This window comes from Xenopus laevis, chromosome 3S (assembly GCF_017654675.1).
Source record: "Xenopus laevis strain J_2021 chromosome 3S, Xenopus_laevis_v10.1, whole genome shotgun sequence".
Lineage (NCBI taxonomy): Eukaryota > Metazoa > Chordata > Amphibia > Anura > Pipidae > Xenopus > Xenopus laevis.
In genome coordinates this window covers 73,462,550-73,750,907 of record NC_054376.1, presented here as the reverse complement: position 1 = coordinate 73,750,907, position 288,358 = coordinate 73,462,550, and the positions used below count along the sequence as shown (strand labels likewise).

Below are 288,358 nucleotides of genomic sequence, written 5' to 3'. Positions count from 1 at the left end.
TTATATATTACTATATTATATATACATACAATATAAAAGCTGCAGGATAATGAAAACAATATTTCAGAATAATATTTTAAAATGTGACTAGTTCATTCAAATATGTAAAAAAATATTTTAACATTTGAATATCTATTCAAATAGCCTTTTAATTTTCTTTCAATATTTTTAAAATGTCATATTTTGTTCAAAACTAAAAAAAACAAACCTTGCAGGGTGCTAACCAGCCCGACAGTGACACCTGCGACTAAGTCATTTATAAACCATTCTTTCCATCTGTACTTGGGAAGCCAGTCCACTATAGGAAGAATGGACTTGACAAAAAGAAGAGCCTTTCTAGATGTACAGCTGCATGATAAAAAGACAAATATCAGTTTAAACTACATATCTTAAGGACAGGTTATGCCTTGTGCTAAAGATTGTGCTATAAAACAGATAGAGTATAAGCTTTCAGTAATAAGTGAGAGCAATACAAATAACAGAAATAACTATACATTGGTACGATTAACTTCATATTAGGATATCTCTTACACCAAAAGGTGTTGCCACGAGAAATGTTCATGTTCTATTCAATAGAAAAACATCTTTTACATTTTACATATGGCAAAATAGTTTTTACTCATAGGTAGCTCATTCTCTAAAGGAATCATATTATATACCTTATCAAAGGTCTGTGGTTAGACCATAATTTTGATCTAAGAGAGTGCTGCATATTGCTCCATGGTTTCTACATGCATATGTGTGTGTGTTATTATTTATAATTATTATTTATTTATAGATGCATAAAATGAGATGTACAACCTGCAGTTGTTTTCCATCCTAGTTTTGAAAGATGTTTTAATAATCTCTCTCTTCTCATTTTCCTCCTGGAACTTTAGCTCCGAGTAGACTGATCTGTGAACCAGATACTGGTTGTGTCCAGGGCTGTGGGTGTCCACGATCCCAGAAGCCATCTCTAGTGCCTGCATAAAAAAAAAGAAACACTTTCCTGTAACAATCATTATCCACTGCAAAGAAAATATATAATTTACCTACATGCTTCACAAATGCTTTCTATTTAACTCCTTCAGGATAAAATCATACATAAAATGTTCTTACAAATATTCCTTTAAAATACATTTTTAACCTGCGGCTGCCCCAATACCCTATAGAAACTAGGAGCTGCAATGCATCAGCTATTAGATGTCCTGTAGACTTTACATGTCAAGAATGGCTAGTGTCTAATGTTTCATGCTATCTCAATTTACCTGTAAAAAAAATCTAACTTTAGGAGAGTAGCTGCACAAATGTTTATTATATAAATGCTCTGGAGCCAAGGAAGTGTTTTAGGTCACATGTCTGGGTGTGAGTAAACTTGCATGCCAACACGACGCACACATCATAATATTAGTGTTTTCAATTTTCTCAATTGGCAAAAACAATGAAACTTTCTCCCGAATAGTGATACACATGGTGATACACAGTGGCGTGAAATTAACAGCTTTGTGCTGTCAAACACTTGGTGTGATTTTAAATACGAATGTCATACTCTTTTATTCTTCTGTTTTCCCAATAGTTAGATTGGGAGAGCTATTGGTATTAGCATAGCTTAGTTTAATCATCTAAAATAGTATAATACATACAATATTTCCTTTCTTGTACAAAAGACCAGAAAATAAAATGATGCTTAGCATTTGGTATAAAAATTAAACACATAAGTAGGACTAACTGCATAGTGGTGTGAATAAACTCTTCACATTTTAATCTATGCAGGTGTATTGAGAATGGCTGTTCTCAGGTGCATTTGGTACCAGGACCCACTGCGTTTTTTCCCCAGTACCCGTGAGCCAGTCCAAAAGGTTGTACCTGCACAGTATCCTTCTGTTGAAGATTTATGAGTGTGTGAAAATGTCCAGATGTCATGAGCAGATTCACTACTGAATTTACGTGTAAAAAAGCTGTTGGGTTGAAATTTAGCAAGTACCAATTTATACTGTATACATAATCATTTTTATAAACCCAAGAAATGATATGATGTGAATATGGATCAGAATGAATGTAACATTCTGGTGTTATTTTGAAAAAAATTTTTTACATGACATTGAGCTGTCAGAAATTCTTCATCACCTGAATTTATCCTATTAACTTTATTTGGTTGTGTGAGGTCTGAGGTGGTATAAAATAATGGCTTGCTTTAGTCTTGCTTAGGGTGGAGTCATTAATACAAGCCTTTATAAATAGACTATTTTAATTTTTTGTAGTGGATTATTTTTCGCTCTTACAATGCATGGCATTAATGTACACAAAGGGGCTATAACAAAGCTTTATAAACACACCAAGTATTTACAGTAAAATATTTTACATGCCTTTATAAATATACTCCAAATTCTACAAATACCTTTATAAACAGTATCCAAATTACACTGAGTTCAAGAACATCCAAATGTTTGTAGTAACTTTATAAAGAATGAGGAGCATCTTTGCCTTTCTAAAGGGTAGAGGTTGCACTCCCAAAAGATAACTTTTTATCTAAATAAATATTCATTTGCACCCTACAAATGATGCACACCCTGGATAATTTGATTGACGTTTTTTGGAGGTGTTGTTTGAGGATCATTTTTGGATGATAAAACGGACTCAACCAGCCCTATGTCCTTAACTATCATCAACGTTTTTTTTCTGCTTAAATTTCAAAATTATTACATGGATGGACGAACTGACCACATCTGGACACTGACTAGATTGGTAAGACAACGTTTTGATTTGCAATCAAATATATGCTATGATAATATTCACACCACAGCCTACTTCCACACCTTTCTCTTCATCTTTCTTCTTTACTATCCTTTAATGTGTTTGATCACCAGGTGGTTGTTCCTGCTGTTGCTGCTAACCTTGAGAACTGATGATACATTATCTACACTCCTGTGATTTCTTTCTATAGTAAACTGATAAGTTACCCCCTTATGTTTTCTGGCAGTCCCCTAAAGTTTGTAGACGGTGGGTACTAAATCGCAGTTGAAAGGGGAAAACAGTTTCCTGATCCTAGTTAAAAAATGCTCCTGGCAATTCCATAACTGGCCAGGAGGGGTCATTGTTCTACTATATAAAATGGGGAAGCTGACTGCACTCACTTTCTTCTCTTCTTAGATTCCAATGGGGCAGGAAGGTGAAAGTTTAGAGCCTGGGCGAAGCAGAGAAAACTAGTTGTGAATATATCTCTTTTGTAGCTAGCTCTAGAAGTAACATTTAGGTTCATGGTATTTAGCAAGTAGTCAGATGATCCTACGAGAAAAGCAGAAACATGTATTACCCTTAGGATAGGGAAACAAGTGTAGATGTGTTCCTGCTTGGTTCCACTTGGAGGGCCTGAATCTTGGTATTAAATATTTTCAAGTTGACTATCCGCAGACTGGTTACTGGCCCCTTGGAAAAACACTTCTGAAAGCTCTATTTGTGAGTACTGTATATGCTGAACAACTATACTGTATCATCTGTGCCTATTCCACAAGAGTTGTTATTACATTTCTGCCAATAAAGTAGTTATCATTTGTTTGTTTGAGATTTATAATTCTGCAGCACCCTTTCTCCAAAAGTCACATGGTTTTGTTCTGTGGTAAAACAAGTTTCGGGAATAACTACACTTCCTAGTCACCTGTCACCTTACATTATTATAGTTGAAAAAGAATAAATAAAACCAGTGTCGGACTGGGTCGCCGGGACACCTCATGGGCCCCCGTCGGCCCAGACCCGCTCCCCCAGCTTCACTCCCCCAGACCCGCTCCCCCAGCTGCCCCAGAAAAGATAAAGCTGTTGCTGTGGCGCATCTTCTGCTCATGCGCGTCTGTTGCGCACGCGAACACGGCGTGTTCATGGATGTGGGCAGGGGACTGGAAGTTAGGGGCCCTTGGTCGTGTCTTTTGAGCGCACACGGTGCGTTCGTGGAAGCGGGCTGGAGGTCAGGAGGGGGCCCTGGAGACTGCCGGGAGTCCGACCCTGAATACAACCTTTTTAGAATATGACAATACCCAAACCATCAAAATATAAAAATATAAAGTGTTTTTTTTTATTATCAGAAGCCAATAACAGAATTTCAGACCAAGGCTGCCTCCACTATGGCTTAACTGTGCCAAAGTAGTTCCTTCCTTTATGTTCCTTTCATAAAATGGCTGTATCTAGGCTATGCAATGCTAGTCAGGTTATTAAATTCAGGAATGTCTGACCAAAAAGCATAATCACAGATCCCAGGGTGAGGTCCCAGAAAAGGATTGATTCAATTATTGTCAGATAGCATTATTGATTGACCAAAATGAAAAAAATCTAATTCTGATTAGCCTAAAGGCTCAGAATCGCTATAGTACTAATGATCCATTAGTTCAAAGTTGTCTCAGGAGTTGTTATCAGGCCCGGATAAGTGGAAAGGCCACCAAGGCCCAGGCCTGGGTGGCAGGATTTTAGGGGGCAGCATGCTGCCCAACCACACCCACATTGGTTCAGAAACACTGGGGATGTACAAAAGATATGATAGTTTTTAAAATTTCCCGTGTGCCAATCACAATTTCTCTGGTCCCAATGATGAAAATTTGCACGAATAAAAGGGAGGGGGCGATGCCGATGAACTGCAGCCGGCCTAGGGGTGCCCGCTATGTAAATTCCGTCTTGGTTGTTATTCGTCATGTGTTGTCAGAAATCATCAAGCAGAAACTTAGGTTTGCCTGTAATATAAACTAATGCTGTAAGGCGGATTATTATATTCTGTTGCTAATTGTGCTGGTTTATGAGCTGCCATACACCAATAATAATTTTCTCAACCTTATTTTGAGACATATATATTATATATATTCAGTGTCTTGTGCTTTGGTCCCTAAGCTCAGTAACTGACTGCCGAACTGATCATGTGGAGTGAATGAGCAAAAAGAAGAAGGGGAGCTACAGGTGCATCTTTGGAGGCACAGATCATTACTGCTAAATGCCTAAATGCACTGGGCTGGTATAGAAGCCCATTGTGTTGAAATTTAAATGTTTTAATGTACTAATGTACAGACCATTACACCCTTAATATGGACATGTTTTTTTGCATTCTTTATATCATAGGACAACCTGTAAAATATTGGGTTGCACTTCTACTGTATGTAGGGATCCCATCAAGCAGCCTCTGGTCAGTAAGTGGGAGTAGTGAAATTAGGCTCCATGCGTGTGGCAAAACTGAAAAATATCTCAAAATATGACAGGGCATTAGGTAGAATATAGGAAAGTTGAGAGGCCTCATTGTTAAAAAGAATTCTAGTCAATATGAAATATAACCCCATTAGGAGCTGAGCTGCTGTCTGCAGGAGACAGTCGGATCAGGGCACTGCTTACAATATATGACAGAGAAGAAACGAGACATACGTGAGGGTACCAGTGTGGGTGTAGAGTGACGGTAAGTGCAGAGTGATGCTGGAGTATTCATTGTATAGTGTACCCTATCCTGCACAGAGGGGATTGCAGCTTTGTGCCTGACGCTTCAAAAAGCAGGATAGAGTGTATGTGAAGCACTGTCACTATCTTTATTATATGGTAAGTGCAGAGTAAGAGATGAATACCAGTAGTTAGTATGTGAGCAGAGTCCTGGATGTGGGAGTGATGTGGCACTGCTACCTAATGTTACAACAAAAATTATATATTTACCGGTATATTCCAAAAAGATTGTAATAATGCACACTCTCTTTCATGCTTTTTTCCACCCAAGTGGACTCCACTGTCCCTTAAATAAATAAATATATGGATTGCACATATATGGATTTATTTATTTAAGTGATACTCGTCAGGAGGCATTGGTTGGGCAGCTCCCTTTGGATTGGCACCTCAGCATATTTTCAGGGTGTGCACCTTTCAAATTATAGACTCCACTGTCCCTGTCTTTAAAAAAATGTATCTGATCTCAAATACCTATAACAGTGTATCAGTTGTACAGTGTATTAGCTGTATTAAAAGGCGCATAGATTCGTGGGAGGAGGGGTTATTCTTCCATTGTATAGAACACTGGTAAGGCCCCATCCAGAATATGTTGTACAGTTTCGGTCTCCAGTGCTCAAACAGGACATTTAGAGAGGGTCCAGAGAAGGGCAACTACGCCGGTAAAAGAAATGAAAAATCTTAGCTATGAGGAAAGACAACGTTTTTGGGTAAACTTTTTCAAAATTAAACATTTCCACCAATGTCACAGGGATATCTAGGGATAGTGAATTTGTAAGAACATACTGAAAAATAATAATGCAATAACTGTATACAGTACTGTATATACATGCAAATCAACAATTGTATTGATTCATAACTTGATTTCACTTGGTGGCAAAATAACCTTTATTGATTTTCACACAAAAATTATGGCTTTTTTTATTTTTTTCATTAATATTTCAATCCATGACCATGTGTCTCAAAGAATATTGTTGCCGCAGCCTTAAAAGAAAAGATCAGTGTAAAAATAAAAACTGTAAATAGGCTGTGCAAAATAATAAATGTTTCTACTATAGTTAGTTAGCCAAAAATGTAATCTATGTATCTAAGACTGGAGACAATGGATGTCTCAATACAGATTAAGAAAAGCAGAGGTGCAGGTACTGCCATACACCAGCAATGTACATAATTATCAAATTGGAAGCCAATGCCTGAAAATGTGTGTCATACAGGGTGATCCCAACTTTATTGCATGGTGATCAACACACTCCACACAGTGACTTGTTACAAGTAAATGGTTGATTACTGACTGGTAACCAATCAGAAAGCTGCAAAGCAGGAATTGGGTTCTGGCTATTATGTTAGACATCCAGTCACTCCAGCCTTTATAGGTTACTTTTTTTTTGCACAGCCTATTTACCCAGTTTTTAATAAAAAAAATAATTGAAGTAAAAGCACTCTGCTCATACAGAAGTTAAAATTCATAGCCACTCCTCTACAGAGCTGTTTCCCCATCCTATCATCTTATAACAATCTATTGTTTGATTTACTGTGTTTTGGGGGGGTTTTAATCGCTTTTAAATGTAAAAGGTGTTTTCGGTATTAAAATTAATTTATACTTTAGGACCACTATGGGCAAAACACTCACTTACAGGTGTGATTGAAGGAGCTACATTGCAGATGCCAAAAGGCTAAACTCTAAGTGCTATTCACTTTTAGGGGCAGATTTATCAAGGGTCGAATTTCGAAGTAAAAAATACTTCGAAATTCGACCATTGAATTAAAATACTTCGACTTGGAATATCGAAGTCGAAGGAATTTTCACTGAATTTGGCCATCGAACGATCTAAGTGAAATCGTACGATCGAGGGATCAAACGATTTTACTTCGACTTCAAAAAACTTAGAAAAATGCTGTAGAAGGTCCCCATAGGCTAACATAGCACTTCGGCAGGTTTAATTTGGCGAAGTATTGAAAAAAGTTTTTTTAAAGAGACAGTACTTTGATTATCGAATGGTTGAATATTTCAAACTATTTTACTTCGAATCGAATTCGAAGTCGTAGTATTCTATTCGATGGTCAAAGTATCCAAAAAAAAATTTTACATAGAAAATTCCCTGGAATTCACTTCGACCCTTGATAAATCTGCCCCTTAATTTACTGGCTAAATAAATATGTAAACTATATACTATATACTTGTTTTGTAAATTAATCATTTTAAAAAATGAAAATGTTCATTACTGCTTGGTTATTCAGCCAGATGTTTTCTTTTGCTTTTTCCAAATATTCAGTCTGTGAATGTGACTGAACTGGTTTAACTTCTCGCTTTAGACCATAGTATTGTTTTGGCACCAGTAGGCAGATCCTACTGTTGTTTTGACTCAAACAGTTTTTGTATCAAGTGACATGATATAATTTCTTGTCACAGATGAAGATGTTATAAATTCAGAGAGGATATTTGGCTACTTTCTGTTCTGTTGGGTACTGGAAAAAAAAGAGGACGAGCTGCACCATTTTGGGGGGAATTCACAAAAGTGTCGGTAAAATAAGTAACCCAGAAGTGGCGGTCGACAAATTTGTAAAATGTCGCATGAACGGCAAATTCACAAAGGCAGATGTTACCATCTCTGAATGTCTCGTAAGTCTGTCAATTTTCTAAAATGTCGTATATCTTTTCATCGTACAAACGACATTTACCAAGACTTTTTAAAAGACAATTTGACTGACATTTTCATTTTGGAGAGGCTAAAGTGTCTGAAAAATTGTCGGTAAAAAAAATGAGTTTACGAGTAATTCATAAAAATGTAGGGAAAAGTGGCGCCGAAAAAACTACGCCCACTTTTAACGACACTAATTCAAAAGTGTCGTACATGTCGGAAAATTGGCAGAGAAATGCTCTGTGAATCTGTCGGCTGTTGCTACGACACTTTCTAAGACATTTTAAAGTCATTTTTTCGTTCCCGACACTTTTGTTAATTCCCCCCTTTGTGTTGCAAACTAGTATACTGGGTTTACACCTAATGACCAGGAAGTATAATTTTCAAATTTTGACAATTTGTGGATTTTGCAAGTCCACAAAAACGCTGATTCCCAGAGATATAAAATATATTTGTTATTTATCTCAAGTTCCAAAAAAGATCTTTGGCAATAGAGTGCAATTATCCAAGTTATTCAAACCACTTATTACAGTACAGTTAACCTCTTAATATCAATATGTGAAAGCTTACATGCCTCTGCCAGCCTCCATACAACCTGAATCTCTACAGTTATTTCAAGTTTATCATTTCAATGGCTATGTTAGCAAGTGGGTTGAATATAAGACAGGGTCTTAAAAATATAAATAATTAATAAAAAAACAAAATTCACCTCACAAATAATTTGCCTTTTAGTTCATGGGGTCATCCTAGCACAGAGAAATTTGTACCAATAAAGTAACATACAACAACCAGTTTAATGTATATTCATTATTCTACATGCTGTAATCAGACCTTATTTCTGAATAATGAGCTGCACAGATCCTAGCAACCAGGATTATATTCTGAGGCAGCATTGACATAAATAGTGAAATTGTCAGTCTTTAATATAGTCAACTTTTTGGCAAAAACAACTTTAAACTTCCTTGTATCCATTGCTTATTTACTTGTAAACCAGCTGTTATAAATCTATTAACAATTGTTTTATCCAACCCATATCCAATGACCACTGGAATTTATTTTATTGCAATGAACAATTCATAACAAATCAACATAATTTTATTGATAGTCCTGGACAGCAAATCCACCTGGGAAAAAATGCAACAGTTTATTATTGCCCATAGTGCTCTATGAGATTCTGTATGCCAGACCAATATATTTACTGGCAGGCCAGGGATAATGAATCCTGAAGTCTCAGTCAATGATAAATATCAGTTTTGTGCATACTGCCAGGGAGAGAATTAAACTGTTCAATAAAAGTATCTCATACAAAGCTAAATATATATTTAAAGCATACAATAACTTCATAATTCTATGTTGGTTTTTTAACACTGAATAATACCAAAGGGTACCACACTGCCAAATTATCAGATTTTGAAAAAAATGCAATATTGTATTGTTATTATGTGAGCAAAATAATGGCACTTGGGTATATTGCTTTAGCTAGTCAAGCATACTCAGGACATTTGTAACCCCACATTGTTCTCAAATGAAAGAAAATCCAACATATGAACAGGATGTGGCTTCCCTTTTTATGTTTTTTTCCCTCGCATCAGAAATGCACCTTTATTAGTGGCATTGTTTTTGGCGTTGGGAGGGGGTTATTAATACACTGCCCACCCAGCACCCTGGGGAAGGACCATGAAAACTACATAGAATGGTGTCCCAATTTTTAAAAAAAAAATATGTATGTTATTTTCTACCTCCTACATTCCCCCACTGGGACAGGGCCCCTAATAGGACTCCCATTTGTTCCTCCCTGATGGCGAGTACACAGGCAAATATTATAGGCACTCACCATACAAGTCAATGGGGGGTTAAGGTACCTCGTGCCTTTGGCTTAGTATAGGCACAGAACTGCACAATTGTAGCAACTACACCAAAAAAATATTTGTTTTCATTATTTAAACTGCACAAGAACATATTGCTTCTACGTGTGTGTTATAAATCAGACCTTCTGTTCCCATGTGGGTACATGCAGTCAAATTTATCAGAGATTCACTGGTCAAACAAATGCATGGTATCCTGGCATTATATTAAAACATGGGTGAAAATAGCACATGTATTTCGCACAAGGCATACTGCCCAAACAAAGATCAACATACAGGTACATTTACACAGGCAACAATTTAAAAACAGTGGTGTTTTATAATGTGGTGAAATACACGCTATTTTCAGCAAAGAGCATCAGCGTCCAACATTTCTAGTACTAAATAGCAAAAAAGAAGAGACAGATTCATTATTAGAATGAAGAAACTGAACTTTACCATATTTCATCAGAAAAAAACACACAAAATATCCCTTTGTTATTGCAGCCGGACAATCTATATGAGGTTTTATAAAAAAATATATACTTAGCATATATATATACTTAGCATTGCTAATAAGGGTAATGACACAGGTGGCAGTTTGGGGTATTATTATCAAAAATATTCCAAATTGCCCATATGTTATTGCCCTTAGGCTGCTGGTAGTATGAAGGCAAACATGTTTATCTCCCTTCATAAACACCAAGTAAAAAAAAGTCTTTACTGCCCCACTTGTAGGACTTTGACAACAGCATGGTACTGGTAACAACATTAAGTCCATCCTCAGAGCTATATTCATTACATTAATTACTCATCCTTCTTATTTTGCATTCCATCTGTTGTGTTCTGAAAGAAAACACAAACATCAATTAATTATACACAAAAATATGACAGATATCACATTTGTAAACATGAATTATAGGTTGACTAGTAATTCATCAGCATCAATATAATAATTGACTACAGTACAATTGTGTGTATTATAACTGTACAGGTGGGCAAAATATCCAGCATTTCTATGGTTTCAGATGGCAACTTCTTGGACCCAAGAGTGTGATAGTAGGTCATCATCAGGTGTCTCAAAATCTAGTCAGCATTTTTTTTAGCAAGAATCGCCTGACCCGCAAGTCATAGCGGTAGCTAATGAATACAGTAAAATTGATTCCGCCCATTGTACCCATCCATGAAGCTGTTTAATTCCAGGTTGGCAAAATGCATGTAATCATGCTATGTGCCCCTGATCGGTATCTGAGCTACAGATAATCAGTGGATTAAAGGACATGTAAATTTGTCAATTTTACTAGGATTGCCAAAATAATTAGGCGTCCCCCAGTAGAAATAAAAAAAGATTGCTAAGTTTTCACCTAACAAGAGCACCGGCCTGTGGAAAAACACTGTAAGCACAGCGATCTATTTCACATTGGGGAAGCCTAACATTTTGGCATCCTCCAGTGAAATAGACTTTACCCACAGTGAAATAGACCTTTAACATAACACTACAATGACAAGAATTCTAGGAAGGAAAAAGGTTTTACTGGCTTTAATGGGGTGATTCCTAGCATTTCACTCCCACAGTACTTTCAGGCAATTACCACAAGTAAAGGACAGAGTATTTTGTCCCCGTTCATGTAACTGCTAATTGTCTGGACAAACTGAGAGTAAGCCCATGTATCATTGCCCTAAAGTGTCTCTTCCCCTCCACAAAACTTAAATACAGATTGACTATCTGGAATTTATACTGAGTAATGATGACTGTTAACTGTTGAAAACAATTTGTAATTTGTAATCCTTCCTCTTTTGGGGAATTAAGTTTTAGTGAGGTGCCAGAGGTCAGCTGAAATCTGATGACACACATTGGTATTTTCTGACTTTAGTTACTCAGGAAGCATGCACAGTAGAGGCTAACGTTACTGCCGCTGAACAATATTTTAATTGGCATCTGTTATGCAGAAAGCTGTAATAAAACAGAACCTTGTACTTGATCCCAACTAAGATATAATTAATCCGTAGTGAAGGCAAAACAATCAATCAATTAATTAATCAATGTTTAAATAATTTTTAAATCGACTTAAGATATGAAGATCCAAATTAGGGAAAGATCCATTATCCGGAAAACCCCAGGTCCGGAGCATTCTGGATAACAGGTCCCATACCTGTATTACATTTGATCAGAGTTGGTGACCTCACTAACTGAGCTGTTCTGGAAAGCAAAGGGGAAATTAATTAATTTTAAAACTTTCTTGTATTATTTTATAGTTAACATTTCATTATAGGATATGGCTCAGCAGCAAGTAGCCAGTAGCCAGCATAGCAAACTTCCATATTTAGTCATAGCGCACATTTCTCCAGTAGGCACTTTCACTGGTACAAACATTCAATATGGAACAGCACTACTCATTATATTAAGGTTAAAAGTGCCTATATTGCATTATTTTATATTTTGGGTGCTTCCTTGGCCCTTTATCCTTTAAAGATAAAGGGCCAAGGAAGCACCTGAAATGTAGCTGTAATGCCTGGAAAATAATGCAATAAAGGCACTTTTATCTTTAATATATTGAATAGTGATGTTATCAATATAGTGATATATTGAATGCAGTATAGGATATGGTACCATAGCTATAATATATCAGTATAGGGAATACAACATTAATATGTATACAATTTCAGCAAAAAGAGAAGCTCCTATTATGGCATTCATATTATAACTATATTATAACTATATATGGAGACTGCAGTTATTACAAGAATGATATTTCAAAAAAGGGAATATCCCCATTATTGTTACTATAAAAGAGCAGCTGAAAATGTGTACACTATAGTATACTGTATATATTACATGGAAACATACATACCTGAAGCTTCTCATGTTCTCTTAGAAGATGATCATATTCTCTAGTAAGTCCATCACACTGTTTCTTTAGGGCACTTGCATCTTTTTGAGATTTGGAGAGGGCTGTAAGTGACAAGGGACATTATTTTAGCCTCAATTATATTACACTTGATAACGTAGGCAAGAAAACAACATATTATGCTGAAAAACTGCATCTGTATGTGCCAAACATTTTTTGAAAATTCATGCTGTGTGTGGGGCACTCGGATGGGCCTACCCGATTGATATCTGGCAGATATAAATTGGCCAGGTTTGATTTTCTCATCAGGTCAAAAACAACATCTGCACATTGATGTGGTCCTTGGTCTCACTCTTGGCATAGCGGTTATTATAACCGACCCAATGCCCTATTGGCTAAAAACATCATAAAACACTTTTTTATAATAATCATTATAGAAATCAAATAGTATCAAATTAATATCAAATAATGAATTCATAATAATCAAAAATGAACAATGAATTATAGTTCACCTTTAAGTTAACTTTTAGTATGTTATAGAATGGCTAATTCTAAGCAATTTTCAATTGGTCTTCACTATGTATTTTTTTATATTTTCTTAATTATTTGCCATCTCCTTCTGACTCTTTCCAGCTTTCAAATGGGGGTCGCTGACCCCACCAAAAACAAATGCTCTGTAAGGCTACAAATGTATTGTTATTGCTACTTTTTATTACTCATCTTTATATTCGGGCCCTCTCCTATTCATATTTCAGTCCTTATTTAAATCAGTAAATCCAAATTACCCTAGCAACCAGACTGCTAAAATTGCAAACTGGGGAGCCGCTGAATAAAAAGCTAAATAACTCAAAAACCACAAATATAGTGAAAACCAATTGCAAATCACTCTCAACATCATACTAAAGTACTAAAGTTAACTCAAAGGTGAACAACACCTCTAAAGATTAATAGTATTTATTACCGCAATGATTAATTGATCAAACACATTTTACTGACATATTGATTAAATCCCTTATTTATTTATTTATTTATTTATTTAAATAAATGTTAACATTGTCTATAACCTTCTATGAGAATTGGCAGTCCAAAGCAATTATTATTTAGGATGGTTTGAAATAAAGAGTATATTTTCATCAAATCGATCGGACTGTGCCTGACTAAATCCAATAAGTATCCTGAAAGAAACCTGCAGAATTTGTAGTTCAGTTTTTGACTGCAACTCCACATAGGAACCAGTTTTAGGGAAAAGCTAAAATTGAACTTGAGCTACAAAGTAAATTTCCATGAATCTGTTAATGTTTATATGGAAACTGTTTAGGCAACAGAGTGACAGTTGCTCAGATGTTACCTCAAATATTTACTTTCAAGCAATGCAGGGAAACCAAAATGCAACACTTTCTGACAAATACTTACATAACAGTAAAATGTATGACACTTGATGACCCTGGCTTGTTTTTACTAAACTAAAAAAATTCACTTTCTACAGTTTAACTGGTTTCTTGTTATACTTTATACTGTTTATGTATTGATCACATGCCTGCGGTTTACAGTTATACATTGACTAGGCTAAATGACAGTTGTTATTTGGTAAACTTACAAATTATACACAACACAAAAGTCTTTGAGAAGTGAAGGAAACTACGACACAATCTACTGTTACCAAGCACATCAGACAAGTGGTGCATGTATCATCCATCCATGACTGAAAACATTGAAAAGAGCAGTGGACATAGTACTGTCTGTGACCATTTCTAATACTACTGAATGAAAGCACACCAACTAACATCAAAGAAAAGTTGATATACACATTAATGACTTATATAAGTCATTGTATAAGTCATGTATATAAGTTGGATATATGATGCCATTCAATTTCAAATGGTGGGATATCTACTAAAAAGTATTATAGGGCATATGTCGTTTGTTTTGTAATTATAGCGATAGACAGATCATGTTTTCCAGTCTGTATTCATGGAACATACTTTATTAATAAGTAGGCTGGAGGTACATATTATGGGTCATTTATTCATGGAAGGTAGTGCACAAGCTGCAAAAAAAAAAGCAGTGGGCCATTTTTTTATGCTGCCTTTTATTGGCGTCAATTGCTACAGATCTCTGCTCTCCATTTCTAACCTGCAGATCCCCCAATAAGTACAGTGCTGCCTCCTGCCCCATTCCGCCATTTCTATACTGCACAAGGTTCAGAACGCTGTCAGACCAGGAGAAGAAGTGCTGCCTGAATGAACACATAGGGGCTGATTTATCAAAATTTGAGTTTGCGGGTTTTTTTTCACAATTTCATACTAAACGCAGTGAAAAAGGTGAACACCAATTTACTCAAAAAGATTCTTCAGAATCTCAAATTGTTGGTATTTATAAAAGTAAAAACCTGTGATAATTTGCCAGAAAAAACTTAGCAAAACAAAAGCTTGTGAAGTTCAATATACAGTAGGTCAATGGGTTTTATTTCTAACAACGTTATTTTCCCAGTTTATTAGAAACATTTCAGTTTCTTAGCCTCATTGAAAATAAATGGAATAATGTGATTCTTGCTGGCATGACACTTTTCTCTGTGAAAAAAAACACATGCATGAATATTCTGTCACTTTTTTTTCTTAAATAAGTTGCACAATTTTGTCACTTTATTTTGGTGTGTGTATGTTTTTTTTCCAACCTCGAACATTAGTAAATAGGCCTCCACATGTTCTTGCATTTATTTTGTTGGTCTCGGTAGATAATTCATTTTGAATTGCATTTTTTCAGGGGCAGCAAATTTCCACCTCATGTAACTTTAAGTTCCATTCTGCACTTTTGTACTCTTTTACAAAACCAATTTACCAAAACCAAGTCCTTACCATCTGTCATTCTTTTTAACTCTTCTTTAAGGTTTTCAACTTCCGTCTTCAATTTCTCATTATCTGCTTTCAGTGCCCACTTGCCTTCATCCATTTTAGCATTATTTATTGTCTGTATATGAAACAAAAAAAGGCAGATTTAAATTAGGCCACCAGAAGGGTTATTTGTTAATTATACTGGGAATAATGGTGCATTTGCATATGTATTTTTAATCATGAATAGTTATTGGGACTGTTATCCATTAACCTGTTTTCCAGAAAGTAAAATAAGGCAATGTCATGCCTCATTGCATCCAATGTAAACCAAAAATTAATTTTAGACTTTTTCTGTGTAATAATCAGACATTGCACAGATATGTATATCCAGTGCTCATTACCAAACCAGAATTCAGCAAATACATTCTCGCATAGTCTAATCACCTTCACTTAACATCAGCATGTTATTGTCTTCTATCTTGGCCACATTCATAAAAAATAACATGATGATGGTGGTGGAAACCTCCTTGATGCCAAAAAAATTTTGTTTGTCAACACTATCATCACAAAGGTGTGTCTTATTCATCAACATCATCATCATGAAGGAGTGTGTGTGTGTGGGTGGGTGTATATGCACACAATGTTTCTTTTTAAAGCCGATTCATGCCCCTACTTACATTTTTAAGACCAAGAAGTTTTCAGTGATACCTTTAGGAGAGGTAGTGGGTCCTTCATATGTTCATTAGTCAATTGTAACATATACAGTATAATGCACATCTTGTTAAGATTATATATAGTATACAGAAACATTAATTGGGGATATGAATTATTGGATTCGGCCGAACCCCCAAATCCTTTGCGAAAGAGTCGGCCGAATACCGAACCGAATTTGCGTATGCAAATTAGGGATGGGAAAACATTTTTACTCCCTTGTTTTGTGACATGCAATTTCCCTCCCGACCCTAATTTGCATATGCAAATTCGGATTCGGTTCGGCCGGACAGAAAGATTCAGGAAGACTTCAAATCCATATTGGACAGAGATTGATATACATGTAAGGATCCAACTCCAATGGCTTGTGTATATATTTTATGCAAAATGGTTTTATGTTAGAAAAAAAAATCTTAAAGGCCACAGTACCTGAGTTGCAATGCTGAGCAGCCAGAGGTTTAAATGACTAATGCAGACCGCATCTCTGAATGATACTCTACATAGTTCACTCTGCCTGGCTGGTCAAAATGGCACTTCTGATTTGCTGTGGCAAATGCATGATATTAGCAGTGTAAAACTGATAGTATCTTTATTAGAGAGATTAAAATATTAAAGATGTACCCAATTCCAAATTCAGATTGAGATCTGGCCAAATCCTGCAATTCTAAAACCATTTTACTTCATATACTGTAATTTTATTGGGGAGAGGGGTTCCCAGATTCAAATTGAGATTGGACCAAATCCAACTCCTACAAAAAGGTATTACAGTGCTTGGCCAAACTAAATCTGAACCTTTAATATTATTTGACTTTAGAACACTGGGCCCTTGAAGGTGAGAATTTATTTTTCATGTCCTACAGTTATTAGGGGGGTATTTTGGTCACTTGCATTTTTAAATTCTTTTGTGGTTGATTCATGCTACATTCAAACAATGAAGGCCTGAAGATTGTAACCTACTGCTCACTGTTAAGGCCCAGTCATAAATTGCAAGGAACAAGTTTTACTTGCATGTGCAGACAGTTCATGCTACTGTAGCTAGAACATTAGTTTGAAAACACGTCTACAAGCAGTGAAAACATTGCTGTATTTCATATTTTCTGTGGCAAATGTAATTGCTCAAACACTAAAACGCATTTCCTAGTGCTAATAATCTCTGCAATTTTACAAATATTTAGGCATATGATAAAACATGCTAAAAATATACAAAGCTATGATATTATGCCAAGTCAAGTAATCTGTAAATTGTTTATTTTGGAATACCATGCTCACAAATGTCTCTATGCTTATTGTTTATCTTTATGCCTCTGCAAGCAGACAGACTGGTCAAGTGGCAAATTTAATTGAAGTACTCCTATGTGCACACAGGACATCTGCTTTTTTGCCTACATTTTGTACATAGATAAAGTCGTCAGTATATTCTATATGCGTGTGTTTCATAACACAGTATAAATGTGGGGCAAGGTTTACTGCATAAAAAATGTATCACTTTCAATTTTCATCTCTTACCGTCCTCCTCTCTCTCTTACCATCCTCTTACCTTATGCAATTGCTCATTTTCTTCCATGTATTTTTTGGCAGCTTCGTTGGCATTTTCTACTTGGGTTTGCATAGCACCATTACCTTCAATCTCTGATGCAAGTTCCATTATTAGGGACACCACCCTACGTAACACACTGTAAAAGAAACACGGCAGAATGCATTTTTTAATTATTTATAAATAAATCATGAAATCAATATGTTGTCTGTGCAGTATGCAAACAGCGATATTTATTTTTGTAAATAGAACATGTTTTTTAGAGTCACTATTGACGTAACTGCTTTTCCAACATGTTCACTATAAAATATCTACCTCTATCTACATCGATATCTATTTATTGATTAGGAACAGAAATTTTCCATAAATTTTCTCTCCTCTCTAAAACACTTTTGCTATGCAGCTTTTTTTGCTCACCAATTAAATACCTAAATTCAGCTTGACAAATAGCAATGTATAGAAACCAGTGGCTACTAATACAGTCACTTGTGAACCAAATTCTGGGCACATATGCCAAGGGATTTCCTAAATAATTATATTACCAGTGAACAGATAAGCATAAGTCCATTATGAAACAGAATCTTCTGTGCACTGGTAATATATCTATCTTGTAAGAATCACACAGGGAGCAGTTTCCCTGTTTGCCCTATTTAGCTTAGAAAATAACAACAATCCTAGATTTTTCATGATTGAAATAATAGTCATAAGGTGCAAAATAAAATATGTTTCTAGTTAGTTAGCCAAAAATGTAACCTATAAAGGATGGAGTGACTGGATGTCTAACAGAACAGAATACTACTTCCTGCTTTTCAGCTCTCTAACTCTGACTTAGTCAGCTACTTTAAGTGGGGCCACATGGGACATTACATTACTCAGCATGCAGCTCAGATTCAAAAGCAATAGTTATGTCCCATGTGCCCCACCTCAAGTGACTGATTGGTTACTGCCTGGTAACCAATCAGTGGAAACCAAGAGAGCTGCAAAGCAGGTAGGAGTGTTCTGGCTATTATGTTACACATCCAGCCTTTATAGATTACATTTTTAGCTAACTGTATTGAAAAAAATTTTTAGTTTGCACACCTATTTACGGTAACTAGTTTTTATGTTTATGCTGAAAAATTCCTTTAAGGTTTGCCCAAACTATGAAGCAGTGCCAGACTGCTTAGTTGCTCTATTGGCCATAGGCAGTTAATATATTGTCAGTTTCATTAAAAAAAATACTTTGTACAACTGCTTGCCTTATAAATGGACAAGCTATATTAATGCATTTGCTTTTTTGCTGGTATGTACAGTATAAATTAAATAATTGTATAAGCTGCATGTATGGTGGCACACAAAATGGCGAATGTATTCTTGTTCTCAGACATTTCAGTAGGTTGCTTTGTACCAAGCCGATGCTGTCTTTTTACAATACACTACAGGTACTTTTGATTTCACAAGCCTGCTGTTGGTGATGTTGGGGTTAAATACACAAGAGAAGGACTGTGTGTACTGGTAAGGAATGGAGAACATGCAAAGGGCCTATTTGTAAGTTTGACATCAGGATAAGATACATGAATACATTACAATTCTTTGAGTTTGTGCCAGCACAGTTCTATACATAATAGATCTTGCCAGGCAAATTGAATTGCCCTCTATGAGGAGATATGTAGGAACCTAGACTCTGGATTGGCTATGGATGTAATCTACATGGTATTGTACAGCCTTTATGTCTTGTTGATGTGTAAAGGGATTTAACATCCAGGGTGGTGAATATCCACTTTGGCTTCCATTCAAAGTCCTTCAAAATTTCCCATGTTGCCTTTGTAAATCTTGTAAATTTGGCACAAAAACTAAGAATTTCAAAAGTCATACAACTGGAGAACAATTTGAGATTCAGGACCTTATTAGATGCGACACTACAAATGTCATTTACCTTCTGGAGTGCCCATGTGACCTTCAATATGTGGGCAAAACAAATAGAAAACTAAAGGAAAGGATAGGGGAACATGTAAATAATAAATGCAAAGGTTTTATGAAGCACGCAGTTTCGAAACATTTCTTAGAACAATATAACAAAAGCCCAATGGGTCTAAAATGGTTATTGATTGAAAGGGTTAAAAAAGACTGGAGGGGTTGTGATATGGTGAACAACACACTACGCAAAGAAAGTTGGTGGATCCATAAACTTAAAACATTATCCCCCCATGGCCTTAATATTGATTTTAACCTTAGGGCTTTTTTAGCAGGATGATTTTTTTGTTATGAAATATCAGAAATAGGATGTATTTTGTGCAACAATGTTTATGGAATGTATCTGTTTATGGGGATCTTTGCAAAGGATAGATGCTTTTCTGTGGACAATAAAGTTTTCTGGACTTTGAATATGGTGAGTAAAAGAAGCGATTGTTTGGAAGTGAGACTATAGCTCATTTGGATGAAGCCATTCGGCGAAACGTGTCAGCGATAGGACGGGAGTGTGGAAGCGGCAGCCTGGTGACCCGAGGAAACTACACTGGACTAAGGTGAATGCATCGGACAGTTACGCAAAGGACTAGGAACAATAGACCGGAATGCCACATTGGTTTTAAAGCGATTTTATTGGAGGAATGCTTTTTATTCACATGCGGTTATATTGGAACATAGCAAGTTCACTAAAAATATAATTTATTTTGAAATACTGCAATATATATATTTTATCTGTTTTATTCCCCCTCAAAACCTTGTGGTTTTTAAGGAATACAGCAAACTCTTGTGGAAATTGTCTTTTTTTGAGGGTAGAGGAGAGCCCTGCTGATTGCCTAATTGGGGAAACACCTTTCGTTTTAAAGGATCAACCACTTAACTAATTGTCTTTTCCTTTTTACAGGGTGATAGGCTGAAAAAGATCAAAAAATGTTTTGGGGGTACCTTCCTTCCCCCCTACATTTGATAACATATGGCACCTAAACTAAACTGTGGGCACATGTGTAGGGCAATATAACACCTCTATATAATTTTATTAAAGGGATCCAGTCATCGGAAAACATGTTTTTTTCAAAACGCATCAGTTAATAGTGCTACTCCAGCAGAATTCTGCACTGAAATCCATTTCTCAAAAGAGCAAACTGATTTTTTTTATATTCAATTTTGAAATCTGACATGGGGCTAGACAGTTTGTCAATTTCCCAGCTGCCCCTGGTCATGTGACTTGTGCCTGCAGAGATATGCTTTCTGGCAGGCTGCTGTTTTTCTATCTCAATGTAACTGAATGTGTCTCAGTGGGACATGGGTTTTTACTATTGAGTGCTGTTCTTAGATCTACCAGGCAGCTGTTATCTTGTGTAAGGGAGCTGCTATCTGGTTACCTTCCCATTGTTCTTTTGTTTGGCTGCTGGGGGGGAAAAGGGAGGGGGTGATAATACTCTAACTTGCAGTACAGCAGTAAAGAGTGATTGAAGTTTATCAGAGCACAAGTCACATGACTTGGGGCAGCTGGGAAATTGACAATATGTCTAGCCCCATGTCAGATTTCAAAATTGAATATAAAAAAATCTGTTTGCTCTTTTGAGAAATGTATTTCAGTGCAGAATTCTGCTGGAGCAGCACTATTAACTGATTCATTTTGAAAAAAAATTTTTTCCCATGACAGTATCCCTTTAAGGTTCCCTGGCCTTGTGTAGTGTAATGTATTTGCTGCAGCATATACGGCCATTATAACTGCACACCGTGTGCAAATTAGCCAACGCTAGCGTAACTTCAAACTGCTGGCGTATTTTTGCTAGTGCAACTTTGCCAGCATTCGTTACCCTGTGCGCAACTTCGGATCTTCGTGAATTAGCGTTGTCCAGGCGAATTTACGACTGGCGAAGTGTTGCAATGTGAGCAAAGCCAGTGCTGGCAAATTTTCGCAGATTAGTGAATTTGCCCCAGAAAGTAACTGGTTAAATTAAGAAATATTGTCCTAGAACATAATAATTGTGCTTGGATACAGAACTGGCTAAAGGGTTGGGAGTCAAAGGGTCAAAGAGTTGTGGAAAGAGTGGAGCAAATAGTATTTTTTTTTTGACGAGTGCTGTTAGTGGAGTATCGCATAAGGCTTGTTCTTAGCCCTCTGCTTTTTAACTTGTTTATTAATGATCTTGAGATGGGCAGTATTTGCTGATGATACCAAATTGTGTAAAACTATGAGTTACAAGCAGGAGACTGTTACTTTGTACAGCAATTTAAATAAATTGGAAAAATTAGCAGTAAACTGGCAAATGAAGTTCAAAGTTGATAAGTGCAAGATTATGCACTTTGGTAGAAATAACACACATGTGAGTTATACGTTAAATAGAAGCTTATGGATCAAGAAAGATCTGGGGATTTTTGTGGATAACAAACTGTGTAATTCTTAGCAGAGTTGCCTAGTTGAAAATGTAACTAGTGCCTAATTCCACTACTGCAAAGCTTATGTGATCACAATGCAGAGCCTATACATAAAACATGATGGGCAAATGTAAGGTTTACTTACAGCCAGAAAAATAAAGAGAATCCTGAGATGTAAAGATTCCTTTGAGATCTGAAAAGTTTCATGTGGATGAGATCATAGGAACTAGGATACAACTTTGCATTTTTATCTGTCAGATTGCTTGCAGAATATTTTCTCACTTCTCTTGCAGCATCTGTAAAATAGTAATCTGTAAGGCTTAATGAAGATTACATGAACATACAGGAATTTACAAAGTATGTGAGCAATATCATCAAGTGCATGGTCGTGGGAGAACCAGCCACACCTTGGTTATGATATCATTGGAAGCATCACCACTATATTGCCTAAATAGACTTCAGGGCTGGGTGACCTTCCTGATGACTGATATAAAAAAGCATGCCATCAGGGATTAGCATCTCAATCCATAACTGCAGCTACAAAAGCCTGATTCCATAATATAACCCATTTTAGAATAAACTTATAGGTACTTTATGCCCTTACACCAATAGAACCAATTTTAGTTCTAACAAAAATTCTGCACCCTGCCCAGTAGGAATTAATTAACAAAGAACGTTACAGCATGGGGACCATAGTCATTGGGACAGATTCACTAAAGAACAAAGTGGCTGATGCTAGCATCAATTTGCCAGACATCCGATCCTCAGGGACATCACCAATTCACTAACAGGTGTAGAGAACAATTTGCTAGTGAACGAGGCCGTCGCTAGTGTTCATTTGCACTCTTTTCCAGGCGACTTTTCGCTCTGATGAACGGTCGTTACTCCGCAAATTCACTTAGATGCGAATTTTACTGAACATAATGTTTACTTTCACTAGAGTTTACTTCGCCACCTCAGACCAGGTGAACTGATAAAATGAAGCTACATCCTCCTCAATCTTATGTCAATGACATCATATCCTGTATCCCGGAAATGCATTAAAGTTGTAAAAAAACGCTGTTGACTTTTCTTTTTTTAAAGTGGGATTGCCTTGAAAAGTCCAAACTATTAAAGATTTATGTGTGAGGAATTTTTTAAAACTAATTTGAGGAACATGCCACTTTTATTTAAGGGTGGGCTCATGTTAAGGGCATTAGAGGATGTCCTCTGTCTTTATTATGTCTCATTGGACATCTTTGAAATAGTGGGAACTTCAAGCATTTGCACCAACATTACTATTAAAGGCATCCATACAACTTTTTGGTACCCGCCCTATTCAAATTAACCGAAGCGCAAGAGTGCTAGTGAAGTTGTGCTAGGCAGAAATGAACACAGCAAAAATTTGCTATTAAAGTCTCTAAACCATTTCACCAGTATCCTATCTGACATTATAATATAAAAACCCAGCACAAAAAGGAGAATAAGCATAAGAAATTACCAATTTCTTTCTACAATGGATTATATTTATACATGATTCAGTTTGCAGATTTAAGTCTTACCTACAGTAGGTTGTAACTATCTAGACTGCCATCTTAAGAGCACTCCCTAAGTATTATATTCATAGTACAGAAGCCTAGGAATGCATGCAAAATATAACTTACCAAGAAACAAAACAATTAGAACAACTATAATTGAAAGAAAAGCTTTGTTCCAATATGGTGATACTTTACTCCACAGCTGAAATCTGAATATCTTTCTCCATCTGTGTATAAGAACAAAGGCATTACATTATTCTTTAAAGAGATACTGATATCAGAAATTAACCAGACTGGTTGGCAAAACAGTCAGGTTTAAGAACAATTAATTATAAACGAAAAATGTTGCTGTAGTTTCGATCCTTGATAAAAGTCATAATGTGGACTGATACAAGTGGTATGTGTAATAAAGAGTTTTTTGAATACAAAAGAGTATATATATATATAAATAAATATATACAATTTATGTAAGATCATGTGAACTTAAATAAGCATGAGATCAAATGATTTGTGAAAAAAGGGAATAATATAAAGTGTTACATTTTGTATAATATATAAAAAAAAGATATCCCCATATTTAATAAAAGGCACAGCAACCAATGAGATGTTTGCTTCTAAATCGCCCACCAGTATATGCTCCCTACTTACCACAATACAGAGCGTGGTAAGAATAAATGTATTGTTCTTGTCATTATGTGAGGGTAGTACTCAACAATATATGCACACATCTACAATGTGTGTTGTACTGTACAATGTACAACATAAAAGAACACAAGAAGCAGCTACAAATACCGCTAGCCTCATTATAGTTGATGAAACATGTGTAAGTCACATCATACCTCAGAGGAGAAATAAATGGGATGCAGAGAATTAGAAGTACAGCTACTTCCCCATACAGAAAACTTGCAACGGCTGTCCACTGAAATGTCATCATAAATCCTTTTTATCCTATTGAAAAAAGAAGTTAATGTAGAATGCATTCATGTAAAAAGCAAGATTTTTGTAATAATAATACCTCTAAATGGATGAACACATTTAATTCCTGATCCACAAAAATATATACACTACCTTTTCCAAAAATTATTTCTTTGCATCACCAGGCCTGACATTTTTTCCTGCAACCATATTGTTTTTTGTGTATGTAGTGTCACAAGGCTTTCCCACAGGCACTGCATTTCTAATCACAATGCAGGTTTGGGATCCATTATCTGGAAACCCATTATCCAGAGAGCCCCAACTAGGAAATTGCCCTTTCCCCATTAAGATCTATTTAAGTGGGACGTACAGTGTTATCTTCATCTCCTAGTTTTATATGTATAGCTCCAGAGGGATTAAAGTAGTGCAAATTGCATTTTTACCTCTTAAAAATGTAATTGTATCAGAGCTGCAGAGACATACTTGCTGCTCCGTGCCTAAGCAGAAATGAGAGCTGGGTGTGTACTTTCATTTTCCCACAGGAAGTGGTCATAACTGTGAGTGACATTCAGTACCAAGTCCCACCCTATGTCTCTCGGCTTCTAACCTTCATATTGTTCCTGCTTGTGTCCTAACATCCTTGGTTATATTTTATTCCTACCACTTTATTTGCACTTCTTCTACTGTGTATGCAAACATATCTCCGTCCGTATGCAAGCAGTGAAAGTGTCATGTAGAATGAGATGAACACTGAACATCCTGCTGTCATCTAGATGTTGTTGAACTATAACTTCTAGAACCTCGCAACAACCTTTAGCTGGAGCCAGGCAATTCAATTCAATTCAATTTAACTGCACCTCAGAAGGAGGTGGGACCTGTAGTTCGACAACATCAGAGAAAGCACAGATTTTATTCTCTGTGTGTTAGGATTCACAATGGAATACAGCAACTAACAAATAACTACTTATATTAGACAGGCAAATCCAATGGGTTTTTTTACATCTGTCTCAAAATTTCTTACAGCAAAACCTTTCTCTCCTGAGCCAACAAACATGCTTGTGCAATGCACACTTGGTTTTTTTTTTATAAAAAGGAAGGGCAGGACACAGTTCAGGCAACAATTGTTTCTCAGTTTCTGCTGTCTGTGTTTAGGTCACTGCCATGTCAGCCTCGGTTTTCAACACAGTCCTCTCCATTGCAGGGAGACAGAATGCTGGGAGGGAAGGGGGAGTAGTTAACAAACTATCTGTGCTTCAGCAGGGCTTTCAGAACACAGTGCTGGAGTGCATGATTGTCAACCCAGTTTTAGAAGTCCTATGTTTCTGAATCCCCCTTATACTATATGTACCCCTATAATTAAACTTGGTGTATAATTTGTAACTTTAATTAAATGACTTGTAAGTGTCCCCAGAATGTTTGGCAACAATACTGCTATACTATACTACTATGTCCTAAAGATGAGCTACAAGCAAATATTGTATATATTCAGACATTTTTTCTTTCCCAAGGGCTGGCATTTTTTTTATTTACTTTCTCTCTGTGCTGTCCCCCATGGTTCCCTCCTTCATGGACCATTCTCCAATATTGTATTTTAGGAACAGTGGAGGGTTGGCATGGGAGTTGGTGCAAGTAGGAGGGTTTTAAAGGATTATGGACAGTGCAGGAATAATATTAAACAGCAGAAAGGATATACAGTATAGAGATCAGATCCGGACTGGCAATCTGAGGAATGCTGCTGGTGGGAAGCAGTTCGGACATCTGTGTGTTTGAAATGCCAGGACCTATTTTGAATCCCAATCCAAGTTTAATTATAGTTGGTGGGAACAGTTCATGGAGGAAGTTTGGTATGGAGCATGGCACATGGAGGAGGCAGAGCAGGAACAAGTCCTGACTTGGAGAATGGTGCTGGGAAGAGGATTGGCATAGGGGATGGTGCATGCGATCATATGTCACATGCATGTACATAACAAGGGAGTGCCCCAGCATGGATAATGAAGTGGCACATACTTCATGAAAAAACATTATTTATATGAAACAGTGTTTTGCATATGAGCAGTTCAAATTGATATTCTTTTATAGAGGTCAGCAAATCAAAATCAAGGACAGAAAATGAAAATCTGAATCTGTATAGTTGTTGCCGTGGTACTAATTACTAGGCAATGATTTAATGACAAATGCCTTTGTATACTGCAAGAAACGGCCTCTCTGCTCAAAAGTGCAGTCTTCTGTGTCTGGGTACTTAAACACTGGGCAGATGTTGGCAGCTAAATCAGCTCAGTTTGTCTGTACCTGGGTCAATGCTGTGGCCCCAGGTGTAGACACATAACTGAGTCAATGTCTGCAGATGCCTGCAGATATGATGATTCTTGACCTGCATTTATACACAGGCTGAGAATCAGCTCTGTGTGGAATCATGCTATGGCTAGTGCCATACATAGCAGATTCACTTGACTTTTTGATACACCAGTACAGAAATGCTCGAATATCTAATTTACAAGCACTAGGTTTGTAAAATAATTAACCAACTGCACATATCTGCTATTCATGAGGGTGAAACTACAGGATGAGCTTACCTCTGTTCCACGTGTCGCGAGGAAGCACAGGCATCATGTCACATACGCCAATTCTAACGTAAGTAATAGGAATGTCACACATAGAAGCTGATTTCATCCAACACGACATGACTGTCAGATGAAGATGCAACATGCAGCGTTCGCACCCGACAGTCGTGTCAGATGAAATCAGCTTCTACGTACAACATTCCTATTACTTACATTAGATTCCGCGCATGCGACATGACGCCTGTGCTTCCTTGTGTCGCATCGAAACGGAGGTAAGAGCATCGTGTAGTTCTACCCTAAAGCTTGCTACAGCTAAAATGTAATGGAGGCACCTGTGGCTGGTGATCCTCCATCACAAAAAAGATATTGCACCAGGCCTTTTCTGTATGTACACATAAATATGGTGAACCAATATAGATTTTTTATCACAAGGTGAGTAAGTACAGGATCTAAGCACTAGTGGCCCTTATTAATAAGATCCCAAGATTATCTTTGTTCATTACACACTAATATATGTATTCTCTCATATAAAACTTAAAGAGGAAGTCCACCTTCCAATTCCTTTTTCAGTTCAGTTGTTTTTAGATCGTTCATCAGCAATAAAAACATTTTTGCTAATTGTTCTCTTTTTTCATCTTCTCGTGTCTCTCTGGAGGCGCTGGGGGTCACTGACTCTGTAAACTGTTCTAATCTGATACATTATTTGATACATTTCTGATCTTTGGCTCTGCTGAGTATAATCTTTTTTTATTAAAGGCAGCTGCAATAACTGATAACATTTGCTACATTACTTGATGAATTTTGCAGTAGAATCTGTGGAATGTTAGCAACTATTGTAACAGTTCAGAGGCTGCGACTGGATTGTTGAATGGAGATTTAGAACACCGCCATGTCTGGCCTTGCCCTAAGGGCATATGGAGAATTGACTCTGCTGCTCTCCATCTGAGTTTTTTCTGCCGCTCAATTCTGCAACTCCAGGTATCTGCACTGAAAAATACAGTTCCTGCCTGAGTGTAGGTACACAGAGTAGAGCAGATATCAGACTGAAAATGCCTGCATTTGCATTTTTTGGCCCAATCTTCAGTGGAGCAATGGAGCCAATGCACTGTGTGTCCTTGCCCTAAAGTTTAACTTACATTTAAGAAAACAGTAAAGAATCAAAATAAAAAGCAACTAAAAACAGTTGTTATTTCTGGTGTGCTAGATGAAAAACCCTAAAGTGAAAAAAGGTATTTGGAACTGCCCAACTGCCACCTGGATAATGAACAGAGTTCCATGAGCCATTTAAGGGGTGTAATTCCCACTTCTTCTCTGTGTCCAATACTGCAGTGCACAAGCTCTTTGAACTCCCATCACTGGCAGTTCCTATAGGGTCCTATTAACCTAAGCCTAAACACTAATATCCGTAACTACCATAGTCACCTCCATAATCCAACCCCATACGTTAAACTCCTTGTTGGGGCCACAAGCTGCCCTTGCTGGCTAGTGTAGTTGCCTCTCACCTCTAAAGTGGTTAGAAGATATCCTACCCCCTAGCTACATAGTTGGATTTTAATGAAGGATTGGGGAAGCAAGAATTCCCAAAACAGGTGGGTGAATGTCCTTTAAACTTGGGGTTTAAAGCCAATGTTAAATATAAGGTAGTGCATATTCCTTCTATAATAATTTATATTTCCGTGGTACAAACACATCCCTATCATTGTCACATTGGACCGATGAGGGTTTACAGATAGTAAAAGATCTGTACGATAAAGGCAAAATTTCCATGTACGAAACTTTGAGTATAACATTTATTCTATCACCAACATTTTATTTTACAAATATTTGCAGGTGAAACACTGTGCAAACAAATGGAAAATATCAGAAGCTTCAAAATTAACTGCATGTAAAATTAAATGTTTTAAAAACTGTATAAGGTCAAAATGCATTTCTCTAAGACTCAAAGTTGCAGATCAAACATATAAGCTGTATGTTCTGAGAAGGGAGAAGTAGCAGGTAAAGGAATACTCTGAGGAACAATGTCCAAAGCTTACACATCTACAGGGAGATCTCAGTGTTCATACATGTAGATAACATTTATAAAATTCTGTATGATTACTTATATGTCCCAAACAGATTAAACAAAATGTTTGTAAATGAGAAAGTTGTGGAAGTAGAGCAGATGCTTATATGGTGTACTTTTCAAGGTTTAAATCCATGCTTATATGGTGTACTTTTCAAGGTTTAAATCCATTCTAGAATAAAGTACTACAACTCATCTCTCAAGTTACTAGACTAGCCTTACTCAACCTTGTCATAGAAGAAAGCCAATGAGACACAGAATCATAATTTCACATATATTAATCTCAATTAGATGCTTAATATTGTTTATTGGAAAAGCTCCTATTCTGCAAGTCGTTCAAAAAGTAAAGAGAATTCAGAAAATGAAAAAATGTATTGTGTTAGCTTAAACTATGTCCAAATTTTACAAACTCTTGCAGCGACTATCACTTTATCACAAATCCAGTACAATAATGTAACTGAGGATAGATTATAAATATCTAAACTGTTTTTGATGTTTTTTTTTTTAAATTCAGGTAGCATTTATTGAGCAAATTCTGAATTATACAATGACACGTTTGACATTATGTACAGCACATTTGTCTTGTATGCAGAAGAAAAAATATTTGTAAACTTACAAGAGGATGACCAAAATGACCAAAATGACAAATTTAGCATAAACATATCAGGAGCATACATGTGATACTTGACTTTCACATAACATATCATTCTTTTTGATGGCAGGTTAACCAATTCCTTACATAATTGACAGCCGTGTGCATGTGAATGTAATAGGGACTGTTAACTCCACTGGGACATGGAATGATGTATATGTATGTCTGTGCTATATAAATAATAATAATACAATCACTCCCCTTTGTTAACTCCACTTGTTGCTTAATCTTTTTTTTTTTTTAATCATCTGTGGAGTGTCCCAACATTTTTCTTACCATGGCAATCAGTCGTTTAGTCGATATGAAAGGTTAAAAGATTTATATCAGCTACCAATAATATCTTTGCATGTATAGCCCATCTGATAATATCAGTGGGTTACTGTCACTACTATTTGTCGGGCATTACTTTTATACGATTGCTGTCTGTCAATTAATGGCCAGAACATCATCATTTGTTGTTTTTCCTACCATGGTAAATCATCAGACTGAAACGAACGAGTGTTTGTTGCACAAAGAATAAAAACGTCTCGTCTATGACCAGCTTAAGACTTCATATACCTCTAAACACTTAGCTGAAACATACACACGCTCCAAACACTGCTATGGTTGGCTCACTATTGAATAACAACACTTGTGTCAGGTGACATCTGCAGCAAAAGTATGCAATTTGTACTATAAAATGTTGTGTATACTGTTATTAGTAAACATGAAGATGGCATACACAAAATATGTAGCCCAAGGGTAGAAGGCCATAAAAAGAGGGCGATAGATGATAGATAGATAGATAGATAGATACGTTTTTATAAAACATACTGAACCAAACATCTTAAGTTTTAGAATCTTTTTAAATGTATTAGCATTTATACATTACATATATGACAGTATTTATAAACGCTTGTACACTTGTAAATACCTAAAATATTCTATTCCATTACACAACCATGCTTGTTTCAAGCCAAGCCTCTTCAAATCAAGGTATTTTTAATATATAAAATGTAGCATCGATACGTATATATATATATATATATATATATATATATATATATATATATATATATATATATATATATATATATACAGAAAAAGTAATCATTGTAACGTATATTTATCTTCTCACATATATTTTTTAATTTATATATTGTATCTTTGAGGTATGTATACTATATGTCCTATATACATAAATGTACAGTAAAAGGTGTTTTTTTGCAAAGCAGAGGGATTAATATCAATTTGGAATCCATTCAAAAGTATATTTGTTCAGCGTAAAGGTGATCTTGCTGAAGATCCAGATGCCCTTATACTGGAAAAACTGGAACATACTCTGTTCTCCTGAAACAGAAAAGCAAACAATAAATAAGAATTACTCCACATATCCATAAGAATAAGGAACTATTTCTGGCCTAATTCAATCAGATTTGAATTTAGTTCCACATATTACCTTAGGGACCGATTTACTAAAATTAGGATTTCCAAATTGTAATTTGTAGCTTTTGTATTTATTTATTGTCCCAAAAACTCCAAAAGCTGAGATTTATTAAACTGTGACTTTTTCGAGTCAGGCTTTTTGACAGCAAAAACATGTGATTTATTACGCAACAAAACTGCGACAATGCCGAATATGAAAGTACTCCAGCTAAAACCTGTCGAAATCATGTAGAAGTCAAATGCAGATGTCCTTTTTAAAAAGGGAACATCTTTCTTTGATTTGTGGTTTTAGAGGCTTCTAGGTGTTTTTGACCCTGGCTTTTGCGCAACAATACAAAAAAGTCGTAGTTATTGTGCAACAAGTCGAAAAAGTCATGTTTTTTTCACAACTTTTCTGCAACTTTTCCTGTTCATGCTTTTTCAGTTCAGATCTTTTAATACATTTCATGACATTCGTGGTTTTAGAGAAAGCGAGTTTAGTCATGGTTTCAAAAACCTCTAAATCCATTAAAATGTTGATAAATAGGCCTCTGTGTAAAAACCAGAAACAACTCTAATACAAAAATTCACTAATTAAAAGTAGATGAGGTACCATAGAAGTCAATAGGAGCTGCACTTATCATACTATGTTTAGTATAATGTTGGTATAGAGTTTAATAGTGGTTTCAATAACTAAAACCACTAAAATTTGACCTTAAATAAATTTTGAGTTATCATGATCAGGGGCTGATTCCAAATGTAATTTATTTGACCAAAAGAATAAAAAACATTATTATTCTTAAGAAGTCCAGTGGAGAGTAGGGATGTAGCGAACTGTTCTGCGGCGAACTTGTTCGCGCGAACTTCGACTGTTCGCGTCCGCCGAATGTTCGCGAACGTCGCGCGACGTTCGCCAATTGGTGTTCGCGTTCGATTCGAAGTAAAATTTCGTTCAACCATTCGACCATTCGACCATTCGATCGCTAAAATCGAACGATTTCCATTCGTTCGAACGATTATAAGCATTCGATTGAATGAAATCATTCGATCGAATAGCTTCGATCGTTCGATTCGAACGAAAATCCTTCGATCGAACGAATAAAACCCTTCGATCGTTCGATCGAACGATTTTATCGAGCGTTCGAAGTTCGCGAACAGTTCGCGAACTGTTCGCTTTTTTTGCCGGTGTTCGCAAACACATTGGCGGCGGTTCGCTACATCCCTAGTGGAGAGAGGTAACTAATATACAAAAGGGACAGCTTGAGGTGTGCGTGTGTGCTGTTGCTTATTTGCTTACTTGACAGATTATATGGATTACAAATTTGCAATAATGTGCTTAGTAATGTTATTTATTACTAATTGTAATACATTTTATATTATATTTATAGTTATATTATAGTTATGTCATAATAAATAATGTAATTTGTGTCACATGACTAAAAATGTGTCTGTATTATAATTTGTTAAAAAATATGAGGATATTATAAATCGCTTCAGAATTCCATGGCATTCTGCTTCATGCTTTTACATATATGGTGATTAAACTTTTTGGTGACTTAAAATAAGTAAGAACCTTTAATTTATTTTATGAACATTAAGGGGCACATTTACTAAGGGTTGAATTTCATAGTTAAAAAACTTCGACCATCGAATTTGATACTTCTATAGTCAAAGTATTTTTTGAAAACGGACTTTTTTGAGCAAAGTAAAAATGGTTCAATCAAACGATTTAATCCTACGAATCGAACGATTTGAAGGATCGTCCAAAAAAACCTTTGACTTCTAAAAACTTAGCCAAAGACTCAGAGAGGTTCTAGGAGGTCCCCCCATAGGCTAAACAGCAATTCGTCAGGTTTAAGGTGGGGAATGTCAAGTCTAGGCAGCCAATAATTCCCTTCACTGCTACAGTATTTTCCTATTACACTAATTTTACTACAGGTTACAAAATGAGTGACCAAGCTTCTAAATATGTTGTCAACAGACCAGAAACTAGCAATAATGTTATTTTATAATATTTGCTCCCATGTCCCTAAGTAGCTGATTTATAAAATATCAAACTGGCAAACCCTGAAAAATTGCAAGCAGTCTGATGTTTTTCCATTTTAATAAAACTTTTCTAAATTGATAGGGACATTTTTAATAAATTGGCACATCCAGAATGTGTTGACTGCATATAGATGCCAAACACCATTCAGTAGTCTGTCCTAATTCCTGTTTCCCAATGAGTTTAATTTTCCCCTTGGTAATGTTACCACTAAAAATGAAAGAGGATTGATTAACCAACCCCTACATTTCTTTTACATATATCATTATACAACAAAGTGCTATAACATTCATTTTTGGTATTGTATTTATAGTACTGAAAGGTCATACCTCATCCTGAAAATCCAGTTCTAATGAACTAACATGTTCTTTTTTCACAACTGCTGCCTATGAGAAAGAAAAATCGTGAACATGTATTTGCACTGTATTATCACATACACACACCCATTAACATAACTATTACAAACAAAAATATGACCTAGATATAAGGGCTCATTTATATCCACAGACACAGTGTCAAGTTGCTCTCTTTCCCACAGTGAGTAAGTAAAAGCACTTTCAGCAAAGGTACTTTTCACACTACCATGTAGTTGTACTTGACACCGATCAGTTCTTACTGCCTTCTGCTCTGAATTGAGCATTGCAGCATCCAGGGACAGATTTCCTTGCCGGTCGCCCCTAGGCCACGCCCCTAATCGGTGTGGTCCTAGCGCCCACACTGACCTCACTTCCCACTAACACAAGCGTGGAAGCACCGGAGCATTGGAGAGCTCTGCGTCCCCAGTGCTCCTCAAAAAACGGCTGGGTGGCATGCCGCCCCTCATATTTTGACACCCTAGGCCCGGGCCTTTATGGCCTTGCCACAAATCCTGGCAGCATCTGAACCCTGGAGCTACATCAACTCCTGAGGAGGTTATGGTCGCTCCAGGGGTTCCTCACCACCCTGTGTCAATAGATACAGCACACTTGTGCCTAAAGTATTGGGTACACACGTCATTTGCCACTGAAAAGGGGAAATGATGCCAGGTAGACTGAGAAAATATTTGGTGAAATTGCACCTGAATTGCAGCAAACAACACATAGGGGCAGATTTATCAAAATGTGAGATTAGAACTCGACACAGAAAAACTCACTCACTTTCTATTCATGCATTTTTAAAAGTATATTTATGAAATGGTGAACTCCATTGATAAATATGATTCTGTGGTGAGTTTTATTCTCACGTTTTGATAAATCTGCCTCATACAGTTGCAGCCATTTTGATGAATCAGACAAACTTGCGCTGGATGCAATGTGCATGATTCAACACCCACATTGTCCCTGCAATGACAGTGGAATTCTTGGCAAAAAAATTGCATCTTGGGTTAAAAACATGGCAATGGTGTCTGAAATTGAACTTTGCTTACTGTGTCAAGGTAAGGGAATGAACCCTCAATTATTTTCTTTAAATAAGCACAAGCCCATTTTTCCTGAACAACCACTGCCACATACAGTACCTTATGTCCCACTGCCATTAAATTAGTTTATTAAGGATAAGAAGAATTTATTAAGGATAGTTTTAGACTATGGAAACGAGTAAACCAGAAATTAGGGTATAGAGTTTATAGTAGTTCCAACCAGTGTTGAGAATTTTAACAGTGCTAGAGCAGTAAATTGCACCACTTATAGCTCTACTACATATGCAGGATTCAAATTAATGTGTTTGAGACAAAGGTTTAAGTACACCATAGTGCATGACCTAACTGATTCCATATTACTCTGCCTATTTGTACTTCTAAGCATTTAGATCTGTATTTTGCCTCTACCATTGCATTTTTTTTCAAAGACATCATGCACACCTAATTGCACATGGGCTTCGGCTAATAAACCATGGATTATTGTGTATAACTGTAACAGTTATTTTAAATCGAAATAATAGAAGTTATTTCACACTATTATAAAAGGCAATGTATTTTTCTATTGCATATGATTTGCATAGAGGAACATTTAGTTATGATTTTGCTGAATTTGATTGCAAATAAGAATCACCTTGCTGGGCAGATTTTGATCACTACTGCATTCTATTTGGTTTAATATGGAAATTACAGCCTCGTGGACAGATAGAAAACAGATGTCTGGCTTGTTGGTATCCTCAAAGAAGCCACATACTTCCAATTTCTCAAAAATTTCATCTGAAAAACAAGATTTATGATATTTATTTGAATTAGAATATCTGGAGTGATAAGTGAGAGGACGTGTGACAGATCCAGTGCAGTTTTACGTATACTCCGAAATGTCTTCTCCAAATTCTCCTTCTTCCAGCATGCTGTATTTAAAAATAAAAAGCATATTTGTACACCCACCCAAAGCAGTAGTAAAAATCCCAAGAAGTTGGCTGCACAGCACTCGCTATGATAGCACCATGGAGCAGTGTGTTTACACTGAAGTGTATCAGCAGGGGTTCTATGAAACTGGCACCCCCAGAGAATATGCTTTTCCTCCCCCTTTAAAAGGAATAGAGAACAACAAAATATTTACTTACCATCACATCCTGCAATGTAAACATCTACATCAATTCTTTTGAAATCTTTTATAATCTGCAATCAAAGTTTACCAAAGTGCATACTTTCAGGAAACATATTTCAATATACAGAATGTTAACATTAAGGTAAATGAACAAGAAAACAAGTATCTTCACAAGCATTCATATAATCTTAAGCCTAACATCTGTCATAGGCAACACATTTTTCACTGATCTGATTAAGAAGCATCTTTTGCTGGGGAAAAGCACTGCAGACATCAATAAAATTGTGCACACCCAACTGTGCCCTAGGCTAGAGTCCTGCACGGAACCAATTTCTAAGACCCGAACCCACAGCCCGCGACCCGAACCGCAACCAGCATATTTACCCACTCTGCTCCGCTACCCGAACCCGCAACTGCCTTATCCGCAACCTGACCCACAACCCGCCGACCACCATCAAGGAAGTAATGGTGCGGCAAACCGGAAGTGTCGTCATCAAGAGTGAGCGGGGACAGAAACAAGTTTTGTAAAACTTTAAAAGGAGTAAAATATAGACAATATTACATAAGATAAGAAATTTAGATGAGACCCGCAACCCGACCCGCAGACCCGCGACTCCGCAGGTATACCCGCACCTGAAAATCCTACCCTCATCTGCAGGGTGCCCACTTTTTTCGTGGGTAACCTGCGGGTACCCGACCTGCTGCAGGACTCTACCCTAGGCACATGCTTCTTCAGCCTTTCTATAGTTCTGACCACAGTCCCAAGTTGCATCAGTAGCAATCACCCTCTATACAAGTCCGGGGGTCACTGACACCCTGGCTGTAAAGGATCCTGTCTACAGAGGAATGACACCAGAAGCTCAACCCTGGAGCACAAGTATCAATTGCTGCTGCATTTGCCTCCTTCTGTGCATTTCCTTGATCAGATCTAAAAAAATAGCACTCATTATTCTCTCAGCATCACTAGTTTTTTGTTTTTATTAGACTGTATATTTCTTTCTAAACATATGGTTTATAGTCTTTTAGAGATACATCCCTGATGTTGGGGTTTTTGCTTTATTTGTAGGATCCAGATCCTGTAATTGTATGATCAGACTAAGAGATCATGATTGACCCATGCTACTTAGCTGGAAGGACCCAGAATGCTTGTATAAGTATGTCATGCCCTTTAAATGGCCAAACCAGGGTCAGGTCAGGGTGTACAGTACTGTCCTGGAAGGAGCCCAGGAGCCTGTTGTGTGTGTGTGTATATATATATATATATATATATATATATATATATATATATATATATATATATATATATATATATATATACTGTTTTATGTATGCATGTCAAAGGCATCCCAAAGGCATGCCAACTGTGCCCTAGACTCCTTCCAGGACAGTACTATATGCATCTATCTCGAGAAAATCTCGGTGTTACTGGTCTTATTTAGTATCACTGTCCTGGAAGGAGCACACCACTAAAAATGACATGCCTGGGTGCTAATGAATAATCAGTGTAGAAGAAAAGAGAGTATAGCACTCATCAGGTCTTTAAAAAGTCAAAGGGAAAAAAGTTTTATTTCAAGGCTTGAAATAAAATAATTTTTTCACTTTTTAAAGACCTGATGAGTGCTCTGCTCTGCTCCGATGAGTGCTATCCTCTGTTTTCTTATATTTATATAATTACAGTGAAACTTCAATTTTACATCCCCTGATTTTAAGTTTTCCCTCATTTTACATTGTTGTTTTGTGGTCCCATCTATCTATTATGCATAATACTTTTCCTGATTCTACATTTTTCTCAACTTTACACCATTTTTTTCAGAAAAACGTAAAGTGGGGGTTTTACACATAGTATACTCTATGCAAATACATACCAGTTTAAGGGATGTCACTGCCACAATATCAAGAAAGTTTACGTGTCCAAAATCAAAAATGATGCTGTGAATAAAGATTTTAGGAACAGAATTCAACACAGGTAGATCTGAATTCCAATCTACTTGGAATTCCTTTTCTTTCTTTTCCTTTTCAGGATTTTCATTTTGTTGTGAATCTTCATCAGATTCTGAACCTTCTGTGAATGTATTTGTTATAATTCCATTCTAAATGAATAAAGCAAAGCATTGTATTAAAAATACTATTATTAATATAGTTTTTAATTGTACGCAGTATTGTACACTAATTAGAAAAGCAAAGTGTGTTCTGTCCCGATAGAGCTACACAATCTTTTGGGGCCTCATTGATTTGGTGAAGACCTGAGGGGCTTAATTCACATTGTCACCAGGAATTAAAAGCTATACCTCCCTGGGTTTCATGATTTATTCCTTTCCCCTTAATATTAAAACATTCTAAAAATACAAATGTTATAATGAATCTGAATAAAGCAAGAAGTTAGAGTGCTGTATTTTAAAGCTTACACTACAGAGAACTACAGCATAAAGCTCTGTAGCAGAATAATGATCAGCACTGTAATATATAATATATCTGTCTGCCAGTGCTGGTATTGGTAAAAATAAATCCCACCTTAGTTACTTTCAATTGTGCTTTCTTGATAAGGTCACTTATCTTCAGCTGTGCTTTGGTTCTCTTGTTGAAAACTTGAACTGCATCAAATTCAACCTAAGAAAAAACCCGAACAAGTTTGACTAATTTAAATATATTTTCATAGAACTTTAAACATAAATAAGTAGACTATGGGGGTGCCTAACATTTGGCACCCCCAAGTGCTGCAAGCCTTCCCTTCTCCTCTAAATGAGATAAATAGATGACTTTAGATAACACAGTTTCTTCAGTTTATCCCGAGTCATGACACATTTAATACACAAATCTAAGTGGCTTCATCTGTATAACTGTACCAGGAAGAAGTGTGGGAATAAGAGACAAAGCTCTGCCAATTGATTGGCTGATGTAATTTAGAATCCATACATTACCTTTTGTGTGTGAACACAAGTGGCACTTAGTGCTTAAATTGACAGTTTTTCAATAACGGACTATACAAAGGCACATTATATTAAAGCAGTATTTTTCATGAAAAGGCTCTATTTATATGAAACAGTGTTTTACATATGGGTTTTTCTATGTGAATTATTTCATAGGAGCCCATTTACTAACAATCAAATTTGTGGTTTTCTTATAAGCTCTAAAAATTCAACATTTATTAAGTGCAAAAACTCAAAAAACTTTAATACCAAGTAAAAGTTGTTGAGGTGCTATAAGTCAATGAGAGCTGTGCTGATCTTATTGGACTGTTTTAAATCAATTCAGACTTTTAGAGGTTTTCAGTTTTAGGGGTTTTTTTCCACTAGGAATTGTCCAGAAAACTTGGATCTTTAGAGGTTTTCAAGGTATATGTATTTTTTTTCCACATTATTCAGCGCTTTTTTCTCTTGTACTTTTTATATTCAGATCTTATATAATATAATAAATTCGATGACAAACATGGTTTTAGAGTTTGAGAGTTTAGTCATGTTTGCAAAAGTCTCTAAAACAACGAAAATCAGACCTCAAATTAATAAGCCTCATAGGGGGAATTCACAAAAGTGGAGGAAGTATATTTTTGTTGTAAAAGTTTGCTATTTTTTGCTAAACAACTGAGGTGATGTTAGCATTTTGATTATGATATATATCTTATATATATCTTATCTTAAAGACTTATATCTTATATATATATATATCTTATAAGCACTGCGTATCTTGACAGCGCTATATAAATAAATGATCATGATCATGATGATCTTATAGATCTTTATTTAAAGGTGAAGTAAAGCTGCCCTGAGAAATTTAATTTTTGTACCAGTACACAGCCCACCACCATCATGCCCAGAAATACAGAGTGTTGGCTCCAATTTAAGTTGTGTCACTTCTGTTCCCATCATCCATCTTGCTAATCAGTAAGCAGCCCATGCACACCAGAAAGCTAAACTGAGTCTTGAGATATTGCAGATGTTCCTAGGTGAGATAAATAATGGGAATGGGTATGTGATAAAGCTTTTGTTTTGCCATATTGGGCTTTCAGGGAAGTGGCAGGGAATCTCTTCTTTTAAAGGGCTCAATCATAAGTATGAGACAAATGTACAGCTGACAATCACCTAATGACAAAACATGATTTTGTTAATGTTTTACAAGCATTTTCATAAACATTTAATTACAGGTATAGGACATGTGATCCAGAATGCTCAAGACCTGGGGTTTTCTGGATAATGGATCTTTCTGTAATTTGGCTCTTCATAACTTAAGTCTAGAAAATCATATAAACATTTGTAGGGATGTGAAAATGTTAGACACCCTTACACTTTACAGACAGGCACATCACTAGTAATATGGACACCTCAGTTGGTTCTTATGGGGACCTTGTGCTTATGTAACCCCTGCAATTCACACAGTGTACACCAGATGGCACTGTGCCAGAGTATAAAAGGTTTAGGAACCATGTGCTCTGGGTCCATTGCTTTTAGCCCAACCAAGCAGGCTGAAAGGGAATGGGTAGTGCTGACCCAAGGCGCCTTGGCCCTAGTAATTAGACAGCTATACTCGTTTTATAGATCACTCTAGGAGTGATAGAGAGGTTATTTAGTTGAGCAGCTCAAGGCTCCGCCGAGGAGATTAGAGGGATTAAGATCCCAGGGTATTACTGACCCAGAGTAAGGAACCAAGTGTTGAGATAGGGATGTCAGGAGTTCCCCTAGTCTGCCACTGGAAGATATGCTGAAAACTGGGCAATACCCATCACATGCTGTCAATTTACTCTCTGCTGTATATTCCCTAGTCTGTGGGGATTCAGCCTATACGTGCTGTGAGTATATGTTTCCTTTATGCTGCTGTGTATGTTCTATACTCCATTGTGGATCAATGTGCTAAATGATCTATGTGCTATTGTTCAATAAATACTTTTCTTTGTTCAACTGTTAAAGAACTACTGGCGCCCATCATTGTGCTTTCGCACAAGGTTACAGTTACACTACACCCTTGCCTCCACACCGTTGTGAGGGTTTACCCCTGAGAAAGAGAGCTCATCGGTGGTCTCAGCCCACCAAGGAAAGTAGCTTAAACTGCCCTAGCACAAGTCAGTTTACTATAGCGCTACACATTCAATAAATCCAATAGTCTGGTTATGCTTTTAATAAGGACTAATTATATCGTAGCTTGGATCAAGTACAAGGTACTGTTTTAAATCTGGATTATTTGGATAAAACTGAGTCTATGGAAGACATTTCAGTAATTTGGAGATTTCTGGATATTGGGTGGATAACGGGTCCCATATCTGTTGCAAAATATAAACTTAATAAATGAATAAGCTGCTAAAAGTATACTTACAATGGATTTTATGCTATTTTTGAAGCTATCAACGTTTCCATAGAAAATACCACTGGAAAATCGAATAATTTTCATTCCTTCCTGTTCAACAACCTGTGTAAGGCAGTACAAACACGAACAATGACTCGGTAAAACTATTAGCAAAACCAAGAAGAAATAAATGAAATGCACGTTATTTATTTTGATTGTAGTTAATCATTGACAGTAGTTGTAACATTTTCCTTGTAGCCAAAATCCTGATTGATTTTTTAGAAGCAATCATTAACACACACTCAATGCCAGTAATCAAATGGGTCTTGAATAAGTAATAATGGGGGTGGGACCTGGAAACATTTACACTGGAACCAGGATCAGATTTTAAATAGAGGTCCTTCTAGGCAAGGGGTCCCCAACCTTATTTACCTGTCAGCCACATTCAAATGTAAAAAGAGTTGGGGAGCAGCACAAGCATGAAAAAGTCCCTTGGGTGCCAAATAAGTGCTGTGATTGGCTTTTTGGTAGCCCCTGTGTGGACTGGCAGTCTACAAGAGGCTCTACCTGGCACTATACTTAGTTTTCTATGCAATTAAAATTTGCTTTCATACTTGGAATTCAAAAATAAGCACCTGCTTTGAGGACCCTGAGAGCAACATACAAGGGGTTGGCGAGCAACAAGTTGCTCATGAGCTACTGGTTGGGGATCACTGCTCTAGGCTATGTGCACCTTCCATCCCTTCAATCTTACCCCAAATCCATGTGAATGCACTCCCTCATTCCTTCTGGCACCTAGAGCACTGGTGACTAGGGGTGTGGAGATAATATTAACTGTGAAAATATCTTGAACACCGAGACCCTGTGCTCCAGTGTCGGTAGGAGAGAGCAACAAAGAACAAAATGTAGCTCAACAGCATGCCACCTCTTAAGTGCCACAAGGAAGATCACCCTGCTTATCATACTGAGACTAAAATCAATTTTCTTATACACTAAACATAAACTTTATAAACTCTTTATAGACATACAGATTGGAAATACTTTTTTCTTATATTCTTTCTAGAACTAAGGTAGAATTCACAAAAATGCAGCTAAGTGTAAATCATTTTAAACAAAGGAAGGTAAAAAAGGAGAAAGAATATTAATGCATACATTTTTGTACTTCTTGAGATCTCTGTAGATTTCTGTTCCAGGAACATTTCCAAGGGAGTGGCAAGAGGGGCTACAAAAAAAATAATTAGCTGCAAATTACTTTGACCATAACATGTAAAAAGAAACAATACAATGCAAAATAGTAACAATGTGTATTAATGGAGAATTTCACTCTAGCACATGAAAAAAGGCACATACAGTATTCATTCATGATATTCAGCATTTCATCCATACATGTTCCTACTTATTCAGAGGAAGGCAACACTAAACAGTTACAACTTCTTTAATTTGCTGTATATGTCTGGAAACCCGTTATCTAGAAAGCTCTGAATTACGGAAAGTTTTTTAAGAAACGCTGGCGTTTTTTCATATTTTAAAGTAGGAATTGCCTTAAAAAATCCTAGCTATTAAAGATTTTTGTATTAACATTTTTTCCCCAACCATTTAAGGGGCATGCCACATTTGTTTCAGGGTGGGCTCATGTCTAGGACATTAGAGATCTCTTTAGTCTTTAAAGACTTTTGCTTCCTTGAACACTTTTAATAATAAGAGGCCACTTCAACATCTATACGACATATACTATATGTAGCCGCCCTATTCAAATGAACCTAAGCATAAGAGTACTAACGCAGTTTCGCTAGGCCAGCATTTGGCTACAGAGACCCAACTTCGCATTTTAGTGAATTAGTGTAGTGGTAGTGAATTTGTGTCTGTCGAAGTGGATCAAAGTGTGGCAGAGCCTTTGCTGGCAAAAATTTGCCCTTTAGTGAATTTGCCCCTATGGGGCTGATTTACTAATAATCTATTGAAAACAATTAATTCTAGTAAAATAATCAATTGCATTTATAGAAGATCAAGAATGAACAGTTTGGATAAATTGGTTAGGGGCTGACTGAATTTTAGTGAAATCCCTGAAAATAACCATAGCCTCCTATGACATACAGTAAGCTTCTCAGTTCAGTTGTTTCTTTAGGTGAAGACTAGGGATGTAGCGAACGTCGGAAAAAAAGTTCGCGAACATATTCGCGAACTTGCGCAAAAATGCGAGCGGTTCGCAAACGGTTCGCGAACCCCATAGACTTCAATGGGAAGGCGAACTTTAACATCTAGAAAAGACATTTCTGGCCAGAAAAATGATTTTAAAGTTGTTTAAAGGGTGCAACGACCTGGACAGTGGCATGCCAGAGGGGGATCAAGGGCAAAAATGTATCTGAAAAATCTGCCTGTGTGTGCTTGGAAGAGATAGTGTAGGGGGAGAGCTGTTAGTGATTTCAGGGACAGATGATAGTAAGTTTGCTGGCTAGTAATCTGCTTGATACTGCTCTGTATTGGAGGGACAGAAGTCTGCAGGGATTTGAGGGACATTTTAGCTTAGGTAGCTTTGCTGGCTAGTAATCTACTGTTCTCTTTAAACAACTGCCATACGTTGACCTTGTAGGCATTGTTTGCCCAGTTTTTTTGGACGCAGCCACTGAAGCACAGTTGCCATAAAAAATATGCCATATAAATGCTGAAAATAGTAATTTTTCGCCATACGTTGACCTTGTAGACATTGTTTGCCCAGTTTTTTTGGTTGCAGCCACTGAAGCACAGTTGCCAGAAAAAATATGCCATATAAATGCTGAAAATAGTCATTTTTTGCCATACGTTGACCTTGTAGGCATTGTTTGCCCAGTTTTTTTGGTCGCAGCCACTGAAGCACAGTTGCCAGAAAAAATATGCCATATAAATGCTGAAAATAGTAATTTTTTGCCATATACGTTGAGTCAACGTATGGCAAAAAATGACTATTTTCAGCATTTATATGGCATATTTTTTCTGGCCTCTGTGCTTCAGTGGCTGCGGCCAAAAAAACTGGGCAAACAATGCCTACAAGGTCAACGTATACACTACTACAGCGGTGGATACGGATTACGTAAAATATATTATGGCTGCTTGAAAAAAGTCACTCCGGTGTTTTTTCTGGAGACGGTAATATTATGGATATTTAGACAGAATGTGAACAAGGTCACACAGCTAGATGGCGGGTTGAAGAAAACAGTGTGCAAATAATGCCTACAGGGCAAATAATGCCTAAAAGGTCAACTTATACACTACTACAGCGGTAGTAAAATAAAAAAAGTAAAATAAAAAAAAATGAATATTAAAAAAAAAAATTAAAGTTGGTGCTGCTGAACTACTAGGAGCAGCAGATTAGCACACCAGTCCCACTCCCCAACACTGCTAGACTAATAGCACTGGGCTCTTATAGTAGTAGTAGTAGTAGTAGTAAAACAACAAAAAAATAAATAAAAGCAGTCCTTACAAGGACTACTGTTATTGCAGCAGTCAGCAGATGAGATCAGAAGCAGGACAGCTGCCCACTGCAGCTACATACAGAGCACTGCAGTAGAAGGTAGATTACTAGCCAGCAAAGCTACCTAAGCTTAAATGTCCCTCAAACCCCTGCAGACTTCTGTCCCTCCAATAACAGAGCAGTATCAAAACGATTACTAGCCAGCAAACTTTCAACTGTCCCTGAAATCACTAACAGGCAGCAGCTCTCTCCCTACACTATCTCTTCAGCACACACAGGCAGAGTGAAAAAACGCTGCAGGGCTTCGGTTTTTATAGGGAAGGGGAGTGGTCCAGGGGAGAGCTTCCTGATTGGCTGCCATGTACCTGCTGGTCTGGGGTGAGAGGGCAAAAAAAGCGCCAACAATGGCGAACCCAAAATGGCGAACGTCGCGCGACGTTCGCGAACTTCCGGCGAGCGCGAACACCCGATGTTCGCGCGAACAAGTTCGCCGGCGAACAGTTCGCGACATCTCTAGTGAAGACACACAGAGCTGCTGGAAGCAGCTGCCCGTCACAGCTACAAAATAGACAATAGTGGTAATTTGCTTTGCTAAGACACTATAACCCATAAGTAATAAAGACACTAAGTTTGTCCAGGAGCAGTAACCCATAAGTAGTAGCAGTAACCAATAAGATGTTTCATTTCAAATAGGTGACCAATAAATGCTACCCGCTGATTGATTGCAATGAGTTACTGCTCGTGGGCAAACATAGTGCCTTTCAATACATAGCCCCTTACATGTGTATTAGCGGAGGCAATCAGTGGTGTAACTACCGGGGGAGTAGGGGGTGCAATTGCACCACGGCCCGCTCCCCGTTGGTGGAGATCGCGCGCAGTGCGGTGGGCCAGTTGAAAATCACGGCGGTAAGTAATCCGCGCATCTAGAGGGGTGGGGGCTGGGTGCACATCCTGTGCCCGGGCCAGGAAGACTCTAGTTATGTTACTGGAGGCAATTGTCAGTATTGTCTATGGCAGGGTATTTTTGTAGCATTTTTTAGGTGCTACTAGTTTCTCTGTGTCTCTTCACCCTTTGGCTGACTTGGGATAATGAATCATGACGTCTTGAACAAAGCTAAAGATCAACTGATTAACTCGTTGGATCAATTCTATCAAAGTTCAAATGGAATACATGGCAGTTACAGGGTGTTTGCAATTGTTTTCCCCACAGCAGCACTTGATACATAACTCTGCATATTACATTGTTATCATACCATTCCACTGTTGACATATAAACAACTATAAAAGAAACTGTTTATTTATTTATATGAGTCAAATGACTGAATAACAAAGATTATCTCCAAAAGCTACTTACAACTGGATACGTAGAATTACTGTAAATAATCCAAACAGTAATCCACACAACAGTCCTAAATCAAGGTCCAGAATTATGGTTGAAAAACATGCAAAGATCCAGATAGCCTGTAACAAGAATAGAATAACCAAATTACTAAGGATAACTTGGACCCTCACTAATTAGGAAGTTGTTAATTCCAAATTGAACAAGTGTGAAACAAAAGCTAAGTAGAAAAAAAAAACTTCAAAAAGGAAGACCAATCACAAATTGGTACAAGGACCTATTAGTAACCAGCACTGTTGTAGGCACTGGTCAGCTGCATGCCTTCTTCCTTCCTAATTTGAAACAAGTGGTACTGCTCCCTCCCTCTGCTCTGCCAGCAGATTTAGAGGCAAGTGGGAGATTTAATTTTGTGTAAATACTTTTATTTTCTATATAGGCACCTGAAGGCTCCCTCCTTAAAGCTTAACTAAAGAAGTAGCTAGAAATGTTGTACATTATATTTTGGGTTTCTGTACCAGCCCAAGGCAACCGCAGCCCTTTAGCAGTAAAGATCTGTATCTCCAAAGATGCCCCAGTAGCTCCCCATCTTCTTTTCTGCTGATTCGCTGCACATGCTCTGTGCTGCTGTCACTTACTGAGCTTTGGGACCCACACACAATATACAGTACACATAGAATAGAAATGTCACAATATAAGGCTGATTAGTAATTAATACAGATAATTACTACATGGCAGCACAGAAACCAGTGCAACTAGCATTAGAATTAATAATCAGCCCTGTAGCATCAACTTATATTCAGGCCAACCTCATTTTCTGCTTGATAATTAGCGATGACCCCTAAGCTTAGCTTCTCAACAGCTGCTCAGAGCCCACAGACACTTTCCAACATGGTGACACCCTGTGACAAGTTTTCCTGGATCATTGCTGCTATTGAGAAGCTGAAACTTTACATGCAATAAGTGCAGTATCTAAAATATGGCATTCTCCGCCATATTCATTTTTAGAGTTTAGTTCTCCTTTAAGGGTTCTTCCTCACAAGTGGTTCTTCTTGCATCTCCCTGCATAATACGTTCCATCTGCATTTGGTGATTACACATGCGTGTGTCAGTATGAGGCTATTTAAATCAATAGGTTGGGTTTCTTGCTATGGTGCCCTACAGCTGAAAGCATTTAAACTGACTGTAGGGGAATGCAAGGAAACCACTCATGAGGAAGAACCTGTAAGCTGTTGTCCTAGGCATGCCCCCCCCAGGTGCCTATATGGTAGATATGTCTCTGCATATGTATTAACCATGTAAAATACAATTGGCAGAGATATTACATAATAATAAGGTTACAATGATTGAAAATTAACTTTCAATCGAGTTTAACCTTTAGTGTAGTGTAGTGCTGAGAACATTACAACTGAGAATCAGCAACCTGTCCCAGACCTAAAATGCAATATTTGGGGGGTTATTTATTAAAGTCCATTTTTTCTCATTGGTCTTTTCAAAGGGAAAGCACCATTTGTACCATGCACCATGCTTGACTTGTGATTAAATACTCCAACTTAGACCTGCCGAGTTTATGTAGAAGTTAATGGCAGATTTCCCAAACATATACTGATTACTGGGTTTCTGAAAAAATTTCGGTATTTGGGCCATTAATTCCGACAAAGATTCGGTATTCGGGCATTTTTCCCTAACAATACACTTTAAGGAAAATGTATTGATAAATAAGGGAGGGGGGAATCGGTGCGAATTTGGTTGGGAGTCGTTTTCAGAAAATTCAGAGAAATTTTTTGATCTTGATAAATAACCCCCTTTGTGTTAAATCCTATATCAGATGTAATAGTCACACATTAGTGTGTTTCGTACATCAAGACTTGGGCGTCATAAGAACACTTCTTCATGAGTTATCATGCAGTGGATTGAGATCACTTTTCTGCACTGTGTCTATTCATGTGGGTACCAACCCACAGGATAATATTAAACCATTTAACACAAACATTGGTGTGGGGTAGCATGCATAAAAGAACACTGCACAATCAAGGCAGCTTTATATTCATATTATGCCCTCAGCTGCACATAAAATAGAAGCAAACATATTGAACCTTTATAAATTACCCTCAAGGTAAATGGTAATTATTGTTGTATGATAGCTTAGTAGATAAAATAAATTCTGCAGATAAAATGAACGTATACACTTACTGCATCCCACTTGTTCTGTTTCCACAAACGAGGTATATCCTGGGCTTGCCAGAACATTCCCTTTAAATTGGATATGACAATGGCTGCTAGTACAGACTGAAAAAGGAGTCAGATAATATGGTCATGATGGATATAATTAAAATAAATGTGCTTAAAATATATATATATATATATATATATATATATATATATATATATATATATATATTAAACACCATAGGTCATGTATGTAGAATGATAAAAATGTACAACCACACAGCATCTTTGCATCAAAGGATCACATCCTAGAAGATGGATATACTGTAACTGTACTTGTCAAAAATAATGTAAATTATACTGAAATCTGGCTTTGTTTACTACTTATAAAGTATTTGCTCAAAGCTTTTACACTACCCATCCGACTCCCTGTACTTGTCTATGAGGGGGCTGCCATATTTGTGCAGCAGAAGTCTGTTAGCATTAGAAACTTTAACAGGCTGAGATGGGACAGTCAGGTTGGCAAAACAATCAGGTTTAGGAACATAAAAAATTATTTACAAAAATAGACCTCTCAGCAAAAAACAGGATGTTTTATTTAATAGAAGAAAAGTTTGATGACTCTCTAGTGACCCAAGGCAACCAGATAGCATTTACAATTCTGTTGTTATTAACCAGCATTATATGTGTAATTACTTTTTATTATGTTATTATTAATAATAAAAATTTGCCCTGTAGCAAATGTTGTACCTGGTTTGTATTTATCTATTATTCCACAAATATAAAGCAAATTATTAGGTAGTGCTTTATCTGGGTACAATACTTCACACCCCCCCCCCTTAAAGCTTTCTCCGGGCAATACAGTTTGATACTGAAAGTAAGTGGAAGTTTGATTGTAAAAATAAAAATAGGGAAAAGGCATACGGTATGTGCTTCTATCCCACTTACCTTCTGTAGAGGTTGAAGAAATTGACCAAGGACAAACATAGTAACAATGACAGTTGCAGCAGATATTAAACCAGCAATCTAAACAGGAAAAACACAGCTGAAAATTACTCATGATTACAATTTTATTTCCAGACAATTTGTATCAGAGTACTGTATGAAGTGTTAGTCATCTCACACTGACTGCATCAACTGGGTGCATATGGGTGTCAATTAGCACTCTTCCCTGCGTCCTGACACACTTTGACGTGCTTTCTCGTGTGATATTGATTCCTGATATTGACTATTAGCCTGGCTACAACTTTTCATTAGATTTTCCCTCTGACTACGACTGATTCTGGTCCTGACTGTTGCCTAACTATTTCATCTGAATCTGAACCTATCCCCAGTGAGTGGGATAGGTAATGCTATTATATGTTCAAAAAATATAATTATATAGTCTTATGGTCAAGTGTGATAGCGTCTATAAATGAATTGCTTTAGTGCAACACAGGATGCAGAGAACATACCTGAGTTTTACCTCCAGTACTTTCTTGAATAGCTGTTCGAGACAAAGCAGTGGTGGCACAAAAGCAAGAGAAAAATCCACTGAAGATATTGCTGACCCCAAATGCAACAAATTCCTAAAAAAACATTGAAAATGAATTCATTATCTGTACCTGTTTTTGCCTTCTTGTGCTTAATTACATACAAGAATACATAAACCTATTATTTTAAATTTACCAGAGAAATTAAAAATTGCATACCTCCATTATAAGAAAAAGATCAATTAGGTTAGGTCTTTTAATAAGTAGTTTATGTGCGGTGATTCAGATGTAGGTGTCAGAGAGAGTCATGTGACTGAACAAATTATGAATGATGTAAATGTGGAAGATATGTTTATTTTAGTGAATACGAGGTGGTGGTGTATAGGTCATGCCTTGTAAAAGCTACTTTTAAAAATGCAACATTCTGACTAGCTTAACATTTCAATTATTATAATTAATAAGACATAATTGTTTTTCCTGTTTCAAAAGTTTGACTTAAAAATGGCTGTCAGTACCTTCAACAAATAATGAGAGCCTATTTTAGGACAATGATAAACTTAATGAAAATAAGTTGGAAACATCTTACTGATGAAAATAAGTAGAATTTTAACGTTTTGTCCATACATTTTATGATAAACATGTTTAATTTTTTATATCTTTTACTTAGCTACACATAAGCTACCATAGTGAATAAAATGTAGTATTCGATATATGAATTGATTGTGGTGATCAACTTGAGAGCAACTCATACTGACTGTATAGTAAAACAAATTTAAAAAATTACATACATAGCAAAATAGGCTAGAAAGTCATTTAATAGTTTAGTCTTCTATCCAACACTGTCGATTTAATACTGACCAATAAAATATTTGTTGTCTGACCATTGTCACAATAGAGAATGTGTTTCCAGAAGTTTTGTAACATTATTGACTAAGTCTATGCCACTTTTAGATTATAGATGAGCCCATGAGCTCTAGATTTTGGGGTAGATTTATTAAGGGTCGAACTGAAAATTTGAGTTCGAAATTTCTAATTTTTTTTTTATGGTCAAAACTGTCAAATTCAACTAGGGAATTATCCAAACCTGATTAGAGTTCTTTTAAAAAAAAATAATTAAATTTTCAAACTTTATCATACTCTGGCCCTTTAAGAATTCAAATTTGACTATTCAACACCTTAAACCTGTTTAAGTCAATGGGAGAGGTCCAGGGATCAATTTGGAGATGTTTGCAGCCTTCCTGACATCTGATTTTTTTTCAGAGAAAAAACTCAAATCAAGTTTGATCAAATTCGAATCGAGTTTCGGGTTGTTTAAATTAGTCCTAGTTTAAATAATGTAATTATTTGAATTCATTGTGGCAAGTCGAATTTCAATTCATTTGAATTTAAGGAAGTTTAAAAAAACATGAATTTAAAATTCAACCTTTGATAAATGTGCCTTTAAATATATATAAATTAAATATTTTTTTAAATCAGTATAACAGTAGTACACTAACTTTTACAATAATTATGTTGGAGTAATGTTAACAACACATGATTGAACGAGACAAAAAACCTGGTAAGCACTACACAACTATCATAACGTGTGTAGGATGGGACTTCACATCTCTTGTGATCTGACATGTTGTTTCAGGTGTGGTATGTGTATTGCAGAAAGTTGCATGGAATCATCTGAATGTGGATATCATATTCATTTTCTTGTCATATTCTTGTCCTACCTAAATTATTTAAACTAAATAAAACACACCTGATTTCCATCAATTACATAATTATACTTGGTGGCAAAAACCTTTCCCAGTGACACAGCAACAGCATAAGCCACTATTCCAATGGAAATTGCAGAGCCAATAATTTGGGGAAATATGCTCCAGTCTGGTGTCATGGGTGGTATGAACCTGTAATTACAAACATAAAACTGTGAAAATCAGAGATCAGAAAAGATTTTTTTCTGCTGATCTTTAATATACAACAATGAATACAATTGTAAACCCCTGTAGATAATGTGGTTATAATTGCTGCACACTGAGCATAATGTGCATCCTATAGTTTACAGTATATCTGTATATGGTCTTGCAAAAGAAAAGCTCTTGTATATGTAGGGATGTGTAAAATAGCCACCCCTAGTATTTTGTGCAGGCAGTCCCTCCATGTTATGGACACCTAACTGGGTCCTAAAATACAGTTGTGAGGGGTACTGTTTGCTCTTTCTGCTCTAAGCTAGGCCCCTGCTGCTTCTCACAGTGACCAGCAGATGGCACTGTGCTAGGATATAAAAGGCTCTGAAGCCATGCTTTCAGTCGTCCATTTTGTGTTAGCTCTGACCTGAACAGGCAGGCAGAGCTCTGTGGAACCTAGACAGGTCAGGTCTAGTAAGAATAGGTTACTCACCATTATAGGTCACTCTAGGAGTGACAGACAGACAGGTTATTTAGCTGAGCAGCTAAAGGCTCCGACGAGGAGAGTCAGAGGGATTAAGATCCCGGGTACTAATAGCCCAGAAGTAGGGACTAAGTGTATAGGAACAGGGTAGATAGATTCCCCTCAGGTTCCACTTAGGGAAAAGGCTGAAAGCTGGGTGTACCTTTATTGCTGCTGAGCTTGTCCTCTTGCCTGTGGGGACTAATACTGACCATATGGTGCTGTGAGTATTGCCTATTCAATGTGATGCTAAATCCTGTCATGCTCTATTGTATACTCCACTGAGGATTGTGTATGTTCAATAAACCAGTTCATGTTTAAGTTATAAGAACCACTGGCGCCCAATTATTATACCCTGAATCCAGTTACAGTTGCACTACACCCTGCCTCCACACCGTTGCGAGGGCTCACTCCCTAAGATTACAGGTCTCATCCGGTGCACATTTATTGGGAGTGGAGCTCAATAGTGGTGTAAATAACACACAATTTACTATAGCGCTACATATATATATTTTTTTCTGTTTAAAGAACAAATAGCAATATTATACATACCCACTTGGAATATTCTTTACTGTGCCTGCATTATATTTATTTTCCAGATCTGCTCCATATGAAATCCATGCAGCTATTAAAGACTTAGGTTAAAAAAAATATGTGCATACATTAATATATGAACAGTTGAAAGAAAAATATACATTATCTAGTCAATCAGAATTGTATGCTTACTGTTCAGCATGGTTAATATCTGTTACATTGGCTAAAATAGTAGGCCATTGTCATACCATATTTAAACAAATCCTAGTTATAATGATAGTGATGTCACACACACATTTCATCCCTAAAGCAGCTCCTTTATAGAGCTTTTTTTTTTTGATTCGGGTAGAGTTTATTGAACAGAAGTTGAATCATAATTGACACGTATTATACATAGCATTGGTGGTAAGAATGGAAGAAAAACAAAATTTAGAATAGGAAAAAAATAGTACATTAACATTCATATAGGGGACGTGGATACATTTCATGGCAATAGCATACTGTTTATGTTTAACAGCAGTAATACGTTGTATATACGTTGCGACCCTTCATAAAATGTGTGGCCTAGAGCAATGTGGTGGGGGATGATATGTTCTATTGTTGAGATTTGGAAGGGTTATTTATCGAGCCATTTGCCCCAAATGTTATGAAACTTCTTTATAGAACATTTTATTTGTTACATTAAATACCCAACTACTGAAGATGTTTTTTCACGAAATTCACAGTTCTAAAATATGTTTATGATGCATAAACATTTAACTTACCACAATTATCTCTATAGGAATGGGTATGCGCAGAACATGTTTATACCGCTCATTCATTTCCTTGACCGCCACACATACCAAAATTGTTAGAAGTCCAGCAAGGAGGTCTGCCACGTTTGTTTTAGAAATATTGGAGAAGATATCATTCATTGTCTATGCAGATAACATTAAGAAGAGTGATAAAATTGTAGAATGAAGCACTTGGTAAGGTAAAAGCACAACAGGTAGTGTTCAGTTTTGCCTGGTAACTGGAATAGCTAGAATTAAAGTGAAGTCCTGGACATTTCAGGTTATTTTACCAGGCATGGCTAGTTGCAACATTTTATGGAGTTCTTTATTTAATAGGTTGCTAATTGGAGGGTTGCACTGAGATGCACTTTTACTTGCTAATCTGGCATTATGGATCATTCTTCAGAAACTAAGGCCCAGAAAGACAGACGATTGCCTCGTGGCTAAAGCTATAGTAAGTGCAAATTGTGTTTGCTTCTTTATTCAGGGAACAAACCCAGCTATGCCCTGAAAGCACTATGCAGTGACAACATAGGTCCCAAATTTTCAAAAAACAGGAGCTTAGTGCTACTTTTTGGCAATCCCAAGCACTGATATTGCTACACGTTACTATATGCAATCCATTAATTTTTAATCACATAATGTACTTACATAAAATGTTGATAACATTCCACTGTAGGTATTTGTGGGAACATTGAGTATCAGTTTCACTTGGGAGATAAATGCTTGGAAAGCAGCCCCTGTAGTGAAGCCACGAACTAATGGTTCTGCCAAATATCTTATGATAAAGCCAAACTGAAGAGCTCCTAACGCAAGCTGGAGTCAGAGAAAAAAAACAACCTTATAAGCATGCATTTCACCACATTTCTAAAACAGAACAATAGAGTATTTTAAAATGATTGCATATTCTTATTAAATCAAAGTATATTGACAGACCAGTAGCAATAACCTGTTATGGCAGAACGATCAGTATTGGTTTCCTGTAGTTTTCAATCTACAGTATTGGTCAGTATCGGTCTTGGTCTTGGTCACTAACTAGGTTACACAAGGGTTGAATCTAGCAAATGTTTCTCTGCAGAATCAGATAAAATATCAATTTTCACTATTCATTATTTCTTTATTTTTGGAAAAAATATTTTTATTTAAATTATTAATTGTTTTAATAAAAAAATCAATAAATATAATTTTATTAATCGGAATTTAATAAATAAATAGATACAATCTGTTAAGAATTAATCAAGGGCAGTACAGATACATATGACGGCTGTCCACATAAGCTCGCACAGGAACATATACAACATATAGAGATAAGTAATAAAAAATAATGTGGGTTTATATACTATAGCAGTGCAATGGGTCCAGTATGTTAATTGGGGAGAACCTATCAATGCGGGACAGGTAAGATGTAATTTTACTGGCCCCCGCTTCTTAGAGGGTGGCGCTTCTTAGAGGGTTGGCTTTAAAATAACCCACTGCTCAAGCTCATTTCTTCTACATCTCTAATATCTCTGCTTACTCAATTCCATGGGGCTGTTGATTTGTGTTTTTTTTTGGATAAAATAGCCTCTTGTACAAGCATAGATTTAGGTAAAATACGAGACCACAGTCCTGGTTACCCTGCCTTCCTTTACTTTGTGGTGTCCCAGGGACAGAAAACATTGGGCAGTAATGGGACAACTCCGCTGCTCTTCACTTCATTTTCTCACTACTTTAATATGAATTTGAGCGAATTGGTCCTATAATATATCCAAATTCACTGTTGGTCACATAACTCCTCTGCTTTTACCTACTGTAAATTAATTGGGGATTGGAACTATATTAATATTTATTGCACTGCACTATAGATTTATGGATTATAGTTAACTGATGAATTGGGGATGAATTAATCCTATACTGTGTGCCACACAATTTCCCTCATCTAATTACAACAATTAATTGGGAATTGGCTTATTTATAATTTATGCACTGCACTTTAGTTTAATGAATTTTGAGCTAATTGATGGATATGAAATGTATTAATTGATGCACTTTTTATTGAAATTAATGCTTTTTTATCTAAGTACTGTGAGAAATTGATTCATATTTTAATTAGAGTAATCCAGTATCTACCTCACTAATTAATTGAACTCATTGCACTATATGTTAGAGAAATAAATCAGCCTAAAGTAGCAGACCAATGAGGTCTAATACCCAGATACTGTACAATTTAATAGTTACCAATCTTTCAACTTGTATGTTTGGTCTGAGAAGTGGGGAGGAATTAAAGGTTTCTGAGAGACCGATTTTCTTATAACAAGTTCTATGGGGGGTACTTTTTTCCTTTCCTGTCTGTAGAACATTTCTCTTTAGAAAAATAAAATACCCATGCCATTGATAAACTCATTTTATGATTGTGCTAGACTAGGTTGAATTTCCCATGATGTGGAGCACAATGACTTAATGCAATAGTTTGGAGTTTCACATGAAATTTGTACTACACATTTAAATTACAGTAACTCCCACTTTTTTTTTTTTACAATATATGTTTAACTAACCTTATTTCTGCTTAAAGGGGGTGTGTATTGTGCTCTGGGAGTGGACTAATATTGGAGAGCTGGGAGCATGGGATATACAATGAATGAGCCTAAAAAGCTATTATGAGCAAGCTTTTGTTACAGAAATTAGCAAGTGTTGTAAAATGATGTTGGTACTTTGTTTGCAAGGTGTGTAGATAAATCATAATTTTTTAAATATACTGTATGCCTCATTTGGGGGCATACTACCCAATAGGATTGTTTTGTCATCAGCAAGTATTGCTGTTAACTTAGTTAAAATCAGTTAAGTCTTACCACAGAAAAAAATCTGGGTAAATAAATAGGCTGTACAAAATAAAAAATGTTTTCAATATAGTTAGTTAGCCAAAAATGTAATGTATAAAGGCTGGAGTAACTGGATGTCTAACAAAACAGATCAAAACACTACTTCCTGCTTTTCAGCTCTCTACCTCTGAGTTAGTCAGTGACTATAAGGGGGGGGGGGCACATGGGACATAACTGTTCAGTTAGTTTGCAATTAATCCTCAGCATTCAGCTCTGATTCGAAAACAACATTTATGAAGTAGTGTTCTGGCCATTATGTTACACATCCAATCACTCCAGCCTTTATACATTACACTTTGGCTAACTAACTATATTAAAACATTTTTAATTTTGCACTGCCTATCTATTTACCCAGTTTTTATTTTTACACTGAACAATTTCTTAAAACAGGACCCTATGACATTGCCACATGTCACATCTTTCTCAATGATGTTTTTCCTCTTTATATATGGCTTTCCTCTTTATATAAAATTATGTATTAATTGTAATACCATCATAATCATATAAATACTTGCGCACAGTGACGGGGAAAACTGTACTGGGTAGGTTTGTCTCTCCCAGCATGCTCTATGGGACACAGAAAATGAGAACAAAGGACAGAGGCTGTGCACATTCAGGTTTGGTGGGAGCCATTGAAAGTTAAAGGAACTGTTCAGTGTAAAAATAAAAACTGGGTAAATAGGCTGTGCAAAAATTGTTTTCAATATAGCTAATTAGCTAAAAATGTAAACTATAAAGACTGGAGTGACTGAATGTCTAAACAATAGCTAGAACCTAATTTCATGCTTTGCAGCTCTCTTATTTGTTACCAGTCAACAGTCAATCAGTGACTTAAGGGGGCAGGGCAAATAAGTTATAACCGCTTGCTTTTGACTCTGACTCGCATGCTAAGGATTAATTGCAAACAGTTTTATCCCACGAAGCTCCCTACACAGGTAGATTTAAGCTACCGATTTGGCTATGGTTGATTTTCCCCACAATCAAGGAACTGCATCAGCTAATTGATGCAGTTCTCATCCTGGCAGGCACCCATTCCCATCATTGTAATCCAATTGTTTGGCCCTAGGACCAACAATCGAATTAACTCAATATTGCTTGCCTTTGGTGGGCATATCAGGAGAAAGATCAGCTTGTTTGGCGACCTAGCCAACCGATTGGATCTTAGGCTAGAACTACACGACGCATCTACAGCCAACACGTCGCTATGCTATTGTTGCGATTTCTCCTTTACTTCCTGTTTCTTTAGAACATCCGACAGACCAGTCAGACCAGTCTGTTCCAAGTGAACTTTTTTTGGATATATTTGGGGAAATGTAATATATTTCATTAGCGCAAAAAAATGTTGCAAAGACCATTGCCAATGTTAGCGACCATGTTTATGTCCTTGTTGACCAATTACAGACCTTGACTGCGACTTGCAAAATTTGAGACCAAATGGCTTTTGTGAACAGTGTATGTGATAAAATTTCACAATTGCAAAGCGTATTTTGTAACAAAATATTTAGCGAAATTCCAGAGCAGATGCTAACGCTACATCTTAGTGATGTAATATTCGCCAGAGAATGATTTCACATTGCAAGCAGTGATAAACATTCACAAAAATGCCATTTTAAATAACACTTGTGATTTTTAATTGCATACTCAATATTTTGTGCTTTTCGAAACTATTTAATGGATCTGCACACATCTGACCCAGCATCAACCTAGAAGGGTGGCAGTAGCCTAGAGGCCCCACATTTCATTAATCCACCACTGGTCACTATATCCTTATTTGAAAAGAGATTGAATCTTTTGACTTTTCATTTGAGTGAATTCCCACACTAGTATAACGACAATATGTTATGGTTCAAAGTTAAATTGGCTTACATACATGTCAGTGTCATAAAAGATAATTCAAAGCTTAGTAAGTATACCTGTATAATTCCAATTAAGAAGCTCAGTGTTCCTGATACAAGAACTCTAGCAGCATCCCTGGCTTCTGTGTCAATTATCATTTCTGTTTCATTAAGATTTGTGGTGTTGTATACAATGAAGTTTTCATCTGGAGCCATGTTCAGAACAACAGACCCTACCATTAAACTGATCACTGGGAATGGCCCTGTATAATTAAAAGAAACAAAATTTAGAATATGTATATAACTGAATCATAAAGTAATAGTCTTATAGAATTAGTGGTGCTCTATAGCATAAATGCTTAACAATTGGCAATTATTATGACATGGGAAACATTTCTTACATACGATATACAGTGCTGTCAAAATCCACGACAAACAAAATAAATGTAGAAAACATGCTATAAATGTTATTAAAAGATTACTAAAGCTTAACAAAAGAAGTAGGGTAGAAATGTTAGACAGTAAGGGGCCAATTCAACAAGCTCGAGTGAAGGATTCGAAGTAAAAAAACTTCGAAGTGTTTTTTGGGCTACTTCGACCATCGAATGGGCTACTTCGACCTTCGACTACGACTTCGAATCGAAGGATTCGAACTAAAAATCGTTCGACTATTCGACCATTCGATAGTCGAAGTACTGTCTCTTTAAGAAAACCCCCAGTTCGCCACCTAAAAGCTACCGAACGCAATGTTAGCCTATGGGGAAGGTCCCCATAGGCTTGCCTAACTTTTTTTGGTCGAAGGATAATCCTTCGATCGTTGGATTAAAATCCTTCGAATCGTTCGATTTGAAGGATTTAATCGTTCGATCGAACGATTATTCATTCGATCGTTCAATCAAACTATTTGTGCTAAAATCCTTCGACTTCGATATTCGAAGTCGAAGGATTTTAATTCCCAGTCGAATAACGAGGGTTAATTAACCCTCGATATTCGACCCTTGGTGAATTTGCCCCTATATTTTGGGCTTCTGTACCAGTCCAAACAACCACAGCACTTTAGCAGTAAAGATTTGTTTTCCAAAAATGCCCCTGTAGTTCCCCATCTTCTTTTTTGCTGATTCACTGCACATGCTCTGTGCTGCTGTTAGTTACTGAGCTTATGGACCAAAGCACAATATACTGAATATTTATAATATAAATGTCACAATATAAGGCTTATTATTAATTAATACAGATAATTATCACATGGCATCACAGTTTATTTTAGTTCTCCTTTAAGTAAAAACAACCATTCAGAAAAAAAACAATACATATATGTAGTGATGTAATGGGCGGGCACACCGCTTCCAAACCTCACCCAGTTGCACGGTTAAAACTTACATGCATTTTCCAAAAAAGAACCAGCAACACCGGGGTATTTTTCAAATCAAAAAAACGTGTATTAAGTAAAGCATGTCATAGCCAACGTAACGTTTCGGTCCCCACTGGGACCTTTCTATTTGGAAAATATATATATATATATAATTTCACTTTTAAGACTTTTTTTCAGTTCAGTTGTTTTCAGATAGCTCACCAGAAATACTGGTGAATATTTTCAACAATCACTTTTATCTATTATTTATATTACTTTACACCTTCTATTTTTGTCTGTTTTATCTTTTACCTCCTTATGTCTTTCTAAAGCAGTGAGGTCGTGGGGAATGCTAACTCTGTAACTGTTCTAAATTGATACAATTAGTTGATATATTTTTTTTATCTTTGCCCCTGCTGAGCTGAATCCCTGAGTTTCATTTAAGGGGACATATAGCATAATTTTTCACAATGCATCAAACCATGTAAAATAATGTAACATAGAAGAAATAGTTTTTATTTTAATACCTTTTGGGTCAAAAACATCTGTATTAGCTTGAAAACTGTGCACAGCCCTCTCCTCTCCCCTCCCCTCTCTGCAGCTTTGATATGTATAAAATGCTTTCAAAACTTTCTACATCATTACATGTTTTGAGGAAGGATGAGTAATATATCTGAATATGATGGTTATATAAAATGTTTCCTTTAAAGGAAGCTGTTAGAATTGATAAAATAGTTTCTAATGTTCCACAGATACTGCTGAGAAATGTATCAACTAATGTAGCCAGGCCCGGAATTGTGGCGAGGCCACAATGGCCTGGGCCTAGGGAGGCGCAAATTCTGGGGCGGCATGCCACCCAGCCGCACCACCTGCCACTGCATGCATGGCAAATTTCTACCAGGCACACCCAGTCCTCCGTGCAGATAGGGTATGGGGAACTGTGCGTGCATGCATGTGCACGCATGTGCACGCGCTTGCTCATCGAAGGGGAAGGGTTGGAGCTGGCCATGGGGTGCCGGAAAGAGAAATCCTGTCCAGAATGTAGCAAAATAGTAACAGTTCAGATTCTGCACCTGGATTACTGAGCTGCCAGACTGAAACACTAGAGACAGGAACATTAAACTTTATACTTCAATTTTGGAAAAATGGTGGAAAACAAATGAGAATAGTCTGTGTTTCTGGTAAACGATCGGAAGACAACTCACCAAAATAAAACGCACCAACGCTGCCTACAATAAGACATGCATATGTGGTGGGAGTGCCCAAACCAGAGAATATTGTACCTCAAAATTTTATAATCAAACAATCAAAGCTTCTGTTTAAGGTCTCCACCTCAGCCACCACAAGAAATTTGGACTACCACCTACAATAAGACATGCATATGTGGTGGAAGTGCCCAAACGGTGCACACTACTCAGTCTCTCAATGAACAAATGGAAAAACTGGCTGCTATTCTGGAAAACAATAGGGACGCCCACAATGAGATGTGGCAGCCATAGCACTACTATATAGCTAAAGTGAGTAATGCTCAGGCTGGACCTACAACTGCATAACTATTAAAATAACTGTATTCTACTTTTAAGACCTTGCTGTTACATGAGTCTTTGCTGAATACTTTAAGACATGTGCCAAAGTAGTATGCACTAGTTTTTGCATGGGCTGACCCGATACCAGAACAACTCCAAAAAGTGGACTGCACTTTTTAGAAATAAGCTGGAGACGACTTCCTACTTTATTGCTGAGCTGCAGGACTTACCAACTGAAATGTGTTTAGAAGTTCCCAGGAAAAAATATGTTAGAATTGGAAAAAAAGAAGAATAAATTCCAAATCCTACTGGAACTTCAGCAAGTAATGCAAATGCCAGACCTGAAATGATATATGAAAATAATATATGATCTAGAAACATTATACTTTATTATACTTGAAATTTTAGATAGAGAGAGAAAAAGTACCACGCTTAATCACTCAAATAACAGCAGTCACAGATTAGGCCAATTTGTAGCCTTATTCAATTACCTTATAACTAGGGTTTAAATATAAAGTGCAGTGCTATAATTATATTATGTTCATTAAAAAACAAATACTTAAGTTAATCATTAATGAATTAATTAAGTGCAGTGCAATATAATCCCTTCAGTGATTCGATTTTTTTTTTTAATTTTTTTAAATAACAGAAGTTGATACTTGTGCCCTGGCTTAAACAAATTATAAGACACCAATAACCCTTATCTGGGATAAACCCACTAAATTATTGTCAATAGCGACGTTGCTTAAGAATTGGATGATTCTATTCCCCCAGTCAAATTGTACTTGAGGAATTAGTTCATAAGGTATAAAGTGCTTAATTGTGCAGAATAATTAAATATAGTAAAAGGTAATTAAAAATTAATTAATTAGAGTGACCACAATTAATAGGATAAGAATTATAATAAATGCTCAGTTCATGAAAAAAAGAAAGAAACTGGAAGAAAAGGAAGGTGGAGATTCTTCCATTTTCTTTCCTTCCTTTGGGGTAATAATTGTAAGAAAACGTGAGTGATTTCTTTATCTCAGTGAGGGCAAAGGACATAGACTGTGTGCAATCAGATTGGGGGAGCCAGTGCAGTTGCTGTAATTAATGGGTTACCACCTAGGAAAAGAGGATTGGCTAGGTGGGAAGCTCTCAGCAGGAAATAGGAATGACAAGTGAGCCTGTGCAGTAAAAATTCACTTGGTTTTGAGATAAATAACAATGATAGTGGCAAAGGCATACAGTCTACTCAAAGACCAGTTTGTCTAAATAACTTTTAATTTGTTGTTGCATATGTTATGCGGTTGTGGTTGCTAATGTCGTAAAGAAAAAACCTGCCATATTTTATAAAATGTATTGCTCTGCAATTTGAGCAACATCCTACACAACTATAATGACAATATGCTATGTTATATTGAAATAATTAATATGTTTAGTAAATGTGAGCATACTTGTGATGTTTAGATCAATGGAATTTTTATAATTAAAATAGAGTATCCTGGAAATAATGTATATTTGAACTGGAAGTTAAGGTAAATTAGATGTTTGAATCAATGGAGAACTCTATTTCACTAAACATTAAGGGGCAGATTTATCAAGCGTTGAATAGTGAATTCGCATTTGAATTTTCCAGTGTCAAAATTCACACATTCAAATGTCAATCCCCCTATTCAAATGTAAATTTGAATGTGAGCTTTATCACACCTCAACTATGAAAACAGTTCTAATTTGATTATTCGCCACCTAAAACCTGATGTGTTCATTTACAAGCCATTGGCAGAGGTCAGTTTAACCATTTGGAGGTGTTAATAGCCTTCCTGACATTTGAGGTTTTTTTGGGAGAAAAACTGCATTCATACGAATCAAATACGAATTGCAAACGATTTCGGCCCGGAATCATTCGGTCGAATACTAGATATTCAAAAACATTTTTAAATACCCTCCCAGTCGAATTGTGAGTACATTTTAATTAAAAAAAATTCACATGAATTCGAAATTCGACCTTTGATATTTACTAAGCTCCGAATACCCGAAATTCCCCGAAATCCGAAAAATTTGTGATTTTTTGTGTTATAATAGGCTTTTAAGAAAATCACAAATTTTTCAGCTTAGATTGGAGTTTGTAGCAGCTGATATTGAGATAAATTCGGACCTTGATAAATAAAAAGTGTAATTATGTCTTTTGGTAAATGTTTCTTCCTACAGTAGAATGTTTACTGAAATGTACTGGACAGTCAGATAAATGAAATGTTTTGTGCAATAAAATGATCAAATTATTATATAGTTAATGTTATTATAGCAAAATTTTTGCAAAAAAAGGAACGTTCAAGTAAATGGTTATGGTAAAATGCAATGTTTAGGTAAAAACTTTTAAATACAGAGTGCTTAGTTAAATGGAAAGTTCAGATGAATTTAATGTTCACTTAAAGATAAGGTTTGGGCTAAACTGAATGTTAGAACACCCCTGTGGCTGTTAAACCTTTTTATCTTAGTGAAACTTTCCTAACTAACTTCCTTCTGTTTATAGGAAGGAGGGAAAACTCCTTTCTGGCTCCCAAATATTGTAAATATAGAAGTCTTTACCACCTATAGAATGGATACCAAAGAATGAACCTATTCATATAGCAGGGTGAGTAAATGACAAGTTCATCCAAAAGATATTGACAACTCATGATAATTTGCAGCCTCACCTTGCAAGGTACCAACCAGCCCTGTGCTGACTCCTGAAACCAAATCGTGCACAAACAATGACTTCCAGCTGTATTTTGGCAACCAGTCCAGCACAGGGATATATGTCTTGACCATATTAACAGCCTTTGTAGATGTGCAGCTGTCAGATAAAAAATAACATTCATATATAATTTAGGTGAATTAAACTTGCAGACTTGACAATTATTTCCTAATGGTAGTTTCTGTGAAATAGTATTTAATAAACTAGTAAGAATTGAAATGTTTTGACTTGTCCACATTGCATCTTCCATCCTTCAGACATCTTAGATATAACCAGTATAACCAGAATATAGCTTAGATATAACCAGTGTTTGAACTCATGTCCTGTACTCATTCTAGCATGTAAGGGTAACAGTTACATCTGTTGCTATACTGTTGTTTTGATTGGTGGCACAGAGTTTTTGTGGATTAGAGTGTTTTCTGCCTTCTGGAAGCATTGGTTAGAGGCTGGAATAGACAGCTAGGTAAAGAACAAGCCAAACCAAACCAAACCAAACCAAGATGGCTACACTGGAAGGTAATTACATGAAATTTAAAAAAAGGTATAGACAGAACAGTAGGTAACATCCCTGCAAGACACGGCAGATTAAACTTTTTTAAATAGGCAGCCGTTGTTCCTTATAGGGTAATACAGTTAGTGCATAGGGCATATTTAGACAAAAAAGCATGAATACTTTATTTTCAGGAACTGGATAGGTAGAAAAACTCATCATATACTGTATATTCGCCTTTTGACACTTTTAAACCACAATGTACCTTCAAGGAGCTATAGTGAGAAGCAGAAAGATGTAATACAGTAATTAAGGTGCTAACACTTCTTTCAGTCTATGTGCACACATTAGTATTGAAGTATGTTTTGTGGCTGTACATCCTACTGCTTAACTTAATGTGTTTTAAATTAAGCTATTGAAGATAAGCTTACCTGAAAGTTTTCCGTATCCTCTTTTTGAAAGCTTTGCGGGTATTCTTTTTTGGTGTTTTCTCCATATTTTGCTTTTCAAAAGTTGGTTGAGTGTAAATCGGTCTGGCCAGGAGATACTGGCTGTTCCCGTAGGCAGACATATCCATCTGTGTTGACCTATGGAAGAAAATGATCATTCATTAAGGAGGTCAGATATTTTACTTTAATTAGAGTACCCAATATGTACAATGTGTAACTGTTTTGTTTGGCATACTGTATGACAAGCTCTTTTGTGCAACTATTCAGTAAGGATTTTTCATGTATGGCAACCACATTTTTTTACTTTTATAGGGGAACCCTGGTTACCAATGTTCTTCTTTGGCCACATTTACATTTATAGGGGGACCTGACCAGCAATGTTTTTTTTTGTTTTATTTGGCGACCCTGACTACTAATGTTTTGTTTTAAAATTGTGGGGGGTCTGGCTGCCAAGGTTGCACGTTGTGTGCTGCTGTTTTTTTTTTTTTGCCAGGGCTGCTTTTTACTTCCAGTCCAGCCCTGCTTCCTGTTACTGACTCACAGTGGTTGCTGTATCAAGTACCCTTCAGATCGGCCAAGGCCTCAAGGTCACCAGTTGAAAAACAGGTAGAAGTCTATAATTTTATTTTGAGGTACCCAAAAGGATAAACAAACCATAGTTAAACTTTAGGGACAGCTAATATAGAACACACCTAGGGACTTACAAAGTAAGAACTACAACTGGTCAAAGAAAACACGATGTGGAAGTCTTTTTATTTTGAATAAAGCCTGTTGCTATTTGTTTTGTTCAAATACCCTCTGGCGTCCAATTCTGTTATTTAGTCACATAGTGCAAGTGATGTGTAGTTGCACAACACCATTCCTTCATCATTTCATGCAGCAAAGGCCCATCCTGTGGTGAGAGGGTCAAATGTAACCGGTGGTCTGCCTGTTTTTTTAGCAGGACAAGGTATAGCCTAGTCTATATGGGGTTACATACCATACCATAGGTCAGCTGAGCAATCTGTAAAACTATAGAGTGAGTTCTGTGACTCCTGTGTAGCACCTTTGCTATTTCAGAGTCCCCTGTAGACACATTTACTTTTTTTAATAGGGTGACACTTTGTATACAATCAGTTCCTCTTTTGCTATACCGTATATACTCGAGTATAAGCTGAGTTTTTCAGCATCCAAAATGTGCTGAAAAAGTCTGCCTCGGCTTATGCAATTCAGAGCATTCTGGATAACAGGTTTCTGTATAATGGATCCCATACGTGTATAGGTATGGGACCTATTATCCAGAATGCTTGGGACCAGGGGTTTTCCCGGATAATGATCTTTTCCTAATTTGAAAGTCTACTAGAAAATCATATAAATATTAAATAAACCCAATAGGCTGGTTCTGCTTCTAATAAGGAATACTGTATATACTGGAGTATAAGCCGAGTTTTTTGGCATCCAAAATGTGCTGAAAAAGTTTACCTCGGCTTATACTCAAGTCAGCTGGCAATAACTGAGATTGCAGTCACTTTTAATCATTCCTATACCAACAGTTCGCTTGGGGAGAGACTGCAATATCACACAGCGCCCTCTGTTGGTTATATGAAAGAATAACAGTGCGCCCTCTGTTGGTTATATGAAAGAATAACAGTGACTGCAATATCACACAGCGCCATCTGTTGGTTATATGAAAGAATAACAGTGACTGCAATATCACACAGCGCCATCTGTTGGTTATATGAAAGAATAACAGTGCGCCCTCTGTTGGTTATATGAAAGAATAACAGTGACTGCAATATCACACAGTGCCCTCTGTTGGTTATATGAAAGAATAACAGACTCCAATATCACACAGCGCCATCTGTTGGTTATATGAAAGAATAACAGTGCGCCCTCTGTTGGTTATATGAAAGAATAACACTGACTGCAATATCACACAGCGCCATCTGTTGGTTATATGAAAGAATAACAGTGCGCCCTCTGTTGGTTATATGAAAGAATAACAGTGACTGCAATATCACACAGTGCCCTCTGTTGGTTATATGAAAGAATAACAGTGACTGCAATATCACACAGCGCCCTCTGTTGGTTATATGAAAGATTAACAGTAACTGCAATATCACACAGCGCCCTCTGTTGGTTATATGAAAGAATAACAGTGACTGCAATATCACACAGTGCCCTCTGTTGGTTATACAAAAGATTAACAGTGATGGCAATATCACACAGCACCCTCTGCACATGGTACTTTGCAAAGAAGTCCGGTTGATCACTGGGGGGGGTCAGGGCTGTAGTTGTTTCTAGGCTTATACTAGAGTCAATAAGTTTTCCCAGTTTTCTTAGGTAAAATTAGGTACCTCGGCTTATACTCGGGTCGGATTATACTCGAGTATATACAGTATTTTGCTTTGCTGTAGTATTTATAGGTCCTAAAGATGCATCTGTCCTGGTTCCTTCTGACTCTGATTTATCAAGGGTCGAAGTGAATTCAAGCGAATTTTCGAAGTAAAAAAATTCGAAATTCAAAGTAATTTTTTGGATACTTCGACCATCGAATAGGATACTACGACTTCGATTCGAAGTAAAATACTTTGAATATTCGAACATTCAATAATCGAAGTACTGTCTGTTTAAAAAAAACTTTGACTTCAATACTATTGGGGGCTTCTACAGCATTTTTCTAAGTTTTTTTAAGTCAAAGTAAAATCGTTCAATCGTACGTTAAAATCGTTCGAATCGTTCGTACGATTTTATTTCAACCGCAGAATACACTAATTCGATGAAAAATTCGAAGTATTTTAATTCGATGGTCGAATTTCGAAGTATTTTTTACTTCGAAATTCGACCCATGATAAATCTGCCCCTAGGAGTAATTCTTTTTCTTTCTTAATCCTCAGGGAATAAAAAGAGAATAATAATGTTTAAATATTATTGTAAAGAACAATCCTATTTTTCATTTGTCCTTAGTTTAGAACCTAATTTGTCAATCTTTATGATGAAGTAATGATCTGAGATTGAGAAAGCTTGCTTTCCTGAAATGCAGGGGCCTGTTTATCCTCCATCAGCATGTTAGAAAATACAGTGTTTTTATCAAGTTGTATATAGTTTCAGATTAAACATTTTCTGCATAAAATTCAGGAGTAAAAAGCAACAACTGCTTAGAAAATTTTGTTTAAAATCCTCCTACAGCTTTCTGTACTGCAGGAATTGTCTGCCACCTAAATGGGTTATGCCATACACATCAAAGTATAAAATAAACCTGTAAAATACAGATCCATCAACATAAATAAATATGCACAGCTTTACAAATCTGCCTTTTATTTTACACTGTTTTTTTTACAATCGATTTTACATAGTGTGATAAGTAGGTCCCTTAATGTCTGTTGACCCAGTGTTTGATTTTGCAACAAATACTAAATGAGATAAAATTATATCACTATAACCCAGGTTTTTTTGCTATTTGCTATTAGAACGCCCTAAACAAAAAGACCATAACCCGTGCATCTACTGCACCAGTTGTTTCATTCCTGTATGACATGGATAGAGATTTATTAAACTTCTGTTGGTGCCAAGTATCTGAGATACTATCATACAAAGACAATTATTACTGTGACATCTGTTAGAAATTGAATCTTCATTTGCACACTGCAACAAACACTGCAGCAAACATTTATAATACACCTTATTGCATAGCATTGTAATGTAAGGTGTAATATACATTTTCCACAGCAGCATTAGAGGCTAAGAATACAATTCTGCCAGCTGCTAGTGGGCATCTACCCCATAAAATAAGAATTCTATTTTAATACATCATTTGTAAAAAGAAAAGCATGTCACACCGTACCTGTTATTATTTCAGCCCAGCTCGATGAAAATGTTAATGTCTCAGTCTGAAACGGTATATATAGTTACTGCTTTGCTAAAACAATTCTGCATTAAGGAAAACCAGTTTGAGTTAGTATAAACTCGGCAGTTTTCACACAAGCAAATATGCTGTGTATACTTACTTGCCCTTTTATATACCCTTCTCTGAAATCCTGTAATTACATTGAAAGTAAGCCATATGATATAAGGCATTACTATTTTTTTTTTTTTAATTGCTCTGACAGCAAGATAATTATATGATTTAATGATTTCCTGTGCATCGTCACTTCTGTCCCTTCACCATCCAATGCTTGTGTCTGCTGAAGATGGGGAGGATTGTGGGTAAGGTGACCAGTAGCAAATAAAGTGAAATAAAGAGATAACATTTTCTGGTTACTAACATTACTTACTAATAATATAAGAGATCATTTTTTAATTGAAGTGTATACAAATGTTCTAAAAGGCACCGATTTTAGCAGCTGACTGTGAGAAAGTCTTGATGCATAAATACATTTATCCATTTACTTAGAATTTTGTATGTATTATTAATTACTACAATATGCAGCAAATTGTTTAGAAGTCAGTAAAACCACAATAATTTACACAAAACATTAAGGGGCACATTCACCAAGTTCGGGTGAATGAATAGAGGGGAAAAAACTCGAATTTCGAGTAGTTTTTTGTGCTCCTCGACTATCGGATTGGCATAAATTCGCCTGAGTAGAATGATTCGAATAGATCGAGCGCAAAAACGCTGCGACTAGTCGCCCATTCGATAGTCGAAGTACTGTCTCTTTTAAAAATACTTCGACTGCCTACTTCACCACCTAAAACCTACCGAATTGCTTTAAAAGCCTATGGGAAAGTCCCATAGGCTTGTTTTCTAAGTTTTTGATCGAATAAAAAGGCATTCGATCGAATGAAAATCCTTCGATCGAATATTCAATCGTGCGTCTATTTGCCCGAATTGCCTATTCGATTCTATTCCCCAGTCGAATTTCGAGGGATTTAACCCCTCGAAATTCGACCCTTGATACATCTGCCCCAAAGTAAATTATTAGAACTGGGCCTATTAGCTGGCTCCTCAGTTGTGTAAACAAAGACAAAATAGCATGCAAAATTCCTGCTTTTTTCCCTGCTCTCATCAACCAATTTCCCTTCCTCTGATAATGAGTTGCAGATTTATCGAAGTGAAAAAGCGTTGAAATTCAACCATCAAATATGTGTAGTGCGATAGTCGAAGTTGAAGTCTAAGGTTTTTTCCTTAAAATTAAAATCGTTCGATCGCACGATGAATTCCTTCGAAACGTACGATCATTAGATTTAATCGTACGATCTTACGATTTTACAAAAAAACCTTTGATTTCTCAAAACATAGCCAACGGCTCATATAGGTTATAGGAGGTTCCCCCATAGGCTAAACAGCAATTCAGCAGGTTTAAGATGGCGAAGTGTCGAAGTCAACGTTTTTTAAAGAGACAGTACTTCGATTTTCAAATGGTCGAATTTGTGAAGTATTTTCAATTCGAATTGAATTTTGGCCAATTCGATCATCGAAGTACCCAAAAATTACTTCGAACTTCGAAGTTTTTGAATCCGAAAATTCACTTTGACCCTTAAATGGGCCCCTAAGTGTCCTACCCATTCTTACTTTACCATTTACATATTTAAAACATTATTTTATTTTATTCATTGTTGCAATGCCCTTTTCATTCTCTAGTTTAGCTTAGCTGATTGCTTTTTGAATGTTTTAGCTAAGCCAAGTTTAAAATGGCCCATCTAACTTGAATCAGTAAACTTTTGAGTAATTGTTTTCTTACCAACCTCAGTGCTAATCTTTCTATGAAACCATAAGGGTTTTTACCCTAGACATTCATCATATCTGACAAAAGGGCCCATTTACTAACTAACTGAATTTCAATTTTTCCCACAAATCTCTAAAAATTTATGTTTTTTTCTATATTTCTTTAAAAAAAAAAATTTGCCAAGTAAGGGTTGTCAGGGTCCTATAGAAGTCAATGGAATTTGCTCCAATCTTATTGGACTGGTTTTAATCAATTCAAAATTTAGAGGTTTTTGTATTTTTAAGCACATTGTTCAACACATTTTTGTTTGTACTTTTTATATTTAAATCTTTTCATAAATTCCATGACAATCATGGCTTTAGAGAATGTGAAAACCACTAAAATGAGAATGTTTATAAATGAGCCTAGTAAACAGACTTATGCTTGATTACTGCCTGTCTTGACCTTTGTCCACTTAAGGACTATTTTGCCTTCTTTCCTAAATGCTGTTTGGTATTTACTTGGGTTTTATTTTCAACTTCTGCTTTTGACATTTTCATTATTAATCCCATTTGTTCAGATGGCCTCTGCTTTTCATCAAACCAACTATAAGTATCACGTTGGTTACATAGCACATGGGCTCCCACCTGCCAACCTTACACCTGAGGTATCACAGGTGCCAGGGTCAACTTAAACCAAATATAGAAAAAACATTTAGGAAACATTGCAGAATTACAACTGTCATATTGATAGCGTTCCAAAGCCAAACCAGATATTCACTCTAAGCCATTCAGTGCAGTACACATAACTTGAAAATTATGCACACATCAAATTGTAATTTACACTTGAATCCTCCATTTAAACATACTTTCAGTGAAATTGTGGGAAAGCTCTAAAGTTGATCATACATGGTCAACCACACAACCAATTTTTAGTTGGCACAAATGTTGGCGGCAAAAATCGGGATTTTACAATCATTGGGCCCCTAGTTAAGATCCTAATGTGGGTCTACATAGACTGATTGGAAGAGGAAAGCTCCAATACTGTCTTTGCCACAAGGACTTTTTTTCCAACCAGCTATCAATCATGCAGGACTAGAGTGGCCAAGTTGTCAGCTTTTATTGGCCCAGATCCGATTTAGTCAAACTCAACTGAGATTGTTTGTGATGCACCAATACAGATTCAAATTAGTGTTGATTTTAGTAAATCACTTCCAAGTTACGGCAAACACTATTTACCAGCATTTGTGTTGGAATGGCATCACTTTAACCGTTCAGTGTTCATAATGGCATTATCATGTTCAATGTGCATAAGTCCATTGCACTGTTCTTAAATAAAGTGTCACATCCTCTCACACATATCATAGAGAACTAGGGTATGTATTTTTTACTTTTAATCATGAGTTGTATTCAAAAAATTAGAAGCAAAAATGTATACAGGAAGAGTTAAAGCACGTCAAATTGTGTTTGTTATCGTAAAGTATACTTTATTTTGTTTGGGGTAAATAAGATTTGTTGAATATACAAAATCTAGCCAACATAAGTTCCTTGGTATGCACTAAAAATCTGAAAAATTTATATAATATTTTTGTTTTCCATCACTATGAACAAGATGTTGAAAATACTTGAGAGCAAATGTATGGGTAGATACAGGGGCAGAGTTGTTTCAATGCCTTCTTGCTGAGTCAGAGCGTGAACTTAAGAAATATTCACTGTGGTCTATGAGGAATTTAAAAATAAATAAGGAAATATGCTTTTCACTTTAACTGCATCAGATCCAGTTTTTCAGTTCAATTAAATTGTGATCATTGTTTTAATTAATGATCATTTGCACCAACTACCATGCCACTGTAAATTATTTTTTCTACTTGCTGAGATATTTATTTTTTACAGAATCATGATTTGCAGTGCAGTGCACAGTTGAGTTACTTCTTTTTTGTCCACCATGGTCTGTCCTTTGTGAAGGCTAGATTGAGAAAAAAAATTTAATTGAAATGTTTTTGTATATAAATATGTAGAAACTTGGTGGGACATTCACTAAGATTCGTAGATGCTCCATGCGTAACTTCGCCGCACTTCGCCGCACTTCGCCAGGCGTAGTTTCGCCAGCGCTTCACAAATTCACTAAAATTCTAAGTTGCGCTCAGGGGTAGCGTAAGGTTGCGAAGTTTCGGTAGCGTTGATTCGCTAAGCGAGGCGAAGTTACGCTAGCGATGGTTAATTTGCATACGGCACCAAATTCAAATTTCAATGGAGGAATATGTAGCAGCACTACAAATGCCTGGGAAACCTTCAAAACATCAAATAAAATTTTTATATTGCCCTACACATGTGCCCACTGTATAGTTTAGTTGCCATGAGTTAGGAAATGTAGGGGGGAAGGAGGGGAGCCCCAAAAATTTTTTCGATCTTTTTCAGCCTATCACCCATAATAAAGAAAAAACGCCAGCATTTTTTGGGACTTAGAAAAAATTTTAACTTTTTTTGAAGCAATCCCTATCTACTCTATTGCGCTTTGCCTGGTCTGAGGTGGCGAAGGAAGTCTAGCATAAAAGGTAGCGTTCAGAACAATGATCGCGTTAGTGAATTTGCGTAGTTACGTCTGTTGCACAAATTCGCCAGGCGTAAGGGTGCGAAGTTACACTAGCGAAGTTACACCAGCGTCCGTTAGTGAATTTGCGAAGTAACGAAAATGGCCAACGCTAGCGAATTGACGCTAGTGTTAGGCGCTTCGGCGCATAGTGAATTTGCCCCTAGGACCATGGGGTTGCAGTTGATGTGATTTATTTAGATTTTGCAAAAAGTTTTTGATCCATTGACGGATAACAACTGCTTCAAGTGCGGGGAGTGTCTTCGTTAGAAATATATTTTTGTGAAGATTCTCACTCATCCAGGTCATGGTATATATGTAGAAATAAGTCAAATCAACTGGATTTGCTATTTTTTTTTTTCCTTGAAGTCAGCCAACTGGCTTTCTTAATTCAGAATAACTTGGATAAATAAATTGGATGACTGGTGAAAGGTCTTCAAGGAAAAAAAAAAAAAAACAAGTCCAGTTGATTTAGATATATTGCACTTGTATTTATACAATATAATGGCAATTTTTTTTAAAAAATTGTTACTTCATAGGAACCTACCACCTTCTACTTTATAGTTAGAAAAAAGTATTTAAAAGAAGCACTTGTATTCTTCCAAGTTACAAAAAAGGAATTACAAATTAGCAAGACACCCTAACACAAGAAGAGGCATAGAAAGTAAATATGCAGCTCTATCCATTTACTAGCTGATGTTCCTACAGGTTTGCTTGCACTTGGTTTGTGTAAGATCACAATGCCTCATACTAGGCAGAGGTAAAAATATTTATACATACTGTATGAATATTTTTACATGAAATATTTTTATAGAAAAGTGCAATGCTTAGGAATATAGTTTTTTTATCCCTTTCAGTGCCAGAAGAATTTCACAAATCAGAGCATGTTATGCGCTTTTACTTTAGGGACACATCTTGGGGGGAACTTTTTGTTTATCTTACCTAGAACTATTTATAATTTTTTTTAGGACAACTTAAGCTTTCAAACGTTTTGTGTAATTGCAATTCTGCAACAAGATAACCTTTCTAAATGCCGAAAAAATGTTTACATCCATATTTTTCATAATACAGAGCAGTACGGTCTAACTTCTGTTGTATGGATGACACAGCAACATATTAAAGGATATTCCCTTACCATATCTATTTATTCTGTTTTGTTCTTTTTTATATGAACATATTTCTTAAAATTACCATTAAGAACCTGCAATAATTTTATAAAAGGCTTACATCTTGTGAGGTCAGAACCCCTTCAAATAATGGACCATCCCAATGCCTATTCTACTGCTCAAAGCAGCAGTCTGGTTTAGCTCCGCCCCTTCCCTGTGTGAGAAACTTCCTGCTACTCAACTGTGTGAGAAATGAGAGAATCTCCTCCTTATGAAGCAGCTTCTTTCTCAGGGGACATTAACCCCTACAGTTCCTTGCCCTGCTGCTCCATTGTATCCCCCACCTATCCATGGCCTCACTCTATTCACTGTCTTCTTTTACCCTTTCCCTTCTCATTCTGCAGAGTTACTCCTCACACTCACCTCTCAGTCTCTAATAACCCTCTGCCTCACTCTATATATCTGTTTAGATCGAAATATCTACAATATTATAATATATTTTTTTGCACCTCACCCCCCTCTCCTGCCCCTGTCCTTTATCCACTTCATTGGATGTTTTTGGATGACTCTTATCTTTAAACCCTTCTGACTCTACTTATTGTACAGTAGAACCCCCATTTTACATTTTTCAGGGGACCAGAAAAAAAGTATGTAAAATCATGAAAAATCCTCAAAAATGGTATTAAATATGGAATATATATATATATATATATATATAAAATGGATGCTTCACTGTATTTATCCAGCTGTAACTAGGTCCCTAGGAGGAATAACATTCTGCAAACTGCTGGCTAGTAATTGTGCTAAGAAAGTAGAAAAGACTAAGTGCTGTCCTGGCCAACAAGGAGTTTGTGTCACTAATAGAATGGCAATGCTATACATGTGTAACAGTCACTATTTTATATATTTGTAGAAATTCTGTTTGGTTTGTGTGGAAACCAAAATATGGGTATAAGTAATTTGTGTAAAATATTTTTTTCCTTTACCCCCTCCTGGAAAAATGTAAAGAGATCTTCTGAAAAGTTTAAGGTCCAATATGCATAGATTTACCAAGGAATGTAGCATGTAATGACCTTATAATGAAAATATTATTACATTAATTCAATATGTAAATGCTTCTGTGTGTTTCGTTTAATGAGTCTCCATAATTAATTTAGACTTGGTCTTAAGTGCACATGAAGGGCAATGATAATTTCTAAAAGAAGATAAAATGTTGATTTTTTTTTTATACATTTACAACTATTTAATCCCATTTCTATACAATTACTACAGCTTGACTTTACTTTAAAATGAAATTCACTCACAAGTCCTTTTGGTTATCACAATGACAGCTGGAGCACAGGCAAACAGTTGGTAGCACTAGAAGTTTTTCCAGCTAATGAATGAAGTACATCCTCAATGTCAGCGCAGAAGCTCTTCCGGCCAAATGTTTAATTATCTATTGTACTTTGCTCTATACAGGTATTATTGTGCTATAACTGTCTTGACAGTTTCTCTTTTATATTGTGCGGTACTTTTTTTCTTGTGGATCAACTACCCTTGGCTGCTTTCTTCAGTTTATAGCATAATTCTATATGAATGGATAGTTGACTTAGTAGAGATAAGTCTAAAACAACTGGATTTGCTGAGTAATCTTGAAAATGTTTCAAGACACAACCAAGTAGCTTCTTCAGCAAGCTAATGCAGTAACCAACATCCAATCACAGTGGTTCTATTGAGTTGTGAAAGTGTGATCAAGTCAAGAACAGAATTAGGGGTAGGCAGAAGAGGCACATGTCTAGGGCGTAATGGTTGGGTTGAGAGGAACTAGGCACGCACTAACATCTGCCCCCTACTAATCAATGCACATGTGTAGGGCGGGGGGGAGGTGGTTGGCCAGGTTGCCAGTTGCAATATTACATTGAATTTTGTTTTTTCAAGTTATGGGATTGGACAATTGTCAATGGAGGATTGTTGTCAAATCGGAAAAGATATTGTAGTCAAACATTTTCAAGATTATCCAGCACGTCCAGTTGCCTTAGACCTATCACTACTAGATACTGTATATTATGATCTTGATAAATAAAATCATTTATAGACACTGCACAGACTCGGCTAAGCTTATGGGTCATTGCAAAGCATCAAGCAGAAAATGAGCTGATGCTATATGGCTCTGGTTTCTAAACTGCCATGTAATGTGAATCTGAATTAATACTAATCAGCCTCAAATTGTGACTTCTATCAGTCAGTTCCTAATCTCTGGTAACAGCACCACAGAGGATGCGCTGTGAATGGCAGGGACCTACTGGGACATCTTTGGAAGCAAAGAATTTCCCTGCTAAAGGGCTGTGACATAATGCGCAGCATTTCTACTCTACTTCTTTATTAAGCTGTAGTTCTTCTTTGAAAATTGGCTAGAACAGCAGGCAATATGCCCTTCTTGAGTCTATGCCATCATGACGCATTTATTGAATCATTTCCAGAAGTCACGTTAGAGGCTGGAATTAATACGTCCGGCACATTATGAAATATCTATGGGATTGCTGTCAACTTAAAACTTTGATTAAAAAATACTCCCTTGACTACATTCCTTTACAGGTTGCTGAGTTCATAAAAGTGTTGACACTGCTGCAAAGCATACTGAGGAAAGATCACAAAGGCTTGTTGTTTTAAAATCTGTGATATTGTTTACTGCCATCACATTTAATCACAGCTGAAAATAAATGATTAACCATTTTCAGAGAAAGGGCCATGGGCTTCTAACATGCATACATTAACATGTGTTTTTTCTGAATTAGCAAGTCACAGCATTCTGCAAATATATAAGCAATATTGATTTGAGTATTAATTATGGATTCTCCAATTCCAGAATTCTGTGTTGGATTGGCCTAAATCCCAGGGTGTTTTGCAGGATTTGGTTTGTGCAAATATTTGGTTTTAGGCCAAACTGAATAGTGACCCTTAGGGCTGTGAAATTACCGCTTACCACATAAAGATTCACCCACCCTTTCTATTAATTCATATGTTATTTTAGAATCAGGTTTGTCAAATGGTGTACTCTAACTTTCACCCAATGATAAATGCCTTCTAAAACTTCCTAGTAATTTAATATAAAGTGGGTGAGTTTTTTTTCTCTTGTGAGCGCCTTCATACCTTGATAAATCTGCCCCAAAACTCATGTCACGTGCTGTAATATATTTTTCACAGATGATGGCAATGTTTTAATTTTGCTCATATTTGAAATGTAAATTATAGTTTGAGTTCAGTTTGATATTCTAGGGCAGTGCTGTCCAACTGGCAGCTTGTGGGCTGCATGCCCCCCCCCCTTATGTGGCTCCCTACATGAAAGTCTGCCTGCTGTTATTCCTTAACTTGTGTAAGCTTTAAATGTATCAGTACTGAGAGTAACTCCTGCATTGTTCACACCTGCAATCCCTCTGCATTGGTCACACCTATAACATCTAGTGTTCATACCCCTAAAGCCCTGGACTGTTCACAATTCATACCCAGATGGAAAGTGCCTACATTGTTCAGTCATTCAGACAAACTGCTGGAGGGACACCAGCATTGTGTCACTGTATTTAGCATTGTATGAACTGTCCGTCTTATAGTTTTCTTATAGGTTTAGCTGCTCTATTCTGTCTTTCCTAAGCTCCCTGTGTGTGCCATACTCTGCCTGTCCTATGCTCCCTGTGTGTGCAATATGCTGCCTTCCATATGCTTCTGTTTGTGCCCTACTCTGAAGCAAAGGACAGGCAGAGTATGGCACACAGAGTATCATAGGGAAGGCAAATTAGGGCACACAGAGGAAGCATAGGGCAGCCAGAGTATGGCACACACATTGATGGAGCATAGGGCAGGCAGAATATGGCACACACAGGGAGCATAGGGCAGGCAGAGTTTGGCACACACAGGAGCATAGGGAAGGCAGAGTAGGGCACGCAGAGGAAGCATAGGGCAGCCAGAGTATGGCACACAGAGGAAGCATAGGGCAAGCAGAGTATGGCACACACTAAGTAGTGTCCTCCCCCCCAGCCACAAGTGTCCAGCTCAGAGGGCCCTGTATTAGAGGGTAAGGCCAACCAACCCCTTTTCCATGCTACTACCTTAGCAACCCTCCCAACTACATAGACCTCCCTCCAGCCGCAAGTGCTCAGTTTAGAGGGCCCAGCTTAGAGGGTAAGGTCTCCCAACCATTTTGCCTAAAGTCTTGATACCATGGTCACTGTAGTGACGATTAATCATTAAGAATACTGATAACCCTGTCATGACTGGGATGGGGGCCAATAATTTCTCGCTTGCGTGTACTCTCATTCGCCCCCCCATATAACCCGAGTTTTCCCAGTACCCTATGAACTAAAACCTAGGGGTTCCTATCAGAGTGGTAACCCTAAGTGTAATCCTAAAAGTATTTCTGGTCTTTAGATGCTCATTGTAACAAATTTCCAGCTATGCATTAATTCTACTGTAGATGTGGCCTCTAGATATGTTAGCTGCTGTACTACGTTACCTTATTCCACCAAGGGTAGCATAACATATGCAGGACCCATAGTAGTAGGCCACCAGCCGCATGTGCCTTCCAGCATGGTGGGTAAGCCCAATTGTATGCTTCGACCCAGGTATCTCAATGTCCCACCATGGGCCACTGTAGCCTACTGTATGCAGAAACCAGGTAACACTTGCAGTAGCCATCATACCGACAACCAGCCTCTTGTGTCCTCCAGGATGGTGGGTACAGCTGATTGTATGCTTCGAGCCAGGTATCTCTATGTAACATAACACCTCCCAGAGACCAACGCTCTTAGAGAGGAAACATCCAACCATGGGCCACTGTAACACATTCATGATCCATGCACACTTGCAAGATCCACCGTACCAGCCACCAGACCCCATTTTTCTCCAGCATGGTAGGTACGCCAAATAGCATGGTGGGTACGCCAGATTGCATGCTTTGACCCAGGTATCTTGATGTAATGTAACGCCTCCCAGGAAGGAAACATCCAACCATGGGCCACACATGCATGATCCATGCAACACTTGCAGGATCCCCTTACCAGCCACAAGCCGCTTGTGTTCTCCAACACAGCTCAACCACGCTGTGGAGACCAGCGCTCCGACAGCCCAACCACGCTGTGGAGATCAGCACTCCGACAGCCCAACCACATTGTGGAGACCAGCGCTCCGAAAGCCCAACCACGCTGTGGAGACCAGCGCTCCGACAGCCCAACCACGCTGTGGAGACCAGCGCTCCGACAGCCCTTCCATGCTGTGGAGCCCCTCACTCCGGCAGCCCTTCGACACTGTGGAACCCCATGCTCTGGCAGCCCTTCCACACTTTGGAGCCCCATGCCCCAGCAGCCCTTCCACGCTGTGGAGCCCGCGCTCCAGCAGCCCTTCCACGCTGTGGTGCCCTCCGCTTCATCAGCCCTTCCACACTGTGGAGCCCCATGCTCCAGCAGCCCTTGCACACTGTGGAGCCCCATGCTCCAGCAGCCCTTCCACACTGTGGAGCCCCGTGCTCCAGCAGCCCTTCTGAACTATGGAGCCCTGCGCTCCAGCAGCAGTTCCACGCTGTGGAACCCCATGCTCTGGCAGCCCTTCCACATTCTGGAGCCCCATGCTCCAGCAGCCCTTTCACGCTGTGGAGCCCGCGCTCCAGCAGCCCTTCCATGCTGTGGAGCGCGCGCTCCGGCAGCTCTTCCATGCTGTGGAGCCCGCGCTCCGGCAGCCCTTCCACACTGTGGAGCCCCATGCTCCAGCAGCCCTTGCCCACTGTAGAGCCCACGCTCCAGCAGCCTTTCCATACTGTGGAGCCCCTGCTCTCCAACAGCCCTTCCATGCTGTGGTGTCCTGCGCTTCGGCACCCTTCTACGTTGTGGAGCCCGCGCTCCACCAGCCCTTCCACACTGTGGAGCCCCATGCTCCAGCAGCCCTTGCCCACTGTAGAGCCCACGCTCCAGCAGCCTTTCCATACTGTGGAGCCCCTGCTCTCCAACAGCCCTTCCATGCTGTGGTGTCCTGCGCTTCGGCACCCTTCTACGTTGTGGAGCCCGCGCTCCACCAGCCCTTCTACACTGTGGAGCCCCATGCTCCAGCTCCAGCAGCCCTTGCCCACTGTAGAGCCCGCGCTCCAGCAGCCTTTACATACTGTGGAGCCCCTGCTCTCCAACAGCCCTTCCATGCTGTGGTGTCCTGCGCTTCGGCACCCTTCTATGTTGTGGAGCCCGTGCTCCACCAGCCCTTCTACACTGTGGAGCATGTGCTCCAGCAGCCCTTTCATGTTGTGGAGCCCGCACTCCAGCAGCCCTTCCGCGCTGTGGAGCCCCGTGCTCCGGCAGCCCTTCCACACTGTGGAGCCCCGAGCTCCAGCAGCCCTTCTGAACTATGGAGCCCTGCGCTCCAGCAGCTGTTCCACACCATGGAACCCATGCTTCCACATTGTGATGACCCATGCTCCAACTGCTTTCTGCCCAGATAATCAAAACTAGGCTCTTTGAAAGTAAAGGCTAGCTGGGGAGTTAAGTGACCAGCTTAAGTACAGTATACCCACCTCTCTCTGCAGCAAACAAAAGGAAGCTGCAATAGCAGGCTTGTATGATATAATATTGGGGGCTGTTAATTCTATATACTTGCCCCAATACAGTGAAATTGCCTCTAACCCCCAACTGTTATGTAGTAGTATTATTATTGTTTTTTGCAGGCGCTATGGATTTCATGCAAACTTAACGCATGAAGTGAAATTACCACTTTTCCCAGAGAGAATGCTTGCAAACACCATCTGCCGTCCTGGATTACTTGACATGCTGGCCACCCAAACGCTAGGGGTCAGTTGGGCAGTTGGGCAAGTGTAACCTGCCAGCCACTTGTCCCTACTACTGCAGGACTCCTGTCTTGCTACAATTTGGCTACTCAGCCCAATCAACTCTGGCCTTAGCCCCCAAGGCAAGCATCCCGACATTGTTCTAGTTGCAAGCCACAGGCACTGCAAGACCTATTGTATGTTGGAGTGTAAAATGCGCAAGTTAGTGAATTAGTGTAGTTACGTCCCTTCTCCATAGCGCAACTTCGCCTGGCGTAAGGGTGCGAAGTAGCGATAGAGTAGGTCTACTTCGCTAGCAAATTTATGCCAGCACCTGTTAGTAAATCGGCGAAGTAACGAAATGATGTCACGCTGGCGAATTTTCGTGCTTTAGTAAATATGCCCCATAAGGTGAAGCCTTATGGATCTATAGAGAATATCTTTTCAACCCTTGAGTCAATACCATTTTTTATGCAAGAGAGTACTTTTAAAAACTGATATAGCCTAGACATGAGAAAAGTACCATATAATTGCTTCACTGCAGTTCATTTATAAAAAATGTATTAAAACACTGGAAAAACATGCATGTAAAGATCCAACCCCTTCAAAAAAATAATCTATAAAGGCTGGAGCAAACGGATGTCTAACATAATAGCCAGAACAATACTTCCTGGCTTTGCAGTTCACTAACTTCTTAGTTAATCAGCAACTTGAATGGCTACATGGGACATAACAGTTAAGTTAGTTTGCTTTTGATGCTTAGCACGTTTATGTACCATATGCCCCCCCCCTTCAAGTTACTATCCGGGAACAGGTTAAAGAGGCACAAAGGGGATGTGGTTCTCTGGCTATTATGCTTGACATCTGCTCGCTCCTGCCTTTATAGGTCACAATTTCGGCTAAATATATTGGAAACATTTTTTTAAATGTCTCTATTTAGCCACTTTTAATTTTACACCAAACATTTCCTTTAAGGCTACCATTACACCAAAAGTATTTGAAGTAACAAAAATATAATGGACTGTTTTGCTGCACTGGTATAACTGGTGTATTTGCATATAAAATATACTCTACTATAGTTTATATAAACAAGCTGCTGTGAGCCATTGTGGCAGCCATTCAAAGATGAAAAAGGCACAGGATACACAGCAGATAACAGATAAACTCTGTAATATACAATGGGATTATTCACAATGTATCTGTTATCTACTGTGTATCCTGTGCTTGAATGGCTGCCCCCATGGTTACATAGCAGCTTGTTTATATAACTATTGTTGTGTTTCTAAAGTAAACACACCAGTTTTACCAGTGCAGGACAATTTTACATTATAATATCCCATTATAACACAAATTTTTTGATGTTACTGTTCCTTTAATATGTGCAGGACTAGGGCTACACTTAGAGGCCCATTTACAAACAATTGAACTGCAATATTTTCCACAAATCTTAAAAAATATGCCGTTTTCCTATATTTCTAAAAATTTTAATTCATTAAAAAAAACAAAAACCTTTAATACCAAATTTTGCCATGTAAAATTTGTCAGGGTGCTATATAATGTGATAGATACACTGCACACCCGGAATTTACTCACTCAATCTGCTGTAGTGGTGCTGGTCATCCGTTGGCCCGGCTAGGCCCCCACAGTAACAATAGCTTTTTGTTCATGGATCCGCACACACAAATTTTTCAGCAGTGGGGCATGCACCCCTTATTTTTATTTATTTACACCAGCAACAATATCATATCAACGTTTCGGGCGATACAACCTCCCTTCATCAAGATATCCTGATGAAGGAAGGTTGTACCCCCGAAACGTTGATATTATATTGTTGCTGGTGTAAATAAATAAAAAGAAAGGGGTGCTATATAAGTCAGTAGTGGGTTTTGTATTTTTTCCCGTTACAAATTTATGCGAAAAACTAGAATTTTTAGGTTTTAGAAGTATTCATATTTTTTGGTTTTATTCATATCTTAATAAATTCAATGACAGTCATGTTTTTAGTGTTTGTGAGGGTTGTCGTGCTTTCAAAAACCACTAAAATCTGACCTTTAATAGATAATCCTCCACCAGTTTGTATTGTATTGCTGTTAGGGTGAATTTTAGTTTAGGAATAAGTAACCTTGAAATGTGTAAAAATGTTTTTTTGATAGATGTAGATAACTTATATAAATATTTATAAAAGTGGAACTAATCCTAGATCCTATTCTCTAAAAGATACAGAGAATTAGCACTACTTCCGTCTATGTAACCCTCAGTGAGGCAATTTCAGGCGACTATAGAAAACGCATCGCCGCGTGTGCATTAGCGCAGGTGACTTTTTATTGTAGCCTATGGGGAAAAACGCTGAGGCAGTTCAGGGAGATAGTTGCTCAAAAGACGAGGCGATTAGTAGCCAGGCGACAAAATCTCCCTGAATCTCCTCGTGTGGACTAGCCCTTACAACTTACTTTGCTGCTTTCTTACATGACAGTCAGGAATTAACATACATCACATCAGAATCCTTTTCTTCTGGATAAAAGCAAAGCACTTATATTTTTACAAGTGTCATTAGTACTGCTTGTAAAAAATCTAAACTAATCTAGTAATAAATTAGCATCAATATTTTGTATATGTGTCATTAGTACTGCTTGTAAAAAATCTTATATAATAATAAATTAGCATCGATATTTTGATATGCTCGAATTTTTATTGTATTCCATAATGATCTCTTAAATAATCTAAAACAGCAGATGTGCTGGATAAGACATTAAAAATTCTCTTTTCTTGTTTTGATGTTATCTTTTCCGTCATATACATCAAATGATGATGTAAACATGTAAAAGGGATTCCATGTTCCAGTGCGATGTCAACCCAGTCTTGCATACATGCCAGTGGTGTTTCCTCATACCCTGCGAACATGCAGGATTAGTGAGAAGCCCACGAGCAGCCATCACACCTAAGAGAGGAAGGAAACCAAAAGAAAAATACAATTTTAAACTGTGATATCAAAAAGGAATGTACAATGCTTTTAATCAGATGTGTCTGCATCTACAACATTCTGTCTACTAAAGTATCTTATCTGCATATGGATTAGGCATGTAATACATTGCCTTAATTTAATTTAACAACAGCCCTGGGACCAGTGTGCAACAAACCTGCAATATTATACACAAGGAACCATTATATACTTATAAATAGTACTTTGTGCTCTTTGTTTTTAATTGGTGGTCAGTGAAAAACTAGGAGTGGTACCTATATAAGTAACTCCTTTAATTTCTTTACACCCCACACAATCTAGGAGCATATTAAAGCTAGAATACTAAGAAATAATAGTTAATGCTATCAGTTTATGCAATCATTTCCCCTTATTCATCTAATATTATATTGCATTCACTACTAAACAATGTACTATTGCTTGAATTGCTCAATTGTTTAATCTTCTTTTCTTGTGAAAACAAATCACCAGGCTATGGAGTTGTTACATGGGCCAAGAAGAACAAAGACAGTTATACTTTTCCTATTCTAAATTGTATCGAAGCAGCGCAGTTTAGCAGGACCCAAATCTTGAAATTGCGATCTTTAGAACTTAATGTAGCACTAACACGATTTACCATCTACCCCTGTTATATGTTGAACATTCTCTGCTTCTTTTAAACTTTCAATATCCCCATTGGCAACAACAGGTATAGACAAACTTTCTTTAATTTTTTTTATTGCATCATAGTGCACTGGCTAATGCCTTTCATTATGAGTTCTTTCATGTACTGTAATCCATGACACACCTGCTGCTTCAGCCTTTCGATAGAGGTCAACTGTTCTGGAGATGACTGTATGGATCCTGACAAATAAATAACCTTAGGTTAATTGAAATGATATTACATGTGACTTGATTTCTTATTTCCATAAACCATGTCACAAACCAGTACATTGGGAAAATCCTACAGAGGTTCTAGTGACAAAACATTTAACCTCTAATATAGATGCCAATGCTAGCTACCATGGTTTCAAAAGCAAACTAACCCCTTTTTATACAGTTTTGTTCAGTGTGTTTAAAAATAAAAAAAAAAAGCGAAGAAAACCTCAAAATGTGTATAATAGCTTTTATTTCCATACACTCAAATGCACTGGGAACCCTGAACATTCTATTCCTAATCAAAACATGAACAAAAATTCATCAAATTTGTGTTATTCCTTTACAGAAAGTGAAAGAAGAAAAGGGGAATATTAGGCTGGTCCAAAAATAGTAGTGTCTGCATTCTTCTTTATAAATTCAAAGATTTACTGTATAAACTAAAAAATGTTTCAAAATTTTGCTTTACTGCTATCACTGAACTAATATTCAGTTGTATAACCACTGAGAACTGCTGCACGTCTGTGCTACATGGAGTCAACCAAATTCTGGCACCTGTTGCATTCCACATGTTTTTGCCTGATCCTACTCCCCCCCCCCATTTCAAATCTCTGTTGATGGCATGCTCAGAGACCTCCCCTCTTCAATTATATGTGGGTAATGCCGGCACATAAAACACTCCCTCACATTTTAGCAATTGTTATTAACAAACAGTAATGACATAAAACACAACACAGTGAAAGCAAGCAAAAATAAGGGAATAATGTATTAAATTACCTGATCTTGATTGATACAGGAAACCCTGGATTGTCAACTTGGTTGTGTACTTGTCTCACCATATCACTAACCAACTCTGGGTTTTTAATTAAGCAAGCTCCATATCCTTCAGCCATTGCCCACCTGTTAAATACAAATACATTTCTAATTGTGTACTACTTCAAAATATATTTCCCATTAGTTAGGAGTAATCCTACCCTTCTGTGTAGTCCAATCTGATGTTTATAACAGGTATGGATATTTTAAAGAAAAAAAAATGGGTTTCATGTTTAATTTGCAAAGGACTTTCATTATACAGCTTTTTATGTCTGGGTGACAGGTCCGCTTTAAACTGGCCAATTGCACTGGACCTCCCTAGCTTTATCAGATTTTAGAAAAAATAAGATTTGTTTTGGATCTATTGATGGTTGCTTTATAATATGGCATGAGAACTACATGTATAAACAGGATTTATAAAGTTGAAAGGATTATATGATCAAAATAGATATTTTTAAAAGGATTCAGCCATGTAAATAATTTCTAGTGAACAGAGGAATTCTTTAAAGGAGGTCATTCTCAAGTAATTTGCATTATGTAACCTTCCAACATAAATAGTATAGGCTTACAGAGCTAGAGAAGTTCATGCCAAAGAAGCTTTACGCACAAAACAAAGTTAAACATTAATGAATCATGTGTTTTTCCACATAATAAAATCATGACCTAACTAGAATTTTCTACTACATAGAAGCTTATATATTTATATATATATTTATATAGCTTATATATTTATATATGAAATGTATGACTAAGAAAGGTCACATAAAACTAGATTATGGTTATGAACCTAGTGAGAGAGAGCATTACAGATTTTATTTAGCAGAGAAACAATGTTGTGATTTATCTTTAATTTCTCCCTCATAAACTTGTACTAGATGAAACTACCATAGTACACAATCATATTATAAAAAACTAATCTGATTAACAAATATTTATTAAGAAATATGAAAGTAACATTAAACAGTAAGTAAATGAATACTAAATAAGCTTGAAATTATGTGCCTTTTTATAAGGATGAATCTTGAAAGCTTAGATGTACAGCATCACTGTCATAGATCAACGTTAAGATTAAAATTAACTTTTCCCTATTGCTCTACAGTCATTTTTTGGAACCAATCCCTGGCTGTGGTCGCTTTATACATGTCTAAGGTAAGCTATGGTTCTGCAAATGCTTCCTTATTATATTTATTTGTACACATGGCTGGAGGAAGCCACCAAGTTCTTTAATGACATACAACTTTGAGAGGGCATAATTCTGGAGGTCAGCAAAAAGATTACTAGTATAATAAGTAAACTAGTATTAATATTAATAAGGTGCTTCCCTATAGAATAATAACTGTGTTATAATAACTGTGTTAAATAATCTGTGTTAATAACTGTCTCACATTAGAAATAGTACAGGCACTTTTTTGTTGCCACCCTACCCCGAACTGGAAAAAACAAAGGCAGAAAAACACATGAATTCACCTTGTGTGCCATATAACTTAATTATTACTTGTATTCACACAAAGGTGAGGAAAGGCATACCTACATTATGGGATTTTATGTAATAAAAATAGGGACAAGCAAGAAGAACAAATAATTGCTATGGATAACAAATAAACTGAAGTGGAAAAAAACATTAAGACTGACTTACAAGTAATATACCTGTTAAACAAATGCTGCTCAGCACTGATTTTTATGGATTGCAGGCCTGGTCCCAATGACAGCTGAGGGTTAAGTTTACCTCTGAGGACAGCCACAGTTGAGGTCTATTCCACTGGCAAATGGAGAGACAAGGCTTGCAGCATCTGCTAAAACGTGGGCTTCTTTAGCAGCAAACTGAACTATAAATGGACAATCACCTACAAAAATGAATAAATGATTTTTGGCAAACTGATTACCATTAGATATTCAATTTTGGTTTGTTTTCTGCAATAAATAAATTACCTAAACCAAAAATGTATAGATTAAAAACATTTCAAAACAGCATGCCTTATAGTAATTTACAGTAATACAACAACATGGATAATAAAATGACCCTGTGAATGGGTAAACCATTAAATGTTCCCTAATAATCACTGACTGCCTTTGGAAAGGGAACCCGTCACCCAAAAAAATTATTCAAAATCCTATTTTATTACATTAGTCAAGCAAAATGAACTTTAATTCCACTATATAAATTATTTTGTTATTAAGGCAAGCTTTGCACCATCTCAGAATCTTGTTTGTGCATCAGAATGGGGGACCTGATGTCCATTCCCATGCCCTGGCAACAAAGTTAAATGGTTAAGAGAACGGGGGAATGTGTGGAGAGGAGCGAGGAGGGGCAGACAATATTTGATTGACAGCTGAGATTTTTAAATTAGCTTACATCAGCTATGAATGCTTTAATAAAAAATAGAAATTGGATTTATTTTTTTTGTATTCAAGAATGCTTTTATTGGGGAAAATAAAAATTACCAGTTGAACAGAACACGTATGTTCTCATGTCTTTGTTTCTCATACATTACTGTAACCTTTCATGTTCTCCAGTTTACACATCACATAGAAATAAAAAATATATAAAAATAAAGAAAGAAAAATACAGAAAAGAGGGGGGTTGTGAACTGAGCTTGGAGGTCAATTATTGGAGGTCTTATTATTATAATATCTTATGTGCATATAAATAGGAGACCCAGGGCTGCCATGTCAATATGAATTTATCTTGCTTTTCAGCTAGGTATGATGTCAATTCTTCCATCAGGAATATATCATTTACATTAGTGATCCACTCCTCGGAGGGGTGATTTCTTTCCAATGTCTAGGTATCAATATTTTTGCCACGAGCAGCAAGTGAATTAATAGACCATGCTTAAGTAAGTATTCTGGAGTATCTGTATGGAAGAGTAATATTAATTGGGGTGTAAGAGTGACCTGGTAACCCAGAATCTCCCGACATGCATTTTGTACATTATTCCAAAAATCTTGTAACTTTTCACAGAAATATCATATGTGAGATTTATTTCCTAGGTACTTAAAGCATCTCCAACATTTGTTGGCCTGGGTCAGGTGCATTTGAAATAGCTTAGTACCAATATGCAAGTGTTATATATGAATTTTCCTGGAATCTGTTGCTAACAGAGCATTTCGCTACAAGTCTGCCATTTTTTCCCATTTGTTTTCTTGTAAATTTACTTTTAGCTTGGTTTCCTATGTAATAAGGCATGTTAGGATACTTCTTTTATATGATCAATTTGTAAAGTGTTGATATTAAATGGCGTGGGACAGTTTTCATGTCACATAAGGTTTAAAACTCAGTTAGTGTCTGCTTGGCATGTTGAAGTATTGGGTTCAAGTGGAGATAATGCTGAAGTTGATGGAATCTCCAGTGATCTCTCCTATCCCACTTGGTTCTTGATTCTTCAATTAAGGCTAGCGAGGTTTCTGTCTTCAGGACATGTTTCAGTTGTAAATTTTGTAATCCGAAGGCTGATGCCATCCCTTTGTCTAAAATTCCAGGTCTAAAGTCCAAGTTTTGGCTCAGGGCCATTAGAGGTTATGGTATGAGTTGGTATTTTTGATTAAATGTGAAGCAAAATTTTTCCAGAGCCAAAGTCTGAGGGAATGCCTCCCTTTATTCCACAATATATTACTTATGGGGTACTTCGCTCCTTGCTCTTTCAAGCACTTCCATTGTTTTGTGAATGTATGATAGCATGTTCAATTAATTTGGCTAATAAGCAAGCTTGAAAATAGGAATAACAGTCTGGTAGACTTAACCCACCTCTCGTTTTAGGTTGGCATAATATAGGCCTTTGTAATTAGGGGTGTTATTTGCCCATACAAATTTGCTAATTATTGTATTTAGGGTTTGAAAAAATCCTTTAGCTATCAGAAGTCCATGTGAAATGGGTCTTATCCCATTGTTTCAGCAAGGTAGTGATTGTGGTTACCATCGGTTTGTAATTATATAAGAACACCTTGTTTGGGTCTTTAGGTATATAAACACAGAGATATTTAATTTTCTCCATTTGCCATTGAAGTTTAAAATTAGTTCTTAATTGGTGTACCAAAGATTGTTGCATATATATGGGGAGGGCTTCTGATTTGGTCATATTTATTTTATAATTTGAAATTTCACCATAAATCTTAAGTTCTTTAATAGCATTGGGCATTGAAATATTTGGGTTAGTTATGACTAACAGAAGATCATCTGCAAATACATCGAGTTTATATTACTGTGAATCTATGGTCACTCCCGAAATATCTGGATTACTTCTGAGTGTTCCATACATAAAACATACAACAACGGGGGATTAGAAATTGTATTTCATGTTTAATTTGAAAAGGACTTTTATAACACAGATTTTTGTGTCTTGGTGACAGGTCCACTTTAAAGGAGATTTAAACCTTATAAACCCTTACCATGTCTTTAGGTTGGGCACATCTTCCCCACACAAAATTAATCATTGTCTCTGTATTTTGCCCCTCCGTTAGCCTGCACCTGTATTGTTTTCCTGAATGCAAGATCTGCTTCAACCAGGCGGTAGATTCTTTTATACAAAAAAGGGGGTTGTAGGAGCACTCAAAGGGCTAAGGTAAAGTATATTTAAGTATAATGGAAGAGCTACTTTTCAGTGCACATTCCCTGGTCCCCTATCTCATAAGTAATTCAGTATAAATGCAAGCGCATCTATTTACAAAACAGGGTTTTTTAGTTACAATGTTATGATCATAAAGTTGATAAGCAACCATACCACGTCAAGGTAAACCCCATACGGTGGTCCCTAACTTGTTTACCTTTGGTCATAGTATAAAAAGTATTTTACCTCTCTGTATAGTAGCATTCCTTGTAGTCAGTGTATCCAGAACCTTGGTTTCAGTCTGAGGGCTAAATCCTCCCCCGCCAGTATGCGGCTTTGAAGATAGAGAGAGATTGCCCAAACCAATGCCCATTTTTAAAAGCATAAGACCACCATTAGTTTAAAGGGGGGTACGGGGTGCTACAAACCACTACTCATCCTACTCATGGTTTTAACAACCAGAGTGGTGGATATCTAAAGATTTCTAAAGATTTCACAAATTTTTGTGGAGTGGGTTTACATGTCTTTTAAGATTAGACTATCATAAATTCTGTTTTTCTTTTCGTTTTTTTGAGGTTTATTCTAAGAAAAAATCCATACATGTTACAAAGGTGAAAGAGCATTAACATGTTTATAGATTCAAAAATTAGCTTCAATTTTAAGATCAGTTGTGCACGGGCCTCCTTCCATTTGTCTTAAAATGTAACTGTTAAATTTAGCACTTAAAGGGATACTGTCATGGGAAAAAAAATTTTTTCAAAATGAATCGGTTAATAGTGCTGCTCCAGCAGAATTCTGCACTGAGATCCATTTCTCAAAAGAGCAAATAGATTTTTTTATATTCAATTTTGAAATCTGACATGGGGCTAGACATTTTGTCAATTTCCCAACTGCCCCATGTCATGTGACTTGTGCCTGCACTTCAGGAGAGAAATGCTTTCTGGCAGGCTGCTGTTTTTCCTTCTCAATGTAACTGAATGTGTCCCAGTGGGACATGGGTTTTTACTATTGAGTGTTGTTCTTAGATCTACCAGGCAGCTGTTATCTTGTGTTAGGGAGCTGCTATCTGGTTACCTTCCCATTGTTCTTTTGTTAGGCTGCTGGAGGGAAAAAGGGAGGGGGTGATATCACTCCAACTTGCAGTACAGCAGTAAAGAGTGATTGAAGTTTATCAGAGCACAAGTCACATGACATGGGGCAGCTGGGAAATTGACAAAATGTCTAGCCCCATGTCAGATTTCAAAATTGAATATAAAAAAATCTATTTGCTCTTTTGAGAAATGGATTTCAGTGCAGAATTCTGCTGGAGCAGCACTATTAACTGATTTATTTGGAAAAAAAATTTTTTTCCCATGACAGTATCCCTTTAACATTAAATGGATTTGTATTTTTGCATTTTTTATGTTATTTTAGTGATCCTTGTCGAATGTACAGCTTTTTTTTTTTTTTTACATTGATCGCCCTGAGAGTCTTTAACTGGGTTTTAGCTCACATTTACAATTTTTCAATGCTAAATTTTATCTTAAGCATACATTTTCAATTACTAAGTAACAAATAAATATATCATTAAACATTGCAACCAGTATGTAAACTGTTAACTATTCCCTAAAAAATTTATTTATTTTGCCTCATTTTACATAGACAACAATAATCTATTCAACAATAATTGCTATATACATTTAAAAGCAACATCACTTCAAGTGACAGAAAATCATACCTAGCCAGCATTTATCTAATTTTGTGGTTTCTTATTTAACGTTTTTTTTTGTTTGGAATATGGTTACCTGGATTATACAGTAATATGATCAATTGCCTGCAATGATTAGGACTTGGGGTTTTCCGGTTAAGGACACTTCCTATAATTTGATCACCATACCTGAAGTCTGCTAAAAATAATTTTTTTTAATCACTTTTTATTGGGTTTTGTACAGTACATGATAACAATATTCCTTACAATGTGACCCTAAAGGCCACTGTGAAAAAAATGTGGTCTCCTAAAAATCATTTAAAGGGCAAGTCAACCCCGAAATAACAATTTGTCTAATAAAATTAAACATAATTCTGAGCAACTTTCCAATATAGATTAAAAAATTCCAGTGCTTTTAAGGTTATTTGTAAAAACAATTGCTATTGAAAGCAGCATTTGCTCTACTCCTGGTTGTTACTTTTTAAACAATGTTGCAAAAGTCTTAGTTCCCCAGCAAATACAGGTCTGTTAATCGGCTGCTTGTCTTACATTATAGCAACAGTCTGAGCCATCAGGGCAGAGAACAGAAAGTGACAAACACTGCTTTCAATAGCAATACATATACAAATAACTGAAAACTCAAAGACATTTAGTAATGAATGCATAATAGCAAAGTTGCTTAGTTTTCTTTTAGTAAGCATATAATATTTTTTGGGTTGAGATTCCCTTTTAAGTATTAAATAGTTCAGTTTGCTACCAATATGGATTCATGCAGCTAAGTTGGGATCAAGTACAAGGTACTGTTTTAAAATTACAGTGAAAAAAAAAGAAATATCTTTTAAAAATTAGATTAATTTGATTAAAATTGATTTTAAGGGAGTGAGCCTTCTGGCAGTTGGGAGCTTTCTGGATAACGTGTTTTAGCATAAGAGATATAAATTTTCTCAAACAAATGTATTTATTATTATGGCGTCCTTGGGCTACCCCACAAAAGCCCTTGGCATAGGCCCATGGGTCCCGATCAATAAATACGCCCTTGCCAAAACTACTAGGTACTATGTGCAATAGGGAAAACAAATAGACATAATATCAAACACTACTGTGATACTAAATTCTATAGTTAGTATAGATATGGGTATATATAATTTTTCTGAGAGTATGGAGGGGTGTGTGTATGGATGCTGGGCTTTCAATTTAAGGGGTTGAACTTGATGGACTAGGTCTTTTTTTAACCCAATGTTAATAACCATCAAAGAAAAATGTTTCTTTATAGTACCCACTGATTCGATATAAATAACGTCAGATGCAATTTAACAAGTCTTGCAATGGTTTAAACAACTTTTTTCTTTTTGTGCAATAAAGTAGCACGGACAATTTTATTTCAGTTGAACTTTTAAAAATGTTTTGTATTACCTTGATTTGTCGTAAATTCACTGTCCCTCACTTTCACATATTTGACAAAATCAGTTGCAATGATCATTGGAGAATACTTTCTCACCAGTGTCCTGAAGACCAGCCTTTAAAAGTTTGAGATTGAGAATAAAATAAAGTATTAGGGAACAAACCAACAGGTTGAAGGGATGGTTCAAATTTAAGTCAACTTTTAGTATGGTTTTGAATGGCTAATTCTAAACAACTTTTCAATTGGGCTTCATTATTTTCTTTTTAACAGTTTTTGAATCAGTTGCCTTCTTCTTCTGAATATGTCCAGCATTCAAACGACCCATCTAAAAAATGCTCCAAAGGTATCCCATTTATAGTTATTGCAACTTTTTTTATTACTCATCTTTCTATTCAGGCTCTCTCCTATTCATATTCCAGTGACTTATTCAAATCAATGCCTGGTTGTTAGGGTAATTTGGACCCTAGCAACCAGATTGCTGTAATTGCAAAATGGGAACAGTGTCAGACTGGGATGCCACGGGCCCACCAGAAAGCATTAGACTGTGGGCCCACTTTCCCACAAACTATTATTCCTCCTCTCCACACTCACCCTCTTTATTCTCCTAGTCTTTTATATTTACTTAGTCTATTTTTCCATTATTAAGCATTTTTTCCCATAAAGAAATAAGGAATGACCATGAAATTGGCCACATAGTTAGAAGCAAAAGGGCCCGCTGACACCTGGGCCCACCGGAAGTTTTCCTGGTATCCCGTGGGCCAGTCCGACACTGATTGGGAATTATTTAGATACCTAAACTCACCACCAGAAAGTGTTGAAAGAGGGGCTCCCAACAAGTGACACATTTTAAAAAATGTCCAGCACCACCACAATCCTCTAATGAAATAGTAGAGCTTTATTTACTAATCTTAAAAGATCTGAACAAGGCCTAAATATAAAAACATTTTGAACTGGAGCTGCCATATGTATGTCGTGCCTTACAACAGGGACCAAATACAGAAACAAACCTGCATCTTTTTCTGGATTCAAAAAGGAGGTGATAGCAGCCTCAAAATAGAACTTCGGTTCTAACATAATGCTCAAAGCAGACAATAATTGTTTCGTTTGTGCAGAGAACAATCCATGTTTCGTGCATACAATCACTTGTCCAGTCTCCACAAACAACTGTAACACCAACCTGCAAGAAACCTGGTAAACACAGAAAACTGAACAATTTCTGGACAACTTTGCTGCCTGGCTTCCTTACTTACTTTCATCTAACATCCCATCCATCATATTAGGTGACTTTAATATACCCCTTAACAACATTAACAACTCTTCTGTTTCTAAACTTCTTTCACTAACCTCCTCCCTAGGCTTATCTTTGTGCTCAGACTCCCCCTCTCACTCCAATGGTAATGCTCTGGATCTCATATTTACCAGAGTCTGTTCAACCACCAATTTTACTAACTCACCATTTCCCCTCTCTGATCACAATATGCTCACATTTCAACTCTCACTAACTCACTCCTCACCCCCTGCTATTCCCCAAACACGTACTTACCGTGACTTGCAAGCTGTAGACGTGTCACATCTCTCTTCTTCCTTTGACTCTCTTCACTCTAATATCTCAGCCATCTCATGTCCTAATGTGGCTACCTCTGTCTACTATAGTACTCTCACCACTGCCCTAAATGAGCTTGCTCCTATAAAAACTAAACGTTCTAGACCCAAACCACTTCAACCTTGGCATACTGCTCATACAAAAGCGCTCCAAAGACACTCATGTGCACTTGAGCGTCGCTGGCGCAAATCTCGTTCAGAATCAGACTTTTGGAGCTACAAATCTGCCCTGCGTTCCTTTAACACCAGCCTCTTCCAAGCCAAACAAACATACTTTACTTCACTCATTAACTCCCTTTCTAAAAAACCAGCACAACTTTTCTCCACCTTTAACACTCTCCTTTCCCCTTCTCCACCCCCTCCATGCACATCTGTCTCTGCTCAAGATATTGCTGAGCACTTCAAAAACAAAATTGACACTATCAGAAGGGACATTACACTACTCAACCCCCCTAGACTTCCACCACCCTCCCTCCACACTCCCCAGTCTCTCCTGTGCTCCTTCACCCCTGTCACTGATGAGGAAGTCTCAAAGCTTCTGGCCTCTTCTCACCTTATCTCCTGCCAGCTTGATCCAATTCCCTCAAAACTTCTCCGCAATACCAATCCTTGTCTAATCAAAGCTTTAACTCACCTATTTAATCTTTCGATCTCAACTGGACTGTTTCCTTCTCAACTAAAACATGCTCTGAAAAAACCCTCTCTTGATCCCTCCAATCTTGACAACCTCCGACCTATCTCTCTGCTACCTTTCATCTCTAAACTACTTGAGCGCCTAGTCTACAACCGACTAACCTCATTCCACTCTGACAATAACCTGCTGGACCCCCTACAATCTGGTTTTAAGCCACAACACTCCACAGAAACTGCCCTGACTCGACTAACTAATGACCTTTTAACCGCTAAAGCCAACAATCATTTCTCACTACTAATACTGCTTGATCTCTCAGCCGCATTTGACACTGTAGATCACCCTCTCCTCCTCCAGTCCCTCCAGTCGCTTGGCCTTCGTGACACAGCCCTGTCCTGGTTCTCTTCTTACATCACCAATCATTCCTTCAGTGTCTCCTACAATGGAGTATCATCTTCTCCCCTACCTCTTTCTGTTGGAGTTCCTCAAGGCTCTGTCCTGGGACCATTACTATTCTCCCTCTATACTTCCTCCCTTGGCAAATTAATAAATTCGTATGGTTTCCACTACCACCTCTATGCTGACGATACTCAGATCTATCTCTCATCTCCTGATCTCAACCCAGAACTCCTAATTCGCGTCTCCTCCTGCCTGTCCGCTATCTCTACCTGGATGTCGCAACGCTACCTTAAATTAAACCTCTCTAAAACTGAAATGGTTCTCTTTCCTCCAACTAACACCAGTAGCATCCCCGAAGTATCCATCATAGTTAACAATTCCACTATCACCCCCTCTCCCCAGGCCCGGTGCCTTGGGGTTATCCTAGATTCTGCCCTGTCATTCACTCCTCATATCCAAAAAACACAAAGTAGTGCTACACACACACTCTCTCACCGCTCTTTGCAGCGTCGGGTGCCGTCTGTGACCCTGTCTGCCCAGGTCTGGTTCACGTACAAGAAAATACTTCAGCAGCACTCCGATTATGGTGAGAAAATTGGAACTTTATTCGTGCCTCAAGCTAAGCGACGTTTCGAGCCCTTCCAGCCCTTTATCAAGCTCACTCCTCATATCCAGTCACTTATTAAATCATGTCACTTCCACCTAAGGAACATATCTAAAATACGATCATTTATCACCCAAGACGCTGCCAAAATTCTTATTCACTCTCTCATCATATCGCGTCTAGACTACTGTAACTCTCTTTTAATTGGCCTCCCCCTCCAGAGACTGTCACCTCTCCAGTCCATAATGAACACTGCTGCGAGGCTCATACACCTCAGCAACCGCTCCTCCTCTGCCTCGCCATTCTGTCAATCCCTGCACTGGCTTCCGTTACCTTTCAGAATCAAATTCAAAATAATGACACTGACTTTCAAAGCACTTCATAACTCTGCCCCACCCTACATCTCTGAACTCATCTCTATATACTCACCCACTCGCTTACTACGGTCCTCTACTGACCTGCTACTCAACTCTTCTCTCCTTAAATCTCACATGCTCACATTCAAGACTTTGCAAGGGCTGCACCCCTCCTCTGGAACTCTCTCCCACGGTCTGTCCGACTTTCTCCCAACCTTTCTGCTTTCAAAAAATCTCTGAAAACTCACTTCTTTCGAGAAGCCTACCCTCACTCTGCTTAACTACCAAACGCAACAGCACATACAGTACCACATTTCTCACCCACTTAATTCGATCTTGCCCACTCCCACACCTTGTGTATTACTCCCTTCCCTTTAGACTGTATGCCTATGCATAGGGCCTTCCTCACCTTTTTGTACCTTTATTGATTGTGATGTTTGTTACTCCATATATTCTATATATGTAATTCATGTGATGTAGTTGTATAATCACATTTACTTTACAGTGCTACGCAATATGTCGGCGCTATATAAATACATATTAATAATAATAAAATCCACGCTGCGCATAGTCGTGACGTAACTCTATGAGCGACAGAAACGGCACACAAATACTACGTCACACTGGGATGCTGGTTGGCAGTGACAGCTTAGCAGAGCCAACATGGAAGTAAGGCAGAATGTGGAGTTAGGGTTAGGGGGTCCTGTATCTCTCAGTGAAATGCTGCGTGACGGTGAGTTCTTATAAAGCAGTACAAATTCAACTGCTGCTTGCTCTCCTGGTCTTTGTATAGAAAACCCTGAAACTTTGGACCTAGTTAGTTGTCTTCTATATCCTGCTACACAGTTGTTGCTGAGTTACAAACCCCAGCATTCTACATTTGAGGACTTGTGAGCTGTAGTACAACTGTATGCGAACCGAGTGTATTCACTGGCTGCTTTCTTTTAAGGACAGATTATCAGCAGAAAGGAGCACCGAACCTGAAACTTCGTGGATTGTTTGAAGATAATAATTAATATAATGTTCAGAGATACAGTGGGGCTCATTTATCAACACTGGGCACATTTGCTCATGGGCAGTAACCCATGGCAACCAATGAGATTGCTGCATTCATTGTTCTACTTGCAGCTGGTTTCAAAAAGCTATAGGTTGCTGTAGGTAACTGCCCATGGGCAAATTTGCCCAGTGTTGATAAATGAGCCCCGGTATGTTTGTAGAAGGTTATAGAGTTCAGTGGAGTTGCATATTATATTTGACAATAAGCCTTTGAGAAAGGGTGAGGGTATTAGTCTGCGCATACCAGACTCCTGACCCAAAATATAGCAGGGATCAGCAATTCTATGCCTAAACTGGTTTGTTATACTAAAATACAATAACTTGTCAGACAACCTGTCTTTTGTCAACTTTTGCATGATAAATTGTGTCACGTTACAACCTACATATTTTGTTTTATGTTCGGTGGATGACTTTTTATGTTTCAGGCAAAACAAAATCAGTTGTCAGGTTCTTACTTTTGTTATTTTAAAAGGTGTGTCTAACCTGTAAGTTGCTGGCTCGTATTATTGTGGCCCAGGAGAGTTTTCTGTGTAACTTTCTATGAATTTCTATGAACTTTCTATGGAATTCATGCAACTTCAGTTTTAATATCTAACCATGCAGACTGTGTTATTAGATACTTTTATGCTGTAAGTCATGTGAGTTCAAAGTCTGAAATTGAAAGTAAAGTCACATTTGTACAAATTACTAGTACACTGAAAAAACCTCTGTATAAAGAGCCTGACAGACTGCATTTGGGGAAAGTCTGGGATTTGTTTATATGGACGACTTTTGAATGGACCCCTCCATAAGAAGCAGGAGGTGGGCAGCTGGCCAGTGGGGCACTAAATGTGCTCCATGGGCATCACCTATAGATTTTTTTTGATAGAGGGGGGTGGTCATCGGTAATTATGCCACTGACCTGCAGATTTTTATTTTTATTGTGCTTTTGCATACCTGAAGTAGAATATGTCTTATTTTCAGTTGCTAATTTTGTCCTGTTTAACATAACAGATAATAAAAACCTTACTTATTTTTTATTTAAACAACAGGTAAAAAAGAACAAGACCTATTCACATAAGCTGATAAAATAAACTGCCCACACTGGCAGTAATGGGAAACACAGGCAGTGTCTGACTGGCCCACCGGGATACCAGGGAAAGTCCCGGTGGGCCAAGGTGTCAGTGGGCCCTCATGCTGATAAACATTTGGCATATTTCATGGCTATTCCCAAATTCTATGAGAGCAAAGAGGCTAAATAGATGGAATAATAGATTATAGTATGTAAAAGAAAGAGACTAGGAGAATAGAGGTTGAGTGAGGAGAGGAAGAATAATAGTACTGAGAGTGGGCCCCTGGTCTAAGATTCATTGGTGGGCCCCTAGTCAAAGGTTTTTGGGGGGGCCCCTGCTGTCCCAGTCCAACACTGAACATAGGAGTGATTTTTGGCTTATATCATTACACATTTTCAGGTAGAAACGGCTATTGCAGGCAACATATTCCCTATGTGCCATTTCTGTAAGAAATATCAATATGAGCATTGTCTGAACTACTGTATGTAATAATGCTAAATACTTTTTCCTTTGAAATGTGTTACAAGTAATATATAACCTTATTTTCTATTGCAGAATGTAATACTGATTTTGTTAAAGATGACTTTGATGTTAAAATCTACACCTCTCAGTCCATTCATCAAGCTGTCATAGCAGAACAATTGGCAAAATTGGCTCAAGGTATCAGTCTGCTTGATAAAGAACTACATTTGCAGGTAATTTGCAATTTTATACTAAAAGCGTATTTAGGGCTTTATTTGTTTGAAACCACACAGTGGCTAGTGCCCTGTATGGTTACTTAAAAGAGAGCTAAAACTAATAAGTAGGTTACAAATGCTGCTCATTTCATTTTGGTGTTCTGTACCAGCTCAAGATCCAATGCCCTTTAGTAGAGAAGATTCCCACAGTAGCTTTCTTTCTTTTGTTCCGATGATTCACAGCACATACTCTTTGCTGTTATCAGATGCCTTATCTTGTGTGTGTGTGTGTGTGTGTGTGTTTATACACACACACACATACAAGCACACCAACACACAAGGCTGATAAGCAGATCATTCAGATTCACATTACAAGACAGTGCATATAATAGTGTTGTTTTCATCAGAATTTAACACAGCCTTGTAGCATTAGTTTCTATGACAAATGAACTTCATTTTCTGCTTGCTAATTTGTGAAGACCTCCTAAGCTTAGCTTCTCAACAGCTCAACATTGCTTGAGGCTTTTAAAGGAGAGAGACTGCCCAGACCAACATAAGGCATAAGTCCACCATTTAAAAGACGGGTGTGAGGGTCCTACAACCACATTGAAGCTTGGCCTGCAGAATAACTCTGCTAAATGGTGCTTAATAGTGGTCTTTTTTGTTTAAAATAGTCATGGTAGTTATAACTAACCTAAGGAAAACAGCATAAACCTTTGCACCCATCATAATATATGCATATGTATGCATTATATAGAATATGATTAAGTGCCCATAAGGCACGAAACGTGTAAGGCCACCCTCTGAGATGTTCCTTTTTGCATAATAAAACTTTTTATTTGCATCTATTTTGGAGTGAATTCCAGTTTTGTGCCAGCTTATGAAATATAGGTATGGGACCTGTTATCCAGAATGTTCGGGACATGGGGTTACACGGATAACGGATCTTTCTGTAATTTGAATCTTCGTACCTTAACTCTACTAGAAAATCATTTAAACATTAAATAAACCCAATAAGCTGGTTTTGATTCCAATAAAGATTAATTATATCTTTGTTTTGATATTGTACAAGGTACTGTTTTATTACTACAGAGAAAAAGGAAAACATTTTTAATAATTTGGATTCGTTTTTTGCAATGGAGTCTAAGGAAGACAGCCTTTCCGTAATTCAGAGCATTCTGGATAACAGGTTTCTGGATAATAGATCCCATACGTGTACAGGTAATGCGGGCAGTAGCTAAGATTGCAGTCACTTTTAATCATTCCTATACCAACAGTTCGCTTGGGGAGAGACTGCAATATCACACAGCGCCCTCTGTTGGTTATATGAAAGAATAACAGTGACTGCAATCTCACACAGTGCCATCTGTTGGTTATATGAAAGAATAACAGTGCTCCCTCTGTTGGTTATATGAAAGAATAACAGTGACTGCAATATCACACAGCGCCATCTGTTGGTTATATGAAAGAATAACAGTGACTGCAATATCACACAGCGCCATCTGTTGGTTATATGAAAGAATAACAGTGACTGCAATATCACACAGCACCCTCTGTTGGTTATATGATAGAATAACAGTGACTGCAATATCACACAGCGCCCTCTGTTGGTTATATGAAAGAATAACAGTGCGCTCTCTGTTGGTTATATGAAAGAATAACAGTGACTGCAATATCACACAGCGCCCTCTGTTGGTTATATGAAAGAATAACAGTGACTGCAATATCACACAGCAACCTCTGTTGGTTATACGAAAGATTAACAGTGATGGCAATATCACACAGCACCCTCTGCACATGGTAGTGGGACAGTGGGACAATGCACACAGTAATCCGTTTGGCAATTCTCTGTCACCAAACGGAATGTGAGGATCTCCAAAAAATGCAAAAACAAATGTAAAAAGTAGAAAATTTATTAGGACATGATCTTTTTACATTTGTTTTTGCATTTTTTGGAGATCCTCACATTCCGTTTGGACACAGTAATTTTGATTTTGCACCTTGGGACTGAGGTGAACTGCGGGTGTTTTCTCCTTCATTCTTTACTCTATTTGGTATTTTTTTATTTAAATATTTATTTATTTACTTCATTAAGTGGTACCACATTTATTCATTATGATGTGGCAGTAGCACAAACCTTGTTTCTAAATTCTCTGTCACCATCAACTTTGCAAAGAAGTCCGGTTGATCGTTGGGGGGGTCGCTTTGGCGGAATGTGCGCTGCTGGAAGACAGGGCTGTAGTTGTGTCTAGGCTTATACTCGAGTCAATAAGTTTTCCCAGTTTTCGGAGGTAAACTTAGGTACCTCGGCTTATACTCGGGTCGGCTTATACTTGAGTATATATGGTTATTATATCTAAGTTGGGATCAAGTACAAAGTACTGTTTTATTATTACAGAGAAAAAGCTGATCATTTTTAAAAAGTAGGATTATTTGATTTTAATGAAATTTGTGGGAGGCTGTCTTTCCATAATTCAGATCTTTCTGGATAATGGGTTTCCAGATAACGGATTCCATACCTGTAGTCATTTTTTGTATGCATGCCCTCCTTTCTTTAAATTTAAGCAGTTTACACTGATGGTGTGTGTGTCTTCAGCTGAATACTGTACAGAAAGTAATATCCGTGAGTGTGATAAGTTTATATTTCTCTTGGAATGTAGGACCAAATAAAATCTGTTACTTTCCTTAGACTACAGATAGTATGTGACTTCAGATGAACACTGGTTCACTTCATTATACTTATAGTCAATTCTGATTTTTTTCTGTTAATTTTTTTTCTCTTCGCATTTGATTGCTTTGCCCAGGGCAAAAACAGTGGCGGGAAGGAGGAGGGAAGGAAGGTGATCTTATTATTTATTATACATTGTTATGATAGGCAGCAGGAACTTGTGGCTTTAATTCCCCGTTCATAGAGAAGAAAAGTTTGCCATCCCTTAGTGACTGTTTTCGTTTACCTGATACCCCTGGGAGGTGCGCCTATCAGCAGAAAGCTCTCCGGCCCAGAGTTCTACTCAGTAAGAACCTCAGAGCTATTGTATTTCTTCTTCATCTTTCTTCGCATGGATGTGCATGCATTTAATCCAGAATGACTCGCCCATATATATATATATATATATATATATATATATATATATATATATATATATATATATATATATACGAGCCATTCTGGATGTAATGTCAGTTTGTGTGATTGTAAGTTTATATTTTCCTAGGAATATGGGACATGCTCAAAATCAGGGCCGGCTTTAGGCCTATTGGACCAATTGGGCCCAATAGGGCCCCGCACCTCTGGGGGCCCCGCACCACAGGGCAGCACAGATAATATTTCCCTCAGCACATGATGCTGCCTGGCCTGCCCCCAACTTTGAGAGTCCAGCCCATCCCCAAATCCATAGGTCCAGCCCACCCCCAACTCTGATAATCCAGCCTATCCCCCAACTCCATAGGTCTAGCCTGCCCCCAACTCTCATAGGCCCAGCTTTCCGCCAACCTTGATAGGCCCTGCCTGCCCCCAATCCAACCAAGCCTGCTCCCAAGCTGAATCGGCCCAGCCTTCCCCAAACTAAATGGCCGAGTCCACTCTCCTATTTCCTCCCTCTCTCTCTTACCCTGTGTGCCCCTATTATGTGCCCCTATTTCATCCCTCTCACTCTCTTACCTTGTCTGCCCCTTTCCTTTCTATTTTGTGCCTGTATGCCCTTATTTTCCTAAATACTTGGTGTGTCAGTAGCCAGCAACACTTTGTCTAGGGGCCCCGCCAACATGGTCCCAATTGGGCCCCACATTTGATAGGATCAGCCCTGCTCAAAATCTTACTATACCCGTTGTGTTTCTTAAGAAAATCACCACCCCCTCCAAAACAACAAAAAAAAATTACACATAATTTATCCACATATATAACCTTTTCTATATACTATACCAGTGACTTTCTTTCCAAAATTCTTATGTATGTTATCAAATCTTTTGTGATCCATGCATTTTATTGTGACATTATTTTAGCCATGCTTTTTTAAATATATGGAATTGTTACTTTATACTTATTGGAACTATATAATTTTTTTGTATTTATTTGTAGGTAGTAGAAAGGCATGAAGACCTTTTAGCACAAGCAACAGGGATCGAGTCTTTGGAAGGTAAGTTGAGAAAAATTGGATCACTGCAGTATTTATTCAGAATCCCACATGTGCAGTAGAGGAAAATATTTTGTTATTTTAAACTGCATGTATGCAAGTCTTAAATTTGGCCTAGATGCGCCTGGGAAAGGTAAGAGCTCCCAGCGGTTTGGACTACACCTTCTCCTTGCTTTCACTTGCCCCTTTCCCATAATAGCAATGGTTGTTTGACTTTTTTTGTCTTATTTTATCCCTCTAGTGCTAACCTTTGGCCAGTGTACCCGATAAGCTCAAAGCAAGGTTATAGATATGGAAAATAATTGGTGTTTCAGTCTTTAAGCCATAATTCCAACCAAAAATAAGTATAAGTTCATCGCTAATCTTACCCTAATTGACCTTATAACTTGGCTTTCAGGAGTTTTTTTAGAAGACCAAATAGGATTTCTTGCACATGTTCTATCTGAACAGGTGGTACTTGCAAATTTTCAGTAAAGATTGAAATACTCATAATACAGCAGTATCATGTATGTGCCTGTTGATACTGGAAAAAAAACTCAACAAAGATGTGGGTTACCAAATCAATGCAAATTGTATGGGACTAATGTGAGATCTATTGTCTAGAATGCTTAAAGTGATACTGGCACAAAAAAGTACATTTTAAAATATGAATGTACATTAAAAGTTACCTATAGGTCACGTTGATCATTTTTGCTGAGGTTTGTTTTTGTTAGTTATTGTTAGTTGAAGTTTCTAAACCTGACTGTTTTGCCAACCTCACTGTCCCATCTTAGACTGTCGACTCCTGCTGCACAAATATGGCTGCCCCCTCATACAGGAACATGGGGCATCAGACAGGCATAATGTAAAAGTATTGTGAAATACTTTATGGCAAAATCATAAATAGCTTTCAAAGGCAATATTATGATAGATGTAAAATAATTTTCCTGGTGTCAGAATCTCTTTAAGAAATACTGTTTTTTCAGGAATAAATTATGTAAAATCCAGGAAAATGTAAATTGGTGCAGGACTGTGTGAAGTGCAAACTAATTGGAATTGACTATTTGCAGACAGAACCATGGCAAAAACATACATCTGGTTAGTATGTTAAACCTCTATATTTGACCACTAATAACAATCACAGAGGACAAATAGCAATTTTAAGGAACATCAGTACAAAATGTGTATTTAAAATCCTGGAAAACATAATGTAAAATCTCGGAAATGCACCGATTAAAATGCATTATAAATTGGTGGGACCACAAATAAAAAATGTAAAATGTGGGAAAAATTAAAATCAGAGTACTTAAAATCAGGTGTTTCACTGTAGCATTTTCTAGAATCGACCCTGATTGAGATCTACTACCATTGCACTGTTTCTTCTAATATTTTTCCATTTTTTTTTATACAGTAGGAGTTCTACAAATGATGCAGACTAGAATTGGAGCTTTGCAAAGTGCAATTGATAGGTATGTAATGTGATATTATTTACCTGTAAATTAAATATGTGCGTATATCCCATCAGTTTTGTGACTGGACTGATTTTAGATCTCTACAAGAATTGCCCTTTCTGTGCTCTGCTGTCTTATTCTGAACCCCTGAAAGACTTTACATAAATCCACTGAGCAAGTTGTTTGCTGTAAATATTTTTAATTTATAAAGTATGGTTAAAGTGCAGGTACATTGGGGTCTGATCACTTAATTTAAGCAAGAAGAAATTAATCTCTGCGCTTCATTTAGTAACTAAATGACTGTTTAAGCCTGCCATCTCCAGTAACATATACTGGATTATTCAATTTATTGTGTTGGCCAAGCCTCCTGTTTAGTGTCCATCTAACTTTAGAGAGACCAGCCTCTCTGGGATCTGCACTTTTTATATCAGCTCTGCAATCTGCATCTGGTTACTAGGGTCTTTGTTACCTTAGCAACTAGCCAATGTTTTGAATGAGAGAGTGGAATATGAATAGGAGGGGGTTTGAATAGAAAGATAAGGAATACAAAGTTACAATAATAATGCAAATGTAAAGTCACAGAGCAATAGTTTTATAGCTGCCAGGGTCAGCAACTCACATTTGAAAGCTGGAAAGATGTAGAAAAGAAAGGCAAATAATCTAAAAAAAAACTATAAAAAAAATAAGTAAGGACTAAGACTAAGTAAAGACTAGGGCCTTCTATAACATATAAAATGTTAATTGAAAGTTGAACCACCCCTTTAAACTTCCGGTGGGCCTGCCTGCTCTTAACATTTGGCCTATAGTATGTAATGAAAACAGATTAGGAGAATAAAGAGGTTGAATGAAGAGAGGATAAAATAGTTTATATATGGCTAAGCTTTTTTTGATGTATCCATGGCACCCCAAGCAAATAGTTTTTGCAGTGTATTTTTTAATCATTTCCTCCACCCCGCCCCCCCCCTTCCAAAAGAAAAGAAAGGACAAGAGAGAGAATAAATGGTGGTATCAGTATGTAGTTTATTTGTTGTTACTATGTAGCTGAGTACCCACAATACATGTTAAGCATGCCATGGGAATTTAATTAAAATATAATAATAATATTTGTCATTTTAAATCAACATAGAAAATAACATATTTGCTTTTCCCAGAATCAGAACAAAAATTGTGGATCCATATAACAAAATTGTGTCTCGTACTGCACAGCTGGCACGTTTGCAGGTAGGTTTAATCTTTTCTTTTTGATTAAAAGAACATGTTGTAGCATGGTTGGGAAAATCATAGATGGAAAGTATATCCCTCCCAGAATCCTCAATGAAGCAGTGCAGAGGGATGTGAAAATGAGGCTCTGAGTAGCAGTGAGGTGATTAGCCTCACCTGGAGTAAAAAGGTGGGGGCTCAATTAATGCTGCTCTCTGCCCTGTCTGAGAGAGAAAGGAGAGCTATTGGGGCTGTTACAAGTTTTCAGTGTAACTGCATGTGACCTGTGTTGTTGAGCATAAGGACTGTATTGCTGGACACAAGTTTTGACAAGGAGACAAATTCTCCGGTAACTTACCTAAAGTGTTTGGGGAGTGAGCGGCTTCCAGGAGGAAAGCACAGGGAATCTCCAAAGGACTGTGAGTTAACAGTTTATTTTGTTTGCTGGGCTTATATTGCCCAAGTGGGGCTGTGGATCCTTTGGGGAAAGGCCATTTTTCCTTAACAGCACAGCTGGAACTATTTTGTTTTCTGCCTCCTAAAAGATTATGAACTTTTATGTTTGTGTGTAAACTGGTGTGTGGAATAAAAATCACACACAAAGATCAGCTGGAAACCTGTTTACTGTCTGTGTGAAAGGAGTTGCTGCTGCTACTACCTAGAGTGATTCCCCACAATGTGTTGCAATAATATTTTCTTTATGTTCCATCTATTTAAGTATAAGAATGCAGGCCTGAAGAAGAATGTTACGTTTAATCAAAGCGAATCTGGTGATCATTTTTTCAAGCAGTTCAATTTAATAAAAAGGATTTCCTTTAATAAAACAGTATCTTGTGCTTTAGCCCAACTTATATCCCAATGATCAATCCGTATAGAATTCAAAACAATTCCATTGGGTTAAATTAATGGTTAAATTATTTTTAAGCAAACTTAAGTTATGTAGTTTCAAATTCCTTAACGTATCCAGAAAACTGCAGGTTCCAAGCATTCTGAATAAAAGGTCCATACCTGTACTAAATAAGGCTTCCTATGACAGTTTACATTACTGAAGATCTATAGAACCATTATGTGAATGTATTCCAAGTTATAGCTCTTTTAAAATAGAAGGGGTCACGTGAAATTTTTCTTTATTATATAGTTTTCTCTGGTGGTGTTTTCTCTTAACTGTGATAAGTGTAGCTACTTGCTACTATTTAGTTAAAATAATTATATATAACTAAGTTTAAAAGGAAGAATGTCCATAAATTAGTTCATCTTGCGAGGTTATATGCAGTGTATAAAAGTAATCATTTGTTGGCAGTAGTTTAAATGGGTTGTTCACCTCCCAAACACTTTTTTCCATTTCAGTTGTTTTCAGATTGTTCCCCAGAAATAAGGACTTTTTTAAATTACTTTCCATTATTAATTTTTTACTGTTTTTCCAAAATTTAAGTTTAAAGTTGAATGTTCCTGTGTGTGGTGTCTGAGTTTGGCAGCTCAGTAGACTTTAAACTGTTACAATTTTGCAACATTTAGTTGATACATTTCTCAACAGCATCTCGAGTATAAGCAACTATTGTATCAATTCTAACAGCTGCCTGTAATGAAACCCAGAGGTTATGCTCAGCAGGGACAAAGATAAGAAATGTATCAACTAAATGTATCTATTTAGAACAGTTAACAGGGTCGGCGACCTCCCATCCCAGAGCTGCTTTAGAAGTTGAAAAAAGACACTTTACACTTCAATATTAGAAAAACGGTGACATATAGAAAGTTATTGGAAAAAGTCATTATTTCTGGTGATATATCGGAAAACAACCAGTTGTTTGAAGGTGAACCACTGTAAGGAAACCTTACCTGGCGTCCCAAGATGGCGTCTCCAAAGATGGCGTCGGCTTCCATGTGGTTCCTCCTGGCGTCGGATTGGTCGCCGGCGCTGAAGGGTCGGCGTCAGAATGGACACCAGCGTCAAATGCATGCATGAGTACGCCAGCGTCATGACGCCACTGCATCTAATTTTGCCGCCAAAGGAGGCCTATAAAAGACGCTGAGACACTGCTCACATTGCCCTACAATAGGTTCTTCATTCTGAGTTCCTGGGTGCGCTTCTACTGTTATTGTCTTGACCTTCGTGTATTGATCCTTGCCTGTTCCTGATTACCGAACCCTTGCTGCTTGAACCGACCATATTGCCTGGACTTGACCACTCTCTTTCTTAATCCTTGCCTGTACCGCGATCTGATGGACTGGTGCTTCCACCTTGGTCCGCTATTCCTGTCTGAGCCTTCGGGCCCCTTACAACCACCCCTTTAAGTAGAAATATGTCCCTATATGCAATAAAAGGCACAAACTTTGGCCAGGTTCAGTAATCCATACAAACCAATAATAGTAGCAATGCTACATATTGAGTAGTTGCTCTGGGTGTGTAGACCTGTAGCAGATTCAGTTGCATTTTTTATTACTTAAACACTAAAACGAAAAAGCTTCTAATGTACCAAGGCACGCTTGTTTTGAAAATAGGAGCTAGTGCAGTGTGATCTAATTAGGATTCAAAATTGTGACAAAAGAACAAGATGATCTCTTTTAGGATTTCACTGAAATAAATATACAGATTTAAATATATAGACTACTAGATAGTCCCCCCCCCTTCCTGCTTCCTCCCCCTGCGTAGTTCATTACCCCTGAAAGTGCCCCTAACACGTCGCTCATGTATTGGTGTAGAGTAAACGCAGAGGAGCTCATGGGCGCCATCTTCCAGATCTCCGGTCTTCTTCCTTCCCTTTGGCGATTTTTCTGCACATTTGGCGCATGCACAGTTGGTACGAACCGGAGGACTGCTCCAACTCCACGTCTGCCAATACGGCGCCCACTTACAGAAGACGATTTGGAAGGTGGTGCCCATGAGCTCTGCTGCACTTACTCTGCACAGATATGTGAGCAAAGTGTTAGGGGCACTTTCAGGGCTGACAAACTATGTGGGGGGGGGAGCAGGGAGGGGTACTGTTTAGGGTAGAATGTTGAGGCTTTTCTTATTGGAGGGGGTTTAGTTCTCCTGTAAGGTTGCAGAAAAGTTTCAGGGAGTGGGGTTTAACTATGGTCATGCAGCCATGGTCACTAATGTATCCAATACATAAGGGCAAGCATTTACATTTTTAACTCTCCATCACCTGTGGCATGCAGATTAGATTGGAAATGTATGTTTATTTCATGAGCATTAATAGATTGTACTGGATATGGAAAGAGCCATCGAGAAAATGATTGTAATACAAGGAAAGCACTGTGATATGTTAAATCCTATTTTACATAATATGCGTTTGTTTTTGTTTTTATAGTCCGCTTTGATTTGCTGCGAAGAATTATACGCATTTTGTATCTCAGCAAGAGACTTCAAGGTCAACTGCAGGGTGTAAGCCGGGAGATCACAAAAGCTGCTCAAAGTCTCAATGAACTGGATAAGATGACCTTTTATAATTGTGGCATAATGTCTCTCTCTCTCTCTCTCTACCAATACATATTTATATTGTAAGACTATCTTGAACTGATGTTGATTTAATTTTCATACCATAAGTATTAAAATAGCATCTCACCTTAATGGAACAGTAACACCAAAAAATAAGTGTTTAAGTAATTCAAATATAATGTACAGTTGTTATGCATTGGTAAAAGTTAACAGTTTGCTATGGAAACACTTCTTTAGTTTATCTAAACAATCTGCTGTGTAGTCAGGAGGGCAGCTATTCAAGCAGAAAAAGTAGAAAAGGCACGGGCTACTTAGCAGATAACAGATACGATCAATGGGATTCTATAGAGCGCATCTATTATCTGCTACGTAACCTGTGGTTTGCCCCATGGCTATACAGCAGCTTGTTTACATAAATTATAGTAGTAAAACACACCAGTTGTACCAGAGCAGAGATACAGTACATTAAATCAAATTTTTTTGATCCAATGTTATTGTTCCTTTAACACAAGACTGTGCAGCCCCCACATGAAAGTCTGCCTGCTGTTATTCATTACCTTGTGTAAGATTTAAGGTATCTGTACTGACCCCTGCATTCTGTAAACATCAAATGCACACAGTAAGCTCCTGCATTATTCACACCTATAACCGCCCTCATTTTTCACACCTGTAACACCACTATTGTTTACACCCCTAAAGCCCTGTACTGTTCATACCTCAGAGAAAGTGTATGTTGCACAGTATGAGCTGTCCATCTTAGATGGGTGGTCTCCTGCTCTATTCTGCCTTCCCTATGCTGAGTGTGTGCCATTCTCTACCTTCCTTATGCTCCCCATGGGTGCCATTCTCTGCCATCCCTATTCTCCCCGTGTGTGCCATACTCTGCCTTCCCTATGCTCTCTGTGGGTGCCATACTCTGCCTTTCATATGCTCCCTGTGGGTGCCATACTCTGCCTTCCCTATGCTCTCTGTGGATGCCATACTCTGCCTTTCCTATGCTCCCTGTGGGTGCCATACTCTGCCTTCCCTATGCTCTCTGTGGGTGCCATACTCTGCCTTTCCTATGCTTCCTGTGTGTGCCATACTCTGCCTTCCCTATGCTCCCAGTATGTGCCACACTCCGCCTGCCCTATGCCCACTGTGTGTTCCATATTCTGCTTACCCTACTCTGTACACTGGGACGTGAGCCTAGGGTTTGTTCTGGGGGTTTGTTAGCATTTGGAAATTTTTGTTGGGGCCCCTAAGATGTTTAATCATGTGCTGGGGATAAAGTGCTGTGTTTTCCACAGGGGCAGAGGTGGCATATGGATTTAAGGGAATGTTTATGGTATATTTAAGATGATGACTTACATTTTTCACATATGAGTGAAGAGTGATAACCCTGCAGTGAGCACCAACCATTTGTTTTTGTGTGGTGTGTTACCACCATTAATGTAGACAAGGTCTTCGAAGTTCTTGAGATAACATGGGTGTGGTTTAAGAGGGGAGTGATCAACACTAGCTTCCATTATCGGCCCTCCACCACTTAGGATAGAAAATTCCGGCCCTCGGTACCACAGAAGTTGGACACACTGCTTTAAAGGGTTTTTAAGTTTAAAGAAAATTAAAGGAAGCTTTATCCCCAAAATGAATACGTAAGCAACAGAATTTTTTTTTTTGCTGCAGGGCTCATGTAGACGTTGTAGAAGAAGAAGGCATATAATACAGCAACTATAAAATAATAAATAATGAAGGCCAATATCAAAGATGACTTCTATAATATAAATGCAACTTTGGAATTTAATATTTTTATTGAAATGTCTTCCACTTTTGACATCTAACTTGTGCCACCTTTTAGCCATTTGTGCAACAGGGTGTCCTATAACTGTTGTAAAACTCTTTAAATTTCTGCCTTCTTCCAAATATTATGACAGAATGCATTTCCACTTGCTGCTTCTGGATTCCCACTCCATCTCGATCCCATCTCACAGGGACACTTATACATCCGTATTGATACAGTTTTGTTACTATTCAGTTACAAGTCCATCTATATGTCTTTGTACAGTATTATTATTATAAGTGATTAATAAATCTTTTTTTAATATGCTCTACAGATTTGTGAGACATTTTGAAATTTGACTTTTTAACAAGTTATTTTGAATCTGAAAAACAATAGTGGGACTGTCATACAAACGGGGGTTGGGCATTTATAACCAATGAGCAAATTTGCTCCTAGGCATTTACCCATGGCAACCTTGTAGCTGGCTGTTAAAGGAGAACGAAAGGCAAACCTTACTTCTTGTCCTGTTTTGTAGAACTCATATGCCCCTCCAGAATCGCTATGTTTATTTAACCAAAACACATTTTCTTTCTTAATAAAAGATAGCTCTGAAGTTGCAGACTGTTTAAGAAAACCGCGCCGCCATCTAACTAAAGGCTTCCCTTCTGCCTTCGGGTACTGTATAATACTGCGCTGCACATGCGCCAAAATACCACCCCCTGAACCCAGTTCCTGTTTAAGGAGAGGAATCCAGTGTCGCCATGGAGACTAGGCACATTGATTCCTATTGGCTGGTGGGCGGGCTACACAGCGTCACAAAGTGACCCAGCATGTTTGTTAACCTTTCGTTGTCCTTTAATGTGCATGCTCAAGATTAACTACTAGAAAATGCGCATGTGCATATCGCCAAGCGTCAAGGCTCTTTCCGAAGGAAGGGGGGAGAGAGGCTGATTGTGCAGAGAAGAAGCAGGAAGCTGCAATCAACCAAACAGCTCAGCACTTTGCTTTTCAAGGACGGGAGTAATAGGTATGTGAAGACTGTAGTGAGGCATGTTAATGATTAAATTCTTGTTGTGGGGTTAAAATGTCCTTTAAAATATAACTGATTTGTTGCTATGGGTTACTGGCCAGGTAAGTAATTCCTGATTGATTACTTTGGGTTACTAGCCGGGGGCAAATTTGCTCAGTGTTTATAAATGAGCCAATGTTCAGTGTGTTCCTTCAGCTGTGATTACTTTATTGATTGACATTTTAATAGAGCTTTTATATATGCATTCATGTTGGACTATTTTTCTTTGCATTGGTACAGGAAGGATTGAATGAACCATTGCATACTCCTAAAATGAGGCAGTTGTACAGCTTGACTCATTAGTATGCTCCTTCATATAAGGTTCAGATATTATAATTATTTAATTGTAAACGATATGACAAAAACCAATGCTGAAAGAAACTGACTCTCTATTAAACAATGGTGTATTTTGTAGGGCCAAGTCATTTATCTAGTGTATTTAAAGGGGTTGTTCACCTTCCAAACACACTTTTTCAGTTGTTTTCAGACTGTTCACCATAAACAAAAACTTTTTTCAAAATGCTTTCCATCTTTTATTTTTTACCATTTTCCCAAAATTTAAGTTTAAAGTTGTGTTCCTGTCTCTAGTGCTTGTCAGGCAGCTCAATGATCCAGGTGCAGATTCTGAACTGTTACAATTTGCTACATTTAATTTCTACATTTTGTAGATACAAGAGCTGACTTTAATGACACTCAGGGATTCTGCTCAGCAGGGGCAAAGATAGCAAATGTATCTACTAAATCAGGCATGTCCAAGGTGTTGGCAATAGACACATACTGGCACGTATACTTCTTTAGGGCTCTTACACATGAGCGTTTTGACCTGCGCTCCCCTGCGTTCCGTTTTTTGGCGTTCAGCCGCAGGGGAGCACACTCAGGCGCGTGTAGGCGCCGAACGCAGGTTCAGACGCAACATGCTGCATTTTTCCTGCGTTCGGCGCCTACACGCGCCTGAGTGAGTACAGCCCCATTTCAAATAATGACTTGCGTCTATTCCTGCGCTCCCCTGCGGCTGAGCGCCAAAAAACGGAACGCAGGGGAGCGCAGGTCAAAACGCTCATGTGTAAGAGCCCTTAGGGCTTAAGGTGTCAATAGACGTACTGATGTACCAGTTTTTTCCTAAGCACTTTTGCAGTTTACAGTCTTTTTCTGTTTTATCTCAGAAACCACTAAAAAAAAAAATGTAAATTGCAAAACTGCTTAGAGGACCAATCTGAGTAAGCTTACATCAATTAATTATTTTGAATTTGATCCCATATACAGAGTTCCATAAATAATACTATTCAACTTTTTTTTTATACTTTACGTGATGTAATACTGATTACTTTTATTAACTGTAGAAATGTGGAAAAGGAATTAGTGTTGTTATAGAATCTGCATTTACTAAATGTTATTCTTTCTCAGTGTATAGGTAAGTGTCCAAGGACACTAATGAGATTTGGCATCTATAAAAAATGTAATTAGATTATTGAACAAATGTGGAAACTGATTTTAGAAGAGCAACTTGCAGCACATTATCAGAATGTCTTGCCACCTGTTTAATTAAAGCTGCCAATAGTGTCATCATTCCGAGACTGTCAGAAAGTATATAAACTCGTTCTCTAAGGAACTGGAGGCCATATTGGCCATAAGCTTTCAGAACATTTTAGTTCCTTTTTCAAGCGGATTACACTGAAGCTGTGGTGTTCTCTGGTAAATATACAACATTCAGCTCTTAGGTCAACTGTAGAATCATGACTGCATGACCACAGAAAGTCTCTCTCTGGTTCACTTTGGGATGGTTTCATTGTGTCTGGGCTGGGGTTGCTTAGGAAGCATTATGTACAAAATGAACAGCGCTGTGCTGCATTATTAGTAAAACAGACACTTAACTTGCTAGTTACAGGAATATGTCCATTAATTGAGACATACAAGCGGGTTAAATACCTCCTGATGACATGGGGCCAGTAGTCAAAGTTGCATTGAATGCCCCTGCAAACTAAAATACGTGGGTATGATATCCCAGATGTTGTAACCTCTTTACAGCCTATATTTAAGGTCAGAGAAAATGATAAAAATGGTTCCCTCAAGATCCATCTATCAACCTCACTCTCCCTGGATCATATACACAGATGCCAATTAGAGAATCCTAAAGAAAGGAAAGCTCATCAATTGTAAGATTATGGTTGTACATTGAGCATAGACAGGAGACCGCAATGAGGGAGATTTGCATGTACAGCCTCCCACGCCAACGTAATCACGCTCATTGGCAACGGGAGAGCAAGGGCAGAAGTACCACTTGATGATCAATGTGAATGCCGGAAATGACAACAAAGAAAAGAGACGCTGCCTGGAGAGGGAACACGCGGCTATAAAAAAAAATGCCGGAAGGAGCCAATAGACACTTGCCTTTTGAGAAAGCTGTGGCGAAATGCGCGTCAGGGCGAGATTTGACTCTAATTGATTTAGCTTTTACTCACCTCTGTGAATTAAGAACTGGAGGGTTTGTGGTTTTTTAGGGTTAAATAGCATCTTACAACAAGACAGATAAGATAAAAAAAAACGACTGCAGCCCTTCAGTCTCTGTCTTCTCCCACTTTGTGGTGCTTCAAGAGACATAGAAAATTAATGGAAATCTTGGGAGCAATTCCATCAACTCTCTATTTTCTGTTTTCCCTACTTATCCTCAAGGAGCAACTGGGCGAAACCCGAATTGGGAGGCATCAATTTAATTTTTTACAATTGATGAACTATTAGCACTGGTCACTTTATAATTAGCACAATTGATTAATTAACAACTTGGATTAAAAGGTTGATTTGTATTATTTATGAAGCACAGGCACCTTACAAATTAGTTGTAGTAATTGATTATAATCAATTAATTAAGGAACACAGGCACTTGAGTGAGTCAATGTGATTAATTTGTATTTAAATATGGTTGTTTTAAACATAAAGTGCTGGTATTGAATTTAAAGGAATTTATTGGTTTTTATACAAGAATGGGCACTTTATATTTAATTGCACTAGTGTATGGCTAAGCTATAAATCACAAATAGTTGTTTTATTCAATAACACGTTCAGGAATATTCATTATCAATTAATTGAAGGTGTAAAATTAAAATCGTGATCCAGTTGTAGAGGTTACAATGCATTGATAGAGGCATAAGTGGTGAATTAATTGAACAGAAGGAGAAAATTATCTAATAAATATAAAAATCCGCTCTCATGTGGATTTTTACTTTGATAGAAGGCATCACTCAGTCACAACAAGGTTTCTTTTTCTTTCTCTCTTTATTAAATTTTAAACAGTGTATAATGCTTGTGTGTCTGTAGAATTAGAAAATCAGTCAATAAAGAAAGCTAGTTTATTCCTATTACCAGCATTTTGTTTTGAACATTTTACTAGAATTTATAAGTAAAATTCTTATTTTGTTTTTTTTAACTAGTTTTGAACAGTCTTAGCAATATTAGCTCTGATCTATCCTGGTAAAACTATATTATTGTGCCTTGTTGCATGTGGATTCTAGATGCATACTATGTCCTGTTGGAATCCGAAATCATCATCAGAAGATTAATCCTATTGTCTATGCATTTGTTTCAACATAGCATTATGTGTACTACAGGTAGTCTCTCAGAAACGCTAAACTTTACCTCGGTATTTTTAGCAAAATGTTTTATTAAAAGAAATTGTATGAAAGTTTATGTGAATTTATTAAATATGTGAGAGATTCTCAACTGGCCAAGTGTCATTTAAGATTAGCTTTTAACACCTTCACCATCCTCTAACATCTCTAAGTGACTAAAATGTTCTGCGATAACCCGCCCACCACTTAAGAACCCACCGATCTCTACACAGTGTTATACTTTCCCTCCTTCACACCTAACATGAACATTGCTTTGCTTCAACTTTTCTGCATCAGCACACAAATGAAATGTTTTGTTTTTTTTATAGAATGGATTAATATTTTTTTTTTTTTTCTTTTTTTAGGAATGTTGCTTCTTTGATTTATTAAATAGAAATTCAGTGCTTTTTATTTTGTGTTGAAAAACAAGTATACCTTGGTTTGATTGAAATGTATATTACAGTGATATAAGATTAACAAGATTAAGATTAAAATGTTGTACTCCAGAAGACATGAGGTATCATTTATTGTGGGAGATGGCTCTTTAGGTAGTAGTAGCAGCAGCAACTCCTTTCACACAGACAGTGTAGACAGTACACAGGTTTCCAGCTGATCTTTGTATGTGATTTTATTCCACACACCAGTTTACACACAAACATAAAAGTTCATAATCTTTTAGGAGGCAGAAAACATTCCCTGTGCTTTTCTCCTGGAAGCCGCTCACTCCCCAAGCACTTTAGGGTAGTAGCTGGTAGCCAGTCCTTGCTACCCAGGGTCGGACTGGGGGGCTTCGGGCCCACCGGGGCTATTGCCCCAGGGCCCCGCTGCCTCTCCGGCGTGCTTCATCGGAGCAGTGCGCATGCGCGCGGAGCCGCGTTTGTGCGCACGCGCAGATCCTCTATTCTACCGCGACCCCCGACAAAGTGGGGTCGCGCAGCCAAACTAAGTAGCGGATCTGGGCCGGCGGGGCCCACAAGAGCCCGGGGCCCACCGGGTTTTTTCCCGGTGTCCCGCCGGCCCAGTCCGACACTGTTGCTACCAGAGAACTTGTCTCCTTGTGGAAAAACTTGTGCGTAGCAAAAAAGTCCTTCTGCTCACACACAGGTAACATGCAGTTACAATGAACACTCTTCAATACAGCCCCAATAGCTCTCCTTTCTCTCTCTCTCAGACAGGACAGAGAGCTGCTTTAATTGAGCCCCCACCTTTTTACTCCAGGTGAGGCTAATCACTACTCACTGCTGCTCAGAGCCTCATTTTCACAGTCCTCTGTACTGCTTCATAGAGGATTCTGGGAGGGATATACTTTCCATCTATGATTTTCTCAACCATGCTACTATATCTATCTATCTATCTATCTATCTATCTATCTATCTATCTATCACAAAATTGCTGCCTTCCTTGTACTTACTTATCCCCCAGATGGAGCTTTAGTCATTAAACATGTGCACTCTAGTTTTGCTTGTTCTTGGCTTTGCATTTGCTTGGCTTCACGGTATGCTGGTAATTTCTGGCTTGTTCATTTCTAATTAACATTGAGATGAATAATTTACACATGCCTACAATCAAAGTCACTAGCTAATAAATACATTTACACATTTTATTTGTGTTAGGTGAAAGCTCCAAAGCATGTAAATAGGTCTGAAATTAAATGTAATTTCAGGCTAAGCAAAACTTGGTTCACTGCATGCACTAAATGTTTTGGAGTGATGTAATCATAGATTTGGTGTCTTACATCTTATGCAGTAATATATACAAATATGCTGGTAAGTAGACTAGCAACAGTTGTCTCTCACTGTAGATTGGGGAGCACGCTATGCTTTTATATGTTATGTAAAAAAGTTTGGGAACCCCTCTTAATTCTAAAGTTTTGTTTATGATTGGCTGAGCTTTCAAAGTAGCAACTTCCATTTAATATATAACATGCCTTATGGAAACCGTAGTATTTCAGCAGTGACATAACATTTATTGGATTAACATCAAATCTGCAATATGCATCATAACAAAATAGACAGGTTCATACATTTGGGCACCCTGATTTTGTTGAGCCTCCTTTTGCAAATGTAACAGCCTCTAGACGCCTCCTATAGCCTTTGAGTGTCTGGATTCTGGACGGCGGTATTTTTGACCATTTGTGCATACAAAATCTCTCCAGTTCAGTTAAATTTGATGGCTGCCGAGCATGGACAGCCTGCTTCAAATCATCCCATAGATTTTCGATGAAATTCAAGTCGGGGACTGTGACAGCCATTCCAGAATATTGTACTTCTCCCTCTGCATAAATGCCTTTGTAGATTTCGAAGTGTGTTTAGGGTCATTCAGGGGAATGTAATAAAAGTCGCAAAGAGCAAAACAATTCGCACCAATAAGACTAAAAATCCACATCTCGCAATGTAATATTGTTCCTTAAACTGTTATTGCATTGCGAATTTTAATTGCGCATTGCGAATTTTAATTGTGCATTGCGAATTTTAATTGCGCACTCATAAGAAGTGCTTGAAGGTGTCGTAATCTTTTGGAGGAAACATAACGACTTTTTCAGTAAGAAGTTTTATTACATTGACTGCGCATTGGCGCAAACTATAAAATTCGCAAACGGTCTTTCACTGTCGCAAGTGGTCGCTAAACAGTTTCCGGGCTCGCAAAAGCTATATTAAATTCGCACAAAGCAAAATTTGTTCGCGCAAAGGCATAACTTTTCGCATTGCGAATAGTTTTTCCGTTAGCGATTTTTATTACATTCCCCCGTAAGTCTTTTTGGAATATCTAACCCCTGCGTAATTCAATTTTGTGACGGATGCTTGAACATTATCCTGAAGAATTTGTTTATATTGGGTAGAATTCATCCGACCCTCGACTTTAACAAGAGCCCCAGTCCCTGAACTAGTCACACAGCCCCACAGCACGATGGAATCTCCAACAAATTTGACAGTAGGTAGCAGATGTTTTTCTTGGAATGCGGTGTTCTTCTTCCGCCATGCAAAGTGCTTTTTTGTTTTCACCGAATAACTAAATTTTTATCACATCAGTCCAAAGCACTTTGTTCCAAAATGACTGTGGCTTGTCTAAATGAGCTTTTGCATACAAGTTACTCTGTTTGTGGTGTGAGTGCAGAAAGGGCTTCTTTCTCATCACCCTGCCACACAGATGTTCTTTGTGCAAATTGCGCTGAATTGTAGAACAATGTACAGATACATCATCTACAGCAAGATGTTCTAACAGGTCTTTGGAGGTGATTAACCAACAGATTATGGATTATACTGGTTGTATCATATTAAGTGGCATATTAAAGAATCTTGCCAAACTGGAATATAGATATCTGGAAGTATTGCCCTTTTACATTTTTTCCCTTGTGCCCAAATTTTATAACATTCTCTGTGAACTCTCAGAGATAACCTGACCAAAAATAATTCAGCTCTAACTGTAACAGGAAGAAGTGCGGGAATAAAAAAAAGTGCTTTGTCCATTAATTGGCTCATGTGTTCTCGCATATACTGTATATATATGCCCTGGGTATGTTTGTGTGCATCATGAATCCTGTAATCTCAGGGGCATCCCTCATTTCTTAAAATGGCTAGTTTCTATTTACAATTACTTAAAGGCACATACTACTAAAAAAAGTATGTACAGTATTTGTAAAAATCGCTAGCTTCAATTGAAGCAGGGTTTTACAGTTTAGCTGTTTTATGCAATATATTTTTCTAGAGACGTACATTGTTTGGGGATAAAGTTTTCCCTTAAATTCGTGCTGTCCTCCAATGAACTGTGCCCTTAAATACATATGCAACTGCACCAGATTTCATAGATACACAGATTTCAGCCTTGTAGTATATATACAGATGCTAGTGCAAGTTGCACCTGCCATGTGTGCAGGGGCACCATCAGATATTATTAGGGCCCTTTACAGGTTATTTATATGAGGCCCCCATGAACAAAAGTATGCAGTACCAACATTTTTGGCCATGCCCCTTGTGTGTAATACACAAATTGATCTTTATCCTTAAGCACCATGCTTCTTCTGAAGGAATATATTTATGCTTGCTATTATTTAAAAAACTTTAATTAAATTCCACATATGGTAATCTCATGGCCACAGCAGTGTGAATGACATTTTAAATGTTTAATTAAAGCTGGATAAATGATTCTAACAGTGTTATATTGCTTACCATGCATCCCACCACTCCACCCATACACTCATATGCAGCAAAACGGATGTGTAACCATGGTGATGGTTCAGCTTGACACTTCTTTCCCCAGTGCTAATAGAAGATGCATTCACATTGCAAAAGGGATGTTGCTGTGATAAAGCAATAATATTAAATACCACTGTCACCACCATATATGGTTACATTAAATAAAATAATAAAAATAAAGTTCAAAACTCGTGTGCTTAACATATGCAAAAACATGCAAATTGAAAAGCTGCTGAATAGAAAGCTATATTTAAACTGTGGGCTAGTAGACTATTAAGTTTAAAAATCCAAAAGGTCTTCCTTATCTCGATCATTCTATCAAATTCTGGCAATGCTTTAGCTGGTAAGCTAAATGGGCAGTATGAAAACCTGCTTATTGTAAGAATTGCAGAATTACACTTTTTACCAGCATCCCCAACTATTGTGTAAATCCTTGTTTATTTTCTCAGCAGTGTGCGGTTCCTTTATTGAACATTTGGAGGCCTATTTATCACGCTGCCAATTTTTCTAGTTGAGTTTTCTAATAATGTTCAGTTGTGGGTTATAGGTAACTACAATAGGTACCCACAACTGAACATTATTAGAAAAATAGCCAGAGACCTGCAACCCATGCTCCATACAGATACCCAACTAAAACAAATATTCCCGGCACTACCTCTCTTGTTTTATAGACAACCACCTAATCTAAAGAAAATGATTGTCAGAAGTGCTCTTCCTAAAACAACTAAAGCAGGTGCATTTCCCTGCAACAGCAACAGGTGTGAAACCTGTAAATACATCCTGTGCAAAGATCAAGTTGCAATTCCGAATACACAAAAAGTCGACACCATTCTGGACCAATATTCGTGTGCTGCATCCAATGTGGTATACATGATTACATGTACTAGGTGCTATACAGGAGGCATATACATTGGTGAAACAGGACAAAAATTGCGCACAAGGATGAACCATTACAGACATAAAATCAACACCAAATCATGTGATACACCAGTGGGGCAACATTTCTGCAGTCAAAATCACAGTCTTAAGGAAATGCAGGTCTTAATTCTAAAAGGAAACTTTAAAACTGAATTGGAAAGGAAGATTTATGAATTCAAATGTATGGAGTTATTTAACACATTAAGACAGGGCCTTAATTTAGGGGTACGTTTCATGTCACACTATGTGACCTGACTGAATCCAGACTCTTGGACTATTTATAACCCACCCTAATTCATTGTATTATCTCTACAATTGACCTCTATCTATCTGTAACTTCCCAATTTATTGCCCATGAATACCTTTCACTGATCTAACAGTATATATGCTGTGCCTTTCTAGCTTTCATTTGTATTTTGCCTGACGAAGGGGCCTTGGTGCTCTGAAAGCTTGCAATGTCTTTTTATTGTTAGCCAATATAGGTATCATGTCTACAATACTTTTTGTATTTGTTTTTTTTTTTGTTATTTTTGCTACTGGCTAACACGGTACCACCATTTTTGTAAAGGACAAAAAAATTTTTGAGGGAAAAATAAACCCTAAATTCTTTTTAAAATGTATTATGCTCCTAAGCTAAAACCTGTTGAAATCATGTTGAAGTCAATGGTAGATGGTCATTTTACCAATTGGACCATGTTTTTTATTCCGTAAAGATCCTCAGTAGTTTTGGGCTGTTTATGCTGGTTTTTCTTCTATGATCCGATAAATTCGGGCTTTCAGAGTAACCATTCTAAAAAGTAGAACGATGCAAATTGACGCTCGATTTTAGTTGCAACTTTTTTTTCACACTGATCATTTAAGAATAATTATTGTTAAGGGAAATCGAGTTTGGGTAATTGTTTGTTTTTTTTTGTTTTGTTTTTTTTAATTAAAGTGAGAAAAAGTCAAGTTTTAGTAAATAGCCCCCTTGGTTTCACATGATCCATTGGTGCTTAGCGCTATGGTACTTTGAATGTTTTGCTACAGGTAGAATAGATTAAAATTGTAATTTAACATCATTGATTAGTGTTGTGGGTTGCTCTGCATGGAAGGTTATTTCCTGCAATTACTCTGGTGCTAACCATTGTGTGTAATAAATGTTTGTATTGGCCTTTATCTGCCTGTCCTGTTAAACACAGAAACATGTATAGCTGTGCCTCTCCTCAACAATCTGATAAAATATCACATTCACAGAGGTCATTTCTCAAGCTTACACAACAGATCATTAGTATATTTTAAACAAGTTTGAAATGCTTTCTGTAAAAATTCAATACCTTGTTTTATTGTGTGTCTGTACTTTTTCTAGCATGAAATATGTGCTGTAAGCTTTCCTATTAAACATCTGAATTACCTGTTATGACAAGGTTGCTTTCCATTATTGAACGTAGCATTGTGCATTGCAAAAACATATAAATAAAAGTATAGATCGATTGTGTTCCATTACAGAAGTGCAGCAGTTGATTAAACATTTCATCGTGCATGATTAGAGATACGGTTGCTGTAGTCTGCATACACTACAATGCTCTTAAGCCAATATATTCCATTTATAAATAGTGAATTATTGCAACAATTGATTTTACTCGCTTGTTATATTTAAAATACTTATGAAAAAAGCATTTTATCATTTAAAAGATTGTTATGCAAAAAAGATGAGACTACATATCTACATTTGAGCCTTAAAATTTTATATTCTGTGTATAAGGGGCAGAAACAGAAGCCAAGAGACTTGCTTGTAGACAGATATATTTCCCCTTCCATGATACATTATAATGTTATTTCTTTTCTTTTATTCTTAAAATATTTGAAAATATCACATGTGGAGCAAACTTTCATCTGGTGTTTCTATATACATTACAGAATCTGGCACTGAGAGTTGTTTTTACAGCATCACCAAATCACATTTATCTTGGTTACATGATAGCTAAAACTAAAACAGAAGTGTGTTTTGTTTTTTCTGGGTTTTTTTCTTGTCGTTTAGAAGATAAATAATCACACTTTGTAATACCAGGATCAGAACTGAGGGTATGTGCTGGGCCCTCCGCAGAACATTTTGCAGGGGACCCAGACCATTCATACTGCACCATCTGTTGAGAGTGCAGTACTTTTGTGTTATTTTGTACACATTTTACCTACACACAGGCATGCTCTGTTGTTGTTTGGTGAGTGCTCCTCCATTTTCCATATATATCTAATATATGTAAAGTTCAAGAGGACCCACACTCCTTGGTTAGTGAACCAAAAATCTTTATTTTTCAAACTTGTGCATCCAACGTTTTGACCCACATTAGGGCCTTTATCAAGGTCCTTGATAAAGGCCCTAATGTGGGTCGAAACGTTGGATGCACAAGTTTGAAAAATAAAGAAATTTTTGGTTCACTAACCAAGGAGTGTGGGTCCTCTTGAACTTTACATAAATACTTTGACCCTGCACCCACGTTTATGGTAGACTGGTTCAGAGTGCAAGCGTCTGATTCAGGTTATAATATATGTATATAATATATGTATATATACAGAGACTTAGATGCACAAGAGTCAGCATTTTGGCCACCCACTTGATGCCCCAAATCAGATTAATGTAAACATTTTGCTCTTGCGCCAGTGACTATATCATCTTGTGACCAAAATCAGTGTTGGCAGGCTTGTATTAAATACACACCTGGTGCAGTCCTCAACCCCTTTTCCCTTCTGGACAAACTGCTTCCTAAATTGTTTTTGTTAAGAATGGGATAATGTGTGTCCCTGAAATGGACTGTGAAGCTTCCAGTTCAGTCAAGATGGTCAAATCATAAGTCAATAGTGATTAAAGTATCAAATTTATACTAATCCACTGAAATTCATAAAGTGGCCTTTTAGAGTTTTAACATACACGTAAAATTTTACTGATGAATGTTCAGTGTGAAAACATTACATGAATAAAACATTAAAAAACAAACAAAACTACTGATAAGCTATCATATGTAATATGCAGAATACCTTTGTGGGCTTTATGTTGTTTCTATATAGAGGCAGAGATCCCTGCCATTTTTGACCAGTGGTACTTGTAAGCAATGTGTAGTATGTTTCGTTATTGTTTTGCCTTTTCTGTTTGTTTCAGCTGAATACAGAATGTGTTATTATATTAACGTTTTTCATAGGTATTGCGTATCAATATATTACATATCCTATAGGGACAAAAGTTTGTGGACATTTTGCTGTCTAATATATTGTTCCAAAACCTAATAAATTAATATGAAGGTTTGGTACTTTTTTTGGTGCTAAAACAGGCTCTCCTCGTTTGAGAAGGTTTTGCGCTAGAAGTTGAAAACATTTTTGGCATTTTCTTTTATTTATTCACAACCATTAGTGTACTATTGTCAAGGATATGGTTTGGCTCACTGTTTGTTTTCAGATGCATCCAACAGTTATTCAGTTGGTTTGAGATTATGGCTCTGTACAGGCCAGTCATGTTTTTCCACTGTTACCTTACCAACCAATTCTGTACGGACTTAACTTTGTGCATGGGGGTATTCTTTTGCTGATACACTACTGATTACACTACTCAAGCTACCATTTAGGATTATACTTGATAATGTAAACATAAAGTATGCATGCTATTTGGTGTGCCCTTTTTTCTATGATGCATCTTCTAATAAATTTGAATATACTCAAAATTCAATTGGGAGGTTATTTAATAAAAAGATTGAATATCTAAAACTGGAACAAATAATACCGACCCAAAAACTCGAATCGAATTCAACTAAACTCGAATGTCAGGAAGGCTATTAACATTTTCAAATGGGTCACTGGCCCTCTCTCATTGACTTATACATAAACTCGGCAGGTTTTGGGTGGCGAATAGTGGAATTTGAATTGTTTCAAGGGTCAAGGTTTGATAAATCTTGACATTCAAATTAAAATTCTAATAAGAGTTTGTATTATTCCCAATTCGAATTTTAGAGTTTTGAAAAAAAGAAAATTCGGTTTTACTTTTTGACCCTTAATAAATTTGCTTCTTAATGTTTTTTCTTAATCAAAGCTGTCTCTTGTTTAAAAGATATTTATTTGCATCATATTTTTTCTTACAAAAAGATAAATGTACATAAATATCATATAGTCATCATAAGGTTAAGTATTCACTTTACATTAACAAACTGCTATGCATTGTGTACTGTAGTTATCGGAGAACACCTAACCTAAATAAACGGTTTCTTTAAAAATGTACATTATGCTAAAGATTATAAAAATAAATTTAAAAAAATGGTTGGCAGTGTATTTTTTCCTTTCTAACTTCCTTTTGTATAAAAGAAATGGAGGAAAAAGTGAGAAGAGGACTAATTGCTTAATCTGTAATAGCCTAAGTAGCTAAACATTTCTGCCTTGCTTCCTTGTCCTCAAATGTTATCTTTTTATGCCTTTTGGGTTCAATCCAAGAATTGTGTTTCACAACATTATTTGGTATTGGATCAGCTTCCACTATAGAAACCACTCGTTTTTTCATTTTACTTTTCAGTACCTTTTGGAATTTTTGCCTTGTGAATGCATACAGTAATGGATGGAATATCGTGGTTCCATAGGCCATAACTAAAAATGACAGCCGTAGTTTTACCAAAAGGTCACTTGGCCCAAGACATAAAATTGTTGTATTTAAAATCGAAATTGGTGTCCAACAAAACAGGAAGGTCGAAATAATCAGTAATGACATTCTAAAAACTCTTTTCTGTCTTTCCCGTCTCTCTCTGTGCCTTTTGATTGCTCGACGCATGGCAATAATGACGGATACTGAAGTCCTTATACCAAGTACCACATTCCTACCACCGCTGCTTTGAGAAACATCTGTTGTCTCATGTTGAGTTGCTAGTGAAATTGTTTTCTTTTTTCTTGCTTTTTTCTTTTGCACTGTAGAAAACCTTGTGCCAATGCGAATGTTAAGAGCTTGAAGAATCTTGGTGTATGTGATCAGCATCACGATTATTGTGAAGAAAAATATTGGAATCTGAACTAGAAGGTGGTAATACATGCCAAGTTCAGTGTGATATTCATTTCTGCTAACACACAAAAGTGTCTTGTTTTCCCATTTGCTCTCGCTCTGAACACTGAAAAAGTTGACCTCAATGAAGGGAATCAAGAAAGAAAGAAAAGAAACTATCCAGGTTGTTGTCATTAATATTACAGCACGACCCATAGTAAGGATGCGACTTGCTGGTTTCACAGATATATCATAGCGGTCCAGAGTGATGGCAAACACATTGACAGCAGTGGCAACACTAGAAAAGGAGACACAAGCTTCATGGAAGCAGCAGATTACAGCATTGTTGCTCTCCGTTGGTAACAGAAGTATGACGGTTGTTAAAGGAATGCAGCCTACACATATAATTACATCAAGGACATGAAGGTTCATAGTGATAATGTTGCTGACTGAGTTAATTAAGTTGGATTTCATGCAGTAAAGTACAAGTACTGTAAGATTACTTCCAAGACCCAAAACCATTTCCAACACGAGGAAGCAAGTTAGAGAAATCTGGAAGCTAAGAGTATATGGGATTGGCTGGTACATATTGATGCTGATATCATCACGGACTGTTAAATTGACTTTAAGCTGCATGTTGATCTCCAACAAGGAATTGATACACATCTTTTTGAGTCAGGTGGCATGTATCCTGAAAGGAAAGGGAAATTACTGTTCATGTCAAAAATATTTTGATATAACATACATATATACAAAAAGTGAAATAAAGACCCAGTACCCCAAAGGTTAAATATACTTTAAGATATATTGTTGTTCAGAACACAAACACAACAATGTTTCAATGACCCAAAGCACCTTTATCATGCCATGAGCAAAATAATAAGAATATATATCATATTGTATGGTATCCGCTTCTTAAAGGGTAAAACAGAAAATAATAGTGGAGATTTTGTCCCATTTGTGGGAGTGGTGTAGATGTTTATTACATTTTTTTTGTGCATCAGTTATTGCGTGAGCATCTTAATGTAGATTAAGACACGGAGTCCTTGAAAATAACACCCATTGTCTTGGATGGACTGGAGAATATACAGTCATATGAAAAAGTTTGGGAACCTCTCTCAGCCTGCATAATAATTTACTCCACTTTCAACAAAAAAGATAACAGTGGTATGTCTTTCATTTCCCAGGAACATCTGAGTAATGGGGTGTTTTCTGAACAAAGATTGTTAGTGAAGCAGTATTCAGTTGTATGAAATGAAATCAAATGTGAAAAACTGGCTGTGCAAATTTGGCCTACCATTGCAATTTTGCTAATTTGAATGCATGTGACTGCTCAATACCAAATTGGTTGGATTAGTTAGTTAAGGCTTGAACTTCAAAGGCAGGTGTCTCCAATCATGAGAGGATATTTAAGGTGGCCAATTGCAAGTTGTTCTTCTGTTTGACTCTCCTCTGAAGAGTGACAGCATGGGATCATCAAAGCAGCTCAAAAGATCTGATAACAAAGATTGTTCAATATAATGGTTTAGGGGAAGGCTACAAAGCTACCCAAAGATCACCTCCAAAGACCTTCAAGAACATCTTGCTGCAGATGGTGTATCTGTACATCGTTCTACAATTCAGCGCAATTTACACAAAGAACATCTGCATGGCAGGGTGATGAGAAAGAAGCCCTTTCTGCACTGACACCCCAAACAGAGTAGCTTGATGTATGTAAAAGCTCATTTAGACAAACCACTCATTTTGGAACAAAGTGCTTTGGACTGATGAGATAAAAGATTGTTATTTGCTTTGGATGGCGGAAGAAGTACACCAAGAAAAACACCCGCTACATACTGTCAAATTTGGTGGAGTTTCAACATGCTGTGGGGCTGTGTGACTAGTTCATGGACTGGGGCCCTTGTTAAAGTCAAGGGACAGATGAATTCAACCCAACATCAACAAATTCTCCAGGATGATGTTCAAGCATCAGTCACAAAGTTGAAGTTACGCCGGAGTTGGATATTTCAACAAGACAATGACCCTAAACACGCTTCAAAATCTACAAAGGCATTAATGCAGAATGAGAAGTACAATGCTGGAATGGCCATCACAGTCCCCCCGATTAGAATATCATTGAAAATCTATGAGATGATTTGAAGCAGGCTGTCCATGCTCGGCAGCCATCAAATTTAACTGAACTGGAGAGATTTTGTATGGACGAATGGTCAAAAATACCACCATCCTGAATCCAGAAACTTATCAAAGGCTATAGGAGGCGTCTAGAGGATGTTACATTTGCAAAAGGAGGCTCAACTAAGTATTGATGTAATATCTCTATTGGGGGTGCCCGAATTTATGCACCTGTTTTATTTAGTTATGATGCATATTGCATATTTTCTGTTAATGTAATAAACTTTGTCACTTCTGAAATACTACTGTTTCCATAAGGCATGTTATACTGTATATTAAAAGGAAGTTGCTACTTTGAAAGCTCAGCCTATGATAAACAAAACTCCAAAGAATTACGAGGGGTTCTCAAACTTTTTCATATGACTGTAATTGCATCTGTATAGTGTATTGGCCTAAAATATCCTTTCCTTGCAAATCCTTTGTTTTACCTTTTTTCCAGAATGCTTGGAACCTGGTGTTTCCCAGATAATGGCCTTTTATATAATGTGGGTCACCATCTTAAATCTACTAATAAAATTGTTTAAATATTAAATAAATCCAATAAGATTGTTTTGTCACCAATATGGATTCATAAGATCTTAGGTGGCATGAAGCACAAGGTACTGTTTTATTGTTACAGAGAAAAATGAAATAATTTCCAAAAATATGAACTATTTGCTTAAAATGGCTTTCCTGTAATTTGGAGATCTCTGGATATTGTGTGCGCATACCTATTGCATTTTGTTGAAGATTACACAAAACGGTGTGATGTAAAGTTTTTCTTTGATACCTTTGAAATTCCTAGATATTCCTTGAATATATATATATATTGCCATTCACCTTAGTTATGGTTGTTGTGGTTTAGCAGTAGCTTTGACTGGTTACAAGGCTATATCTCTGTTATTGTGTGATCGTGAGATTGGAAATGAATGTAGTCATGCAGTTAGAACAATTAGGGGGTTATTTATTAAAGTCCTATTTTTTCTGGTCTGACTTTTAAAAGGGAAAAACACAATTAAAAAATAAATTGACTACTATATAACTACTGTCCCATATAGGTAACTAGGATAGCTATGTTATTTATAAACATTGTAGTCTGTGAAGAATGTATATTCAAATTCCTAAACCCCTCCTTCCCCCCCTCTATCTTCTCCTTTCTTTTCTCCCCTGTTTAGTTTTATATTCTACAGTCTGTAATACAATAAAGTTGTTACATCACAGGAAAAAAAGATTGTACTCTACAGCTTAAATATATGTAACGAATAAATGAATATAACATCTGACTGCCAAAATGTTAAATAAAAAGTTTAAAAAAAAAATGAAAAAAAGAAATTGAGTTCTTAAAATGTATTAAACTCCAATGGTGTTAAAAGTCTGGATAAAAAAGTACTCCAACTCAGACCTGCCGAGTTCACTTAGAAGTCAGTTCTAGATGTCCTGTTGAGATCCTAATCTGCGCTGGGTTTTGTTCAATAATCCAAAGATTTCATCGTTATTTGGGGTGTGAAATCTGAAAAAGTTGGAAGTTTCGGGCATTAAATCCGAAAAAGTCAGAGGTTTGGATGAGAACTCAGGGTTACTGAAATATGCTTTTAGCACAAAGTTGGCACTGGAACTAGTCTGAGGAAGTTCATTTGAAGGTGTACAACCCTTATATTTCCCAAGTACAGCAATTTTATTCTACCCCAACTTTTACACTGTTCTTTGTGTAAAATATTTTAAACGTTTATAAACGTTTAAATATATATATGCCCCTTTCAGTGTTCTTATGGAGATCTAAAGAGATGTCCATGTTGATTTTAACATTGCCCTTGTGTTATTATTTTAAAGCAAAATATAATACTTGATTAAACTTTTCTTCCTTTTGTATTCCTATACCGTACAGTGCAGTGTGTGCAGTTTAATTCAACTTTGGGATAGTGAGAAAAAAAACTCCTGTGTGTGCATCCTGAGCATTTATGGGGCAAAGTACAGGAAACACTGGACACCATTGAGTAGGGGCATTCCATATAAGCTATTAATATAAGCTATTAAATGTAAGGATAACTAGCTAATAGAAACTGTTAAATGCTTAAAGGGCACCTGTTGGGCAAAAATATTATCCCCAACCAAAGGTGCAGGCTAATAGAGCCAGCACTCCAGTTGAGGGTAACATTATTTTTTTTAATTGCTCCCCGACAGCTCTAGGCCACCCACACTGGGAGCGAGCTCCCGGTACAAGCGGCCGATCGGACGGGGAGCTCCCTCTGTTAGCCCGAACCTTTGGTTGGGGATAGTATTTTTGGCCAACAGGTGTCTTTGAAGGGTTGGGAAAACAAGCAAGCACTTTACTGTACCAACATTTCCAAAGAAAAATAATTTTTCTTAATTTTATACATGGACATGACTGATGCCATATCATATTATAAATACAATACTCCACATTCTTCCTTTGTTAAACAATTAAAAATCCTGATCCCTAACATGCCACGTAAAATAGGTATTGTTTGTTTTGACCTAGGCGTAGCAATAAATTATTACTGACCTGACATGATGCTTTTTACATAGCAAGTTATATGGTTTTTGTGGGGTTTGTTTTGTGCACCAACAAGTAGTTTAGAGTAGTCTACTGCATGTGTACAGTAAGTACAGCAAATCATGATTTTTCTGGACCAATAATTTAATGTTTCTTTTTGGTTTGATATGATGTAAAACAATTATTTTAAGCCTTATGTTTTGGTGTATTTATGAGGTTTATAGGACTGGAGTTTGAACTTGACTGTATACATAACATGCATTTAAGGTCAGTGTATCTAAAGCCATGTTTGTGGTACATTGCACTACCACTGCAGGAGCATTCTCTCCCCTGCCCTACAGCAGATGCCCTGCACATCTGGAAGTACATCTGGTTTGGCAAGTCATCTCTGTGGCAGAGAAATCAGCATTTATACACACATGCTACTGTACCCGAAAGCAGGTGTCTAGCATTTTGCATTTACATTCTAGGGGACAAGCTCAATACAGATTCTTTATCTATATTATTTTACATTCACATTTGAAAATATAGATTTTTCACAGGGGTCATGATAGCACAGTTAATTTACAGTGCTACAGTATATTTATCTTAGTGCAGTATAGGTGCCTAACTTCTTATATTGACATACTTTTGTTGTTACTTTATTCATTAACGTCAAGTCTATTCCAAGCATATTACACTCTAAACTAGGGCATTAAAGAATGCTTAATCTTAAGATTTGTTTGACTACAAATGCCCTCTAGCCTCAGCCAGCTGTTGGGATGCAGAAGATGCTTAGCCAGCGGTTTGCTGATGAAGATGTCTGGGAGTTGTAGTATAAAGGAGGATTTAACCTCTTATTAAAAAAAAAACCTACCCCCCTACCCTACATAGACCCCCTCCCTCCTCCCCCACCAGCCTAACTGCTACCCCGGGGAAATGCCCCTAACTTTTTACTTACCCCTTAGTGCAGATTCAGGGATCGCAGTTCATGTCAGCCATCTTCCGGGTCTTCGGTAATCTGAGTATGAGACCGGCGCATGTGCAGTTGGAGCAATTTCCTGGCAGCCGACAACTGCACATTTGCCGAAGCACCGGAAGAAGACCCAAAGACCCGGAAGATGGCTGCCAGGAACTGTGATTCCTGAATCTGAATGGAGGGGTAAATAAAAAGTTAGGGGCATTTTCCCAGGGTAGCAGCTAGCTTGGGGGGAGTCTGTGTAGGGTAGGGGGGTAGGGTTTTTTTTTTTTTATTAAGGGTTTGTTTCTACTTTAAAAACTGCTTAAAGGTTATAGGTGTCTTCCTTTCTATAAATTACATTCTACAAACTGTGATGTGCCTGAAGTTTTTGTCTGATAGGAGCACTTGTATTAAATGTTTTTTGCTGTACTTATTTTCTAATTTAGACAGGTCTGTCCAACCAATTCCGATCATTGTATAAGCAAGCGCTGCTTTAATTTCACCAAAACACATATATACAACGTACAGTTTCCATTTGCAGCAGTGACAACAATATTTACAGAATAATGACACAACTTTTGGAGCTGGTCCAATACTAAAATACCAGTTTCCGCTGATAGGAAAGTGTGTGCAGTGTAAGCTTGAAATCTTTGTGAAAATGGAAAATGGAAAACCTGCCAGATTTCAGACTGACTGGACATAAAGCATCAGGCCTCTGTGACAGACGGTAGATTTCCGTTATGGTTTGAAGAAGAGTTTAACAAAAATGACTCTTCTCTGAGACCGCCAGTTTGGCATTTTCTCATTAATATTGGGGCACAATATAGTTTGGCATATAGTGCAGGAATGTCCAGCTCTTAGCCCTTCAGTTTTTGTTAAACTGTGGTCTTTAGCATCAGTCAAATTGTCTCTCGGTGTATTCTGAGAGTTGTAGTTCTTCCAAGTTGTTGAGAAGCTAAACATTGTTTGGCATTATGATTTTTTTTCCTCTAATCTGTCCTTCAGTGTAATAATGACTTTTAGTTAATTAGATTGTTTTCACTATATAGTGCATCTGCTTGTGTATATATATGTGTGTATATATATATATATATATATGTATATATATATATATATATATATATATATATATATATATATGTATATGTGTGTGTGTGATGTGCCATTGCTAAAGTGTGAAGTGTATATAAAAGAAATGACAGTTGTAAAAAAAAAAACTAACAATAAAAGTAAAATTTCCTATAAGAACATACATGCAAAGGTTGCTACTTTATGTACTGGATCTATTACCTGAAAACCCATTATTCAGAAATCTCTGAATACACAAAGCTGTTTTCCATAGAGTCATATTTAAGCAGACAATTCTTTTATTTTGTCTTTTGCTCTGTAGTAATAAAACCGTGCTTTGTATTTGGCGGTAGCTAATCCAGCATATATCCATATTGGTTCCAAAACAATCCTATTAGGTTTTTCTTTTTTTTTTTAAATACTTCTAGAAGCTTTAGGATATTGAAATAACCATTATGCAGAAAATCCCAGGTGCTAAGCATTCCAGATAAGTCCCCATGTATAACTCTTCACCTCAACTACATATATCATTACTAATGAAAATCGATTGTGCTTTAAATAACTAATAGTGCAGTCTTTGGCTTTACATGATGTATTGAGTTGTTTAATTTGATTTTTGTGGGTACATCACATGACTGACAGGAGGGCGGAATGATCTACAGAATGCTAAGCTGAAACCATCTTATCAGTGCTGCAGGATGTTTGTTGTTTTTCATTTTCAAACTATTTTTATGTAAGCTGTGTGTTGTAGAAAAACTATTTCTGCAGCTCTGGGGTATTCTTGTGACCTGATTACCAAAAAAAAAACAACACGTTGTGCAATCTTGCGTTCATATATACTATATATACACACATACACACATATATATATATATATATATATATATATATATATATATATATATATATATATATTTAGCCATAGCTAGTCAGCAATTAAACTATACTTCCATGGTTCAGTATCCACTTTTCAGGAACAGCAATATAGGAAATTTCCTGTTAATCAATGCTCACCATTTTGGTTTTAGACCGACACACCTGCAAAGAATGAGTCTGCGTGGATTCTGTTCTTCTACACATCCCAGTCTTGTTGCTTTGTTACAGAATTACATTCTTGCTCCATAATTTGACTTTATAATGTAAAATAGAGATTTTATGCAAAATCCATTCTGCAGCTTAGATAGTCTGCTAGTACAAATCCAACTCTTTTCCTTCCTTAGGCTGCAGGGGGGGACTGTTGGAACCCAAATGCTGTGCCCTTTAATAGAAAAGATATGTTATAAGTATATATGTTGTAGTAGTGGTACTTATAATGCACTGCCTTGCCAAATGAATAATTGGTATTCTTAAAATGGACAAATCATATTTTAATTCTACATGAACTTGTTGGTTAGATACGAGATTAAACCACATATACATAGCTGAAGTACATGCCTATACTTTGCATTTGCGTGATAAATAGCATGGGTATGATTTTAGGAAATACCTGATTGAGCATGTCAGTGACTCTTTTATAATTGAGATACTGGCCAACTCACAGGTGTTCTGGCAGGAAAACCCTTGCTAGCACTAGCTCCCTGTTGATCAACAGCTCTCATTGAACTATACATATGAGCAGCATTATGCATCTGTGTTCTAGCCACAGTCAAATATTTCTTAAACACATATGATTATTGTGAATTAAAAGCAAATTATTTCCATTTAAGGTAAATGACAGAAAGAAATCATACCCTGTATTACCTTGTGAACTGTCACTCTACTTCCTCCTGACACTAATGGGCTTTTCAGCTACATAGCAAGTAGTTTGTGCAGACATTAGGAAGGGTCTATCTGGGCTTAGGTACAATTGTTTTCTTCCCCTATAAACCCTAATTTGAATAATTGCCATATGAGTTCATTAGTTATTCTCTCATGCTTAATGCCATGCAAATAAGTTGTTTCATGTTTACAACCATTCTCCTTTCCCTATAATCACTATGTAAATCTGACTGAATTGAAGGATATATTCAAATGCATTTACTATAAGGATAACCTGGAACACTCTTTGTGCTGTTATCTGATCAAAACTGCAGTACTTTCATCCTGCTAATGTGAATGCTTTTGATTTATATAATATCTATTTGAATTCATGCATACATAATGTGCATACAGCACCCACAGAATAGTACTTTCCATGGGTAACTAAGCAAATGAGAGATTTTTTAGATGTAACATTACAGTCAAAATATGTTGTGTTGGAAGGTAATTCTCTAGGTGAAATTAGATGAAGCTAGAAGAAATAAACTCAGCACCTCACACAAGTACATGCAGTATCTTACCTCTTTTAAGAATATAAATCCATTTTGTATCAGTTCGAGATTAGATTGCTGCATTTTGCTCACTTGAAGGCAAAGCATGTCGGAAAGCAGGTGCAAAATCTTTATCCAGAAAATAACCTTAACGAAAGTATATTCTTCTGCTGAGCCATTGTTTCAGCACAGTGGTAACCTACAGAGCATGTATTCCTGCTCGGAGGCTGCTGTGGTCACCAGTTCCCCTACTGCCAAATCAATAAGCATCTGAAAATACACGATGAAAGTAATTTAACATACTGAAAGCTGCTGCTCTCCAGAGACATCAGTGAGACCCTGCCTTTATGTAAGAGAGCAGCAGTGCTTGTGGAAGTGGATGTTTGGTGTGCTTTTGCAGAATGTACAGCTTGCCTCGGTGCTTCCCTACACTGCAGAGAGGTGCAGTGCATTCACTAATTTTGATTGGCCAGATTTGTTAGGATTAAACTGTCTTCATGTATATAGAGGACTACCTAGTATTTTTAAATTCTTCAATGAAGCATGATTTATTAAAAATACAGTGCAATAAGGATCATTTAATGTTGTTTTCCCACAGTTAATTCTAAATATTAGGGGCGTTTAATAGATAAGCTCACATAATGAATTCTAATATCAATCCATATTTGTATTTACTGAAATGTTGCAGTTATTAATTTCTACATTGCAGATGTACAGAAAGCATTGCAAAACATTATTGCATGGCATTTTTGCCAATTTTATTTTTGTTTGTCCATATCTGTATCTGTATACACAATGCACTGCAAAAATGCATGAGAACCTAATATTTACAGACTAACCTTGATTTTGATATCTCTCATGTTTTCCCACATTGTACATTTTTTTTCTTTTCTGTATTTTACACCTTTTATTTTATTGTACAGGTATGGGATCTATTATCAAGAAAGCTCCAAATTATGGAGGTTATCTCTCATAGACTCCATTATAATGAAATATATAATGAAATAATCCAAATTTTTAAAAATGATTTCCTTTTTCTCTGTAATAATAAAAAGGAATCTTGTACTTGATCCCCACTAAAGCTGGCCATAGAAGCAACAATATAGTCATGCTAATCGAAGTTTCAGGCGATTGCTGTCACACTCATTGTCTGATTTGTTATTTTACTACTTTATTTTATCTGAATGTTAATGGCAGGTTGGAAGATTGGGACATCCAATTGTTCGTCCGATGCAAAGGTAAAATCTGCATGTCTATTGCCAGTTTAAGATATAATTAATCCTTACTGAAAGAAAACCAGCTTTTGGATTTTTTTATTGTTTACATGATTTTCTAGTAAAAAAAATCTAGATAATAGCTCTCCAAATAAATCTTTATTGAAATTAAAACACAATTCATTCCAAGTAAATCGTGAAATACTCACATCTCAAGCATAATATTCTATTAGTATATTACACAATAATGGAGCAAATGTATCCAAGATGTGGACATTCAGGGTTTTAGGCACATTATTATACAGGTAGTTTTTTTACCTTTCACAATGAAAACCAAAATAGTCTATTCAAGTGTTATAAATCTTCCAAAATCATCCACATGAGCCCAGGAATTCCCCAGCTCTGGAGTAAAAGTGTAGCAGCAGGACACTTAGCAGCTTGACTGCTTATTCTGCCCCATGAACATCCCACATAAACAGGAACTAGCCAACCTTATAGATACAAACATATGAACAGGTGGTACCAAAAATAGGACAAAAGCCCAAAAAGAAGCCAAAAGCAATAACGCGCTGGAAAAAAAATTGGAATAATTACCACTTACCTCAGATGAGGATCCAGCAATGTCATTCTAAATGCTTTTGAACAGGTTGTAAATAGATAGGATATGGGCACCTTTATAAAAAAAAGTAGAAGCCCTTCCAACCCTTCTCTCCTTTTCCCTTCTCCTCCTTGGTCCCAATTTAGTATGTGGTGGAGAGACTGGGCAGATTATTGGGGCTGGGTAAGAAACACCAGTTGTACTACACATTGGTAGCAATGACAAAGTCAGAGGAAGGGGGCAGTTTTCAAAAATAATTTTTCAAAGATAATTTTTGAAAACTAGGTAAAAGTTTAAGGTGGGTGGTTTGCCAAGTTCTTATTTCAGAGGGATTATCAATGGTACGTTAAGGAGGCAGTGTGAGCCTATGGAGGTTAATTTGTTGCTAAGAAACTTAAGGAGTAAGTAGTAAGAGTAGTGTAAGGAGGAGGGCTTTAGGTTTTTTTCAGAACAGGGCAAATACAGTATTTTACAATCGGCTACAAGCCCTCCTGGAGTGGTCGGGGGTATCCTATAAGGCTGGCAGAACCAGAAGTTACATATACAAAGTATAAAAAGTCCCTGTTTCAGGCCTTTGTCTTTTTAGACTTGTTTCTTCTTCTAAGTCCTTTCTTCTCTGACCTTGCTTTTTTTATCCTGAGATCTGTTTTGGATCTGTCCAAATCCTTGCCTGTTTTGTAATACACTTCTGCCTCTTGATATGACATTGTTTTGCCCGTTTAAATGCAGGCATTCCTTGAGACCCCATTCTTGCCTTTGTCTTCTGAATGCTATTGTTTTAATTAACTCTTATTTAGCCAATCAAGTCTGTCTATGCAAACTCTGTTTGCGCAGTCAAAACTACTGCAGTTTCTCTTCCTCTCTACTTTACCTGTAAATAGCGAGAGACCTTAGTAAGAATTTACTCGTCTCCTCTTGAATGTCAGTCATGGCTTGCTGCTAGCTGTGGAGGACCCAGCAGTTGAGCGCATTGTGCTCACAGCTATTAATATCTTTATCTCATGGCACAGTGTTCCAGTACACTTACTGGACTACTGAACTAGAGCAGACATAACTGCTAATTATTCTTGATTGTCTGCCTCTCAATATTTAAGTGCTTAATAGCTTTATAGATATCTGTTAAGCCTGCTAGTTTCTTGCTACAGGTGTAGGATCCCTTATCCAGAAACCCGATATCCAGAATGCTCCAAATTACGGAATGGCAGTCTCCCATAGACTCCATTTTATCCAAATAATCAAAATTTTTTAAAATGATTTACTTTTTCTCTGTAATAATAAAACATTAGCTTGTGCTTGATCCAAACTAAGATATAATGAATCCTTATTGGAAGCAAAACCAATAGTTTAAATGAATTTCTAGTAGACTTAAGGCACGAAGACCCAAATTACGGAAAGATCCGTTATCCGGAAAACCCCAAGTCCCGAGCATTCAGGATAACTGGTCCCATACCTGCATTTAAAAGGCCTCTACCCATCCTGAATTTGCCATATGCCCATTTTATACGTGCACATTCAGCTTCTCCAATTAGCATGACTCATACAGGGTGGGACTGACCCACCAGGATACCATGGAAAAACCATGATTGGCCCTGGTCTGGTGGTCCTTGTACAGTATTTACAATTTGTGTTGACAGATATATATGGCAGTCTTGTTTAAACCTACCACTTCCCACACACATAAAATAGATGCAAGTCTTGTCCACAAGTCCTTGCCACCTACAGCTGACTCTTGTTTAGTTTTTGAAGCAGAGATTAGCATTCTAGCGCACAATCTCTTTGCTTCGTCTGTATTTCCAAACTCTCAAACACAGGCAAAAATGTTGAAATGGGAAAAGCACGAGTTAACTGAATGCACCCCAGAGGCAGCTTCTGATGCAGCAGGAAGAATTTAAATCTTCAGAAATATCTGGACGGGACTTGCTGTAGCCACAAAATATTTGCAGCAGGACAGCACATGGTATGAGAAAGTGAAGACCACAATGTCTCATGTGCTCCTGGATCAAATGGATTAGGTTACCGGAGGGATCTGCTGCTTAATTCTCCTAATTAATTTCTCCTCAATACTTCAACTATACTACTAACCCCTTTTCTGGCAGTGTGGCAACTTTCCACGTGAGGCCTATTTTAAAGGAAGGTTAGCAAGCTTTAAAGGGGATAATGACTTTTAAGTTAACTTTTAGTATGTTATTGAATGGCTAAATCGAAGCAACTTTTCATTTGACATTCATGTTTTCTTATTTATAGTTTTTAATAATGTGCCTTCTTCTTCGTCTTCTTCTAACTCATTTTCCCTATCTTTCAAATATGGGTCACTGACCCCATCTAAAAACAGATGCTTTGTAAGGCTACAAAAATAATGTTATTGCTACTTTTTATTACTCCTCTTTCTATTCAGGCCCTCTACTAAATATACTAATATGTATATTAAGTGTAAATTTTAGTAACAATATAGCCTTGATATTATGTGTGTACAAGAAATTATCCAAGTCCCTCTTAAAGACATTAATAGAATCAGACATCACGTCATCCAGCAGGGTATTCAATTACCTCACTGTCCTCACTGTGAAGAACCACCTACGTTGCTTCAAATGAAAGTCCTTTTTTTCTAGTCTTAAGAGGTGGCTTCTGGTTCGATGATCCATTTTATGGATTGGTTTTGGATGTTACTACTACAGTAACAGGACTGTCCAAACAAAGGACTGTATGTGGCCCCCCATTGCATTAAATGGCCCTTGAGCCATAGAGCATTTTAATATGACATATTTGACATATAAATATCCAAGTATTTGTCTTCACATTTGCTCTTCTAACTGCAGTTCTTTTGCTGCATATATCTATGGGACACTGGATAGATGGTGCAAGTCCCAGTGTATACAACTAGTCCTATATACAGTACATATGCAGCATAGTTGCATCGAGATCAGTTTACTGGAGGCAGAATTAAGAAAGTGCACTAGTAGTGTTAAGTCTACAGCAATTCTCAATCTTGAAACCATTTAACCATTGATCTGAACAGCTTATTTACTACAAATACCTAAGATTTATATGGTCATCATATTCCCTACTCTTTTTAGGCATGTGTTTGCTGAAACTCATAGAGAGTGAAAGTATGATCCAATCATAACTGTACCATGAAAATCTTGGAGGCAGGTGTTAATTGAACAGAATTGTGAACTGTTGAGAACTGGCTGGGTAAATATATAAAACCATAATTGTGTGTGGCTGACTGCTATATGTTTATGGATGGTTATCTAGCTTGAAATAAGTGGCCTCCATAAAACTTCCTTGTTTAAAACCCCTTGTGTTTTTTGGCTTCTTACCACAGAAGTTGGACAACACTGATCTAATGTATCAGCCATTAAGACTGATTCAGGGAGAGAATTCCACATTGTCACAGTTCTCACTGTTAAATAATATTTAGCCAGAATCTCTTTTCTTCTAATCGGAATGGGTGACCTTGTGTCAGATGGAATGACCTTCTGGTAAATAAAGCATTATAGAGATTATTATATAATCCCCTTATATATATATACATGGTTATCATATCACCCCTTAAGCGCCTCTTCTCCAGCGTGAACAACCCCAACTTGGCCAGTCTTTCCTCATAGCTGAGATTTTCCATACCTTTTACCAGCTTAGTTGCCCTTCTCTGCACCCTCTCTAATTCAATAATGTCCTTATTGAGCGCTGGAGACCAAGACTGTACAGCATATTATTTTGGGGCATTGCCAGTGCTCTGTACAAAGGAAGTAAAAAACCCTTCTCCCGCAAATCTATGCACCTTTTAATACAGCTCAAGACCTTATTTGCCCTTGATGCTGCAGACTGACATTACTTGCTACAGCCAAGTTTATTATGTTCAAGGACTCCAAGGTCCTTTTTCCATTATGGATTTGCCTAGTTCAGTCCCATTAAGGATATACGTGTTTTTACATCCCAGGTGCATGACTTTACATTTATCAACATTGAATCTCATCTGCCACTTAGCTGCCCAAATTGTCAGTTTGTCAAGATATCGAATCCTGTATGGAATTAGTGGGGTTGCATTGTTTAGTGTCATTTGCAAACACTGATGCATTACCTACAATATCCTCCCCAAAGTCATTAATGAACAAGTTAAACCCAATACAGAGCCCTGAGGAACTCCACTAAGAACCTTTCTCCAAGTAGAGAATGTACCATTCACAACCACCCTCTGTACATGATCCTGTAGCCAGTTTCCTATCCATGTGCAAACTACTTCATTAAGCCCAATAGACCTTAGTTTAGAAAGCAGTAGTTTGTAGGCCAAAATCCATATAGATCACATCTACTGCTCCCCCACTGTCCAGCATCTTACCTCATCATAAAAAAGTAAATGCCATTCACTAGGACAAAATTTTGAATGTAATCCATTAACAAGCCTTCAAATAATTTACGTACCACAAATGTCAAATTTACTGGAGTATAATTGCTAGGCTGAGATCTTAATCCCTTTTTAAATAAAGGAATGACATCCGCTTTCCTCCAATCCATAGGCACCATACCAGATGAAAGCGAATCAGAGAAAATCAGAAGTAGAAGCTGGTCTAAAACTGAACTAAGCTCTTTTAAAACCCAGGGGTGTATGCCATCTGGCCCTTGCAACTTGTTCACATTCATTTGCACTAAAACTTTATGAACCAGATCCTTCTGAACCATATCCTTTCATTATATCTTAGTTTGGATCAAGTACAAGGTACTGTTTTATTATTACAGAGTAAAAGGAAATAACTGTTTAAAAAATTTGGATTCATTAGATAAAATTAAATATGGGAGACAGCCTTTCCGTAATTTGGAGTTTTCTGGATAACAGGTTTCCGGATAATGGATCCCATACCTGTATATCCATTAGCATTGAGAAGATTCAGTGGAACTAGGTCTTTATATAGGTCTTTAATATTGGTCTTTATAAATCGGAATTGTATGTAATTTTTTTTTGGATATTTGCCAAACCTAGGCATTCATTACTACTACATTTCAACTTAAGGCTTGTACTTGAACCCCTGAACATTTTGCCATTTATTCATGCAGACCGGTAGTGTTTAAATATGTATTAGGAAATTTTGTTACACCTAAACACAATCACTGAGCACATAAAGACATGTTAAAAATGAATAATATAATGAGTCAATTACCATTGTTCTATTAAGAGCTCTACATTTGCAGTAGTGAAAAGATTAACAAGGCTATATTTGACTTTGTTATAGGAAGTACCCCCTGCCCCCCCCCCCACAGGAGCATGCAAGCGCTTAGAATGCGGCTGGGCAGCATGCTGCCTGTTCAGTCTTGCTGCCCTAGGCCTGGGCCTTTGTGCAAGCTATCATCACTGTCATATACCAGTTATTTTCATTGTCTGACTGCTGCAGGGGATAATGACTGTATTGGTCATAAAATATTCTGTAAATTTTCTTTAGGTAATATGAGATCTTAGTGCTGGAATTTTACCATTCACTGTGCACAAACCAAGGGCACACATGACCAGACCACATGAACCAATTAAAGGGGATCTGTAACCGTAATAAATCCAAATTTGTATCAATTGTGTTTGTTGAGCAAAATAAACTTTAGTTACACTTTATCAATTTTTAAAACCTTTGTTGCCTTCAGCCTTGGGATTCACAAATAACAGCAACACAGCAAGTAGGCATCAGTCATTAATAAGACAAGCTTTGTATCACGTTGAAATCTTGTTTATGTTCCACAATGGTGGATCTGATGTCCATGCCCTAGTATAGACTGTGAGACGGTAAGAGCAATGTGGAGAGTACAGTGATATGTAGGAAATGTGAATGGAAAGTTAAAGTAATTGCCTTCCCCACCTTTATGGCCAAGGCATAGAGGAGGGGCAGGCCGTAGATGATTGACAGCTGAAATTTTTAAATACATTTATAACAGGTATGGATGTTTTAATGAAAAAAAAACAATCTGGGTTTCATGTTTAATTTGAAAAGGACTTTTATGATACATTTTTTTATGTCTAGGCGACAGGCCCACTTTAATGGACAAAGTTCTGTGTTTAACTACCACACCACATCTAGGTGATATCTGAATGAACACACAGACCAATATTAACTAAAATATATATTCCTGTTTGGTAAGATTCTTAAATATGCCACTTAATATGATATAAACTTTGGGGTTATTGGTTTCCTTTAATACAGATCATGAAAGTCCAAAATAACTTTTAGAGGTGCACAGTTTTTTTTAGAACACAGTTATTCCATTGAAGGAAAATAGAGGAAACACTACAGAGAGTTTTTGCATGGTAGATTTGTCCACTACACCCACACACAAAGTTAAGCTAGTTGTAAACATGCTTATTTTCCTATCTCATCTTACACTTAACCTCTGTCTCACTTGCCAGTTACTCCCCAGGCCTAGCCTTCATATACTGTTGCCTCTTCTTCTTGTCTTGCTCCTTGTGATTATCTTCTTGTCTTGCTCCTTGTGATTATATTGTGCAGCTGATGGTCCCACTTTTTCTGTCATCCCATGAATATCTCCCAGAAACTTTCTTCTCACTTGTCCAGGGCCCACAAATTAAATCACATAGTCTGTCCTCCGGTTTTTCTTTTGTGAAATCTTTCTGAGCGTGTTCTTCTTTTCACTAACACCACATAATTACCATTTCCAGCTTTGCTCTTTCTCATTCTCCATTATTCATTCTTACAGAACATGTTAATATTTTATTTCTTTATAAATGTATGTCATTGTATCATGTAGATTCATCAACATCTTCATCAAGTACAATATTTTAAATGTATTGCCTTTAATCAAATCATCCAAATACTGTATATTATTTTTGCTGTTTATGTACTTACTTTTAAAACTTACCTTTATTCCTAATACTCCATCTTCTTAAAAATATTATAAATCCTACAGATACTTATAGGGATGCCCAATCTGTTCGCATTGGAACTGAAAAATGTACCACTATAGGGTAGATGAAATGCATAATAGTGGCAAATATGCAGAATTTTAAAATTCATTCTATCTGCAGGAATTTTCACTCTATTGGATCAGCTTGTACAAGGGTACTAATTTTTACTCTAAACAACATTTGTTTGTAATACAGATATCACATGAGAGGACTGCTGTCTCTTTGTAGTCTCTTAAATTTTAACCCTCAGTAGATTTAATGCTTTCTGCGAGCTGGTATTTGATGAAGGGCAGTGCATTAATTAAGTGAATAGAATGGCACAGATTGATGTCACAAGTGTATGGCTAATGATATGCCAAGCTTTACTGAAATTAAATATTAGAATATACTAAATTAAGTTAATTAAGGAAACAATAAGCGTAAAAAACATTTATTTGACAAATGTAAGATATCTATTTCAATATTTATTGTTATTATGCTTTTTTATACAGTACTGACAAACTATGCAGAGCTTTAGGTTTGTGGCACATGGGGTGTTTTGTTTCCTGAAACAGGCTGCTTCCCATTTATATGCACAGGTGTATATAGATGGGGAAAAAAATCTGCTATGTCTATAGGCAATTGTTGCAGGTACTGTGCTTCCCCCACAGGTTGCAGGTACTGTGCTCTCCATTTGTAAGTTTATAGTGTGTATATGTATATGTGTGTGTGTGTGTGTGTGTGTATATATATATATATATATATATATATATATATATATATATATATATATATATATATATATATATATATATATATATATATATATATATATATAAAAATATATATATATATTAATGATACCCATATACCTCAACCCACTTACTAGGGTTCTGTTTCTTTTGAGCAAGCAGACAATGAAGCCACACCAATAAGCGTATATTAAAGTGATATATTGTAAAATAAATCAACTGATTGTTATACATAAATGATTACACTTAGACAAAACTATAATTACAATATTTATAGTTATGCATTACACAAGTCTACATTGTTGTTACCAAAAAGACAAAAAGGCATGGGAATAGAGGTCAACTTCATCTCTGCCTTCCCTTCTGGTCTGCATTCCTCACATGTTGTCTTGTCGCAGGCTCCTCTGGCTTCTACAGCTCTCTAGCTGCCCCCTTCTTCCTCTCAGTTGCAGGGGGGCATTCCTCTGTCCAGCATTCTTTTATTCTGGGTTCTCATCTGCCCCCACAGAAAACTTCCCAACTGCCAAGATGCTGCGATAAACCCCCAACTTGCCTACATCCTGTTGCGCAGGTTTTTTCATACAAAATCATTTTATAGCTCCTGTAGAAACCAGCTACAATTCCAAGACAACCCTTTGATATTGAAATTTGTGTAAGGGTGTGACGTGGAATGTAAGCTTCCTGGAAGATTAACTTTGCAGACACTGCATAAATTCACAAATTCATATGTAGCATAACATAATGGTATACCCAAAATGGACATTTCTTACACCAGTACTTCCATTTGAATGGCCTAAATTTTGCAGATAATGTAAGCTCAAGTTTTAAAAATTTTTTACCCCTATTAGTGCATTTGCAAGAGGGGCTAATTATTTCCACGAAAAGCCTAGTATTTTGTTAAGTGTTCTCCAATCAAAAAAAAATAATTGGTGTAATCAGAGTAGCCCCTTGAGCACTTTTTAAATTATTTTAAAGTTATTTAAATTAATAAATTATTTTAAAATATAATGATTTAAGTAGATTCTGCTATATTAGCAGTTTGAGACCTCTTTAGAAATATATACTGCAAGATAGACTTTGTTCATTAGCTCTTTTTAAAGACCCAGAGTGAAAGAGTAAAATAAGAAACATTCTAAATATAACCAATCAATTATTCTGTACTGTTTCTGAAATAATGAAGTTACTTTTCACTATCCCTCCTCTAAGCCATCTGTTTCTCTTCATTGACAAGTCTACATCCAGTTTTTTGAGGGCTTCCCTTTGACTACAGATATTTTAAAGCTCACTCTTAAAATATCCAGTAACACTCTTTCTGCATGAAGGATTTGTGACGGATCTATGATTTGAGCTCTAATACATCTTCTTGGAAAAGGAGGCTCCCCTAAAAGATGCATTAGTCCTACCTTTCAATCAAAATAGGATCGTGACTACATGAAGAGATAATGAACAGAGACCAAGGGACAAATTCACTAAAGAGCAAATTGTTGCCAGCGAACGCTTCACCACACGAGCCAGGTGAAAATTAGTTACCACTACATGAATTCACTAAAATGGCGACTTTTCACTAGCATTACATTGACATCATTTAAATCCTGAATTGTGATGGATTCGTGCTTCCCACTGTAGACAATTGCAGATGTAGATCGTTCCATCAGCAACAATTATGCAGGTGTCCCATTGCCTGTAACACAAACAAAACATAAGTAAAGACAATTAAATCTGCAGTCTTGATTGCAAACACTTAAAAATCTCCTGGTTTGATATTAGCTAAAGAGCTAAATGAACTGGAATGATTAACCCTCATTAGATTCTCTTTCAAATGAGAAAAAAAACTTTTCAATGACCTTTATGGATCTTTCTACAAATATTATTCTATCTGCTCAGTTTTTTTTGCTATGTTGAGCTAATAAAGGCGGAACTGGTACTGCAATAGTTATTGATTTTGAAAGAAGCTATTTACACCATTTTATTTTGCCTTATGATTTTCCCTAGGCTATATTTGTCAATACTTTTATCTCTTAAGATAAAGACTGTTAAAGACACCATGCACACCGTGGAGCAGATTTCTTTCTTTTTAGGTTTATATTAACAAACATTTATCAACGTGTACTGTATGAAACTGCCCACTTAGTTCATTATAGTATTTGCTTTAGAAATGCCCACAAAAGGTTTTTTTTTAATTTTGCTCTGGGTGTGTCAAACTAAAACATATGAGTATAACTGTTAATATATTTATTAAGAGCAAAATATGTTTTCTTACATTCTCTAGAAAATAAAGATGGGGAGAGTATAGAATTTGGCTTGGAATTAAACATCTCAAAACTTTGTAAATATTACCCTTTTACATCTCGAGCCTTGAACCACCATTTTGTGATGGTCTCTGTGCTGCCTCAGAGATCACCTGACCAGAAATACTTCAGCTCTAACTGTAAAAGAAAGAAGTGTGGAAGCAAAAGACAGAACTCTATATCTGTTAATTGGCTCATGTGAACTAACATGTATGGTCTGTTTGGTTTGTTTGTGTGTGTGAATCCCAGGGGGTGGCCCTAATTTTTTTAATAAATGGCAATTTTCTATTTATGATTACCCAATGGCACATACTACTAAAAAATTATATTATTATGAAAATTGTTTATTTACATAAACAGGGTTTTACATATGAGCTGTTTTATGCAATATATTATTATAGACACCTATATTGTTCGGTTGGTATAGTTTTCCTTTAATTTCATGTGGCTTTACAGATTTGTTATATTAAAGATATAAATTACTAAACAATAAAACATTGTTTTCACAGATATAATTTTTTCCCAGAAGCTTTAAAATGTAAGTATTCATTTTGGGTTGCATATGGTATTCTGCTAAATTATTTGTGGAGAATTCAGTATTGAACATTGGTTAGAAATGCCACATCAGTACACATCCAGTGGCAAATGGATGTGATCCACTTAGTGTTTGATACAGTACTATACAGAAGGTTACTGATTTGGCATGGAACACAATATTTATACAGTACTTTGATAGAGAAGAATAGATTACAAAGAGTGGTGGTAAATTATTATTTCACCCAGTCCTGCTGTGTGGTGCATAGCTGAGTTGCTTAGCTTTGTTGTCATCTTGAAGTAATGGCATTTCTAATTTCAGCTCTAAATTAAAAACTACTTCTGATAAGAGTTCTCCAGACTATAGATGATATACCCGAGTCCCAGTGGTTTATGCCAGTCTTGAGCTAACATCTTCAGATTTTGGTGGATGGTTTTGGAAGTAAGATTGATGCATTTTTTATCTGCTGCACATGGCTTCCATAGCTCACCACTGTGTTTCCTGCCCTTAACCATGCCAGTTTTTGTGCTTCTGCAGAAGATGGAATACCCTAAAACATTTGTTTGGTGCAAACTTTTTGCTTGAGCAATACTTTGCTGATGCAGGATGATCCACCTTGCGTCATGTTGATATGTTAGTTTTTGCCGTGGTGTAAACTTTGAGGATTAAACCACTATATCTACTTCAACCTCTTTGTTGTCTCAGCTTTACCGAATCATTGATTATTATCATAGGTTTATTTGTATATGGACACTATCCAGACATCTTGACATCACCTGCTTTATACCATACTAATATTGTCCCAAAGATGGAACAAACTTTCACAGTCTTTGCCCATCAGCAGAGGACAGAAGGAAATATATTCATTCATAAATGCAGACAAATAATTTTTTTTAATTCCAGATTTTTGTCAGACTGCTCAAACTATAAAAACTGATATTGCTTCCTCTAATTTGTTATACAAACTTAAAGTGGACCTGTCACCCAGACACAAAAAGCTCTATAATAAAAGTCCTTTTCAAATTAAACATGAAATCCAATTTCTATTTTTTATTAAAGCATTCATAGCTGTTGTAAGCTCATTTAAACATCTCAGCTGTCAATCAAATAGTGTGTGCACCACCTCTATGCCCTGGGCATAGAGGCGGGGCAGACAATTACTTTCACTTTCCATTCAGCACTTCCTAGAAATCATTCATCCCCACATTCCCCAGTTCTCTTCACCGTTTAATTGTGATGCCAGGGCATGGGGATGGACATCAGGTTTCCCATTCTGGTGCACTAACAAGATTCCGAGCTGATGCAAGGCTTGTCTTAATAAGTGTCCACAAAATGGCTCCTGCCTGCTTGCTGTAATTATGAATTCCCAGACTGGAGGAAACAAGATTCAAATAATTTATATAGTGTAATTAAAGTTCTTTTTACTTAACTGATGTGATAAAATAGGATTATGAATATTTTTTTGGGGTGACGGGTGCCCTTTAAAGCCATCTTTTACAAAATTGCAAATAAATTGTAGATTATTCTAAAATTCACATTTTTAATGTTGATCTTATCCTTAAATGCCAATGGAATAAATAATGTCCTCATGACAGTTGAATAGATATATGAACTTTTTCTTTTTTATAGAACACAGGGCATCACAGGAAATTTTGAAGTTGCCTTTAATCTGTAAATGTTAAAAGGCATGCTAAAGTTGTTGTAGTAAAAAAAAAATTCAAAGTAAAAAAATAACTGAAATCCATTTCTCAAAAGAGCAAACAGATTTTTTTATATTCAATTTTGAAATCTGACATGGGGCTAGACATTTTGTCAATTTCCCAGCTGCCCCTGGTCATGTGACTTGTGCCTGCACTTTAGGAGAGAAATACTTTCTGGCAGGCTGCTGTTTTTCCTTCTCAATGTAAATGAATGCGTCTCAGTAAGACATGGATTTTTACTATTGAGTGTTGTTCTCAGATCTACCAGGCAGCTGTTATCTTGTGTTAGGGAGCTGTTATCTGGTTACCTTCCCATTGTTCTTTTGTTTGATTGCTGGGGGGGAAAAGGGAGGGGGTGATATCACTCCGACTTGCAGAAAACGGTGATTGAAGTTTATCAGAGCACAAGTCACATGACTTGGGGCAGCTGGGAAATTGACAATATGTCTAGCCCCATGTCAGATTTCAAAATTTAATATAAAAAAATCTGTTTGCTCTTTTTGGGTGCAGGGTCAAAGTATTTATGTAACGCTCAAGAGGACCCGCACTTCTTGGTTAGTGAACCAAAAATGTCTCTATTTTTCAAACTTGTGCATCCAACGTTTCGACCCACATTAGGTCCTTGATAAAGGCCCTAATGTGGGTCGAAACGTTGGATGCACAAGTTTGAAAAATAATATAGATATAGATATATATAGATATATATATATATATATATATCTATCTCTATCTATCTCTATCTATCTCTATCTATCTCTATCTATCTCTATCTATCTCTATCTATCTCTATCTATCTCTATCTATCTCTATCTATCGATATCTATCGATATCTATCGATATCTATCGATATCTATCGATATCTATCGATATCTATCGATATCTATCCATATCTATCCATATCTATCCATATCTATCCATATCTATCGATATCTATCGATATCTATCGATATCTATCGATATCTATCGATATCTATCGATATCTATCGATATCTATCGATAGAGAGAGATAGAGAGAGATAGAGAGAGATAGAGAGAGATAGAGAGAGATAGAGAGAGATAGAGAGAGATACTGTAGATATAGATATATATATATATATATAGATATATATATAGATAGATATATATAGATAGATAGATATATATAGATATATAGATATATATATATATATATATATATATATATATATATATATACTGTAGATATACATATACATACACATATACAAAACACTATAGCCTTTCTAAAAAAAAAAAAACTCCCATGAACTCGAAATTCGACTCTTGAAATCTGTCTCTATATGTACATTCATTTTTATTTTCATTGAAACTGTTAGTTTCTGAGTTTCCAACATAACTTATTCCGCTCATCCGCAAGTGTTCTTGTAACTTAATTCATCTTGCACCAGGTAACCGCTGTTGTCTAGGAGGGTTTAAAAGCTTTACATTTGTTTTTTTTTAATGTGTCTCAAGTGACCTTATTATGCCTGCAGATCTATTTTTAGAGAGGAATCATTAATATTGGTGTCTTACTTTCAAAATGATGAAAATTTTTCATCTCTGTCAGGTATTTTAGGTACAGTACCTTACACTCCATTCTTTGTAAAAGCATATGACCATTAACTGAGAAACCCAAGGCACTGAATACACATTTACCTAAAGTGCGAATAGTATGAATAATTCAATGTGACAGCATGGGGTCCTCAAAGCAACTCACAAAAGATCTGAAAACAAAGATTATTCAGTATCATGGTTAAGGGGATGAGAAAGAAGCCCTTTCTGCATTCATGCCACAAACAGTCGCTTGTTGAATGTAAAAGCTCATTTAGACAAGCCACAGTCATTTTGGAACAACGTGCTTTGGACTGATGAGACAAAAATTGAGTTATTTGGTCATAACAAAAAGCGCTTTGCATGGCGGAAGAAGAACACCACATTCCAAGAAAAACACCTGCTACCTACTGTCAAATTTGGTGGAGGTTCCCTCATGCTGTGGGGCTGTGTGGCTAGTTCAGGGACTTTGGCCCTTGTTAAAGTCGAGGGTCGGATTAATTCAACCCAGTATCAACAAATTCTTCAGGATAATGTTCAAGCATCAGTCACAAAGTTAAAGTCGCGCAGGGGTTGAATATTCCAACAAGACAATGACCCTAAACACACTTCGAAATCTACAAAGACATTTATGCAGAGGGAGAAGTACAATATTCTGGAATGGCTGTCACAGTCCCCGACTTGAATTTCATCGAAAATGTATGGGATGATTTGAACCAGGCTGTCCATGCTCGGCAGCCATCAAATTTAACTGAACTGGAGAGATTTTGTATGGACGAAGGGTCAAAAATACCGCCATCCAGAATCCAGACACTTATCAAAGGCTATAGGAGGCGTCTAGAGGCTGTTACATTTGCAAAAGGAGGCTCAACTAAGTATTGATGTAATATCTCTGTTGGGGTGCCCAAATGTATGCACCCTTCTAATTTTGTTATGATGCATATTGTATATTTTCTGTTAATCCAATAAACTTTATGTCACTGCTGAAATACTACTGTTTCCATAAGGCATGTTATATATTAAAAGGAAGTTGCTACTTTTAAAGCTCAGCCAATAATAAACAAAACTTCAAAGAAGTAAGAGGGGTTCCCAAACTTTTTCATATGACTGTATATATAAAATGTTTGGGAGAGTGTCCGCTTCTCAGGTGGTTTCTAGCAGATCCAGTCTAACACTAATAAAATACCTCTTTCTCAGTGAATACCGGTATATGTTAGCATGGCTTTTTCAGTTCATGTTTTCAGTTGGTTGCGTTCAATAAAATAGATCTACAGCAGAATAATGCCAATCTTATATGAAGTTTTTTTGTTTTTGTTTTTTAAAGCTAAAAAAACAAAACAGTTCTAATCATTTGCTACATTCAAAGGGATTGTATTTAAATATTTTTGTTTTAAAGTACTGTTTAAATGTCTGACAGTAAATTATATTTACCTCTAGATTGCAAGCAGAATCATATGAGATTTTCACATTTTTTCTCTTGCTTACTCTTGCTTGCAAGTTTCTTATTGCCTAGCAACTTAATACCAATTTTAAAGATGATGCCATCTGTCTGAAAATGCCTGATTTAGTGCAACATTTAGGAAACTATTTTGTAACCTTACAGGAACTTTGTATTTTCATATATTTATGAGAGTTAAATTATGCTTATATTTTTAAATGATTTTCATTATTTCTGCTGCTTTTTTAGCTGTTTTACACAACTGCCTCTCAATAAGCTCCTGCTTACGGTATATATTCTGCATTCAGATACCCTTACTCCTTACTCCATGATTTCATGTACTTTTATTAAGGGTTTTTTGTCAGTTGATTTTACACATATATCCTCCTCTTCATCTTTTGATCCTTTTCCATCTCATTTCTGTTTTTATATGTTGTCTTGAATGTGTGTGTGTATATTGTTATCATTATCAATATTAATGTATTTTTAAAACTCAAACTTGTTTCACACAGTTGTACAATCAATAGGCATATACAATACAAAAAAACATATAAAATTATTTAGTTACCAATACAAGAGGTAGAGTGCCCTGCACAAAACAGTTTAGAACCTAAAACCTAACTATCTATATATAGTGCACAAAAACATTGTATATCCTGTAAATTATATACTTATAATCAGAGTTTAGTTATAATATGTGTGCATGAATTAGTTATTAAATAATAAATATTCCACAGATGCAGCTGCGAAATGTATCAACCAATGTAGTAAATTGTAAAAGATCCGAATCTGAACCTGGATTACTGATCTGCCAGACTGAAACACCTAAAACAGGAACATTAAACTTGTACAGAGCCCTGACCTCAACTCAACTGAAAACCTGTGGAATGATTAGGGATGTTGGCCAAGAGCCAAACCTGATTGCCCAACATCACTTCTGCCATTATAGCTGAATTTCAAGCAAATCTAGTGGAAAGTCTTCCCAAAAGAGTAAACGTTGTTATAGCAGCAAATGCAGGAAACTCTTCATATTAACACTTCATATTAATTTGTCACTTTTCTAGTTGCAGCTGCAAAAGTAAAACTTATGTTAGAATAGAAAGTATGGTGCTATCATTACACCAAACATTCACCAAATTGCTTTTATTTTGGAAGGTAGTGTTACATTCTTGGATATTTGATTTAAAGCGGTTACATTCTAGTTCCATATAATGGAAAATACAAGCCCACTTGTTTGTACTGAGTATGATTCCATTAGTGGATATATTGTCCCTTTTAAAAAGCATCAAGGTCAGTTTAGCAATTTCGTTAGGAATCATTTATACCTCTGTGCTTCAGCAGACAAATGCTTTTGTTGAATGTCGGACAAGATTTGGAATTCACCATCAATGGATATTGGGGAAGGAGGGTGAATTAGTTTTTTGAGATGGTTACCAATAGAAGTTTTTTCGTCACAGAACTTAAAGGATTAGATCACATTTAAGGTATTTTTGAAATGTTATAAAATGGCCAGTTCTAAGCAACTTTTCAGTTGATCTTAATTAGTTATTTTTCATAGTTTTTTTTTTTTTTCAATTATTTGCCTTCTTCTGAATCTTTCCAGCTTTCAGATGTGGGTCACTGACCCCATCTAAAAAAACAAATGCTTTGTAAAGCTACAAATATTGGTATTGCTACTTATTAGTAATCATCTTTCTATTCAGGCCTTCCCCTGTTAATATTCCAGTCTCGTATTCAAATCAGTGCATAGTTGCTAGAGTAATGCAGATCCTAGCAATATATATAATTTATATAACTTGATATAAAATGCGTTACGTTTTAGAACATCTATAGGCTAATCAGCTAGCTATGGATAACTTAATACAGAGCTGGTGGCCTTAGATGTATTCTGTTCTCTGGGTTTCTGAGTTCCAATTTTGCTGCACATATGCTTATATATTGTCTTTATTTTATCTGTGACTTAAAAACAGCTTCTGTTTCCTATTGCTTCCAGTATTTCATTTTCTTATTTTCTGCTTACCATCTGTTATCATGCCCATGACTCATGGTTGAAACATAACTATAAAATGGAAGAATAAAAATTATTTTTTACCCTTCTCAAGGATTTTAAATACACACAACTGTATTTTCCCTTAAAGCTTTACTTACAGTAATGTTTGCCATTTTCTGACCCCAGTTCCTCTGATAACTTTACTATCCTGAGAACACTGTTTGCTTATGCCTTTTATTTCCAGCTTAGTGCTTCCCAATGACACTATAACCACATGCATCTTATCTAGGTTTAGTCATTGTTGCCTGTATGACCACCACAATTTGCCCAAGGCTTCAATAGCCACAAAGTAAACACTTGGTCAGTGGCAGGCAGCCCCTCTGGCGTCCTTTGGAAAATGACAGTGTGAAATCTGTTACAAGAACTGGTTGGAACCTAGAATGGGCAAGCTTCATTAGAAACCAAGAAACAAAGATTTCCTTCCCAAAAACAAACTCACCTCTCTCTGTATTCCTTTTCCCAACTACCAGTGTATAAAAACTAGTCTATAATAGTATTGATTATCACATTTTATATAATTCTCATGGTTTCAGCAAGTGTGCCATACCATTCTCAAATATTGCATAGATCAACTTGAGCTTTTTTTCTCACCACGATTGTAAACATTTTTTTCTATGTACTTTTATTTATAGTCAGTTTAACCCTAGGGTTGTTTCTGACAGACACTGAGGACATGAATGTACATTGAAAAATACTCATATACTCACTTTGTGTAAGTTTACATCAATCCACTTTCTGAGTTTAGACCCCTTTTAAGTGTTACATTGTTCATGTTACCTATATACCTTAGAATTAGTGGATGATCTGTGGTATCCACAATAGATGTGAATGACAAGTCAATAGCAGTAAATGTAAGAATCCCTGTGTATATCCCAAATTTGTTTAGAGACTAAGGAGAACCAAAGCTTAACAAACAAGTAGTGGAGAAAAGCTACACATTAAGTTTTGTTCTTCTGTACCAGCCCAAGGCAACTACAGCCCTTTAGCATTGAAGATCTGCCCCTGTAACTCCCCATCTTCTTTTCTGCTCATTCTCTGCATATGATCTGTGCTACTGTTAGTTATCTGAACTGAAAGGAGAAGCAAACCCTAAAGTTAACCCCCCCACCCTACATAGACCTTTCTCCCCCCCCCCAGCCTAGCAGCTACCCCAGGCAAATGCCCCTAAGTCTTTACTTACCCCTCGGTGCAGATTCTGTCCAGCGGAGTTTACGGACGCCATCTTCAGCCGATTCGGTAGTCTTCGGGTCTCCCGGGGTGAGAGGAGAGAGGGTGGTCTATGTAGAGTAGGGAGGTTGGGGTTTTTTAACTTTAGGGTTTGCTTCTCCTTTAAGGACCAACGCACAGTATAGTATATCATTAATAAATGGCACAATAAAAGACTAATTAGTGATTAATCCAGATTCTTATTACATGGCAGCTGAGAAACCAGCGCAATTAGCATTGGAATTTAATAATCACCTCTGTAGCATCAGGTAATATGACAGACAAACCTAATGTTCTGCTGCCTGGATCACACTAAGGGGGTTATTTATCAAGGTCCGAATTTATCTCAATATAGGCTGCTACAAACTCCGATCTAAGCTGCTTATTTATTATTAAATTTTCCCGAAATTTGCGGGAAAAACTCCAATTTTCACGATTTTTTTGTGAATTTTCCCCAAAAACCCCCGACACAACCAAAAATCAATGGGACTGTTCCCATTGACTTTTATGCAACCTCGACAGGTTTGAGATGCCGTGTTTTTATATATGGACTTTTTAGCCCTCGGGGTTTAATAAATTCCGAAAAATTAGATTTTTTTAAAAGCCTATTATAACACAAAAAATCAAGTTTTTTTCAGATTTCAGAGAATTTCTGGTATTCGGAGCTTAGTAAATAACCCCTGAAGCATGCACACGTCACTAACACAATCCAAAATGGTGAGCTCCCAGGCCTAGATCATAGGTCCATATAGGAGCCTATTAGTGGACTTCTGATTTGCTTGATTGTCAGGATCAGGAAGTAGAGTGTGACTTTAGATTGTATTTTAGAATTGTATTTTAGATTGTACTTTAGATTGTATTTTAGAATTGTATAGGTGTGTGTGTGTGTGTGTGTATGTATGTATATATGTATGTATGTGTATATATATATATATATATATATATATATATATATATATATATATATATATATATATATATATATATATATATATATATACATACATACATACATACATACATACATACATACATACATACATACATACATACATACACACACACACACACCTATACAATTCTTTCAAAATTTACTTTCTTTATTTAATCGACGTTTCGGTCCACGTCTGGGACCTTTATCAAGATATATATATATATATATATATATATATATATATATATATATATATATATTTTATTAAAACAGGCAAAAAAGTATGTTCAGCACAAGCCCTATTCATTGAGCAAATGATGAAAGGGGGTATGCGACAGCTAGTAATGACCAGGACTAAATGGCAAAATGTTCAGCAGCTCAAACTAGGTTTTTTTTTTCATTTGATAAGGTGGTTGTGGTTTTTTTTTTTAACATCCCTCTGTAGTTGGAATCCTGAAAAGCATTATAATGCTACATATATACATTTAAGAGTCGATACCTACAATAAGGGCCCATGAGTAATAGTTTTACATAAGCAGTATTTTCAAAACACTTGAACTATATTTTATTAGGACATATGGTCTCAACTTTTGTAGGAAAAAGTGGAAAATACTGTGATATAAAGTTTTTATATACAGGTTTTACATTTTCCTCTTTTTTGTTTTCTTGGTAGCTAACTGGTTACCATCACAAATAGGTAGTAAGTAACCCCAGAAGTCTTGGATCATGCCCTGCTTATGTCAAAAATTTATGGTGGCTGTTCATTGTTAATTTGCTTAATCATTGCAAATGCATTGCATATAGTGAAACAAAAACCTGATCAGTATGTAAATTAGCGGGACATTGAATTCCATTTTGATGTAATTTAAAAAAAATTCTTTATTTGTAATCCTATAGGAAATGCATCTTAGCAGCAGTGCTATTTGTACAGTAGCCCTCTATAGAATCAGTAGGATTATATGAGTATTATTTTTACATTCTCTTGACATAAGAGGATTTTCAGGGATTTTAACATGCTTGGGGATTGCCATTACAGGTTTTACTCATTCTGAAATAATCCTGTTCTTTTTCACTTCATTTTGACACTGCAAATACAATGCTTTCTAAAACACAATTTATTTCCATTTGTAAGAAATTATAAAATATTAGTCATTAATATACAGCCTTGAAATAATTAGTTCCCAGAAATCTGTCATGTTATGACTGGAGTTGTAGTTCCAGTTAGACAAGTATTGAATGCTGGTGGTTGAAAATTCATGTTTATTTGCAAAAATATTTTATATTAATGTTTTTAAGGTTTCTTACACACAGTGATTTGGGTGTTTTTCATTCCATGTGGTTCTGTTTTGTTTTTGCACAGCAATGCATTTAACTGATCCCATGTTTCCAATGGGTCTTGACCCAAGGCAGTTGAGCGCAATCCTGCATGTGATAACAGTGTGTGTTTTTTTACATGCAGTATTGATATCTATTCCCCTGCATTTTTATGTGGCAAAAGCAGAAAACTATAACATATGGCTGACCATTTAAATAGTGGTTCCTTGCTTTCATGTGCACAAGGCCTAAAAGTAAAAAGTAAGAAATCAGAGGCATAGCAGCAGGGCTTAAACGAAAACAAATAGTTTACATCATATTAAGTGGCATATAAGAATCGTACCAAACTGGAAATTAATATTTAAGTAAATATTTCCCTCTTACCTTGAACTGCCATTTTGTAATGCTCTGTGTGCTGCCTCAGAGATCACCTGATCAGAAATACTACAGCTCTAAATGTAACAAGAAGAAGTTTGGAAGCAAAAGACAAAACTTTGTCTGTTAATTGGCTCATGTGACCTAACATGTATGATTTGTTTGTGTACAACGAGAATCATAGAATCCCAGGGGTGACAATTTTCTATTTAGGATTACCCAATGGCACATACTACTAAAACAGTATATTATTATGAAAATTATTTATTCACATGAAGCAGGGTTTTACATTTGAGCTGTTTTATGCCATATATATTTAGAGACCTACATTGTTCAGGGGTATAGTTCTCCTTTAATAACTAAAGTACATTATTAGATAGTATAAACTAATGTTAAAAGCCTTCTGTATTGAAAACCGTGGAGGTTGTCAAAAAGGGTGATGGGGCAAAAATATTGTTTTTAGCGTTGTTTTTATAAATAATGAGGTGAGATCAGGAAACCACAATTAGTATTATGAACCAATACAGAATGCACACATAATAATTGTTGTAGATTTAATTGTGAGGGTGCCTCCCACTTGTGTCACATGCTTGAGAATTTCCTGTTGAGGTGAAATGTGTTGCTTGGTTATGTCATAAAGCAGCCATGAAAGTTGACTCTATGCCTTGCACCTTCATATTGTGTGTTGCCATATATTCCTTTGTATGTGCTTGCTGCCATCGAGCAGCTCTCCATCAAAAGCTTGTTACCCTGAATGAATACACAATGTATCAGAGAAAACTTTGTGCTCCTGATAACTCTATATTATTTATTGTTCTAAGTAATGATCATGTTTAACTACAGCTCCATGCATACTGAATGTATGAAGTGACTTTTATATTGTAAAATGAAACTTGGAACTAGACAAGCGCAATACCCACTAGGACCAGCACTGGACAGATTGCTAATGGCCTATTAAAGGAAAACCATATCCCCGAACAATGTAGGTCTCCATAAAAAAATATTATATAAAACAGCTCATATGTAAAACCCTGTGTTTTGTAAATAAACCATTTTTACAATATAGTTTTTTAATAATATGTGCCATTGTGTAATCCTAAATAAAAAATTGCCATTTTAAGAACCAAGGGCAGCCCCTTGGGATCCTATGATTCATGGTGCACACAAACAAGCCAAACAAACCATATATGTTAGGCCACATGAACAAATGAACAGACATAGTTCTGTCTTTTGCTTCCACACTTCTTCCTGTTACAGTTAGAGCTGCAGTATTTCTGGTCAGGTGATCTATGAGGCAGCACAGAGAATATCATAAATTGGGGGCTCACTGGAAAAGATCGAAAATGGCAATATTTACTTAAATATATAATCCAGTCTGGTAAGATTCCTTAATATGATGTAATAAACTATCTGTTGCTTAAGTATGCACTTTGGGGTATAGTTTTCCTTTAATGTAGACTGTTTTCCTTTTAAGTGTATTTGCTTCCAGTTATCAAATGCTGATATGATTCTTCACATAGATTATTATGATGTATTATTCAGTGTAAATTAAAAGTATCTATGTTTTGTGTAATATTGAGGGAAATACATGGGATGTACAGTTGCCTTCACTTGCAGAGATATGTTCTTGCTAGGAACGAAATTTTGTGCCAAGTCACATTATAATTAATTCCATTTGTGATTTTCACTCCTGTCGGTTGATCGTTAGCAGATCTCTAATAATCTATTTAGGGGAGCTGTAGCATCTGCATGTGACAGATGATTTAAACCTCTTCTCTTGTAATTAACAAATTATGTTCTGAAAGTTTGATCTAATTATACTTCTGTTGGTTAAAATTCATACTGTCCTTCTCAGCAGGTAAGGTAACAGACACATTAAGGGAGATTTTTTTTTTTGCCATGAAGGAATATTTTATACAAGGGATGGGGTTTTGATTGTGTAGTTTTTTTCCCCTCCGCTTATGAATGTGGAAATATCATGCACAATAGTGACAATTTTAAATACCATTTCAAATTTTAATTTGGGGAAGATCCCTCATATTTAACCAGACACTCATATCTCATACTGCCTGTGTGGTCTCAAGCTAAAATAACTACATTTAATTTAGATTTTTTTCTAAGTTCTTGTGTACACTTTACAAGCATCTGCAGTCTACTTACCTGAAATAAACCTTACTTCAAACTATCAGTAACTGATCAAACTGATCAGTTAACACATCGCTTTTTAATTTTTATTAAATATTGGTTGACAGAAAAAAAATCAAAATATATTCAAGAGGAAAATTAAAATGCGATGTCAGACTAGATTCAGACTAGAATCAGGACTAGAAAAAAATGCTAAAAAACTTCCATCAAACTTGTATAGTAATATGTGTTTGTAAAAAAAAAAAAAAAGTTTTATGAGCTGTGTATAATTTTTGGCTTAAAATTTTTCTGCGTAAATATCCGGCATAAAAAGCAGTGGCTGTTCAAAAAATTCTCCAGTTTTTTGTAACTAGTTTTCACCACATTAATTTGCCACCCAAATTTTTCCCATCTACATTATAAATATATATAAGAATAACATAGTGCATACAATATGATCAGGCAGCGTATACAGCTTTATAAATCCACCATATATTTAACATTGATTTTTACACTTTTTTGCATTATAAATAATTTCACACAGTATGATAAATAGGCCCTTTAATTTAAAATGTAATGTATATTTTTCTAAAGCCTTATTAATTTGCCGCCAAAATATTTCCAATCGACTTGAGTGGGTTATATCATAAATATATATTTAAATAAAATAGCTGCATTAAATATGGTAATCAGGCAGCATATACAGTTTTATAAACCCACCATAAATGTAACATCCGTTTTTACACATTTTTCCATCATAAATAATTTCACACAGCTTGATAAATTGGCCCCTAAATTTAAAATGTAATGTATATTTTTCTAAAGCACCATATAACTGTCAATGAATAATTTTCTACTTGCCCTCTGGACATTTTTTATTACTTGTCACTTTATCACTAATGGGAATTCATTCATGGCATGACACGTGCATATATCAGCACCATCACAATAATATTTGAATTATTTGTCATTTCAATGCTGGACTATTCAAGAGGGTAATATGAATTGCACACAGAGCAATTATTTGTGTCTGCTGTGATTAGTCTCAGTGGTATGCTGTCATTATCTGTAACCTTTAACAGTAAATTACACTGCATATGCATTCACCTTGATTTTCAAATGCACTGAGCTGCTTCAGTCTTGCAGTTGAGCACAGGGTCAGTGCTTGCTCACATGATTAAAAAGTACACATTGCAAACGGGACTACTTTTTAAAGGGCTTTAGTAAGGTACTTTTATTTAAGCAGTTCACCTTAAAATTAAAGTTACACTTATACTTATACTTATACTGTAGACAGTGATATTCTAAGACAATTGGCAATTGGTCATTCTTTTTTAAAATTGTTTTATAATTATTTAACGTTTTGTTGTGCAGTTCTTCAGTTGTTAAATTAAACCTTTGAGTGCCATATATGGTAAGTGCCTATCGTGCTGCAGAATTTTTGTTGCCATATTTCTTTTTGATTTGTGCCACACTAGGGGGGTTAGTTACTAAAATCTGAAAATTTCTCATTATTTTATTAAAACCACTTCAACCAAACTCCCATCCACATTTTCAGGGCCAGATTTGGATTGCGGGCGCCCCTAGGCCGCGTGGTCCTAGTGCCCACTACCTGCGTGAGCGCACAAGCCGGAGCACTAGGGAGCTGCGCGTCCCCAGTGCTCCTCAGCAAGCGCCCGGGTGCGCTCCTAATAATTTGCCGCCCTAGGCCCACACTGTGCTTAACCAGAAATTGGGGTCCACACATTTTTACCTTATTTATCAATAAATGAACTAGAATAAATCTGGTGTGGGAGAAGAATTGATAAAACCCTGAAAAAATCTGTATCGCCTGAAAACCACTAATTATTTGGATTATTGTTGAAAACCCAACGCAGATCATTATATCTTCCAATTATAAAAGGGACATCTGCCACTGACTTCTACATGACATGGGCAGGTTTTAAATTAGAGTATTTTTTATTCTGACTCCAACCTTGGGGTTTAATAAATCACGGCAAATGCAATGTTTTTCTTCTAGAAATTTTTTTCTCCCTTTGAAACGCCGACCATAAAAAAAATCAGACTTTAGTAAATAACCCCCTATGTTTGTTGGCAATAATAATAAGAAAAACAAAATGAATTCTGCCTCCAAAATAAATCTATTTTCTGGTTGCTGGGATGCTGGGGACTTTTTGTGGAATTTAAAAATAAAAACCTGCTCTGAGGTCACTGAGAACAACATCCATGTGGTTGGTGAGCAACATGCTGCTCTTGAACCACTGGTTGGGGATCACTGCTATAAACGATAAATCCTTCTGTGGCTGTATGTGTTTTTGGGTTGATTAGTAAAATTAATTGTAATTAGTTTAACAGAAACAAATGAAGAGCAGGTGTATATAGATTATAAAAAAAAAAAGTAGTTTGGATATGACTCAGTTCACACATGATTGCTAATTAACATTTTGCTCTACTTCAGGTGTTAATTCTGTAGCATTTTCATTTAGAATATGACAAAGGAAAACAATGTAGAAAAAGGATTTTTTTTATTATAGTTTATAGAATGTACAGGTTGTTGTTCATAACTGTAAGGCATAGGATGATAATACTGGTATATGATCCTTTATCCAGAAAACTCTGATTAATGGAGAGGCCATCTTCCATAGACTCCATTTTATCCAAATAATCCAAATTTTAAAAATGGTTTCCTTTTCTCTGTAATAATTAAACAATATATTGTAATTGTAATTTATTGGAAGAATAAATTATTGCATTATTTAGTAGTCTTAAGGTATCAAGATCCAAATTAAGGAAAGGAAAGTAGCACAACTGCAGGAATTTGTGTGCAAATTTGCAAATCATAATGCATAGTTAGTGAACATTTTTGTGACATGTGCACGTTTGTATACCCTTTTCAAAAGTAACTAATGGTGACCTTTGAAGTATGCTGCTACACAACACCCAAAGCAGCCAGTGGTACATGATACATATTTACTTCATCAGTTCAGAACATTTGGTTCCAAAAGGACTTTGGCTTGTCTAGAGGCCATTTTGCATATCTCAGATGTTGTTTATAATGAGGTTGCCGGTAAGGTTTCCTCCTGATAATTCTTGTTTGTTTAAGCAAAGCTGCACTGTGGAATGGTTTTAACATCCTTTGTCGGCCAAACCATTCTGTTGCTTCTTAGTTATAGAAGGGTTTGCTTTTGACCAGCATGCCAGCAGTTCTCTTTCAGACTTTTCTTGGTCTTCCAGTTTGTCTTCCACAGTTCCACTTAAATGAAAACTAAACCCTTCCCCTCTCCACACCCATCCACTGCTCCCTCCACTGTCTGCTGACCTGCTATAAATCTACAGAATTGTACAGAAGAGTTTTAATTGACGTATATTGCAAAGTTGCCTGAAATGATGTTTACTTTTCAAAAAACTCGTTATGTTTTTTTGTGGAGTTCCCCTTTGAATGGCTTTAAGAACAGTTGCATGGCTTTTTAGCAAGGGAGAGAATACAGGCCTATGGAAGATAGCTCATAGTACATGTTGATCCAGGGTCTGGTCTGATTGCTATCTTGGAGTCGGGAACGAATTTTCACACTTCTGTGGCAAATTAGAGAGGCTTCACATGGGTTTTTTTTTTGCCTTACTCTGGATTAACTAGCAGTTAGGCGTGTTTTAAATGTAGACATGAAATGTTGAACTTGATGTACAAGTGTGTCTTTGTGCAGCCTAACTTACTATGTTACTTTTTAATTATGTTTTAACCATATTAATAGTAAAATGTGAAGGTTTGCTTTAGTGGTTTAATTTTTATAAAATAAAGTAACCTAATTTAAAGCAGTAATTGGGTTATTTTCTATGGAATGTCTAGGGACTGACATCCACCAATGGATTTTTGGTATATTGGAGCTTCTAACTTTACAAATTTTTTTTTTACCAACTATATTTAGGATAAATTTACTTCATAATCCTACCTTTAATGTTTCCTATTAACAGCATAGTAAAATGAAGTTGCTGGCTGTCTGAACTAGATGATACATTTACAGTATGACCAGTTATCCACAGTTAACTTGATAAAGTTCAGGGAACATGCTCAGTATTGGTTGAATCTGCTGGTGGTAAGAAATCCATTAAGTAATATTTATTAATGTTAAAATGTAAACAATTAACCAGTAACCACCCATTATTGAGATGTTCCTAGAAAACTTTATGGTAGAAATGTAATTTAAGCTTCAATCTTAGAAAAAATATTAAAAAAATACAAGCAACTGATAAAGTTATTACATCTGGTGTATTAGAAAGAAATTTAACTGAAATAGTATCTAAAATTATCCAAATCGTGAACTAACCCTTAAAAAAATGTCCATTATGCTTGATTTTTCGAAAATGTATGTTTTCCAGTGTTTATTTTTTACTTAATATTATGTACATTTTCATATATTGCTACTGCGTTATGTAAGAATTCTGAAAAAGTAGTACTACAGGTACTAGTAGTATTATAAATATGAATTAAAAATGGAAAGTGATATTTTTAGTATGGATTTTATGTCAATCCATACCTTTTACTCAAGGTACCTGATTGCTATACAATAAACATTAGGGTACATTTGAATACGATACATTGTTATGGTTGGACTATTCATGTAAAAAAATTGTTCAGGCATGTTTCTTATATCTACACTTCTTATAGGTTTCTGCTACATTTAACAAACTGTATCCAGTGTTTGTGTAAAGAGCATTTCAGCTATTCCATTTTTTCAGTCAATAGCATTACATTTTCATTCTTATAGAGATTTGCTGAGATTTTACTTTGATAATCAGATATTGTAACCTGTACATTTTAATTATGTTTTCTAACCTCGATGAAAAAGAGGTTTCCTTTTAACAATTTTTCTTTGGAAGTCTTTCAAGTGAAAATGTACAATTATGCTGAGTGGGTTTCATGCTGGGATGTATTGCCGATTCTGTATAGGCATGATCTCTGCAAAATGTAAGAGTAGAACTCTGTAATCTTTAACAGCTTCTTCCCTACCAAAGAAATGAAACTAATATCTGCCCACACATTGTGAGCTTAACTATTCAACAGCACTATCTAATTATATAGCCTAGGTATTCTTCAGTACATTGTGCTTTACATCTACTGCTTTCTTGATAGGAAATCTTTGCTTCTAGCAAAACTAAATGTTGTGCTTCCATAATCCTTGGCAGTCATAAACACTGATGAACACTATGCTAGTTAACTGTACGCCTTTTGATCAGATTTATTCCAAAATACACACATATTAATTACATATTTGTGGTATCAGTCCCTGCTCAGAGTGTAGCTCATGGGGGTTGAGTGGTTAATGTAAGGTGCTAATCTGGGCAGAAGAGCACATATTTTATTAATGTGCTACTGTAGTTGGTGTGAATGTATGAATCCTTACAACTTGCAATCTGTAAGATAATATTTCTATGCCTGATGTATAAAGCATTGTTTAGAAAAATTAAATAGAAATAATCTTGAAACATTGTCAATTGCTCTTGGGAGCTAGATTGCTTTTGTAATGCATTCTATATTACAATATCAGTCATATAACTTTAAAGTTGGTGGTTATTTATAATTATGCATTATTAATACAAATGGCTTACTTTGGAGCGTTTGGAAATTCTCCAGCTAATCATTATGTATGTTTAAATGTGATAATACATAATATATTATTGTTTTATCGTGTGCGGTTTTTAGCTATTGTTTTGCAAAACTTATATTAGCCTACGTAATGAAGCATTCTATCATCTTATTCTAGAGTGAGTAATTTTAATCTTGATCAAATGGTGCAACATTAAAAGAACACAGAATGAAAGCTTATCATTGTTAGGACATAAAATCTAAAATACAAGCTGCAGTTCAATTAATAGCATACAGTATTTAACTGTGCCCTTTACTACATAAATCTGTGATACTATGACTTGCATTCCTCAGCATTTTATGTTACCCCCATAAAAAATCAGGCTAGAGGCAATTCATATGCAGCATATCACGATAAACCCTTCATATATAGCAATATGCATTTGCTCACATTTGGCCATTCCAGACGAAACCTTGTATTAAGCCAAAATGATGGCTTGCACAACTAATATTTGGATGGAAAATGACCAGGTAACTATTGGATAGGCCTGGAAATAATATAAAATGATGACTATATCAAACTTTTGATGCCAACCTGGTCTTATTCTAGTCTTCTGGGACTAACAATTCAATCATTAATAATTGGCTAACCACATGAGTGGCAAAATGGGCAAACAGCTTGCGTTGCATCCTAACCTAAGATCAGACTTTCAATGTATTTATCAGGTTTTACATTCACTCCTAACTGATAAAAAATGAACAAAAACAACTTATAATAGTTGGCTTTTTATATCAGAGTCAAAGAGACTAATTATTATAAGATAATGCAATCAGGTCACATTATAGTTCAGTGATTTCACATACAGTCATATGAAAAAGTTTGGGAACCCGTAGTATTTCAGCAGTGACATAAAGTTTATTGGATTAACTGAAAATATGCATCATAAAAAAATTAGATTGGTGTATTATTACATCAATACTTAGTTGAGCCTCCTTTTGCAAATGTAACATCCTCTAGACGCCTCCTATAGCCTTTGATAAGTGTCTGGATTCTGGATGGCGGTATTTTTTGATCATTCGTCCATACACAATCTCTCCAGTTCAGTTAAATTTGATGGCTGCGGGGCATGGACAGCCTGCTTAAAATCATCCCATAGATTTCCGGGGGACTGTGACGGCCATTCCAGAATATTGTACTTCTCCCTCTGCATAAATGCCTTTGTAGATTTCGAAATGTGTTTAGGGTCATTGTCTTGTTAGAATATCCAAACCCTTAGCGCAAAAGGTTCAATGGAACGATCGAATAAAAATTGTTCGATCGAGCAATTTTAAGCGATCGATAAAATGATTTTTATTCGATCAAAAAAAACTTAGAAAAGTGCTCTGGAAGGTCCCCATAGGCTCACATTGCACTTCGGTAGCTTTAATGTGGCGAAGCATGAAGTACATTTTTTTTAAAGAGACAGTACTTCGATTATCGAATGGTCGAATAGTCGAACGATTTTTACTTCGATTTGATCGAATTTGATCAATTCGATGGTCGAAGTACCCAAAAAAATACTTCGAAATTCGAATATTTTTGCATTCGAACTATTCACTCGAGCTTAGTAAATCTGCCCCTGTGATTGATGCTTGAACATTATCTTGAAGAATTTGTTGATATTGGGTTGAATTCATCCGACCCTCGACTGTAAAAAGGGCCCCAGTCCCTTAACTAGACACACAGCCCCACAGCATGAGGGAACCTCCACCAAATTTGACATCAGGTAACCGGTGTTTTTCTTGGAATGCAGTGTTCTTCATCTGCCATGCAAAGTGCTTTTTGTTTTGACCAAATAACTAAATTTTTGTCTCATCAGTCCAAAGCACTTTGTTCCAAAATGACTGTGACCTGTCTAAACGAGCTTTTGCAAACAACAAGCGACTCTGTGGCATGAGTGCTGAAAGGGCTTCTTTCTCATCACCCTGCCATACATATGTTCTTTGTGCAAATTGCGCTGAATTGTAGAAAGATGTACAGATACACCATCTGCAACAAGATGTTATTGCAGGTCTTAGGAGGTGATCTTTGGCTTATCTGTAACCATTCTCACAACAATCCTCCACCTATGCCGCTCCTGTATTTTTCTTGGCCTGCCAGACCTGGGTTTTACAGCAACTGTGCCTGTGGCCTTCCATTTCCTGATTACATTCTTTACAGTTGAAACCGACAGTTTAAACCTCTGAGATAGCTTTTTGTAGCCTTCCCCTAAACCATGATACTGAACAATCTTTGTTTTCAGATATTTTGAGAGTTGCTTTGAGGATCCCATGCTGTCACTCTTCAGAGGAGAGTCAAACAGAAGCACAACTTGCAATTGGCCACCTTAAATACCTTTTCTCGTGATTTGACAAATCTGCCTATGAAGTTCAAGGCTTAACAAGCTAATCCAAACAATTTGGTGTTGCCAGTAATCAGTATTGAGCAGTTACATGCATTTAAATTAGCAAAATTACAAGGGTACCCACATTTTTGCACAGCCAGTTTTTCACATTTGATTTAATTTCATACAATTGAATACTGCTTTACTAAAAATCTTTGTTCATAAAACACCCCAGTACTCCGATGTTCCTGGGAAATGAAAGACATACCACAGTTATCTTTTTTTGTGGAAAGTGGAGTAAATTATTATGCAGGCTGAGAGGAGTTCCCAAACTATTTCATATGACTGTATCTTCAAACTGTATCTATCCAATGACATCCAATTAATATAGTAACAAATAAAAAGACTTTCCTATATTATAATGCATACTTTTTAAATTTTTAAGGCAACCTCTGTGTAGATATGTTAATGGAGCTAAGGGAACAAAAGTATCAACCAATTTAGTCCATTGTCTGGAAGAGGGGTGGGGGCTGAGCAGACTTCCACTTAGGGGCTGTCAGTCCTTTAGCTTGAAGAAACAGGAAATATAGTAGAGTTGATTCAGTAGTAGTGTGGGCTGTTTCCTCCACCTGGTTTAGCTATAGCAAAGCAGAGTCTAAAGGAATATGACAGTGATAGGAGATGGCTAACTGGCAGTAGAAAGAGATCAATTGAGTAGCAGCAGGAGACCAATTATGTATGCCATATATTTAATCTTCTGTGCAAACTTTCATGACATTTTTTAAAATGCTAATTTTGTGATCAGAGTATTACTTAATTATAAATCGTTAAATTCAGCTATTAATGTCTCTTAGGAGCACCAGAAAGAACTGCTATGCCTTCGCCAGGAAACACTGCTGCTTTCAGAGCTGCTCTATGGACAAATATGGAGAAATTAATGGACCAAATTTATGCTTCATGTGTGCAGGTACATCAGAAATGATGTATAAGTAAACAGCTTACATTTGAAAGGTATAAATGTTTCTTTAAAATGTTAATCTGTATTTTAGGTCCAGCATCTTCAGAAAGTCTTGACCAAGAAGAGAGACCCTGTGTCCCATGTGTGCTTCATTGATGAAATAGCAACGGAGAGCATTGCACTAGAAATACGCAGTAATTTTTTCTCCTCCCTCCCCCCAAACTGGCTGCATGCCTGCTCGTCGTTTGTAGATTGTGGCCCCCTGCAGTCCCTTGTGTCTGCTGTATGATAGTTATGCCACTGGAAATTGGGATTATTTGTGTTAGCAGGGTTATCTTTTATTAGTTAGAATATTAGAATGTCCTATCCATAGCAACTTTTCAGCTTGTCTTACTTTTTTTTTTTTTCTGAGTTTTTGAATTATTTGCCTTCTTCTGCCTCTTTTTAGCTTTCAACAGGGATCACTGAACCCAATAACCAAAAACTACTACTCTGTGTAGCTACAGGTTTTTTTTTTCATTTTAATACTGCTCTTTCTTTCCTGGCCCTCTCCTATTCGTCTTCAAATCTTGTTCAAATTATTGCTTGGTTGCTAGGGTAAATATGACCCTAGCAATGACATTTCTGTTGAAATTCTAAACAGTGAAACTACTGAACAAAATCTAAAAATTTAATTACTTTTGCAATCTACATTCATTTTCTATTAAAAGTTTCTGAAATATTAGCATTTTTAGACTGCTGATACCATGTTTTTGGCTCAACTGGGAGTCTGCTACCCTAGTGTAAATTGAATCTAGGAAGTGCATAGACAGTTAGGGGCTCACTTAAGATAGCTCAAGAAGTCATTCAAGAAACCCCATGTGAGTTTAGGAAGTCACAAAAGGTTTCAGGGAAAATACTTTATTAATTGAGATGTATTTCCCCAATTATTACATAGTTGGTACTAAAATCTACAATTAATATAGATATTGGTACTGTATACATAGTTTCAGTGGGTGTGTAAGTATGTGTGCTGGGTTTCTTTTGGAGGGGTTAATTTTGGTCTTTTTTCAGCCCAACTCAACTATGTAACTATATAACTATGTTATATAATAAAGGAATGGGCTAAGATTCCTTTGAGTCAATGTGCAAGACTGATCAACAGTTACCACAACTGTTTTAGCTGCAGTTATTGCTTCACAAGGGTGGTCACACCATATACTGAAAGCAAATCGACAAATCGCATGCGACGGAAATAATGTAAGTGAATGCATTGTCGGATGAAGTTGCATCGTTGATCCGACACAACACATCTGTCTGATGCAGACGCTGCACACTGCGTCTGCATCTGACAGTCATGTCGGCTCAACGCTGCAACTTCATCCGACATTTCTATCTTACCTTATTTCTGTCGCATTCAATTTGTTGCGGCGTTTTGTCGCAGTGCGTTGGATTGCGCCAAAAACGTCCGTGTAGTCCTACCCTAAACGTGGGAGAATTTTTTTTAGAGTTATGGTTCAGTTGGATGCATTTCAAGAAAAATAAGATGGTTCTACAGGAGCATCCTGTAATACAGTAGAACCCTGATTTCACTTTTTTCCAGGGAATGGCATCAAAATTACCTAAGTTCTAGACAAACATAAAATGTGGGGAACAAAAGATGACAATTGTCTGGAGTCAATTCCTGAGAAATGGTTGGAGTTGTAGAGGCTTTTTAGTCTGATTTTAGTGATTTTTGAGGTTTTTGAAACCACAACTAAACTCTTAAATGCTAAAACTACGATTGTCATTGAATTTATTAAAAATTCAGATTAAAAAAAAGTGCAATTGTAAAAAAAAGCGCTGAATGATCAGAAAAAAACCTGAACACCTCTAAAACCTCTAAAAATCACTGATTTTCAGACAATTCCTAGAGAAGAAGGATCCAAAAACCTCTCAAATTCTGGTTTTAAAATGGTCCAAATAGGATCCTATTGACTTCTACAGCATCATGACAACTTTTACTAGGCGCATTTTGGCATTAAAGGCTTCTGTGGTTTTATGCTTAATACCTTTACAATTTTTAGAACTTTTATAATTAAATTGTTAGTAAATGTGCTTTAATACTGTTTTGTAGGAAACGTATTGTTAACTTACTCCTTACTCTAACCTTCCCACATGAAGTCTTTTATTTTTTTCTGCCTCCTCTTTTTCTTATGTTTCCATTGTTACCATTATAAATGTAAAATATACCTCCTATTCCAGCTAGTGGCCCAGCACTCATCAAATACCAAAAACAAAATAGAAATGGATGGCTGCTGCTGCTGCAAAACTAATGAAAGAAATACAGGTATGGGACCTGTTATCCAGAATGCTCGGGACCTGGGGTTTTCCCAATAACGGATCTTTCCGTAATTTGGGTTTGGGCTGTTTATTTTTTTAATTTCAGGATGGCCATTCAGATATCCTGTACAAATTTTGGAATTCTGTTACTCAGATCCTTTCCTCTCAGTTTGAGAAAGCAACAAACTGTAAGTTATATTTTGGTAAAAATTGTGTTTAACTCATAAAAAAAAATTTGTTTCTTTTAAGGTGTGGTTTTCTTGGGATGCATGCAATATTGAAGGTCATTAAAAGAATACTCTTTTGCTTGTAATTTATTCTTATGAGACACGTTGAATATTAATTATTTTTATTTTAGGAAATTAAAGGAACAGTGACACCATAAAAATTAAAGTCTTTTAAAGTAATGAAAGTCTAATTTACTGTTGTGCTGCACTGGTAAAACTTATGTGTTTGCTTCAGAAATTCTACAATAGTTTATATGAACAAGCTGCAGTTTAGCCATGAGGGCAGCCATTCAAAGCTGAAAAAGGAGAAAGGGCACAGTTAAGCTCTCTAGTGTACAATGGGATTCTCCAGAACTTATCTGTTATCTGCTGTGTATCCTGTGCTTGAATGGATGCCCCATGGCTACACAGCAGCTTGTTTATATAAACTATAGCTGTGGTTCTGAAGCAAACACATCAGTTTTAGCAATGTAAGGCAACACTACATTCTATTTTCATTCCTTTAAAACACTTTCATATTTTGATTTCATGGTTCCTTTAAATCTGTAAGTGACTATTAATAATATGCTTTACCAATTTAGTACCTACAGCATAGAGAATCCACTTTGAATAATTGCCATCTAATGTGTAGAGACTGTAACTTAAGATGCCTCTGTTTTATTCCATAGACTCAATGTTCCTGAAACAGGCCTTTGAAGGGGAATACCCTAAATTGCTAAGACTGTACAATGATTTGTGGAAGCGTCTTTAACAATACAGTCAGAATTTACAAGGCTCATTTTCAAATATTGGGAACTCGGATCTTATTCCGGACCTGCAACAACCTGAAGATGATGTACAGGATATCTTTATGACAAAGAAGCAAGATGCTGAGTATGTAGTTTTACAATTTATATTTAGAATAGATATGACTCCTTTGTTTTATTGCTTCAAGAGTCCAGCAAAAGTTTGAGCCGAAAGGTGTCTGTTTAAGTAATTATTTTCTTTTGTACCAACATATCCTGTAATTGTTAGAAATAAATTATTGGTGCAAATAAAATTGTCTGTTTAAACTACAGAAATTCTATGTTGAATGATAAGGCTTTAATGTAAAGGGATAATTGCATAAGAATCATGGTGTATAGTAGGAGCATACAGTTATAGGTTCTGGCTCTCAGGGAATGGTTTTACTAACGGAGTATTGCCATAAAAATTATAAGTTTTGCACCAGGTGCAGTAACCTTAGAGAATATTACCACCATGCAAAATTTACTTGTCACCTCCAAATTACTCTAGCAACCATGCATTTATTTTCATTAGAGACAGGAATAGGAAGAGCCTCTGAATAGAAAGATGAGTAAAGTAGCAATAGCAATACATTTGTACCCTTACAGAACATTTGTTTTTAGATGGGGTCAATTTGAAACCTGAAAAGAGTCAGAAGAAGAAGGCAAATAATTAAAGTGAGAACTGATTTTGAAAAAGGGGAAGGATTGAATGAAAAGAATCGCATTTTAAGAGTAACTGTAGATAGGATATAACTACGGTTTTGTTCAGATTGTACATTTGATGGTTAGTTTAAACCATTTTCATTATTTCCATTCCATATATTTATTTATATCATACAAATTTTAATCAAGAATTGAGATAGGCAACTTTTTATTTAGATATAATATTTGTCTTTAATGAAGTTTATTTTTTATTTCAGTTTCTCTATGCTAAATATAAAAAAACTGATCAAGGAAATAAAAACTGCAAATGACACAACAGTAACTTTTCTTATAATTATGTTTTTGTTGCAGTCCAGAAAAGATGCTAAAAGACTCACTTCAACCTTATGAAGCTGCTTACTTATCCAAATCATTATCTCGTCTTTTTGATCCAATTAATCTAGTCTTTCCACCTGGTGGTCGTAACCCCCCTTCAGCAGATGAGCTTGGCAGCATCATAAAAACTATTGCAAGGTAGGAGACATTTTAAAAATGATTATCCTTTAACCTAACAGAGAGGCTAACAGAGAGGGTAGTGATGATGGATTGGTATATGTGAACAATATTGCAAGCTTTATTATTCACCTCTTTACACAAACGTATGGTATTTTATTTGCTAAAAGTTGTATTTGTCTGTATATAATTTTATTGGTATGTGACTTCTGGGGCATGTTGATTGTTTGGGTTGGCTAAATAGTTTACCTAATTCTCGTTTTAACTTGTTCAGCCTTCTTTTAACTTTACATTATGTTTTTTGGGTTTATTGGGTAAAAAATACACATTTTATATCAAGCTAGGTTAAAGAATCAAATATATATATATATATATATATATATATATATTTGTGTGTGTGTGATATGTATGTGTGTGTGTGTGTATATATATATATATATATATAAAAATAAACAACCCATTATCAATATATTTGACAATGAGACATTTTGTGCATACAGCTACTAAAAATTGCCTTCCCCTTTAAACAAAACAGGGATCGTTTGTCCATATATTGCAATATATTTAAGCTGGCCAACTACGTGAAAGTCCTCCCATATCTGGCCAGTCCTACACTCAAATTGCATCAGATTAATTTGGTGATTATCTCTGTGCTGTGACCTAACATGTATGGTTTATTTGTGTGCACCGTGAATCATTGTTAACCCCCCCCACTACTTATGCAGAGCGTTATCCAATTTATCAACTGAAAAGAAAAAGCCTATAACTAGGGTTGCCACTTTTTTGAAGGTGGCCAAGGAAGGGGGTGGGTCCACGAGGTGGAGGATCGTTCTAAAAATGGGCGGGGCTGTGATGTCACGGGGCGGCATAGCGCTGTCACTGGGGGCATGGGCATGACGTCAAGGGGCGGGCCAGAGTCGTGGATCGTGGAATAGGTAAGTATTTTTTAGCTATACAGGGAAGAAAAGGGTGGGCTGAGGGTGCATTGGAGGCAGGCCGGGAGCAGTTTGAATGGTTAACACAAATTTACCGCTACATTGCCGGTAAATTTGTAATACCGGCCCCGGTCTGGGCTGGTATTTTACCGGCTAGGCCGGTGAAATACCGGCCAGGTGGCAACCTTACCTATAATGTATATTTCTCAGTGCTACCATGTCTGTCATTTTAAGAACCAAGGCCTTTTTTGTTTCTGTAAGACATTAGCATGGGTTGAGGTCATCACTGTAAAGCAAATTACCTTTATATTTACAGACAAGAAACAATGTCTGTACAAGGATTTAATTTGTACATCACTTTATAACTATTGGATGTTTTGATTTTTAAAGGTTGCCCCTAGAATGAATGTACAGCAGTTCTGTATTTCATGTAGATGCCAGATTGTGGAGGTCAGCCAAAATAGTTCCAGCTGAATTAGAAAAAAAAAAATCTCCTGACGGTAATAATGACTGCTATCATTCCACAACTGCTATTCTGTGGGCTGAAATTAAATTAGAGCATGTCCTAGATGTACAGCAATCAATTGTCTGCACTGTGCATTTGGTCCATTATGATACATTGAGGCACATCGTACTTTCCTATGCTATAAATAGTCTAACTCTTGCACAAACATAAATTAGAGTCAATCGACTTATTCATGTCATTTTATCCTATAATCTTAGGCTGAAAAATACTACTTATTGAACACAGAACATTTTCGACAGTCAAGCAGAAGCATAAATATCAGAATCTAAAATTCTATTTTATTATTATTTGCCATTTGAGGTATTTTTGAAAGATATGTAGCTAAACATTAGTTAATATAAGAGTAAAGTAAAATATAAAGAAAATGTAGCAAAAAAAGCATAAAATACTCTTTTATACAAATACATTTTGCATTGCATAAACAAACAAGTAAATAATTCCTGACCTGTGCAATTATAATATTTACAAGTGCACATATTTAACACTGTCTTATAAACTAAGAAAAAATAAGGAGCTGCTTAATGGGTGCTTCTTAAAGGAACAGTTTAGTGTAAAAATAAAAACTAAAAAATGTTTCTTATATAGTTAGCCAAAAATGTAATGTATAAAGGCTGGAGTGACTGGATGTGTAACATAATAGCCAGGACACTACTTTCTGCTTTTTAGCTCTGAGTTAGTCAGCGACTTTAAGGGGGGGGCACATGGGACATAACTGTTCAGTGAGTTTACAATTGATCCTTAGCATGCAGCTCAGATTCAAAAGTTATGACCCATCTGGCCCCCCCTCAAGTCATCGATTGGTTTCTGCTTGGTAACCAATCAGCGGAAACCAAGAAAGCTGCAAAGCAGGAAGTAGTGTTCTGGCTATTATGTTAGACATCCTCACTCCAGCCTTTATACATTACATTTTGGCTAACATACTCTATTGAAAACATTTTTTTATTTTTCCATTTACCCAGTTTTAATTCTATATTGAACAATTCCTTTAACCCTCTGGTCACAGATCACAAGTAGGCACCCCCCTGCCTGCTTTCATCATGTTTTGAAGAATGTCCTGGCCAATTTATTGATCTTACAGACTGATTCTCTCTCCAACTGGGGCTTGTAAATAGATTCTAGAGATTACAAGATCACACAAATAAAAATATGGCATGCTTTTACATTGGTGTTGTGGCTTAGTAAGCATTTTTGTTATCAGAAATGTAACTAAACCAAATGATATGCATACATGTGTTATTATATTCTTGTTTCTTGGCAGTAGCACTATTAAAATACCATAAATTACAATATTTTCAGTTTTAAAAATGAATAAACATTTTAAGCTATAGTTTTGATCTGCCTATGCCATGCCCAACTACATACAGCCTTGTCCTGATAAACACTAAACACTAGTATATTACAAATTGGAAAAATCTCACATATTACACCTTGACCTTCCCCATGAAATTTGCTTGTGTATTTAGGCTCATGAGTTCTTACAGGTTTGTGTAAACATTGTTAGTGGTGCACAGTGTAAAACTACATAGTAGTTACCTACCTGATGTGAGCGGTCGCATATCTGTCCCTCGTTCGCATAATTATCCTGATACAGGTCGGTAGACGCTACATTGCCCTAAAAAGTGGATCACATCTGGGATCCCCTTCCACCACGACAACTAATGGGGCAAAATCAGACACAAAAAAGGGTGTCGGAAACTGCCGCAAAGCTGGAGAAGTATGCCCGGGAAGGCCGTGATCAGAAAAATGGCGCCTCCACTTCAGGGCCTAACTCACTGACTGCCGTAAATGACCCAAATTCCCAGGAGTTAGTGGAACCATCGCTAAGAGACGTTCTATTGGAGATCTGTTCAACTAGAGACACTTGCGCCTCACACATCAGCGCCAAAACGGATGAAATTAAAGTTGACCGCTCCATCATAAGGCACGATATGCAGAAAATACGTGAGAGAGCAATGGCGGCTGAGCAGCAGATAAGTACCCTTGAGGATTCCTGCCTACCCCTCTAGGGCAGTGTGCAAGACCTACAGAAACTCCTACAATTGGCGCAACAAAACGTGGATGATCTAGAAAATAGGCTCCGCAGAAATAACCTAAGATTTGTAGGCTTTCCGGAGAATGCTGAAGGTGAAGCCCCTGAACTTTTCCTAGAAAATTGGCTACGAGACACCTTTGGGCAACAATCTCTCTCCCAGGCCTTTACGATTGAACGAGCTCACAGGGTCCCCACTAGACGTGGACCTCCTGGGACTCCTTCTAGACCACTCATTGCCTGACTTTTGAATGCCCGTGACCGAGATGGGCTACTTAAGTTGGCTAGACAGAAGGGTTCGATTACTTTTCATGATTGTACAATCTCTATATATGCCGACTTCTCAGCCGAAGTACAAAAGTAAAGGGCTCAGTTCATTCACTGCAAGAAACGTATGCGGCAGAGGAACATACAATACGCAATGTTATATCCTGCCAGGATGAGAGTAATATCAGATGGCTCCACTCAACTTTTTCACCTCACCTAATTTTTTGCTCCTGTTGGCATTTCATTTTCCAGAACAGCATACTCCTGATGTCCTGTAACTCAGTCTACTCACTTTGCACTATCATTTTTTATTTTTTTTTTTGGCCTGAGAAGATTCCCCTTTTGCTACATTTGTCAGGCCAAGCTTCATCAGTGCTCTGGTATTCACCAATTTCTAGTGGGTAAGAGCTTCCTAATGTGCGGGACATATGTTATATGGACTGCAATGTTATTCCATGATCTACCGTCTGTATACTTCACACTATCTGTTGGGGGACGGAGAGAGGTCATGGCTAAAGATCACATCTGTGCGCATCTCTCACAGCTCTGATTGTGTTATTTGTTATGGGTTCATTTGTACTTAAAGTTGGGCACAAAAGTAGAAGAGGAGGGTGTAGTTTGGGAATGTTTAACCTGTTTACTGTTTTATCCGTTCAACTCAGGTGCTTAATTATCAATGTGTTGTCTGAGAAATCACACGCAATTTCCCATTGGTTTTGGAAACCCCCATGACCCTCAAACTGTTAAGTTGAAATGTCCGTGGCCTCAACAACCCTATTAAATGCAGGCTAGTTCTTAACTACGTGAAGCAATGGGGGGCAGATGTAATGCTTCTACAAGAAACCCATTTGGAGGGTAGGAGAATACTAGGCCTTATAAAGCCCTGGGTAGGCTGGCACTATCATGCCACATATAGCTCTTTTTCATCGGGCGTTTCTACCAGGGCCGCGCCGCACAGGCGCCCAAGGCAAGCCGGTGGACGCGGCGCCGGTTTAGGCCAAGTGCTCATGCGCAAGGTGGCGCTCGCGTGAGCAAGAAAAGCGGTGTTTTTTTCCTTCTTTTGCTCTTCTGCGCATGCGCGAATTAGTGCGAATGTGCGCATGCGGAGATAAATGTATTCACGCGCATGCGCAGGAGCGCAAGTATCCGTAAGAACCGCAAAGAGTCGGGCACTGGACTGGGGGTAGGCGACAGAGGAGGCGCGTGCCTGGCGCCCCCCCAGCTTTGCGCCCTAGGCACGTGCCTACTCTGCCTACCCCTAGTTCCGGCCCTGGTTGCTACCCTGATTTCTAAGCAGGTACCCTTCCAACTATTATCACTAAAATCAGACCCTAGGGGTAGATTTCTTTTTTTACATGCAAACGTATACCATAAAGAATATGAGAGAGCCAACTTATACATTCCTCCGCCATAGGATCCGACATGTGTTTCCCAACTTACACATTTCATAGCCCAATTTCCCCATGCAAGAGTGCCTTCCCCACAGGGGCCTTCAATATCTTGATGGACCCGGCCTTGGATAGAATGCGAATTCACCCTAGTGACATTACAGATACACAATCCAATCTAGCCTCACTTACTAGCAATGTAGACCTTACAGAGGCGTGGAGATTCCTCCACCCTGGTCTTAGACAGTACTCATGCTTTTCACTGTCCCAATCAGTGCTCTCCAGGATAGACCTAGTGTTTGTTAATGACAAGGTTCTTTCAAACTTACAGACGGTGGAATACCTACCTAGGGGTATCACAGACCATGCCCCCCTAGAGATAATAGTTACGGTACCGAATGACCAGGCCAGACCTAGATGGTCATTACATCCTTTGTGGCTTACAATCCTTAACAATGACAAGGAACATGCAGCCACAATACAGGAATTTTTTCAGCTGAATCAGGGCTCTGCCGATATTAATGTCATCTGGGACTCATTTAAAGCCTATAGTAGAGGGTACATGAACAAAGAAATTTCTTCATATAAAAAGCAATCCAGACAAGCCCAGCAGGCATTAGAGGTTGAATTCACACACATAGAAAATGCTCTCACAGATAACCCTTCACGAGATCTGGCTGCTCAATTGAAACTAGCCCAGGGGGAATATGCAAAGGCTATGTGGGAAAGATCCCAATATAAACATTTGTTTGCCAAAGCCCGTATTTTAGAACAAGGAGAGAGGGCAGGCAGAATGTTAGCTCTACTAAGTAGGGCTCAAACTACGCCCCCCAGGATGGTAAAACTTAAAAGGGCAGACTCAGCGGTCACCACAGACCCTAAAGAAATTAATCAAATCATCACAACTTTTTACACAGAACTGTATAGCTCTAAACTAGAACATGGGGAAGCAGCACTGGATAGATTTCTAGGTGGGTTGAGGTTCCCTACCCTAACTGAAGAACTTAAACAGTTCACAATTTTACAAAAAACATGCCCCTCTGCTAGTGCCAAAACTTTTAGAAACTTTTAACAACTCCCTCAACAACCTGTATGATTGTATGTATGAGGCTTCAATTGTACTTTTACCTAAACCTGGCAAAGACTTAACGTCCCCTGAGGCTTATAGGCCAATATCGCTTTTGACAACTGATGTAAAAATATTGGCGAAGGTTCTTGCTAGACGGCTAAACAAAGTAATAACCCATATAATTACTGAAGACCCAACTGGCTTCATTCCTCAAAAAACCACCGCACACAATATTAGAAGACTGATGCTCAACTTATCTTTGGACCACTGTAATAAGGGTCAGAGAGCAGTTGCAGCTTTGGACATAGCCAAAGCATTTGATACAGTTGAAGGGCGTATCTATGGAGAGTTCTTAAAGCCTTTGGTGTAGGCCCTCAATTTACATCACTAACCCAACTTCTATACACAGCTCTGGTGGCGTCCCTAAGACTCGATGCCTCACAAACTGAAAACTTTGCTCTAGCAAGGGTTACTCATCAGGGGTGCCCTTTGTCCCCCTTGTTGTTTGCCATGGCCATTGAACCTCTAGCCTTAGCAATTAAGCAAAATTGTTAACCCCTCCAAATCTACACTTTTTCCAATTGATCCCATAACTGGCCCACTGAACCCTGATTGCGCTTAACTGCAAATGGTTGATAAACTTACTTATTTGGGAATTCAAATTGCTATACCCATCTCCTCCTATTACACTCTTAACATTACGCCACTACTTCATTGGGCAGTGAATGCATTCAACTCCTTCCTTTGGGTCTCGCTGGGTGCATACAACTTATAAAGATGGTGATTGCCCCAAAAATTCTTTTTGTCCTGTGGCATGCGCCCATTAAGGTACAAGGCCCTTTTTTTGAGCACTTGGCATCCCTTTTCCAGCAATTTATATGGGGGAAAAATAGAAGTAGACTGTCCATAAAAACGCTACAAAGACCCAAAACTGAAGGTGGCATGGCCTTCCCAGACATTCACTTGTATTATGTTTCAGCCCAACTCTCACAAATCCGTACTTTGAAAAGTGCTCAGCCCGAGGATGCTCTATACCAACTTTGGCAGTGTCTACTAAAAACTGATCTCCCTCCATTCTATGCTATTCTGTCCCTGAACCTGTATAAGAAAAAGCAGATGACAAGTAATTCTTCACTGGTGGAATCTCAGAAACTCAGTTTAAAATGGTCTCTCCAATTGGTACAACCTGCAATATTGGAACTGCAAACCCCCTTATGGTATAACAGTAAACTGGCCCCTCTGGATAAACTACCTACTCCAAAAGAGTGGATACGGGCTGGTGTGTGGGCCATAGGCCAGGTTTGGTCTGATAAGGGAATGGTACCCTTTAACGAATTAAGGCAAACATATTCATTGCCCACCTCTCAGTGGCTAATATATCATAAAGTGAGCTGCGCTTTACAGGCTGAATAAGTCCGAGCACCCTGGAATTATTGCTATCAGAGAACTCCAGGCACTCTATAACCCTCTTTTACAAAGAGCTACAAAACTTAATACTACGGAAAAACACAATAAAAGCAAGGGCACAATGGGAACGTTCCATTGATTTTATAACTGATGACCAGTGGACCCAGGTGTTACTGACCCCACTGAATATTTACCCCATATATAAATATAGAATATTGCAATTGTATTTGATACACAGAGCGTATTATACAAGATCTAGGCTGCACAAAATCAACCCTGATATTCCAGATACCTGTGTGAGATGTAATGCAGCGGAGGGAATGTTAATTCACACGATCTGGTCCTGCCCTGTGCTTAATGAATACTGGGCCAAAATACAAAAGCGAATTACCACTATCCTAGGCTTTGAGCTTCCACTTGACCCCAAATGGTATATTCTGGGTATGGACCCACCTAATCAGCTGACTCGCCCCACTAAAAAAATATATCACAAAATATAATTTTAAGAACGTAGACTTATAGCCCAACAGTGGAAATCTCAGCTCCCCCCTCTATATGCAGACTGGGAAAAGTCGGTTCAAAGCATGTGTAATGTAGAACAACTAATTGCTAGAAGAAACAATAACTCTGATCAGTGTATGAAAATATGGCAGTTGTGGATTCTGGAGAATGTATAACTACTTATAACTACTATGCTTATATGTACCTAAAGAGAAATGGAGAAAATGTCTTTTTATGTGACTTGTTAATATTACACTTTTGTAACCTGTCGGCATTTGTGTGGTAATTGATACGTTTGATATACCTGTGTGTGTATTTTTTATATCCATAAATAAAAATCTCACCTGAGTTAAAAAAAAAAAAAAAAAACTAGACACACACAATATATATATTAATTTGTTTAATGCTCTAGGTCTGTCTGTAAAAGTATAATCATTTTTTGTTAGTTCTAAGCATATTTTTAATTGTCACTTGGATCTTGTTTTTTCTGAGATTTAAAGCCATTAACATAATTTACATAATCAATTTTCATGTTAAAATGTATAAAGTAAAATGTCATGTTTAACACAGACTTGATTCCTCTTGCAGTGAAATGAATGTAGCTGCTGTGGATCCAAGCCTTTCCTCTGCTATCTCTAAAAATATAGCAAAGACAATACAACTTTATGGTGTTAAATCTGAACAGCTTGTAAGCGAATCTGTTATTCCCCTACTGCACCTGCTTCACTATATTTTAATTGGCATATTTACTTATTTTAAGTTGTTAAATGAAGGCAATGATAAAAGCAGCTTCACAATTAAATATATTGCAATACTGGATATTTTATACTGCAGCACTGGCTAATACAAAATAAATCATATAATATGAAAGAAAAAATATAATTCATATATAACACACAAATACACAATGATTGAAAAAATTAACTTTTTGTATGATGTACTGTATGATTTATATTTATGGTTACTGGATACACATTCACCCTAGCAACCTGTCAGTGGTTTGATTCCAAGACTGAAGGATGAATAGGTGAATGCAAATATAAAGATAAGTAGTAAAAGGTAAAATTAGCAATTGTCTCACAAAGCTACATATGGGATTACTATATTCTGCCTACTATGTGTCTTAGAATGGTTATTTTTATGGCCTTACGTACCAGAACACCCTGCTACTGAAAATACAGGCTTTTAAATTAAACTCTGGAGTGCTACATATTTTGGATTTCTACAAGTGTTCCTAAGTGTGGAAGGACATGAGGGAGGTGCACACAAATCATTAAGTACTGAGCAAGGTGTGTCCTTCCTGAATTTGTTTGTAATTGCTTGTCCAGTGCCAGAACACCTCCCTCTAACCTTACTACACAAGAGAGGAGAGCTCTCACATCTATTAGTATGGACCCAAACATCACTATACAGCCAGTAAATAAAGGGTGATGCACAGTTGTACTCAACTGATTGATTATGTCTTAGTTGGGATAAAGTACAAGGTACTGTTTTATTATTACAGAGAAAAAGGAAATTTAAAAATTTGGATTATTTTAATATATTTTGAGTCTATGGGAGGCAGCCATTCCGTAATTCTGAGCTTTCTGGATAACAAGATTCTGGATAGGCTATTTTGTGTGCATAGGTTGTAGTTTTGTTATTCTCTTTACATTGTTAATCAAAACTGAAGCACTCTGGTGGTGTCTTGGGGGTATTGAAGGATAGTGAGAAAGTCAACTCTTCTTTGCTAGTGTCCTGCCTCCTGGTGGTGGATTCTGTATTCCTTGTTCCCTGTGTCCCACAGACTAATGAAAAGAAATGGATTTGGCAGTGAGTTTTACAAAATCCCGTTTTTTGTTAAGTAATTTTCTAATGTGCATTTAATAAAAAATATCTGTTCATTTTAAATAATTTATAAATATAGCTATTAAAAGCGCCTTCTGTCTGTCCATTTTTGCTCTGCTGAATCTGATTCTTGAAAAATTTTGCAGTTATCACTTCACTGAAGATTATGTTTCTATGAAGATCTATTAATCAGAAGCCTTTAGATATATTGTTTAAATAGTCAGAATCAGAGGTGCAGAGAGAGAACTGGAGAGGCCAAAGAAAATGTGTTTTCACTAACATTTACATGTGCGAATAACTTTAAAATCAGTAATATTATATATACAGTATTATAATATTTACTTCATATTTATTAGAATTCTAATTATGCTCAAAAGAAAATAAAATCAGTATAAGATGTTTTATTCAGTAACATGAGATGGGCCTGAATGCATTTGCAAGACTAGAGTCTGTACCTTTGCATGCATCAACACTCTAGAGACACCTGCCTTGTATATCAAAGTCTGATGTACATTATGCCATGGCTTAAAAAGTTTCAAATCTGATGCAGGCTCTCACGAAGGATTTAGTTTATCTGCCGTTGCTACAGAGGATTACACAAGAAGCAGAGCCCTGAGTGAAGCTGCCTGTTTGGCTACACTGGAAAGCATTAGTCTCTGTAGACAGTAATAGAAATTAGAGTCTGTACCTTTGCATGCAACAACACCATTAAGCCACCTGCCTTTTATATCATAGTGCTTTATCTAACCACTACCTTGTACAGTGACTTGTGTTTTGTTCATAGTTAACAATGTTATTTTATGTGGTCGTTTTTAGATTCTAAAAAGGAATAGTATTGATTTAGTTAGATTTAGGGGCAATTTCAAAATTTAATTACAAAATTATGTGAATTTTGCTAAATTAGAATGTATTGACAACTCGAATGGGAGGTTGTTTATGAAAAAACCAGAACTTCTAATATTCGATAGAATGCGAAGGACCCAAACATTTTAATCAAATTCGAATCTCCGGAAAAAAAACTTGAATGTTAGGAAGGCAATTAACATCTTGAAATGGCTCAACGAACCTCTGCCATTGACTTGTAAATGCATTAAGCAGGTTTTAGGTGGCGAATATTTGAATTAAAAAAACAAATAGAAATGCTAAATTAAAAAATAAGTGCAAATGATTGGGTATAATTCAATGCTTAAAATCTCTGAGATCAACAGGAAATTCTGCCTTGTATAGTAACTCTACTGCATATATCAGGGATGGAGGAGAGGCACTCACTTGGCACTGAAGTGAAAGTTATTAGAAATGCCTGACAGTTATCTTCTGCAGTCTATAAACAAAAATGGAGCTCTTTGCTGGGAATGCTGCAGGTAGCATTTTCCATCATGTAAATGCCTCAGTATGCAGTAATTTGGGCTTATGCAGTTCAAGTGAAGTGACTGTATACATGTGCTGATCTGGGTCATCAGCTATTCCAGTTTTTCCCCTGTATCAGAGTTTGATGTTATGGTGTTCTCACATACAGCTGGTTATACAGGTCAGATGTAAATTGACCCAACTGTGTGAAAACTCTACATGTGGCGCAAGCTTTAGCTACAACTCTCCTGTGTACGAGAAAGTCGTATCAGGTGTGACTGACATTGCACTCCAAGTCAGATCAGACCTTATAGTTCTTTAGATGCAAAAGTTTCATTATTATGTTGGCTTCTAGTTTTATTGTGAAGCTCTCATTTAAAAATCTCATTTGCATGTTATAGGGATGAAATATTATTAATATTTGCTTTAAATTTCATTATTAGCTATCCACACAAGGAGATGCAAGCCAGGTGATTGGGCCCCTCACTGAAGGCCAATGAAGAAATGTTGCAGTAGTGAATTCACTCTATAGACTGCACCAATCCATCCAAATGTAAGTAGTGTTACATGGTAGAAATGTAGCTGCATCATATTCTGCATGAACATTCTGAACACCTGTGCTTAAAAAAAGTTACTTATTGTTTTAAAAAAAAATGTAGACACAGTCCTGGATTTGTGGAAAGGCCACCAAGGCCCGGGCCTAGGGCGGCAGGATTTTAGAGGGGCAGCAACACCCACATTGGCTCAGAAATAGTAAACTATACAATAGTTTTATAAATTTCCAGTGCGCCAATCCCGATAAAAATTTGTATGAATAAAAGTGAGGGGGCGGGGGTGACGAACGGCAGCAGGCTTAGGGGTGCCAGCTATGTAAATCTGGCCTTATGTAGATATGTGTGCCATATGCCAAATTTTCGGAGGAATATACCCAATTTTTAACATGAGTTTCAATGAATCGTGCTTGTGCTATTGTTTATTTTGTTAAACTGCTCAAAGTATGATCCTTCAGGGATAGATAATGAGATTAGACAACAGAGGATGAAGGGAGAGGGATGTATGCTGGTAATCTTCTTCCATACATTACTATTACAAAACATAGATTATTCATGATTAAAACAATAGGCAAAAAGTATGTTAACCACAAGCCCTATTCATTGAACTCTTGTTCAAAAAGGATCATACTGCTCCTTAAAGCATAAGTAAACCTTAAAAATATGTGAATGTAAAATTGAAGAGGGGACTATTCAAAACACTAATACATGTACTGTTAATATGAATACATTCTGTTACAACAGCACCGTCTGCTGGTCATTCTCCCACCAGTCTGACCACCAAGTAGTCAAGGAAGTTGTCAGGAGAAAGAAAGAGGCTGCTCTGATGTTCTTCTGCTTAGGAAAAAATGTGAAAAGTCAAAGTAAGTCGAAGTAAAATCATTCAAACGTACGATAAAAACGTTTGATTCGAAGGATTTAATCGGTCGATCGAAGGATTTTACTTCGACCGCAGAATACCCAAATTCGATGAAAAAAGTTAGAATTTGATAATCGAATTCAAAGTATTTAAATTCGATGGTCGAATTTCGAAGTATTTTTTACCTGATAAATCTGCCCCTTACTGTACATTCAATATCAACTAATTATTTGCGGATTTACATTATTTAAATGCTGCAAATAGTTAAGGTAGGTATTTTGGTGTAGGCTACCATTGTGCAATACATTACTTTACTGGTATACATAGTGATAGGATGTTACAGGGCACTAGCAAGTCATGTGATTCTCACATATGTTAGGCTATGATTGTATTCCTATACCTTTCTTTGCCATGAACATCTCAAGATTGGGGTGAAAAATTATTGTTTTTAGCTGTAAATAATTCTTTCAGATTAAGATTTCTGTAATAAAGATCAATAAATGTCTCCTTCTAAAGTATTATTCCAGAGAATGCCATTTTCATGTTACAAAAAACTGGAACACATTATCATATTTCTATATAAAAGGTAATCCAACAATAAAGTATTTAGACATAGTGTGGACTACTCTTAATAGAAAAAAAAACAAAATAAGAGGTGTTCAAATTTGTATTCCCAAACAACTCATCACACAGGTGCTCAAGCTCCAGACCTGGAAGTTCGGAGTAGTGAGTCCATAGTAGAGATAATGAGCCTCTTTAAGCAAACATAATGACTGCATGAATTACATAAGATATATATGGCACCACAGGTGACAAAGTAGGTAACTATTATAAAAATGCATATTAAAATGTTATATTTTCCTATAATATAGGCTTGAGTAGATTATGATTTTCAAGAATTGATGAGCCTTCACTCTCATGAAATTTCCAACTCTGATTATTTTATCACTTTAAGATGACTTATAAATACTCACATCATCTGTTAATGGGTAATGTTGACTATTATAATTATCAGCAAGTCGGTCTGTTTTAAAATACTCCAGACAAATATTACTGTTTCTAACAAACTCGAAAAGGAAATCCTACTCATTGTGAGCCACAGTGTATACTGTATATCTAAGTCAGACAACATAAGGGATTTCATTCACTACTGGTTTATTTTAGATTTTTAAATAAACATCACATTAATGTCAAGATTAAAAAATTAGCCGCATAACATATTTAGCTGCTGAGTTTTGCATTGTTGAGCTCATTACAAATATAAATAGAACTTAATCAACTTGCTGCAGAATAAAATATGCACAACACTTTCAAAAACACTTATTTTTTACTCTAAAAATAACTGATATAGGATAAAAATCAGTACATCATGGGCACAACCAGTGCTGTTGGTTGATATGTTGTTATTATATTGTCATATAACGTTTTATTCTTTTTTACATAGGCACATCTTGTGCAAAAGCTTAGAAAACAAAAAAAACAGACATGGAAATACTGCCTACTCACATTTTTTTCTCAAAGTCACATGTAATTGCACATCATGTTTAAATGAAATATCAATGGCTAACAATAATAAACACATGACAAAAAAAATCCCCTGCAAAGCTAATCTGAACTGTATACTGTGTTGACAGGTGACACCTGGGGGGAATTTCATATAGGGGGATTTGCCAAGTGGTATTATCTTGTATGCCAATACAACTTGGCCCAGTTTTGCCAACACCAGCCCTATTAACTTGGATCAGTTTAGGTCAAATGAACCATTTGCTGTCATCCGGAGCAGTTCTGCGTCCATGTTAGTAAATTCACCCCCCCATACAGGTTTAAAGAATAAGTAAACCTTAAAAATGAGTGAATGTAAAACAGATTAGGGTACTATCTAAGCATTTCTTCAATGTACATTCATTAATTATTTTCTTTTAATTCTAAGATACAGTATTAAGGGATACATGTACGGTTAATTTGAATGAATTTTGTTACAACAGCGCCAACTGCTGGTCATTTTCCCACCAGTCTGACCACTTACCACAGAAATGGTCATTCATCATTTAATAAATATGCTTTTAAAACCCCATAGGAGTGAATGAAGTGAGTTTTTCTGTGGTGAGTTCTAATCTCACACTTTGATAAATCTGCTCCTAAATGTTATGATATGTATGTTTTTTACAGTATATGAGATAAGTATACAGTAGGTTGTATTTCATAATACAATCCCCAATTACTGCATTTCATATATTATTTAAATTTTAAAGGGAAGCAAAAATAACAGTATTCAATAAACATAGGAAATCAGATTTGCAGAGTAACAGCCTTATTTTACATTTGTTTTTTGTTTTTTTAATAAATATATACATGTTTTTAAACATTTCAGTTTTTGTTACCATTCTTTCTGTCACTGCTGTTGGTTACAAACCTTTACCATATACTGCAATTATATGATATTGTGTTACATTAGAAGATGAGTCTTTGTGGAACTTTAGGTTAGAAAATGTGTGCAATGTTCTATTATAAGGTATTTATACCAGGGGAATAGCTTAAATACATACTAAAGGATATAGAAGTGTGCATGCATATCTAATTACTGTTTTATAAAATACTTTTTACATTCTGTTTAAATTCATTACAGCTCTTGGTTTAATTATACCTAAATCCTTGTCCTAAGACCTCACATCCTCAAGGATTTAATGAGTACAATTTTCTAAACACAAAAGGGATAAGAGGCTGCAAGCATATCCAAGACGACTGTAGATGAAATTAAGTACTAGCAAAACAAGACAGCTAATCTAAAAATGTAAAGCAGATCAATATTACAGCATTCACGTTAATTATCACTCATGTTTACACTATAAACAATATAGTGACAATATTTGGTAAAAAGGGGGATGGGTAAGGCTTTGCCCAAAGTTACCCTAGATTTGTTCCCAATTTATCTAGCTATCAAGTTAGTGGTATAACTATGGGGGAAGCAGGCCTCGCTGTTGCAGGGAGCATGAACCACAGGGCCTACTTCCTCTATAGCTTTCAAATCCCCTTCCCTCCCAAAGATTTTCTGCAGGGTGCCGGGCTCTTGTTACACCCCTGTATGAAATACAATAACAAATAACTTCACTAACTGATACATGTTTAATGGCAAAATGAGCAAAAGATTAGTACAGGAGACATGTGAGTTAAAGGGGTAACTAGTCTACTGTGTAAAACACCCTCAAAAAGCCAGTTCTTTTTCAGGATTTGTTATTCACTACATCTGTTGTAGGGGTTATTTCACTAGTATTCTTTTTTTTATGAAGTACAAAGCAAAGAAATATATATAATGAGTAAGAATAAATGGCTGACTTTTTCCCCCCCCCTACTATAAGGTTATATCTGGTCAGAGTTCACTCTCAGCTTCTGCTGAACAAACAATTTCTTCTGCATTAAAAGTAAGTAGTTGGGTAAGGGGTTGTCCTAGTGATCAGGATTGTTTGTGTGACATTACCGTATGTGTTCTTTATACAAAAATACATGTAAATCTCCAGTTTGGTTTTGGGTCCTATTTTAAATATGCTATTACACAATGGAGCATGTCTAAAATTCTGTGATTTAAACAACTAGAAATGTTACTCTACACAGTACTTCTGATAAACATCTGCAACATATTTGGGTATCCTAACTGTGTAGAGAGCCATGAATGTGCAAAGTATTTCCTACAGCTGTAAGGAACCTTGTATGCCAACCTCTAATGCTGCAATGGAGCCTCAAGTCTTTGGAAGCAAAATTTATATTTTCTGTCCCTTTAACTTAAAATCGTATTTATTTTGCTTTTATTAGATGTCCTTTCTGCCCCTTTCTCTTGGGGGCAAATGTATTCATCTTCAAATAGTGGGTTTTCCCACGATTTGTGAGAATTGCAGCAACATCTTTATCATGATTTTTTATTTGTGATCACATCACATATAGCAGAAACCTGCCAATATTTAAAAATGAATACTTTTGCCTCCAGGCAGGGGCGTGAGGAAGCAGACCCTGCGGCTGCAGGGGGGGCCAGGCCCCATGAGGCCTTAATAAATATTGGTAAATGTTGGGGGCCTGAAAAATAATTTGCTGTTGGGCCCAGTAATATCTAGTAATGCCATTGCCTCCAGGAGCTCATGAACACAAATGCCTTATTTAATGAAGAGATAAAAAGTGTGTTAAAATGTAACTCATGTCAAGCTGTTAACTTTCAGATAATTTTTAACCTTATGGGAAATGCTGTCCAGCCATTACTGAATTCTGTTGCTGACTCTGTAGAGGCAATCATTATAACTATGTTTGTTCATTTTCATACAAATTTGCTTTATAGCATCGACCTCTGTGGAGAAAGCGCCACAGAAGACTGGTTACATACCAACTATTCTGTGACTTCTTCCCAATACTACATTGGGGATTCCAAAGCTCAACTTTTAATCAGTGGAAGTTAAATTCCAAGTATAGGGGTGGAAATTGTGCTCTGAATGTGAATAATATGGCTCTGGAACTTTCCCCCTGTGCCATTGCATTTAAGAGTCTAGACAAAACTATTGTATATTTTTAATACATGTTTTTGTGGGATTTCTTGCAAACAGCATGTCCTAGGCATACATTGCTCAAGGTTAGTGACTGGTGTAGCCAAGAACTAATTTTGACATTTATTGACTACTGGGTATTGAGTCTGTGTTGATAAATTAAAGCTTCAGGATACAGTAATAAATGCAAAACATGCAGACATTAAAGGAACAGTTCAGCATAAAAATAAAAATAAAAACTGGGAAAATAGAATGTAAAGAATAAAAATGTTTCTGATATGGTTAGCTAGCCAAAAATTGAATCTATAAAGTGACTGGATGTCATAACAGAATAGAACTTCCTGCTTGGTAACCAATCAGTGGAAACCAAGAGCTGCAAAGCAGGAAATAGTGTTCTGGCTATATTAGACATCCAGTCTAATTTTATACTGAAAAATTCCTTAAAAATATTCTTCACTTTAAACAGCACAGTGAGTTGGTTGGCCTATATTTATTAAAATATAACACTATACATAAATTGGCAGACTCACTCTTCCATATAGTGGTTTTCAAAGCAAAGGCATAATCAGGAGTCTGAGGGGAACTTGAAAGGATTCAGAAACCATATAAATAATTTGGCATGTTGAATACCTTAAAGCACACTCAAAAATCATTAAAGGAATTGTTCAGTATAAAAATAAAAACTGTGTAAATAGATAGGCTGTGCAAAATAAAAAAAATGCAATATAGTTAATTGGACAAAAATGTAATATATAAAGGCTGGAGTGACTGGATGTCTAACATAATAGCCAGAACACTACTTCCTACTTTGCAGCTCTCTTGGTTTCCACTGATTGGTTTCCAGGCAGTAACCAATCGGTGACTTGGGGGGGGGCACATGGGTCACAACTGTTTGCTTTTGAATCTGAGCTGAATGGTAAGAATCAATTGCAAACTCACTGAACAGTTATGTCTCATGTGGCCCCCCTTCAAGTCGCTGACTAACTCAGAGTTAAAGAGCTGAAAAGCAGGAAGTAGTGTTCAGTTATGTTATGTTAGACATCAGTCACTCCAGCCTTTATACATTACATTTTTGGCTAATTAAATACATTAGAAACATTTTTATTTTGCACAGACTATTTACCCAGTTTTTATTTTTACACTGAACTGTTCCTTTAAGACACTGAAGGAGCATGGCACATAAAAGCTCTCTTTACTTCCTAAAATGGGTTGTCGAGGCTAAACTATTATTTCTACAAACGTAATGTAATATATATAGCCAAAAATAATCACAGTGCTACAATTACGCGTGGGTATGCTTTTTGAATCATCAGGGGCAAAGCTGCATACCCCTCTGCACAGGGTAGGATATACTATATACTGAACACTCTAGCAGCACCCTGAAAAGAGGAAATCAGATTTTTATTCGTGCCATCAATAAGGCGACGTTTCAGGCTATTGCAGCCCTTGAATAGTCCGAAACGTCGCCTTTTTGATGGAACAAATAAAAACATGATTTCACCTTTTCGCAGTGCTGCTGGAGTGTTTATTATTTAATATATATAGCCATTAATCAAGTACATAAGTTTAGAGGAGTCTTTTGTATGAGAAAATCCAATTCTAAGCAATTTTCCAATATATACAATTATCAATAGTTTCAAAATTATTTTAACATGTAAAAGACTTTGACACACTTGAACGAGTATACCAGAAGCTAGCTGAATAGCAGACCTCAAGGAGAACTGACTTGTTTCACACGGTTAATAGTCAGAGCCAGATATCAGAAATTACAAACCCAGATATCAACAATTACAAACCTCTCAATGCCTTAAATGCATTTAAATAGGACGTTAATTCTAAGTTGTTTAAAATTAAATTTTCATTAATTTAAACCATTTTGGGTGAATGACAAGATTTGCATGGAAGACTGGCCAAACACCATCATACTTGGGAGAGCAATTCTGATTGAAACTCATGTCAGCCGAATTTGCTTCTACGCAGTATTCACTATATACAAATGTATTCATTTTTTGGATTTATAACTACCCTTTCAAATATTCCAATAAATACATTTTATATGCAGTGTTCAGAATAATAATGGTCTGTTTAAAAGGTGAATAAAGCTCAAAATCCTTATAATAGCTTTTATTTCCACACAAATGCATTGGGAACACTGCACATTCTATTCCAAATCAAAACATCAAGAAAAATGTGTTAAATTTCTGTTATTCCTTTCAGGGCCGGACTGGGGGTAAAAAGCAGCCCGGGCAAAAAAATCAAAGCAGCCCACGTGTAAACACGGGATGTTCTGACTTGTACACATCCACTCCTATATTGGGGTAAAACTTCAAAAATTTATAAGCATAAACAAATGCTTGCTTTCTGCAGCTCAACCAAAGCTTTCAGTAGTGGGAAGAGATGAATATGGTTTGAATATAATAGAAATATAAAAAAATATTACAGAAAGTATATTTTTATTGGTAACATTAATTTAGCTAAACCTGGTGATCAGGTAGCTAATCATGTGCTGTAAAGGTATTCCAGAATGAACTGAAATTGTTCTGTTAAACTGGCACAGACCTAAATGAAGCCATTTAGTGACTTTGTTTTAATGGATTTCAAATGAAAACTTTTCTCACTTGCTACTGTTTACTCACAAAAAAATTCCCCATGTAGCCACGTTCTTTTTTACATTTCATTCTGCTGGGTACCTACATAATCTAGATGACAGTCCCTGACCCGAAACCACAGTAAAAAAAAGCCACACAAACATGGGCGCTAAAACAAACACTAAAAACCCATTGGTTGCCAGGGACCCCCCATACAAGTTAAAAAAAAAACAATTGGTGGTTAGGGGCCCCCCATAAAAGTTAAAAAAAACTTTATTGGTGGACAGATAGAGAGTGCAGAGAGACTGAGTGCAAGTAAGAAGGAGATGTGCTTTGGCAATGTTATTAGGATGTATAATCTAAGAGACTGTACATATGAGGTGAAGGAGAGAACAGAAACATATGACTCCATGTCAGAAAACCTGGTTACATGAAATAATAGTGGAGGCCCTGATAAAGAAAAAGCAGCAATAAGATTTATGCTAGAGAGAAAAAAAAAGGAGTTTGGTTTTAGCTATGTTAAATTTGAAGTAGCAAAAGGACATATGAAGGGAAGCAGCAGTTAGACACATGGACAACTGGGGAGAAAGAAAAGTCCAGGGACAGAAGTTAGTATTAACAGTCGAAGGAGCTTTTCAGAGTATTAGTGGAGTTATAGAGAAAACATGCCGTCTTGGGTCTATAAAGTTTCATACAAGAAAGAGATAGAATAGTTATATCAGTATGAATGATAAAAGACTCCCTTTCTTACCACATTAGTAAAGTTCGTTCAGCTGTCCTCCCCTGATGGCAGGGAGGGCCTGCAAACAGCACGGCAGCATGAGAACAGAGTAGTAGAAGGGGCGGAGCCACAGTGGGAGATGTGGTGGAGGAGCGGTCCGAGAGCCCTCCAGATTCAATTTCTAAAAGGAGATCAGGAGCGGCCCACTTGAATAAAATATTGAGCGGCCCCTCGGGCATTTTCCCGAACAGATACATTGCCAGTCCGGGCCTGATTCCTTTACAGAAAGTGAAGAAAAGGGGAAATTACGTTGTTCAAAAAAAAAAAATAGCATTGTCTGCTTTACAGACTCAAACATTCACTGTATAAACTGAAAAATGTTTCAAGATTTTTCTTTTCTTTGAATCGCTGAACTAATATTTTTTTATAACTTCAGTTTTATTTGCAATAATTGAAAGAGAGAAATGGTCATGCAATGATAGATACAACAGTTCAGTATTATAGTTTCTCTTAGGGTGCAGATACCTCAAATTGAAGTTTACATTTGCAGATAAAACCAACATCAAATCCACCAACTTCTTCCACCTGTTACATTCCACAATTCTTCTGCATCTCTTGGTTTTGCCTCACAAACAGCATTTTAGATTAAGGTCCGGGGATTGCACTGGCCACTCCATAATGTCAATCTTGTTGCTCTGGAACCAAGATGTTGCTCAGAGAAATGTACTATAACCAGCATGCACATTTGCTGCCTCCCTTCCTTAAATAAGGGCAGTAATTGACACCTGTTTTTTCACAGAATGAATGACCTCACTAATTGAAGTCTACACTGCTATTATTTGGAACAAGCTACTATTATGTTGAACACGTCTCAATTAATGATTCAATTACACAGACTCAACAGCATACATGTCATGGCAGCTGGGTCTTTTGGTTTTCTTTTACTCTACTACACCTACTAGTAAATTATTTGCCATGTAGAAGTATAATTTCTCAAAAACAGTGACTGATCAGGTTAGTGATCCACAGTCTGACTGCTATTATTCTGAACACAACTGTATCAAACTTTTCTGCCAAATTCTAGGTTGTATAATAGATCTTTAAATTGGCTTTAGGTGGGAATCTGAACCATTACAGTTCTTAAGAATTGCACTTTACAATAGTTTTTAGATTTCGACCCATTATGTGCTTCATATTTTTCAGAAACCTGTCAAACTCAGGAAAACCAGACATGCCATGCTCTTTGTATATGAAAGAATTGCAAGGGTTTATTGCACGAGTTATGAGTGACTACTTTCGACACTTTGACTGTTTGGACTTTGGCAACACAACACAGAAGCAATTGCTCAAAGAGCCATTGAATTCTTTATTCGCAATGCAAATCTGTTAAGACCACTTGGGGAAGGTGGAAAAATGAGACTGGCTGCTGATTTTGCACAGGTGAGAAATTATTGCAAATAATGTATAAGTACATCAGCTAAATAGAAGTTTCATTTTAGTTGCTTGGATTTTTGAAAAATAGATCATATCAAAACAAATCTACTAAATATGAACAAGGAATGGGGAAGAGCAATTAAGCAGCTAAGGCTTTTTGATACTGCTGTGATACTATATCATCATCATTTATTTATATAGCACTGTCAAGATACGCAGTGCTTGAGTCATATTCCAGCTTTATTTAAGATCAACCCCCCAAAAGTCATTGCAAATCAGGCAGGACAACAAGGTACAACATAGTAAAACAACTTCATAACTCATTAGTCCGCTAGTTACTAAAATAATTCATAAAACCTTTTTAAATCGGGCTTGGCTCTTCACAGTTGAAGTACCGCCAAATAATAGGGAAAAAATGGCCACACCCCTTTTTATGGTTTAGAACTTGGTAAAAACTACTTTCCCTCTTCCTAAATAAGATGCCAAAACAAAAGACAAAGCAGCCATTACCTCAGGTGGTAAAGAGACCATTTACATTCCTACTACTATCTCCCCTCTCTCTAGATTACACACAAGCATTATATGCCAACAAAGCTTAAAAATAAAAAGTAAAACAAATTCTGCATGGTTATAAAACTTGATAAAAAATAGTATTTCAAACTGTACAGTCACCAGAAGTACACAGTTATCAAAAATTCACGCTTCACTTTGTGTCCCCAGTCTCTGTTTTCTGTGCCTTTGGAGGAGCAGCAGCCTTCTTGGGTTTGGCCTACTATATGCCAAATTTGATGGTGACGTTTATTAACATAATTAAAAAGCACCCATATATATTGTTCAGTGTGTACATCATATACATACAGAACTGGATACAATGCAGAATGCAATGGAAATGGAATATTTTCAGATGGGGCAGCAGGAGAGGTTACCAAGTATTAAAGCTTAATTGGGGCCGAAAGCAGTGAACATAGGACAACATAGGACCCAGCATAGAGATCAAAAAGGAACACTTCCTAGCTTTACTATTTTTGGAACTACCAGTGTAATTGTTCCAACAATAATTTTAAATATTATTATAAATTATTATATAATAGAGTCTGTTTACAAGTTTGCTTGTTAAAAAGATGTCCAACCCTTTCTTGAGCTGTCTAATGTATCTACAAGTACAACCACTTCAGGGGGAGAATTCCACAACTTCACATCTCACACTGTAAAAAAAAAACCCTTCCAAATATTTAGCCTCCTTTCATCTAATCTCTTTTGATACCCATATGTGTTACCTAATGGTAAATAAAGCATCAGAAATGTATTAAATGATCCCTTTATATGTTTATACATAGTTCTCATATCTTACCCCATACTGAGTTCCCTTCTTTAGACGCTTTCTAATTCAATAATATCCCATTTGAGTAGTTAAGACCAAAACTGTTTTTCAAATGGGACCACCCTCCTTCTCAATCACGGATTTGCCTAGTGCAATAAGGGTATAAGTGGCTTTCATATTTTTACATCCCAGGTGCATGACTTTATATTTATCAACAATGAATCTCATGTAACATTTAGCTGCCCAGACTGCCATTTTGTCAAGATCCTGCTCCAAGGATGCAACATCCTGGATGGAATTAACTGGGCTACATAGTTTTGTGTCATCTGCAAACAGGGATACATTATTAACAGTAGCCTCCCCTAACCAGTTTCATATGTGGCACTGTATTAAACACTTTGACAAAATCCAAAAAATCACTCCCACTGTCCAACTTCCCACCTAGGTCACTATAAAAAAAACAATTGGGTTTCTTTGGCATTTATCTCATGCAATAAAGGAAAGCTATACCCCCCCCTCCAAACAATGTAGGTCTCTATAAATTGCATAAAACAGCTCATATGTAAAACTTTTGTTCATGTAAATATAGCATGAAGAAAACTGCCATTTTAAAAAATAAGGGCTGCCCCCTGGGATCATAGGATTCATGGTCCACACAGACAAAATTTACATGTAAGGTCACATGAGCCAATTAACAGACAGAGTTGTGTCTTTTGCTTCCTCACTTCTTCCTGTTACAGTTGGAGTCAGGTGATCTCTGAGACAGCACACAGACCATCACGAAATGGTGGATCAAGGCAAGAGATGTAAAAAGGTAATATTTACTTAAATATATATACCAGTTTGGTAAGATTCTTTAATATGCCACTTAATATGATATTAACTATCTGTTGCTTAAGTATTAAGTGTTTGTGGATATAGTTTTCCTTTAAATGAAATAACATTATGGTCACTATTACCCAGGGGTTCAATTACTAGCACATTTGCTAAAGGTTTTCAATTATTAGGGATCATTGGATCCATTATAGCATGATTTCTGGTTGGCACCTCAACAACCTGTGACATAATATTATCATGTAACAAGTTTATACATTTGCTACATTTAACTGCCCTACACATACCTTTGCTCCAGTCAATATCTGGGTACTAAAAATCTCTCATTACTAAAACTTGCCTGAAATTAACAGCCCTTCCTCTTTCTATAGAATACTCCTAATTTGCTTTTGCTTTTTAAAAAATTAAACCCATCAGGCCTACAGCCCTCTTATTTTCCACCAGAATTCATCCATTATATGAATAGTTTTAAGTACTGCTTAACATAAAATATACTCCCCAGTCATGTGACTCATTTAGTCATGTTTCAGCAATGCCAGTGGCATTCTATTTCTCATCCAGCACCTCCAGCTCTCCTTTGCAACCACGTTTTTTTCATTAGTTAACATACATTAAATACTGGTACCAGCTTGCAAACTGTGTATATACAATGTCTGATCCTTCCTATTATAATGTGTTCATACATTGCATTAATATGGCATTGTAAATAATGTTTTTGTGTCTGCACAATAAGATGGTCTAATAGCCTGCCACGAATTTTGGGAGACTAACAACATACCTGCGCAGTCTGTACTGCAACTTGAATCCATTCTAAGTCACAATTATTATTTCACATTTGGCACGTTTAATTACAGAAAACAGGGATAGCTATGGGAAGTAAAACTCTGCCACAATATGCAAATATGTTCATGGCAAAACCTCCTGTGCACCTGCTTTCTTAAACCTTCGGTGCATTTCTGCTACATTGGTCACATCCTTGTGGTCTGGACTGTCCCTGAACCCAACTTCCAAATTCCATCAATATTTCAGTTAGTTCCACCTCAGTATAAATTATCATCTCAAAGAGATCAATTTCACGGACCCCTCTGCTCAAATTAAAGTTCAAGCGATACAGTTATCATCTTACCAGAAGACAGATGGACCAAATTTCATACCAAATCAAACTCAAACTGCATCTTTATTTACTAAAGAGGATTTTCTCAAATAAGAGGGAGAATGCAACAGTAACTGATAATCACATTCACAGAGCCACAAGGATACGAAGGAAGAATCTCCTCCGATACATACAGCACCAGGAATGCAATCAAGTACCTATTGTAGTGACCTACAGTCCAAAACTTCAAAAACTAGGAAGAATAGCTAAAGAATTACAACCAATGCTATATAAGGACAGTCTCCTACAAGCAGACTCCTTCAGCTGTGCCACATCCAGAATGGTCTACATTATAATATGAACTGTGTCCAACTGGTGGACTCTGTGTAGAAGACACAGGTCCAAAACTAAGGGATGTGAAAAACCTGCAACTGCACACCAAAGGAAAATGGAAACACTGCTATGAAAACACATCTGTGGTCAAGATCATTATCTCTCAGAAGCCCAAGGTCATTTAGCAGTATGACTACTCACTTTTCACATTTCTTGACTAGATCCTGGTCCTGGAAACCTTTTTGATCACAGTTTGTGCACAGAAAGTTTGCTTTGTAATGTTTCTATATAGTTTTCTATTTATGGAATTACTTTTTATTTAAAAAAAAAAATACAAATCTTCCCATTGTGTCTGCTAATAACTGAGCCTGTACAAGATATATCTGCTTGGCAGATGGATAGATAATCTGATTGAGGGATTGATCTACTTTCCATTTTGGAATTTGGTTGGTGTTATGATCATTATTAAAAATCCAGTTTTAGGGGAATACGGTGTTTGTTTGCCTGTTTTGTGACCTTTCCTAGACAGCCAGACTCTTAAGTCCGTTGTTCTATAAGTGGAAAACCTGTTTTTATTTTCCAGATGGAACTGGCTGTGTCTCCTTTATGCAGGAGAGTTGCAGACGTTTTTTTAAGAAATCTTTTTAAAACTTTGTACAAGCAAACATTACATCCCATGCATTGTGTGTTATATTTTGTAGCTGTATGCAGTTATGTGTCTGTTTGGGTAGCAATGGCTGCAATGCATTCTGGTCATTGCATCTTTGCACAACGTGTCCATAAAGGCATGCTACTTGCTACCTAGAACATGACTTTGCACCTCCAGCAGGGGGCACTGTGGTTTGCACTGGAATTCTGGGAAATAATAGTGCAGTGTGGATTAAGTTTTTGAAGTTTTGGACTGTAGGTCTCTACAATAGGTACTTTTTTACTCTCCTAAATAAGATGTACTATGTTCTATTCTCAGAGTCTTTCAGTTTTGTTTGCACCCTCAATACAAAATTTATAGTATAATGACCTCTAGGTTGCAATAATATTTAATAAAACAGAAATATACCTGTAGACGGCCAGTCTGTGCTGGTGTGAGCAACATCTGAGAGCCTCTGGGGGTTCATTTATGATATGGGCTTGTGTGCTGTAGGAAATTGAACCCCTTAAGGACCATCAGTGAAGCAGAAGTAGAAGTAGGAGGTGTAGGTACACTCCTGTTGGGGGGTGTATTTGGGGGAAGATGTTTATGGCCCTTCCTTGCTTTTGTTCTGCCGGATCTGCTCTGTACAGAATATTAATCACCTTCTTGATAAAAGTCAATTACTGCTAATTAAAGTGTTCTCTAGTTTCAAATTTAATTAACAGTATCAAATTTGCTTGAATCCTCCACTATAAATAAACCGTGCAGGCTGCCCTTTAACGGGATACTCAAAATACTCCACCAAGGGTAAAGTACCAGTCACCTCTTTTTACTTTAAAGGGTGACCATTGAACATGTCGGAGAGAGTGAAGTTAGAAATGAAATGTTATACAAAGTATTTTTGTAAGAGAATCAAATAATAAATAGTCATTTGGACTGTTTTAACACTGTGCATATTATATTCTTGAAATCCATGTAGGTGTCAAAATCTCCTGAATCATTTATTACATTTCATGGTAATGTTTCTACCCAGCAGCTCCCTTACAATTTCCATTGTTAAACTGGTGGGAAGCGCCAATGCATGCAGTGTATATTTATTTGCACCATTCAGCTTCTCTGCCAAAATAAACATCAGCAGCCATGTGTGATTATTGCATTTGTTATTGCAGCAGTGTGAGCTACTTACAGAAACATTTAACATTCCATTTAAGTAATCTGTGGCTCACATTTTACCCATGTTTTACACCTATTGGTACTGCCTACTATTTACATACACTTAAATACCAAGGACTTCGTTTTTAACATGTTTAGTGCACATGTTAATCCCATGTAGCATGTTGCCCTTTCTCACATGTAACTGTTGGCTTCCTAACCGCTCCTATACATGAGGCAGCTGTGCAGGGAGTAAATATATTTTGTTCTACATTGAAAGGGTTTATTTGCTTCTCCTGAACACAACAAAACAGTCCTATTGTATCTAAATACCACTTTTTGTAGTAAAACAAGGGAGAGAAGAGGTGGGGACATTACATGGAAAGGTCGTTGGATGTAAGAGTAAAGGGAAGTTGTAACCATAAGAGTAAAGGAAACATAAGAAGATGGGAAGCCGAGGTGCCAAGGGAAGATAAAAACGTTGAAGAGTAGAAAGCACAGAAAAGCCTAAAGTGATTAAAAACATCAGTTGTTTTAGAGTGACTTAAAAGTTATGATCCAACAGCAGAAACCTTCCCTGGTCACATGGTCCCTCCAAGCAGCACTGTTTCTATCATATAGTTGCCTGTGGGTAAAAAGAAAAATTCCCCCAGCCTGCCGCTGGATACTTGCTGTGAAATCCAGTTGCAGAGCTGAGTGGAGAGAAAGGGGTTACCTGCTCATGTATCAATCTCCAGGAAAAGGGGACAGGCTGAGGTCCAGTGCTTTGGGCAGAACCAGACCTAAACAGAATGTGGCCTCCTTACTTAGGATGTTGCACAGCACTGGATTAAAGATATGGGATCAACGTGAGGTGCCCAGTGTAGGAATGCCCTGCATGCAAGTGCTGTATAATAAGCACTAAGGAGTGTGGTTTTGCCCTCAGCCATAAGTACATGTACCTTATATTATTTTGGCAAATAAATCTTTGACTATTGGAGGCCTTGTCGTTTCCCTTATGAAATACTTGCAAAAGGACATTGTCCTTCTTTATTGGACCCAAATATTCACACACAGCATTCTGTGTAACCACCTGTCTGTTACTGGACATGTTTTGCCATCTGAAATGCTTTGTGCATATGGCCCTTATTATTAATAATTAATAGATCTTTCACCTCCTATTATAGAATTGTCACTGTGCGAATAATCTGACATGCCGGTGTGACAGGTACAAACATTAAGACATAATTAAGTTCTGTTTATCTGGTCCTGTAGGTGTAATGTAATTAGCTGCTCATCAGAACCTCTCATGTGTCTGAACAGTTCTGCCTCTCAATCAACTGGGTCTTTTCCCTAATCTCAGCTATGCCTGTGTACCCCAAATCATTTATATCCGTGTATATGCTGTGTTTTAGAGAGAGATTTATATTCAAGAGCAGTCCTACATCTTGCTGTGCATGCTGGGAGTTGTGTTACAGCTCCATTGTCAGATGTTACCACTTTGTTCTGTTGATGGGAAAAAGCTGCAGCAAAGACATTGCTATCAATCTGCTAGAGATGTGCCAGGACACACACTGTGCATACATTTCACTGATCTTATGGCAACATATTCTGTCTGAATTGCCAACAGACTCTAATAGTCGTGACTATTTAGCATGTAAATGCCCTATTGGGCCCAGTTGTGCTCTCTTTGGTGCTTATTCTCTTCACTAGGACAATATGTACGAGGCAAACGGTTAACAGGTCATATTTACAGGCTGGATTTCGTTTCTGCGCCTGAGGGACAATATTCTCAGCAGTGTTGATGTTCCTACATTTGAAAATAAGGATATTTGTGTATTTATATATATTTATTTATATATATATATAAAATATAACATGTCTTTAATAATCCACAGTTCAAATAGGTTAGCGCTAATCAAAGCTCAGGGTGAAAAAATATGGAGAAAAAGAGGAAAAAAATAGATAATATAGTGTAGTATTTAGTTAGAGAGTTATAATTCCAAAACCTCATATGGTTTCAATTAACCTTTTGTGCAATTAAATCTTTACACTTCACCACGTGTGTTTGCTTAAGGTGGGTACTTACAAACGTTCAAATTATTTTGTGCATATCAAAACTTGTAGAATGCAAAGCTTTTCATTCTACAAGTTTTGATATGCACAAAATAATTTGAACGTCTGTAAGTACCCACCTTAAGCAAACACACGTGGTGAGCTTTGATTAGCGCTGACCTATTTGAACTTTGGATTGCTGCTTTTTTACTCGAGGAGAAATGAGAACTGTTGGGTCGGAAAACAAGGGGAAATTTCAGAAACTTTGGTCACACAAAAAATAGTTTTATTTTTTGGTTTGTAGTATGTCTTTAATAATGTACTATTTTCATTTACTTATATGAGTAATATATGCTTAATACTTGTTGCAGGCCTTTGCTGTTCCAGACCAGTGAGCATATCGCAAGCAGCTCTTCTGTGGGAGACATCATCCCCTACAGTGTCATTCTGCAGTTCCTTTTCACAAGGCCCCCCTCCCAGACTTGAAATCCCTGCTGCACCAACTCAGAGTTGCACTATTCAGTTTCTCCTTTTTTATTAATTTTTATGTTCACTTTTTCACTTCTCATATCATGCACATGTAGCACCTTGTGACGGAGGCAGCCATGTTTTTTCTCATGCAAAGTGTAGTGTTAGATTAACAATCCTGCCCATCAGTCCCATTGAATTTTATATTTAGGGGTAGCTTTATCAAAGTGTGAGATTAGAACTCCCCTCAGAAAAACCCCTAACTATTTATTCATTCCTATGGGGAAGAAAAAGCATATTTATGAACTCCATTGATAAATATGATTCTAAAAATCCCATAGGAATGAATATGGGGCTGTACTCACACAGACACATGTAAGCGCCAAACACAGGTTGGAACGCAGCATGTTGCATTTTTCCTGCGTTCGTCGCTTACATGCACCTGTGTGAGTACAGCCACATTGAAAAGATTTCAGTGCGTCTACTCCTGCGCTCCCCTGCGTCTGAACGCATGAAACCGGAATGCAGGGGAGCGCAGCTAAAAACGCTCGTCTGTAAGAGCCCTAAATAAGAGCTGTAATTGACACTTGTTTTTTCACAGAATTAATGACCTCACTAATTGAACTCCACACTGCTATTATTTGGAACAAGCCTCAATTAATGATCCAATTACACAGAAGCAGCAGCATGCATGTCATGACTGTCTGTTTTCTATTACTCTACTACACCTACTAGTAAATTATTTAGAAATATATAAATAAATATAGAAATATAAATACATAAATAAATATAGAAATATAATTCCTACCAAAAACAGTGATTGATCAGGTTAGTGATGTCGGACTGCTATTATTCTGAATACAACTTTATTTTAAGAGGATGTGAATTATGAACCAAGAGAGTACAAATAAATCTCTTTCTGCTATTAATCCACCTTTATATCTCTGCTCTGTAAATAACATGCAAAGCTTATTTCACTGAGGGTGCCAAAATGTCAGCAATCTTTTTCACTTGGGGAGGAGTGGGCATAAGTTTATCCACAGGCTGTTGCTTCTTTCTAGAAAAAAACTGCTCCGGCCCTTGGAAAAACCAAGTGCTTTGCTGCCATTTTCTTACCTGTAAACCTTCAGTGCATAGGCTATTGGGGATTGCGCATGCTCACAATTTAAAATTCGAGGGGTTCACTCTACTGCACTTGCACAAACATAAATCTGGGCTAGGGGTGCCTGGGATACTGGGAGAAAGCAAAGTACTTAGGCGGGTTTTTACCACAGGCCAGTGACATTTTCTAGAAACAGGAGCACCAGCCCAGCAAATAAACTTGTCCGTGTCCTTTAAGTGCTACGAGAGTCCTAAGCACTAATGTGTGAGATTTTCTTATTCAATCTTCTTTTGGCCTCTTTTATTTCCCAGAGAGCAGAATGGTCCATTGCCCGATACTCCCAGTGGCTGGATGATCACCCATTGGAGAAAGACCGGCTGCTTCTAATCAATTAATGTCATTCCTTATTTCATGCACCTTATATTATATAACCATTTCTTTGTTTCCATATAGAAATCCAGGATTATATCACTGTAAATAAAGTTTATTTCCCAGATCCACAAGCAGCAGTCAGTGAATGACTTACAGGAGATTTGAAAAAAGATGTTTGAATAGTTGCTGGGTGTCATTATGGGTGTCATTTAAAGGGATACTGACAATATTTTAAAACTTCTTTATTTTGATTCTGCAGTCGGCCAAACGTCCTAGCAACACTCACTGGTCTTGTCCCTACCAAATAACATGTTACCAAAAATTATTCAAAATTTAATGCATATCTGCATACTAGTCACATGATCCTGACAGATATGCATGTACTGTTAGTTGGTTTGTCAGTCCACTGACAAATTATATATATTACACTAGGCTAGAAAAAAAAAAAGGAATTTTGTACTCACCGAAAAATCCTTTTCTAGTAGGCCCGAACTGTCAGTGCAGACGTTAAGGGGTTTTGTCTTCATCACCTCTGGAGGCAGGACAGAAGAATGAATGGCTCTTGGCCCCTCCTACCGGTTATATGTGCCGACTCCACCTCTAATACTCGTTTCGTTTGGAAAACTCAGTTGGTGGAGACAGTAAAGGTAGAAGGAAGGTTAAGAGACAGTAAAGGTAGAAGGAAGGTTAAGAGACAAAAGGCAGAAAGTATAGCGACAAAGAGGTCCCTTGGCCCATACTAAATCAGCCTGGGTGGGACTTACTGCACTGACAGTTCGGGCCTACTAGAAAAGGATTTTTCGATGAGTACAAAATTCCTTTTTCTCTAGTCGGCCCTACTGTCAGTGCAGACGTAAGGGGACGTAACAAAGCTGTCCCTTAAACTGGGTGGGCAATAAAAAAGAACTGTTTATTGTGCTACTGCAGCCTGAAGCACTTTTTGTCCAAAAAATGCAGATTGAGAAGCAAAAACATTTAACTTGTAAAATTTTACAAAAGTATTGGGTGAAGCCAAGGTGGCTGCTGAGCAAATCTGTGCTGGTGTTGCTAAATTTTGAAGGGCCCAGGATGTGCTCTGTGCTCTGGTTGAGTGAGCATAACTGCAAATGGTCTGGGTCTCTGCTTTTTATCATAGGCTATATTTATAGTCCCTACTAACCAGTGTGCTATTGGAAATAGCCTTTCCTATATGATTATTTGAATAGGAGCATGTCTGAAGCTCGATATGAAGCTGATCATTTGAGATATATCTTCGAGGCTCTTACTACATCCAGTTTATGTAATCGTGACTCTACATCATTCTGTGGATGAGGGCAAAAGGATGGCAAAATGATATCCTGGTTCAAATGATAGTCAGATACCACCTTAGGTAGAAAAGTGGGAGTGGTACGAAAGACCACCTTGTCTTGATGTTTGACTAGCCATGGTTCCCTACATGAAAATGCTGCAATATCAGAAACTCGTCTAGCTGAAGTTATTGTTATGAGAAAGGTCACCTTGAGGGAAAGCCACTTGAGGTTGCATGCTGTGAGAGGTTAGAATGGTGGGTGCTGTAGTGCATCTAACACTAAAGGTAAGTCCCAGGCTGGCAGTGGTTCTCTTAGTGGTGGTCTGATTCTGGTCACCCCTTTGAAGAATTGTTGGACTGTGGAGTCCTCTGCCCAGCGCTTATGTGTTAAAACCGATAGGGCTGAATCCTGAGTCTTTAGAGTGCGTAACCCTAACCCCTTGTGAAAACCATCAGTGAGAAACTCAATGAATAGTTGTGTAGGTATGTTTTGCCAAGAGGTATGGTTTTGGTCGCACCAGATGAGGAAAGTTCTCCACACCTTATGGTAGAGTTTTGCTGTCGATGTTTTGCGTGCCCCCAGTAGAATATCTACCGCTGATCGGGAGCACCCTTGTTGGGTCCACCATGTGGTCTCAATAGCCAGGCTGTTAAACAGAGTAGAGATAGGTTTGGGTGCTTGAGAGGGCCCTGAGAAAGTCTAGACGGTTTGGTAGTCGCCAGGGTCTTGCTATGGACAAGTGAATGAGATCTGTGTACCATGCCCTGTTGGGCCAATCTGGTGCTACCAGAATCATTGCGGCATCGCTCAGTTTGATGTTCCTGATTACTCTGGGTAGTATGGCTAGCGGTGGAAATGCGTATACTAGTCTGAAGTTCCAGGGAGTGACTAGTGCGTCTATGAATGCTGCTCCCGGGTCTCTGGTCCTGGAGCAGTACAGGTGAACCTTGTGGATTTCTCTGGAGGCTAACATGTCTACGTCTGGGGTACCCAACCTGTATGTTAGTTGGGCAAACACCTCGTTGTTTAATGACCATTCCCCTTGGTCGACTTTAGTTCTGCTGAGGTAGTCTGCTTTACAGTTTTGGACCCCTGGGATGAAAACTGCAGAGATATTGGGTGCTGCACGTTCGGCCCAGGTGAGGATTTGCGACACTTCCTGCATGGAGATCTTGCTGCGTGTTCCGCCCTGTTTGTTGACTGAATCCGTATTGGTCGATCCTGTAGTATTGTTGACCAACCCTTTAGGGCTAGGGCAATCGCCCGAAGTTCCAATATATTGATGGGTAAGGAGGCTTCCTCTGGTGTTCATAATCCCTGTAGAGTGTGGTGTTTGTACACCGCTCCCCAGCCTCTGAGGCTGGCGTCTGTGGTCACTACCTCCCAAGAAGCAGTTGCCCAGCTCCAACCCTGCTGTAGATTGGTTGATACTGTCCACCATCTTAGGCTCTCACTAGTGGTTGGGTCTACAGGTATTTGCTGTTACAGGTCCCTGTGATTCTTGTTCCAATATCTTAGGAAATTGTTTTGGAGAGATCTGATGTGGAACCTGGCAAATGGAATTGCTTCGAGGGCAGAAACCATGAACCCTAGCAGGCAAAGGCAGTCCTCTGCCGAAACTATCACCCTGGTAAGGAATGACTGAGTGGTAGTGATCACTGTCTGTATTTTGTCTGGTGGAAGATACACCTTCTGATTGAGTGAATCGAACTGGAGACCTAAGAACAGACTGTTGAGGTTGCTTTTGTGGCAGTTGATTAACCAGCCGTGCTGGTTTAGGACATGGAGGCACGTAGATGTGTCTTTCATTGCCTGTGTGGCTGATGGAGCTATGATCAAAAGGTCATTGAGAGGGATTATGTGGATCCTCAGAGACCTGAGGTAGGCCACTATTGGAGAGAGGACTTTGGTAAAGATACGTGGAGCAGTACAAAGCCCAAAGGGCAATGCTGTAAATTGATAGTGTGCATTGGCGATGTCGAAACGCAGGAAGCGTTGAGACTCTGGGTAGATTGGGATGTGCAGGTAAGCATCCTGGAGATCTATTCATGTCATTAAGAACCCTGGTTCCATGACTGCGATTACCGTTCGTACAGATTCCGTTTTGAACTTTTTGTTTGCGACTAATGGATTTAGAGGTTTGAGATTGAGTACTGGTCTGAAGCTGCCGTCCTTCTTCCGCACCAGAAGGAGGTTGGAATAAAAACCATTGAACTTGTGGGACTCTGGTGTAATATAGACATTTCCAGTGTGTAAGAGTGTGAGCACTGCCTGGTGAAGATGCTGCTCCTTGTGTGGTGCAGTGGAAGATGGAAGAAATCTTCTTTGTGGTAGTCTGGGAGTTAAGGGGATTCTGTATCCCTGTTGAATTATGCTTAGGACCCAAGAGTCTGATACATGAGTTTGCCATTCCCCCAGGTATCTCTGCAATCTGCCCCCTATCTGTTGTGGCCCCTGTTGCCGCCCGCAGTCAGGCGGAGCTGGGTTTGGGGTTGTTTGGCTTTTTATTTGTGCGACCCTGTTGGTGCCAGGGTGGTCTAGTGGGTTTGTTGCCCTGGTCGGACGTTGCGGTTCTGAAGTTGGAGCAAAAGGACCTAAACGGTCTACTCTGTGATGTCCAGTTTCTCCTTAGTTAACCTCTGGTAGAAGTCTCAAATTTCTGTCGTTCTGTCGTCACAGGGTGTTTTTACACCCTGTGACCTCTGCTATAATCTGTTGAGGTCCGGGCCGAACAAGGAGTCCCCTGTGAATTTTAGAGATAGTAATCTCAATTTAGAAGCTGTGTCGCTTGACCAGTGCCATAGCCACAGTGCCCTAAGAGCCACCACTATGTTTGCTGTTGTTTTGGCTGCCAACTTGACTACCTCCATAGCTGCATCAGCTAGAAAACCTAATGTTGTGTTTAACCTGTCAACCTCCGTTTCGAGTTGTTGTTGGGAGGAAGGTGGGTGTCGTGCTAGCTCCTGTGGCCAGTGTCTAGCCTTGCATGACAGGCCTGCAGATGCCGCAGCTGGGCAAAGTATTGCTGCCGCCTGGACATACGCTCTTTTTAATGTAGTCTCCATTCGACGATCTAATGGTTCCCTAAACGTGGCCTCCTCTGAGGATAATGAGGTTTGTTTGGATAGTCGAGCGACCGCTGAATCTACTTTGAGAGCTTTATCCCATTTCTTTTGGTGGTCCTCGGGCACTGAATATGTTTTGAAAAAACATGTCCAACACATCTTTCCAACTGGGCCCACTCAGCTTCAATTGTTTGAGTGATAGCATTAAAGATCGGGAAGGTCTGCTTAGCTTTTTTCTGTACTCTTAGCAGTTTATCAGTTTTGGATAGAGTAACAGTCTCGTCCTTAATTTCTAAGGTCTGTAGAATTTCTCTGAGCAGTCTCTTGGAAATGTCTGGATTTGCAACAGTAGGAGAGTTGTCATCGGACTCAGAACTAGTGGTTGAGTGGCCATGTTCTGATAATTCTGATTCTAGAGGAGGGAGCCTGTCCTCCTCTGAGTCTAGAACCTCTTCTAATTCTGAAAATGAGGATTCAGGGGCCCGAGCTTTATGCCTTTTACCCCTCCCACCTGTTGGAACTTGTGGAGTTTCATGATCCACTGTAAAAATTCCCCCAATTGTGGGGGTGCTGGTGGAATTGGCTGAGGATTCTGTGTCCCTGTTAGGTTTTGTTCCCAAGGCATATTTTTTTATAGCCACACCTCCTATGGGGCTTTAACCCTGTGTTTAAGTGTAAGCATTCCTTGCTTAAACCCTGGGGTGGGTTTCTGGTTAGATAGCTCTGCGTGTACTTGTATCCTGTATGTTCCTGTAATCGATAATTGAGAAATAACCTAAAATAAAATGAAAATAAAATGATAAGAATGACTTGACTGTCCTTCACCTCCAAGGCAGGACAAAAGAACTAGAGTATTAGAGGTGGAGAGGTAGGAGGGGCCAAGAGGCATTAATTCTTCTGTCCTGCCTCCAGAGGTGATGAAGACAAAACCCCCTAACTTCTGCACTGACAGTAGGGCCGACTAGAGAAAATTTATTTTAGTGTTTTTAATGGATTATAGTGATTTTATTGCGTTCTGCTCTTTTGTTTCTTCGGTTTTTGCCCATGAAAATTTTGTCTGCTATATATCCATCTGGGGGGTCTCGGCATCACATACTTTGGTAAATCTATGCATATTGGGCATCATTGTGTTCAGTAGACCCCTGGCGTTCATATTTACGAAGTTTTATGTTGGTACCTTATGAAATCTGGGGCATATAATGGGGTAACGTGCAAGTTATGTGACAAATTTCAGTAATTTCATAAAAGCTGCTGTTTAGCATGGCTTTGTAGTTTGCAGTAGAAAGACATATTTACCCGTTTTAGTTTCGGCAGAATGTGTACTTTCGGAAAATATATGGTTTTCTAGGGTCTCCGATACTGTTAGTGGGTCTTATGGCACATAATACACATACCAGGTGCTTGTATTGTAGTAGTCAACAGTGTCATACGTGAAAATTCATATGTACTATTTGGATTTGTGGGTTTCTGTATGCCACATAGTTTGGTAAATCTTTGCATATTGGGCATCAAACTATTTAGTAGACCCTGGCGTTCATGTTTTATGTTAGCACATTACATATAATGGGGCAAATGCAAGTTTTATATAATTTTTACACAAAAAAACGCTAACTTTAGTGTTGCTTTGTTGTTCTGAAAATATTAGGTTTTATGGGGTTGACTCACTCATTTGCCACTTTTACCTTATATGCAGTATTTAATTTGGCAGAGTAGAGAGAATTTCGTAGCATATATTTCTACTCTCTACTTTGGTAATCCTATGCACAATGGGCATCAAACTGTTCAGTGGACCCCTGGCAATCATATTTAGGATGTTTTTCTTGGTATCTTATGCTTTATGGGAAATACAAACTTGCAAAATGAAAGTTTTGAGGGGATTTTTCAGAATTTTCATAAATTCATTAAGTTCAGAACAGCTTTGATGTTTGATAACTAGGAGTAGAAAGACATGGTTACCCAGTTTAGATTCAGTAGAATGTGTACTTTTCAAAAAGATATGGTTTCCTGAAGTAAACCTGCTGTTCCAGGATCTTTTGGCGTTAATGTGTGAAACCCCCCAATGCCACAAAAATGTGTGTGTACGACACTAAGCTGGAATAGCAGGCTGCAGATCTGTCAGGCAGGAGACAGACAGAAGGAAGGTGGAGGTCAGAGGCGATGCAGGATCTAGTGGGTGGGTGGTGCTGGGGGGTCCGTGCGGTGTCTGCTGCTGCCTCAGGGGCCACTTATTCCCCCACTCTGCTTGTTGCTGAGGGGCTGGGGAATGAAGGAGTGGCTTTACAAGTCTCTCTCCTATTTGAAGACTACAGATTGTAGAATCTACTATCGTGGCACTTAAGGGCTAGTCCACACGGGGAGATAGCCACGCGTTTGCGGTCGCGGCGACAAAGCGCCGCGCCAGTCGCCGCGACCGGCGCAGGCGACAGTTTTGTATGGGCGCCTATGTAAAAACGCCTGTGCTAACCACACGAGGCGATGCGCTTTTCAACAGTCGCCTGAAAAAGCCTGGCGAGGCATTTTCAGGCGACTGTTGAAAAGCGCATCGCCTCGTGTGGTTAGCACAGGCGTTTTTACATAGGCGCCCATACAAAACTGTCGCCTGCGCCGGTCCCGGCGACTGGCGCGGCGCTTTGTCGCCGCGACCGCAAACGCGTGGCTATCTCCCCGTGTGGAATAGCCCTAAGGGTTAAATCTGAGCAAATCCAAACCTGGGTGAATTGAATCTAAGGGCTCTCACAGACAAGCGTTTTTACTAGGGATGCACCGAATCCACTATTTTGGATTCGGCCGAACCCCCGAATCCTTCGTGAAAGATTCGGCCGAATACCGAACCGAATCCAAACCCTAATTTGCATATGCAAATTACGGACGGGAAGGGGAAAAATGTTTTCTGACAAAAAGTCACGTGATTTCCCTCCCCGCCCCTAATTTGCATATGCAAATTAGGGTTCGGATTCGGTTCGGCCTGGCAGAAGGATTTGGCCGAATCCGAATCCTGCTGAAAAAAGGCCGAATCCCGAACCGAATCCTGGATTCGGTGCATCCCTAGTTTTTACCTGCAACCATATAAGTGCCAAACGCAGGAAAAATGCAACATGCTGTGTCCCAACCTGCATTCAGCGCTTACATGCATCTGTGTGAGTACAGCCACATTGACAAGAATTCATTGCATCTACTCCTGAGCTCCCCTGCGGCTGAACGCATGAAACCGGAAAGCAGGGGAGCGCAGGTAAAAACGCTTGTCTGTTTTATATCTGGGGAACTATTAAAAAGCAGTTGACATGATATTTGTAAAGTTAACTACCCCTTTATACCCCATAACAAAATCTTTAGTGCCCATTGGTAAAATGAATTCTGCAAATCTGTATTTAACTGCAATATCTGTTAGGCCACCAGTGCTGTAAGTCGTCCAAGGCAATGATTTCATGCTAAGTTATTTCAGTAGAATAATCAGAGCTAATTGATGGCTGCTATGGGTTACATCACTTATGTAACATTTGTCCACTTTAGTTAAAATAAAAACAAAATACAGCAATGCATATAAGTAGCTCTGCATATGTAGAACTGTAACATTACCTCTAATCCTATAGACTGAAGCACAAGCATTGGGCTGCACTAAAACACAGAGAATAGGATCAAATATGGACTTTGTATTAATAATTTAATAACATTGCTACTTTGAATTGTGGTTCAGGTGAAACTTTTCAATGCACAACTAATATTTATATTGTTTGTTTTTCAGGGGAGCACTAGAGGCCTATGTGCAGTTTGTGAAAGCCAGAGATGGCAAGGAATTTGCACCAGTCTATCCCATAATGATTCAAGTTCTTCAGAAAGCAATGTCATCCCTGTAGTAGCCTTTTTATTTCCTTTGTTAATGGTTTTACTAAAGAAACCTTTGTTTTATTACGGCTGTTTCTACATTTTCTTTCTAATCTCTCAGGCCTTTCCAATTTCTCGCAAAATGCAGGACTGGTCGCATTTTTTTCTGTAACATTTTTCAAAACAACCACCATTTCCCTTTACTCTCAAGGGCCACCCATGCTCCTGCCAATTTAATCAGTGGGGAAATTGTAAATGTTTTTTTGGCCGATCAAATAGGTTTGTATTCGGCTGAATTCGAATCGTACGAATTGAATTAATAGCACATCCAATTGAAGTCCACCAATTGCCTCCAAGTAGGTTTTAGGAGGTCCCCCATAGGCTAAAACAGCAATTTGGCAGGTTTTAGATGGCAAATGGTGGCAGTCGAATTTTTAAAGAGACAGTAGATATCTCGAAATTCTAATTTTTTTCATTCGAAAATTCACCTGGACCTTTGATAAATCTGCCCCTTTATTTTGCAATATTAATATTGAATACTGCAAGACCTGGTCCAAATGCACCCCAGAAACTGTATCCTTAGTCATTAGACATGATCATGGGGAACCCGGAGAGATTTCAGCTATGGTTTAACATGCAAGCAGTCTTACACTTGGTCTCTTCTGTCTCTAACTGTTAAATGAATGTAAATGAAGCAGTGAAATTCTATGGTGATAGATTGCGGTGAACATTGGAACAATCATAAGAGCAAAAGATGAAATTATAATAAATTTTCATTCCAACAAAACTAAATGCATTGACAACTTTACCTTTTATTGCACATTAACATATGAAACCAGAGCATTAGTTGAACAAATTTATTTGAAATATACAAGAATATAGTGTGCAAAAATTATAGGGGCAATAATTATGTTTCCACAAGTTCCAGACAAACTGTTTTACAGCTGTGATTCTTGAATAGTAACACAAATAGCCTTGATTGCAGCAGGTCACAGCTATACGGCTACAACACAACAAAGAAATGCAGCTGTTCAATCTGACAGTTGCAAGAAAAGTAAAGTGCAAGTGTTGCACCAGTGATAAGTGCAAGGTCGGCCCCACGTGATAGATGACATTTTCTCTAGCAAAATACAATCTTTGTAGATTCTTCAGCAAACTACATAACTAAGCCGTATGCTTTTAACTCCTTGGCGAGGTCTGAATTAACGTCAGGCTTCTCTGCCTACAAGAAAGTGAATGATGCACCTGCCTTAGTATAAGAAGCTCAGTGGCGCTGGATAGTCAGTTAGTGCTCATGCACTTTGCATTAAAATATCATGTCAGAAAAATTACAAGTTCTAACGTCCGAGATAATTTATGCAATACATATTAATAAGCAGTAGGGTCAACAAACAGCAGTTATATGTTCTATAAGTTGCCCTTTTTATCTGTAGTCAAACAATATGCTGATACACCTCATTTAGCACCACAGGATATCCATGTTCAAGCCTGTTACCTGATATATTTTCAAAAATAAGGCAATTTGGTTTAAATATTGATATTTGCATACTTAATGCTATATATAATTTTTTTTCTTTAAAAAAAAAAAAAAACCTTCACTCATTCCATCCATTTATATGACAGAACGTTTCTCGGTCTTTGTGAACAGAAAATATTGTGAATGTGAGGTTTTTTTCTCATTGATGCAGCCGTACAGCACTTCCACAAGGATTCAGCAATGTTCTTCTTTAATTCTGTTGGGAACCCTGAGTTGAAAAAGAAAATACAGTAAATTACACTGGGAAGCACTAAATACGGATACAGGTATGGGAGCCGTTATCCAGAATGCTCGGGACCTGAGGTTTTCCGGTTAACTGATCTTTCCATAATTTGGATCTTCATTCCTTAAGTCTACTAGAAAATCATGTAAACATTAAATAAACCCAATAAGCTGGTTTTGCTTCCAATAAGGATTAATTATATCTTAGTTTGGATCAAGTACAAGCTACTGTTTTATTATTACAGAGAAAAGGGAATAATTTTTAAAAATTTAGATTGTTTTAATATAACGGAGTCTATGCGTAATTCGGAGCATTCTGGATAATAGATTTTCCTTTGGCCCTTATAATAGGGAAGTAGCGCACATTTGTGCCAGACCTGCATTTAGTATAGTTTTATTGTACTGGTTTTTTATGTATTACACATGTTCAAAGTATATTACAATAACTAACAATTGAACACAATAAACACAACCCCCACTACCAGAAGAGACCAGACTGAAGGGCAGTTTGTCCAGTTGGCAGTTGTACAGTTCTTGGAACATGTGAGCATGACAGTCTGTAATGGGTTAATAAGGAACTGCAAGTGGAACAGACTAAATAGTCATCTGACTCTCATGCTGTCCCAGCAGTTAAATAGGTCAATACACTTGTTTCCATTGAAATGGATCCTGTTGTGCCATGATGAGCAGTGTTGTGTGAAAAAGTTTGCTCTATCTGTAGGTTATTCTTCCTTATTTAATCCTCCTTAGAGGGGTGGTACACCTTTAAGGTAACTTTAATTAGCTATATAACCACAAATAATAAGAAATGAAAACCAATTGCGAATTGTCTCAGAATATCACTCTCGACATCATACTAAAAGTTAATGTAAAGGTGAACAACCCCTTTAATAGAAAATTTGTCTATAACCTGTCTCTCCACTTTCATGATGGGACTAACAAGTGAATACAGAGAAAAGCCTCAGTTCAGTGGTGTTGAGCAGTTTGTGGCACAAACTATTTAACATTTAAAGAACGTACTGAATTTGTCCTTTTCCTCTTCCAACAGTCGGGATTTAAACGTTTTTGTTCTTCAGCCAGAGCTTTTGCTTCTATAGTGTATATCCTCCTTTCCTCATTCTTCATCTTTTTCCACCTGTCTCCAAGTATCACACTTATGGCTCTGCAAAATGTCCAAAAATTACAAAATTAGAAATCTATTCATCCAACTTCCCGCCAGCATTTTCTGTAGCTATTCAATTATTTAGCAAATAACTGCCACACCTTCTAGACACCTTTATTTTGCACTTTCTATATTTCTGATGTTTGGAAAACCCCTGGTACATTTTATTCATCTGAGAAATGTCAGTACAGAGCTACACAATTTTGGCTGTAAAATGTAACAAACTTGAAGTGAAAGGATTTCTGGAAAAATGAATCAAGTGGCTTTTACAGATTGGTTAATAGGGCCCTAAAGCAGTGGCACTTAAATTACAAATGCATTAAAAGAATAAAAGTAAAACATCAGTTGTAGGCACCGTCTGTTTTCACCTGTTTGATAATACTATAAATTGCAGGTAAAGTTGCTGTACTGTTAGCCAGTAAAAATGTTACAGAGCAACCCTTTTGAAATAAAAAAAAAAATAACAAAAGTGGTATAAAGCGATTCCTTTATTGGCTAACTAATATAATCATAGCAAGCTTTCAGAACATTTTAGTTCCTTTTTCAAGCTGATTACAGTGAAGCTTCCTAATGATTATACTATTCTACTTATTTTCATGGCTGTTTACAGCAGACTTCTATTGGCAACTCATAGTATATTAAAAATTACCGGTTATCTTTTCCTGGATACATCTGAGTATATTCAACTCTGTACTTTTTGGCAAAAAGCATGAAAGCATTCATTGGTCTTTTGCACTTGTTGGGTGATGTAACAGGTGCAGGGTTTGCAGTTCCTGAGGTGTGATTCCTGCCAGTCTTATTATATAATGGGCTGTGGGAGGTCTGTGGAGATCTGGGAGATGCATAATCCTTACAATATTCAGATCTCTCTGATTCTGGACTGCTTGCTCTTCCACTGAATGAAGCACGGCGCTGACGAGCCATACTACTTAACACGTACACAGCAGAGGAATCCATTGGGGTAAAGTCATAACTAGAACAATAAGAACAGCTGGTCAGAAAGAAACATTCAAAGCCATGTCACTAATAAGACTGTATTCAAAAGAAATCAGTGTGGAGATGTACTCCCTTCCCAAATTAAGGCTTCTGATTGGGTCATAAAGTTATCCTCTTAGTTCCTGATTTATCATTGACACTTTATTAAACTATGCTTTAAAGCCCAACTGTGGACTTATTCATATTTTTCTTTATTAAAACTTAAATAAATTGGTTTCTTTCTGCACCTCAAAAGAAGGTAGGACTGCTGCCTCTGTAAGTAATGCTCCACCTGACCCCAGCAAGTCTGCCATATGTAGAGTGTTCCCCCTAAATCTCTATGGAATATAGTCACAAGCAGACTGGCATGTTTAACCTCTGCGTCATCTACTTGAACACAGCAGTGGTCCAAATAACCTGTGTCACAGGCATGAAGAGTGGATAATTAAAGAATACCTTTTAAATGTATCAAAAACACCAGAATCATCAAAGTTTATGGCATCTGGGTGTCCAGGAGGTAGACATACATCTCCAACATGAATTTCACAACAGGGAATACCATGCTGAACCACAGTTAGACTTGGGTAGAAAGATGACCAACCTGTGAATGTTAAATTAATAATAATCAGAAAAATCCTTAACACTTGCCTTTCTGGAGGGGATGTAAATTAACCATTCCATAATCTCTAACTCAGTGATCCCCAACCAGTAGCTCATGAGCAACATGTTGCTCCCCAACCCCATGGATGTTGCTCTCAGTGTCCTCAAAGCAGGTGATTATTTTAATTCCAGGCTTGGAGGCAAGTTTTGGTTGTATAAAAAACAATTGTACTAACAAACAGAGGCTGCAAGTCCACATAGGGGCCACCAATAGCCAATCACAGCCCTTATTTGGCACCACCCAGGAACATTTTTCATGCTTGTGTTGCTCCCCAACACTTTTCACATCTGAATGTTGCTCACAGCTAATAAAGGTTGGAGATCTCTGCTCTAACTGAATAAAAGATAAAAATCTTTTATCTTTTTTTCCCCTTTAAGATGGCAGCCTCGGATTCTTAAGCACTATTCCATTTACTTTAAAAAGAAACTGTAGTATTGAATAAAATATATAAATAAATATGCACACGCCACTTTTAACAGAGCTCAGACGCATATGTTTGGAGCATACTGCTGGGACAAACATATCACCGGCCTAAAATTACACTGAATCTCTTGTATTAGAAAATGGTTCAACTTTGTGTAGTTTTGTGTTACAAATAAATCACTAGAAAAATAAGAGACATTAAATAAAGATTAGAGACATGCATTAGACCATACCTTTATTTTTCACATAATATGGGTGGTCCAGTTTGCACTCCACTGTTAGCAAACCTACATCAGTTGTACCAGGATCAAACGTAAGCTGCAGAACGGACTCTCCGTAAGAAACACACTCCTCATAAGAAACCAACTTGAGACCGTCTGAACCATAATCCTAAATGGTAAACATCTTACGTTGATTATATTCTATTAACATTAACAAATTATATGTTTTTGAACCTTTTATCAAACTTCAGCAGCTTTCGAGGGATTCTGTCATGGGAAGAAGTCAGTACATCAGTTATAGTGTTGCTCCATGAGAATCCTACACAGAAATCAGTTTTCCAAAGGAGCAAACAGATTTTTTCATATTTAAATTTGAAATCTGACATAGGACTAAATGTGCTAATTTCACTGTGCATTGCAAGTTGGAGTGATATTACCCCCATCCTTTCTCCTCCAGCCAATAACAGAACAATGGGAACCTGATAACAGCTCCCTGACACCTGCATTGAAAAAAAAAAAAATGCACCACCTATTGGCAGATATGAGAACCCTTGATAGTAAAAATCCAATTCCAGTAGTTGCGACTCCTCCACACTTAGTAGTACAAACAATAACTTATCTGAGAGCAGTTCCATTGCTGGGTCTTTCTTAGGCACAATGACCTGAGGTGGCTTCCTACATATTAATATCACAACTAAAAAAATACACTTGTTGATTCAATTTTATATGGTAGAATGAATTACTTGCAATGTACACAGTGTCATTTGGTCATAAAAATCATGACAGAATCCCTTTTAAAGCAAAGTATACACCTAAAAACACATTTGCTAAAAAAGAAACACTATTGAGTACAGTGTCTAGTAGAGTTTAAATTAACTGGATTTTCTGAGTTTTCATGAAAACATTTCCACAAGCGAGCAGTTCCTCAGTTCAGAGTGGTAGAAGGTTCCCTGGCATTAAAACCCATAAGGTAAGTAAAGTCACAGACATCCAATCACAATGGTCCTATTGAACTCATTCATTTGGTGTTGGCTGAAACTTACAGATGTGTAAAAGTATATTCTAGTCATGATGGTACCATGATCCTCACATACTGAATAAGTTCAATGGAACAATTACGATTGGATTTCTGTGTCTTTACTGCCTTTAAAGAGTTTAATTGCCAGGGAATTTCCCTACCACTTGGTTGAAATCAGAAAGTCCAGTTGCTTTAGATTTACAGTTGTGGTCAGAATAATAGCAGTCCAACATCGCTAACCTGATGAATCACTGTTTTTGGTAGAAATTATATTTCTACATGGCAAATAATTTACTAGTAGGTGTAGTAGAATAATAGAAAACCAATAGACATGACATGCATGCTGCTTATTCTGTGTAATTGGATCATTAATTGAGGCTTGTTCAGAATAATAGCAGTGTGGAGTTCAATTAGTGAGGTCATTCGTTCTGTGAACAAACAGGTGTCAATTACAGCCTTTATTTGAAGTGATACTGACACAAATTTTTTTTTCAAAATATTAATCTACATGAAAAGTTACCTATAGGTCATGTTGATCATTTCTCACTGATAGTTCTGCTTTTGTAAGTAATTGTTACTTGAAAGTTCCTAAACTGACTGTTTTGCCTTCTTAACCTGTCAGTTAAGAGTTTCAAATGCTAACAGACTACTTATGGCAGCCCTCTCAGAGAAAAAAAGGGGGTAAGAAAGGTAATATAATTAGATACTTTTATGGCAAAAATAAATAGCATTCAAAGATAATGTTATGATAGATAATAAAAAATGTATTTTCTGGTGTCAGTATCTCTAAGGAAGGAAGGCAGCAAATGTTGTTCAGTAGAACAGCGTACTTTGATTAAAAAGTTGATTGTAGAGGGGAAAACATATAAAGAAGTGCAGAAAATGATAGGCTGCTCAGCTAAAATGATCTGAAATTCTTTAAAATGGCAACTAAAAACCATTCAAATGGATAAAGGATTTGCCAAAATGGCAGACTCAGCCAATGATCAGTTCCAATAAGATCAAACAAAGTCCCATTGTTGAAAAAACAAAAGATTTGCTGAAGAGGTTACAATTTGCAAGAGAACACATTGACTGGCCTAAAGAGAAATGGCAAAACATTTTGTGGACTGATGAAAGCAAGATTGTTCTTTTTGGGTCTAGGGACCAGAGACAGTTTGTAAGGTGCCACCCAAACACTGAATTCAAGTCACAGTACAGTGTGAAGACAGTGAAGGATGGCGGCACAAGCATCATGATATGGGGATGTTTCTCATACTGGTGTTGAGCCTATTTATCTATCATACCAGGCATCATGGATCAGTTTTAATACAAAAACTTGAGGTCATGTTGACTTATGCCAAAAGGAAATGGTTGTTCGCGGTTGTGTTTGGGGTCGTTGTCTTGTTGAAACACACATTTAAAGGGCAACATATTGGTTCCAGACCAACAAGATTGACATTATGGAGTGGCCAGCCCAATCCCAAACCCCTTTAATCCAATAGAAAACATTTGGAGTGACATAAAAAAATGCTGTTTGTGAGGCAAAACCAAGAAATGCAGAAGAATTGTGGAATGTAATAGGTGGCAGACGTTGGTGGACTCCATGTAACACAGATGTGCAGCAGTTCTCAGATACACTGCTTATACAACTAAATATTAGTTCAGTGATTCAAAATCTTGAAAATGTTTCAGTTTATACAGTGAATGTTTGTAAATAGCCACTGCTATTTTTGGAACAGCCTAATATTCCATTTCTTCACTTTCTGTAAAGGAATAAAACAAATTTGATACATTTTTCTTCATGTTTTGATTTGGAATAGAATGTGCAGTGTTTCCAATGCATATGTGTGTGTATGGAAATAAAATATATTATAAGGATTTTGAGCTTTATTCACTTTTTTTAAACCATTGCTATTCTAAACACAGCTGTATATAGATTGACACATGAAACTGTTGCTGGAACCTTGCAATTGTATACAGCGACTCTGCATTTGCAAATAATTTTATAACAAAATTATAAATAGCATGCAAAGACAATGTTATGATAGATTAAAAATAGTTACATTTCTGGTGTCCGTATCATTTTAAGTACACACCTAGATATACAATGTACTCTGCTTTTAAAAGATCTCAGGACAATATTGGCTGTACCTTGTATGTGCCTGAGTCAATTCCCCTCTCATTTCTGCATCTTGTGCTTTTGGCAAAATCTTCAACATCCTGCCACTGTTTTTTGCGTCCTTTATGGAAGCATAAACGAGTTCCTATTTCATAAAAGAATAAAAAATTACACATATGCATGCACATAGCCGACAAGTCCCTTACTGATTTTCCAAATTTAGCATCTTTTACAGCACAATGAGTGAAGGTGGGTGCAATCAAGCATTAACCTACATCAGATACAGTGATTAACTGATTCTCTGCCACATCTTGTAAAATTATTCCTCATAGCAGAATATGTACATACTGATTACCGTATTGATCACTTATGCAAATGAATACAATCAGAAAAGACTTCCAGTGTGGCTAGTGTCATTGCTCCACCTTACAGGATTTTGAGCCACAACTGAACACTTACAAATTCAAAGCAGCTTATTGCATTCCTATATATAAATTAAAATTACATCAGTTTTTAGGATGCAAACCAAAACTCCAGCTCAGGATTGAGTGGAGGAACTAGCGGTGCTGCCTCGGCTAGCATAATACCTCTACATTAACTTGTTGCCGTTATTGACTTTTATGTATGCACAACAAAGAAATGCAACAGGACAGGACTTCAGACATGCTGAGAACCAAGTTGTCATTCAACTTGCCCTCCAGTACAGGATACATTTCATATGGAAGACCTGTTTCCACTGCACATGGTTACTCAATGAAAAGTCCAGAACTGAACCCTAGAATTACTCCTACTCTAAAATAATTCTGACATATAGCTTATAGTAACTAAAAAGATGTTGGGGTTTGCAGAGAGATGAATTAAAAAAGCAAACTCAAAATCTATTTTTTTTACAAATGGTCTTGGAAAAAACACTTTAATTTTTTCAGCAATGTACTGATTTGCATCTTCTTTGCATTGCTTTTAATTAATTTAAATCACATAACAGTGATATAAAGGGGGTTATTTACTAAAATCCTAATTTTTCCTCATTATTTTATTAAAACCACTTCGTCCAAACTCCCAACCACAATTTTACCTTATTTATCAATAAATTCAATTAAATTAAGAAAAAGAATATAAAGTCGTGAAAATAATCCAAATCATATGATTTTTTCAGATTTGATGCCTGAAAAACACAAATTATTCAGATTCAAGGGGAAGTTAGAGTCAAACGTAGAGAGGTTTACTGGTAGAATAGATTAAAAACTCTGCAACCAGGTGGATTTAACAAGGATTATGATTTGTATGTGTAATTATTTATTGCTTTTTAGTTTTATATTTTCTTTATTTGGGTAATCGTATTACATGCTTTACTGTGTTTTGTAAACATTTACGGATGCTCGGTAATGTGTATTGGCCCATAAACTATAATGGTGCAAATTTTGTAAGAGAGATTATGGGTCATGTGATTGCATCATGTGACTTGATGCGCTTTTTAAACAAGTGATAGATAGACCAGACATCTATGGCTTGATAAAGGAAGAAATGTTAACGATGCTGTCTGGACATTATATATCACTGTTATGTGATTTAACTAAATTAAAAGCAAAGAATGATGGGAGTGCTGTGACCTGAATTGTTTGTATTCTGGAGTGGATCCCTTCTTGTGCACCTGTGTTTCTTTATTCACTGGTGCTGCCATATGAACATGTTATGAGCAGAAAATAAGATAGGGAGCTACTGGTGCATCTTTGGAGAAACAGATCTTTCCTGATAAAGGGCTTTGGTTATCTTAGGCTGATACAGAAGCCCAAAACACAATGCACAACATTTTTACCCTACTTTTTTAGTTAAAATTAAGTTACATTAGTTAAGATTTAGTTTAATAAATGCACATTACCTTTAAGAAAGCAATGCCAAACAGTTTGTGGCCAAGAATGGCACCATCCTAAATCATCATCATCGGAAAATGAAGACATGCAGAAGATGCCAGATTCTGATTCACTGATGGTCTGTTTGAAAAGAGAAAACATAAATTATGAGGGAAATTCCTTCTGGCAGAACATTTTAAAATGTATTTTCTCATTCCCTCAGGTCAGGCAACATTTACCCCTGAGTGAAGACTGCCTCCTCATATTTGTGGGACCCCTCCAGAACGATCTGCAGCCTCTGTCCCAGGTTAGTGTTGCACACACAAATACACTTTTTACACTAATATACACTTACATTAACATTTACATGCACACATACATTTTTGGGGATCAGGGGGGTTCACACACTAACAGGACTCACATATACTTGAACACACGCTCACTTTACACAATTTGCCAGGTGCACACACACACAATTTTGCTGCTTTATTTTATCGGATCGTGCATTTTTTGTCAGGAAAAAACTGTGCAATACCCTTTTGTATGTTATTACGGTGATTATATAACAATTGTGGTGCTTTTGTAGCATTTTTTTTGCAATTTTAACCATTTTATAGCATTTTTAGTTCTGTGGAGGTGTTGTTCACTTGTTTCTGTCAGTAAAACATATTTGGCAAAGCCAAATAATTCAAACTGTGACTGCTTATTACACTTGTCATTGAATTTTAGTGGTTTTATTGCATTTTGCACTGTTTTTTGTTACTTGTTTTTACCCGTTTTGTTTGCTTCATATCCATTTATGGGTCTCTGTGTGCCACATAGTTTTTTTTTTTTATTTCAAAGAGTTTTCTTTAACATTAAAAGGGAAGGAGAAAAGAGTAAGAGATTCAGGGATGGATAGTAAAAGTGAGATAAGTTGTTATGGGTGTTCCTGCATCATCTGTGTAGCCTACCTAGCACTTAAAGTGACAGCACTGATTTCAGATATATAAAATGCATTAAAGTGCTACGCTGCCCATCTGTGGGTCAGCTAAACAATGGCCCTATATTTTCCCAAACCTGGCAGGGCATCCCCATGCCGGATAGGTTAGTTTCTGCCGTGGGATTATGCCATCAATTTGATCCAAAAACACAGAGTAGGAGGCTCTATGAATTTTCAGGTCAATATATTTGCTTTTTTGGCGTAATGCAAGAGTTGTTAAAAGCATAACCTGTCACCAGAGGTTAGGGTAGGGTGAGTTCTTCAAAGTGCCGTTGGAGGCAAAATTCTGGCATCCTGATAATGGGCAGTCCCAAAGAAGTATCTATGTAGGCTAATATTGCAGCCCAAAACATTCACTAGTTTAATTTTGGGTGTCTCTGTATGCCACATAGTTTAGTAAATCTATGCATATTGGCCATTAAAATGTTCAGTAGACCTCTGACATTCATATTTAGGAAGTTTTATGCTGGTACATTACGAAATGTGGGGCATATAATATATGTTTAGTATAGCTTTACAGCTTGGTAGTTTGAAGTAGAAAAACATTATTTACCCATTTTGGATTAGTCAGAATGCGTAGTTTCAGAAAATATATGGTTTTCTAGGGTCTCCATATTGGCAGGGGGTTTTATGGCATATAATATACATACCAGGTGCTTATATTGCTGCAGCCTGAATGTCAGCCATGAAACTGTATACACATTATTTCATTTGGTTCATTCTGTACCCATATAGTTTGGCAAATCTATGCAAATTGGGCATCAAACTGTTCAGTAGACCCTTGGTGTTCATATTTAGGATGTTTTTCCTGGTACCCAATGCTATATGGGAGAGAAGATGCTAGAAAATGGAAGTTTTAAGGCAATTTGTATTTTTACTCCACAAAATATGCAGTAAATGTGTTGATTTATCCAGTAGCTGAAGTGACTTCTGGAACAATTTTTATGCGCGAACGTCATATTGGGAACACCAGATACTTTTCTAATCCCATGCACAATGGGCATCAAACTGTTCAGTGGTCCCATGACATTTATATTTAGGATGTTTTTTCTTGGTACCTAATGCTATGTGGGAGATAAGATGTTAAAAAGTGCCTTTTTTGAGGAGAGTTTCAGGTATTTCATCACAACCAATAAATTTGAGAAAGCATTGTGACTCGGTAGTTTGGAGTAAAAAGACATGGTTACCCATATTGGATTTACCTGAATGTGTACCTTCCAAAAATGTTTTTTTGTTTTTACCCTGCAAAAAAATGCAGTAAATGTGTTAATTATTCAGTCGCTGAAGTGACTTCTGGGACAATTTGTATGCGCTATCTAACCGTCAGATACTTTGGTAATCCTATGCACATTAGACATCAAACTGTTCAGTGGAGCCCTGTCATTGATATTTTAGATGTTTTTTCTTGGTACCTAATGCTGTGTGGGAGATATGAACTTGCAATGTAAAAGTTTTGAGTAGATTTTTCATAAATTTTTATAGAAACCACTAAGTTCAGAAAATCTTTAATGTTTGGTAATTAGGTGTAGAATGACATGGTAACCTATTTTGGATTCGTCAGAATGTGTCGTTTTCAAAAATATATGGTTGCCTTGGGTAAATCTACTGTTCCAGCATTTATTTTGGCTTTGGAATCTAATATATATATATATATATATGCCATATTCTGTTGTAGTGCTTTGAAATTTCATTAATTTACTGATGGGAATTTTTGATCTAAGTCAGAAATCTCTATAAAACAATATATATATGTATTGTTTGGCACAATTGAGACACTTGAGGCTTTCCAAATCAGTTGAATTTCTGTGTATAACATAAAATATTTTTCTGGTATAAATCACTATATCATGAAAAATATATATAAAAAAATTTGCTATAAAAAATAGCAAATTTTCTTTTTTAATTTATTTAGAGTTCTAAATCTTGCTCTAGAAGTAGAAATACACAATAACTCAGGTTCTCCTGAAAAACAACAACAATGTATAGTTTTCCTAGGTAAACTAAAAATCCCCTGCAAGGAAATGCCCCTAAGGTGAGAGAGCACAAAATGGTCAGAAAACATCTGGCACTGAATGCAAATGAAATGCGAAATTCTGCTGGCACTTAAAGGGTTAATTGCATTACCCCCCCCCCCCATACCCACATCCATACTCTATTTACCTTCTGTTGTATCATATATTCTACTTCGTCTGTCCATACTTCTTATACACAGCAGCATCTTACTTTCCATGTAACATTCTTTCTGTTTCTTTCCTTCCCTACCTTCATGCTTCTGCCATTATATGCCTATCCTGCACCCAGGCCCACAAGAGGGTAGTTACGTTACTGAGCTAAAATCACTGTTAAATTGTTGTTCTCCCTATGCTGTCCCCTTTCCATTCTGGTTGATCTGATATAGGCAAGAGAGTTTTTTTCTGTTTACTAAATGGATTTGTGGCAGCTGATTCAATCAGATGTTACATATTCCTGTCAATGTGTCTCTCCATCCTGTTTGTATAAAATCTTCCACTGCAGTTGTTGTTGATCCTGGGCAAGTGCCGCCTGCTCTATAGGGAAACAAACAGAGCAAAGCGAGTTCTGTACAGCTGCAGAGAGATAGGGACCATCTAAAGTTTCCTATGTGCAGCAGTCAGAATAAAACAAGGGGGGGGGGATTTCACTGCATACAATCAGGTTTCTTATAAAAATGGCACACATTTTTTAATTAAAATATATTGGTGGGTATATGTTTCTTTTTCATTAAAAGAAAGTAAAAATGGGATTTCATTTTTTTTTGTCTTTACATTACCTTTAAGAGTAATTGCATGAAAAAAAAAAGAAGTCACATTTACTTGCCCAGTACTCTAAAGTCACTTGGTATTAAGGGTTTGGATTTTATTCAGAGAGGTACAGGCAAAAAGTGCTGTGATTTGGCTGGATACCGAGCTAAATCCTGGATTTGATGCATGCCTACAAACTAAACAAGTAGATATAGCTCATTAAAATAAACTCACTCGTTCATGCCGGACTGCTTTTTCCTCTCGCCAATGACTTTTGGAGACATTTGATTTACTCTCTGTGGAGACCGGTGGAGGGCGGGCGTAGGAATGTAAACTTTTACTGGTAGCTATTATATGAACAGGTGATGATCTGAAACAGAGGAAAAAATACGATTTAACAAGTGAAACATTTGAGCTGCATTTAGAGGTTTTACTCAATGAAAATAAACATAAATAATAATGATTTCTTTTTGATGTGCCAAACAGTAAAATATTTGTTGAATTCCCAGAGACAATTCTCAGCTTGTTTTTCTTTACTGAAATAAGAGCAGGCAAAAACATCATAAAAATGTCCCTTACAATCACAGAAGTGAAGCAATATATACCTGTTATAGAATGAACATTGCATCAAGGGACTTTGAGGGCCTGTGGCTATATTTGCCAGCTCAGTCAGCCAATTCATGCCAGTAGCACACGAATATTCATTTTCAGAGATGCCTGAGGTATTTTGGCTCCATGAAGGCACTGAATATTCTTGGTGTGAAATACCTGAGTCAAGGTGGAAAACCTCAGGTGATGTGGAATTAGTCGGCACAGTTCGCAATTCTGGAATATCATCTGTAGTTCAGAATAATAAAAGTAGCTGAACACGTCAACTTGAAAATTCCATTCTTAGTTGTTCACGTCAAAGTAATATTCACACTAAGATCTTGCATGCTTAAAGGGAAAAATGGAATCTGAGCTTTATCTCATGGAAATGATGCCCTGTGGTAATGGGGTATATTTCTAACATAAACACTTGTGTACTTTGTTGCTCAGTCACTCTGCAAAAAAAAAAAAAAAAAAGCTCTTCCAATTGTTAGCTCACTTTTCTATAGTACTAACCCAACTAAACAGAATTGGATTAGAAAATGATTGCAACCTGTCAAGGCTTTTGGCATAACAAACCTAAAAATGAATATTTATTATACTCCAAAGTCAGATGTATAATGTGTTGTTTTATATACGAGATACAAGATCAGCCAGTGCCACAGATTCACAAGCTGATAAGTTTATATTCAAAACACACTGTTTTGAATAAAAACACATCCTAGAAAACATGTATTTGCCACAGTGCATTATTTTCACAATACAAAGCAGTCCCCAGGTTACGTATGAGAGAGGGTCTGAAGGTTTGTTCTTCAGTTGAATTTGTATGTTGAAACATAAACATTTACTTATTAAATGCAACTTAGACTGATGTCTGTCTTAACATATTATTTATATTTACCTTTCTGTGCATATTTATTTTTACCTTTCTGTGCTCTGCAGTAGACAACACACACCAGATGAGATTGGGCAGGTGGTTTATTAAAGCTAAATGCTAATAAAAGTCAAGCAAACCATAGTATGTTACTGTAATAGCCTCCATTTGTAAGTGGGAGTTGTATGTAAGTCAGATGTATGTAACTCGAGGACTCCCTGTATTATACTTCTTTTTTAGGACAACAGAATGTAGGATATTTTGATCTCTGCATTCTTGTTGGAACTTTGTCGAAATATCCTTCATGTCCTGACCATGCAGGCATTAAGTGGGCACCCTTTCGATGCCGGTGGGTGAATTGACAATTGGGGGGAACAAAAAGCAAAATCTGCTTTCTGTAGTGTTACATTGCTTCTGGTTTTCGCAACATCACTTCTGTTTTTTGTAAAGCTTAAGTCGGGTCCGCATTAACTTGATGGGGAAAAGAATGCAGTTAAGCTGGTGCAGGTTGGAATGAGTGTGCAGCCCCACGCAGGTCTCTAATTTCAGGTGAACTGCTGTTTAAGGAAATGTTGCTCAGAAACCAGGAAGTCACTGTTTCCAGTGCTACACCATGAACACACACAGATCTTCTTAGCTCCACATTTTGAAAAAAACATGAGAAATAAGGGTTCACTTATAGAGGAATATAGTGGAGAAAAGAGAGCCAAGGGATCCAAAACCAGATATCAGGTACAGATCAATTCATCATCTGTATCCTGAAACATAGCAGGTGTATACAGTATGTCCTTTGTACATTTGTGACTCATGTGAGCCAAAGGGATTTAAACTTTACTAAAATCTTTTTGGAATTAGCCAGTGATTTAAATGTAATCAAATCAATTTTTCATGAACAGTGTACGAATATAAAACCTTTTTTTTTTAAAGGGCTGTTTCATTTAAGATATTTGTATAGAAACATGCAATGTTCAGGAGAATAGTTTCCCTTCAAGAGGATTGTTAGTAACATATTTATAATGCACATTTTATATAACAAGGTGCCACTTACCAAGCTCCATATGATCATCAGATGATTCATATCCAGGAGAGGATGGAATATGCTCATTGCACTTCAACATTTCCAAAGTTTCATTCATTCCTGTGTGCCTGTTATCCATAACCAATTGGACCTTCTGCACAGCGTTGGGCATATCTTTTGCCTTGACTTCCCACACCATATTATAACACTTGAACTAAGCAGGTTGGGAAAAAGAAAAGAAATACAAGAAACTGAATATTTGAGAATATTAAGATGCTAAAAAAAACACAAAAATTCCCAAAACTTGAGGCAGCAACAGTTAAAAGTATTTATGGCTATCAGAACAAAAGGCAGCACCATAATGGCCTGATACACAGTAGATAACAGATAAGTTCTGGACTCCCATTGTATACTACAGTGCTTATCTGTTATCTACTGTGTATCCTCTGCTTGAACGGCTGCCCCCATGGCTACACAACAGCTTGTTTATATTAACTATAGTTATGTTTCTGAAGCAAATATATCTGTTTTACCAGTGTAGGGCAACTTTAAATTATATTGTTGAGTCCTGCACAGTATTGATGTGCGGGCCAGCCCGGGACTGGCGGGTCAGGCCGATCTCGCACCACCCTTTCCAGGTCACGGGCGAGTTGAGCTCTTATGACTGCTCTCCGCGCCCGCGACCTTCCAAACACTGCTTCTGACTTCCGTGTTGAACTTTTATAGACACGCCTCTCGTCCGCCCCTTTTATGATGTCATCTCCAGGGCAGGTCTATAAAAGGAACCCGGAAGTCGGGCTCGGGCAGGATCGGGAAAAGCCGACCTGCACATCACTACTGCACAGAACCAATTTTTGATACCTGGACCTGCAACATACTTCCAGACGCACCACCATTTTTACCTTGGATCCATTACCCAATCCAACCCACGACTGCCTTATGCGCAACCCGAGATACTTCCTGACAATGTTACAGACTTTATTTTGTTATAGAGTTAAGTACAGAATATATTAAATAGGATTTATTCTCTAAATTAGTGGAACCTGACAAGAGAATTTCTCACACATGCTTTTATACTAGTTTGTTGTTAAAAATCTGTCACATTACATTTCATTTATTGGCAAGATTTTATTTACACACACACAAAAAATATAAATAAATATATATATTATATTTTTTTAAACAGATGTTAAGAGGAGTCAGAGGACAGACTTGCGGCTTCTAAGCATGCATTATGCTGTTTTCACCCGCAGTGTTCTTAGTTGTGTTGGCACTTGCCTGTGCATCAGTGAGAACAATGTAATTTGGAAGAATGGGCAGTGTGCCTCAGCCTGAAATGCCCATGTGCAAGAGCCTAAAGCAGTGCTCTTAAAGGGGGATATTACACACATACTATTTCTGTAGAACTACAAGAGGGGCAGCAACTCCCATGGCCCCCAAAACATATTAGGAAAACATGGATTCATTTTTTAAAAAATACATTTTTGAAATCTGAATTCAATGATCTTACTAAAGCTGCCTGGTTGATAGCAAAATACACTTTTGGGCACAGATTACCACTGATATTGTCAATGATCAACTGTAGCAGAATAAACACTTTATAAAGCAAAACAGTTGTATGCACTAACACTAAAGAATGAATAAACAATGAGAAAACCTATCTTGAACTTAAAGCTGTACAAAAAACAACTTTACAAGACTCTAGGGGGCAGATTTATCAAGGGTCGAATTGAAAATTAGAATTTTCAAATTTTTTATGGTCAAAACTGTCGAATTTGACTAGTAAGTTATTCAAATTTGATTTCGAATTCGATATTTATCATACTCTGGCCATTTAAGAACTAGAATTTGACTATTGGCAACGTAAAACCTGCGGAATTGCGGTTTGTCAATGGGAGAGGTCCAGGGATCCATTTTAAGTTGTTTGCAGCCTTCCTGACATTCTAGTTTTTTAAATTCAAATCGAATTATATTTGAATACAATTTGAGTTTTCGGGTCGATTATAATCATCCGAGTTTTAAAAATTGCACCATGTGTGAAACTAGCCTAAAATAAATTTTTCAAGTGCTGAATGGTCTAACCCAAATTTCTGTGGTTTATGTACCAAAAAGTGATTTATTTTTTTGGCTGACAGTGACATATACTGTGATGGAGGCAATAACACTGGTTATGGATGAATGAATGTGTAAGAGTATTCATGTGACGAACAGGGATTAATAATAAATACATTTTCTTTCTACTGCCTATTTATGAAAATATGTACATGCAATTGTGGCCAGGCTGTGGTATGTAAGTGTTGGGGTGGTGTAATTTAAGTGCTGTTTTTGCGCAAGGAGGGATTCCTGGGCAGTATCTATAAATGGAAACAAAAAATACATTTAGGCCTTATAAAAGGAGACAGAAAGGCAAAACCACCAGAGTGCTAATTTGTTTCAAGTGATTCATTAAGAATTCTAGTATGGATGGAATGCTTTACCTTGCCTTATCAATGGCTCTTAACTCTTGATAAAGCTCTTAATTGGCATTTTGTTGCTATCTATTTTGATGTGCATCAAAAAGCATATTACGTTTATATGCGTTTTCTTAACAACTTTTTATGCGTTTCAAATGCAACCGTCTATTCTATTGTTTTATGAAAATGCATGAAGCATAAAAAATGCAGTATGTTGCCACCAACTTCCATTGCACCACTTGTTCCAAAGGGATATGTATATATCAGTATACACATTAAAGAAAACTGCTTACATACAAGATGTATAAAATATTCGTAAGCAATTTAGAAGATAAACTGTAATTAAAAAGTACTTAAAAAATACTAAATGCCTGATTCATTTTGGCTCAGAGAATTTTTTTCTCACAAAATTTGGATCCAGCCAAATCTAAGTGCCTGGGTGACCTGAAATCCAAACCAGGACTTTTTACCTGTAACTAAGGAACCTGCTGAGTTTTTATGCATAAAGATTTTGGGATTTTTGCTAATTTGCATATTAATTTTGGTTTTGGTTCAGGTTTCAACGTAACCCTTTGTGAAAAGATTTGGTATTCGGCCTGTTCTAAAAGAAATGGAAGAGCACCCCTCGTTGATAAACAGATTTGTTTTTGTTGTACTTTTTGCTTATAAAGTTCCTGTATTTAAAACAAAACAAACCAATCTTGGTTGTTCTGTATATCTACACTACAAATAGTTGAGAACTTTTATTAAACAGTGGCATCAAGTGGTTGTATAGGGACAATGCAGGTGATTTTAGAAAGTGGAAGCCACACATTACATTACAAATTATATTGCATCAGTCATGCCGTCATGAGAACACCAAAGGGAGCTATTTTTCCAGTTTAACAGTGTGCTTATACCATTGAATTCACTGTTTTATGAATGGGAAGCAGTTATCTGCATGATGGATTAAAGTGGACCTGTCACACAGACATAAAAATCTGTATAATAAAAGTCTTTTTCAAATTAAACATGAAATCCAAATTTCTTTTTTTTATTAAAGCATTCATAGCTGTTGTAAACTCATTTAAACTCTCAACCAAATATTGCCTGCCCCTCATCTATGCATTAGGCATAGAGGACAGAAGATGACTGACTTTCCATTCGGCACTGCTCTCCGCACATTCCCCCTCTCTCACTCTATACAAACATAACTTAAGCTTTTTGAAAAGTAAACATAATTTCAAGCAACTCTGCAATATGCATCAATTAAAAAATATGCAGACTTTTCATGATCTGTCTGACTACTTTGCTGAGCTGGCTGACTACTGTTACTTTGTATCAGCAGCCAACTTAGTTTTTACTGGCTTTAGCAAATGTGATTAGCCTGAAAGGAAAACCTTGAGGATGATACCATTGTTGTTCACCATTGAGTTAACTTTTAGTATGATGTAGTGAGTGATATTCTGAGGCAATTTGAAATTGGTTTTCATTTTTTATTATTTGTGGTTTTCATGTTATTTATCTTTTTATTCAACAGCTCTCCAAATTGATATTCCAGCAATCTGGTTGCTATGATCCAAATTAACCTAGCAACCATGCCCTCATTGACTTCTGTATGTCTGTGCTATTAGGATAAAAATTTCATGAAGTCTGAATAAATGAAAGGTTAGCAGGGAACTGCTGTTTGAAGTGGCATATACACTAGTAATTTAGGGATAATGGGAAGATGCAGTTCCAAGACAAAAATCCCATTGTATGGCAATAGGAAGTAAACGGCCAAGCTTGGTTTCACCTTACTGTTATGTAACTGGTTAGCCAATAGGAGAGTCAGATTGAAGAGGATTGCCAAAGAGCAGAGGTTGATTCATATGATATGTAAATGCGCCTCCTATACTCTCCTCACAGTCAGCAAGACAAGGTATCAGCCGATAGACTTTCATTTCCTACAGACTATTTGCGATCTAACCACTTCACTGAACAACAGAGAAAACACACGCACAACCGAGTATAAGTGTCAGCAGCCAATTGGGTTGAGCGAGTAGAAAACAGAAGCAGAGTTCTAAGTATTAGCCTAGCTACTGGGAATTGAAAGCAAGTCACTCAAGAGACACATCAACATTCCCCCACCGTCACGTGACTTCAAGGCTTGTTTATAAGTGTTATGCGGCTGCGCACTCGGCTCATTCATTCTTAGAACCCAATATGGCAGTGTAGCGAGTTTGCGACGACCCTGTAGTTATTAAATGATTGCTTTTCTGCAGTCAGGATTGGTGGCTGTTATAATCCCAACAGCGGGGGAGTCGCAAACTGAAGTTTCCTTCAATACACGATGACAAGATGTATGAAGTCCCGTAGTTAAGGTGCCATTTCTGGACACGGAAGTACATTTCAATGGAAAGAACAGACGAGAGTAGTGGGGGTTAAGAGGTGTCCGCCCAAGCCCCTCCAGCCTGTACCATTATACAGGCTGGGGAAGGCAGTTGTACTACAGGCAGGAACATGGAGTCTGTCACTCGCTGGGACTACCCGGCAACTGTCAGGCAAATCAGCTGTTTGAGTATAAACAAGGACCAATGGTCCGAACAGTCCCTACCCACTGTACATAAGATTGCACTTATTACAATATATTTCCGTGTAAACACTCAGAGATACATTGCTGTCCGCACTATTAGCACTGCGGAATGATACACAAGAAAGCAAGGCTCGTCAGTAAGTGCGCAGCGGTACCGCCGTCTCCCTACATACACACGTTATATAACAGCACGGCCTATCGTTACATACACAAATAAGCCCAGGCAGCCTGTTATGATACCATATTTGTTGCGGGACACTGTGGCCACATATTCCCTAGCGGATGTGTTGTTTCAATGGACCGAGCGTGTCAAGTAACAGCTGGAACAGGGGAAATAAAAACGTATCACATTCAGCGTGCCCCTGGCATCACAATGACCGCTTAGTCGGCGCTCTCTTACCCGAGCGGTCGGCCTGTCAGTACAAGAAAATGAATGAACCTGCCTCTGTAACAACAACACTGACAAAAACAATGAACGTCACAAGCTGAGAATGGATCGCCCGCGACTTCCTTTCCAACCTGACAGTCCTCAAATACGAAACCGGTTGCTGACCCCATTCAGACAGAAGTCTAAGCTCGTGACAAACGACTCATAACACATTCCTAGCGCTTGTCACCACAAAGTTTTCTTTCTCTACTTACCAACCCCGTCGCCATTACCTAATCTCTATCTGTTAAAGTCCTCGGAAGGCAGGCGTTAGAGAGCATAACATAATCTCATTGGTTGAGCAAGCTGCCTGTCAATTCTTGTGCACTTTGTATTGGTGAAAAGTTAGCACTGTCAGTTATAGAGATGGGAGGTCAAAAAGCAGGCTCGCTTCCATAGGAGAATACATCTGACAATCATATCAGCACTTGCTTTTTCATTGGATCAACGGGATATGTTTTGTCAAGAGGCAACATAGCGTTTGGTCCATGTAAATTATGGGGATTGTAGTTTCTGAGACGAGTTCATATCCATCAAGTCTGCAAACAATGGCCTTTCGACGACTACAACACCCACAATGCAGAGTCCGTTAGGCCACTGATTGTAAACAAGAGTCACAGGGACACGTGTATGAAAATGTTCTTGTTATGATAATCGCCCAAAGTAGAAGGAGGGCGCTGGTTGAAAGCCGTTCATATTTTCCATTGTCAAACAAAGTGAACAATACAACAGCTGCTGTGTTGTTTTAGTTGTGTGTGTCTATTTGTCAGTAAATCTTAAGTATTTATTTGTAACAGACTATGAATGCAAATGTAGGGATGTGAAAATCTTAGACACCCTTACACTTTGCAGACAGGCACATCCCTAGTAATATGGACACCTTAGTGCAGTGATCCCCAACCAGTAGCTCGCGAGCAACATGTTGCTCTCCAACCCCTTGGATGTTGCTCTCAGGGTCCTCAAAGCATTTTTGAATTCCAAGCTTGAAAGCAAGTTTTTATTGCATAAAAACTAAGTATACTGCCAAGTTGAGCCTCTTGTAGGCTGCCAGTCCACAAAGGGGCTACCAAATAGCCAATCATAGACTTTAACACCCCAAGGGATTTTTTCATGCTTGGGTTGCTCCCCAACTCTTTTTACATTTGAATGTGGCTCACAAGTAAAAAAGGTTGGGGACCCCTGCCTTAGTGGGTCCTTATGGGGACCTTGTGCTTATGTAACCCCTGCAGTTCACACAATGTACACCAGATGGTACTGTGCCAGAGTATAAAAGGTTTAGGAACCATGTGCTCTGGGTCCATTGCTTTAGCCCAACCAAGCAGGCTGGAAGGGAATGGGTAGTGCTGACCCTAGGCGCCGTGGCCCTAGTAATTAGACAGCTATACTCGTTTTATAGATCGCTCTAGGAGTGATAGAGAGGTTATTTAGTTGAGCAGCTCAAGGCTCCGCCGAGGAGATTAGAGGGATTAAGATCCCAGGGTATAACTGACCCAGAGTAAGGAATTAAGTGTTGAGATAGGGATGTCAGGAGTTTCCCTAGTCTGCCACTGGAAGATATCCTGAAAACTGGGCGATACCCATCGCATGCTGTCAACTTACTCTCTGCTGTATATTCCCTAGCCTGTGGGGATTCAGCCTATATGTGCTGTGAGTATATGCTTCCTTTATGCTGCTGTGTATGTTCTATACTCCATTGTGGATCAATGTGCTAAATGATCTATGTGATATTGTTCAATAAATACTGTTCTTTGTTCAACTGTTAAAGAACTACTGGCGCCCATCATTGTGCTATCGCATCAGGTTACAGTTACACTACACCCTTGCCTCCACCCCGCTGCGAGGGCTTACCCCTGAGAAAGAGAGCTCATTGGTGGTCTTAGTCCACCAAGGAAAGTAGCTTAAACTGCCCTAGCACAAGTCAGTTTACTATAGCGCTACACAAATTAAGAGCTAAGTGCGGCTCACCAAGGTTTCTTTGTCGGTTTGTTCCACGGGTTATCCTGTGTTCGATATCCCAATTAGATAAATCAATAAATGTGTGTTGTTGTGGAACAAATCCAAGGCAGCAAGCTTGACTGCAGTATTCTTTATTGGGGAATAGAGTTACACAACATGTTTCGGGCTATGCCCTTTGTCAAGTGTGACAAACTTGACAAAAGGGCATAGTGTTGACACTTGACAAAGGGCATAGCCTGAAACATGTTGTGTAACTCTATTCCCCAATAAAGAATACTGCAGTCAAGCTTGCTTCAGCTTCAGCCAATTCTAAGCAATTATTATTATAAGCAATTTTTTTTATAGTTATTTGCCTTTTAGCACATACAACTTGTCCTGGAACTCACTTACTACTGAATATTCAACACATATACTGCATTTTGTGTGGGGTAAAACAGAAAAAAATACAGATCCCCCAAAATCATATATTTTTGGAAAGTACACATTCAGTCAAATCTTAAATGGGTAACCATGTCTTTCTACTCCAAGCTACAGAGTCATAATGCTTTCCCAAAATTGTTTAATTGTAAATATGAATGCCAGGTGTCCACTGAATTGTCCACTGAATAGTTTGATGCCCTACCAAACTAAGTGGTGTCCCCCCAATGAAAATGGTGTAATCCAAATTTTTAAGGCTGATACTGGCTTCTGCAATATAAGCACCAGGTAAGTATATTATGTGCCATAACACAGCCTAACAGTACAGAGACCCTAGAAAACCATATATTTCTGGAAAGTACACATTCTGATGAATCCAAAATGGGTAGCCATGTCTTTCTACTGCAAACTACAAAGCCATACTAAAAGTAGCATTTTTAATGAAATTTTTGAAAATAGCCACAAAGCTTGCATTTTACCCCATTATATGCCCCACATTTTCTTACATATCATCATATAATTTCCTAAATATGAACGCCAGGTGTCTACGGAACATGTTGTTGCCCATTATGCATAGATATACCAAATTATGTGGTGTACAGAGGCACACAAATGAAAATAGTGCATTTGAATTTTCACGGCTGACACTCTGGCTGCTGTAATATTAGCACCCGGCATGCGCATTATGTGCCATAAGACCCCCTAACAGTATGGAAACCATAGAAAGCCATATATTTTCAAAAATGGGTAAATATGTATTTCTATAGCAAACTACCTAAATGCAAAGCCATGCTAAACATACAGGTTTTTCAGAAATGTTTGAAAATCATCACAAAGCTTGAATTTTATCCATTATATTCCCCAGATTTCATAACATATAAGCATAAAACATTCTAAATATGAATGCCAGAGGTCTACTGAACAGTTTGATGCCCAATATACATAGATTTACCAAACTATGTGGCACACAGAGACCCCCAAATTAATATATAGCATACAAAATTTACATGGGCAAAATGAAATGAAAGAACAAAGTGAAATGCAATAAAATCACTAAAATCCAATAAAACCACAAAAATCAAAGCTTATTTTTCACCTAGTGTAATCAGCAGTTAGAATAACAGTTTGAATATTTTAGCATGACCACATAGGTTTTAGGGACAGAAAATGCAATAAAATGGCTAAAAATGCTCCAAAAATGCAATATAATCACTGAAATAACATACTAAAAAATTGCTCAATTCGGTTAGCGAATACGCTATTATGGTTTTGATGCAACGGTTTTGACGCGAGTGACTTTTCAGACGCGCATCCAAAATTTTTTGCCACCGCCGAATTTTTGAGGGAGTTTTACATATTTATTCGCCGGCGGTTAAACACGGAAATTTGCTGCGACTTCGCCCATCACTAAAGAAGTAAAATAGTAGGGTAAATATAACATTCAAGCATACTGCATTGCAAAGTGATGAAGAAAAGGAACTACCACAGGCCACTCTAAGCAGTAATGTAGTTATTCTTGCAAGGTCCAGCTGAAATAGTTGAAGTACAGGAAAGTTCTACAGCCCAACAGCACACCAAGTGCTTTCTTTCATAACATAGTTATTTCCATTTACGATAATTGAACCACATTTTTTTTTATTTTTCTTCCCCTAACGTTTCATATTCTTACCTTGTTGTTTCTCCAGTATGCTCGGTGATAGTCATATAATGCAGCTGCCCAGCAGAGGAGATTAGTGTAACCAAGAAGTAGATTAGCAACTGTACAGTGTATTTCTTCCAGGAACAAGGGCATTGATGAACTCTGCTAATAGTAATGCACCCTGCTTTCTGTTACACCTGTAACGGAAACCAAGCAGCTAAACATAAATAGTTAAAACAGTCTAAATAAAAGTTAGCCAAACATTTATGCAAGAAAACAATAAATTTAAAACTGGATTATAATATAACAGGTAATTTGCATGTATCAGAAACATTCACTCCATGCCTTAGCACTGAAATGGCACAACCCATGGACAAGGAGTTTTTCTGCCCTCTGACCAACGGAGGATCATTTAGAATAGTGCAGGAATAATAACGAATAATAATATATGAATAATCATTTACTGAAAATACAGAAGGGTGTATAATTATTGCACAACAATACCAAAATATATTTCATAAATACCAGAGTCAAATATATGGAAAAAAAATTTCAGAACTACAGAACCGTAGTGAAATATCAAGGTTTTTTTTGCCTAACAATTCAAACACAATTCTAAATAACTTTGAAATATACATTCATTACAAATGTTCTATGGTTTTTAAGTTATTTATATATGTATTGATATTGAAAAAAGTGTGTGTCCGTCCCTGTATATTCTATATCCTGATGGCTCAGACTGTTGAAACAATGTAAGACAAGGCAGCTGATTAACAGACCTGTCTTTGATGGGGAACTAAGACTAAGTGAAATATATGGAAACATTATTTGCTGTAGAGTTTTAAAGGGAATGTGATGGAAAATGATTCTCATTCATCCAGGTCATGGTATATCTGCAATAATAAGTCAAATCAACTAGACTTGCTGTGTTTTTCTTGAAGACATTTCACCAGTCATACAACTGGTTTTCTTAGTTCAGAATGACTTTTAACCAATATCTTTCTGGTATAAATACCCTGGAATGTTGCTCCAATCATCATAATCTGTTTATCACAATCAGCAAGGATTTTATGAAGGTAAGGTGTTGATTGTATTAGCATGATTGGAGCTATGAGGTGTTATTAAACCTTCCAGGGAGAGGTGCCAAAACAGGATTGTATGTGACCGACAACAGATGTAACCCCACACACACACACCTCTATTCAAATATATTTTGTTTACATATATGGCTTCTTTAACACCTATTTTGAGCCATTCATTCTCCTGGTCTAGAATCTGGACTAGGCAGTGTCCTTTTTTCCTTTAGATGTAGGTGCACAGCTGAGTTCTGAACCTTAGAAGTATATACGGTGCACCGTATATACTTCTAAGGTTCTGGACAATTAAACTGTACCGGGGTAGCTATTCTGCGTGTGGCACATGAAGGTTTGAGGATATTGGAGTGCTCCCAGGCAACTACTCTTGTACACAGCTGAGTTCTGACCAGAGGAGCTGGCTCTTCTGGGCTGCGCCATACGCTGGTGTAACAGTTTGGTTACTCCACATACAAATTAGAGCACTCCTCACTGCACTGGACAACATACACAATGTTACTCTTCTTATGCTTTGGGGTTGGGTATTGTGGGTGAACCAGTTGCTGCCTCAGTGTATTGCTGGATTTAAAGCAGACATAGTAACATAGTAAGTAAGGTTGAAAAAAGACACACACCCATCAAGTTCAGCCTTTTTTTTAAAAAAAAAAAATCTGCCTGCCATTTGATCCAGAGGAAGGCAAAAACCCATCTGAAGCCTCACCAATTTGCCTCAGAGGGGGAAAAACTTCCTTCCTGACTCCAAAATGGCAATCGGACTAGTCCCTGGATCAACTTGTACCATGAGCTATCTCCCATAACCCAGTATTCCCTCACTTGCTAAAAAGCTATCCAACCCCTTCTTAAAGCTATCTAATGTATCAGCTGATTCAGGGAGAGAATTCCACATCTTCACAGCTCTCGCTGTAAAAAAAACCCTTCCGAATATTTAAGCGGAACCTCTTTTCTTCTAATCGGAATGGGTGACCTTGTGTCAGCTGGAAAGACCTAATGGTAAATAAAGCATTAGAGAGATTATTATATGATCCCCTTATATATTTATACATAGTTATCATATCACCCCTTAAGCGCCTCTTCTCCAGCGTGAACAACCCCAATTTGGCCAGTCTTTCCTCATAGCTAAGATTTTCCATACCTTTTACCAGCTTAGTTGCCCTTCTCTGTACCCTCTCTAATACAATAACGTCCTATTTGAGTGATGGAGACCAAAACTAAATGGCATATTCTAGATGGGGCCTTACAAGTGCTCTATACAGTGGAAGAATGACCCCCTCCTCTATGCCCCTTTTAATACAGCTCAAGACCTTATTTGCCCTTGATGCTGCTGACTGGCATTGCTTGCTACAGCCAAGTTTATCATCTACAAGGACTCCAAGGTCCTTTTCCATAATGGATTTGCCTAGTGCAGTCCCATTAAGGGTATAAGTGGCTTGGATATTTTTACATCCCAGGTGCATGACTTTACATTTATCAACATTAGCCTTCCGGATTGCTGATTTACAACATTGATTACAGTGTTTATATTCATTAAATGCAGCTTCTGTCCAACAGATTTGTAGTTTTTTAATTCCTTTCTCTTCTTTCCTATTAACTTCTTTCCTTCTGTATTAAGCCACATAGGATGATTCTTAGAGCTTCTACATTTACTCCTTAAGGGAATAAATTGAGAACAGTAATGATTTAATATCATTTTAAATGACAACCATTTCTGGATTGGACAGGAATGCGATGTTTATTAAAAATCCTTCTTAGTTTTTCAGACACCCCAGCTACATATGGGATGAACAAGCTCTTTCGCCAGTCCTTTTTCCACCTTCACCAATAGTCTTCGTGTTATGGCTTCTCTTTCTACTGGTTTTAACAAAGGCCCAATCTGGATAACAACATGTCTTAAGGCCCCTTTGAGATGTTCCATCTATTTCACCTTCGCCTCTGTGCTGGTGGGATCTAATCTGCTCTGTGATGTAGCGTCCAGATTCTAGAATGGGAGAACAACTGGTTCAAAAGAGATGTTAAAGAAGTCATATATGTAAAAATGGAAAAACCAAGTTTGAATAGAGGCGGATGACTGGTAAAACATCTTCAAGAAAAACACAGCAAGTTGATTTAACTTATTACTACAGATATGCTTAGAATTATGTTTTTTTATGAGACACATTTTTATTTTTGGGTTGACAACTTTTAACTGCCTTTTATTCATGATTTTACTTGGAAACCAAAGCCTCAGAAATAATGTATTTTATTCGGAAATCAGATTAACAGCACAGGGTAAAAAACTGTCTCTAAATAAAAATAGAGAGAGAGAGAGAACAGACAACCTTCTGGTAGCAACATGTGTGATTAAAAATTAAAACCTTTATTAAAAAATGAAAGGCAGGATGGAGCAACCCAAAGATCTTCTACCTAAATTAATTGCTTAAACCTTATTTTAGATGCTGGTGGTCCTGGAATTATTTCATGTTCGCTAGACAAAAGCTTATTAGTAAATGTCCTTTGGTGGGGGCCAAGCAAAGTTTTCTTGGGGAGTCATTTTACACAGTGGTGTGAACAATTATTGGTATTAATAGCCATAATAATGCATCCAGTCCCAAAGCCAGAATTTGGATTTCAGGCTGTCAGATGTTTTTATTACTGCTCAAAACCATACAATCAAAAGAAAAATTAAGTAAGCATTTATGCAATTAAAGGAGAGTAGGGACCATTTAATTAAATGTGTCCTTTATTTTAAAGTGTACTTGAATTCATGAGGAAAAAACAATCAATACTTTTTATTCTAATTAGTATATGGTGCTGTTTTTCTGTATGACTGGTTTATTTTTCTTCATTTTAAATACAACTGAAATCTAGAGCAATTACTGTATCTTAACAATAAAAAATGACAATTTTACATTTATACAAAGGCAGATAATTTTGCATGTATATACAATGCAGATCACCCTAACAACTTTGCTTTTAGTTTGCTCTATGAATAAAGCTTACTTACTTTCATTTATATAAAAATAATGACTTTTAAAAGTAAACTCTTGGGGAAAAATATGCCTGTAGGAATCAATCATGTTTTTCCTTTCATTTTCTGACTTGTAATAGACTGTTTAAAGGGGTTGTTCACCTTCAAACACTTTTTTCAGTTCAGTTGGTTTCAGATTGTTCAAGTGTTCTGGAAAATGGTAGAGACTCTGTTCTCCAAAGCCTCACAAACATTTCTGTTCGGCATGAAAATGCGAGAAATACTCTCAAAACAATCCAACAAACTGGCCAACCACATCCTTACAGAGGCAAACAACCACAAATCCCTTGTTAATAGAAATGATAATTAAAGTGAACTGGATTATAGCAATGGAGACTATCAGAGATAAACTCTCTATAAACCCTTTAGCTCTAGAGAGGAGCTATGAAGGAAAGCTGGAGTGGTTTCTGTGGTCAGCCGACTGTACCTGAACAGCCTACAGCTGGAAGCCAACAACACAACCTGAGGTACCTATGAAGAACACACTATGCAATGATCCCTCCTGAATGACCAAGATTGAACCTTCCCCTCTATTTTCAATTCCTCTTTCATGCCCCACTACCCTCCCCCTGTTCAATACAAAATAGCTAATTTTGAACAAGTAGTTGGTTGGTTTGATTTTCTATAATGCACTCACTACAGCAATAAAGCTGTAAATTACATCAGGTTCAGATTAAACAAAATGTCAGAATCAATATCTAGTATCCAGAATGCATGAGCCCTAAGGGTTCTTTCCATAATTTGAAGCACTGTACCTTAAAGCGGTTGTTCACCTTCAAACAAATAGTTGTTTTCAGACAGATCACCAGAAAAGACGACATTTTTCCAATCACTTTCTATTTTCTACATGTGGCTGTTTTTCTAATATTGAAGTGTAATTTTCACCTTCTAAAGCAGTTCTGGGAAGGGGGGGTCGCCGACCCTGTAAACTGTTCTAAATTGATACATTTAGTTGATACATTTCTTATCTTTGTCCCTGCTGAGCAGAATTCCTGTTAAAATTGATACAATTGTTGCTAATACTACAGAGATGCTGCTGAGAAATGTATCAACTAAATGTTGCAAAATTGTAACAGTTTATAGTCTGCATCTGAATTACTGAGCTGCCAGAGACAGGGACATTAAACTTTAAATATAGATTTTAGAAAAACAGTAAAAAATAAATAATGGAAAATAATTGAAAAAAAAAGTCTATTTCTGGGGTACAATGTGAAAACAACTGAACTGAAAAAAGTGTTTGAAAGGTGAACAACCCCTTTAAGGCTAAAAGCTAATTGAAAAAAAAAAATAGGAACGATTTGCGAACAACCTGTATTTTAGATAGCTTAGTTAGCATTAAGTACAAGGTCAAAAACCAGTCAAAAATGACAACTGTGGGATTTTTAATTAAACACTACTACTGCAATTTTGCAGAGATTTTTGGAAAAAGTATCTAGTGTCCAGATAATAGGTCCTATACACATTTTAGAATAATCTACATTAAGATGTATTATTACAGGAAGAGTCCATCTACAAAATTTGCAACACAATTAATGTCATACTAATACTTGTCCACCAGTCTCTAAGGTAAAACGTCATTGTACAAACTTGAAATTAATATACAACTGACATAGTACCATTTTCTTACAGCACTGCCTAGCAACTGCATTATTATATACAGGTACCTTTTAACAATTGCATTTTCTGATGGTATAATCCACCCATACACGGTCCTTTATACAATTACCTAATAAAGGCAACAGGATTTAAATATATTTGCTTGTGATTCATTTTAATTCTGCCATTGTGCTTCCAGAGGAGTTTTAGCCAACATGAATCATGACTCAGTACAAAAGTTATATAGTATGTGGATGGGCCATAACATGAACTACAGATTTTCTGTACTATAACACACAGAAGCACTGTTGAAATTCTGCAAAAGCTGCATGCCTATCCCCACAACAACTTAGATTGAATTATCCTAACTTTGGCTAGCAGACAAATGCAAAAACTAATTTCTCTAGTATTGTAAAACATGGTTTGTAAAAAAAAAAGTACATAAAATGCTTTGCATCTGTATAAAAGATTAACACATTTTCAGTGATCTGACCACTGCTGTGCTCATATTCATCCCAAACCATCTCTTCTGTGTTCACCATTCATGTACTGGGATCAGCAATGTCCATGTTTGTTCCAAACAGGGCAACAAGCTGTTCTTCATAGTTTGCAATGTTTCTTTTCATTATCTCCATGCATGGTCCCAGGAGTCTTTCAAAAGCCTGCACATCCATGACTAAGAAAATGTAAAAGTATTAGGTTTATATCACCAATGATGTTGCTTAATTGGTAAAATATTTGCAAACAAAAAAGAATGATTACAATTTAAATAATAGAACATTTGGATATTTCTATCCACAATCGTTTTCATCCCCCTCCTGCTCTTCCCCTCAAAATAGAAAAAGAAAGCTAAATGTGTTGCATCAATTACTAGAATTAACTTGTAAAAGCAGGCTTCCGCATCACATTATAGTAATTTTCCCTTCTTTTCTCTTTTGACTTATTAGACTCCTGCCTAATAGACAAATGAACCTTACAACTTTGACAGGCATCAGCCATTGCTGTGTCAAGTAATCAATTTGATTTCCCCATTTTTTTTAGTTTTATTTAATGATCATAAATATTAGATATTTAATATATGTCTCTAACTTGATGAAACTTTTTTAGTGGAACAAAAGCTGCAATTATTACCCAAGCATTTGACGTTTCCTACAGCATAGGCTGAAGCAGCTCTAGGTTTGTTGGTTACCAAGGCTAGCTCTCCAAAATACTGCCCTCTGGTATAGCGGGCGATCTCAACAGCTTCATTTGTTTCAGCATCTGGCTTGCTCTGTTAAGAAATAAAGGAAACACTTGTTATTATTTTAAAACAGGCTACCGAGAACTGAAAGGTTTACGCAAAACACTTTCAGTTTCCTGTAACTCATTGTCAATGTACTGAAAAACACGTTATTTGATATTGGCTAAATTCACTAAACTAAAGGGTAAAGACAGTTTTCAGGTCTCCTGATATTATAACATGATAGAATGTACTTTCTATACCCTAATTTAGAACAGCAGTACTAATCCTGTACATCATGATGCTGATAAAAAGAAAACACATGGCATGGTCTTGGAATAGATCATGATAGGAATATGAATGTGGAAGCATTAGTTTATTAAGTAACTTATAGATTGCTCCACAAGGTAATTTTTCAGACAGGCCTCCACGTATGAAGGAAAGGCCTATCATACTACTCTACTGTTATATATATATATATATATATATATATATATATATATATATATATATATATATATATATACACACACACACACACATATATATTTTTTAACTGTTGCCATTTTTTGTTTCTGGACATATACCGATCAAGAGGTTTGTTCTTTCTTGAATTTCACAATGGTTGGACTACAAATGGTACAAAGGTTATATCTATGCAGAATGGTATTTTGAACCATTAAAGTGATATTGACAAAAAAAACTACTCTTCAAAATATTAATATTGAAGGTTACCTAAAGGTCATGTTGACAGTTTTTCCTCTGATAGGTCTGCTTTTGTAAATAATTTTTACTTAAAGGGATACGGTCATGGGAAAAAAAAATTTTCAAAATTAATCAGTTAATAGTGCTGCTCCAGCAGAATTCTGCACTGAAATCCATTTCTCAAAAGAGCAAACAGATTTTTTTATATTCAATTTTGAAATCTGACATGGGGCTAGACATATTGTCAATTTCCCAGCTGCCCCAAGTCATGTGACTTGTGCTCTGGTAAACTTCAATCACTCTTTACTGCCGTACTGCAAATTGGAGTGATATCACCCTTTTCCCCCACAGCAGCCAAACAAAAGAACAATGGGAAGGTAACCAGATAGCAGCTCCCTAACACAAGATAACAGCTGTCTGTTAGTAAAAACCCATGTCCCACTGAGACATTCAGTTACATTGAGAAGGAAAAACAGCAGCCTGCCAGAAAGCATTTCTCTCCTAAAGTGCAGGCACAAGTCACATGACCAGGGGCAGCTGGGAAATTGACAATATGTCTAGCCCCATGTCAGATTTCAAAATTGAATATAAAAAAAAATCCGTTTGCTCTTTTGAGAAATGGATTTCAGTGCAGAATTCTGCTGAAGTAGCACTATTAACTGATGCGTTTTGAAAAAAACATGTTTTCCAATGACTGGATCCCTTTAAAGTTCTTAAATCTGACTGTTTTACAACCCGACTGTTGTCCCTTTTCAACCTTTCAGTTAAAGTTTCTAATTTTAACGGACTAATGCTGCACAAATATGGCAACCCCTCATAGAGGAACATGGGAGATCAGAAAGGTAATGTAGAAGCATTTGAGAAATACTTCTGGCAAAATTATAAATTGCAAAGACAATGTTATAATAGATGTAAGAAAAGATTTTTTTGTGTCAGTATTAGGGAAGCCACAAGCGCACACACAAATACATACAGTCATGTGAACAAACAGTTACACCACATGGCAATTTTTTACTTTTTCATCACATAGAGCTGTGATCTTATCCCATCATCTTAGTTAGCCAATAAAGGTATCACCTTTACACCACTTTTGTTATACTTCATATCAAAAGTTATATTCTATAATATATTCTATAATCTTTTAAATTGGCTAATACAGTACACAAATCTCAACCTAGGCAAAGACCAGGAATCCTGAAGCAATGTGTTCTTGGCAGACAGGACAAAGATAGATTTATTTGGTATTAGTACCAGAAGTAGGGTTGCCACATTTGTAAAAATATTTTTACCGGCCAGCGGGGGGGGGAGAACTAAAGGGGGGGGGCGAGAACTAAAGGGGTGGGCCATGATGCAAAAAGGGGTGGAGCTGCACTGAAAAGGGACGGGCCACTTAGCACGAGGGCAAGATGGGGAAGGAAAGGTAAGTTTCCACCCGAGGGCAAGGCCTTTTCTTAATGGTATTACAAATTACCGGCAGCTACATTGCCCTTAAATTTGCAATACCGGCCCCGGCAGGTGTTTTACCGGCTAGGCCGGTAAAATAGAGGCCGGGTGGCAAACGTTACCAGAAGGCATCTTTGGTGTAAACTAATGACAGTTTTGCTTTTTTGTATTTAAATTTAACTTTTTGAAGAGAATCCCTTTTACAAAGCATGACAGGACTTTTACAGTTTGCCAGAAGTACAACAGAAATAGTCACCAGAGCAACACATAAAAGTGACATTCACTTTTGTGAAGCATTTTTTCCCAATACAAATTTAACAATATTACACAGTGTTTCCGGACAAACTGTCTAAATTTTGATAGTAGTATTCATTTACCTTTTCAATATTTCAATAGCCAAATGTATGCACAGTGCTGTATAAATGCTCGCACTGGACAAATCCAGGTGCAAACATTTGTAAACAATTTTTTACCTTGCTTTTCATAGTTATCCTCACTTCTCCAGATTCAACAATGAAAAAACTATCTGCACCATCACCCTGTGAAAACAAGATTATAAAAATGCATTAACTGACATGCAAATCTAATCAACAAAGTTCAAATATTACCAACAACCTCTCTGGAGATAACTCACACGAAACAAGTCAGAATGTATGTAAATGACCATCAGGCCCGGACTGGCAATCTGTGGGTTCTGGCAAATGCCAGAGGGGCTGCTGTATGGTTCAATAGAAAGTTACCATATAGTGGGCAGGTAGGGGGCTGTTTGGGCCTCTGTGTACTTGGAATGGCAGGGACTATTTTGACTCCCAGTCCAGGCCTGATGACCATGCATTATCAGTCTGGTCGTCAAATAGCAGTGTATTCTTTTTTAAATACCTAGAAATGCATCAAAAATAGTGAACTGGACAAAAATCACCCACTACAGTTTTCGTAGGACATTATTATTTGTACAGATTCCATAGACTGAATCACTCTGGAAGCCATATTTTGAATTTAAAGTGACATAGAATGTACCATTCTTCAGCTGCTCATCCAGTTGCATTTCCTTGTAAATCCTGATGAATCATGTGACAAATAGGGCTAAATCCCTATATGATGTATTGCCGTACCTGAGCAATGATTTGTTCTTCATCACAGTATGTTTTAGTGCCAATGACATCCACCACTTTCAAACGTTCTGAAAACTTAAGAAATAGCACAAACATTTTACTTTTCCAGCTACATTGTACGGTGTACTGCATGGGATATACAATAAAAAGATTTGTAGTTCAGATTGTATAGTAAACTTACTTCCAATGACTTCAAGAATGGCAATGATTCTATAAAATTTTCATACAGCCTTCTCTTTTTGGCATTGTTTTTTACAATAATTCTCCGGAAAGTTGCCCTATCCTGATTAAAGGAAAGAAAAAAGAAAAAAATTGTAAAAAAAAATAGTAAGCATAGCATACATAAATCCTGTGTAATTGGGAAAAAAGGGAAAGATTGTTCCATCTGTTCTCCAGCAGTCAATAGCTAGTGTACAATAAAATCATAAAATTCATTTAAAAAAATCATATGCAGAGTTTATACTTTTGGTGGCATGACTCCCAAAAAACAACAAATATCCTGCAAACAACCTGATACTAGATGAGATATAACTATAAATAGTAAGAATGCATTGAATCCAGAATTCAGTGTGCGATTCTGCAGAATGCAAGAACTTTTAGCAGATTAGGCCAATGGGTCAATAGACTCAATGCATTGAAGTGCTACATACAATTGAACTGTGCTTTCTAACCAAGCCTTCAATTTAGACTGCATGTTGCAATATTCTCTGAATTTTTATTTAGAATTTGTGCTTTGTTTGCTGGGCACATTATCAGTTGCTCTGATAAATTTGTTAAGCACTTAAAGGAACAGTTATCGTATATACGAGGTACCGCGTATAAGCCGAGGTACCTAATTTTACCTAGAAAAACTGGGTAAACTTATTGACTCGCGTATAAGCCTAGGCTGAGAAATGATGGACTGGGAGACTTGGCACTCTATTACTAAATACCCCCAGAGCTCACAAAAAGATGGCACAGCAGCAAGTACATGTATAATACCCCCAGATATCATAGCAGAATGGCACAGATTTAATGCCTGCACTGCTCTCTGGCTTTAACTAGAAAGTGGACCAGTAGCCAGCACAATAACCCAGGGACAACTTAACAGAGGCACTGACTGACCGTATGGGTGGGAAAGTGGTGAGAAGGCTGCAGACTGCAGTGCTAATGTGATAGTAGCAGCTCCTTCTTTGCTTCCGTTTCTCCCGAGCTGAAAACCATTTGAGTGCTGCTGGCCAATCAGATGCACACACAGCTGCTGGTAGCGCGCTCGCCTTCTCCCTGTCACAGCCGAAGTAATTTGATCCTGCAGCAGAGACTGTGACAAGGGAGGAGGAGCGGCAGCAAGGGAAGCTGTGAAAAGAAAAGTCTGCTGCAGAGAAGAAAAGCTCCGAGGGAGCCGGAGACAAAATCACTGCACTGCACTGTCTTTGATTCCCGGTAGTGCAACTCGGCAACAGAGCGTTTCAATAGGGGCTGCATTGATCTCCATCCCTGAATAGTGCATCTCCTCTACTGTGCGCCGGTACTTACGGTAGGAAGCGCTGGATTAGGGCAGTCTTGCCGACCCCACGGATGCGGAGCCCCATCAGGGGTGCAGGGGACACTGAGGAGCTCATGAAGCGCAGCCTGTTTTGCAGCCTTCTGCGTATGACTCGCGTATAAGCCGAGGTAGAGTTTTTCAGCAAATTTTGGGTGCTGAAAAACTCGGCTTATACACGAGTATATACGGTACACCAAAAATGTAATTACAACATAATGAACTTTTGCCCTGCACGGGTAAAACTGGTGATTTGCTTCTGAAACATTGCTATAGTATTTAAAAACAAGCTGCTGTGTAGCCCTGGGGGCAGACACTCAAAATTGAAAAAAGGAGAAAAGGCACAGGTTACACAGCAGATAACACATAAGCTCTCTAGCATTAAACAAGATTTTCCAGAGATTACTATGTATCCTGTGCTTGAATGGCTGCCCCCATAGCTACACATCAGTATGTTTATACAAATTATATTAGTGTTACTGATGCAAACACACCACTGTTACCAGTGCAGGGCACAAGTCCATTTAATTTTCATAACACACTGTTTCTCTAAGTAGGATTTACCAGGCCAATATCTGGCATCTCAGATTTCCAAATTGATTTACCATACAGTTGCACACATAATGGAAGGTTGAAGTAAACTGAGTGCAAAGCACTGACATGTTTTGCATAACTTGTAGCCTAGTAACTTGTAAGCAAATCTAATGCTTTTGAGCTGATGAGTAATATACTGGTCTCCCCTGGTGAGACAACTAGCCTTAGGCCAAAATACATAGGAGCATTGGCTCTGCTGCTCTCCACCTGTATTTTGTAGGCAGGTGGAGAGAAAAGGATAGCCATGCCTTCAGACTAAGTGCGGCTACATGGAACGGAGATTAGCCTGAAAAAAGCAAAAGCAGGAATTTTTGGTTCGATCAGCGTCTGTCAGTGCAGCTTACAGAGCTGTGATCAAGAGCTACAATTATTTGATTAAAATTAGGAACAATCTATTTCAAGAATCTTGAAAAATTTGTGGTTTTCCTATATTTCTTAAAAGCTCTATAAATTTGAGACATAATTAGTGTAAAAACCACAAAAACCTTTAATACAAAAAATTGGCATGTAGACATTGTTGAGGTCGTATAGAAGTCAACGGAGCTGCGCTGATCTTGTTGGACCATTTTTAATCAATTTAGACCTTTAGAGGTTTTCTGATTTTTTCCGCTAATTGTCTGAAAAACTCAAATTTTTAGAGGTTTCGTATTTTTTTCGGATCGTTCAGAGCTTTTTTTGGTCCTGCTTTTTAAATTCGGATCTTTTAATACATTTCATGGCATTTGTGGTTTCAAAAACATCTAAAAAAACTAAAATGAGAATGTTGATAAATAAAGCTTAAAATCTATGGGAGATGGCCTGCGTTACCCCGGGTAACAATTCTAGTGAAAATGCATTCCCATTGGCAAACATCTGAATAGCCACAAGTAAAACATATTACTGTGATCTAGCTTAATCACGGGAAAATGTGATAGAGGGCAATGTCCTGTGATTATGCAGATATACATTTTAACTGTATACATACTCTACTATATAACTGGATTCTTATTGAGAGACATAAAAGCAATTATATGAGCCAACAATGAGATACGCGACACAAAAGATAGTATCAAAAGAGAAGTAAATCCTAAAAACAAATATGGCTAGACATGCTGTATTATATACTTAACTAACTGCACCAGCCTAAACGTTCAGCATCTCTATAACCATGTTGATTCAGACCTTAAAAATTGTCCACAGGAGCTCATCTTAGATAGAATTCTACAAGGCTGATTATTAAATTCTGATGCAAATTGCACAAGACAAAAAATTAAATAAAGTACTAATCAGCCTTTTATCATGATATTTATTCTATACTAGTATTCTATACTAGCAAACATAGTGCCTGTTGGGCAAATGTAGAGGATGGTGGTGGTAGCTTCAGCATATCTCAGGACATTATATATGTTACGTTTGAGAGCCAAATCTATACCATATAATGCATATCCTAATCCACTAATAGGGGACTGCGTGTGGAGTAGGCTCGAGAAGCCCCCTACCCTGTGCAGTTAGTCTATTCACATGGTGCCCTTAATCTGGACCCCAGCAATTAGCAAACTTCATTGTTCTCCCTACCAAAAAAAAAAAACAGCCTTCAAAGAAGCTCCTTAGACATAGCATGTTAAGCACCTTGGAGGAGATTTTAAACTAGGTGTGGGGGTGGAGGGTTCAGTAAAAGATTTAGTTGAAGACAGGTTAGATGAGATAGTGGGCAAAGAAAGGGAAAATGGGGGAGGAGATTTGGCTGGGGGTACTGTTAAGGATAGGGAGGACAACAAATGGGAGAGCTGGAGGTGCTGGTGTTGGAAGGAAAATATGATGTGATTGGTGTGGCCGAAACATGGCTGAATGAGTCGCATGACTGGGCAGTAAATATCAGTGGCTATACTTTGTTTCAGAGGGACAGAGGCAATAGAAAAGGAGGAGGGGTATGTCTGTATGTTAGGCAGGATTTAAAAGCTTATATAAAGGAGGAGGTTATGTTAGAAAATGAGGGGGCAGAAGTCGTATGGGTGGAGTTCTTCACCAATTGTAAAGAATCCAGCAAATTAATTGTAGACGTATGTTATAGACCCCCTAATGTAAGTGAGGAGGAAGAGACAGCTCCTAATGCAAATAGAAAAGGCTGCTAGTTTAGGTAAAGTAATAATAATGGGTGATTTTAATTACCCAGATATTGACTGGAGCAACAGTACTGCTAGATCAGTTAATGGGAACAAGTTTATAAACTTATTGCACGACAATTTTTTAGCACAGGTTGTTGAGGAGCCTACCAGAAAAAATGCTATTCTTGATTTAGTGATCTCAAATGACCCAGAACTTATAGCAAATGTGCAAGTCATTGAACCCCTGGGTAATAGTGACCATAATGTTATATCTTTTAATGTCTGGTGCAAAAAACAAAAATATACTGGGGCAACAAAAACCATGAATTTGGGAAAAGCTAATTTTAGTGCCTTGAGGGCTGCCCTACAGAGCATTGATTGGAGCAATACGTTTTCAGCTAAAAACACAGAACGGAAATGGTTGTCCTTTAAAATGGATATTAAACCGTTACTGTTCTCAATTTATTCCCTTAAGGACTAAACGTAGAAGCTCTAAGAATCATCCTCTGTGGCTTAATACAGAGGTAAAGAAGTTAATGGGAAAGAAGAGAAAGGCATTTAAAAACTACAAATCTGTAGGGACAGAAGCTGCATTTAATGAATATAAACACTAATAAATGTTGTAAATCAGCAATCCGGAAGGCTAAGAAAAGAAATGAAGAGTTAATTGCGGTGGAGGTGAAAACTAACCCTAAAAATCTAAAAACAAACAAACAAACCTATACTAGATATACTATGACCTGGATGAATGAAAATCTTCATAGTCATAACCCTAAAAAGTTTTTTAAATATATTAATAAGTAAAAAAGATGCAGGTTGAGAGTGTTGCTCCATTAAATAATGGTACCAGTATGGTTGTAACAGATACAGGAAAGGCAAATGTGTTAAATCAGTTCTTTTCTTCAGTGTATACAATAGAGGAGTCTGAGTTCCCAGGCTCACTTTATAGCTACACGAATGGCTCAGCTCAATCTAGTCAGTGGCTGACTCAGGATTTTATTCATAAAGCTTTAATAAAAATTAATGTAAACAAGGCTCCAGGGCGTGATGGCATACACCCCCGGGTTCTAAGAGAGCTTAGTTCAGTTTTAGACCAGCCCATATTTCTGATTTTCTCAGATTCACTTTCATCTGGTATAGTGCCTATGGATTGGAGAAAAGATGATGTTATTCCAAAATTTAAAAAGGGATTACGATCTCAGCCTGGCAACTATAGGCCAGTAAGCTTGACATCTGTGGTGGGCAAATTATTTGAAGGCTTGTTAAGGGATCACATTCAAAATTTTGTCCTAATGAATGGCATTATGAGCAACAATCAGCATGGCTTTATGAAGGATAGGTCATGTCAGACGAATTTGATTGCATTTTATGATGTGGTAAGTAAGATTCTGGATAGTGGGGGGGCAGTAGATGTGATCTATTTAAATTTTGCCAAAGCGTTTGATACTGTGCCCCACAAACGGCTGATTTCTAAACTAAGGTCTGTTGGGCTTAATGAAGTCGTTTGCACGTGGATAGGAAACTGGCTACAGGATCGGGTACAGAGGGTAGTTGTTAATGGGACATTCTCTACTTGGAGTAAGGTTCTTAGTGGGGTCCCCCAGGGCTCAGTATTGGGTCCACTTTTATTTAACTTGTTCATTAATGACTTAGGGGAGGGTGTTGTAAGTAATGTATCAGTGTTTGCAGATGACACAAAATTATCCAGCCCAACTAATTCTATCCAGGATGTGGCATCCTTGCAACAGGATCTTGACAAACTGACAATCTGGGCAGCTAAGTGGCAAATGAGATTCAATGTTGATAAATGTAAGGTCATGCACCTGGGATGTAAAAATATCCAAGCCACTTATACCCTTAATGGGACTGCACTAGGCAAATCCATTATGGAAAAGGACCTTGGAGTCCTTGTAGATGATAAACTTGGCTGTAGCAAGCGATGCCAGTTAGCAGCATCAAGGGCAAATAAGGTCTTGAGCTGTATTAAAATGGGCATAGAGTCACGGGAGGAGGGGGTCATTCTTCCACTGTATAGAGCACTTGTAAGGCCCTATCTAGAATATGCCGTACAGTTTTGGTCTCCGTCACTCAAACAGGACATTATTGTATTAGAGAGGGTACAGAGAAGGGCAACTAAGCTGGTAAAAGGTATTGAAAATCTTAACTATGAGGAAAGACTGGTCAAATTGGAGATGTTCACGCTGGAGAAGAGGCGCTGAAGGGGTGATATGATAACTATGTATAAATATATAAGGGGATCATATAATAATCTCTCTAATGCTTTATTTACCGGTAGGTCTTTCCAGCTGACACAAGGTCACCCATTCCGATTAGAAGATAAGAGGTTCCGCCTAAATATTCGGAAGGGGTTTTTTTTTACAGTGAGAGCTGTGAAGATGTGGAATTCTCGCCCTGAATCAGTTGTAAAGGCGGATACATTAGATAGCTTTAAGGGGGGAGCCGGGGGAGGAGGGGGGCGAGCGGGGGCGGGCGGGGAGGCGAGGCGGGCGGCGCAAAGCAGCATACGTCGCGGAAGGGCGCGGTGAGGCGGGGGCGGTCGGCGCAGGGACGGGTAACGCGCTTGGGTGGCGAGAGGCGGACTGGGGGTGGGCGAGGGAGGCGACGGGGGGGCGGGGGAGACGGGCGCGGGGACGGGGACGGGGGCGGGAGAGCGGAAGAGAAGGGGGGAGGAGGGGGCGGCGTAGCGGGCGGGCGCGGAGGCGCGGGGCCCAGCGGCGACTACGGCCACGCCGCGGGGCGGAGGGGGGGCGGAAGGGGGGCGCAGGGAGAGGGCGGGGCGGGAGACGGCGGGCGAGCGCGGGGAGGCGGGGGAGCCGGGGCGCGACGCCAGACGCAGGGGGCGGGGGGGGGGGGGGGGGGGGGGGGTGGGGGCGAGAGGGGAGGCGCGGGGGGACGGGGGGGGGATGGGGGGTGGCGTGCGTAGTCGGCAGCATGCGGGGCGCCAGTATTGAGATGAGAAATGGTAGGTGAGACGGGCGGGGGACGGGGAAGGGGGGGAGAGGGGGGCGGGTGGGCGTGGGCGGGGCGAGGCGGGACGGCACGGGCCATGCGGTCCGCGGCGACAGGGCGCGAGGGGCGGGTAGAGCGCGCGGGGGGGAGACCGGGGCGGGGGAAGCGGGCGGTGACGGGGCGGGCGAGAGCACCGGGGGGGGGCAGGCCGAGAGGGGGCGAAAGGGGAGGGAGCGGGAGAGGAACATGCGGGGACGGGCGAGTCCGGGGGGGGTGCGGCGGCGGAGGGGCGTCGGGGGAGGGCGGCGGCCGGCGCGGGGAGGCGCTGGAGAGTGCGTGGGCGACGGCAGGCACGGGGCTGCGGGGCACGCCTCGGCGCCTGGGGCGGAGGGGCGGCGGGCGGCAGGCGGCAGCCAGAGGAACGGGGCGAGGGGGGCGGGCGAGCGGTGGGGCGGGGGTGGGGGGGAAGGCGCCGGGGGGTGTGAGGAGAGAGGGGGGCGAGGGCGGGGTGGGGGCGCGGGGCCGGGAAGGGGGCTAGGGGGGACGGGGGGGGATCGGGAGGGGCGAGTCGCGCGGCGGAGGGGGGCGGAAGAGGCGGCGAGGTCGCGGACATGTGCGGGCCGTGGGGCGGGGCGGGGGGGACGGGGCGGGGGCCGGGGGCGCCCAGGCGCAGCGGAATCGGGCGGGACGGGGGCGGAGCGGGGAGGGGGGAGGGGGAGGCGGGGCGAGCGGGGACGGTGGCGGACGGGGGGGGGGAGGGGGGGGGGGGGGGGGGGGCGAGGGGCGGGGCGGGGGGGGGAGGGGAGGGAGGAGGGGGGGGTAGCGGGGGGGGGGGGCCGGGGGGGCGGGGGGGTGGAGGGGGCGGGGCGGAGGGCGCGGGGGCCGGGGGCGGGAGCAGGGGGGCGGGCGGCAGGCCGGTATGGGGGGGCGGGGGGGGGGAGAGGGTGGGGGGGCGGGGGGGGGGGCGGGGGGGCGGTAGGTGGGGGGGGGCGGGGGCGGGGGCGGGGGGGGGGGGGGGGGGACGGGGGGGGGGGGGGGGGCGGGGGGGGGGGGAGGGGGCCGGGGCGGGGGGGTGGGGGGGGGGCGGGGCGGGGGAGCCAGGGGCGGGGACGGGGGCGCGGCGGGGGGGGAGGCGGGGACTGGGGGGGGGGGGGGCGGGGGGGCTCGGGGGCGGACGGGCGGGCGGAGGGGGGGCGGGGGGGGGGGGAGGGGGAGGGGGTTGGGGGTGGGGGCGGGAATGGGGGCGAGGGGGGGGAGGGGGGCGGTCGGGTGGGGGAGGGGGGGGGGGGAAGGGGCGGCGGAGGGGGCGAGGAGCAGGGAGGGCGGCGTAGGGCGGGGGGAGAGACGGGGCCGGGGTGGGGGGGGTGACATGCATGAGGGCGAGAGGCGAGAAAGAGGTGCGGGGGGCGAGGGCGCGAGGGGCGGGCCAGGGGCGGGCGGGGCGAGCAGAGCGGACGCCCTGGCGGATCGCAGTGCGGGAGTAGGCGGAGGAGGGCAGTCGTGCGGAAGACGGGCGAGCAGAGGGCGGTCGGATGTTGCTCTGGGGGCGGTAGGGGGCGCACGTGTGGGCGCGATGGTCGACAGCAGAAGAGGCGGCGGTGGCTGACGGGAGGCAGTGGAGGGGCGAGGGCGGAGCCGGCGGGGAAGGACTGGGGGACGGAAGAGTGCGCGCGCCGGCCGTGGCGGCGAGCCCGCAGTCAGCGGGAAGATTCATTGAGAGCAGGCGTGTGTAGCGAGTCAGATACGCAGACGGGCATAGGCGGCGGCGGCACAGGGGGCGGCGAGCCTGGCCTGGACGAGGGAAGCAACAGGGCGATCGAGTGCGGGGTGAAGGGCGTGGACAGGGTGGAGGAGCAGCTGGACGACGGCGATGCGGGAATTCTGCCCTTGAATCAAAGTTGTTACAAGCGCGCCAATACAATCTATGATAGCTTAAAGAGGGGGTTGGATATACAGGATATACAGGAATACAGGGTTATGGGAGATAGCTCATAGTACAAGTTGATCCAGGGACTAGTTTGATTGCCATTTTGGAGTCAGGGAGGAATTTTTCCCCTCTGAGGCAAATTGGAGAGGCTTCAGATGGGTTTTTTTTTGCCTTCCTCTGGATAAACTGGTAGTTTATAAAAAGAAAGAAAAAAAAAAAAGGTTAAACTCGATGGACATGTGTCTTTTTTCAACCTTACTTACTATGTTACTCTGTTACCTTAAAAAAAGGATACTATCCAGACTGCCTTCTTTCCCCAGAACTTTTTATAAGTTCTATGCGTTTTCTTTTATCATTAAAGGAGAAGGAAAGGCTAAAGTTAAGTAAGCTTTAATCAAAAAGGTCTATACATATACACCAGTAAACCATCAAAGTAATATTGCTCTGAGTCATCTGTCAAAAGAAACACTGCATTTCATTCCTTCCATTGTGTATACATTGACTTCTGTATCAGATAAACCTTCAGCTTCGTAGCCCAAAGCTACGAGTGAGCAGGTAGAGACTCAAGCATGAAGTGATGTCACAACAAGCTAATATGGCAGCTGCTATCCTGAACAAACAGAGAGCTTCTAGAGCTGTTTACTCAGGTATGGTAAAGCTCTCTGCAGAATAAGTATAGTTTTATAGCTTGCACTATTGTGGCTAATCTATTGGCATAAACTGCTTTAGTATCTTTCATTCTCCTTTAAAGGAAAACTATACCCCCAAAATGAATACTTAAGCAACAGATAGTTTATATCAAATTGAATGACATATTAAAGAATCTTACCAAACTGGAATATATATTTACATAAATATTGCCCTTTTACATCTCTTGCCTTGAACCACCATTTCATGACTCTATCTGTGCTGCCTCAGAGATCACCTGACCAGAAATACTACAACACTAACTGTAACAGGAAGAAGTGAGGAAGCAAAAGGCAGAACTCTGTCTGTTAATTGGCTCATGTGACCTTACATGTGGTTTGTATGTGTGCACAGTGAATCGTATGATCTCAGGGGGCGGACCTTATTTTTTAAAATGGCAATTTTCTATTTATGATTACCCAATGGCACATACTACTAAAAAAGTATATTATTATGATAATGGTTCATTTACATGAAGCAGGGTTTTACACATGAGCTGTTTTACTCAGTATCTTTTAATAGAGACCTACATTGTTTGGGGGGTATAGTTTTCCTTTAACACACGGATTGTTTACCAAACAAAAGTTTTATATATTATGCAATGCTTTACTTTTTTAAACAATATTTGAACATTAGAAGTTAAATAAAGCTCACAAATATATAGGGATGCACCTAATCCACTATTTGGTATTCGAATCCCCGAATCCTTAGTAAAAAATTCGGCCGAATACCCAACCGAATCCAAATTTGCATATTTAAATTAGGGGCAGGAAAGGAAAAAGTGAAAAAAAACTTCTTTTGTGATGAAAAGTCTTGTTATTTCCCTACCCGCCCCTAATTTACATATGCAAATTAGGATTCGGCCGAATCCAAATCCTGCTTAAAATGGCCAAATCCAGAACCGAATCCTGGATTCCATGCATCCCTACAAATATTATTGTGTCATTTGTATGGCTGTAATTTGTAATGCTGACCTTTTTGTAGAGGAGCTTTATTTGACTTTTGACACATTATTATTTTTAACATGTATTTATATAGGGCCAACGTGTATTTATATAGCACTGTAAAGTAAATGTGATTATACAAATAAATCACATGTATTATATACATAGAACATATGGAGTTACATACATCACAATCAATACTGGTACAAAAGGCGAGGAAGGCCCTATGCAAAAGAGCATACACTCTAAAGAAAAGGGAGTAATACACAAGGTGTGGGAGTGGGCAACATTGAATTAAGTGGGTGAGAAATGTGGTACTGTATGTGGTGTTGCATTTGGTAGTTAAGCAGAGTGAGGGTAGGCTTCTCGAAAGAAGTGAGTTTTAAGAGATTTCTTGAAAGCAGAAAGGTTGGGAGAAAGTCGGACAGACCGTGGGAGAGAGTTCCAGAGGAGGGGTGCAGCCCTTGCAAAGTCTTGAATGCGAGCATGTGAGGAGGTAATGAGAGAACAGTTGAGTAGCAGGTCAGTAGATGAGCGTAGTAAGCGGTTGGGTGAGTATATAGAGATGAGTTCAGAGATGTAGGGTGGGGCAGAGTTATGACGTGCTTTGAATGTCAAGGTCATTACTTTGAATTTGATTCTGAAAGGTAGCGGAAACCAGTGCAGGGATTGACAGAATGGCGAGGCAGAGGAGGAGCGGTTGCTGAGGTGCATGAGCCTCGCAGCAGTGTTCATTATGGACTGGAGAGGTGACAGTCTCTGGAGGGGAAGGCCAATTTAAGGAGAGTAACAGTAGTCTAGACGTGATATGACAAGAGAGTGAATAAGAATTTTGGCAGCATCTTGGGTGATAAATGATCGTATTTTGGATATGTTCCTTAGGTGGAAGTGACATGATTTAATAAGTGACTGGATATGAGGAGTGAATGACAGGGCAGAATCTAGGATAACCCCAAGGCACCGGGCCTGGGGAGAGGGGGTTATAGCGGAATTGTTAGCTATGATGGATACTTCCGGGATGTTACTGGTGTTAGTTGGAGGAAAGAGAACCATTTCAGTTTTGGAGAGGTTTAATTTAAGGTAGCGTTGCGACATCCAGGTAGAGATAGCAGACAGGCAGGAGGAGACGTGAGTTAGGAGTTCTGGGTTGAGATCAGGAGATGAGAGATAGATCGGAGTATCGTCATCATAGAGGTGGTAGTGGAAACCATACGAGTTGATTAATTTGCCTAGGGAGGAAGTATAGAGGGAGAATAGTAATGGTCCCAGGACAGATCCTTGAGGAACCCCAACAGAAAGAGGTAGGGGAGAAGATGCTACTCCGTTTTAGGAGACACTGAAGGAATGATTGGATATGAAAGAAGAGAACCAGGACAGGGCTGTGTCACGAAGGCCAAGCGAATGGAGGGATTGGAGGAGGAGAGGGTGATCAACAGTGTCAAATGTAGGTTGTCAAGATTGGAGGAATCAAGAGAGGGTTTTTTCAGAATGGGGGTGACAAGAGCATGTTTTAGTTGAGAAGGAAACAGTCCAGTTGAGAGCGAAAGATTAAATAGGTGAGTTAAGGCTTTGATTAGACAAGGATTGGTATTGCAGAGAAGTTTTGAGGGAATTGGATCAAGCGAGCAATCCTTACCTAATTGTGATTATTGAGTATTTAACAGTAAGAACACGAAGTCCTGTGAAAAAGTTCATGTCATGTAGTATAATTTGTAATAAGCACATGCAAATACTTACCAAACCCCATATAGCACCAACAGATGTAGCAACAATTGTAGCAGCTCTAGGCGTATTATACATTAATGCCAATTCCCCAAAACTTCCACGGTTATCATAGGCACAAACACACCTTGCAACTCCATCAGATTTCACAAAAATATCATAGGTTCCCCTGTTGTAAAATAAACAAATGGGAATTTTTTTTATTATTATTGAAGGGTATACATTTACAATGGCCAGTATGCAAAATCATTAGGAGAAATTGGTAGTCACAATGGCATGGTTAACAGAATTATTTAATTAGGAATACTTGGGTTTATTTATTTCCATTCATTAATTACACTGCATCCACTTCCTTTTTTAACCCAGATTGAATGAAAAAATATATCAACTATTTTAACAAGAACATTGTTATTGTAACAGAAAAAGTTTGGGTGGACATGGAAACCACAGGGCCCCATACAACAATTTCCTGGGCCCCCTGGGCAGTGCCCCCCCAACCCCACAGTGTAAAAAAAAAAAAAAAAAAGAGTCATTGATGGCTAGGGTCCCCACATGTCAATAAAAAGACATTTGTGGTCATGGGCCCCCCACACGTTAAAAAAAAAAAAAAAAAAAAAAAAGATTTGTGGTCAGGGCATCCCATTAAAAAATATTGGTGGCTAGGGCCTCCCTTAAACGTCCATGTAAAAAAAATTGTGGCCAGCCCCCCCCCCCCGAAAAGTTTAAAAAAATTGGTGACCAGTGTCCACTCCATACAATAACAAAGGGTTACCTGCCATGTTGCACTTACTTGATTAGCAGGGCGCACCTGCTGTCAGTGAGCTGCCAACTTTAGAAGGGAAGAGAGGAGCACAGGTAGCTACATCGTCTTCCAGTGGCAGCATTTACTTCCATTATTGGTCACAGAATTTTAAGTCCTGGGAAAGCTGAATGGTGATTGGATGAGTTTGAGGGGAAGTTCAAACCTCACTTATCTTATCCCGGAGCAGGTCAACCGGGGCTTAAACTCTTTGACCAATAAGGGAAAGGAATGGACAGAAGATACCTCCCCCTGTGCTCCCGCCCTCCCTTCCAAAGTCGGCAGCTCTCAGAAAGCAGGGGGGGCAGCTAATTAAGTAAGTGCGGAGCAGCTGGACCCCCCTTAACTTAAACATTTTTATAATCTAAGGTGTCTTCAGACTCCTACATTTTGTTATGTATGGGTCAATGGCCATGCCTACTCAAGCACATTAGATATTTTTTACCTTATATAAGAATGCAGTGCTCAGGAGCTATGACTTTTTTGTAAAAAAAATAAAATATACACACACACAGTGCTGGTACATTACATTGTAGTATCAAACAACAGAAGTCCGCACTCATAGGTGATGTTTATTCAACGTTTTGACTCTTAGACGTGAGGTTCCTGAAGACGGCTCACGTCTAAGAGCTGAAATGTTGAACAAACATCACTTTTTTTTTTATAACACAAGACCTACGAGTGCGGACTATTTTGATCTCCTCCCCCCTGTATAAAAACACCATGCACAGCACAATTTTGCATCCAGTATTTTGAAAGCAAAATATTTTTTTTTTACCTGTCAATTACATAAAAGTTGTCACCATCATCGCCCTGATCAATTACATGTTCTCCACACTGGACGAGTTTTTCAAACATTGCATCTAATACCTGAGACATCTGTTCCTGCAGCAGAGGAAATAAGTATACAACTAAATGAAACACTGAGTTGCCACTGTTTTATAATAAAACGCTATGGAGTTTCTTCTAAATCAAGTTTTATTTGAAAGACACCCTACTTTCTTTCTACTGACATTTTGACTTTCCTTTTGACATTTTATAAACTTATATTTGCTAGTTTTCAGTAAATCCCCTTGAGTGGACTTCAGTGTTGGGCTGATGCACCCAGATCGGGGTACTAAACTTAATGAGGTACTAAACCAGATGAGGTACTAAACTTAATGAAACAGACTAAAGGTTCAGCATAAGCTAAACTTAGGGTCTTTGCAAATCAAGCAGAATATCAGTCTGCTTATGTGCGGGCCAGCCCGCGGGTTTGGGCAGACTTCCACAGTCACATCCTCGGACAGGATCAGGCTGAACTTTAGCCTCCATTCTCACGCCCGCAGACTTTTTCTGCCCCACTTCCGCCTCTGCGCGAGCATTTTTATACACTCGCACAGGCATGGGTATACAAAGAGGGGAGCACCCCAGGATAGGGTTTGGGTGTGGGTCAATTTTTCTCAATCTGCACATCACTAACTGGAAGGTAACGAGAACCTAGTGATCAAATGTTGGATACTTAACAGCTATTTATATCATAACAAGCAACCTATTAAAGACATTTTACATATTTTACCTTGAGCCACCATTTTGTAATGGTCTGTGTGTTCTCTCAGAGATCACCTGACAGGAAAGAAGTTCCGGAGTAAAAGACAGAGCTCTGTCCACATTGATTAGGACCAGGAAATAGAGTAAAAGATTGCTTTTGGTCAATTTCACCCATTTTCTTCTGCTAAATTAGCCCTTGTTCTGTCCCTGAATTGTGGAGTTTCCCCAAAAATAGGGACCCTCTGATACCGTTGTAAAAAAGGAAGAAAAAAAACCCTTATTCTGTCTCTGAATTGCAAAATATTTGCACCACTGGGACCCATAAAGTACAAAAAAAACTAAAATGTTTACTTAATTTCGCTCTAATTTGCACAAAAACTCCTTCCTTTCTGGTCAAGTTGTGAGAAGAGGGTCTGATGGTGGCAGTTACTGTTGGCAACCACAAAAAAATGTTGGAGGAGACCCTCCAACACCAGTTAAAAAAAAAAGCCTAGAATCTAAAAATTACTCTTGGTGCCCATTAGATTCTCCTCAATTAGCCCATTAGCAAAAAATAGTGTCCTAGTATTCACATCAAACACTGGACTGATACTCAAAATAATTCAGTAAAATCTCGGTGACAGCCAGTGCAGTCTAGCCTCTCCGCGCAGAACCAGTCTTCACGAATAGCCTTTTGGGGCTGAAAGGGAACCTGCACATACCAGAGTTAGGACTAAAGGAAATGAGGGGTAAACCATTAGATTTGGTAAATTTCACCCATTGTCTTCTTGCCCTTGTTTGGTCTCTATATTGTAAAAAAATACTGGGACCCCTTGATGCCACAATAAAAAAAGGCAGAAATACTTTTAGTGAATTAAAAAAAATTTGATAAATCTTCCATTTAATGTTACACAATGTATATTAACAAATATTGACACCCTTCCTATACAATCTAATTGCAATTTATGTCATGTTAATTGAGCAAATTAAATATAAAATTATGAAATTTTGAAAACCAGCAATAACACAGATGTGCAGCATGCATTGTCCACCAAGCATTTCATAAATCACATGATGTCAGCATCTTTACCACCAACAACATTCTGACCAGCATCAATTCAGATAACGCTGATACACAGCTCTTAGAAGACTGTCTGGCTTTTTTCCGAGATAAATAAATGGTGCAGCGTTACACACCCTAGAAAACAATGCAATTCGGCACAGTTTTGCTTACTTGATCTAAATTCTTAAACAGAAGAATATCCGTGCAAGCTTCTTGTAGTCGATTCCGTTGGTCATCTGTTTTTGGAAATAAAATCTGAAAAGCACAAAATTTTGATTAAATAATATTTTTCCAAACCAAAATGAATACAGAGTTTATTATCTGATTTTTCATGTTAAGGTGATTTCTAAATATAAAGTTTGGGCTTTTGCAGAATATGCATTATATTTTTATTGATGACAAGTGCCATCAAGACAAGACAAGATGTCCCCATGCCAGCACACATCCAACAATATATTTAACAGATGGCAACAGACAGTGTATTGAAGGCATCCTTTGTATTTCTGTAAACTTAATCACACCTGTACATAAGCAAAAGTATACTAAATAAAATACTTTTGCCCAAGAATACAGGTTTGTACATTGGTTTTTCGCTGCATCTTAACATTTGATAAAAGTGGTTTCTGAATTGCAGTCCTGACATTATTTCTAGCTTTATAAGCTTGTGATACAGTTCCATTCTATGGTAATTTTGAGGCGGCAGTTGTGTTGGGTTTAGCAACTATACTGATATCCAGATAACCAGATAAGTTGCTTTCTCAAATTTCTGATCAGCCTATACGTCTGCATAATACTTCTTTATAGTGGAAGTGGTTGAACCACTAAGCAGATATATACTGGGAAAGTTGCATGCCACATAAAGCAAAGACCTGGCACACTTTTTGATTAAAAACAAGATGCATAGTACACTAACTCTATGGGACCAGAATGCCAAACTTTACAAATTAACTTCTCCACATTGTCCTGCTGCTCGCATCATAGGTAACCCATCCTTTCTCCCAGGGATACAAGCCCACTCCTTTACATGGTGGACATCTAACAAACTGATCAGAATCGTTAATCTGTTGACAGTTAGAGACCCTCTAACGCTCTCATATTTGAAGAAAAATTATGACCTTCACTGGGCAAGGAAATCTCATAATGTGAGAATTCCAGACACAGCTAACCAGACTTACTTTGAACGATGGTGTACCAACAACACAATTACCCCGAAAGCCATATCGATTTTATACTGCTTGACCTTACATATATCAAGGCATGGCATAAGGAGTTGGAGATTACCTTGTCAGAGGAAGACTGGTTGAAAGCCTGGGATAACCTAAGACATAGTTCTCTCAATACAATCATCTCTGAGGCTGGATATAAAGTTCTATTCAGATGGTACCTGACTCCTGTCAGACTGGCTAAGATCCACCCTTTCTGGGTTTCTGTCAATTCCAAATAAATCAAGTGGCTTTATTATATAAGCATATCTACATCTACATTCCTGAAAAGTTTGAATAAGTATGCCCCCCTGATTAAATGTTGCATAAATAATAATCCAAATCAATAGAGGGCATACTGCTGGCTACCATAATTTAGAAAGATAAATAACAGGTGCTAGGATCATTAAAAGCCCCAAAAACAAAAATATGAATTGCTGTATCTCATAACATATAACCAAACTGATTACGCACAATAAATAAACATGACCAAGAGTGGTAGTGGAAATCAAAAACTTTACAAAGATTATTCTTTTGCAATAATACTTATTTATTTAGTATGCAGAATCTCTTGGTTATATTAAGGGGCATATTTATCAAAATGTTGCTTAATAAATAAAAACTCACCCACACTCTCATCATTCCTATGGGATTTTTAGAACCATTAAAATCACATAGGAATAAATAGAATGTGGGTGAATTTTTATTTATTAAGCTCTCAACTAACAGTTTGATAAATATTACCGTCACAAATATGTAACATATAGATAAGTCTCAGTACTACTTTTTCAGGTGTTTTATATTTTCTGCATCATCTTCAGCATCCTTTAGATGGCAAAGACTCCGCAATGTAAAACTTATAAGATACAAAGTTATCAGCAGTAATATTTCTTAACCAAATAAAGTAAATATCTCAAATGAAAACCCAACATGCTGAATGTGTTTTATGCTGCATTATTTATTGTAAATAAGCAAACAATAATATTGTATAACGTATATAAATTAACTGGCCAGGAACAAATCAAATATTAATGTACCTCTGCACTCATGGAGGGGGTGATATGCTTCATGTAATATGGCAAGTGTTGACAAGCATACCATACAATGCTTTATACATCTATAATCATTTGCTGCAATGCTTTATATGTATAACTGTTTCTTTCTAGAACTTTAACTTATTCAAATTTAATCAATAAAACACAATATTATCAGTCTATTGCTTTAGCCAGACCAGTTACCTTTACTTCAGTGTCATCATCTTCTTCATCTGGATTGTAGGCTTCTGCACACACTGCAACAGAAAATTAATTTGATGTAAATATCCAAGTATCACAGAAACTGTGTTTTTATCTGATAAAAGAAGCATATTTTTTTAAAAAATTAAAAACAGTTGAGGAACATTCAAGAAATACAGAACAATATGCCCCAGGAGATGGCAGGCTATAATAATATATTGCAATAATAGCTATATTGGATTTTGTTTTTTAAATTAAGTGATTGTGTTTAAAAAAATGCCTTTAATTCCTCACATTTGTATGCAATCTTTTTGTTCAACCCACTGAATTAAAGTTGAAAGTCTGCAGTTCAACTGCATCTGAGTTGTTTCATTTAAAATTCATTGTGGTTATGTACAGAACTGAAATTAGAAAAAAAAATTGTCTGTCCAAATATTTATGGACTTAACTATATATTATACTGCTGAATCTCTGAGCAGTAAACCAATTCCTATTCCGACAACTGTTACTTTAGTTGACAAGTTTGACTTTTGACAATTAGTAAGAAAACTGAGTTGTCCTTGCTATTTTCAAAGAACTCCCTTGTTGGATAATGTGGAGCTATAATTACTAGCTTGATATCGAATTAAAAAGAAGAAGAAAACCCCCTCTCTCCGATGATTAACTAATTATTCTAATTGATAATTTGATTAAAGGAAAACTATACCCCCCAAACAATGTAGGTCTCTATTAAAAGATACTGAGTAAAACAGCTCATGTGTAAAACCCTGCTTCATGTAAATGAACCATTATCATAATAATATACTTTTTTAGTAGTATGTGCCATTGGGTAATCATAAATAGAAAATTGCCATTTTAAAAAATAAGGGCCGCCCCCTGAGATCGTAAGATTCACTGTGCACACATACAAACCACATGTAAGGTCACATGAGCCAATTAACAGACAGAGTTCTGCCTTTTGCTTCCTCACTTCTTCCTGTTACAGTTAGTGTTGTAGTATTTCTGGTCAGGTGATCTCTGAGGCAGCACAGATAGAGTCACAAAATGGTGGTTCAAGGCAAGAGATGTAAAAGGGCGATATTTATGTAAATAAATATTCCAGTTTGGTAAGATTCTTTAATATGTCATTCAATTTGATATAAACTATCTGTTGCTTAAGTATTCATTTTGGGGGTATAGTTTTCCTTTAACTGTTGATTATTAAAGTGCAATGTGCTTGAAGACTCAAAATAAAGTAATACAAAAAGAGGTAGCCGGAGAGCACTTGTTTCTTTAGTTAAAAGGTAATTTCTTTATTTGCAGACATTTACTGCACAACATGTTTCGGCTACACAGGCCTTCATCAAGTGCTCTCCGGCTACCTCTTTTTGTATTAGTAACTTTTGGCACTCCAGCACGGGGATTGCAGCACGTAGAGAAGCACACTCACACGGATGGATACATAAAGGACTCTTTTATAGTTGGATATCAAAATAAAGTAAAATCACCAATTAATTGCGTGCCATCGCTTAATCAAATCAATTACTAAAGAATTACTTATTCAAATTAAAAAACTTTCCAATAAAGTGCCTGTGCTGAAATGAATTGTGACCGCTCGCTGCTCGAGTAAACTTAATTGATTGAAAAGAAGTTACTTAGTGAATGTGCTAGTGTGGAATAAATATGATATTAAAAAAATGAGTTCATAGTTAAAAACAGAACCAGCATTTATGAATCAATAAGCAGGAAAATAGTGAAGAGATGGAGCTGTCCGGAGAAACTTCTATTGGTAGTTTTTGCTAAGCCCTGGGACAACACACAAAGGAGAAGGCAGGACACTGGGGACGGTGGTCTCTGTTATCTTGCTATCTGTTACCTTGCTATCTCTGTTAAAGAGGTCTAAATAACATGTAAAACCACAAGTCCCCAATGCCTTGAAATAGAAGGAGAAACAGGAGACATAAATTATTACTCCAGTTCTTATAAAAAGAATTATCCAGTGACCCAATAAAAATATGGTTAAAAACTCAAAAATACGAAGGCTTGCCGACGCGCATTTCGCTGAATGCTTTTTCAAGGCAAAAAGTCATAAAGTTTGACTTTTCACTAAAGGTAAACTATAGCAAAAAAAAAATTTAGTAAAAGTTTGAAATAAGAAACTTTCTAAATATAACGAATGATGGATAAAAGCTAAGCGCAATGTCAAATTTGGCGTTATTTTATGAAATGGTATTGTGTTGTAAAAAAAAAAAAAAAAAAAACTTGTGAAAAAATAAAATAATTTTGAGGTACGTATATGAGCCAGGGGTATGTCAAATAAAATCAGGCCTGAACAGTGACCTTTATGTTACCTGGTATATCTGATAATCCTCATAAAAAAACTTATTGATTGGATCCTATATCTATTCTTAATTATCATGCTCCCACACCTCTGCTTACAGTAGTTATTCTGGTAAAGTAAATATCCTGCATCTCATATTCTTTAATTTTACTTACTATGTTATTGTGTTGATAATATTTTGACCATTGTTTCATTCACTTGAAGAAAACTAGAAGATATATCTACACTACAACAAATACCACATTGACATACTTAATAAAAGGTATATGAGCTCTCAAATCAGAAAAAAATATATAATGTAAGGGGGACTTCTCACAGTTTATTAAAATATATACTAATACAGAAACAATATAACAGATTATACTATGGATATATAAAAATATTTGCAATTAGCATCTTAGAGTGATTTGTTAATGGCATTTCATCTACAAAAGGATTCTCTTTTAAAAATGTAACTGTGGTAGTATGATGGCATATTCACAGTATGCTGGAGCACTCAGTCTGATTAATAATAAATGATCTTTACTTCTAGCAGCAGGCATCCAACAATTAACTTCTGCCTTAAGCTGTGCCAGGCAGCATGCAAACAAATGATCAGTCAAATAAACAGTACAGCATACATGTAATGGTTTGGTAATTTAGGTTAAACCTAATGATGGGCGAATTTATTTGCCAGGTGTGAATTTGCGGCGAATTTGCACGATTCGCCACCGGCGTATGAATTCGCAAAACGGCAGCGAAAATTCACGGGCGTCAAAAAAATATGTCGCCTGCTAACCAAAAAAAAAAAAAACAGATGCCGGCATCAAGATTGGACGACGGCGTCAAAAACGAGACGTCGGTGCCGTTTCGCAAATTTTTCGCCATTTCGTGAATTTCGCCACAAATTCGCCCATCACTAGTTAAACCAAAACAATATCGCTGTTATAAGTGCATCTTACCATAGCCTACTAAAAGGTAAGTTATGGAGACCTTTGTTTAAGTCCATGTAGAAGTAATCACGGCAAAAATATAGATTGTGGTGGGAATTAAAAGTTGAACTAAACAGCAAAACAATGGTCCACAGGGCTATTCTGAGTATTTGCTACTATCTTCTGCAGTTTGGTGCTACCAATTGTGTTCAGAAGTTGCATAACTAGTTGCAAGGAGTCAGCCTGTTCAATTAAAGTGCCACTGTTCAATTAAAGTGCCACATGGTCTCAAAATAAATTCTGTACACATGCTTCTTGAAGGCCCTGGAGTTTGGCAACATATTTAAGCAAAAAAAACATTAGAAAGAGCAAGAAGCTACCAAACTCTGGCATAAAGCTGGGACCACCAGAATTCAGTGAGGGGGTAAGAAGGCATTAGTCAGTACTGACCAACAGGACCAGGATAAATAGAAACATAAATAGATAAATAGAAAGTCTACAAAAAAAATGCTTCTAATATACTGTAGTTAGCCAAAATGTAATCTATAAAGGCTGGAGTGACCAGATATCTAACAGAACTCAACTTCCTGCTTTTTAGCTCTCTAACTCTGAGTTAATTCAGTGACTTGAAGGGGGGCCACATTGGACATAACCGTTCAGTGAGTTTGCAACTGATCCTAAGCATTCAGCTCAGATTCAAAAGCAAATAGTTATGAGTCATGTGCCCCCCACCCTAAGTCACTGATTGGTTACTGCCAAGTAACCCATCTGTTGAAATCAAGAGAGCTGCAAAGCAGAAAGTAGTGTTCTGGTTATTATGTTAGACATCCAGTCAATATATATACATACACTCAAATCCAATAATGTCCGCACTCTCAGGACTTTTAATAAGTATAAAGAGATATTTTATTGTAGTAAGAGACTGACGTTTCGGCCTTTAAAAATATGACTACATTTATACTTAGCTAGTAACACATTAAAAACAAAACACACTGTAGCTATATTAACTGTTAGACCTATTGTAACAAAAGACATATATATACCTAATGTTGCTACTGTGTAATATTCAGAGGATGTAATCATACCTGGTCATATCTATTTTATCTCTAGCTCATGTTGTACATATGATGATTCAGCTCTTCATGAGTGTATTAAAACAAACTATCTTTCTTGGAAAGATCTTTTTCAGGAAAGATCGTCATTGTTACATTTATGGCCACCTTTACTCTGAGATAATCTCATACAGAAATAAAGTAAAAAACCTACCTGACATACAGGAAATGAATGGCAACAAATATTCCAGGGTTTATTTTATGAAATGACTCAAAACATAGTTAAAAGGTTGAAATTAAGTTAATCCATATTATTAATATGATTAGCTGGATTTTGGATGCCACAGAATGTCCAAGAAGAATGTATTGTATATAAAACTCACTACATTACAAAATATGTCAGCAAATAGGTATGTAAAAAGCCCTTACCTGATGCTCTTCTTGAAAATCTGTTTATCACTGGAGCTAAGAAAAAGAACAAAGTAGAATTTATATTTAGGGATTCTTTTCTTTGGCCTTGCATGCATTTAGTAGAAAGTTTATACAGTTATATTAAAAAGTTTGGGAACCCCTCTTTATTCTTTGGAGTTTTGTTTATCATTGGCTGAGCTTTCAAAGTAGCAACTTCCTTGTAATATACATAACATGACTGGAATGGAAACAGTAATATTTCAGCAGAGACAGTTTATTGGATTAACAGAAAATAAGCAATATGCATCATAAAATTAGACAGGTGCATACATTTGGGCACCCCAGAGATATTACATCAATACTTAGTTGAGCCTCCTTTTGCAAATGTAAGCCTCTAGACACCTCCTTTGACGAGTGTCTGGATTCTGGATGGCGGTATTTTTGACCATTCGTGCATACAAAATCACTCCAGTTCAGTTAAATTTGATGGCTGCTGAGCATGGACAGCCTGTTTTAAATCATCCCATGTATTTTCGATGATATTAAAGTTGGGGGACTGTGACAGCCATTCCAGAATATTGTACTACTCCCTCTGCATAAATGCCTTTGTAGATTTCAAAGTGTGTTTAGGGTCATTGTCTTGTTGGAATATCCCCTGTGAAACTTCAACTTTGTGACGGATGCTTGGAACATTATCCTGAAGAATGTTTATATTGGGTTGAATTCATCCAACCATCAACTTTAACAAGGGCCCCAGTCCCTGAACTAGCCACACAGCCCCACTGCATGATGGAGTCTCCACCAAATTTGACAGTAGACAGCAGGTGTTTTTCTTGGAATACGGTGTTCTTCTTCCGCCATGCAAAGTGCTCTTTGTTATGACCAAATAACTAAATTTTTGTCTCATCAGTCCAAAGCACTTTGTTCCACAATGACTGTGGCTTGTCTAAATGAGCTTTTACATACAAAAAAATTTCTCTGTTTGTGTTTGCATGAGTGCAGAAAGGGCTTCTTTCTCATCACCCTGCCATACAGATGTTCTTTTGTGCAAATTGCATGAATTGAAGAACCATGTACAGATACACCTTCTGCAGTAAGGTGTTCTTGCAGGTCTTTGGAGGTGATCTTTGGGTTGTCTGTAACCATTCTCACAATCCTCCGCATATGTGGCTCCTGTATTTTTCTTGGCCTGCCAGACCTGTGTCTTACAGCAACTGTGCCTGTGGCCTTCCATTTCCTGATTACATTCCTTGCAAATTAAACTGACAGTTTAAACCTCCGAGATAGCTTTTTGTAGCCTTCCCCTAAACCATGATACTGAACAATCTTTGTTTTCAGATCTTTTGAGAGTTGCTTTGAGGATCCCATGCTGTCACTCTTCAGAGGAGAGTCAAACAGAAGTACAACTTGCAATTGGTCACCTTAAATGCCTTTTCTTATAATTGGACACAGCTGCCTATGAAGTTCAAGGCTTAACGAGCTAATCCAACTTATTTGGTGTTGCCAGTAATGAAGCAGTTACATGCATTTAAATTAGCAAAATTACCCAAATTCTTGCCCAGCCGATTTCATACATTTGATTTAATTTCATACAACTGAATACTGCTTCAAAAATACCCCAGTGCTCAGATGTTCCTAGGAAATGAAAGACATACCATTGTTATCTTTTTTGTTGAAAGTGGAAATTATTATGCAGGCTGAGAGGGGTTCCCAAACTTATTCATATAATAGTGCTTTTTTTTTTATAGTGCTGTGTGCGAGTTTAACTCTGTGATTGCCAAACCTCTTTACTTAATTTTTCAGGATTCATTGAGGTCTGGCATAGTACTGAGAGACTGGCGAATTGCTACTGTGATGCCTCTATTCAAAAAAGGATCCCGTTCTCAGCCTCAAAACTATAGGCCAGTTAGTCTGACGTCCGTGGTAGGAAAGCTTTTTGAAGGGTTAATAAAGGATAAGATACTGGACTTTATAGCAAATCATAATATTATGAGTGTGTGCCAGCATGGTTTTATGCATAATAGATCTTGCCAGACTAACAATTTCTTTTTATGAGAAGATAAGCAGGGACCTTGATTCTGGGATGGCAGTGGATGTGATTTATTACTTTGCTAAAGCATTTTATACAGTGCCACACAAAAGGTTACTGGTTAAATTAAGGAATGTTGGCCTGGAACATAGTATTTGTACCTGGATAGAGAACTGGCTAAAAGATAGACTACAAAGAGTGGTGGTAAATGGAACATTTTCTAATTGGACCAGTGTTGTTAGTGGAGTAACGCAGGGCTCTGTACTAGGTCCCTTGATTTTCAACTTGTTTATTAATGACCTGGAGGTGGGCATTTAAAGTACTGCTATTTTTGCAGATGATACTAAATTGTGCAGAACTATAGGTTCCATGCAGGATGCTGCCACTTTGCAGATTGATTTGTCTAAGTTGGGAAACTGGGCAGCAAACTGGAAAATGAGGTTCAATGTTAATAAATGCAAGGTTATGCACTTTGGCAAAAATAATATAAATGCAAGTTATACACTAAATGGCAGTGTGTTGGGAGTTTCCTTAAATGAGAAGGATCTAGGGGTTTTTGTAGATAAGTTGTCGAATTCTGGGCAGTGCCATTATGTGGCTACTAAAGCAAATTAATTTCTGTCTTGCATAAAAAAGGGCATTAACTCAAGAGATGAAAACATAATTATGCCTCTTTATAGGTCCCTGGTAAGGCCTCATCTGGAGTATGCAGTGCAGTTTTGGACTCCAGTCCTTAAGGAGGGAGATAAATGAGTTGGAGAGAGTGCAGAGTCGTGCAACTAAACTGGTTAGAGGGATGGAAGACTTAACTTATGAGGGTAGACTGTCAAGGTTGGGGTTGTTTTCTCTGGTAACAAAGCCGCTTGCGAGGGGACATGATTACACTTTACAAGTACATAAGAGGACATAGACAAATAGCAGGAAACCTTTTTACCCATAAAGAGGATCACCGTACCAGAGGCCACCCCTTCAGACTAGAAGAAAAGAACTTTCATTTGAAGCAACGTAGGGGGTTCTTCACGGTCAGGACAGTGAGGTTGTGGAATGCACTGCCGGGTGATGTTGTGATGGCTGATTCAGTTAATGCCTTTAAGAATGGCTTGGATGATTTTTTGGACAGACAGAATATCAAAGGCTATTGTGATACTAAACTCTATAGTTACGTTAGGTATGGGTATATATAATTTATGTGAAAGTAGGGAGGGGTGTGTATGGATGCTGAGTTTTCATTTGGAGGTGTTGAACTTGGTCTTTTTTCAACCTGATTTAACTATGTAATAAATGACAAGGAGGGGGTTTAACAAAACTCGTTACAAGTTTAATAAGAACACTTTGTTTCTATAAATCAAATTTAATATTATACAAAATGTTGAACACACACACACACACACACACACACACACACATTTGTGATTTTCCATTTTTTCAAGTATGTAAATAACATACATATACTGGTAAAAATCCAATGCTTTTTTGGGGGAAGTCTATGGTGGCCAACTCATTGCTATGTACTACTGAAATCAATTGTATAGTCAATGAGACAAGACTGAAAAATGAAACTGCCAGTGCACCATGCCCCCCAGTGCATTGGCAGAGAAAGTGTAACAATAGATAAAGTCAATACCAAAGGTTTGTGATAATTTAATTAATTTAATCTAGATTATTGAAAATGTGGTAAATAAATAATTCTAAGTATAATTCTACAACTAAGTCCTCACCAGGAGAAAGAGTTAAAGGCATCTCACTACGCAACTTAACAGTGAGATATGAAGTAAAGGTTATCCTCCTTATCTAAGCAATCAGCAAAACACTGCATGATGTGACATTACCACCCTTTCTGATGCCAGGCATATTTCTTCAGAAAAAGACCCTGGCACATATTGGTTATTATGCAAAAAGCATACCCAACATATCTGCATATCCTATTTAGGTAATTAACAGTTTTTTGTTATCATGGTTGAATGTCTGAGCAGGTACAGTCTCATAAGTCTCTAATAAAGGTATTGTGCAAAAACCTAAAAATAAACAAAGACTCTATAAGGTTCATGTGAGCAAAAGCAAAAAATTCCAGAGCACCTGTGTGGTGTATTTAAAACTGTAACTTAACAAATTCCTCCACCAAACATACATAACTCCCCTCAAATTGAGGAAATTTGGTAGGAGACAAGATGATCTCTGCCCTCGGTGCAATTCTCCTGGGGCCGACTTCCTCCATATGGCCTGGCCCTGTCCCTCCATGCTAGACTTCTGGTTCAAAGTAATGGAGACCTTAGGGAACGAATTGGGAACGCCACGATTAGTGGACCCAACAGTCTGCTTGTTAGGGGTGATAGATGAGGTACTGCCCACTAATGCAGCCAGAATCTGGTTATGTACGCTCGTGTTTTATGCCAAGAAAAAACTGTGGTTATGCACTGGATGGGGAGACCCCCACCCTAACCTTCTGGAGAAGGTTGGTAGACAATGCCTAACCTACGAGACAAAAGGGGCATATAATAAATTTGGCAAGATTTGGGAAGACTGGTGGGACCAGTACCCCCTGGATACCTAAACTATCTCCCTAAACCGGATGCAACCAGATTTATACCACCTTCTACATCCATATCTATACCAACAATTGTAACTCTAAGTGACTGTATTCTCCTGTCTGTATATGTTTACACTTGACCTGACACTAATCCAATGTCATTGTAACAATATTGTATTGTACAAGAGCGCGTGCATGCGTGCTGTCACTTGCTTATAAAAAACTCCTTTTTCTAACATGTCATTTAAGCTTTTACAATTAAAATACATTACATCGAAGAGTGTTATTATTGAGGGAATAGGCTGTGATGAATTTCTAGATGCCACAAAGAATATAGAAGACACCCTTTAACATAAGTTGGTATTTAAAAAAAACAGTTAGTAATCAAGCTCCAACAATGTCACATAGCGTTGTACATAAGGGTACATTATTTTCAAATTAATACATTATTTAATATAATATACACTTAATACAATGTTGCTCATTGATTATCTAATTCAAACTATACAAATGGTTAACAATGACTAATTTGCCTTGTGTAAAAAGCTTTATAAAAACTGCAATTACAAAAAAAGCACTTTAAAAAAACGTTAATTTTTTTTGTTTGTTTCATAAGCCCTAATATTTTGCCAAAACATTGACTGAAAGAATGATGAAAGCCACAAAATCTCTATTGTAAACAGTTCAGGGAAGACTGATATTTGTGTTATGTCAGACAGTGAAAATGTAATAAAAAATACAAAATGTATGCTTACCGCCATTGAAGTGGGTGCACTTTCTCACACAGTAAGATCCAAATTTAGCACTCATGTTCAATATATGCAAACAGAAGAAAGCATTAATTCCCCCAGTATCATCACTACAATCTTTTTCTCAATATCAGTGTCATGTTGTTTCACTGCCCTATGAATGAAAATCAGTTTGCACACTGTGTTATACCACCAGGCAACTGTGCTACAGCCAATGCCAGGCTTGAAAACCTCATTAATATCACACCTCACAGAATAACAATTCAGATGCAAATTGCAGCCTTTAATACAACATGCTAGACTATGAAGCAAAAAATTTTCAATATGTTAGCTCAATTCCAGTACTACATGTAATTTTAGACAAAGTTTCACAGACAAAAGGGAAATCAGTTTTAAAATTAAATTTGGATTATTTGATTAAAATAGAGTCTATTGGAAACAGTCTTTCTTTAACTTGGAACATTCTGCATAATGGGTTTCCTGATAACTAATAACTTTTTACTGGGTATTATGCAGGATGAAGGTTTATTTTCTCAAAAGATATACATATATGTATGTATATGCTTGTTCCTTAAAGACAACCAAGTATGTGTGTCCGATTTTTGACTCAAAGGAAAAGAAGCAAGAGCTTGCGTATGCTTTTATACAGAAACATATGCCATAATGCAAAATACCCGAAGCAGTAAAGGTGGCCATACACGGATAGATCCGCTCGTTTGGCGATGTCGCCAAACGAGCGGATCTCCCTCCGATATGCCCACCTTGAGGTGGGCAATATCGGGCTGATCCGATCGTGGGCCCTAGGGCCCAACGATCGGATCCTAGCGTTCGCCAAACGGGCGGTCGGATCGCGGGACCGCATCAACGAACAGATGCGGCCGCGATCCGACGGGATTTTTAACCCCATCCGATCGAGATCTGGCCGACTTTCGGCCAGATCTCGATCGGGGAAGCCCGTCGGGGGCCCCCATACACGGGCCAATAAGCTGCCGACTTGGTCTGTCGGCAGCTTTTATCGGCCCGTGTATGGCCACCTTAAGGCACCAGTTAAAATCTCTATACTGTACAGTACAACAAATTGTGCTGAAATTGTGGAATCTATCCTGATTTGAAAGGTACACCATATAAGAATCACTACTACTACACATTTTGGACATATACAGTAAAAAGCAAAAACAGTTTGTGTTAAGAACAACATTATATGAGAAAGAGAAGAACATTCAACAAATTAGCTGCTGTGATTAGTGTTTATTGGAGAATGTCAGACACGTTTGGTGCCCTTTCTCAGGTTACGATAAAAATGCTACTAGTGTGACTGCAGCTTATCCCCTGACAATTTTTTCTTTAAATTTTAACATATTTATGAAAAAAACACAAGTGGGTTAACCAAGATCTAACTAAGTAGCAGCGACAAATCACAGAAAAGTTGTGACTGTTCCACGTGTTTTGTTTTACTTTGTTTGCAGTAAGGCAGACATTCTTGGAATAGTTATTCTTGGTATATTGGGTCATTTGCCTAACCTTCCTTTCTATATATTTCAGAAAGGAGCTTGGGAGTTTTTAGCAGTGAAACAGCTAGTGCCTGTAGTAAAAAAAAAAAACAAAAAAAAAAACTGTAATGTTCCTGATAACTGATTTTGCGGTTGGAAACCAGCAAGTTTTAAAAAGTTATAAAGAACTTGTCTCCTAGCTTTGAAATCCCCTTTGCAGACAGCCAATCAAATCAGGTTTTGACCATACCTATATTGAGATCTCTACGTATATAAAGTATGTTAAGAGTGTTCATTGAATCAATAAATTCAGGTTGGTTCTTGAATTTTGCACATAAAGGTTAAAGAACAGGAACAATACAGCAAAAGTCTTGCATAGTTCAGTGCATTACAAATGCAATATATAGCATACCTCCCAACATTTTGGAAATAGAAAGAGGGACAAAAGGATCTGCTGCATGGCGACATTTTTTGACCATTGCCATTTTGGGCCACATCCCCTAATTACCATGTTCATTTATCAAAATTTGGTAGGTTATGAAAGTTTGAACACATTTCTGTTTTTGTGTGTTATTATGGTTTTGCTAACGAAGGTGAATTGCCCTTTAAGCTGCAAGTCAGATTTCCCAAGAGACCTGCTTATCTTAAATTGTTACAATTGTTTCTCTAAAATTGTTACAAATGTATCAAAATGCACCTGTCATGTATTCTGGGCTCTCTGACAAAAGCCAATTAAGTTTTAGAAACTTTGTATCTTTTTCTGTCTGTTCAGTGCAGGAGATCAAAGAGAAAGTTGGGACACTTCAGTAACAATCCGAGACTGAATTAAAGCCATGCGCTAAAGAAATAACAATAGCTGGCACTGGTGAGGGTGTAGAATCACTCTGGGTAGAGATTTTGATTGGGCAAAAGGTAACAAAAAGAATTATCATTGGTGTATGCTATAAACCACCTCGTATAAGTGTCGAGTATGAAGCCCAGCTACTCTTGCAGATACAAGCGGCTTCACAGCTAGGTCAAGTTATTGCTATGGGTGACTTCAATTATCCAGACATTGACTGGGGTAATGGGGTTGCTAAGACAGAAAAAGCTAGTAGGTTTGTAAATATGCTGAATGACAACTTTTTATTCCAGCTCGTTCAAGAACCTACTAGGAATAACTCTCTTTTGGACCTTGTAATAACTAACAATACTGAACTCATCTCTAACATTTGTGTGGGTGAGCATTTAGGGAATAGTGATCATAACATGGTCTCCTTTGAGATTCTGTTGCAGAAGCAATTCTATAAGGGAGTAACTAAAACACTAAATTTTAGACGTGCAAACTTTGACAGTATAAGGGCATCTCTGCAACATATTAAGTGGGAAATGCTTTTCACAGGGTTAAACACAGAACAAAAATGGGAAGTCTTTTAAATGCTGCTAAATAAATATACTTGTCAGTATATTCCACTTGTAAGCAAGGAACGTCGTTGCAAAGCAAAACCTTTTTGGTTCAATAGAAGCGTTGGTGTTGAGGTGGGTAAGAAAAGACGTGCCTTTAAGGCTTTCAAGTTAGCTGGTACAGCCGAAACATTTATAAGGTACAAGGAGGCCAATAAATCATGCAAAGAAGCTATAAGGCAAGCTAAAATTGCTATAGAAAAGGATATTGCAGCAAGCAGTAAAAAAAATCCAAAATTATTTTTTAAATATGTTAATAGCAAAAAAATGAAGCAGGAAGGGGTGGGACCCTTACTATCAGAGGGGGGTCAGCTGGTTGATGAAAACAAAATAAAAGCGCAGATTCTGAACTCATATTTTTCATCTGTCTACACAAATGAGGAACCAGTAAGTGAAGGTTTCCTTCTTAACAGTCCCAATTCTAGTAATACAACTAATGATGCATGGTTCACACATGAAGAAATTCAAAAGAGACATGTTAAGATTAACAAAGGTCCAGGGCCAGATGGTATTCATCCCAGGGTAATTAGCGAGCTTAGCTCTGTGATTGCCAAACCTCTTTACTTAATTTTTCTGGATTCATTGAGATCTGGCAAAGTGCCGAGACTGGCGAATTGCTAATGTGGTGCGTCTATTCAAAAAAGGATCCCGTTCTCAGCCTCAAAACTATAGGCCAGTTAGTCTGACGTCAGTGGTAGGAAAGCTTTTCGAAGGGTTAATAAAGGATAAGATACTGGACTTCATAGCAAATCATAATACTATGAGTTTGTGCCAGCATGGTTTTATGCGTAATAGCTCTCGCCAGACTAACTTAATTTCTTTTTATGAGAATGTAAGTAGAGACATCGATTCTGGGATGGCAGTAGATGTGATTTACTTAGACTTTGCTAAAGCATTTGGTACAGTGCCACACAAAAGGTTACTGGTTAAATTAAGGAATGTTGGCCTGGAACATAGTATTTGTACATGGATAGAGAACTGGCTAAAAGATAGACTACAAAGAGTGGTGGTAAATGGAACATTTTCTAATTGGACCAGTGTTGTTAGTGGAGTACCGCAGGGCTCTGTACTAGGTCCCTTGCTTTTCAACTTGTTTATTAATAACCTGGAGGTGGGCATTGAAAGTACTGTTTCTATTTTTGCAGATGATACTAAATTGTGCAGAACTATAGGTTCCATGCAGGATGCTGCCACTTTGCAAAGTGATTTGTCTAAACTGGAAAACTGAGCAGCAAACTGGAAAATGAGGTTCAATGTTGATAAATGCAAGGTTATGCACTTTGGCAAAAATAATATAAATGCAAGTTATACACTAAATGGCAGTGTGTTGGGAGTTTCCTTAAATGAGAAGGATCTAGGGGTCTTTGTAGATAACACGTTGTCTAATTCTGGGCAGTGTCATTCTGTGGCTACTAAAGCAAATAAAGTTCTGTCTTGCATAAAAAAGGGCATTAACGCAAGGGATGAAAACATAATTATGCCTCTTTATAGGTCCCTGGTAAGGCCTCATCTGGAGTATGCAGTGCAGTTTTGGACTCCAGTCCTTAAGAGGGATATAAATGAGCTGGAGAGAGTGCAGAGACGTGCAACTAAATTGGTTAGAGGGACGGAAGACTTAAATTATGAGGGTAGACTGTCAAGATTGGGGTTGTTTTCTCTGGAAAAAAGGCACTTGCAAGGGGACATGATTACACTTTACAAGTACATTAGAGGACATTATAGACAAATGGCAGGGGACCTTTTTACCCATAAAGAGGATCACCGTACCAGAGGCCACCCCTTTAGACTAGAAGAAAAGAACTTTCATTTGAAGCAACGTAGGGGGTTCTTCACAGTCAGGACAGTGAGGTTGTGGAATGCACTGCCGGGTGATGTTGTGATGGCTGATTCAGTTAATGCCTTTAAGAATGGCTTGGATGATTTTTTGGACAGACATAATATCAAAGGCTATTGTGATACTAAGCTCTATAGTCAGTATAGGTATGGGTAGATAGAATTTAATTAAAAGTAGGGAGGGGTGTATATATGGATGCTGGGTTTTCATTTGGAGGGGTTGAACTTGATGGACTTTGTCTTTTTTCAACCCAATTTAACTATGTAACTATGTAACTATGTAACTGCTGGTTGAGCTGTCGAAATTGGCACTGTTATACAGTGAGTGCTTAAAACCCTTTAAAAGACATACCGCCTATCTTAGTTACTGCTATTGAAAATGGAAGATGAGCACTCAAAGAAGATTAACTGCTTAGGTGAAGTTTATTCAAGTGTAAGTTGAGAAAGGTCACCAGTGGGCCTGAAACATGTAGGGGCATATTTATTAAACCTCAATTTTTTTGGCAAGGGGAAAAAAAATTTTATATAAAAAAAAACGACTCAAATTTATTATGCTCTGAAACTGCTAAAAATCCCCCCCAAAAAAACTCCTGTTAGTTCTAGTTCTTGTTAGTTTCGGGTGTGACACGGTTTTTCATTCGATCATCCAAAAAATTCAAGTTGTCGAGGCAGAAGTTCAATAAAGTCGAGTCTCCCAGGCAACAATTCGAAAAAGTTGCATGATTTGAACAGATGTATGATTTTATTGAGCCTTTTTCCATCACCGATTTTTTTTGGATGAGATTTATTGGTAAATTAAGGGGATTTGGGTTTGTTTTTTTAATTATAATGAGAAAGAGTTGAGTTCTAGTAAGTAACCCCATAGTGACAGTCAATAAACTTCACCTCAGCAGTTAATCTGCTTGTTTGAGTGCTCTCCTTTCATTTTCAATAGTAGGGACAGTACAGAATTGGCAAACTGTCAGCCACAAAAAAATTGCATTTGCCTCCTCTTGAAAAATATATTTCAAAAAGTTCTGGGAGTTTTTTCTGCATAAAATAGAAATTGGTAATATCCCTGGAAAGTGATTTTTTTTTGGTTGGCATCTAACAAATCTCGTGAAATTATTTCATTTGAGGTGGAAGATTTCCTAGTTTTGCTATACCTTTTGCAAACCACGAACAGAGTTATCACAGAGATGTTGAGTAGGTTTCATAGCAGTAAATTAAAAAAAATACGATCTCTGCTGTAGAATGCTTAGGCTAAAATGGAAAAAAATGTTGATTACAATTTTAAGTCCTTTGTAAAGTCCCCTAAATTCAACATTTACCTAGAGTATTTTGCAGTGATGGCATCTAATTTAGTGCCTTTAATTTCAGCTAAAGTTTTGGAAAATGTATCAATAAAGATTGGAGAACGAAAGATCAAAGGCATAGTTAGACTAAACAGTCTTTACAAATAGTAATTTAGAAATTATTTTCATATCTAACCCTAATCTTGCTCTAAACTAATAAAATTCTCATTCTTTTTGGACTTAGGTGTTATTTTAGCGGTGTATCCCCTCTATGTAAGCAGCTGGAAACCCGTTATCCAAAAAGTTCCGAATTACAGAATGGTCATAGACTCCATTATAATCTAATCAAATTTTTTTAAATTGATTTCCTTTTTTTTCTATAATAATAATAAAACAGTACATTGCACTTGATCCCAACTAAGATATAATTAGTCCTTATTGGAAGCAGAACCAGCCTATTGGGTTTATTTAATGTTTACATGATCTTCTAGTAGACAAGGTATAAAGATTCAAATTACAGAAAGACCCATTATCTGGAAAGCCCCAGGTCCTGAGCATTCTGGATAATAGGTCCCATACCTGGATAGAGAACTTGCTGAAGGATAGATAAGTGGTGGAGTGGTGGTAAACAAAACATCTTCTAATTGGACCAGTGTTGTTAGTAGAATACCACAGGAGTCTATACTTGGTCCTTTGTTTTAGTTTGTTTATGAACAACCCTTCAGGGGATTTCTGTTATTTCTGTTATTTCCTATATAATTTGAGTAATATACTGTTACGTTACCTACACCTATCACTATCAAATGCCCTCTCAGCTGTTGCTGCAATGCTTTGTGTGAGTGGCCTAGCCTAAATTATGCCTGGCTTCAGCCCTTTTATGTAAAATTATATTTGTCCAGCATATGGAAGTCTCTGTATTTTCATTTAGTAAGATCTGTAAGTCATGAATGCATTTGTAAGAAGTCCATGCTAATTTCTTGGTCAGGCCAAGACTAGCCTATAGATTATTACATATACTTCAAAAGTTAAAGCAAAACTACTAGGTAATACTTGACTTTATAATTCAAAATTAATATTTTTTTACAGGGTCCTATTATCAAGTAAATGTTAATTCCCAGTGGAATTCCACTTCATTACTCAATGGATATTAAAATATAATGAAAAAAAAACCTCAAAGGGGTGGTTCACCTTTTAGTAGATAAATGTCTAATTCTAAGTAACTTTTTAATTGATCTTGATTTATTTCTTTTTTTTACCATTTTTGAATTATTTTCCTTCCTCCTCTGACTCTTTTCAGCTTTCAAATGGGGGCCACTGACCCCATCTAGATAACAAATGCTCAGTAATGCTACAAATGTATTGTTATTGGAACTTTTTAATTACCGTACATACTCGAGTATAAGCCGACCCGAGTATAAGCCGAGGTACCTAATTTTACCTACGAAAACTGGGAAAACTTATTGACTCGAGTATAAGCCTAGACACAACTACAGCCCTGTCTCCCAGCAGCGCACATTCTGCCAAAGCGACCCCCCCAGCGATCAACCGGACTTCTTTGCAAAGTTGATGGTGACAGAGAATTGCCAAACGGATTACTGTGTGCATTGTCCCACTACCATGTGCAGAGGGTGCTGTTTGATATTGCCATCACTGTTAATCTTTTGTATAACCAACAGAGGGCGCTGTGTGATATTGCAGTCACTGTAATTCTTTCATATAACCAACAGAGGGTGCTGTGTGATATTGCAGTCACTGTTATTCTTTAATATAACCAACAGAGGGCGCTGTGTGATATTGCAGTCACTGTTAATCTTTCATATAACCAACAGAGGGCGCTGTGATATTGCAGTCACTGTTATTCTTTCATACAACCAACAGATGGCGCTGTGTGATATTGCAGTCACTGTTATTCTTTCATATAACCAACAGATGGCGCTGTGTGATATTGCAGTCACTGTTATTCTTCCATATAACCAACAGATGGCGCTGTGTGATATTGCAGTCACTGTTATTCTTTCATACAACCAACAGATGGCGCTGTGTGATATTGCAGTCACTGTTATTCTTTCATACAACCAACAGATGGCGCTGTGTGATATTGCAGTCACTGTTATTCTTTCATATAACCAACAGAGGGTGCACTGTTATTCTTTCATATAACCAACAGAGGGCATTGTGGGATATTGCAGTCTCTCCCCAAGTGTACTGTTGGTATAGGAATGATTAAAAGTGACTGTAATCTCAGCTACTCGGTTAGACTTTTTCAGCACATTTTGGATGCTGAAAAACTCGGCTTATACACGGGTACACGGGTATATACGGTACTCATCTTTCTATTCAGGCCCTCTCCTATTCATATTCCAGTCTCATATGCAAATCAGTGCATGGTTGCTAGGGTAATTTGGACCCTAGCATCCAGATTTCTGAAATTACAAACTGGAGAGCTGCTGAATAAAAAGCTAAATAACACAAAAACTCCAAATGATAAAATATTAAAACCAATTGCAAATAATCTAAGAATATCACTCTCTATGTCACATTTAAAATAATTTAAAGGTGAAAACCCCTTTAAACTGATTCGGTATGTGAGTCCAGTAAATGTACAGAGGTAACGTTGGGCACACTAATACTCTTACTTTTTTGCAAAAATAACATTTTAATTATTAAGTGTAGATCATTAAAGGGGACCTGTCTCCCAGACTTCTCCCCATCTTCTTTTCTCCTGATTTACTACACATGTTCTGTACGGCTGTCGATTATTGAGCTTAGAGACTGGTGAAAGATGACCCCCAGGTAGCATGCTGAATTAACAGGGTTAATGATAATACCATCAATAGTAATAGTTAAAGGAAGACTATAGCTAGGTTTGGATAGGAAGACTATGAGCTCAGTTTTGGAGTTTGAGATGGTGTTGGGTCATCCACGAGGAGATGGCTAGTAGGCAGTTTGTGATCTGAGTCTGGGAGTTCTAAGCAGTGCTGGGGTTAATAATTTCACATACTGAAAATAGACAAAAGAATTTGGATCCTAGCTTGGCAGAAGGGACTTTTAACTTTATATTTTTTTAAAGATAGCCAGACCCTATCACAAACCTGATACTCTGGGGACACTTTACAATGCCATACAATACAATCAGAGGCTCTCTTTTGGCCAGCTACTGCTGAAGACAATGAGTCTTGGACCACTTGCCAAATCTTAGAAAACTGGTCAACCAACGAATTGGCAGCAGGAACATCCGAGGAATGACCAAAGAATTAACATAGCTCTAGGATAAAAGCCAAAAACATTAAAAAACAAAGATTCTCCAGTGGACGAGTGAATGGCATTATTGAAAAGAAATCACAGGGATAAATTTTACCGGTAACCAGGTGTTGTTGTAACAAAACTGCTCCTATCTCAGAAGCATCTATTTCTACCAAGAAAGGAAGGGCAGAATGTGGATGCTGGAGCACAGGGGCAGAAATAAAAGACATTTTCAATATTCAAAATTAGGACATATCGATCGGGAAGGTTTGATTTTTCTCCCGACCGACCCGTCGGAGCCCATTGCGCCCGTCGTAATCCGAAAATTCGGCAATAGGGCCGAACGTTCAGATTACCCCCGATATAGCCCTGCCGTTAGTGACATATTGGGGAAAAGATCTGCTCGTTTGGCGATGTCGCCAAACGAGCGGATCTTATAGTGTATGGTCACCTTAAGACATTTTTAGTAGTTGTATGCGCAAAATGTCTCAATGTCTTAAATATATTGATAAAGGGTTGAGTGCAAAGGACTATCATATTTGTCTATTTGTATTTTGTGGTCATGGCCTCATTGCACCTCCACCTAATGGTTTTAAAAATTAGTGGTGAGCAGGCGTAGTGGATCCTCCATTATCAGAAAAGTCCCAGCGTTTACCCGTACTCCCCCTTACTCCATTGCCATTCCCTTGAATTGCATTCACCTGTCGCTGTGCACATTGAGCTGACTTAAACCCGTAAATGCTCAGCATCTGAATTCCACCTGTGTGTGCATTGACAGACGGATACAGTTGAAGGGAACAGCAGAAAGTAGTAATATTATGTTTTACTGCCATTTTTCTACCATATCTGTACTTATCCTTAAGCAACTAGAAATGATATCACTTGAAAAATATTCACAATTATTTTCAACACAAATCTAGTCACAATGCAGCTGACAGATATTTATGAGATCTTTTCTAAATTAAGAGTTAAAGTAAAAAGAAAATAGAAGGGAGATCAGTGACATGAATAGTTGTACTACAGGTAATGACACAAGAACATTGCCACTACTTCATATTCTGAGAATGTTGCCTTGATGTGCAAAGCAATGTCTACAGGTCTCTGTCTACATATAAATAAATCTGATCAGACAAAAGGTTATGTATTACCACAAAATAATATCTAACCATCAGGCAGAAATACACATGATGAAGAAAATGTAGGTTTTGTTTGGTAGTGTATAACCAGTGTGGAAAGTCCTTATTTCTGGCCCCATGGTAAAATGTTAATATTATGTTGTGATCATACAAAGTGAAACTACAACAGCCAGAATTCCCTTACAGCTCGCTACTTGAGTTCAGTCCCAGTTTGAGGGGTTAGGGCTAGAATAAAGTAAGCTCTGCATTCAGCTCAGTAGCACATACCCACAAAGTCCTCTTCATCCTCTTCGCCGTTTTCAGAGTCAGTCTGCATGCTGGGCTCCTCGGCGAAATTGACCCCTTTAGTGAGGCTGAAGGGTAATTCCATGCCATGGCTGAAGGGGGCGCCCTGGCTCTGAGACTGCTTGAGCTGGGTGAAGTACTGCAAGGCGAATTCCAGCAGGTCCTCTGGCTGCTTCCTTAACACCTGCACGGTAAAGCTCTGCAGTAGCTCGGTCAGCCCCTCAGGGATTTCTATACTCATTCCTGGTGCGTATGTGACTGCGAGAGCCGCCAATAGGCACGCACTTCCAGGGAGAGGCGCTAGTATGGGGTGCCAGGCTAGCACTAATTCGGCATATAGCAGGGGTACGGAGAGGGGAATAGGAGGCGCTGCACATCCGTGGGGAGGGGCATCATTAACGTTCAAGCAGGTGATGGGACTTAGTTAAGTGATAGGAAAGTTGAGCGAGCCCACAGGTGACACGGTAAAGAGGGGGGTTATTTCAGTGGTCAGAGGTCAGTCCAAAGCACCGGTTCACGACCCGAGAATACAAACATCTAGGTGTGATACAGGTTTAACAGATTTCTTTTTAATTACGGCGATGATGATTGATCACCCCTCCACGCTGTGGCTCTGCCCGGGAAGCCTCTTTCTCACTAACAGAGACTCCGCAGTCGGCTAATGAGGGT

At 37.6% G+C, this 288,358-nt stretch overlaps 6 protein-coding genes and 1 pseudogene across 8 annotated transcripts in view; 1 reads left to right on the top strand and 6 right to left on the bottom strand.

Moving 5' to 3' along the window:
* The window catches only part of slc26a4.2.S (solute carrier family 26 member 4 gene 2 S homeolog), a 16,851-nt gene extending 15,764 nt beyond the window's left edge, over positions 1 to 1,087 (bottom strand). Inside the window, exons 1-2 of the mRNA XM_041588498.1 lie at positions 802 to 1,087; positions 209 to 348 (exon numbers count right to left, since the gene is read on the bottom strand). Of these exons, the coding sequence (XP_041444432.1) occupies positions 209 to 348; positions 802 to 1,001 (340 nt within the window). The 5' untranslated portion in view covers positions 1,002 to 1,087. The remainder of the gene's footprint in view (positions 1 to 208; positions 349 to 801) is intronic.
* An 8,006-nt stretch (positions 1,088 to 9,093) lies between these two features.
* bcap29.S (B cell receptor-associated protein 29 S homeolog) lies at positions 9,094 to 25,065 on the bottom strand. Of its 2 annotated transcripts, none has more exon segments than NM_001091953.1 (8): positions 9,094 to 10,765; positions 12,772 to 12,872; positions 15,624 to 15,735; positions 17,848 to 17,983; positions 22,319 to 22,469; positions 23,817 to 23,917; positions 24,530 to 24,638; positions 25,049 to 25,065. In NM_001091953.1, coding segments are annotated over 7 exon segments (732 nt in total). In that variant the 5' UTR covers positions 24,622 to 24,638; positions 25,049 to 25,065; the 3' UTR covers positions 9,094 to 10,726.
* A 4,450-nt stretch (positions 25,066 to 29,515) lies between these two features.
* slc26a4.1.S (solute carrier family 26 member 4 gene 1 S homeolog) lies at positions 29,516 to 68,411 on the bottom strand. 2 transcript variants are annotated; one of them, XM_041588496.1, is made up of 21 exons: positions 68,302 to 68,411; positions 64,461 to 64,616; positions 63,499 to 63,638; positions 61,054 to 61,164; positions 58,025 to 58,209; positions 53,905 to 54,069; positions 53,245 to 53,397; positions 52,499 to 52,581; positions 51,276 to 51,423; positions 49,511 to 49,624; positions 49,005 to 49,082; positions 48,081 to 48,176; positions 45,906 to 46,012; positions 42,256 to 42,325; positions 41,134 to 41,226; positions 38,344 to 38,439; positions 37,698 to 37,922; positions 35,849 to 35,903; positions 35,356 to 35,498; positions 33,658 to 33,714; positions 29,516 to 31,209 (listed from the first exon to the last, which is right to left on the bottom strand). In XM_041588496.1, the coding sequence occupies exons 2-21, from the start codon at positions 64,604 to 64,606 to the stop codon at positions 31,138 to 31,140; spliced, it is 2,337 nt and encodes a 778-aa protein (XP_041444430.1). In that variant the 5' UTR covers positions 64,607 to 64,616; positions 68,302 to 68,411; the 3' UTR covers positions 29,516 to 31,137. The 2 variants fall into 2 exon arrangements, with proteins under 2 accessions (XP_041444430.1, XP_018110172.1); XM_018254683.2 differs by lacking the exon at positions 68,302 to 68,411 and having other exon boundaries at positions 64,461 to 64,636.
* A 28,665-nt stretch (positions 68,412 to 97,076) lies between these two features.
* LOC108712348 lies at positions 97,077 to 212,799 on the top strand (annotated as a pseudogene).
* gpr22.S (G protein-coupled receptor 22 S homeolog) lies at positions 124,779 to 135,315 on the bottom strand. Its single transcript, XM_018255785.2, has 3 exons — positions 134,953 to 135,315; positions 133,649 to 133,892; positions 124,779 to 126,651 (listed from the first exon to the last, which is right to left on the bottom strand). The coding sequence occupies exon 3, from the start codon at positions 126,624 to 126,626 to the stop codon at positions 125,349 to 125,351; it is 1,278 nt and encodes a 425-aa protein (XP_018111274.1). The 5' UTR covers positions 126,627 to 126,651; positions 133,649 to 133,892; positions 134,953 to 135,315; the 3' UTR covers positions 124,779 to 125,348.
* A 762-nt stretch (positions 212,800 to 213,561) lies between the features above and the next one.
* On the bottom strand, positions 213,562 to 234,789 carry hbp1.S (HMG-box transcription factor 1 S homeolog; the record flags this gene model as incomplete). The annotated part of the gene is given in 11 exon segments (NM_001085667.1): positions 213,562 to 214,463; positions 215,498 to 215,639; positions 216,289 to 216,612; positions 217,071 to 217,215; positions 217,932 to 218,088; positions 221,071 to 221,183; positions 222,918 to 223,029; positions 226,864 to 226,999; positions 227,235 to 227,466; positions 229,140 to 229,323; positions 234,759 to 234,789. Coding segments are annotated over 11 exon segments (1,578 nt in total). The 3' UTR covers positions 213,562 to 214,445.
* A 7,558-nt stretch (positions 234,790 to 242,347) lies between these two features.
* Positions 242,348 to 288,023, bottom strand: prkar2b.S (protein kinase, cAMP-dependent, regulatory subunit type II beta S homeolog). Its single transcript, NM_001091168.1, is given in 11 exon segments — positions 242,348 to 244,925; positions 245,381 to 245,519; positions 248,090 to 248,155; positions 248,729 to 248,803; positions 248,910 to 249,011; positions 261,194 to 261,347; positions 262,756 to 262,862; positions 264,721 to 264,804; positions 266,990 to 267,042; positions 271,699 to 271,734; positions 287,672 to 288,023. Coding segments are annotated over 11 exon segments (1,209 nt in total). The 5' UTR covers positions 287,931 to 288,023; the 3' UTR covers positions 242,348 to 244,791.
* Between the last annotated feature and the right edge of the window lie 335 nt (positions 288,024 to 288,358).

Excerpts from the sequence above, each read along its gene's own strand:
- bcap29.S (XM_018254239.2), bottom strand. The coding sequence starts at position 24,624 with ATGATGACATTTCAGTGGACAGCCGTTGCAAGTTTTCTGTATGGGGAA. Across the intron at positions 12,873-15,623 it reads GTTAAAAAGAATGACAGATG|CCCTCTCCAAATCTCAAAAA; the intron begins GTAAGGACTTGG and ends TGTCACTTACAG. Across the intron at positions 10,766-12,771 it reads GAGAACATGAGAAGCTTCAG|AACACAACAGATGGAATGCA; the intron begins GTATGTATGTTT and ends GTTTTCTTTCAG.
- slc26a4.1.S (XM_018254683.2), bottom strand. The coding sequence starts at position 64,636 with ATGATCATTTTCTTCCATAGGTCAACACAGATGGATATGTCTGCCTAC. Across the intron at positions 46,013-48,080 it reads AACAGAACAAGTGGGATGCA|GCTATCTGGATCTTTGCATG; the intron begins GTAAGTGTATAC and ends TTCTTGTTACAG. Across the intron at positions 42,326-45,905 it reads GTAATTCTACGTATCCAGTT|CCCCTCTTGCCACTCCCTTG; the intron begins GTAAGTAGCTTT and ends TTTTTTTTGTAG.
- gpr22.S (XM_018255785.2), bottom strand. The coding sequence starts at position 126,626 with ATGTGTATCAATTCCTTGTTGGAGATCAACATGCAGCTTAAAGTCAAT.